At 37.5% G+C, this 253,860-nt stretch overlaps 1 protein-coding gene across 1 annotated transcript; it reads left to right on the top strand.

The window, feature by feature from the left end:
* Positions 1-67,966: 67,966 nt before the first annotated feature.
* RNF180 (ring finger protein 180) lies at positions 67,967-252,791 on the top strand. The gene is given in 7 exon segments (XM_055332093.1): positions 67,967-68,164; positions 98,639-98,773; positions 122,291-122,386; positions 124,035-124,994; positions 205,928-206,153; positions 213,788-213,913; positions 251,772-252,791. Coding segments are annotated over 6 exon segments (1,743 nt in total). The 5' UTR covers positions 67,967-68,164; the 3' UTR covers positions 251,972-252,791.
* The last annotated feature ends 1,069 nt before the right edge of the window (positions 252,792-253,860 follow it).

Below are 253,860 nucleotides of genomic sequence, written 5' to 3'. Positions count from 1 at the left end.
TCTCAAGTCCTGGTTTTTTTTTATTTTTTATTTTTTATTTATTTATTTTTTTATTTTTTTTATTATAAATTAATTTTTATTGGTGTTCAATTTACCAACATACAGAATAACACCCAGTGCTCATCCCGTCAAGTGTCCCCCTCCGTGCCCGTCACCCATTCACCCCCACCCCCCGCCCTCCTCCCCTTCCACCACCCCTAGTTCATTTCCTAGAGTTAGAAGTCTTTATGTTCTGTGTCCCTTTCTGATATCTCCCACACATTTCTTCTCCCTTCCCTTATATTCCCCTTCACTATTATTCATATTCCCCAAATGAGTGAGAACATACACTGTTTGTCCTTCTCCGATTGACTTACTTCACTCAGCATAATACCCTCCAGTTCCATCCACGTTGAAGCAAATGGTGGGTATTTGTTGTTTCTAATGGCTGAGTAATATTCCATTGTATACATAAACCACATCTTCTTTATCCATTCATCTTTCGATGGGCACCGAGGCTCCTTCCACAGTTTGGCTATTGTGGACATGGCTGCTAGAAACATCGGGGTGCAGGTGCCCCGGCGTTTCATTGCATCTGAATCTTCGGGGTAAATCCCTAACAGTGCAATTGCTGGGTCGTAGGGCAGGTCTATTTTTAATTCTTTGAGGAACCTCCACACAGTTTTCCAGAGTGGCTGCACTAGTTCACATTCCCACCAACAGTGTAAGAGGGTTCCCTTTTCTCCACATCCTCTCCAACATTTGTTGTTTCCTGCCTTATTAATTTTCCCCATTCTCACTGGTGTGAGGTGGTATCTCATTGTGGTTTTGATTTGTATTTCCCTGATGGCAAGTGATGCAGAGCATTTTCTCATGTGCATGTTGGCCATGTCTATGTCTTCCTCTGTGAGATTTCTCTTCATGTCTTTTGCCCATTTCATGATTGGATTGTTTGTTTCTTTGGTGTTAAGTTTAATAAGTTCTTTATAGATTTTGGAAACTAGCCCTTTATCTGATATGTTATTTGCAAATATCTTCTCCCATTCTGTAGGTTGTCTTTGAGTTTTGTTGACTGTATCCTTTGCTGTGCAAAAGCTTCTTATCTTGATGAAGTCCCAATAGTTCATTTTTGCTTTTGTTTCTTTTGTTTTCGTGGATGTATCTTGCAAGAAGGTACTGTGGCCAAGTTCAAAAAGGGTGTTGCCTGTGTTCTCCTCTAGGATTTTGATGGAGTCTTGTCTCACATTTAAATCTTTCATCCATTTTGAGTTTATCTTTGTGTATGGTGCAAGAGAGTGGTCTAGTTTCATTCTTCTGCATGTGGATGTCCAATTTTCCCAGCACCATTTATTGAAGAGACTGTCTTTCTTCCAGTGGATCGTCTTTCCTCCTTTGTCGAATATTAGTTGACCATAAAGTTCAGGGTCCATTTCTGGATTCTCTATTCTGTTCCATTGGTCTATGTGTCTGTTTTTGTGCCAGTACCACACTGTCTTGATGACCACAGCTTTGTAGTACAACCTGAAATCTGGCATTGTGATGCCCCCAGCTATGGTTTTCTTTTTTAAAATTCCCCTGGCTATTCGGGGTCTTTTCTGATTCCACACAAATCTTAAAATAATTTGTTCTAAGGACTTAGATCAAGTCCTGGTTTTATAAATATAATTGTATTTCAGTCCTTATACCTTTGAAGTTGCCTGTGGGATCCCTGAAGTTATCTCCCTTCACTGAAACTAGCTTGGATAGCTAGATTTCTTGTAACAAATACTCCCTGACTTAAGATGCTTAACTGCCAAGGTCCAATTTTCCTTAAAAAAAAAAAATAATAATAATAATTAGAATGAACTGGCCCAAATTTTAAAAGTCTCTTTGGAAATGATTATCTCCCAAAGCAAAGGGTGGCCCATCCACTTACCTATTTAAGATCTGTGGCACCTTTCAAAATTAATGAGCCAAGCTAATGAACCATGTTCAAGAAATAAGCAGCTATTTTGTATTACCGGGGTGATTAAGAAATCAGGACCAAGAGACTGATAATACTAAGTAGCTGTTGGTGCTTGAGAATCAGCATAATCAAATCAAACTCAATACACTAAAATGGAAATGGAATCTGCCCTTTGGTTTCTGGTAGCACTTGTTAATTACCTGTCCACACAAGCTATATTAAAATAGCAATAATTCTGTCTCTTAATCTTACTGTGACATGTATATAATCTTCACTAACAGGGCTTTTTATGTGTATCCTCATGACTCTGTTAAGTTTAGATTTTGCTAAACATTAATGTACCAAAACAGAATTGGAAATTATTTATTTCCTTTACCTTACTAAACTTTCAAGCATTAGAAATAATCAGTGTAATTGGCTATTTGTATCAAAAGTACCTCCCCTGAGATTACCACATCGACTAGTTCTAAATCGAATATAATCTCTTGTTTATACAGCATTTTAAAGTGTTTCAGGTGCTGTCCCCTGCATCTCATTTCGTCTTCAGTAGTAGACTGTTTCGCAGATGAAGAGCTAAAGACCAGAGAAGTCTAGTTACCTGTGGACAGCAGCCCCAAATTACCCAATAAAATGTTCTAAATAACACAAATGAATAACTTTACCATTTCTGTAGCTGGTTAATCTAACACAGTCTTACTGGGCTAAAATGAAAATGTTGCCAGGGCTGCATTCCTTTCTGGAGCGTCAAAGACCATTATCTTTTTTTTTCTGTAGGTTTTTGGCAGAATTCAGTTCCTTTTAATACTGAGCTGCTCTGACTCCCGCTGGCTGCCAGCTGAGGGCCTTTCCTGGTTTGTAGAGGCCAAGCCCATTCCTTGGCTCATGGTTTTCCTTAGACCTCATCAATGCCAGTCACTATGCTTTCACACTGGTGCTCCCTCCCCCTTTGTCTATTGTCTCTGTAACCACAATGTGGATGTATTTCTGATTTTAAGTGCCATTTTAGGTTATCCAGTTAATCCAGTTACCTGGATAATCCAGGCAACTCTTCCCATCCCAAGATCTTTAAGCTTAGTCACATCTTCAAAGTCCCCTGTGAGATGTAAAACAGAGCTTTCAGGATTAAAGCATGGATGTTCACATGGGCTCTGGGATTAGGACATGGACATTTTTGGAGGGGCCATTATTCTGTCTATGTTCAGGGAAGGCTAATGCACGTCCCTGGGGTTTCTTCCTGAGCTCAAAAATTACAGTAGTTGGGGGATCCTTGGGTGGCTCAGCAGTTTAGTGCCTGCTTTTGTCCCAGGACGTGATCCTGGAGTCCCAGGATCGAGTCCCGTATCAGGTTCCCTGCATGGAGCCTGCTTCTCCCTCTGCCTGTGTGTCTCTGCCTCTCTCTCTCTCTCTCTCTCTCTCTGTGTCTCTCATGAATAAATAAATGAAATCTTTTGGGAGTCCCTAAGTGGCTCAGTGGTTTAGTGCCTGCCACAGATATCTCTAATAACATATGACTTGAGTAGCAGAGCTGTTTGTACTGCAGCCTCAGCCTACTAGAGCCTTTGCTTGTTCTGGACCTCACCGAAAACTAGCAGAGGTTGACTTTACCTAATAAATGGTCCTAACAGGACTTGAAAGTGCAACATCAAAAAGCCCTAGATGATTACCAGGCATTTTGTTGATCTCTTAATAGTAGGAGATCAGGTTGTAGCTAGCATCTTGTCCTTCACATTGCAGAGGATGTCTCGGCATACATTAGCTCACTGGGCATCTAACATCTTTACCAGTGTAGCAGCCTTCTGAGTTACTGTGAGATTTTATATGTGTGCTTTACCAGGGCATTTTGAAGAGTTACAGTAGGCCATAAAAACTCTGAATGAAAGTAATGTCCTACAGAATGTCCGACCTGCCCAGTTCGCATTCAATTGCATTCTATAGCACATTGGAAGAGTTAACACTGACCTGGAGATAGACCGTGAAGTATGCTGTTGGCTGTTAAGTAGAAAGACAACTTCCTTCTTATTCTTCCTGGTGAGTGGGAAAAAATACATTTACAAATGAGTAGATCCAAACTATGTACTAGGGACTTCAACTGGCGCTGCTACTTGGTTAAGTGTGTGATAATACACTGACACAGGTCATGATCCATCCAGGTTTTGCAAGTGATGGACCAGTAAACTGAATGGAGGTCTGATTGAGAAAGCTCTCCTTGCATTCTTTAAGCCTTTTAGTGTGGTGGTAATGTCTGTAATTTTCCCTGAGATAAGTTATTACTTACTGGATTGGCAGGAAGAGGAAGGGCATATCTTCAGGGAATCTAGTTGGGCTCTCAAGCTTGGGTTTAAGGAGTCAAAGAACAAATGTGTGAGTTCCATTTTGAATATATACTTAGGAACTGGGGACATGGACCTAAAGAACCCACTGTGAGATGAATGTGATGACAGCTCCATTTATTACTGGACCTTAGTATGCCCCTATTCTAACAGGGGGTCAATGACGGTTCCCTGGTGTGGTTGATAGTATGGATCCTGTACCCAACAGCCTTCAAATGGTATGGGTATTCCCTTTTCCCTGGTTTATTTTTACCTTTAATAAATGGCTGCAAGTGTCTTTTGGGGGAGTGCTGGAAGAATCAAGTATATACAGTACTATATATTTTTTTCATAGCATTGTAGGATCTTTCCTCATGAAGACCCAGTCTCTCCTTTAGTTGGTGGATTCTGGATTCAAGAAATGGTTCAGAGAGGAAACTGTTTAAGAGATCATTACTTGCCACTGGCTAGCTGACCTCAGTCTTCTACTCATGTGATCTTCCAGAGATGAGTATATGTGGTGTCAAGTCTAGCCTTGGTCTGACCCATACAATAGTGCAGGCTCTGGACCAGTATAATCCAATAAAAGCATAATGTGTAAAAAGAAACAGGTGAAATTCATTTTTAGCATATTTTATTTTTATTTTATTTAATCTCAAATATACACAGTATTGTCATTTCAATGTGTAGTCAGTACTTTAAAAATAATGAATGTCACATTTTATATTCCTTCTTTCTTAGTAATTTTTTGAAATCTCTGTATCTTTTACTTCCAACACATCTCAGTTCCAGCTGGCCATGTTCAAGTGCTCAATAGCCCACATGTGACTGGAATACATGGGACAGAACAACTTTCGAGCAAAATTGTACCACAGAGTTGCCCTACCTTGAGTCAAGGGCACTTGGGTACCTCTACATTTGTCAGTTGGGAGGAAGTAAGGCGAAGTAGGTGTGAGACATCCAACATCCTTAGATGTTGCTTGCAGAAGTGGCTCTCAGGAGTCAAAGGCAATTCACTGAAAAGAAATAGAAGCCAATACCACAGGACTTGGAGCTGTTAGGGAATAGGTGTGTTGGCTGAAAAAGGAGGTCTGCTTGGGAGCCACATGGTGTCTACTACCCTAAGTTAATTAAAATCATTTCTGTTCCTTGGATCCAAAAATCCTAAGATGTAACAGAATATCTGTAATGTGGCTTTTTATCTCCTGCCCTTATTTTTTTTAATATTTTATTTATTTATGAGAGACATAGAGAGGCAGAGACACAGGCAGAGGGAGAAGCAGGCTCCCTGCAGGGGAGGGGTGGGCGCTGATGTGGGACTCGATCCCAGGACCCTGGGATCAAGCCCTGAGCCAAAGGCAAACTCTCAACTGCTGAGCCACCCAGGCAACCCATGCCTTTATTTTTAAGAAGCCTTCCCAATGTGAGCTCCCAGAATCACCTGGAAACTTGTCAGAATGAAACGAACAGGGGCTAGTAATCTCTGGTATAGCCAAACCTCCCCAGTGAATCCGATGTATGTTCAAAATAGAACCACTGAGTTAAATGCATGCTCCCTTGGGGAAGGCAGCCTCAGCCCTAGCACAGCAAAGGGAGCCTCAGGAAATACTGAGGTTTCTTGACCCCCTTATGAAAGGCTGGCAAGTAGCCTTTATGTACTTTACATGAGATATCCAGAAGGATGGGATGGCCTTCATACCTGATGCATTCATAATTAAGGTAGCATAACTTGCTGCTTCTGTGTTGTAGAATGCTTGAGGCTAGTGTCCTATTTTCAGGGCTTAAAAAATGATTTTTGAGTTTTTACCTGATGTATTTCTGTGGGAAAGAGGAGCCCATTAGAACACCTGTTGGTGCAGTAGACCTAACACATAGTGTCAGAGAAACAAATGACAGCCAAAGACCCACGCCTAACTCCTCTGCCAAGCTGCCCTAGGCTGGCTAAGATTCATGGCCAGGTAGATCTGGAGCATTCGTGAAGTACTGATGAATTTGCTCTTGTGATGCAAGGCTCTTGGCCAAGTTGCAAAGAACAAACAAGTGAGCAGGAGATAAAATAAGTTCAGTGAGAGGCCAGACCCTGAAAAGTCCTCACAACCAGAAGCAAGGGACCCAAGATACTTTGAAGACAGTCCTTAACTTCAAGCAAAGAGGATTTTATTTACTTGGTATTTTTTGGTCACATAGACATTAGTCACCAGGGGGTCTTGAGGATGGAGTCTGAGAAGCACCCCAGGAGAAGTCTAGCATGGTTGGTCTTCGCTTGTTGTGACAGGGATCAGATGTAGAAGAGCAGATACTGTGATCAGCGGGCAACTCTGTTGGGTAGCGTGGTCTTCCAGGTAATCTTGAACAAGTGTGTATTAATTTGTTTAGATTATGAACAAAAGTAAAATCATTTAAAGCATTATCACAGAAAATCTGGAAGCCTCTCCCACAGGAATGTCTGTGAAAGTAACTAAATTCGAAAAACACCATTCTGAATGATTTTCTTTGCTTCCCCCCACACACATGCACTCTCTGAAAATTTAACCATCCTTTATTGTGAAATTTGTCCTAGAATTACAAGATTAAGTTAATTTCCTTCTGCAGTCTCTAGTGTGAATGGCAAATTTCTTTTCTAATAAAGAAATACCCATAGATGAAAATGTGGCAACTTGATTATAACAACTAGGAGAGAATAATGACAGAGTGCTTAGATACTGAATTTAATTAGTATAATGCCAATTCCTGTTCTCCCAGTTGTCATCCCTCACTGTCTCACTCCAGTTCCAATCCATTGTGTAATTACAAAAGTCATTGCAAACATTTGCAATTGTTTCTACATGAAATGTTTACTAAAATATTAAAGAGGCAATACAGTATTAAAATGAGCTTTTTCTACATAAAATGCTTCTGGTGGCCTTCATGACGGCCCTCTTCCGTACGGTGGTTCACTAGACACTGATAGACCTTGTTCTATGGACCTTGGCTTGTTTAACCATTTTCAAAGAACTAGAATTTCCTGCAATGTGTAACATTTAAAGGCTGTAATGAATGTATGTGTATGTGTGTGTGAGAGAGAGAGAGCATTTCAGGTACCAGCGTGATTACTGGTATCCCAGTAGAGTACTGGTATTAGAATCATGGCCATTTTCTGTGATTGTGCTGTTTATATGGTGGTGCCCATTAGTAGAGATTCCATTTATTTTAGCATCTGCATTACCTCCATTTACCAGTTGCATGGCCCTGAGCAAGCCTTTTGAGTTATTTGCACTTAGTGACCCTCTCTGAAAAACAGCAATAATGGTAGTAGCACCTGTTCAGGTGAAATAGTTTGAACAGTATGTGACACAAGGTAGGCACTCCATTAGAATGTTGGGTATTGTCAATAAAATACCAGGACATATAATTTCCTCTATATTTTGTTTTCTAGAGAGGTGTGTATAAGCCACTTTGAAGCCAATTTTTTTATAGTCTCTTAAGACATGCTTTTGGATAAGATGGAAAAATAAGGCTAAATGACATTTTAATGAAATGAAGTCACTAAAGAACCAAATCGTAAGCTATTTGATGAGTGGCTCGATGTCACCGATCAGAGAAATCTCTATGCTACTTCTCAGTATTCGCTGTCTGCTCCTGGCCTGTTTAATATGCTTTCTCACCAATGGCATACAAAGACTCCTTTTTCTCCACATCTTCCCCAACACCTGGAATTTCTTGGCCCGTTGATATTAGTCATTGCCTCTGGTTTAAGTTGGTATCTTGTTGTTTTGATTTGTATTTTCCTGGTGATTAGTGATGTTGAGCATCATTCCTTGTGTCTGCTGGCCCTATATGTGTCATCTTTGGAAAAATGGCTATTCGGGTCTGCTGTCCGTTTTTTATTCTGAGTACTTTTTATTTTTGATGTTGAGTTGTGCAAGTTTTTTATGTATTTTAGCTCTTGACCCCTTGCAAAATATACCATTTGAAAATATCTTCTCCCACTTAGGGTGCCTTTTTGTTTTGTGAATGGTTCCTTTGCTGTGCAAAACCATTTGTTTTGGTGTAATTCCACTGGTTTATTTTTGCTTTTGTTTCTCTTGCCTGAGGAAACGTATTTAGAAAAAAAAATATTGCTAACAATGATGTTCAAGAGATTACTGTCTACATTACTGTTTATATTTTCTTCTATGATGTTCATGGTTTTTTGGTCTTACATTTAGTCCTTTAATCCATTTTGAATTTATTTTTGTGTGTGGTGTAAGAAAATGGTCCAGTTTTATCCTTTTGTATGTAGCTGTCCAGTTTCCCCAACGCCATGTGTGGAAGAGACTATCATTTCACAATTGTAATACTATCGCTTCCTTAGTCATAGATTAATTGACCATATAGACACGAGTCTATATATGGGTTCTCTGTCCTGTCCTATTGATATGTGTCTGTTTTTGTGCCAGTATCATATTGTTTTGATTACTTTAGCTTTGTGGTATAGTTTAAAATCTGGGATTGTGATACTTCCAGGTTTGTTCTTTTTCAGATTGCTTTGACTATCCAGGGTTTTTTCTGGTTCCATATAAATTTTAGGATTTTCTAGTTCTGTGAAAAATGCTATTTGTTTTTTGATAGGACAAATTTGACATTAAATCTTTAGAGTGTTTTGGGTATTATGGGCATTTTAACAATACTGGTTGTCCAAATCTATGAGCATGGCATATCTTTCCATTGTGTGTGCTCCAATTTCTATAATATATATTTTATAGTTTTCAGAGTGTAAGTCTTTAACCTCTTTAGTTACATGTATTTGTAGGTATTTTATTATTTTTGGTGTGATTATAAACAAGATTGTTTTCCTAATCTCTCATTCTGCTAGTTCATTATTAGTGCACGGAAAGGCAACAGATATCTGTATGTTAATTTTGTATCCTGAAACTTTACTGAATTTATTGATTGATAGTTTTTTGGTAGACTCTTCAGGGTTTTCTACATACAGAAGCATGTTGTGTGCAAAGAGTGACAGTTTTGCTTGTGATTTATCAAGTTGGAGGCCTTTTATTTCTTTTTTGTATGTGATTACTACCTCTAGGACTCCCAGTACTATGTTGAATAAAAGTGGCAAGAGTGGACATCCTTGTCTTGTTCCTGATTGTGGAGGAAAAGCTCTCGGTTTTCAACCATTGAATATGATAATAGTTGTGGGTTTTTCATATATTGTCTTTAAGTACGTATGCCTACATAGAGGGCATATGCTGAGTGTTTTTGTCATGAACAGCTGTTGGATTTTTGTCAAATGATTTTTTTTGCATCTATTGAGATACTAGTTTTTATCTTTCCTCTTATTGATGAAATGTATCACATAGATTGATTCCTAACTATTGAACCAAACTTACATCCTGGGAATAAATATCACTTGATTATGGTGAATGATCCTTTTAATGTATTGTTGAAATCAGTTTGCTAATATTTTGTTGAGGATTTTGTATCTGTATTCATCAGATATATTGACATGTACCTTTTTTGTTATTGTCTTTATCTGGTTTTGGTGTCCACAATACTGATGTTGTAGGGGCACCTGGGTGGCTCAGTGGTTGAGCATCTGCTTTTGGCTCAGGTCATGATCCCAGGGTCCTGGGATCAATTCCCACATCAGGCTCCCCTACCGTGAGCCTGCTTCTCCCTCTGCCTATGTCTCTGCCTCTCTCTGTGTCTCTCATGAATAAATAAATAAAATCTTTTTTAAAAATAGTGACCTTGTAGAATGATTTTGGAAGTTTTCCTTCCTCTTCTATTTTGTAATAGTTAGAGAAGAATATATATTAACTCTTTGTTAGGTACATAGTAGAATTTATCTGTGAACCCATATAGTCCTGGACATTTGTTGGGAGTGTTTTGATTACTAGTTCAATTTCATTACCAGTAATTGATCTGTTCAGTTTCAAAAGATTGCATGTTTCTAGAAATATACCCATTTCTTCAAGGTTATCTAATTTATTGGCATATGATTTATCATAATCTTAGAATTCTTTGTGTTTCTGTGGTGTCCATTATTTCTCCTCATTCATTTTTGATTTTACTTTATTTTTTATAAGTTTGGTTGAACATTCATCAATTTTGTTTATCTTTTCAAAGAACTAGCTCTTGGTTTCCTTGAGGTTTTCTATATTTCTTAGTTCCTATTGCATTTATTTCTGCTCTAATCTTTATTATTTCCTTCTTTCCACTAGCTTTGGGCCTTGTTTGTTCTTTTTCTAGCTTCTTTGGTTGTAAACTTAAGTTATTGGAGATTTTTCTCCTCTCTTGAGATAGACCAATAACATTATAAACTTCTCACTCAGAACTGCTTTTACTGTATCCCAAAGATATGGGACCCTAGTTTGCATTTTTATTCATCTCCATGTATTTTTATATTTCCTATTTGATATCTTCAGTGACCTATTGGTTATTTAGTAACATGTTGTTCAGCTTCCATGTGAATGTGGGTTTCTTTTTTCAGTTTTTTCTTGTAATTGATTTCTAGTTTCATATCACTGTATCAGAAAAGGTGTCATTTCAGCTTTCTAAAATTTATTGAGACTTATTTTGTGGCTTAACATGTGATCTATCTTGGAGAATATTCCTCATGTACTTGAAAAAAATGTATATTCTGCTGTTTATGACTAGAATGCTACCTATCTTTTGGGGCCATATGGTCCAGTGTATCCTTCAAGGCACTGTTTCATTGATGATTTTCTGTCTGGCTGATGTATCCATTGCTGCAAGTGAGGTGTCAAAGTCCCTAGTATTATTGCATTACTGTCAAGTTCTTTCTTTATGTATGTTAATAATTACTTTATGTATTCAGGTTCTCCTATGTTGGGTACATAGATAGTCACAATTAAATCCTCTTGTAGATTGATCCCTTTATCATTATGTAATGCCCTTCTTGTCTCTGGCTATAGTATTTGATCAACTGATTGATTGGTTGATTGATTGATGGTAGGGAGGGTCAGAGTGAGAGAGAATCCTAAGCAGGATCCATGCCAAGCATGGAGCCTGACATGGGGCTGGATCTCACAACCCTGAGATCATGACCTGAACGGATCCTTAACTGACTGAGCCACCCAGGTGTCCCTATAGTATTTGTTTTATATTCTAGCTTTGTGTGTGTGTGTGCTTCCATTTGCATGGAACATCTTTCTATTCCTTCACTTACAATTTATATGTGTCTTTAGGTCTGAAGTAAGTCTCTTACAGGCATCATAGAGATGGTCTTACATTCTGTTTATCCCTTGTCTCTTAATTGTAGCATTTAGTCCATTTATATTTATTTTTTTAAGATTTTATTTATTTATTCATGAGAGACACAGAGAGAGAGAGAAAGGCAGAGACACAGGCAGAGGGAGAAGCAGGCTCCATGCAGGGAAACTGATGTGAGACTCGATCCTGGGTTTCCAGGATCAGGCCCTGAACTGAAGGTGGGTGCTAAACCGTTGAGCCACCCAGGCTGCTCAGTCCATTTATACTTAAAATAATTGATATGTCAGTTATTGCCATTTTGCTCATTGTTTGTTAACTGTTTTGTAGTTCTTCTTTGTAGTTTTTTTTTTTAAAGATTTTATTTATTTATTCATGATAGTCACAGAGAGAGAGAGAGAGAGAGAGAGAGAGAGAGGCAGAGACACAGGCAGAGGAAGAAGCAGGCTCCATGCAGGGAGCCCGACGTGGGACTTGATCCTGGGTCTCCAGGATCGTGCCCCAGGCCAAAGGCAGGCACTAAACTGCTGCGCCACCCAGGGATCCCTTTTTTTTTTTTTTTTTTCTTCTCTTGCTCTTTTTCTTTGTGGTTGATAGCTCTCTCAGGTATTAGGCTTGGATTCCTTTGTCTTTATTTTGTTTTGTATCTATTGCAAGGTTTTGATTTCTGGTTACCATTGAGTTCATATGTAACATCTTACATATATAGCAGTCTGTATTAAATTGATGGTTGCATGAGTTAAAACACATTCTAAAAGCATTATATTTTTGCTCCCATACTCCCCCCCATTTTATAGATATGATGTCATATTTTACATATATTTTGTGTATCCTTTGACTCATTTTTGTAGGTAGAATTGATTTTACAACTTTGTTTTAACCTCCATACTGGCTTTATAAGTGATTGTTACCTTTACTCTGTTTGTTTTTACTTGTGAAATGTTTTAATAATTTTCTTCTGGTTTTGGCATTTTTTTTTCCACTTAAAGAATTCCCTTTAACATATCTTATAAGGCTGTCTTAGTGGTGATGAGTTCCCTTAACTTTTGTTTGTCTGGGAAAGTCTTTTTCTTTCCTTCTATTCTGGATAACCTTGCTGGATAGAGTATTATGGTTGAAGGGTTTTTCATTTTAGCACTTAAATATATTGTGCCACTAATTCTGGCCTGCAGTTTTTGCTGAAAAATTAGTCAGTAGCCTTATAGGATTTCCCTTGTGTGAAACGGTTTCCTTTTCTTACAGTGCTTTAAAATTTTTCTTTTTTACTTCTTTTTGCAATTTTATTATGTTTCTTGATGTGTTCCGGGGATTGATTTTGTTAAGGACTCTCTGTGCTTACTAGACCTGTGTTTGTTGATTCCTATGATTCTGGAAGTTTTCAGGTACTATGTCTTCAAATAAGTTGTCTGTCCCCTTCTCTTTTCTCCTTCTAAAATCCTTGTAACATGAATGCTACTATGCTTGAAGTTGCAGAGTTTCCTTAACTTTTTCTTTTTGCTGTTAAATTTAGTTGTTTTCCATTACCCTGTCTTCCAGATCACTGACCATTCTGCATCCTGTTGATTTCCTCTAGTGTATTTTTCATTTGAAAAATTAGATTCTTCAGCTCTGACTGGTGGTTGTTTTTTTTACCTTTGTGGAAGTTTTCACGGAATGCATGAACTCTTTTCTCAAGTCCAATGAGTATCTTAATGACCATTATTTTGAAGTCTTTATCAGGCATATTTTATCTTTATTTTATTTAGGCATTTTACTTTAGTTTTTTGTCTTCTTTTTATTGGGACTTATTCCTCTGTCTACTCATTTAATGAACTCTCTGTGTTTGTTTCTATGAATTAAGTAGGTCTCCTAGTCTTGAAAGTAGTGGCTTTGTATAAAAGAGGTCCTGTAGCCCAATCTTTCCTAGTCACCAGGACCAGGTGCTCCAGTGGTATCCTTGTGTGAGCTTCCTGTGGGCTCTTGTTGTAGTGGCCCCATGATTACCTTTAGCCCCACCAGCTGCAATGATCTGCTTTGCCTTCTGTGGGTCTACTGGGCAAGGTTTGCTCCCTTTGCTTTTAAGAGCCCAGAATGTGGTGCCATGGTTTCATTTGTGGACAGGGCCCACCCAACAGCCTATGTGCCAGCAATAAGCTTCTCAGCCACACTGCAACTGCATTGAAAAGCAGAACTTCCTCCTTGTGCAACCAGCTAAGAGGCTGACTAAAGGAAACACTTTTAGCCTGGATTATTCAATTACCTCCCTCCACCTCCTCCAGAGGCAGGAGTCACTTTTGAGTGGTGGTGTCCCAGCCGGGACTGCCTGATGAGTGTGATGGGGCTGGAGCTGCTGGAGGGAAACCTACTAAGGCGGGCAGGTGGGGTGGGTAGTTGTTACGGAAGCATGGCATAAGGGCATAGAGTCCTAGCAAGGGAGACAAAGAATCTTAGAACTCATTCCTATAAGCATCTGGCTATCTAAATTGCAGGAGGGGAAGAAAAAGTGCCCACTAGCTCTTTTGTTCCTGAAGAAATCTCCAGAAGATCCCTTCCCTTCCAGAACATGTTCTAAGCTCAGTCAGTAAATCTCTTATACATAAACTCTGAAGCTTTACAAACTGTGGATTCTGTGCTATGTCTGAGGCTGAGTTATTTAGTCTAGTGGCCCTTAAAGAGCAAGGTCTCTGTTTCTTCTCACACCCTGTTTCCCTGAGTTAAGTCTTGCTGGTGTTCAAAGCCAGATATTATAAGCATTCATCTTCTAAGGGGGGATCCCCAGTAATGCAGGTACCCAGTGTGCAATATGGTTCTCTCACTTCTCAGTGCTATTGATAACCTTTCCAGTTGTGTTTAGTTGCCATGGTGGCTTGGTTCCCAACTGTTTCTCTGCCCCTCCAACCCTTTACAATTCTTCCTTCTCTCTACAAATAGCTGTGGAAGATCAATTTTACCAATCTTCAGGCCATTTACAGAGTCAGCTGCATGGACAATAGAGGTGGAGGGGAGCAATGAGGACAAAATGAGCTCAGGATCCTCCTACCCTGTTATCTTCCTGAAAGCTGCAGACTTTTTGTTAGGGATAATATATCCTCTTGTTGATTGGCCATTTTAATTTGGAGTTTCTAGCATCTGTCATCAAAAGCATCCTAAGCAATACCTTATAATTCTACAATAAGGCAAAGTGAAGCTCTGAGACATTGAGTTACTTGTGTAAGCTCAAAATTCAAAACTATTTCAGAATATCAGATACATGGATATACACATCTGAGTAGCTTGGGAAAGGACTGGAAGCAAAGATGAAGAGATAAGGAATAGCTTAATAGAAGTTTGTGTGAAGAAGGCCTAAGAAATTCAAGTGTCGTATAAGTCAACAGGATGGCAAGCAGCAATAAAATGGAGGATAAAAGTTTAAGGCAATCTAGTTCTTTGTCAGTGATGACGTGGAGCATAAAGCAGGAAGGAAAATGTTTAACTGTATTCCACTTGAGTGTATTCTGTTCTCATCTACTGCACTGTGTGGCCCATTCTAGGTACTCCATTTTCATGAAGACATTGAAAATTGAGAGTATGTATAGTATAGTGTGACTCAGATGAAAAGGTCTGATAGTCATGCCATAAAGTTTTAGATAAGAAAAAAATGACTCAGAAAAATATAATTGTATTGCTCAAGACTCTTTAGGGGCAACCAGTGGAAACACAGACTGGCTTAAGCATAATTTTCTGGTTCACTACCTAAAAGGTCAAGAAGCAACATAGCTTAACCAACAGGCTAGCACTAAGTGTTTTAACAACGTGGTCAGAGCTCTGTTTCTGTCTTAAGGCTCTGCTTTCTTTGTGTCACCATCGTTTAGTCATGTGGGCTGTCCCCACAGTTCCAAGCTCATATTCCAGCATTTTAGCAACTCCAAAAGATGGATATTTTTCATAGAAGTGCTGGTATAGAATTCCACTGGAGCAACTTGGATCACTAGCCTGTGACCAAAATAATCACTGTGGCCAGAGGAATGCTGAATATATTGAATGAGAGTAGCCCTGTTATTTGCACATTCTAGAGATTTGGGAGAAAGAAACATTTCACCCCATGGTAAACCATATCAGTGGAGAATAGGATGAAGAAAGTTTCCCATTGGAAAACTAGAAGTGGTTCCTAGGTAGGCAAAAATAGAGATGATGACTTAAAAAATACCTCTCCTCAAATATTTGATTACAGATTAAAAATATAACCCCCTTATTCCTTTTTTTTAATTTTTATTTTATTTTATTTATTTATGATAGGCACACAGTGAGAGAGAGAGAGAGAGAGAGGCAGAGACACAGGCAGAGGGAGAAGCAGGCTCCATGCACTGGGAGCCTGACGTGGGATTCGATCCCGGGTCTCCAGGATCGCGCCCTGGGCCAAAGGCAGGCGCCAAACCGCTGCGCCACCCAGGGATCCCATAACCCCCTTATTTAGTGAAGAGTAACCTGACATAAGAATTAATGTGTAGAAGTTGCTGGGAACATATTTCTAAGCAACACAAAGAACTGTATGATCATTAATAATGAATAGGTTGTACCAAAAGGGGAGGATGTCCTATCGTAGGAAGTTTGCAGGCCAAGGTTAGGCGGCCACCTGTGAATGCTACAATACAGAATATTTCCTGGTAGGGATGAGGAACAGAAGAAATTGAAGGCCCCTTACAACTCTAAACCTATATATTTTATGATATGGTCTATATATCTATAATAAATATAATTTATGCTCTATGTTATATCTATAATATAAAATATGTGATATAGTCTATAAATGTTCTAAAAATCATCTGTTGTTCTTTTTGTTCCTTTATTTTATTTATTTATTTTTATTTATTTATGATAGTCACATAGAATGAGAGAGAGAGAGAGGCAGAGACACAGGCAGAGGGAGAAGCAGGCTCCATGCACTGGGAGCCCGACGTGGGATTTTGATCCCGGGTCTCCAGGATCGCGCCCTGGGCCAAAGGCAGGCGCCAAACCGCTGCGCCACCCAGGGATCCCCTTTTTGTTCCTTTAAATAACTCCTATAAACTGGCATTTCTGGAAGTTCTTCAGCTTATCAGAACACTGGATAATGAATTTTGACCAGGTCTTCTGTTGTTATAGTAACTAGAGAAAGACATCGCAAAAAGGATTAGCTTGTGATGAGAGAGTTTTTAAATAGCCATTGCCACAAACAGAGAGTTGATATATGTGGTAAGGCCAGAAGAGCACTGCAGATGACCCATCCCTTTAAGAGAAAAAATTCCAGATGAGATATACAACCATAAAGCATGACAGAAATTTCAAATAGAAAAACCTGAATGAAAAGGAAGGAAGATAAAAGAGCTCTGAGTGGTACTGGTGCAAGATTAGGGTTAGAGTTCATAAGAGGAAGTTGCTTTGAATAAGAAAGCATGGTATTCTTTAACATACCAATTCAGAAAGAGCATTTCTATTTAAATCAGGATTTAGTTGTAAACTCAAGAACCATTTGGAAATATGTTGGTGCCACGTGAATAGAAATTGACTCTTTCCTGTGTACGCAATGTCTCCATCCAACTGGGGGAGAAGAGACGGGTGGTCCTTCTGTGTCAGTCAAAACTACTGACCTGACAAAACACAGCTAAGTCTGATCAATTGTCTTAATGGGTCAAAAGTGTCTGCATGAGAAATAAATAATTTTAATTTAGTGGAAATTGAAATTAAGCTTATTTCAGCATAATTGTTAATAACCTCTGCTTTGAATAAATCTTTTCCCATATGTTTCACTGTTTTGCAAACACATAATTGTTGTGCCCAAGATCGCGAATCCGAGAAACCACCAAGGAGCCGACACTGATGCAAACACAGGAGGGTTTATTTACAAGCTTGAGGTGGGTTTCAGCTTAGTTTTTTATAGACAGGTCTAGGGGATCTTCAGAAGGGGTGGAGAAATTTCTCAAGTTCTGTTTACATTTTGATATGGGGCTTTCAAGAGCATTGAGCTCTGTTCTCATTCTAATAGGGGCTTCCTGCCCTTGGCTTGGGCTGTTTTTATTCTAATATGAGGCTTTCTAGGATGTTAAGCTGTTGTAAGCTGTTCCTGTAACTGAAGTAAGGTAAAGTTCAGCTCTTATTCACAGGGGCCTGGGATGGCTGTACTTGTGATAACGCTAAACTTGAGGTGGAATGGCCTTGATTTTTCTTGGCCTCCACAATAATAAGGACTGGACTACATTTGAAACTATTCCATGTCAAGGCACGGTGATCTCTGAACTTTGTACAATTGTATACAAAGCTGATGTCTCTTAGCTTTTGCTTAGAGAAGATGCTCCATAGTCCTCACCAGATTTGCACAAAGAACTATGACCAAGAGCACTAAGTGATCTTTTGACACAAAATTAGCTTGGGAAACATGTACAATGAATCCTGTGATAACTCCAATATTGCTCTAAAACTTATAAAAAGGGGGAAAAGATAAAGCTAATGGCTTCAATGAAGTGCATCTCTAATGCACAGATTATCACAGGATATTTTCACATACTATAGCTGGCATAGAAAGATTGGAACAGCCAGTCTTAGACTCTTAGACTTCTCTCTTAGATAACAGAGGAGGCTCTCTGAATTTATTAATAAAAACATTGTAGAATATATTTCTCAGTATTTTTTTCTTCAGGTTTATTCAGCACACAGGCTTTCAGAAGATCAAGTAGATAAGCTACAATTCAAGGCAGTATTATCTACAACACTGAAAATCAGAAAACATAAACATTTCATAGATTTTTTTTTTCATTTCATAGATTGTTAAAAAACTTTAGACTTATAAGTTTTCCAAAAGCTAAAAATGCATTTGTTTTTTCTTTTAAATCACATTAATACTTTTGGTTAGGCAAATGGCTGTAATTAAAATAAATCTAGGGGATCCCTGGGTGGCTCAGCAGTTTAGCGCCTGCCTTTGGCCCAGGGTGTGATACTGGAGTCCTGGGATCCAGTCCCACGTCGGGCTCCCGCTGCATGGAGCCTGCTTCTCCCTCTGCCTGTGTCTCTGCCTCTCTCTCTCTCTCTGTCTCTCATGAATAAATAAATAAAATCTTTAAATAAATAAAAAATAAATAAATAAATAAAATCTTTGTGTCATTAAGGAAAATAATAAAAATATGACAGGAAAAAATGTTCCTGATGCATGTGGATACTGAACACACATGCTTCTGATAATATCCATTTCTGCATGGCCTTGCCACACAGATGTCATTTTTAAAAAGTAACCTATGAACCTGCATGTTTCCTGTATGTCATAAAATTTCCTTCACCAAAACATTTTTCTGGGCATTATTGACTATGAATTGCCCTCATGGCTTCAGCCATGACTGAATTTAATACCAGTCTAGATGTATGTATATTGCTGAAATTCCAAACTCAATTTCCCCAGTAACAAGTCCTTCTCTTTTGCTCTGAGGCCTTCTTTGCTCTTCCTGTTAACCAAGCCCTAAAGTTCTGGCATGCTGCAGCTGCCCAAAGTCTCTGAGACCCCACAATGCACCAGTGAATGATTGCCATTGACACCTGGAGACTTCAACCCCAAGGCAGATGAGGCTGCACTTTCTTGCCCCTTTAACTGAGACCGCCATACTTCTTCCCAGGCCTGATTGCCATGTAAAATAGGAAATCCATCTGTCTCTCCTCCAGGACCCCTCTGTGATCATTCAACTAATGTGTACCATCATATTCTGGGGACTAAAGATCTCCAACTACTTTCTGCCTTTGTTATTCTTTCTTGCTACTTTTTCTAAAATATCTTAAAATATTAAAAATTAGCTAAGCCAGATCAATAAAAACATATGGCAGAATGAGTTTTCATGTCCTTAAATTTACACCATTACTGACATACTTGATTTAGTAATTAAAACACTTAGAACTATCCAAGGGTACTAGCCTTTTTATACCATTATTAGCCCTAGCAGTTGTTTCTCATCTTGCAGCTGAGCATTTTTTTTTTCTTAAAGGAATAAATCAGCATCTTAAACTTAAGGAGAGTATACTTAACATCTTCCTTTGGCCTAAAAATCTGAGGGGGGGGGAACAAAATGTTTTCTTGCCCTATATATATATAAAATATAAATAAATATTTAATAAATATTTATAAATATTAAAAATATTAAAAATAATTTAATAATATATTTGTAAAAATCAATATATAAAAATATATATTTTTACCTATATATATAGTATCTATATATATTATTTATCTATATATGTATTTTTTTAAATCTATTTCTCCATGCATCTCTCTCTTTTTTCTACTCCCATGTTATGGTAGCTGGTTATTTTTGGACTCTGATGAGAATATCATACAACTTCTTAAAATGTCTCTTATACTTTGTCATATATTATTTTTAGTGATGATCCTTAAAACAGTGTTTTCTGAACAAGACAAGTTCTGTTTGGCAGTAATGTTGTTCATAGACCTTTGATGTAGCCTGTTCTTGGTCTACTCAAGTGATGTTTCCTTTCTAGTCTCAAATGTACAGCTGAAAGGCAGAATGATGTACACCAAGAAGAATGCTCAGCTTCTTGCAGGCTTTTTAAAATTTACCTCTGTTCTCTGGAAGTAGCGGTATTGCCTACCTTTACTGCCTAGAACTGTGTTACTCTGAACCTTCACTCCAAAACAAGCCCTTCCTGTCTCTATGCTTACCTAAAGAATTTTACTCTTGGAATCCCTGGATGGCTCAGCGGCTTAGTGCCTGCCTTCAGCCCAGGGTGTGGTCCTGGAGTCTCGGGATCGAGTCCCACATTGGGCTCCCTGCATGGAGCCTGCTTCTCTCTCTGCCTATGTCTCTGCCTCTTTCTCTCTCTCTCTCTCTCTCTCTCTCTCTCTCTCATGAATAAATAAATAAAATCTTTAAAAAAAAATAATTTTACTTTTTAGCATCACACTCCCCCAAAGGCTATGTAGTGCCACAGTTCTGAACCTCTTCACCTCCCCAATTCTTACCCAGTTATTTCCTGGTAGAAATACCTTTAATAAGAGTAGTAACTTGGTAGGGAGAAATAATACTTGAAGATTTGGTAGTGGGACAGAGAGACAGTTGAGTCCCCTAGGGAGAGAGGAACAACTGCCTAATTTTCTAAGTGACTTAGATCCTGTGACCCTGGGTCTATGAACAGGCTGTAGTAATGGTAGGAAGGGTCTTGATGCAGATATTTTTAGGTATACTCTTTTTCATAAAGGTGAGCCTAGATAAGTCATGAAAAAGAACTCAGTATAATATTGCTCATTGCAAAAAAAAAAAAAAAAACATACTGCTCATTGCCCTCAGTTTTTGGAGGGGATGAACATTTACCTTGTTTCTTTTAGTGGAAAGTGGGAGAAATAGAGGCCATAATTGAGGCTTCTAGAGAAATGCTGTATTAAACAAGGAGTCTCTTGTGGGAGCTTATCTTCTCAAAGCGCTTTTGAATTTTAATCCTTTTTACTCAAGCACAAATAATTTTTTCTAAATTTGGTGTTTTTCTTGAACCTGATTACTATGCATAGCAGGTTGTATTTTTGCAAAGATGGTCAAAAAAATATTTCGCATTTCACATGCATTTCTGCAATGTGACCTTGATGATATTCCCTCATCAAGAAGTGGAGTTGATTTCTCCATGTCCTTGAATCTGGGTAAGACCTGTACCTCTTGAGCAATAAAGTATAGAAGAATGGGCCTGGCACTTTCCCATCTTGTTTTTTGGAAAACATTCTCTCCGGAAGCTCATTCTGGAAAGTCAGCTGCCATCTTAGGAGAAGCCTATGCTACCAAGAGGATGGATACATGTAAGGTGCTCCAAGGTCAAACCCCAACTGACTTCCCAGGGGACAACTAGGATCACTTGTCACCATGAGAATGAGTCATATGAAATATCTAGCCCAGTAGAGCTTTGCGATTATGCATGCCCCAGCAGCTATGTGATGATTTCATTTAATATGAGAGCCTCAATGTAAAAACGACCCAGCTGAGCTTATCCATAGAACTGTGAAAGAAAAAAGATACTTTTGTTTTAAGCCACTAAGTTTAAGGTAATTCATTAAGCAGTAAGAGATCATTGGAATATTATCTTAAAAAGAATTTTTTTAAAAAAGAATACTATCTCAAATGGAAACAGATCCTGTAAATCGTTGTTTGTTTTACTCTCCTGAAGCTGATCTTGAGCTTTCAATAGTATTTTTTGGAAAGCAGAAGGTGAGTCTAAGTAATTTTAAGACTAAGGATAAATTGAACTAATAATATGATAATGGTCCAAATAGTGTATAAATGTTTGTTGGTATGTATATGTATGTATTGGTTGACATACTAGTTCACTAGGGCTGCTGTAAAAAAAAAAAAATCACCACAAAACAAGTTAGTGGATTAAAACAAATTTATTTCACAATCCTGGAGTCTCTAAGTATGAAATCAAGGTCTGTGCTGACAGGGGCATGCTTCCTCTGATACTTCTAGCAGAGAATCCTTCCTTGCTTTTCCAGCTTCTGGTGCCACTTAACATTCCTTGGCTTCCTTGGTTTGTGGCTACATCACTCCGTTCTCTACCTCTATCTTCATGTCACTTTCTCTTCTATGTGTGTGTCTTCTCTGCATGCTCGCCTCTTTTCCTACCTAGATAAGCCAGGATTATATCATCTCAAGACCCTTTACTAAAATATATTTGCAAAGATCCTTTTCTCAAATAAGATGCTGTTCACAGGTTCCAGGGATTTGATATGGTTATCTTTGGGGGGGCCATATTTAGGCCAACAATTGGTATGGGAAGCAACTAATGCAAGCAAGTACCTACAACCCTAAGGGAAAGTAAATAAAGCTTATAATTATCAAGCAAGTGGATGAGTTCATTGCCTAGAGTTTCAAAAACAGATGGTAGTTTATGCTGCAGTGTGAGTTCTTTCTGTAAAATTGATGACCAAGTGTGGGATACTGTGTTTGCCTTCTGTTCAGTTGTTATGATCACTGATACTACATGTATTAGTGTGAGATAAATGTAAGCTGAATGAGTATTTGTAAACGTATTTAAACGAAGCTCAGTTAAGGGTTACATGGATACTAACAAGGTTAACTTCATCAAACAATAAGGGATAGCTTTTGTTACACCCCATTGGGATCCCCCTGCAAAATGCTTTATACTGATCCCATTTTCATTGGCATTTAGCTGCTTTCTTAGTCATCTTCCTCTTTTATCCCCCCTTCTATAATTACCATAGATATATTGCTTATCTCCTTTACTTAAAGTCTGATTATTTTCCTCGGCACTGTTCCAGACATATACTGCTACTTAAAAACAATCTAAGCTTCTTATTCATCTTACATTCCCTAAAGGACAAGATCTCATAGGAAAAACTCATAGCTCATATTCTCACACTAAAAAGCATAAGAACTAGTTAAGTGAAATGCCAACTAAACATGCCAGTAGTATTGGCAGGTGGTATGATGCCTGGTGGCAAAAGCATGAAACATCCAAGTCAGTTAATGTTGGCATTTGCTTTATCAGATGTTTATGATTTGTAAATGCAATTACTATTGATTGAAATTGTGCAGTATCTGAGCCAAGATTAAACAGATAATTAAATTCCTCTGCTGAGCTATCCATGTAATCCATTAAACACTTCTACTGGTCAAAGTTGATTTTGAAATAGAGAATGTTTAAATACACTAATTCCCTCTGCCTCTCTATCCATCTCTGTCTCTCTCTTTTTTTTTTTTTTTTTAATTCATAGAGACACAGAGAGAGAGGCACAGAGACACAGGCTCCATGCCGGGAGCCTGACGTGGGACTCGATCCAGAGTCTCCAGGATCATGCCCCGGGCTGCAGGCGGCGCTAAACCGCTACGCCACCGGGGCTGCCCCATCTCTGTCTCTTTTATACACACACCCACACTGATGGAGAAGCAATGGTCATGATATGATCTTTGAGGAAAAAAAAAGCAATGCAGAAAATAAAAAATGTCAGAATTTTGAAATTCCTGCTTTTATCTAATTTTAGAAAATAAAGGCAAATAGAAATTTAGACATTTGTTATACTACATTCATCTTCTAGTCTACATATCTGATTATCGGAAACTATGATCTCAGTCAAGACCTAAGCAGTTTTTTACAAATACCAATGCTATGAAAGAAAGCCATCACTTGTCTTGGAGCATATTCAATGAGATTAGTGACACATGTAGATATGTATAATACAGGGGGTCCCAATATTGCAAGTATAATCAGCTTACTGAACAATCTGAACAAGGCAGTTTTATTTTCCACCGCTACTCCTTTCAAACATAATTTATGAGATCTACCTTCCATGCTCCCTAATGACCTCTCATTCCCATTTTAGTGAGTACAGTTCCATTTTAGGTGTGAAAAGTACCATTAATCAAAATGAAAACGAACTTTGTACATGGTCTCTAATTTTATAATTTTAAACCAATAAATATCAGGAGAAGAGATGTTGGTCATACCATCTTACTCTTCCCTACATTCCTACTCCTTACAAGAAGTTTTCTTAGGACCTCTCTTAATTAGAAAACCACTATATTAGTTTGCCAGTGTTGCCATGACAAAATACCACTGCCTGAGTGGTGGAAATAACAGGAATTTATTTTCTCATAGTTGTATATGCTAGTACTGGCCATCTATATAACCCCTTTGGGGAAAAAAAATGTCTACTCAGATCCTCTGCCCATTTTTTAATTGGGTTGTTTGGGTTTTCTTTTTTTTATTGTTGAGGTAAGTTATTCAGACAATTACGTTCTTCATATACTTCATATCATATCAAATATATCATTCATGAATATCTTCTCCCTTTCTGTAGGTTGCTTTTTCTTTCACTGATGCTTTCTTTTGCTATGCAAAAGCTTCTAATTCTGGTGTAGTCCCAATAATTTCTCTTTAATTCAATGAATAATCATTGAGCCTCCTTAGAAATAGGACATTATGCTGATGTAGAGTTACCTATCTTAATTACTACATTACTCAGGGTTTGTGTTTTTGTTACTGTCATTTTTGTTGGTTTTGTTGTTGTTGTTGTTTGGTTACTAGTAACAGAAACCCAATCCAAACTAGTTAGTATTTAAAACAAAACAAAACTAAAAACTCCTGGCTCACAACCTGAAATATCATGCAACATTAGGATAGTTCCAGATCATTATTAGTGATTTTTCTTCATCTTTTGGTTCTTCGTTTCTCTTTGTTAACTTTGTTCATAGATAGGTCTACCATTCATTGGCTAGTTTTAAACTTAAAACAGAAGTTTTATTTTTTTTTTAATTTTTATTTATTTATGATAGTCACAGAGAGAGAGAGGCAGAGACACAGGCAGAGGGAGAAGCAGGCTCCATGCACCGGGAGCCCGATGTGGGATTCGATCCCGGGTCTCCAGGATCGCGCCCTGGGCCAAAGGCAGGCGCCAAACCGCTGCGCCACCCAGGGATCCCAAAACAGAAGTTTTAAACTTAATGCCTATCAGCTTAGGACCTCAGTGAAATGGGAGTGCTTTTCCAAGAGCACCGACTAAAGTTTCTGGGCCACTGTTTATTGGCTTTGATAAAGTGAGTTTATGTCATGTGATTACCTTTGAATCATCACTGTGGCCAGAGAGAACCAATATACTGACTCGTCCAGTTCAGCTCTGCTCTTGACACCAAGAAAAAAACTAAGCCCCACCCAAATGACCAAGAATTAAATAAGGGCCTCGTTGTTCCCCAATTAAAAAGAGGGACTAGATACCCAGGAATGAAAAGAACACTGACCTGCTACATCCAATCTCAAGAAACTACAGAGTACAATAAAATATAAAGTACATAAACAGCTGTTTCCACCCTCTTTCTCTTCTTTATTCCGTCCCTCTCTCCCTCTTTGTCTCTCCTTCCTTCTGTCCCTCTCTCCACCCCCCATCCATTTATGCATCTATCTCCGCAGATTTGAACGATGATGTGATGGTAAATGTCTAACTAGGTTTCTAAGGGAAAAACAAAATCCCTGATTTGTAGTGTTTGCCAAATCAGAGGTGTACGTATTCCTACCATAGGTTATTTCAGCCTATCAATATGATGTCCCTGATTCTGGAATTGGAAAGAGATGCATTTTCACCCTTGGCTCTTATGATCCAGTATGACCTATTGATAGTACACCACTGTAATTATTAAAGAATAGGTAGGATTTTCATTTGAGGTAGTCAGAGGTGGCTTAATATCGATGTAGTATATGATCCAACCTTGAAAAGATCCACAGAATATTTGCAAGTTCATTGTATGTGCAGTAGAATTAAAAAACAGAGATTTACTTTATCTCAAAGAAACAGGCAAAAGGAGCTATTACAGGATACTTTGGTCTGAAATGTTTAGGATATATCTGTTAAAGCCCTATATCAAGGTAGCCTTGATGTAACATTTTTGGGGAGGAATGGTTATAGTGGGGGAGATGAATTTTTGATTCTGAAGGTCCCATCAGTAGAATTGTGAAATCATTCCAACACTTCCTCCATCTTCTAAAATCTCCTTGTTTTATTACTTCAACTTGTTCATGTCAGACCTGACTTATGTGTGAATGTAACTACAGGCCTTTCAATTAAAAAAAAAAAAATCCAGTTTCCTCAAGAGAAGTGACCTGGGAGAAATAACATTAAGATAAAATTAGCATAAAGGAGTCATAGAATTCCACTTTCATCTCTGACCTACAAAGAGTTTGGAAGTCATAACTACTGTCCTTAAAACAAGAAATAATTGAATAAGCTGAAAAGCAATTACTTTTCTTGGATCTCCATTAGGAAATAGTGGTTATAGGACAAACCATCATCCCAAAATCTGGAGAGAGAGAAAAAAGTCCAGAAAGTCATAGCCAGTATGTGCTTACCTGGAGCAAAAGTGGCTAGATCCATTAACTAGTAGGAATACTTAAGTGGTAATTTTAATGACTTGCTGGAGGCTGAATGTGGATTAGTAAGAGAAAGGGTCACATTTTTAAGGTGAACCGATGTTGCGCCAATTTACCTCCAGCTTCCCCACTATGTTCTCACAGTAGGTACCTGACAAAGAGCAAGCACTGTGCAATAGACTCAAAGAGTGGGCTGCCCAGGTGGCTCTGCGGTTTAGCGCCTGCCTTCGACCCACATCCACATCGGGCTCCCTACATGGAGCCTGCTTCTCCCTCTGCCTGTGTCTCTGCCTCTCTCTTTCTCTCTTTCTCTCTGTGTCTCTCATGAATAAGTAAATAAAATCTTTAAAAATAATAATAATAAATAAATAAACCCAAAGAGTTCTCTATACCAAGGGCCTATGAAGTAAAAGGAAAGGCTCCCAAAGCCTTTTCCAAATTGAGAGAAGGGCATTCCTTACCCTCTTGCGTACTCTAGCTTTCTGTCTTAGTTAAGGGGGAAGTAAAAACTACATTATGGGACAAGAATTGTGAAGGTCACATACTTAAAACACAGGACCACAAATAATATCATAGAATGCATTGCCTCTCCCCTAGTTTGCCACTACATAAAGCTGACTGTAGCTACAGTGAATTGAAGCTCAAAGAGCTGCAAGACACAATCTGAGGAGGTGTACTTTAGGGAAACCCAAAGTGAGGAGGGGAGATAACACAAGGACCCTAGAGGAATTTCAAGACACTGGCACTTACACCTATAGTAAACATTAAACAGCACAATTCCTAGCCAGATAATCACAACTCCTCACACAAAAGTCTTATTTAATTCAAAGCCTGTTATCTGATGTAAAGATGTCTGGCTTTCAACAAAGAGGTCACATGCCATTCCAGAAGATAAGGCAAAAGCACAAGAAACAAGGAAATCATAAAAACCTAACTCAGATATGGCATAGGTGTTACAATTCTCAGAAAGGTATTTAATTTTTTTTTAAATTCCAGTGTAGCAAACATACAGTGTTATATTAATTGAAGGTGTACAATATAAATGATTTGTTAATTCCGTATGTCATCCTATTTTCCGACTCAAAATTCATCCCAGTGTCTAAAAGAAATAAAATATTTTTTATAACTTTGAGAATTAGCATCTTTTTGAAGACTTTTTGCATGATGTTAGGTGTAATATCTAATTCCAATCACCTATTTCCCCCATCCCACCCCTCACCCGCCTACCTCCCCTCTGGTAACCATCAGTTTGTTCTCTATAGTTAAGAGTCTGTTTCTTGGTTTCTCTCTCTCTCTCTTTTTCCCTTTGTTCATTTGTTTTGTATCTTAAATTTCACATATGAGTGAAATCATATATGGCATTTGTCATTCTCTGTCTGACTTAATACTCTCTAGCTCCATTTATATAGTTGCAATGACAAAACTTTATTATTTTTTACGGCTGTTATTTCCTTATATATATAATTTATATATTTTTTGTGGCTAAGTGTCATTTCATTATACATATAATTTATACATAATCAGTCAATGGGACACTTGGGCTGTTTCCCTCTTTCCCCTCCTAGATATTTTATTCTTTTTGTGCAGTTGTAAATGAGATGGCTTTCTTAATTTCTCTTTGTGCTGCTTCGTTATTATTGTATAGAAATGCAACAGATTTCAGTAAGTTGATTTTGTATCCTGTGACCTTACTGAATTCATTCATCAATTCTAGTGCATTTTGATGGAGACTTGGGGGTGTTCTTATATATATTATTATGTCATCAGCAAGTAGAGTTTTACTTCTTCCTTACCACTTTGGGTGCCTTTTATTCATTTATCTTGTCTCATTGCATGTGGCTAGAACTTCCAGTACTATGATGAATAAAAGCAGTGAGGGTAGACATTCTTGTTTTGTTCCTGGCCTTAGGGGAAAAGTTTTCTGTTTTTCCCCATCGAAGTTGGGTCTTATATAAGGCCTATATCATGTTGAGGTAGGTTCTCTCTAAATCTACTTCAGCAAATGTTTTTATCGTGAATGGGTGTGCTTTGTCAAATGCTTTTTCTGGATCTATTGAAATAATCATATGATTTTTATCCTTTTTATTATTGATGCGATGTATTACATTGATTGATTTGTGAATATTGAGCCACCCTCACATTGTGGAAATAATCTTACTTGTTTATAATAGATGATTTTTTAATGTATTGTTCAATTTGATGTGATAAGATTTTGTTGAGGATTTTTACATGGATGATCATCAGAGATTCTGGCCTGTAGTTCCCTTTTTTGTGACATCTTTATCTGGTTTTGCTGTCAGGGTAATGCTGGCTTCACAGAATTAATTTGGAAGCTTTCCTTCCTCTTCTGTTTTTTGGAATATTTTGAGAATAGGTTTTAACTCTTCATTAAATGTTTGATATAATTTGTCTGTCAAGCCCTCTGGTCCTGGAATTTTTTTCACTGGGAGTTTTCTTATTACTGATTCAATGTCATTGCTAGCAGTCATGATTTTCAAATTTTCTCTTTTTTCCTGCTTCAATGTTGGTATATGTTTCTAGGAATTTATTCATTTCTTCTAGGTGTCCGATATGCTGGGGTTTAATTTTCATAATGTTCTCTTATAATTCTTTGTATTTCTTTGGTGTCTGTTGCTGTTTCTCTTTCACTTCTGATTTTGTTTGAGGCCTCTTTAATTTTTTTAATGAGTCTGGCTAAAGAGTTATCATTTTGATAGATCTCTTCAAAGAACCAACTACTGATTTCACTGTTCTATTGTTTGTTTTCTTAAATTTCTATATGATTTATTTCTGCTCTACTATTAATTATTTCCTTCCTTCTGCTAGCTGTCCTTTTTCTAGCTCCTTTATGGGTAAGGTTAGGTTGCTTGAGATTTTTGCTTCTTGAGGTAGGCCTGTATGGTTATAAACTTCCCACTTAGAGCCACTTTTGCTGAATCCCAGATATTTTGGACCATTTATTTTTCATTTTATATTGTTTCCATGCAATTTTTTATTTCTTATTTGTTTTTGTTGTTGTTGTTGTTTTGTTTGACTCATTCATTGTTTAGTAGTATGTTATTTCATTTCTGTATATTTGTGTTCTTCCCAGATTTTTTTCTTGTGGCTGATTTCTAGTTTCATGACATTGTGGTCAGAAAAGATGCATGGTAGGACTTTGATCTTTTTTAATTTGTTGAGACTTGTTTTATAGCCTAATAAGTGATCTATTCTGGAGAATGTTCCATGCACACTTGAAAAGAATGAGAATTTGGCTGTTTTAGGAAGGAATGTTCTAAATATATCTGTTAAATCCACCTTTTCCAGTGTGTCATTGAAGGCTATTCTTTCCTTGTTGATTCTCTGTTTGGATGACCTATCAATGTAAGTGGGGTGTTAAAGTCCCCTACTATTACTGTATTCCTACCGATTACTTCCTTTATGCTTGTTATTAGCTACTTTATGTACTTGAGTACTTCCACATTGTGTACATAAATATTTACAATTGTTATATCTTCATGTTGGATTGTGCCCTTTATTATTATATAGTGTCCTTCTTTGTTTCTTGTTACAGTTTTTGTTTTAAAGTCCATTGTGTCTATAAGTATTGCTACCCTGGCTTTCTTTTCACTTTCATTTTTTTGTTTTGTTTTGTTTTGTTTTGTCTTAAGTATTTTATTTATTTATTCCTGAGAGACAGAGAGAGAGAGGCAGAGACACAGACAGAGGGAGAAGCAGGCTCCATGCAGGGAGCCCGACGTGGGACTCGATCCTGGGACTCAGGATCATGCCCTGGACCGAAGGCAGGTGCTAAACTGCTGAGCCACTCAGGGATCCCTTCCCTTCCATTTAAATGGTAAATGCTTTTCGATATCCTCACTTTGCATCTGCATGTGTCTTTAGGTCTGAAATAAATTATTGTAGGGAGCATTTAGATGGGTCTTCATTTTTGTATTCCATTTTGTCACCCTATGTCTTTTGATTGGAGCTTTTAGTCCATTTATATTCAAAGTAATTACTAATAGGTATGTATTTATTGCCATTTTGTTAGCGGTTTTACGGTTGTTTTTATAGTTCTTTTCTGTTCCTTTCTTGCTCTCTTCTCTCATGGTTTTCTGACTTTATTTAATGATATATGTGGATTCCTTTCTCTTTATCCTTTGTGTATCTGTTACTGGTTTTTGATTTGTGGTTACCATTAGGTTTCTATACAATATCTTCTGCATGTAGCAGTCTATATTATAGTTGATGGTCACTTAAGCTTGAATCCATTCTTTACTCTTCTCCCAATGTTTTAGGTATATTGTGTCTTACTTTACATCCTTTTGTTTTGTGAGTCCTTTGATTTTTTTTTTTTTATAGACACTGATTTTTACTGCTTTTGTGTTTCCTACTTTTCTTACTCTGACTTAAGGTATTTTCTTCCCACTCAGAGTGTCCCCTTTCACAATCCTTACAGAGTTGGTTTAGTGGTGATGAATTCCTTTAACTTTTGATTGTTAATTTTATAATCTCTCTTTTTCTGAAGGATAGCTTTACTGAATAGAGTATTCTTGGTTGCATGTATTTTTCTTTAAGCATTTTGAGTATATCATGCCATTCCCTTCTGGTGTGCAAAGTTTGTCCTGAAAAATCTGCTGATAACCTTATGGGGTAATAACTGTAACCGTCTTCTTTACTCTCGCTGCTTTTAAATTCTGTCTTGATCACTAATTTTTGCCATTTTAATAACTATGTGTCTTGGTTTGGACCTCCTTGGATTGATTTTTGTTGGGGAATCTCTGCCTCATAGCTGTGAACTTTTGTTTTCTTTTCCAGATTTGGGAAGTTTTCAGTGATTATTTCTGCACATAATTTTTCTAACCCCTTTTCTCTCTATTCTTTTAGGATCCTTATAATGTGAATGTTATTATACTGATGGAGTCACGGAGTTCTCTAAGTCTATTCTCATTTTGCATAGTTTCTCTCTCTCTCTCTCTCTCTCTCTCACCTGCTTAGCTTGATCACTTTCCATTTTTCTGTCCTCCAGGTCATCGATTAGTTCTTCTGCTTCCCTAGTCTATTTATTTCATCTAATGTATTTTTTATTTCATTTATTGTGTTCTTCATTTCTGATTACTTCTTTTTTATCTGTTAAGGGTCTCACTGATGTCCTCCACTCTTAAGTTTGGTGAGTATATTTTTTACTATTATCTTTAAATCTCTATCAAGCATATTACTTACTTCTGTTTCACTTAAGTCTCTTGTGGTTTTGTTCTGTTCTTTCATTTGGAACATATTCCTCTGTTTCTTCATTTTGTCCAACTTTTTGCATCTATTTCTCTGTGTTAGGAGAGTCAGCTACATCTCCTGCTCTTGAAAGTAGCGGCCTTGTGAGGATGACGTCCCATAGTGCCATGCAGTACAGTGTTTCCTGTTTACTGGAATCTGGCATTTCAAGAATGTCTCCTATGTGTGTTGCTTGTACCCTGCTGTTGGGGCCAAGCCACTTTTTCTTCAATCTAGTCATCTGCAATTATTCTTTCACACAATTGAAGAATAAAGAATATACATAAAAAATGCCTTTGATGGTATCATTAGTGGACTGGAAATTGCCATAGAAAGTATCAGTATGGGACACCTCGGTGGCTCAGTGGTTGAGTGTCTGCCTTTGACTCAGGGCGTGATCCCAGTCCCAGGATCAAGTCCCACAATGGGCTCCCTGCCAGGAGCCTGCTTCTCCCTCTGCCTCTGTCACTGCCTCTCTCTCTCTGTGTGTCTTTCATGAATAAATAAATAAAATCTTAAAAAAAAAAGAATGGATGAATCAGTATGGAAGTGTTGAATCACTGTATTGTACACTTGAAACTAATATTACACTGTAAACTAACTAGAATTTAAATAAAAACTTTTTTAAAAAGGAAAAATAGAATCAGTATGCTTGAAGATAGGTGAAGGAGTAATACACTCAGAGCTAGGTCTAAGCATTGGATAGTCCACTTTTTATTAAGAGCCCAGTAAGGTGTCCCATCACTACCTAGTAATTTCCAGGGAAGAACCATTACCACTTCTAAACAAAAGTGATAATTCAAAGGAGTAAACAAAGTAAAATTGGGCATTTAAATGCAATCATTACATAATCTCTGAAACTTTTATTAGGCATTTTTAATTTTATGGAAATAATGTTATATTATCTCTTTTGGAGTATATTTGTATTACAAACTTTATACAATTGTGGATTTAAAGCATTGCCTCCAATGAAGGAAATAACAGACCCTAGGGAGGAAATTAGAGATGGAGGGCTTTCTTATTAAACCTAGAATTACAAAAAAAATAAAATAAAATAAAAATAAACCTAGAACTACAAGAGCAGAAGATAGCAATACCAGGAAGGTGAGCAATAGGATAGTGTGCAAGATAAGGGGTGGGGTGAATGATGGAGACTAAAGAGTCAGGGCTTCTGTAGTATCAGGACAACTTCATTAAGTTTTACATCCAAGGGTAGGAATAACCTGGAGAGAGTTTCAGGGAGATTATAAGTTCAGAAAAGAGAAAAATCAGATCCTGTGTGAAAAGGTTACATAAATTTGGATTGTTCAAGCTGAGAAAATAGATGGCAATAAATATTTTTAACATCAGTAAGTAAAAAGAAAATGGTGACCAGCTGGTCTTTTTCTAGATGAAAGAATTCAGGAAAAGGCTTTAGAGTATAATGTAATAGATTCAGAGTATATATTGTTACACATTTAAATGGGCTGCCAGAGAATTGTGGAAACAGAAGCAATTCTTATTAACTGTGGATGATTTCATCTTTTACTAAAGGCCAGAGTATATGCTTAAAATTAGATCCCAGACCTTGATAAGAAGATTTGTCCTGGCCTGCGTTCTTTTAACAGTTTGCTTTTATTTCATAAAAAACAATTGCCAACTAATTTGTTCATTTGTCAAATGCAAATAGAGTAAAACCTCTTTCCAAAATCATTCACTTCAGTATCCGTTTCATAAAGAAGCCAGCCCTTTTTAGATCCCATCCAAAGAGTGTGTCAATACTGACAAATCAAAGGACTACATTATAAGAGGTTCTTATCTATTAAGTATTCTATGGGACACACAACTCCAGGATGATGACATTGTGTGCCTGCACTGAAAACACCTTACTCATGTAAATAGAGTCACTACTTTGCTGTTAAGTTCTTTGAAAAGAGAAAATGGTTTTTTAACAGATAACCAGTCCCTATTTCACAACATTCAGCTGACTCACTTTCTAGACAAGCTTCAACTATAATATTGCTTCGGTGTGTTCAAAGGACCAAGAATTTATTCAGTAAGTGTTGAGGATAACTCTGTTTCTTACACAAGAAGAAGAGGAAGAAGATACATAGACCTGCTCAGGTTTCACCTAGTGACTTGGTTTCTTAAGAAACTGTTCATCTTGGTCTTTGTCACTCTTCTAAAATTGTTGAAACTGGAAGGCCCATTTCAGTTAACTAAGTAATTGTATTTCATATAGAATCCAAGTGTTTTTCAAAATCAATGATGTTTCATTTTTATATACTACCCAAACATTAATGTTATTAACCTCAAATCAATACCAGTCTTATAAATATATCTTAAGATTCTTAGCCAGTTTTCTTAAAATCACAAATTCTGATAAAATGGACAATTGTGAAAGTTTTACAAATCTTATGCTTGGCTCAAAATCTATTCAAGCCTTCCCCTTCCACTGTAATGAGAATGATATATCAAAAGGACAGTAAAAGTGAAAGAAGATCACTAAACTTGAACATGAAACAAAGGATAAGATTTATGAAATTTTCATAAACACTACAAGAAGCATTGACTGAGAACAAATGATGATGAGAGGCAATACCTGGAAAAAAATATGTAGAAGTAATTTCAGGAGAGTTTAACTGAACGTTCTTCATTGCTGTCTATAGCTATATAGTGGCAAGTGAAGGATAGTAACAGTAAATCTAGCTTTATTTACCATATTCTCAAAAACAGTCTTAAAGAAGTACTAGGACATTGATTGCTTATAATAAATAGGCCACACTTTGAGAATGCACAGGGACTGAGATACCTGTTAATTTTGCTCAGATTATTTAAACTGTAGTGTTCCCCTATTGGGTAGTACAGATACCCCAGCATGGCCAACAATTGCCACTGCTGAGTTAACTAGATACTAACTTCAAACCTACACTTACCCAGAATACACGAAGACAAGCATGCTTATCATAAGTTGCATTAAATCTTGTTTTGGAAATAGATATAATAGACAAATTAAAAACAAGTTAGCTAGCCATAACAAAGTAACCACCTAAATCAATTCTTCCAAAGGTGATTGAACAACATGAAATAACGGACAGTACATAATGAAGGGGATTCTTATTTCCCATCCTACCCCTGCTGCTCTGGGCCTGTTTCTTCATGACCTTTACTGGAGTTGTTGTTAGACTAAGGATCCACAAAGAAACTTCAGGCTTTAAAATCCCATGGCCATAGACACTGCTGTACTAAAATAACTAATATTTTTTCAGGGTTTTGTCACTTACACACTGACTCCTTACAATAATCATATGAGACAAGAGTTACCCTCTCCTCTCTATTAATGAGTAAATGCAATTGAGGAAAATAAATTAAGGAAGAAGGTGGCCAGGGTCCAAGGGTTTATAATTGTAAAGATAGGACTCGAACTCAAAACCAGTGATGTCAAATCGCATGTACTTCTTAATACCTCACTCTGCATACCTGGCATCTCAATAATAATACAGGATACAATTTCAAAGCCCTGAAGTGATCCCTAAAAATGCTAACCAACAGAAGGAGGGTTAGCTAACCCTTCAGACTCTGTATATGATCAAGACTGTAACTTTTCTGTGAGAATACATACTCATGGATGGAAACTCCCCCAACCTTATTTTTTATGTAAAACCCAAGTTTGTTTACACTCCCCATTTCAGTGGCAATCCTATCATTGTCCTTTATTTCACATTTTCACTTCTCAAGACACTTAATAAAATGTACCAATTCTGTTGACTTACTTTCCACTCATTTAAAAGAAATATTGTACATAAAGTGTTACATTAGTTCAGGTGTACAACTTAGCATAATGTATCAACTTGTCAGTCCACTATGTTTATCTCAAGTATAGACACATCTGTCCCATTATATCTCTATTACAATACCTTTGGCTTTATTTCTTATGCTCTGCTTTTTATTTTTGTGACTCACTCATAACTGGAGGCCTGTATCTCCCTCCCCTCCTCACCCATTTCTCCCAACCCCCTACTCATCTTCTCTCTGGCAACCACTCATTATTCAACCAATGACAATCTGGCCTCTATCCCCACTGATCCAATAAAACCTTTCACATAAAGACTATCTTTGAGCAGTTGACCCCAAATTTTTATATTCATCCTTGACCTCCACGTTTGACGACTGATGTGACATTGTCTCAAATTCTGATGTCCAAAATCTTCCAGTTGATCTTCTTCCTGTATTATCCGAATAAATGACTAAATGCACAAGTTACACAAACCAAAACCTTAGAGGCATTCTTTTCACTCTGCCTCAGCCCTCCTAACCAGCCATCGCTAAATCCTAAAAATTTTATGAATCCATTCCTTTCTCTTTATTTTTACTATCATAACATTAGAAGTCTTAGCTACTATTGTCTCTTCCTTGTACTACTGCAGTGGTTTCCTAATAGGTACCTACCTAATACTGCTCTCAATATCCTCAAACAAAAGGCCAAAATGTCCTCTTAAAATGCAAGTCTTACTACACTCATTTTTCTTTAAGTATGACCACATTTTCCTATTCGTCTTAAGACACAAACAAATCCCCCTATTACCTACAGTGCTGCCTGATCTGACCCTTACCCATCTCTCCAACCTCCATTTATACCACTCCGTTTCCTCTCACCCTTTCCATTCCAACCACATTTGTCATGTTGTTGTTTGTGCCATGCTCATTCTTAACACAGAACCTTTGTACTAGCCATTCTTTTGTCCCAGGAAGCTCTTTTGTCTTCATCTAAGTACTTAATACCTACATGTTTTCATCTCTCAGTGATATCATGTGCATAGAATATTATGAAGACAATAGAGGAAACATAGAACCTATCCTGGGAGGAAACCCAAGACTTCCAAAAAGTCCTAGGCCTCCAGTCTGATACAGAAAGCAGCTGAGTCAGGTGAAGAGGTAATAACAAGTATTCCTGGCGAGAGAGGAATATAGGTAATGGAACGGAGGCAGTGGTGCTGTTAGGGCCACAAGTTAAGGTAGGGGTTGAAAGGAGAAGTTGCAGATTTAGAGGGGCTCACTTTACATGGGGCTAAAGGGGTTAAACTGTGTTCTGTAGCCTATGAGGAGGGGCTCTTAAAGGGTTTCAAGAAGGGGAAAGTATAATAGATTTGCCTTAAGTTTGGTGAGCTACCAATGGGCACCACTTAGTTAAAGAAGCTTGACTTAAAGCCTCAGTTTAGTAACACTCAGACCTTTGTCATTCCACAAACCTAGAGTATCAGTGTAACCTGAGGGCTTGTTGACCACCAGAGCTGGAGTGGGTCTGGGTTGGGCTCAAGAATTTGTATTTCAGGGGATTCCTGGGTGGCTCAGTGGTTTAGCGCCTGCCTTTGGCCCAGGGTGTGATCCTGGAGACCCAGGTTCGAGTCCCACATTGGGCTCCCTGTATGGAGCCTGCTTCTCCCTCTGCCTGTGTCTCTGCCTCTCTCTCTCTCGGTCTCTCTCTCTGTCATGAATAAATAAATAATAAAAAAAAGAATTTTTATTTCATATTAAGTTTTCAGGTGCTATTGATACTGTTGGTCCAAGATCTGTGCTTTGAGAATCAGTGCATTAAATCCTATCACTTAATAAATTAAATATAGGGCAGTTCAAAGAGGTTTAGATGTAAAAAGAAAGAAAAACCTCAGCCACAGTAAAACAATGGGTAACATAAGAATCCTTTATATTTAGTTGGGGAGCATTTTTTTTTCTTTGCAGCAAACATGACCTTAGTCCTTGCATTTCATTCCCTTACTTATAAAATATGGAACCAGGTGAGTTCTAACATCTCCTCCAGTTATAAACTTCTATAATCCCACACATTAAGTTTTTAAATTATATTTTGCTAAGGTTTTTGTTAGATCACCTGTTACTCCTTAAATATATATGTAAGTACAAATAAGGTGACAACAGTCTAAGAGATTCCTGTAAAGTGGGTTAGAGTAAAGACTGGGATATTATTCATGACTGACGAAAAGAGGCTGGACCATCATATTAAATACACATATTATCAAGGATGGTCATCAGTGAAATACCAAGACAAAATTGTGATTTGCTAAAATTCTTGAATTTTGAAATATTTAAAAACTCAATCTTTTGAGGCATTGTTCTAAATGATTCTTCACCTGAAACAGAATCCAAATGTTATCTTCCCTTAACCAAAGATCTCAATAGCCTTCTTCACCATCTTATTAGCTAAGATTCCCATAGTGAGACAAATTTTTAAGTACCACACAAATCCTAAACAACGTCCAGAATCTGTGTAGTATTATCGGGTCATTTTCTTTCCAAAAGCAACATCAAAAAAATGTTGTAATAAGACTTTACATAATAGCAATTTTCTTATTTTTTAAAAGATTTTATTTATTTATTCATGAGAGACACAGAGTAGAGAGAGAGAGACAGAGAGGTAGAGACACAGGCAGAGGGAGAAGCAGGCTCCATGCAGGGAGCCTGACATGGGACTCGATCCCAGGTCTCTGGGCTGAAGGCGGTGCTAAACCACTAAGCCACCAGGCTGCCCAATTTTCTTTTTTTTTTTTTTTTTTTGTTGTTGTTCAGTTTCACTACCTTGAAATTGATTAAGACCATCCTACTTTGTTAAATTTTTATCTCTTACTGATTATGTATTGGGAATTAAGTTGTATCCAGTGTTATCACTGTCAGTTTTGATTTTTCTGTCCTCTACATAATTATGTGTTAGTTACATTAACATTTTCAGCTAGATTGTAAACAAATGATAGTAACCTTATTATAGCTCTAAAATTTGAAAAAAAAAAAAAAAAAAAAAAGCTGCAGGACCAGAGAATCTCAGATGACCTAGGAGACTGGAACCAGAGGCCCAAGAACAATGAGTTCTCTCCCTTCCTCTCTGATCTGTGCTATTCTTTGTGCAACTTCATGCTGGCCTACTGCAGGAAGGCTTTCTCCATACTGTAGGAACATGGCCTCAGGCTACTTACTAACTCAATAGGAAAAAGAGTTTTCTCCTCCAGCTTTAATCAAATGTGTAGGAAGGGACCCAGACTGTCCTTGGTTAGCTCACATGCCATCTCTTGGTCCAATCACTTTAGCAAAGGTAACATAGGATTATGATTAGCCCATTTTAGGTCATGTACCACACTTAAACTGGTTAAAGTGTCCAAACAGGAAGTACCTTGGTTGATAGCATCCTTGTTACACTAGAGAAGTCAAAGAAACAGGATATTTTCTCAAATACATAAAACAATATGTCCACTACTATTTTATTACTACTGCAGTGTAACAAGACATCCCAAGGATGAATAGCCAAACAGTAGATTTTGGCCATGAGCACTTATTCTCTCCATATTTAGTCTGTAATGATAGAATAACAAGGCTTATTCCAAGCAGATCATGTCCTGTGGAGACCTGTGAGAAACTCTGGGCAGCAGCTCCTTTGGGTACTGACTCCATGATGGTAACGTAAAGGTGCAGCAGCTTCCAGAAACAACAGTTCTGACTCTCTCCTTTCCCTCAACAGCTTCTACTTCTCTCCAAACAGGCAGTTCTTCTCCCAAAGGGAACTTCACAGGTAGTTCACCCTAGAACTGGGCTGGGCTGGCAATAACCATGCTCCAGAACTCTTTTGATGGATTTGTTCAAAGTGCCCCAGGATTGGGTTAGCAAAGCCTACCCATGAAATACACCTGGTGTCACAAGTTAGCTGCCTCTACAGCATTCTCTTACTGTGCCCTGAGAAAGGTACAGATTCAGCTTCTTCAAATCCTTAAATGCACCCAAAGGCTGCAGTGTTGGAAGCCATACTCCACAAAAAGAATGATATCTGCATCCAAGTTTCCAGAAGACTCTCCAAAAGCCAAATTTAGGTTTCATTTGTCTCCACATAGGCTTGCAGATTCTATTTTCCCAGCCCAAGATTAGTACATGTGATACATATCCGGAAGAGCATATTAGAAATTAATGACATTCTGAACTTGAGGATATTTTTAAACATTCTATATCCATTAAAATGTAAATATATTTAATAAACACTGAAGGCAGTATGAGTACTTTCAATTTATAGCCATAGTATTTTTAAATAAAAACCACAAAAGGTGCCTTGCTGCTATTAATAAAAATAACAACAAAACAATAGAGAGAAAGACACTGGGAAAACTGATGGCTACCTTAGGAGATGGTGACAGACTGTGCGTAACCCAAGGACAATGAAGGCCAACTATACATTCATTTCTTTGACGTATTCAGCAATGAGATCAGATAGTCAATTATTAGCGGTAGTGCTGAGACAAAAGGCCTTAAAATTTCTTTATGGTTATTAAGTTTTATTTGGCGTCCTGTTATCTCAAGGTGATTTTGTGTTGATTGCTTCTGATCTCCTATTACTATTCTGGATATGCCAAATATCCATGAATTTCTAAAGAATTTCTTGATCAACATGATGGAGGAAACTTTCTCCAAGTGCCTCTTTGAATATAATTTTATTTCTAGCTTGCAAAATTGATGATAACAGATCATCCTATAAAGAGGCAAATCTTTTCAATCCATCCTTTAATGATGCAGTGTGAAGAATGCATCTTGGCCTGCTAAAGACTTGTTCTTTTATTAACAGCAGTTAGATATTGTCATTAATACTCTATGTTGGGAGGAGGGGCAAGATGGCGGAAGAGTAGGGTCCCCAAATCACCTGTCCCCAACAAATTACCTAGATAACCTTCAAACCATCCTGAAAATCTACGAATTCGGCCTGAGATTTAAAGAGAGACCAGCTGGAACGCTACAGTGAGAAGAGTCCGCGCTTCTATCAAGGTAGGAAGACGGGGGGGGGGGGGGGGAGAGAAATAAAGAAACAAAAGGCCTCCGAGGGGGAGGGGCCCGCGAGGAGCCGGGCTGAGGCCGGGGCGAGTGTCCCCAGGACAGGAGAGCCCCGTCCCGGAGAAGCAGGAGCTGCACCAACCTTCCCGGGCGGGCGGAAAGGGGCTCGCAGGGAGTTAGAGCAGGACCCAGGAGGGCGGGGATGCCCTCGGGCTCCCTGGGACACTAACAGACACCTGCGCCCCGGGAGAGTGCGCCGAGCTCCCTAAGGGCTGCAGCACGCACCGGAGCAGTTCGGAGGGGCTCGGAGCGGCTCCAGGGAGGGAGCTGCGGGGCGGGAGCGCAAATCCAACAACGCAGGCCCCGGAGCACAGGGCGCCGGGACACAGCCCAGGATCCGGCCTCCCCCCGGGACAGGCAGAGGCCGGGAGGGCCCAGGACAGCAAGGACGCTCCTGCCCCGAACTGAGCAGATCAGCGGCCCCGCCCCGGAGCCTCCAGGCCCTACAGACGGAGAACCGAGAGCCCCGAGCCCGGTAGTTCCTGCGGAGGCTGAATCCAGGCTTCCAGAGTTGCCATAGCAACTGCAACTGTTCCTCCTGAGACCTCACGGGGTAAACAACCCCCGCTGAGCCCTGCAGCAGGCAGGGGCAGAGCAGCTCCCCCAAGTGCTAACACCTGAAAATCAGCGCAACAGGCCCCTCCCCCAGAAGACCAGCTGGACGGACCAGTTCTAGGGGAAGTCAAGGGACTTAAAGTCTACAGAAATACTCCCCCGTGTTTTTTTTTTCTTTTTTTTTCTTTACTTTTTGATTTCTGATTGCTTCCCCCACCCCCTTTTTTTTTCACCTTCCTTTCTTTTTCTTTCCCTTTTTCGTCTCTTCTTTCCTTTTTCTTTTCTTTTTCTTTTTTCTTTTTCTCTTTTCTTTCCTTCTCTCTCTTTCTCTCCTTTTCCCAATACAACTTGTTTTTGGCCACTCCGCACTGAGCAAAATGACTAGAAGGAAAACCTCACCTCAAAAGAAAGAATCAGAAACAGCCCTCTCTCCCACAGAGCTACAAAATCTGGATTACAATTCAATGTCAGAAAGCCAATTCAGAAGCACTATTATACAGCTACTGGTGGCTCTAGAAAAAAGCATTAAGGCCTCACGAGACTTCATGACTGCAGAATTTAGATCCAATCAGGCAGAAATTAAAAATCAACTGAATGAGATGCAATCGAAACTAGAAGTCCTAACGATGAGGGTTAACGAGGTGGAAGAACGAGTGAGTGACATAGAAGACAAGTTAATGGCAAAGAGGGAAACTGAGGAAAAAAGAGACAAACAATTAAAGGACCATGAAGACAGATTAAGGGAATTAAATGACACCCTAAGGAAGAAAAACCTACGTTTAATTGGGGTTCCCGAGGGCGCCGAAAGGGACAGAGGGCCAGAATATGTATTTGAACAAATCCTAGCTGAAAACTTTCCCAATCTGGGAAGGGAAACAGGCATTCAGATCCAGGAAATAGAGAGATCCCCCCCTAAAATCAATAAAAACCGTTCAACACCTCGACATCTAATAGTGAAGCTTGCAAATTCCAAAGATAAAGAGAAGATCCTTAAAGCAGCAAGAGACAAGAAGTCCCTGACTTTCATGGGGAGGAATATTAGGGTAACAGCAGACCTCTCCACAGAGACGTGGCAGGCCAGAAAGGGCTGGCAGGATATATTCAGGGTCCTAAATGAGAAGAACATGCAACCAAGAATACTTTATCCAGCAAGGCTCTCATTCAAAATGGAAGGAGAGATAAAGAGCTTCCAAGACAGGCAGGAACTGAAAGAATATGTGACCTCCAAACCAGCTCTGCAAGAAATTTTAAGGGGGACTCTTAAAATTCCCCTTTAAGAAGAAGTTCAGTGGAACAATCCACAAAAACAAGGACTAAATAGATATCATGATGACACTAAACTCATATCTGTCAATAGTAACTCTGAACGTGAATGGGCTTAATGACCCCATCAAAAGGCGCAGGGTTTCAGACTGGATAAAAAAGCAGGACCCATCTATTTGCTGTCTACAAGAGACTCATTTTAGACAGAAAGACACCTACAACCTGAAAATAAAAGGGTGGAGAACCATTTACCATTCAAATGGTTCTCAAAAGAAAGCAGGGGTAGCCATCCTTATATCAGATAAACTAAAATTCACTCCGAAGACAGTAGTGAGAGACGAAGAGGGACACTATATCATACTTAAAGGATCTATCCAACAAGAGGACTTAACAATCCTCAATATATATGCCCCGAATGTGGGAGCTGCCAAATACTTAAACGAATTATTAACCAAAGTAAAGAAATACTTAGATAATAATACACTTATACTTGGTGACTTCAATCTAGCTCTCTCTACCCTTGATAGGTCTTCTAAACACAACATCTCCAAAGAAATGAGAGCTTTAAATGATACACTGGACCAGATAGATTTCACAGATATCTACAGAACTTTACATCCAAACTCAACTGAATACACATTCTTCTCAAGTGCACATGGAACTTTTTCCAGAATAGACCACATACTGGGTCACAAATCGGGTCTGAACCGATACCAAAAGATTGGGATCGTCCCCTGCATATTCTCAGACCATAACACCTTGAAATTAGAACTCAATCACAAGAAGAAGTTTGGAAGGACCTCAAACACGTGGAGGTTAAGGACCATCCTGCTAAAAGATAAAAGGGTCAACCAGGAAATTAAGGAAGAATTAAAAAGATTCATGGAAACTAATGAGAATGAAGATACAACTGTTCAAAATCTTTGGGATGCAGCAAAAGCAGTCCTGAGGGGGAAATACATCGCAATACAAGCATCCATTCAAAAACTGGAAAGAACTCAAATACAAAAGCTAACCTTACACATAAAGGAGCTAGAGAAGAAGCAGCAAATCGACCCGACGCCCAGCAGAAGAAGAGAGTTAATTAAAATTCGAGCAGAACTCAACGAAATTGAGACCAGAAGAACTGTGGAACAGATCAATAGAACCAGGAGTTGGTTCTTTGAAAGAATTAATAAGATAGATAAACCATTAGCCAATCTTATTAAAAAGAAGAGAGAGAAGACTCAAATTAATAAAATCATGAATGAGAAAGGAGAGATCACTACCAACACCAAGGAAATACAAACGATTTTAAAAACATATTATGAACAGCTCTACACCAATAAATTAGGCAATCTAGAAGAAATGGACGCATTCCTGGAAAGCCACAAACTACCAAAACTGGAGCAGGAAGAAATAGAAAACCTGAACAGGCCAATAACCAGGGAGGAAATTGAAGCAGTCATCAAAAACCTCCCAAGACACAAGAGTCCAGGGCCAGATGGCTTCCCAGGGGAATTCTATCAAACGTTTAAAGAAGAAATCATACCTATTCTACTAAAGCTGTTTGGAAAGATAGAAAGAGATGGAGTACTTCCAAACTCATTCTATGAGGCCAGCATCACCTTAATTCCAAAACCAGACAAAGACCCCACCAAAAAGGAGAATTACAGACCAATATCCCTGATGAACATGGATGCAAAAATTCTCAACAAGATACTAGCCAATAGGATCCAACAACACATTAAGAAAATTATTCACCATGACCAAGTAGGATTTATCCCCGGGATGCAAGGCTGGTTCAACACTCGTAAAACAATCAATGTGATTCATCATATCAGCAAGAGAAAAACCAAGAACCATATGATCCTCTCATTAGATGCAGAGAAAGCATTTGACAAAATACAGCATCCATTCCTGATCAAAACTCTTCAGAGTGTAGGGATAGAGGGAACTTTCCTCGATATCTTAAAAGCCATCTACGAAAAGCCCACAGCAAATATCATTCTCAATGGGGAAGCACTGGGAGCCTTTCCCCTAAGATCAGGAACCAGACAGGGATGTCCACTCTCACCACTGCTATTCAACATAGTATTGGAAGTCCTAGCCTCAGCAATCAGACAACAAAAAGACATTAAAGGCATTCAAATTGGCAAAGAAGAAGTCAAACTCTCCCTCTTCGCCGATGACATGATACTCTACATAGAAAACCCAAAAGCCTCCACCCCAAGATTGCTAGAATTCATACAGCAATTTGGTAGCGTGGCAGGATACAAAATCAATGCCCAGAAATCAATGGCATTCCTATACACTAACAATGAGACTGAAGAAAGAGAAATTAAGAAGTCAATCCCATTTACAATTGCACCCAAAAGCATAAGATACCTAGGAATAAACCTAACCAAAGAGGTAAAGGATCTATACCCTAAAAACTATAGAACACTTCTGAAAGAAATTGAGGAAGACACAAAGAGATGGAAAAATATTCCATGCTCATGGATTGGCAGAATTAATATTGTGAAAATGTCAATGCTACCCAGGGCAATTTACACGTTCAATGCAATCCCTATCAAAATACCATGGACTTTTTTCAGAGACTTAGAACAAATTATTTTAAGATTTGTGTGGAATCAGAAAAGACCCCGAATAGCCAGGGGAATTTTAAAAAAGAAAACCATAGCTGGGGGCATCACAATGCCAGATTTCAGGTTGTACTACAAAGCTGTGGTCATCAAGATAGTGTGGTACTGGCACAAAAACAGACACATAGACCAATGGAACAGAATAGAGAATCCAGAAATGGACCCTGAACTTTATGGTCAACTAATATTTGACAAAGGAGGAAAGACGATCCACTGGAAGAAAGACAGTCTCTTCAATAAATGGTGCTGGGAAAATTGGTCATCCACATGCAGAAGAATGAAACTAGACCACTCTCTTGCACCATACACAAAGATAAACTCAAAATGGATGAAAGATTTAAATGTGAGACAAGACTCCATCAAAATCCTAGAGGAGAACACAGGCAACACCCTTTTTGAACTTGGCCACAGTAACTTCTTGCAAGATACATCCACGAAAACAAAAGAAACAAAAGCAAAAATGAACTATTGGGACTTCATCAAGATAAGAAGCTTTTGCACAGCAAAGGATACAGTCAACAAAACTCAAAGACAACCTACAGAATGGGAGAAGATATTTGCAAATGACATATCAGATAAAGGGCTAGTTTCCAAAATCTATAAAGAACTTATTAAACTCAACAGCAAAGAAACAAACAATCCAATCATGAAATGGGCAAAAGACATGAAGAGAAATCTCACAGAGGAAGACATAGACATGGCCAACATGCACATGAGAAAATGCTCTGCATCACTTGCCATCAGGGAAATACAAATCAAAACCACAATGAGATACCACCTCACACCAGTGAGAATGGGGAAAATTAATAAGGCAGGAAACAACAAATGTTGGAGAGGATGTGGAGAAAAGGGAAGCCTCTTACACTGTTGGTGGGAATGTGAACTGGTGCAGCCACTCTGGAAAACTGTGTGGAGGTTCCTCAAAGAATTAAAAATAGACCTGCCCTACGACCCAGCAATTGCACTGTTAGGGATTTACCCCGAAGATTCAGATGCAATGAAACGCGGGGGCACCTGCACCCCGATGTTTCTAGCAGCCATGTCCACAATAGCCAAACTGTGGAAGGAGCCTCGGTGCCCATCGAAAGATGAATGGATAAAGAAGATGTGGTTTATGTATACAATGGAATATTACTCAGCCATTAGAAACAACAAATACCCACCACTTGCTTCAACGTGGATGGAACTGGAGGGTATTATGCTGAGTGAAGTAAGTCAATCGGAGAAGGACAAACAGTGTATGTTCTCACTCATTTGGGGAATATGAATAATAGTGAAGGGGAATATAAGGGAAGGGAGAAGAAATGTGTGGGAGATATCAGAAAGGGACACAGAACATAAAGACTTCTAACTCTGGGAAATGAACTAGGGGTGGTGGAAGGGGAGGAGGGCGGGGGGTGGGGGTGAATGGGTGACAGGCACGGAGGGGGACACTTGACGGGATGAGCACTGGGTGTTATTCTGTATGTTGGTAAATTGAACACCAATAAAAATTAATTTATAAAAAATAAAAAAAATACTCTATGTTAAAAGGGTTCACCATTACTATCCTTTTTATTTTTGAATAATCCATCTTAATCTTTTATCCTCTAGTGCTCCTTTGATATATTACCCACCTTTAATAAAGTTTCAAAAAGTGCTCTGATTTTTATGCTTATTTGGTGCTCCTTCATTAAGAAGGAATACAATGCTAGTGCTATCTCATTGTAGTTGTGATTGTATTTCTCCCATGATGAGTAATGTTGAACATCTTTTCATTTGTTTGGCATTTGTATGTCTTCTTTGCCAAAGCATCTGTTCATATGTTTTGTTCAATTTTTTGTTGCATCTTTTTATTATTACTGAGTTTTGAGAGTTCCTGAGTTATCATGGATACAAGTCTTTCATCAGATATGGAACTTAAAATATTTTCTTCCAATCCGTGGCTTGTATTTTCACCCTCTTAACAGTGCCTTTGAAGAGAAGTTCTTAACTTTAATTAAATTATATTTTCATATTGATCATACTTTTAGTGGTGGACATGAGAAAGCATTGCCTAACCCCAGGTCACAAAGCTTTTTGCCTGTTTCATTTTACAAGTTCCAGTCTATACATGTATATGATACAAGGTAAGAATCAAAGCTCATTTCTTGCATATGGCTTTCCAATTCTTCTAGTAACAGCTGTTGAAAATATAATCTTTGCTCCACTGAATTGCCTCTGCACCACTAAAAATTAGTACTTCGTTCTTGGGTAGACCTATTCTGGACTCCCTGTTCTGCTTTATTGACGGGTTTCTCTTTGTGGCAGTATCACACAGGCTTGCTTATGGTACCTTTGTAGTAAATCTTGAAGTCAGGCAGTATTAATCTTCAAATTTGTTCATCTTTTTCAAAATTGTTTGGGCTATTCTAGTACTTTTGTATTTCCATACAGATTTTAGAATCTGATTGTAAATTTATAGAATATTTTGACAGATTGCATAAAACTGTATTGGGAGATCGGGACTGGGAGAGAGATGGCCTATTTCTTCCATCTCATGAACACAGTATGACTCTCCATTTGTTCAAGGCTTCCTAATATTCTCTCACCAATGAGGTGTGAGCTTCAATGTATATGGCAAGGGCTGTAAAAGGATACAGGATGAAAACAAAACCACAACAAAAAAGGAGCACTAGGCACTCGCCAGGGACATCAAGGACTTCCAGAGGGCCTGACACACAAAGTCATAAAGGATGTGCAGAAATTTTCTAGTTGAACAAGATGTGGGAATGGGCCAAGCATGGCAGGCACTGCATAACACTGCCAGTGTTTGCACCTGTCTTCACATCCTGTAACTGCTAGCCAATACTTGAATTACAATGAACTAAGAGGGAAAAGTCAGAGGTAGAATTAATTCAAAAAGAATAGAGTCGTGCCAGGTGAAGACCAGACAAAGTGAGTTATGTGAACTCTGGTTTCGTAAACGTTCAAATAAAGAAAAATAATAGGAGAATAAAGTCCTACATCCCATAGCAAAATGGGCATTTAAATCTCAAATGAAGTTGCACCCTTGAAGTCAGAACCATGTTCACATTGCAAGCGGCAATTCAGTTTTAGCATCAACTTCTGCCACATTGAATTAATGTTCTTAATTTGATCTCATACAGAGTTACAGCTCTAAATACCATCTATCTATAGGCTGTATCTTCCAAAATTATATCTACCTTAGATTTCTATTCTCATCTCCAATTTGGTATATGTCCAATAGGCATCTCAAACAGAACACTCCCAAAGAACTACTTTGGTTTTCTTCTCTACCTGCATCCCTCTGACCTGCCCTTCCCAAGACATCTCTGTCTCCATAAACGGCAACCTCAGCCATTTGTTTGCTCAGCCATCTGGTCGCCATTGAGCCTTCTCATTTTCTTTGAGCAAATTTTCTACCTTCAGCATATACCCAGAATTTGGCCACATCTCACTGCCTTCACTCTACCGTACTGGGCCAAGTCAGTGTTGCTCCTTACCTCCCTGTCCCTTGCCACCCCTGCAGTGTATATTCATCAGATCATCCTCAGCATGATCTATTTCAATATGCCATGTCATGTCTCTCTTCAAGTCAAAACTCTCATTAGCTTCCATGATTCAGAGTAGTGTGTATATTTTATATGTATAGAAATTATACCCTATACATGTGTAGTTGACCAAAGGCCCCCCCTATGCAGTCTGCTCCCCTCTGTCTACTTCATTTAGCTCTCTGAACTATGGCCTCCTGCTCCCCATCATTCACTCTGCTCTAAAGCTTCAGCCTCACAGTCTTCTTAATGTTATTCAAACATGCTAAACATCTTTCCATCTTACTGGGTTTTTTTTGGTCCTTCCCTTCTTCCCTTATGTCCCTTAGGTCTCAAAGAGAACTTTCTTGGCCTTGTCGAAAATTTAAATGTTTTGCTCACTCCTTATCTCCCTTCTTGGCTTTATTTATTTTTGTGAAATTCCTGACTTACCACATACTTTATTTATATATTTCTTGTTGGTCTCCCGACCACCACAACCACCCCCAGCTAGTATATAAGGGCATAGATCTCTTTTATTCACTGCTGTATCTCCAGTGCTCATGCCTCTGATGTACAGAAGCCACTTAACAAACATTACTTAACTTCAAAAAAATTTTATGCAGCTTTTCATGACACACTAGCCTTCAGAAAAGTACATGATTAAAATACAATTCCAAAATTCATTAAACAAATATTTATGGAGGCTTGAAACCAGCAGGGGGCAGCAAAGCGTCACCAGCTCAATAGGTGGCCACCATATGGGGTCAGCAATTCAGAAGGGAGAGCAGAACGGTAGACCCAGATCACAGTGAGAGTCAGAGTTGAGCAGAGGTCAGAGGGCTGGTTGGGGCTATGTCCTTACCAGGAAGTAGGGAAAAAGGTAAGAAGAGAGAAAGACAGAATTTTTCTAAGGAATGAGACCCCCACACACACTAGGGCTTTATGGCATGAATGGCTGAGATGATAGGGAACAGGATCAGGGGTCAGAGAATTAGGCAGACTAGCCCAGAAAAGTCATGCAAACCTGTGGATAGTGGCCCCAAGGGGTACCCCTCTCAAACACGTGCCAATTTATCTTCGTAGCCAGAACCTAGAGTCAAAATGTACGTACTGATCAAAAGACAGATGGAGAATTGTGCAGGTCCCAACACCTGTGGTACCTCTCCCCTGAGGGCCATGTTTCTTTTGAGTCTTTGAAATGTTTGACATCTAATATTTTGGTAATTAAAAACAATAATGCCAAGTGTTTGGGTCCACATTGCTGCAGAAGAAAACCAGATACAGGTGGCTTTGCACTATCAAAGCAAGTTAAAATAATTGTAGCCACACATGGTCAGAAAAATATGGGGGCTTTTCCCATTGTTCACTCAGACTCTTCATTTACCCCACCCCCACCCCTGCCCGATAAATCAGCAGGGGAAAAAATGAAGTTGCACCCTTGAAGCAGGGGAAATTTCTTGAAGCAGGGGAAAAAAATCTACCATACTTCTGTCAACCCTCTGTGTCTATTCTCTTCAAGCCCTTTCCCAAGTTCCTTTGTCCTCATTTTCCATTCAGCATTCTTCTTGTTTGTTTTGCATGAGTGACTCTGTTTAATATGGTAACTTGAGCATTTGAAATGTGCCTAGTGTGACTGAGGAACTGAATTTTAAATCGTATTCCCTTTTAATCAAACTGCATTTAAAAGCTCATACTTGATTCAGTTATTGGGGAACTTTTAACATACTTAAGTTTGGAATAACTTGAGTTACGTGAATCTACTTTTGACTGAAGGTGATATGGAATTCAAATATATACATATTTCCGATGAAAACTTAACATCTGAACTGAGATGTTCTGCAAGTATAAAACATAAACTGAAGTTGGAAGACCTAGTGCAAATATATATAAAGTATTGTATTAGTGATTTTCATACTGATTGGTGAAATGATAGTATTTTAAATATCTTGGGTCAATTAAAATACATTATAAAATTAATTTCCTCCACTTTTCTTAGTGTGGATGCTAGAAAAAACTTAAATTGCACCTAGGTCTTAGATTTTTATCGCACCACTCCAGTATAAAGTCATAGCGCTGGAACTGTGGTCTGCATATCAGCAATAAAGGTGTCCTCTTTGAACTTCTAAGAACAGCAGAATGAAAATCTGAATTTAAAAAAAATTCCCAAGTGACTTACCCATTAAAACTTGAGATGCATTGATCTAGACTGCAGCCACCACCCATCACTCATCCACTCTTCCTCCTCATCTCTGGCCCACGGAAGCTGCTCAATCAGTACTACTTAATTTTAAGACAATTTTGCAGCTTCTCCTTACACTCTGGCCATTTCCCTCAAATGGCCGATGTACCAGACCCTGGTCAAGCTATCTGCCAAACAGCACTGGTCTCAAGAAATTGTTGCCCCTACCTTCCTTGGCCTTCTCTGCCCTTCCACTACTCTCTATTCCCTCCACCTACTCTAATCATAGATGCCTATCATGCTGGAACTATGTGAGGACTGTCAGAGGTTCATAGCCCTGAAAGCAGAGCCTGAGACAGGGATTTCTGGTCAAGTGATTCATTCACAGAGTGAGCTCAGATAAAAGTTGAGTATGAGAAGTAGAATAGGACAGGGTGGAAAATACACTGTCTTGTATGAATGGAGCTTTCTGTGATTTGTCTTGCATAACAGGCCACCTTGACTTTCAGGAATGCACACAGGCTAAAGAATGTAGTTTGTGAGACTTGTGCTGCCTAAGTGGCCTTGGGAGCTTGATTAGTTGACATTAGCTGGCTTCCAGGTGAGAATTTGCCCTTCTGATCTGGATGCCTAGATCTACAAGTTCTGCCTTATATCCCCTCCAGCTCCAGCCTGGGCTGTCCCCCCAGAATGGAATCCGGAGGGGATGCAAACACACCTAGTCCAGTCTCCTTGGAAAATGTAAAGGCATGGTAACAGGAATGCAGCTGGCTCCAAACTGCACATAGGCAAACAAATGTTTAACTTCAGACCCCATCCCTTGCTCTATAAATACAGCCCTCATGGCAATGGTCAGAGAAGTCTCACCTGAGTGGAGGCTGCTCCACCCAGGCCACTTCCTCAGCTGATGATCTAAGTCTGTCTTATTTTACTTTACTGCTTACCATTGCCCTCATCTATGTGCAGATTTCCCTTTTTTCTTTCAGTTTCTTTTTAATGTATGTATGTTGTTTATTCATTCATTCATTCATTCATTCACGAGAGACACAGAGAGGCAGAAACATAGGCAGAGGGAGAAGCAGGCTCCTCACAGGGAGCCTAATATGGGACTGGATCCAAGACCCCAGGATCACGACCTGAGCCAAAGGCAGACGTTCAACCACTGAGCCACCCAGGTGCCTTTTTCTTTCTGTTTCTATTAGATTTTTATAATATCAATAAAGTGGTTTTTCCCTTTGAAACTGAGTACGGCTGCCACGAATCTTTTGTTTAGAACCAACACTAAGAAAGGAGACAAGAGTATCCTGATCCTATATGGATGGTCTGGAACCCAAATTGTACTATAGCACTGTTCTCAGCTTCAGGCAAGGGTAATGCTTTTCTATCTTCAGGTGAGTCAGTCATTGGCTGAAGCCGTGGCTCAATGCACAGCCTCCAGGTTAGGTGGCTCCTTTTAGCTGAAATGTTCTCTCGAAGAGGGCAGCTATGAGCTGTTACCAGCTAACTCACGGCATTTTGGGGAAGGATACAATAAATGGAATTGGGTTGAGAACTGACAGTACCAGTTGTGGTCAAACCCACTGCATGACAGATTTACTTGCTTTTCACATTTCGTTTACTCCATCTGAGCCTAGCTGCTCTAGGATTCTGGGAGGACACAATGAAATACATTCCCAGCTGTTGCTTGGTCTTGAGGCTAATACTCATACCTTCTGCCACCACCATTACCATTCTAAAATCCCTTCCTTTCAGGGAGCACTTTGGCTGGTCCTGGTGGCTTGCCTAGGAAGTTGGCCCAGACCTTTGTCCTTGAACGGGGAGAGATCCTGGCTTCCAAGAAGCTGTCAGGCCGTGATGCTACAGTGCTCATTTCCAATTACAACTGGGCATAGAGGTGTCAAAAGAAGCCCCAGTAGATCACCTGAATATAAACATACCCCATCATGTTCTCATTTTATAGTAGCATCTCTACCTCCTCATGATGGTCATGATCAATTATACTTACCAGCATAGCATGTCCTTTCTTCACTTGTCAACTATCATGGGGATCCCATTGTGTAAGAAGCTATAAATTGAAGTTTACGTGTCTCCTAGAATCTATGCCTCCTAGGAACTAGGACCACTAAAAACCCACAGAGCCCAAAGATTATACCCTAAGTGAGTCACTGGAGTGGCTTTCACTTGAACCTCTTGGTTTCTGAATCCATGTTTTCTATCTACTGGTGACACCAATGATTGAAGATAGAAACTGCATTCTGAGGACAGTAGGTCTTCCTGCCATGGTGTGATTCTCAAGCTGGTAACTCAGGTGTATCTTCAAGAAGCCATTTCTTTGCTTTACTCTGGGTCAGAAGGTGTGAAATCCCTAAAAAATATTACATATGTGGGAGATCCCTGAATCTTTGTGTAGTTTATCTCCATGGTAAGATAGGAATCTTAATGTGCTTGCCTCATGTTTACCAGATCTAATGAATGTATCATCAAGATAGTGGACTAATGTAAAATTCAGCAGAGTGATCAGGGGATGGAGGTCTCTTCAAACTCTATTAACAAGAGAACATAGGCCTGGGATGAGACCACATCTGTATTCTGTTCTCTGCCTCATGTGAATGCAAATTGCTTCTGGTCCTACTTCTGATGTGGGCCCTCCCAAAGGATGTGTTCATTAGATGGCTTTTCCATTTTTTAAAATAATGGAACCTTTCAAGCAGTCCCGCTTCTTTAAGCCATTTGATCCCTTCTTCTACAGTTTGCCACTACAGCTCAGCATCTCTACGTTATCTCATGCATATCATTCCAGAAATCTATTAGAACCATCACTTACCAATATTGCAAAGGGTTTAAATTCTAGTGACAGCAGAGTGCTCTCATATCATCAAACTGTCTTTTACCCAGTTTTGGAGTCTTGCCCTCGAAATTCAACATTGGGATCCATTCTAAGGCATAATCTCCTGGTTTGGGTTGGCATATGTTGGTGCTAGGAGCTGCAGCACTTTTGACACATAATTTCTCTGGTTTCTTGACCATAACTAACACTTGCCCACTTAGAATATGATGATATTTTAGTTTCTGGTGGCCAGGAAAAAAATATGGGGCAGATTCTCAGAAGGGCAAGGTTCTGTAAGGCATTTGTCTCCTTTGAAGCCTCTGCTTTGTCTTCAATAAGTGGGCCTTTATCTTCAAACAAAAAAAGACTAAGCCAATCCTGCAGATTCAGATATTTTCTAAGAGAATTCAGGAGTTCACGTTTCTCAAACGTTCTCATGTACATCTACCCAAATACCCGCCTCCCATGCCTCACGATCACATGCCTATCAGGGTACTGACTTTAATATAAAAACACTTAAAAGGGGTAATAATTCAATCTTCTCTGAATTTCTACTACTCTTAGAATTAGGTTCTGAGCCATGTCAGCATGACATGTCCTGTGGCTATGGACTTTAAGAGCCTCTTTCAATGGTGCTGAGGAGGCCCACTGATCCTCATTCTTTGTTTTATGTTGTTGATTAATAAATACATTTTGTTATCTCTCAGGCATTGATCACCTCAGTGAGAGCAACCCAGTGTCAGTCCTTATAGTTCTCTCCCTAGAGAGAGAACTTTGCTCAACCCAGTGAACACTGCACCAGGTAATAGATCCCGTTTCAGCTGTATCCCATCCCACTTCACCATGTTGAACTAAGTAAAGTCTTAGCAATCACTCCACTGCATCATGCTAGGGACTGTCAAACTCTACCTATGTCAGTGATCACGTCCTCATTATTATCTAGCTACAAAATAATCCAGAATGAATGAGGGAAAGATTGAAATCCATTCTTAGAGTCTGGATTCCTAAAACCACTTCCTAGACTCATAAAATGTAAGAGCTCCAAAATACTTGTCTTACAACATTTCCTTGGAAGTAGAGCCTGAGGGCAGGGATTTCTGTTCAAGTGATTTTTTTTTAAGATTTTATTTATTTAGTCATGACACACACACACACACACACACACACCCACACACACACACACACACACACAGAGAGAGAGAGAGAGAGAGAGAGAGAGGCAGAGGCACAGGCAAAGGGAGAACCAAGTTCCATGCTGGGAGACCAACATGGGACTTGATCCCAGGTCTCCAATATCAAGCCCTAGGCCAAAGGCGGCGCTAAACTGCTGAGCCACCCGGGCTGCCCTGTTCAAGTGATTCTTAATGAGTACTTTGAGGAGAAGGAGGGAAAGAAGATAAGGCTTGTTCAAATTGCACCAGAGAATTGATCCTCCCCTGAGGTTTGCCTGTCTACCATATGCCAATTAGTTATTGGTGAAGGGTACGCTCTGCTGTGGGTCAGGGATTGGGGGGTGGTGGTTTACATAGCCTCCCAGGCAAGGTGGCTTCCATTGCCCTGAGGATTTTCCTTTAGTGAAGAAGGCATTGTGAGTTCTATTAACAGACACTGAGAACAGCTGACAGGTGAGTGGACCAGCCAGTAAAGGTGATCTGGGCAGGCACCAACAGCATCTACTACAAGGCCTTAAAAAGTACCTAACTCACTGATTTTTAAAATTGTTCCCTCTTTTATATCATATGCTACTTTAAGAAGCCATTGTATGTTGTGAATCCACCCCATGGAAAAATATACACACATTCTCATACTTGCATATACTGAAAGGAGGTCGACACATAAGACTCAAAGAATTTATATGACTCACCCAGAATTTATGCTGCAAGTTAGAGCAGAATGAGATGGCCAGACAACCAAAGTTGTAAGCACCAAAACTTTTTCATGAAAAAATGTGTATGATGCAGTGTACATAACTGAGGTATTAAAGCAGCAAGATAACTGAAAAGCTACCTATTGCTTTTCACAGATTTGTTTAGTCCTACACAAGATCCTCAGTTTTTTTTGTATTTAAATGTTGCTGTTGTACCTTTAAAACAATCAGAAGGATTTATGTAGAAGGAGGGGTGTTGTGCTAATGGGATTAGTGGAAAGGATAAAAATTAAAGTATAATCAGGGCTCTAAAGTGCCTTGTTTTTATCAAAAGCACAAATATTAATGTTTTTTGCTTTCATCTTCATTAATACCTAAAGTAAGAATTAAAGTTTATGGGCTCAGGTATTTTAAGAATGCCTGTAAGTTTTATTGTATTTCCTGTTTTCTCATCAGTGGTGTTCTAGAATGTTAAAATGTAAGTACTGTTATAAGACAAGGATGCTTTGGTTTTTATTAATTTCTTTTTAAGGTAGGCTTAACCCTAACACAAAACCCAACACAGGACTTGATCTCACCACCTTGAGATCATTGACCTGAGCCAAAATCAAATGCTCCAAGGAAGCTTTTTTTTAAGAACTTTTAAAACAAAACAAAACAAAAAAAAAAAAAAAAAAAGAACTTTTAAAACAGGTTTTATTCTGTGTTAGACTATTTTTTTTTATAATGAAAGGCTATTGACTGGTCCTTTACAAATGGCTTTCGGGTGTCAGTTTGCTACTTTGGGAGTGAAAAAGAGAAGATAAAGAAAAAACATATTATATTCCTAAAATATGGCTAATTTGACTGACAAATTGAGCTCTTCAGGATCTTAACATTACTAGTGTGATATTTGACCTCAAGGTAAATAATTACCTATTTTTAATAGGTAATATGGATTTGAGAAGAGGTGATGGTTGTAGTTTCAGAAGGGTGGTTGAGACCCAAGGAAAAATAGTTCTAGTGCTAGCATTTAAAATTACAAGCTTTGGCTACCTATAAATACAGTATATTTGCATGCATATTATTCATACACACTTGACTCTTCTTGTCGTTTGTATCCTTACACACCTCAGGCCTGCCCTACTGTTTTTTGAAAGGACCTAGCAGATAGTAATATTTAAGGAATACACTCAATGTATGTTCTTTTATCTCCCAGCATATAAAAGCATTTATTTTGTCCAATACTAGAAAACAATTGAATACAATTTATTTCATTAGTCTGAACCTGATAATTTCTTTTGTCTTTAATTCCTGTTGCATTTGCAACATTTTCTGTTTGATTTCTTCAAATTCCCTGTTTTTGTTCACCTTAATTCCTCCTTGGGCTCTTTCTCAATTGCAAATAAAAATGCAAAAATGAAAAGTTTCTGTCCTAAGGACAGGCACGGTATTTATAAGGGAATTTCTCCTTACTGCCCTCAGCCTTAAGCAATGAGAACACCTGCAAAAAATTAACTTGAAACTAAAAAATCTTTGCCAGTCCTATTTCTAAAAGACTGAATCCAAACTCTGAATCCATTGAGAAATCAAAAGTCTAGCTCTAAAGAATTATTTAGAATGATTTTTTTTGTAAACAACTTTCAAATTAATAACTAAAAAATAAAAATAAGAATTTTTTTAATCCCAAAAATTTGCCTACTTCACTAAATGCAACTATTTACTAAATACCACTATGTTTTTTTCTTGGAATTGGTTTATAATCCTGAGATTTAATAAATAAGCACTTAAAGATGTTGATTATATAGTAAACACTGATAATTGACTTAAGCAAATTTTAATTATTAGATACTTTTGATAAATAGCAATAATCTCATTCAAAAGAGATAATAATAAAGTCTTGCTGCCAGATGGAATATTACAATAAAAGTAAGTCTTCAGACAAAATTTGCCCCAGCTCTAAATCCTTGAGAAAAAGTAGCCCCCCACCAGAAAAAAAAAAGTGACAATGGAATAATAGCCTTATAAAGGAAGGAAATTATGATATATGCTATAACATGGATAAAGCTTGAGGACATTATGTTAAGTGAAATGAGCCAGTCATAAAGAGAAAAATACTGTATTACTCCACTTACACAAGATTCTCAGAGTAGTCAAAATTATAGAGATAAAAAATTGAATGGTGATTGCAAGGGACTGGGCAAGAAAGGGGATAATAGGGAGTTATTCAATGGGTACAGAGTTTCAGTTTGGGAAAATGAGAGTTCTGGAAATGGATGGTGGTGATGGTAGCACACTATTATGAATGTATTTACTGACACTGAACTGTCTACTTAAAAATCATTCAGGTGGTAAGTTTTGTTGTGTGTAATTTACAAGAATACAAAAAAAAAAAAAAAGTGAGAAAGAAAAAAAGGTGACTAACCTATTGTGTAAACTCACTGACATCCTTGTCCTCTGTCCTTTAAAGCACTTCGTAAAAAAGATTCACCCAAGGCAGAGGCAGTAATATTCTAGTTATAGGATTCTGTCGACTTTCTGGTAAGCTCAGATAACATACATCTCCAGAAGTGTCTACGCACCTGACCCAGTGGAGTCCAGAGGTTTCGGCTTAAGCTACTCTCAACAGCATAGTCTCCTGGGATTGGAAGATTTTTATTACCTGTTCATGCAAGCATGGGAGAAACTGTGAAGGGGTTTCTTTGTTTCTTGTTTTGTTGTTGTTGTTGTTTTGCCAGTCTGTATACTGGGAACCACTCTGACAACATGAATAAAGAATCATTTCTAACATTCGTGTACTAATTATCAAAATTTTTGGTGTGGGTCACTGATAAAGCTAGTCCTTCTGGAATCCCTGGGTGGTGCAGCGGTTTGGCGCCTGCCTTTGGCCCGGGGCGCGATCCTGGAGACCTGGGATCGAATCCCACATCGGGCTCCCGGTGCATGGAGCCTGCTTCTCCCTCTGCCTGTGTCTCTGCCTCTCTCTCTCTCTCTCTCTCTCTCTCTCTCTCTCTCTGTGTGTGACTATCATAAAAAAAAAAAGCTAGTCCTTCTGATTGATTTTTCAAACATCTCATGGATATGGATTCCTTATTAATTTTCTCAGCCATTAACCAATTGTCCTGGAGTATAGATTAAAACTAGTATGCATATTTATCACACTGTTTCTCTACTTGGAGATTAATAGCCTTACTAGTCACTTGATTGCCCTTCATTAACTCTTTTCAAATAAAATAGGTTGTGATGTAGCGAAGCATTTTCTAGGCATAAATTGTCTAAATTCCTTACAACCTCTCCAAATAATTCAACCCCTCCACCCCTCTTTAATTTCCCAGATTTCTTATGTTCCCCTCCAGTCTAATCTGTGAGTACTTTAGTGAGTAGCCTCTACATCAAATCCAATCTTATGTTCCTCTCAATACTATCCTCTTCCCAGGGGTGGCATTGAGACATTAAGAGCCTGATTTTCCTTCTATATAATAGGAATGAGAACATGTTGTAAGTATCTCACATAAAAATACTCATTATAATTCACAGTCTCCCACTACCCTAGGAGAATGGGCCCTAGAACCTGCAGGGTCCCTTGTTGGTGAGCTCCGTGAGGTGTGAAAAGTTAGAGCTAAAAACTAGAAAAACACTAAATTGCTCTATAGAAGAAACATCAAGAAGCAGAGATAGAAATTCCTGAGGACAAAAGGGCTAAGAGCACAGAAACCAGGAGGTCTGAGCTCAGAGACCTGTAAGATGCGAGTATACAAAGATGAGTCTAGTGAGGGTGTGGCCGGAAGCAGGGACTTGGCAAGGGACAGCAGAGTGAGATTTTGAAAGAGGTATTCTGGGTGGGAGTGGGGTGCAGTGTGATCCTGCTGGGATCCACAAAACTGCAAAGATTGCAATATGCTTGGTGAGATTTGATTTCTTGTGGAAATAGAGGAAAGAGCTGACTGAGAAGAAGGTGGACAGCTGACCTCTGGGTTATGTAGAGATGCATAAAATGCCTTTGAATTCGGCTGTGTGTGTGAAGGATTGGAATTAGGAATATCATGTAGGACAATGGAAGAGATGGCGCCACGTTCTGATAACTTTATACTAAATACCAGAGCAGACACACAAGGAATCAATAAAAGAAAGAGCCTAGATTTACCAAAAAGCACTCAACATGCATGGTTACTATGTAACATTCTTCATTTAGTCATTTTTCAGGTAAACACTCAAAGCATTCAGTACCTTAATGTATTCATTTTTCTCTACTTTTTTAGCTACCCAATTCTAACTTTTCAGTCGACCATACCAAAAGCACACAGCAGAAATAGGAAAGACACATATACCAAGAAGGAAGAAAATAAGAAGGCACAGGGGCGGCCAAAAATGTAAAATATATGCTAATAGCCCAGAGAACAGTCACAGCTTGGAGAGTGCTAATTCAAGTTACAGTCAGTATCCACTTAGGATCCAAGGTTTCTAAACTGAGCTCTTGATGAGGATTTAGCACTGTCTGGTTTAATAGGCACCAAATTGGAGGAATACATGGAAAGCACATTACCAAATTTCAGAGGGCTCAGAAATAAAACCCCTAGAATAGCATCACAATTTTTGGAACTTTGGGAGATACGTGTCCTAGAACAAAACAATGTGATGATGAGAAGCTATATAGTTTGCTCGTTAAATGGAGACCTGTCTTTTGAGCTCTAGATCCACACTTCCATCTGTCTTCTTGACTTCTCTTCTTCGATATCTTTATGGGAAATCTTAGGGTTTCATAGAACCAAATTCATGATCTTTCTTTCTAAAACATGTTTCTCTTAAAGGATTCTACATTTAATTTGAATGCTACTACCAATGAGCCAATTATGCAAACCAGAAATAGAGTGCACTGCCATAGGCACCAACTCTCTCTTTTGTGACAATTTCACCTCAAGATCTTTCAAAGAGGAAAGTCACTCTATTTCTTCCATAATCCCAACATCTCTACTCAGGGATACTACAGTAGCCTCCTAACTGGTTTTCTTGAGTCTATTCTTAATTCCCTCCAATTTATTCTGCACACTGTCGCCAGACTGGCATTTTCAAAACACATTACCTGGCCATTCACACAGCTGCTTGAACTCCTCAGTGGATTCTCACTGCTTTGAAAATAAAGAACAAAACTTTGACCATAGCCAGTGAAGAAGCCGTACATGATCTAGTTGTTTTTCATTTTGATAGCCTCGTTATACCTTGCACTTTTATTCTTTGGCTCTGTATCAGCCTTAAGAGCTTCTTTCCAGTTTCTTGAAATAACAATTCATGGTTCATCCCCAGAGCCTTTACACACTCTTTCCTTCTTCTGGAATGTTTTAAATTTCCCATTTCACCAAATTGCCCACGCCCCTCCCCACCCCCGCCCCCACATTTTTCTTATTTATCATTTTCTCAGAGAAGCTGCCATGAGCTTAGCCAAATTCTCCAAGTACAGTCTCTCATACTACCTTGTACCTTTCTTACATAGCACTTAGCATAGTAATTTGATTTTTATTTCTGTGACTATTTGTTTCCTACATTTGGCTAAAACTCCCAGAGGAGAAGAAACCATTCTTCATTGTATTCACCATTGGATTCCCAGTAAGTAGCATGATATTTAACACAGTAGGTGCCTATTAAATATACAGTGAATGAAAAAAAAGGATAAAAGTTGATAGTCATAAATGTATAACCCTGTGTTCTGTTCTAAAGTCTTAAAGGAATTGAATTTGAGTTTACAACAAACATGAGTTATTAAGAAAGAGTATGGCTACGACCTTTGACTACACTGATGGGCATATACCTCAGTGGTAAAGGAAGATAAGAGGGTCTCTGTACTCTGCACGCACAGGCTACGTGTGTAGTAACAGGCCTTTGTACTGGCTGCTCCTGGAGTATGTGTGCCCTCGTGTAGGCACATGGCTCACCTTTATCTCTTTCACATCTGCTCAGTTATCTCTGCATCAGTCAAGGTCCCAACAGGAAGCAGCGAACTTGGAAACAAGATACTTCAAGGGAGGTGTATGACCTGTAACCCCACCCCACCCTCAGAACGTTTTGTTTGCCTTCCCTGCTTTATTTTTTCTCCATAGGGCATCTTACTTTCTGACATACTAGTGGGTTTTACTTACTTATATGTTGTTGTTCCTTGTGAGATTGGAAGCTCCCCAGGAGAAGGACATTTTATCTGTTTGGTTGGCTTGCTATTTCTTCTTGCTATAGGTATACACAGGAGAGATTCTCAATTAAAAAAAAAAATCTCTGGAGTGAATGAATGCTCTAAATTCTGGGCTCAACATTTTTAAGAAGGGCATCAAATATTAGAGGAGAGCACTAGGATAATGAAGTGTCCAGCCTGTGTGTGCCATAAATAGCTGAAGGGCCTGATCACACTTAGCCTAAAAATGAAAAAGCAGTGGATTGCCTTGAGTTTTTAAAGGTTAACCCTTTGAAACAGACACGCTGTTACTATGTTCCAGCAACAGATAGAATTAAAGGCAGTAGAGCAAATGGTATTAAGAGGATGTCAGATGATAAAGAATATTTGATTCATTAGAACTATCTACTAAGGGATCCCTGGGTGGCGCAGCGGTTTGGCGCCTGTCTTTGGCTCAGGGCGCGATCCTGGAGACCCGGGATCGAATCCCACGTCGGGCTCCCGGTGCAGCATGGGGCCTGCTTCTCCCTCTGCCTGTGTCTCTGCCTCTCTCTCTCTCTCTCTCTCTCTCTCTCTCTCTCTCTGTGACTATCATAAATAAAAAATAAAAAAAAAGAACTATCTACTAAAAAGACAAGGACAGTTTTGTTTTGTTCACAAGTAGATTGCTCATCATTGGAAAAGCCCTAACAGAACTGAATGGCTTTCATCCAGGATATAATGGAAGCAATGGCTGAATTGAATGGAAAATTTAACTAAATTTCCCATTGCAGTGCACCAGATATACATTCTGGTTGAACAACTGAACTGATATAAACATATCAATATTTGGCCAAAGTCAAGGCCAAACCTCAAAATCGCCATCATAGAATGAATTCTTGAGTAACAGAATAAAGCTTAAAAAGTATTTAAAAATATTCCTGCAATGTTGGTTTCAACTTATATTAATAATTTTAAAAGTTCAGTATTAAAATCATCATGGCTTAGTTCTCAGCTGCTAGGTGCTCATTACAGTACAGATTTGTGATTCTGAGTGCTCGAGATTGGTAGAGATACCAGACATGTTTCAGCTAGTGCTGTCAGTACCAGATACTGCCATTATGTCATTAATCTTTCCTTTTTCTCTGACAATAAGCAACCAAAGTTATCCATTCTTAAGTCTCCTAACCTGTGCCCTGTTAATGCTCTGGACCCAAAGATTCTTGGATGTGCTTATGCTGACATTCCCAAACATGGAAGCCTCATTCCCTGACTGAATAAAATGCTTCCTGGGGGCAACTCTATTAACTTTTGTTTTGTTTTCTTTCTTTCATGTACTCATTGCTTTACAAAATCACTTTAGAGATTTTTTTTTCCATTAAATTTTGGATATAGTAACATAGCAAAACAGTAATATAATTGGTTTTTAACATAAAGATGATGTCTGTGTTACACAAATGACACTCTAGTCAGCATTTGGCTTTTTGGGCCCTCTGAAGACTAAGGCTGAAGCTAAGGCCAAGGAGGGGTTTGTGCCATAGCTCATGCCACTCGCTGTATATGGATAAACCCCACAGAAGTAATTTCCGCCTCATGACTCTGACTGGAGAAGGCAGGGCTAAACTATCCTCAGTATTCAGAGTGCCTTCCAGTCCTACAATTCTAGGATTCTGTTATTTTATAGATAAGGAAACTGAGGTTCAGGCAGATTAAGTGGTTTGACCAGAAGCAGCACAGACAGTGAACGAGCCAGGCTTAGCTCTTGCATCAGAGTGGCATTCATTCTCTTGCATGGTGCGTTATTTCAAAGGATAAAACTGTGAAATAGCTAATTAAATTGCCCAGTTTCATGAAGGCACTGTGTCTAGAACTTCGATCTCTAGGTAATACTCTCAGAGCAAGTCTCTATCTATGATATTTTTTCTTTCTTTTTTTTTTTTTTTTAAAGAATCACTGACATGGGCATCTTTACTTACAGTAAGTCTGCAAATGAAACTATAAGCCTGTTAATATTCAGAGTGGATGCCACTTTTGTCCTTTGATGAAGGATTCACAAATTTACAATTTATGGGAACACAGAGCTATATGAAATGATACGCACCAGCATATATGATGCCATTTTGGTAAATTTGTGAATTTCAAATCCTCAGTTTATCCCAAGATCATAAACTTAAATATTAGGACACATTGCAAGTTGAATCTTTTGCAGGGAAAGTCTGATACATTCAGACTCACTGTTGCTAGAGTGAGCCAGAATAAAAACTGTCGTGCTATTTAAATGGTTATATTTGCTTGAATTATTTTGGCAAGGCAACACCTTTTTTCTTCTTTTTCTTCCTCTTTCTTACTCCCTGACGAGTAACAATTGCTTCCGCAAGCCAATTTCGTTTATTTTTTTTAAAGATTTTATTTATTTATTCATGAGAGACACAGAGAGGCAGAGGCAAAGGAAGAGGGAGAAGCAGGCTCCATGCAGGGAGCCTGATGTGGGACTCGATCCTGTATCTTTAGGATCACACTCTGGGCCAAAGGCAGGCCCCAAACCGCTGAGATACCCAGGCATCCTGCCAATTTCATTTAAATCCTGAAATCAGGGGTACCTAGGTGGCTCACTGGGTTGAGCTTTCCACTCTTGACGTCAATTCAGATCATGATCTCAGGGTCCTGGGATGGAGTCCCACATCAGGCTCCATGATCGGTAGGGAGTCTGGTGGAAATTCTCTCTCCCTCTCATTATGCCCCTCTGCACATGGGCTCTCTCTCTCACTCTCTCTCTTTCCTTAAAATAAATGAATGAATCTTTAAAAATGAATACATTCTGAAGCCTAACAACTAACATTTGGAATGGATCTCATAACATTTGAAGATGGAAGGGGTTTGTAACCTCTTTGAAACTAGTAATAGTCCATTTCAATAAATGAATTAGGTGTACTGATTCTGATAAACCTATTGATTGAAAAATTGCTTTGAATTATTAACTTAGAAAACCCAACTCAGGTGTGGGGCAGCAAACTTTGGGAAGTTACCTCAATAATCTGGAAAGAACTACTTAAATGAAGAGTTAGTTTTAAAATGTGTATTCTTTATGAGTAGGCTAGGGATTAATGTTAAGTCTACCTAATGATTATTGTAGTAGCTACCTAAATTGTAAAATGTTCCTAATAAAAAATGACCTATTTAAATGATTTTGTTGTTAACAAGACACAATCACATGCTGTTCGCATTTGATAATCACAACAGGACTAAGACATATGATTTAAGATAAATCAGTTTGATAAGTAAGTTATGTGTCTTGCACAAGATTATATAGCTAATAAATCACAAATCTCAAGTCTTCTTTGATATTTTCACAATATCATGCTTTTCTTAGAAAGAAGGCTTTTCCTATTAGTGTTTTAAAGATTAGGAAATGAACATGCCTGGTAAAAAAAATTGTTGTAACTTTAATAATAATTTATTCAACCTATATTTATGATAAATACATATTGCATATTTTAATTAGTATCTATAACTATATTATGTATAGTTATAATTGGATATAATAACTAAGTCTCTGATCTAGTGTCACGAAATGTTTTGAACAGAGTCACATTTCATTCCATCAGTAATAAAATGCAAATCAGTGTGTATTGATTTTTTGTAAATACAAAATCAGACTTATTCCACTTTTTCAGATTTCATTTGATGTCACTTCAATCTGTAGTATGTCCATAGTCTTACACATCACAAAGGTAGAGAGTAAAAGTAAAAACACACAACTACCTTTTCCTGAGAGCTTTTCCCATCTCCATTCCTGTTACCCATAAATCTCTAGGAGCATTGCTTTGCTCAATAAATTCAGCATTAGTCGTATAATATTTCTACTGCAGGAACATTCAGATATGTAGAGATTACTCTGCCAAAGTCTTTTTGGCCTCGTTACATCCCTGTCCAATCTGAAACATCTATTCCTTCGAACTTTGTGCTTTGGCCAAGCCTGAGCCTTGTGTACATCATACCATTGGACCGGTTTTGTTTTTCTTCCTAAGATGATGAGCATTTTGAAGACAGTCTCAAAACTTACATTCAGATTTCTACCATCATTCAAGCTTCAGCCTGACTCTTGCTTTGATGTCCAGTGATCTTTTATTCTGTGCTCAGTTAACTACACACCACTTAAAATAGACATTTTCTTTATTTTTGCCTGCCTAAATATCCACTTCCATATTCTGATAAAAGTCCCCAATATTCCTTTGGGGGGGCTATGCCCCTTCCACTTTCATCCTTTTTGGTCTAACTAAGGAGGCTAATTCCACCCAACACCCACATCTCAATACACTCACACGTGAGTGTTATGGGTGAGAAAAACAACACTCAGCCAACTTATTAGTTCTCTCCATCTAGTCATAGTGATTGATGAGAACGGGCATGCAATCCAAGTCTGTAAGCTGTGCCTCAGTTCTAAAACGTTGCCACAACTCTTGGGAAAGAGGTATTCTTTTTGCATCGCAATTGCTAAACAGCTTGAATTTCAGCCTGGCGCTACTGGAGGCCAAATCTGCCACTGCATAGGCTGATCTTCCCTAAAAATAAAGCCAACACAGAAAAAATAATGCCAGAAGTTTGAGATATCCTGCTGATGGCAACATTTGAGCACTTAGATCCAAATATGCATAAAACCATAATGGACTTATTCCTATGAACTACTGAATATTTTCCTTGGGTCAGCTTGAACTGGGTTTGTCATTTCACGACCAAAACGAGTCCTAACTAAAGTACTATTATACAGAAACTGTTTTCTTAAAGGTTGTCAATAATACTAGCCATAACAGCTGGTATTTGTTGAGTCCTTACTATGAGTCAGATATCACTTTAAGGACTTTACATACATAAAATCATTGAAACCTCCTAATAACGCTACAGTATCTCTGGCCTTAAATCTCTATGACATTCCATTTTGTCTCATCTTTCTGACTTCCGCTGGAGAAGGTTTTCTGCTTCTAAAGAATTGTGTGATTAGATTGGGCCTACCTGGATAATCCAGGATGATCTTCCTATTTGAGTTCGTAACTCTAATTACATCCTTTAATTTAATGTTCGTAACATCTAATTACAGTCCTTTTTGCTATGTAATGTAACATATTTACAGGTTCCAGGGATTAGGATGTGGACATCTTTTGAGGGCCACTGTGCCTCCCACGATTGGCATGGGTGCACATTTCATTTCTCTCTTCTAGCAAACCCTCACATTATCCCTTGGTTGTGACAGAGCACATTCTCCAATTGTTTTCTGAGAAAAGATGCATGAAAAAACTATTTAAAATTTTGCATATCTGAAATACCTGTTTTTAACTTCGTGTTATTTTCTAGGTTGGAAATAATTTTCCCTCAGAAATGGTCTTTTGTGTTTCTGTCCAAAAGTCCAATGCCATTTTAATTTCTGAATCTTCATAAATGACCTATATTTTTCCTCCCTGGAATTTATTAAAATCTTTTCTCTGACTCATAGGCTTTGAAATTTAAGACATCTTGGTATAGATCATTTTTGTCCATTGAGCTGAAACCTGGTGTCCTATTGCCCTTCAGTTCTGAGGACTAGGCTCTTGGTTTTCCTCAGTGATTCTTTGTCTTCTATTTGTTGTATTCACTATTAAGGTATTTGACCTTTCCGGCCTAATTGTCCTAGCTAAAACCTGCAGTACAAAGTTGAAAAGAAGTAGGGAGAGAGGACGTTCTTGTCTTATTCTTGACTTTAGGGGAAAGTATTCATTTTCTCACCCTTAAGTATGATCTTGGTCTTGGGCTTTTTATGGATGTCTTTTATCCGGTTGAGGATGTTCCCTTGATTGAATGTTTTATCATGAAAACGTGTTAGATTTTATCTAGTGCTTCTTGATTTACTGAGATGATCCTGTGGCCTTTACCTTTTATTCTAAGAGTAGTTCTTGACTAAACCAACTTGCATTCCTCAGATAAATCCCTCTTGGTCATGTTGTAAAATGCTTCTTCTACGTTGGATTCAGATTGCCAGCTTTTTATGGTGGATTTTTGTATTAATATTCAGAAGGTATATTGGTCTCGTAGTCTTCTGTTCTTTTTTTTTTTTTTTTTTCCTTCTTCTTCTTCTGTTCTTTCTTTGACGTCTCTGGTTTTGTTATCGACTGCCTTGGCTTCTCCGGCGGGAAACCATCACCAGCAACCCCGGTCTTGGACAAGAATCCAAATAAGCCACTTCAGCTTATTTGGAAGCAAATGGAGATTTCCAACTCGCAGAACAAGCCATACAGTCTTCAGAGGTTCTCCGCTTAGAGCTTCCTTCCCCTTCCTCCAGCCAACTAATACAACCTAACTTTTTAAGTTTCTGAGCCCTCTGTGTAGTCTTTGGATCATCTCTTTTCGTTGCTTTCATGTGCTGGTGACAGGTCAAGATTTTCCCCAAGGGGCCCCCTCCCCTCCCCCATTAAGCACTTTTGACTCGCCTCGGCCGTCAGCTCACCTGCCAGGTGTGGGTGGCCGGGAGTGGGCTCCGCGGCTCAGGCCGGCGGCGCGGAGAGGCCCGGGCGCCCTGGGCGCGGCCCCGGCAGGTGGCCCCGGGGCGGGCGGGTGGGCGCTGGGCGCTGCTCGGGGCGGCCCGGGGCGGGGCGTCGCCCACGCGCGGTCGGGGCGGAACCCACGGAGGTGCGCGGGCGGGGCGCGCGCGGCGGGAGCGGGACCTGGCGGGGCCCGAGCGCCTGCCGCGGGGCTTGCCTCCAGTCGCTCCCCGGCTCCCCGGACCGGCAGCGCGGCGCCGCGAGTCCCGAGAGCCCCGAGCCCGCAGCCCGGAGCCCGCAGCCGGGAGGGGGCGCGGGCCGCGGACGCACACGCAGGTAAGGGCCGGCGGCTCCCTGCGCGGCCGGGCGCGCCTCCCGCCCGTGGGCCCGCGGCCGCGCTGCTGCTCGCAGGGCTGGGGCTGCAGGAGCGCCGGGCGGGCTGGGGCCCGGGGCTGGGCCGGGGCCGGGGCCGGGGCTGGGGCTGGATGTGCTGGGCTGGGGCTGGGCCGGGGCTGGGCCGGGGCTGGGCCGTGCTGTGCTGGGACTGGGCTGGGCGGGGCTGGGGCTGCAGCTGGGCTCTGCTGGCTGTGCTGGGGCTGGGCCGGGGCTGGGCCGGGGCTGGGCCGGGGCTGGGCCGGGGCTGGGCCGGGGCTGAAGCTGGACCTGGGCTGGAGCTGGAGCTGGAGCTGGGCCGGGACTGGGCCGGGGCTGAGCTGGGGCTGAGCTGACGCTGTGCTGGGACTGGGCTGGGGCTGGTGCTGGAGCTGGGCTGGGGCTGAGCTGAGGCTGTGCTGGGGCTGTGCTGGGGCTGTGCTGGAACTGGGCTGGGGCTGGAGCTGGGCTGGGGCTGAGCTGAGGCTGTGCTGGGGCTGTGCTGGGGCTGTGCTGGAACTGGGCTGGGGCTGGAGCTGGGCTGGGGCTGAGCTGAGGCTGTGCTGGGGCTGTGCTGGGGCTGTGCTGGAACTGGGCTGGGGCTGGAGCTGGGCTGGAGCTGGGCTGGGGCTGAGCTGAGGCTGTGCTGGGGCTGTGCTGGGGCTGTGCTGGAACTGGGCTGGGGCTGGAGCTGGGCTGGAGCTGGGCTGGGGATGAGCTGAGGCTGTGCTGGGGCTGTGCTGGAACTGGGCTGGGGCTGGAGCTGGAGCTGGAGCTGGGCTGGAGCTGGGCTGGAGCTGGGCTGGGCCAGGGCTGGGCCGGGGCTGAGCTGGGGCTGAGCTGGGGCAGTGCTATGCTGTGCTGGAGTTGAAGCTGTGCTGGGCTGTGCGGGACTGTGCTGGAGCTGGGCCGGGCCGGAGCTGGCCAGAGCTGAGCTGAGCCAGGGCTGGGCCAGGCCAGGGCTGGGGCTGGGCTGGGCTGAGCTGGGTTGAGCCAGAGCTGGGCCCGGGATTGGGCTGGAGCCGGAGCTGGGCTGAGCTGGGCCGGGTCCCAGGCTACGCAGCGGCCGCGGCCTCCCTTTGGCACTTGCAGCCGTGGCCGGAGTCCCCGGGGCGCGACCCGAGAGCCGCCGGGTGGAATTACACCGGGCCTGGAAGGGGAGCCAGGGCCGCGAGGCTCGGGGCCAGGCTGGGGAGGAGCAGGGCCCGGGAGGGCAGGGAGCTGGAGGCGGCACCGGGGTGGTCGGGTGCCCTCCAGGGAGAGGAGGAGCTGAGCCCCGTCCCTGGGGCCTGGTGGGGGCACACACCCCCTTCCGTGGCCCGTTGCCCCTGCACAGAGGCGTTGCCCCTGCACAGAGCCGCTGTCTTGTCTGGTCCAGTAGGTATTGGCCTTTCAGCTGCTTCCGTTGCAGCCTTGAATCCGGGGTGTCAGACCCGGGTAGGCCGAGGTTAGGAGGGCGCTTGGGGGGGGGGGCACCAGGCCCTGTTTAGCATGAACGTGGCCGCATCGGCGTGTCCTCTTCCAGGCAGTACTCAATACTTTGGCAGCATCTGATAGTTTGAGGCCATCCCAGACGGCGTTCTTTAGTGAACTTCAAAGGAGAGTTGTGTGGACAGGTTCCTATTACCCCGTTTTATAGACCAGACAGCTGAGGCACCCACGCGGAAACATGATTTTATCACACCTAAGCAGTCAGCCCTTGTGGAGGCTGTGATTAGCACTTGTCTGGTTGAGAGTTATTCTCACTCAGGCTCATCCAAAATGTGGGGCTTACAAGTGCCCGTCAGATACTCTTTATGTCTTTGTAAGTCATTAGGTACTAACACCCCTCATTAAAAACAGAGTCAGATCCTTTTAGACTCCTGGACTAGCACCCCTAAAAAGTGATACTGAAAAGACCAGAATCATCTTGTTGTGGAAACCCAAGCGCAGCTGCCTGTGGCTGGAGAGACCAAGAGTGGAGGGAGGACTTTTGTTTGGAAAGGAATATGAGCTTTATTTAGGAGACCAGCCACCTGGGGGAGAAGGCCAATTCTGAGGCTGCTGCCTGGCCCAGAGATTTTAAAAGGGGTTTTTAATCAGTGAAGGGAGTACAGTGGCCTGTGACATTTCTTGATTACATCCAGACGTGGTAATACCAACCCCAGAGTTATCTTGGTACTTGGAGGCTGTGCAAGAAGATGTGGTTCCTTGGTACCCAGGGTGGTTGTACAAGAGTACTCTCTTCTTTCTGCAGTGGAGGACAACGTCGACAGATGCACAAAGGGAAGTCAGTAAAGTCTTTCATGTGACCTTAAAAATGAATTTTTTTTTTTTTTTTCTGAAAGATTGCTGGACGAATGAGAAAGTCAAGATGGCTTCAAGGCTTCAAGCGTACTTGCTGGCCTCTGTGGCCTGGGAAAGTTCTAGTCTCTTACTCCCCAAGGCCAGTGGTCTGCAGATCTCAAAGAGAGCAAGTTCTGTTAAAGCTCAAGGGCCTTACATCAGCAGGCAAGGAGTGTGCTAACTTGAAGCAAGTTAACCCTTAAGACCAGCTGGAGTGCTGTTAAAGTTTCAGTTGTCAAATAGGATCAGGAGAGTAGTCCTAAGGCCTAAATTTGCTTGTCAGATCTTGAATAGTCTATAGAAATATGATACCAGTGGAGGCCCTCAATGTTTATTTAATAAATAAGTTGATTGGGAGAAGTGGACTCCTAGGTGTTCTAGAATATTGAGCAGCAAGAAGAATCAGACATTTAGGAGAATCGCCATTTTAATAATTTCAGTGAAATTTAACTTGTAATCATGTGCATTGATGTTGTTGTACTTAATTAACTCACCAGAACCATCAAAAGCTCACCAGTGTCACTAGGATTTGCTCTTAAGTTTGTTGACAGATTTTACTGCCCATTTTTCTTCCTCACTTTTACTTATATATTTGGTTTTTCAAAGTGAAGGTATTTTTTCTTCTAAAATCAGGTATTTAGGGGCACCTGGATGGCTCAGTGATTGAGCATCTGTCTTTGGCTCTGGCTGTGATCCCTGGATCTTGGGATGGAATCCTGTGTTGGGCTCCCCGCAGGGAGCCTGCTTCTCTCTCTGCCTGTCTCTCATGAATAAATAAATAAAATCTTTAAAAATCAGTTATTTAAAAAAAAAAAACAAGCATTTTTTTTTAATAAAGTAGACTCCAGTAGGACATTTTTGAGTGTATTTTAAGGTAGACACCAGCCTCTTTAATAAGCAGCTGTCATACATCAACTAAGAAGTCTTTCTGGCAAGTATGCAATGAATTAATGATCATTTTAATAGATGTCTGTAATATTTTATGACACACCTACCTCGTTTAATGCCTTTTTATCAAGCAGCATAAAGTTAAAGCATTTCATTTAAATTTTGCTAAATATATTGCACAGATGTTAGGGCACAGCATGACTAGGCTCAATTATCGACTCATGAAGTAGACACAATTCCTTCCTTTCTCTATCTTCATTCAGCCACCTGAAAAAGTGATAATCTGGCCTTTCTCTTATAAGGGATATTTGGAGAATTATTGAATTAAATACTGTTAACTGTTAAGTAAAGATGCCCTGTTACTGCAAAGTGTGACTACAGAGTCATGAAACCCTGTCCTGCCAGCCCCCCACCCCCCCACCCCGAACATGCTGTTATTTTTTAATACAGTGGTCATTCCAAATCATCACTGCTGCTAGTCACACTTACTTTGAATCTTTTGAAATTTGTAGTGAATTTACAAGTAACAAAAACATGCTTTTAGGATTGCTTTTATAAGTACTGGCTTTTGCTGGTATTTTTTTAATCAAAAAACTATATAACTCAGCTTGAATTTGTATTTTATTGCTCAGCTTAACAAAATGATTTCTGCATGATTGTGAAACTCATTTTTTCTACCTTCAAGATTTTACCACTATTAAGGCTGTTTAAAAGATTATGTGAAAGGCTATGAAAGTAATTTCCAAAGGGTGATTTAGAAATAGTTTTAAATAATGGCAACATCGTTAGAATGACTTTGCATCCTTCCCAGGGTGACTACTCTGCAGGGCACAAGGCTAAAGTTCTCTATCTGTGTGTATATTTGTACACAGATATATTTATTTCTGTGTGTACATTCTGTGTGTACATTGTATTTTAAAACTAATGATTCATATTGTACTCTAACAGTTTATTGTAGTCCACAATAAAATGGAGACATAAAAATATCCACATTAAAATATCTTGTTTTGGGGCACCTGAGTGGCTCAGTCAGTTAAGCATACAACTCTTGGTTTTGGCTCAGGTCATGACCTCAAGGGCCATGAGATGGGGCCCCATCTTGTCCCCCCCAGACCCCGCCCAGCACAGTCTGCTTGAGATTCTCTATCTCTGCTCCTTCCCCTACACTCCAGCATGTGCACCTTCTCTTTCAAATAAATCTTTTTAAAAAATACCTTATTTTCACCCTAGTATATGATAAAACATATAAAAATAGAATCATATTGATGAAAGCTAAGTATTTTGGTAATCTGTAAATAGCAACCACTTAATTAACAAGGTGTTTTATTGCTTTCTTAGATTTTGAAGCAATCTAAGGAAATGAATGGCAAATCTCTTAGAAAAGCTAGCTAAGGAAATTAAATCCATTGCATATCCTTATCCTGATAGGTTTCTCTGTAGCAAGCAGAAATATTAGAGATGGTTATATTAATAATAGAATTCTGTAATCACTTTATCTGATTAGTTCACTGATGATTTGATAGCTGGAAAACTTCAGAAAACAATCAGGAGATCATTAGCACACATTTTTTTTATTTAAACATTTTATTTATTTATTTATTTTTATTTTTTATTTTTTTATTTTTTATGATAGTCACAGAGAGAGAGAGAGAGAGGCAGAGACACAGGCAGAGGGAGAAGCAAGCTCCATGCACCGGGAGCCCGACGTGGGATTCGATCCCGGATCTCCAGGATCGCGCCCTGGGCCAAAGGCAGGCGCCAAACCGCTGCGCCACCCAGGGATCCCAGCACACATTTTTAAAGCAGCTTCAAAACATCCTTAATAAAACTGCTGAGATAAGCATGAGATTTATTCTGAATGAGAATCGCTTGACCTATTCAGAAGCCTATTGAAAAAATTTATCCAAGGGGCCAGAAATGAAGTATGGACACCAGTGTAGGCAGATTTTCATGAATAGGATAGATATGTGTGCCAATAATACAAGGAGTAAATTGAGGACTGTTTACTTAAAGTTTATTTAAAAGAGATAGAAATTAAAATGGAAGTGTACTTTTCTGACCATATTCTCCTCGAATTTTTGGTTTTAAGGCAAAAACTATACTTGTATTTTAGAGAATATATAAATTATATAATAAATATTTATAGGACTACACTTGTCTGACTTAAAACCAGCCAAGGCTGTATAGTCCTAAATAAAGTTTTCTTTCTTCTAGTCAGGCATTATACTGTTTGATCACCAAACAACCATATACTTTCCAAATCAGTATTTTGTCTTATAGTATTTTCCTTACTCAAAGGAAAATACCCATTTTTCCTTACCCATTTTTCTCTACTCTTACTTGACTAATGCTCTCAAAATCCTCTCTCTCCTTTAAGACTTACCTGTAATACTGCTGTTTTCCACAAAGTTTTCCCTGACTACCTGGTTCTTGTTTTTATTTTATTTTATTTTTTATTTTATTAAGATTTTATTTATTTATTCATGAGAGACACAGAGCGAGAGAGAGGCAGAGACACAGGCAGAGGGAGAAGCAGGCTCCATGCAGGGAGCCGGATGTGAGACTTGATCCTGTGTCTCCAGGATCACGCCCTGGGCCGAAGGCGGCCCTAAACTGCTGAGCCACCTGGGCTGCCCTTGTTTTTAGTTTACCACGTAGATTTGTTGGTTACTTTCTGTATTTTTTATTGTTTGATTTACTTTGTCCTTGAACTTGTTCTCCACCTAGACTTTTCCTCAAAGGCACAAGTCATACCTTAGATATATATTTTTTCTCAATCATATACAGCAACTAGAAGATCTGATGTTAGCAGGATGTATCAGCTTATAACATTACATCTACAAAATAAATTTATTAATCAGATGCTCAGGTAAAATTTCTTCAGGCTTCATAATTAAAAATCGCTTAGTGTTCTAGTAGAAAATGGATTGCAGTCTCGAAGGGGGTAATGGAGAAGAGTTTAACTTAAAAGTGTGCCTGGATTAAAATCAACCAATGATGGATGGTGAAGCATCCCAGGACTAGCAATGTTGGGGAGCCCTTCTGAAGGACTAAGAGAAGGGAACCATTCCTAAAACACAAAGAAGGGAGCTGTGTGGAAAAGGCTGTCCAGCTACAGCTCTGGCCTCTCTGTGATCAGACAGGGAAGGAGTGGGGAATTAAATACTCTCTTGCAGTCCTCTGATGTCCTGTGGTTTTGTGGGTTTTTTTTTTTCCTAGTCTGACTTAGTTACTAAGATGCAAGAACACTTTATGAATGATGCATTTCATTTGAACCACTCTCCTCTTTTTTTCCCTTGTGATGTTAGCTGGTATGGTATTATTATGAATGCCTTCTCAATTATTTGTTTATCTGATCATATTTTGTGTTTTACCCTTGCAGCGTATAGGTAGGGACATAAAATTATCTGCATGGTCATTGGCAAAACTGTCCCTTTACCATTTCAATGACGTGATTTATCTGAATCAACCAAAGTTGCTCACTGTTCTCTTGGTGCCATTTCGATAGGTCAGTGACTTTTCAGTCTTAGTGTATCTGGTTCTCAAGACAATGATTCTGATTAAAGCAGGTTTAGGATAAGGCTTGAGCATCTGTTCTTTTATTTGTGTATTTTTTTGAGCATTGGTTCTTTTAAAAAGTATTCATATATTTCAGATACACAATATATAAGAAGCCCTAGCAAAGGTAATCACTTTGACCCAAAGGCTGTGGTTTTGCATTATTAGCACTGTAATTAAGGCTCAAATGCAATTCTAAGGTTGATTTATGTACTTTTGAAAGCAAAATAAATATTTTAGATATTTCACCTTGAGAAATGCTTATGATACAGAATGCAAGATATGTGGTTTCCATGTTATTAATAAAAATTTTGAAGTTTAGAAAAATCATAGAACAGTTCAGATAACCAATATAGAGAATAATGCAATGAACACTTATATTCTCATTACTTAGAAAAATTAATATTTCACTATTTTGTCTGATTTTTTTTTAAAGATAAGAATTAAGCCCCTTCACATTCCTTTTTATGGGCTATCATTATCCTAGACTTGGTGTCTTTTATTCCCATCCTTATTTTTAAATTTAGGCTTACCTAAGCATGTATCTGTAAACAAATATAACATTGTTGCACATACCTTAACAATTTTTTTTGTAACTTTTACTATGGTATGTGTGTGTCATTCTAAAATGGGCATTTTTCCACAGCTTTTTTCCTTGTTTAACATAATTTGGAATTTTTTTCTAGATAAATGTACCTTTCTTTTGCTTTTATTGCTATGCAGTGTTAAATGGTATCAAAGAACAAACACTTATTTGTCAAATTTATTGATGACCACTTGGTTGTTTCTAGTGTTTTGCTACTGTTGCAAAGTGTTGCTGAAATGAGTGTTCCCATATATATATTTTTTATGTACATAAAAACCTATATGTAAAACTATAAATCAGTAGATGAACATTCTCTCTTACCAGATTTTGCCAAATTGCTTTCCAAAATAGTTGTGCCTAGTTGTACTAACACATAGCAGTTTAAGAGATTCCTGATGTTTCTCTGTATTGTTTTTACGTGTGGTATTGTCAGATGTTTAAACTTTCCCCCGTGTAATGGTCATGAAATGGTATTTATTTTAATTTTAATTTTCTCAATTTCTGGTGAAATGGAACACTTTTCATATGGTTGCTAGACATTTGGATTTCCTCTTCTAGAAATAGTGTTCTCCTAGGTTTTGCAGCTTTTTACCTTACTGATATAAATTATTTCCAGATAAGGAAGGTTATAAGTGAAGAAGTAAACATGCCATATAGTTTAACACTGGAACACCCATAAAATTATTAGTCTTTTAACAAGTTGTACAAAAGTTTCCCAGTTCAAAAGTGGCATCTGAATAGCTGCCTCCAATGTAGTTTTCTCATTTTTCATCGAGTTCCTATGAAGACGTAGAATAAAAATGAAAACACAACATAAACAAAAACCCCATAAAACACAAAAGCCAGGAGGAAGTGACCTTAAGAAGCAGGCTGTCCTCTGCTAAGAATTTCTCTGCATTAGCACCTTCATTCTGTGCAGTTGATCCTGACCTTGCCTGTTGATACTGACTACTACCAAGAGGCTTCTCTCTGTCTTTCAGTCAATTCCCTCAGGTAGGTAGGTCCTCTACCAACTAGCAAACTGGGAAGACATCCGTCTCAACTTCTCAGATACTGCTCTGAGACTCCTGGGTGTTAGTTCACTTTCTGTGCTCCACGCACATTTCAGCAAGTGCATCAGCAGAATGTAGGCAGTTTGTGATGGGTGCACAGCTTTGGGAGATCCGAAACACAACCCTGCTGATACTATATGGCAGCAGCTGCATTTGTACCTGTTTTCATGGGTCCTGTCACTTTCTCTCCCAGGGAAATGGATAAAGGGTAGTAATTGATGCCCCTCCGAGGAGCAGAATAGAGAACAGGGATCCAGTTTGTGAACACCTGCTAGAGATGGGGAAACCAGAATGAGTGCTGTGTGTATTAGCAAGCTCTGGCACCATAGATCTGAGTAGGTGGGCAGAGGAGTGACCATGGTCATTTTTTTACTTTGTTTCACAGCAAGTCTAGTCAGGTCTTCTTGTGATCGCACTATATAAAAAGAAAAAGAAATAAAGCAACCTAAAATGAAACCTCTGAAACACTGTGGAACAAAGGAAGGTTTATTATTAAGAGAGATTGTGATGTAACATTAATTTCAAAGGCTTACTAGGTAGTAGGTGCACGAATACTGCTTTGTATCCAGAGTTCTCTCTCTATGCTTCAAGGGTTCCAGTAATAATGAAATATTAAGCTCTTCTCTTCTTTTGTCAAGTTGATATTTTGGAATACCTCCCAAGGTTTTGTACGAGGGGAAAAAGTGCTGCTGCTGCTTTCTTAAGTACTGGTATTCTCAAAAGAAATTTCATAAACTGAATCAGTTTCATTAGACAATTTACTAATCACCATTAAACATTTCGTTGTGAAATTATGGCTGTTCAAGACACTGAATCACGAGTAACTGCGCAGAATGTAGGATAAATCAGTGCATCACAGATGCGGAAACATTTAAAGAAGGCAAGCTAAACCATATGTTCTTCAGTAGCCTCTAAGGGCGCAGGTGAAGGGGAAGCCAGAAAAAAACAACTAGTGCAGCTTGGCGATTTGGGATTGTCATAAGCCACATCTTCTTGGTTAAGAGCATCGCTGAATTTCAGAAAGGTGCATGCCAAAGGACTGTCCAGGTAGACAAGCATGTGGTTCTATAGACAAGCATTTGCTTGCCAGACAGTGGTGAACTGGAGAATAAGTGATAGTCACTTAGGTGTGTCATGATGTGAAGTACACAAGGTCAATGCAAATGTTAAAAGCGAAAAGGTACTAACATCCATCTGGTAAGCTAGGAGTGTGTGCAGTTTCTGTAGACTCTGTTGACTTATTGGACCCTGTTTCATTGTGTGGATGGTCAAAGAAGAGTACTTCCGATGCCACCCAAAAGCTGATCGAGACTGAAAGTAGACCTTGACGCTTCTAACTAGTTACTGTTTCCATGCCTTCCCTTCTGCATTTCTTAACTGTAGTCATATAAGATGCCAGTGGGGAGGGGGAGCAGGAGTGGGCAGCCAGTGAAGGTTCTGCCTCCACCCTCCCAGTAAATGGCTTAACAGAGAGCCCTTTACCCCATCCCAACTTTGAACTGTCTGTGAGGACTTCAATCCACTTCACTCCTCTCATCCCTATACATCTTAAGACTCAAGAAAATAAGAACTTTGTCCTCACAAAGTGGTGAGAATAGCTGAGGAAGTTACTTAAGTTCTCTAGGCCTCACCTCCCTTATCTATAAAATGAAATGAACAGTTCTTTCTGCACAGGAATGCCCTGATGATTAAAGGAGCTAATGCAATTTAATAAGTACCATACTCAAAAATACTAGCTAGTATTTAAAATAATACCAACTCTTTGACTTCATGTTGTATATGCAGAGATTTTGCTTTAAGAATATCCAGAGCCTATCTCTTTCTGACCCTTTGCCAATTGAAAAGAGAAAAAATACAGCTTTCTGATGGATTGCTCCAGAGAGGTTATAAATAATTTGAATACATCCAGTAACACCTAGTCATCAAACCACATATGATATCATGAAGCTCAGACTATGTTCTAAGATGGAGCCTCTAAAAAAGTCAATCTCCATAACAGCTTTATGAGGCTGAGACCAGCTTCCTTTGGGGTGTTGGCCAGAGTTGCCTGGTAATGCCAGTAAATTGTGCCTTGACTTTAAACAAGGGAAGGAAGTGATTTTTTTATTTTAATTTTATTTATTTGTTTGTTTGTTTATTTATTTATTTATTTATTTATTTATTTTGGTCTTGCCTTTGCTTACTTGCTTATTCACTCATTTAGTCAACTGACTGGTCCCCAACATCGTGTCAGCACTACAGAACCGCCAAGGAGCTTGCAACTCAGCAGGGATGACAGACATGGAACAAGTAATTAGAAGTGTGATGAATGTTCTGAAGGAGAACTGGAAAGGTCTTTGATGGAAAATAATATTTTATTATCTCTACCCCTTCAGAAAGGGGTGTTTAAGCTGAGACTTGAAGGATGTGGAGGTGCTCCCTAGAGGCTGGAGGTAAACTTTCCAGGGATCCAGCAATAGGAATAGGACGAGGGAGCCAGTGCAGTGGAGGATCTGAAGAGGCCGGACTGCAGGCCTGTCGAGCAGATTAGGGCAGAGTGTGGGCAGCAGCTGGATCAGCAAAGCACTAGGAAGCCTCTGAAAGAAACAGGAGAGTAATGATTTGTTTTGTCTTTTCAACAGACTCTTCCTTCCATGTAGAGAATAAAATGTTTCCGATTTTCATAAAATTTTGGTGACTAGAACCATCATTTCTGGCCTAGAGTTTTTGAGGCCACATATTAACTTACTGTTTATAGAATATATGGGATGAAATGTCTTCCTTTCCCCACAGTTCTTCCTTGCTCTGTTAGAGAGATTCTGTTCCATTCTACCTTTTTTTTTTTTTAAGATTTGAGAGAGAAAAGAGCATGTGCAAGTAGGGGAGGGGCAAAAGGAGAAGGAGAAGGACAAGCAGACTCCTCACTGAGCACAGAACCCAGTACTGGGCTCGATCCCAGGACCTTGAAATAATGGTATGAGCAGAAATGAAGAGCCAGACACTCAACTGACTGAGCCACCCAGGCGCCCCTCCATTCTACCTTTTTGAAAGAACTGGCAAAGGAGCTTTTGTCCTCAATCCACCTTAATCCTTTTCCCTCCCCTTCCTTTCAGGATTTTGAAGTTTTCAGAGCAAATTCTAAGAATCACGACTATAACTCTGAGTGACATTGCCAGATAACAGGAATAAGAAGTTTTCCTTGGAATAGTTAACAGAAGAAGAGGCTTCCGGTTATGATAACCTGAAAACCTAGAAGTTGTCTGGAAATGTTTGATTATGTGTCGTGTAGATTCATAGATGAAATTGTAGCAAAGTAAAAGAAAACGGAGGAGCCAAAAAGAACAAGGGTGCGGAGAGCTTGGAAAGTGGGCACATGAGAGAAACTGTCCTTGCTGTTAGAGTGAGGACACCTAGGCTCACTGACAAGGGGGCTTGTTGTTTGTTTTGTTTTATTTTGTTCTAGGAGTGTGGGTTTCAATACTCATAGTCATCCAGGAGCCCAGTTGGGGACACATGAGGGCAGGGAATCAGCAGCAGAAACTTCCCAGGAAAGCCAGAACATTCTCAGTATAATGGCTCAGAAAAAAAAAAAAAAAACAAAAACCATCATGTTCCACTGACACAGAGAGATTATAGTGAAGTCTACATTGGCCTCGTCTGTGAGCAGAACACGGAGGAGTCTCATCTAAAAATGCTCTTAGATGTTTTTTTAAATTTATGAAAAATTTCAAACATACACAAAAGTAGAGGAATGGCATAGTGAATCCTCATGTATCTATCAGGCAGCTTCAATAGCTATTATTCTTCCATTCTTCTATTTTCTACGTTGTGTAATTTGTTTCTACATTATATAGTTTCTCCTGTGAATAGCCAAAGTTAAAATATTTATCTCTAGCCTGAGTACCTTTAAAAAATGTAACAACAGCATTTTATTATCCTTTGTTAACTTTGTTATCCTTAATTAACTTTGTCCACAAAGTTAACCATTTTTTAATAACATCCAATACCTAATGTGTAATTTTCTTCATTTGTCTGAAAAACATTTTTTTGGAGTTGATAAAAGTTAAAATATTTATCTCTAGCCTGAGTACCTTTAAAAAATGTAACAACAGCATTTTATTATCCTTTGTTAACTTTGTTATCCTTAATTAACTTTGTCCACAAAGTTAACCATTTTTTAATAACATCCAATACCTAATGTGTAATTTTCTTCATTTGTCTGAAAAACATTTTTTTGGAGTTGATTTCTTTGAATCAAAATTCAAACATCAGTTACATATTGCATTTGATTGATATCTTTTTTATTTTTAAAGATTTTGTTTATTTATTCATGAGAGACATGGGGAGAGAGAGAAAGGCAGAGACTCAGGCAGAGAGAGAAGTAGGCTCCATGCAGGGATCCAATGTGGGACTCGATCCGGAGACCCCAGGATCTGGAGTCTGGGCCAAAGGCAGGTGCTAAACCACTGAGCCACCCAGGCATCCCTAACTGATTATCTTATATCTCTTGAGTTTGTCTTCCTTCTTAAGAATTCATTTGTTTGTTGAAAACCCAAGTTATTTGTAGAATTTTCCACATTCTGTATGTGAGCAATTGTGTCCTTATGGTGTTATTTAACATGTTCCCTTATTCTTAATTTAGTAAGTAAAATAGTTCTTAGATTTAGGTGCTTACTTGATTTGGTTCTGCTTCTTATTTTTTTTTTAAAGAGTGTAGATAGCACTGACTACTTTTGATCGCGTTATATCAGGAGGCTCATGTTTGGTTGTTGTTATGGGCTGAAATGTGTCCTTACAAATATATATCTTAAAGAGCTAATTCCCAGTACCTCAGAATGTGACTGTGTTTGGAGATAAAGCCTCAAAAGAGGGGCTTATGTTAGAATGAGGCTGTTTGGGTAGGCCTTTATCCGGTCTTCCCAGTGTCCTAGCAGAGGAAATTTGAATACACAGAGATGTCAGGATGGGTGCCTCCAGAGGAAAGGCCATGTGAGGATATATGAGAAGGCACCCATTTAAAACCCAAAGAGGAAGACCTCAGAAGAAACCAATCCCGGTGGTCCCTTGGTTTTAGACTTCTAGCTTCCAGAACTGTGAGAAAAATTTCTGTTGTTCAAGTCATCCAGTCTATGGTGCTTTGTTATGGTAGCCCTGGCAGATGAGTACAGTTGTCCTCTGTTTGCTTATGATTGTTTGGTTATGATGTTAAGGTTGATCTTTGAGTTCATGCGGTTCAGCCTTGCACATATATTATAAAATGTTCATCATCCTTTTTCCTAATGTTCTTAGTATCTACTGGTGGCCTTTCTCCCCTAAATCTATCATGTTATTAAGGGTTGAAGATGATGATTGTATTAATCATCCTACATTTATTAGCATGATGCCTCCTGAGCTTTTCCCTCATTAACTATTTGGTTACTCTAAAATAGTCTGTATCACGAAGGTGGAGTAAGTGCTTAATTGGATTCTTTCCCTTTTTCCATTTTCAGATTCTCATGTCCCCTAATTGACCTGAGAATCCTTAACTTCATATTTTAGGTCTTGAGTTTATACTAGCAGGCTGAGTCAGGGACCCCCAAACTGAGAAACCTACTTAAAGAATGTTCTTGTGCTGACAACGTCCCTTCAGCACCTGTTCAGTGTGAAGCCGTTTCTCCTGGGGGGACAGGTCCTCAAACAGCATCCCGGACTTGTCTCATGGTGGAGTTTATATTGGAAGATTATAAAACTCAGGAGGAAATGAGGTGAGAATTAATAGACGTGACTAAGAAGAAATTCAGATCTCCAGAAAGTTAAAGTGAGCCCAGAGGTCAGTATTTGGTTATTTTCCATACTTAAAACCTTGTAGATCTTACCCATTTAGAGGACCGTCCCACATTGCAATCTCCTGCTCAGACGCTCTTTACAAGGGCAGTTTTCTTGAATCCAGCTGTGTACTTAATAGTTACATTTGAAAGTCAAATAGGCATCTCAGATTTGATCCGAACTGAACTCCTCATCTGCCCCTTCTCTTGCACCTGCAGCCTTTCACATATCAGTTGATGGCAGTTCCATCCTTATAGTCACTCATGCTAAAAAAAATTTGGAGCTATGCTTGATTCTTCTCTTAGACCTTGTATTCAGATCTGTCTGGAAGTCCTGTTTGCTCTATCTACAATAGATATTCAGAATTTGATCCTTCTTTACTACCACCACTGCTACCACTCTGATCACAGTCTTGTCTTTTGGCTAGATTATGGCACTGGTGTTTTTCCATTATAATGGAGTTTATCTGTTAGAAAAGGTAATAGTTTTAATAACCATATTTCTGCTTTATACATAGATTTTTATTTAAAACTTGAGGCACCTGGGTGGCTCAGACAGTTAAGCATCTGCCTTTGGCTGAGGTCATGATCCTTGGGTCCTGGGATTGAGCCCCACGGGGCGGGGGGGGGGGGTCCCTGATCATCAGGGAGTCTGCTTCTCCCTCTCCCTCCCCACTCATGCTTTTTCTCTCTCTCTCAATTAGATAAAGTCCTTAAGAAAAAAAGAATTTTATCTAAAACTAAATGTTACGCCTTTTTCTGGGGAGCTTACAGCTTATAGGAGGAAACAAATGTATGCATTAGCATAATACTTGGTGGTGCAGTGACTTGAATACTAATCAGAGGCTTAAGTAACACATGAACTATTCAGAGGTAAAGGCTGCTCAGGAAAGAACAGCAGTAAAATACCAGAAACCCTCTTGGAGGGAAGATAATGGGATAATTAAGTAAAATAAGCAAGCCCAGGGTTTTTGGCTTCCAGGTCAGTGCTTTATCCATTGGTACATACCTACCTTTTTTCTTTTTTCTTTTTTTCTTTTTGTCTCAGTTATCTAGCAATCTTTAGCAGTAACCTAGTATATAGCTGCCTTTGTGACCAACAAAAAGCCTCTCTGTGTAACCATTCCTTTTGCCCAGAAGAAAAATGGATTTTGAAACCAGGTCAGTGTGCTTACCTTTGCCTCCACTTTGTCATCTGAATCACTTCTTGGTTGTTGATATTTGACCCATCAAAAAGAATATAGCCATCCAATAAAAAAGCATGGCAAGTTAGACAACTACTTAGTACCACCTTTTTTTTTTTTTTTAATTTATGATAGTCACACAGAGAGAGAGAGAGGCAGAGACACAGGCAGAGGGAGAAGCAGGCTCCATGCACCGGGAGCCTGACGTGGGATTCGATCCCGGGTCTCCAGGATCGCACCCTGGGCCAAAGGCAGGCGTTAAACTGCTGCGCCACCCAGGGTCCCTTAGTACCACCTTTTGATTAAGACCACGGTTCATATCACATTAACATATTCCACATAGAGTAAATACCTTAGAGCCCTTACTTACCTTCCTAAGAAATCAGTCTGAGAAGCATTTGGGGAAGTAAGACTCCATTTAACCTCAGGATCAATTCTTTATTGAGATGTTTCCCTTCTAGAACCCTGATAATTTTGTGTACTGTCTCCTACCCAGCTGGCTTAGAACCCTCTCACCTTCTCATCTGTCTTCACAGTATTTGTTATTCTTTGTGTTCCCTGACAAAGTAGTTGGGGCTTGGCAAATACTGAGTGGATGAATGAATGAATGAATGAATGAATGAATATCTGTGGCTTCAAAGCACAGTTTACAATTAATCTTAAACAATCCCTTAATTTTCTTTTCTTCCTCCTACTGTCTCGTCTTGGTCCAGTCAGGAATATTATTGGCACTTTTATTTAAAATACACTTAGACATATTTTAGATGCCCCCCCCACCGTCCCCAAAATGTACAAACCTATTCCTTGCAACAAAAATGGCAGACTTATTATGCAGTGATTTCTAATATTTACATATGAATACCAATATACACACACCATTTATTTGTAAAGTTTATTTTGTTTTCCTTACGGTTCTGTTCATTCTGTATGATGATTTCTTAGATTCTCTCCCTAGGAAGTAGCCTGTGAGAAATAAGTGACTATATAGGTCCTATACACTATTATTTTCATTCCTCTCTAAAATTAATTTCTTCTTTTTAAATTTTTATTTCTGGGATGCCTGGGTGGCTCAGCGGTTGAGCGTCTGTCTTCAGCTCGGGGCCTGATTCCAGAGTCCTGGGATCGAGTCCCACATGGGCTCCTTGCCTGGAGCCTGCTTCTTTTCCCTCTGCCTGTGTCTCTGCCTCTTTTTCTGTGTCTCTCATGAATAAATAAATAAAATATTTTTTAAAAATAATAAATAAATTTTTGTTTATATTTATATTTTGAGAGAGAGAGAGAGAGAGCACATGCATGTGCAAGAGCAGGAGGATTGGGAGCAGAGAGAGAGGGAGAGAGAGAATCTTCAGCAGGCTCCACGCCCAGCACAGAGCCAATTGTGGGGCTCAACCTCATGACCCTAAGATCACCACCTGAGCTGCAATCAAGAGTCAGATGCTTAACTGACTGAGCCACCCAGGTGCCCCAAATTCATTCGTTCTTTTACCAGAGAATGGTAGCAGTTAAAATGGAAAGAATTAATCAAAATAGAAAAGTTAACAAAATGTACTTCAATGATTTTTTTTTTTACAATTCTCAAAAGTGTCACTTATATTCATAAACTGCAGTGACCATTCAAAACTGAATGTCTGAGGTACGTTTGCAAGAGAAAAGGAAAAAAGGAGAAATTTAAAAGAATAAAGAGGTAGTGTTGCATTGAAGTATGTAGCTTAAGAAGCTATAGGAGAGGGTAGGAAGTCACTGGTAGCTATTACAGCATCAAATTCCTTTTAGCTTTTCTCCTTGAGGTTGAATATCTTTGCATCATGGCTAAGACTTGAGCATTTCCCAGAGAGGCGGAAGAGAAGATGGGTAAGAGGTAACTAGACGGAGGTTAGGTAGTTTGAACTACTCAATACTTGGTTAGCAACAGAAGCTGGATGGTTTTCAAGTAGGATGTTTCTGGATGTGAATACCATAGTATATGTAGCACTATTTCAATAAAGTTGCTGAAGTTGGTTTTATCATGTTCCAAACCTGAAATGTATAACATCAACAGCTACTGAAGAAGACTGAGGTCTCTCTTTCTGATTGATGACTTAGATATTTTTAGAATTAATAATTTGCTGGCTCTAATTGCCATTTTAGTCACTGTAGCTACCAAGTCTAGAACTGCAAAATTGACAGTTTAGAAATTCAGTCTCTTATTTGTACTTGTACAGGATCTGAGACCCTTGAGAAAGACTGAAAACTAACAGAAGAGGAATGCTGCATTGTAAGCTAGCCTTCACTAAATAATGTGTGTTCTAGAAATAGCTGTTGAGCCACGTAGGGGATATACACTCCATAGGAATCCAGTCATAGCTGGAGGACCACTTTTAAATTTCTGCTTTAACATAGGGTTGCTTCCTGGGTCCTGATGTGTTACTGTAGAGGTCACAAACAAATGTAGTGACCATTTACTGCTCTGAACACTAGGTCATTTGTTTTTGTAAGTTTTCACTGACAATTGATTGCAGTGTGTTAGTACTTTCTTCTTTGGCCTTTTATTCTTCTCTGTTCACAACACACATTAGATCATCAGCAAGGGGAGCTGTCATGGTATCAGCATATAAAATGATACCTGTGCAGGTTACTCTCATTACTACATATATGGTGTTCTCTCCATGTTCACAATCATGGTTCCAAAGCAAAATAGTGGTGGCTCACTTCTGGGGTTACTGTGTCCTATATAACAATAAGATTTCTCTTTCATTAAGAAGATTCTATTCTCTTATATTACAAAAGGAGAATAATCCTCCCCATTTTATGGAGACAGAATGTTCCAAACATTTCCAGCAGACAACCTTTAGTTGACAAACTATGCCTTAGGCTAAAAGCTAAAAATATACCTTGAGGCTTTTAAGGAAAAAAAATCATATACACATATTTAAGTCCCCAGAGGATATGACCAGTGTATTTCTTAACCAGTAGTGGAATATACCTATTTTGCAAGTCATTTTGCCTCTGATTTTAGTAGTCATTCTCTAAAAAATCCTTCCAGACATCAGTATATTTTGATTAACCTTATATATACAGGAAAGTCACATATATAAAAGAAATACTCAGCACCTGGGTGGCTCAGTCAGTTAAACATCTGCCTTCAGCTCAGGGCACGATCTCAGGGTCCTGGCATTGAGACCCACATTAGATTCGTGCTTAATGGGAAGTCTGTCCCTCCCTCTGATCATACTCTTTCTGTCTTTCAAATAAATAAAATCTTAAAAGAAAAACCTTTTCAAATTTCTTTTAATAGTTTCAATTTTTTTACTACTGTCATCATTGCAACAGAGTAAGACTGTCAGTCCATCTGGATTTATTTATTTTTCTCCAAGGTGTCATTCCTTTATAAGAGCTGATGTCTGTTTAGGTTGTACATTAAAGAGGAATCCTATCTCTTCCGCAGAAAATATACTCCCTTTGGCATATTTATCTATAGACCTACTGCTTCCAAGCCAGTCTTCAGCAGACAAGAGGAATATAGATGCTTTTTCATTTAGATAACATAATAGTAATATGGTACTGAGTTGACATAGTATTATTGAGAGTTGAGGTTGACATCAACCCTTATTGTAGTTTCATTAGCTTTTTCTTAAAAAATAAAAAAAAAGGTTAGAATATTATTCACTCTGAGATGGTCTGAATTGGCTAAATCAGTTTAGTGTTTTCTCATTTGGTTTGTGTTACTCACACAACATTTTTACCAGTGTTACATCCTTTGGTGCTAATTGTTAAGAAATTCATAAATAATTGATAGGAGATCTCTAAATTCTTTGGCTGTCTGACTTTTTGATATTTCTTTCTTATTCAGTAACATAACTTTTACCTTTTGAGGAATTACAAACTAAATATTTTTCTCTTGTATGCCATAACTTTTATATGTTCTTTAACAGTAAACACATTAAAACTTGAGCACTCTAATAATGTCAAAGTTGAGAAGACTGGCTTGGGTTCTCTAGGTACTGTTATGGATTGAATTGTTTCCCTTCCACCCCATATCCATATGTTGAAGCCCTAACATAACTGTGTTTGGAGGTAGGGACTTTAAGGAGGTAATTAAGGCTAAATGAGGTCATAGCATCAGGCCCTAATCCAGTAGGAATATTGTCCTAATTTCTCCAAAAAGAGATTACCTTTGGATCTCATTAGCCTTCTCTACACATACAAAGAATAGAGATGAGATTATCCCAGCAGAGACACTGCCAGTTTGAACGAAAGGGGATAGAGGAAAGAAAGACTCTTAAATTTATGGGATCCTACAAAATAGGACAAGAGAGCTACCCAGCTGCGAACATATCTTATCCTTCACAGAAAAGGCAGAATGACTGTGAAGGTAATTGAGAGATCAGCAGGATTGTCACTGCTTGCCCAGGCCCCAAGGACACAGGCCCAGAGGGCAAGGCTATCCCCACCTCTGCAGTTTCATCCAGCCAGACTGTCATTGCTCATAGCCTCGTGGGCAAGACTGCCTCCCATGGCTGAGGGTGCCCGGCTGCCTGTGCAGTGGACAGAACACAAAACGACCACCTCGGTGGTTCCTTAAGGGCCGAGCATCGAGCCCAAGAGAATTGTTGTTGAGCCTTAATATCCAAGAAATTTAACTTGCTAGGTTTTGTACTTCCCTGGGCTTTGGTCTTTTTTTTCAAAATTTTCTCTTTGCATTGATTTTTTTTTTTAACAGCTTAACACATCAGTCCAACAATAAAAAACATTTTTGTATTTCGTGCATAGAACTGTGTCTATCCCCTGACTATCCCACCACTTTATTTTAGAAGCACATTATTTTTCTGGTTTCACAGATTCACACCTGTAGAAGAATTTTGCCCCAGGAATACTTCAAGTGTCACTCATACTTGATTTAGATGCTACTTGAGAATTGGAATTGAATCTGGATTGGTTTAAGATTTTTGGACCTGTTAGGATAGAGTGAATGTATTTTCCTTGTGAGCAGATTGTGCATTTTGGGCACCAGAAGAAGAAATGTTATGGACTGAACCCTGGTGTCCAACACCCCATCAAATCATGTGTTCAAATGCTAACCCCCAATATGTTGGTATTTGGAGATAGGGCCTTTAAAGATGTAACTAAGGTTGAATGAGGTCATAAGGGTAAGGCCATAATCTAAGAGGACTGGTACCCTTATAAGAATGGGAAGAGGCTCCAGAAATGTACATGCACAGCCAAAAGGCCATGTGAAGATATGGGGGGGGGGGGGGAAGCAGCTGTCTGGAAGCTAGAAAGAGAAATCCAAATTTCCGGCATCCTGATAGTGGATTTCTAGCCTCCAGACCTGTGAACAAATACATTTCTGTTGTTTAAGCCACCCAGTCTGTGGTATTCTGGTACAGTATCTCAAGTAAACCAAAACAGGTATCATACTGACAATGTAGAAATTTTTCTCATATTTAAGAAAAACAATATTTAAAAAAATAAAATAAAAAATAAAAAACAATATTTATATCAAATAGCAGAGGGAGAGCTATTTTGAATTATTTAAATAACCAAGGCAAAAGTAAATTGACCTTATTTTGTTAGTACTAATAACTTTGAGTAAATAATGCTGTTATTAGATATCAAAATAATTATATGTTTTTAATTAAGGCACTTAATTTTACAGCAGTTAATAGCTTTACAAAAAAAATTGATCAGAAAGTAAAGAAAACTCCTATGTATTCCCTCTCAGCCTGCAGTTTCTCCTATTAACATCTTTTGTTGGTGTGTGCACATGTCATAATTGAACGGATGTTGATATATTATTATTTTTAAAGATTTTATTTATTTATTCATGAGAGACAGAGAGAGAGAGAGGCAGAGACACAGGCAGAGGGAGAAGCAGGCTCCATGCAGGGAGCCCGACGTGGGACTCGATCCTGGGTCTCCAGGATCACGCCCTGGGCTGAAGGCGGCACTAAACCGCTGAGCCACCTGGGCTGCCCAGATAAAATATTTTTAATTAACTTCATTATTTACATCAGGGTCTGCACTTTGTGTTGTATATAGTTTTGTAGATTTTAACACACATATAACATCATGCATCCACTATTACAATATTCTAAACTGTAGTTTCACTGCCCTAAAATTCTCCTGTGTTCCACTGGCTCATCTCTCCCTCCCTCTGTTCAAATATTAGATGATAATATATAAAAATGATGAAACTACTGGAAGTCACTACTTTAAAACTTTCTTTACCATTTTGGTACGAAAGTGAGAATATATAGTTCTATGCATGAAGTACAAAAAATTTTTGTTGTTGTCTGATGTGTTAAAAGAAAGTGAGTGTGAAGAGTTTGCACATTGTGAACTCTTATGCTTATGTGAGAGGTCTTTACATTAGATCTTTCTGTCTTGACCCGTTCCAATTTGTTCGGTATTTGGATTACAAAGGGCTTCTTTAGCATTTAACACATTCTTTGGTGGCGAAAGGGGCTAGGAGCATTTATCCATGTATAAATTGATTTTTGACATCTCAGTTTTATAATGAGAGAGTAACAGAGGCACACTCCTGCATTTTCCGCACTCTCCAATTATTCCCTTGGTAATAGATAGGTAGTCCCCCTCTAAGCAGAGGTAGGAAAACACGTCTTTGATTCCTTGTCCCATTCCCATTGGAATTGCTTGACTTCTACGTATCACAAAAACTGACCTTGTAACCAGGACTAGATGAAAGTTTCCACTGTAGACATTGCTCCATATCAAGCATTCTTCACCACTGTTCTCAAATAGGAACAACCATGGGATTATATGATAGGGGAGGGGGAAGCACGGACTGACTTTGAAATCACTGCAAGCTTTTCAAGGAATTTTTATATTGAAAGTTGTTACTTAGAGAAGAATAAATGAACCATAAGTGTACACCCTGGTGAGTTTTCACAGTGAGTACATGTACCCATAAATAGGTGCCCAGACTGAGAATCCAATACTACGTTAGAATTAGTACATTTACTAGTACTGCATTATATTATTTTAAAATGTAACATGGTGTCCCAGCAGATTTCTTTCAGCAGCACGCTATGTCCTTCAAATAAGGGAACAGTGTGGGAAAATATTTTCCATGATTTTATTCTTACCACATAAACTGGTAAGAAATGTAATTGGGGAGGGTGTCTTTCTGCTCATTAGTAATACTGGGAGTACTGAATGTAAATCAAAAAGTCGAATTTAGGGGTGCCTGGGTAGCTCAGTCTGTTAAGAGTCCACTCTTGATTTTAGCTCAGGTCATGATCTCAGGGTCCTGAGATCAAGCCCTGGGTCAGGCTTGGTGCTCAGGGTGGAGTCAGCTTGCGATTTTCTCTCTCCCTCTTTCTCTGCCCCTCCCCCTCCCCATGAGTTCATGCTCTCTTTCTGTTTCTCTCAAATAAAAAAATAAGTAAATATCGTCTTAAAAAGTTGAATTTAAACATTATAAACCAAATACATATACCAACATATGAAAATTTTATATACAATACCAAGTAAATGAAAGTGATGTAGTTGAGATGAAAATCAAGAGAATGAGCAACGTGGTAAGAGAACAAAGAAGTGTGTGTGTATGTGTGTGTGTGTCTGTGATCATGACAAAAATGTTTATCCATACATATTTTCTCCTCAGTATCAAGCAACAAGGAACCTGCTAACCACTGTGATTCATGTAGTCCTAAGAAGATGGAAACCTCTGCAGCCCAAAAAAGAAAAAAATGATGTCATGAAGAGAAATTTAGTTTACTTTTCACTTAGTACCTCTTCAGTCCTTAAACCTTTTATTTACTTTCCTTCTACTGTGTTAACTAGTAGTTCTGTTATGAAGTTGAATTATATGGTAAATAGTGAGCATCATTGTCTTCTTGATTTTCAGGGAATGCTTTTAAAGTTTCATGATCAAGTAATATAATTGCTAAAGTTTTCAATAAACTTGTCAAGTTAAGGGAGCTTCCTTTTATTTCTACAATGCTAAGTATTTTAATTTTTTAATGATGACTAAGTGTGGAATTTCACCCCAAGTTTTATTTTGCATCTTTTAAGGTGGTTGTGTGCATTTTTTTCTTTGAATCTTTTAGTTTGTTGAATATATTGAACAGATTCATTTTCCATTTGTACCTTCCTTGAATTTCTGAAAATAATCTTATTTGGTCAAAATACTTTGTTCTTTTAATTGGTGGGCTCTATTAACTAATGTTTTATTTAGGCTTCTAGCATCTATGTTTGTAAAAAAAATGGCATATAATTTTCTTACACTCATTTTATGTATTTTTGTCTACTTGGTACATCAAGGTTACATTATATTTTTGGAGCTAGTCTTTTTACAGCTATTCTTTTATAATAAGTTATATAGTTGCACAAGTTATAAGGACTATTTCTTAAAGGATTGGTAAAGTTTGTGTGGACCTCCCTTCCTACTCTTTATGGGTTTTAGAGAAGATATTTGAGTTCTGTTTTAATTTTTAAAGTTGTTTTGTGGTTTTTCATGTTTTCTAGTTTTAGATTAATTTTAAAAATGGATAATTTTGTTTACTTCAGGTCCAGTTTAAACTTAAGAACAACTGAGAAGGTGGGGAATCTTGAAGACCCAGGAGTGTGGGATTATTTCTGTGCCAAATGCTGATATTTTTCTCTGAAAAGTGGTAAATAGCAAAAGGTAGAAAAAGGAATAAAGCTTTTTTATGGAGTTTATAATTTACAGAAAATTTCACCTTAATTCATTACTAATATAATTCCCCATCAGGACTCATAATTCCTTCTTAAATATTTTAATTTTTTTAAATTTTTTAAAAATTCATTTATGACAGTCACACACACACACACACAGAGAGAGAGAGAGAAAATGAGAGAGGCAGAGACACAGGCAGAGGGAGAAGCAGACTCCATTCACCGGGAGCCCGACATGGGATTCGATCCCGGGTCTCCAGGATCGCGCCTTGGGCCAAAGGCAGGCTCCAAACTGCTGCACCACCCAGGGATACCCTTCTTAAATATTTTAAAGGTTATTGGTGAGAAATAAAATTTTAATAGGCAACATTTTGGGGACAGTAGCTTTACATAAAGTAAGTTCTCAAAATGTGGTCCACAGTCCCTTGTATCTCTAAGACCTTTCAGAGAATCTGGCCAAACTGTTTTCTTGGTAATATTAAGAGGTCATTTGCCTCTTTTAATGTGCTAACCTTTTTATTAATGCAAAAGCAATAGCAAATAAAACTGCTGGTCCCTTAGCAGAATCATGGCTTTGGTGACAAATTGTACTAGTACTCATTTTATTTTTTTACTGCTCTCAGATGCAGTTAAAAAAACTGTTTACTGAAGCAGTACATATTATTGATCTTATTAAATCTTTCTTCTGAAATACCTTTCTAATACTCTCTGAATAATAAAAAAAGAATGCATAAAGCACTTCTGTAGTATGCTGGAGGCTGATGGTGGTCTTGAGGAAAAACCCTTTTGGATGTTTTAGTTGAGAGCTGAACCATACACTTTTCCATGACATACCGTTTTTACTTAAATGATTGACAGACCATGGACTTGCATATTTGGCAGTATTTGCTCCAGGTGATAGAATTTTAGCTTTTTTTTTTTTTAATTTTTATTTATTTATGATAGTCACAGAGAGAGAGAGGCGCAGAGACATAGGCAGAGGGAGAAGCAGGCTCCATGCACTGGGAGCCCGATGTGGGACTCGATCCCGGGTCTCCAGGATCGCGCCCTGGGCCAAAGGCAGGCGCCAAACCGCTGCGCCACCCAGGGATCCCAGAATTTTAGCTTTAAAGAGAAATGAGCCTTTTGGAAAACTTGTATCCACCACTATGAACTTGACTATAGCCCAATAGTTAAATAACTATTTTTTGCTGGGGATCGTGGTGATGTTAACTCATGCAGCTGTCTTTGATATTCTGTAATGAAATGTGTTGATATTTGGGAGATATGCATAACTCAGGAAAACATTATTTTCCAAATTTCCAAGTATATTGAAGAAATACCAGAAAGTAGCAAGAGTATCAGCTTAGGTGGTGAAGGTAGCCAAGGGGAAATCTCTGAACAGGTAACATGGAGAAAATCAAGCAGATATTAGCAGCTAGCTTGGTCCAAGAGACACAAATGGGGTAGGAGATAAGAAGATTAGCATGACAAAGCCTGTGCCATAGGTGGGAAGAATTAGGGGAGCACTCCATGTTAGAAAAATGTGTGTATCTGATCTGATGAGAACTGGAGTAAGAAATGAGGAATTTGTGAGAAAAAGCAACCAGAAAGTATTATACCTGAATTCCTTTTTTTTTTTTTGGTTTACTTATTTATTTTAGAGAGCTAAAGAGGGAAAGAGAGAGAGAGAGAGCGTGTGAACATGAGCAGGGAGTGGGGTAGGTGGAGAGAGAGAAAGAGAATCCTCAAACAGGATTCCCACTGAGCGTACAGCCCCATGCAGGGCTTGTTCCCATGACCCTGAGATCATGACCTGAGCAGACATCAAGAGTCTGAAGCTTAACTAACTGAGCCATCCAGGTGCCAGTAGACCTGAATTCCTAAGGCCTTACCCACTTGTAAGTTGCACTGCAGTCATATGAAAAATAGTATTAGCATTCTACAATTTGGGGATGCCTGAGTGGCTCAGAGGTTGAGCATCTGTTTTTGGCTCAGGGTGTGATCCCGGAATCCTGGGATCCAGTCCCACATCAGGCTCCTTGCAGGGAGCCTGCTTCTCCCTCTACCTATATCTCTGCCTCTCTCTGTGTGTCTCCTATGAATAAATGAAAATAAAATCTAAAAAAAAAAAAAAAAGAATTCTACAGTTTGTATCTGCATCTGTTGACTCAGAACCCAGCCCCCCTGCACACTCCCTGCGTGTATTTCTGAGCATTGTGAGACAGCCATATGTACTCAGCAGTAAGTTTATTTTTGTGTTATACTGTTTCCCAAGATCACCTGTGTCTATTCTGTTTGTTTCAGTAGTATTCTAGTTGCTACCCCCAAGTCCTCAGAGATTAAAGCCATGTGGTGTAGATGTCTGGTGCCCAAAATTGTTAAGACTTCAGCGTGTCACAGAGTTCAGAAACCAGTTTTCAGCTATTTGCTTATACAGTTCCCTCTTCCTAAAACCAATACTAATATCTAGGGTGCTGAGGTCGGATGAGCCAATAAAGACGCTGTGTTCAGATTTATTCAAAGACCACCATTCTGTTAAATAGGTTCATTTACCATATTTGACTCTTTCTTGTAGCATAAATTCTTTGACAGAAGCTACCTCAGCTCTTTTATATCACTTTTGGGTAACCTCCAGTTCTCCTTTTAAGCTTAGATATATATAAACATAGCTTTATTTCTTGGACTCCTCACATCCTTGCAAAAGGATTTCTATTTGGTTTGTCCCACTAACAGTTGGCCAGACATCTTAACCCATGATAATGGAAAAAGACATTTTGTAAACTGAACTGTCTCCCAGATCTTGTTGACTTGATTTCAACAAATGTTTGTTGAGTGTCTTTTTTTGGTACCAGGTACCATGTTTGATTGGAAAGATAAAGAGTTGAATAGAATACTGTGCTTTTTAGGAACTTGTAGTTACTGATAGGACACACATACACAGAGGTAAGTGTAGTACAGCATGACTAGTGCTGCTGCAGAGGTGCTGCAAGGTACTATGAGAGCATGGAAAGGGGGGTAATTGTGTTTTCCTGGAGAGTGTCAGTGAAAGAAAAATTTGAGTTCAGCCTTCAAGGGTAAAAAGTACTTATTAACCTAAAGTCAGAGGAAAGAGAAATGATATTACAGAAAGAACAACAAATTTGAAAGTATGAGAGTGGAAAAAATAATTTTAGGGAACTGCCCAAAGATCTGTATTAGTGTTGGTGGTAGGGTACTCATGGAGGGGATGCCAAGGCTTGAGAAACAGGTTGGAGTCAGATCTTAAGGGTGTAAAAAGGCTTTGTTTTTTGGTTTTTGGATTTTTTTTGAAGAGGAAAGGCTATATGATACTCTCATTCTCCTTGTAGAAAATATTCCTTGTACGAAGAGGCAACCAAAAAGTATGCAGAGAAGAGGCATTATGGAGGATTATAGAAGTATGTCAGGACATTGAGTTGGTAAAAAATACTATGACCTTGTAAAATTTTGAGTTATTAATGTATATAGTAAAAGTTTTTTTTCTGACTTTTTATTTTGAGATAGTTGTAGGTCTGTGAATTGTGAATTGTAGGTTCATGGGAAGATCTGCATACCCCTTCATACTATTTACTTTATTCAGATCTCACCAGTTACTTGTGCTCTTTTGTGTGTTTGTGTGTGTGTGTGTGTATTTACCTCTGGGCAGTTTATTACATGTATAGATTCATATGAACGCCACTGCAGTCAGATTCACAACAGTTCCATCCCATAAATCCCTTGATCTACCTAGGGGACTGTGTTTGACAAAATATGGAGCACAGACTGTATTCTGTAGGATGGTATCTCTCAAAGTGTGGTCTTTGGATCACTCTAATAATAACCTAGTGTGCTTGTTAAATATGCCAATTCCTACTGTAGAAACACTGAACTAGAATCTCTGGGAATGTGGCCCCGGGACCTACATTTAAATAAGCTCCCCCAGGTGCTCAGTATACTATGCTAAAGGGGGATGACTTTGAGCCAAGATCTGAGTGAGAAGGAGGATGCAAACACCTTTGAGGAGGAGGTCTGGACAAATCTTATCCAAATGTAGCATGACACAAGTCGCATATGTAATTTAAAATCGGTAGTAGTCAAAAGAAAAAGAAACAAGTGAAATTAACGTTTACACAATAGTTTACTTGACTCAGTATATTGAAAATATTTCAACATGAAATCAATGTAAAACTATTGATATTTGGCATTCTTTTTCTCCTATTAAGTATTCAAAATCCAGTGTGTACTTTACATTTTCTGCACATCTCAGTTGAAATTAGCCACATTTGAAGTTCTCCGAATATATCTGACTAGTGGCTACCATATAGGGTAGCGTAGATCTAGACAGCAAACAGCCAGTAGTACAAAGGCCCTTGAAAGAGATCCATTTGGAGATATGCGGTTGCCATCTGGAATTTAAAATTATTTCTCTAGGGCTTTGGAATAAGCTAAAAATTAGATATATAGATTTTAGAAATCATCGATATAGGACTTGTCACAAAGTGTAATTTTCAGTGAAGACTTAGTAGACTCATCTACAGGGTTTTTTCTAAGTATATACTTGCACCCCAAGAAAGCATGGAAAAACCTGGATACGTGGGGGAGGGGTGGAGAAACAAGGAGATGTGTGTGGATCTTAAGGAGAGAGGGAGCATAGGCAGATTGGGAGTTTCTCCATCCCTGATTCTGATGGGACCCCTCCTTGTATTCCACATTCCTGGCTGAGAACCACTTGTGGTTAAGAGGGACATGAGAGCATAAGACACTAAAAAGGATATAGAGAGAAGGAAGGAGTGCCAAAGGAGTTAAGTAAAAGAGAGGGTTTCAACAATGAAGAAGGGCACATCAAGCAAGAGGAGATAGGACATTTGCAAATTAAGATATTGCAATTGTTGAGGACATCGTTTTGTTTTGTTTTTTTAAGATTTTATTTATTCATTGGAGACAGAGAGAGAGCATGAGCAGGGGGAGAGGCAGAGGGAGAAACAGACTCCCTGCTGAGCAGGGAACCCAATGACACAGGGCTCCATCCCAGGACCCAGAGATCATGACCTGACCCGCAGGTGGATGCCTAATCATCTGAGCCACCCAAGCACCCCGAGCACATAGTTTAAACAGAGTAGTCAGCTGGACTGAGATGGGCTCTAAGGATGTCCATGGAGACAAAACTGGGATTAGCTACCTGAAGGTCAGAGCTAGACAGGCTGCAGGAGGGGCATGCCATGCTCTCCCAGGCAGGGTCCCTTAAATCCTTTCAATTTGGTTAAGGTTCATCTGTGTTCCCTCTTTTACAGCCCTTACATCTGTTGCAGTTTAGTCAATAGCTGTGTAGTACATCTCTGCCTTCACCCTGACCATACTACAGGATCACCTGGGGAACTTCTTTAAAAGTCCCCACTCCTCACTCCCTCCCCACCTCCACATAAGCCAAAATTTCTAGGAGTGGGGCCTCGGCATCAGTTTTTAAAGCTTCCCAAGAGGTTGTGATGAGCTGGGGTAGAAAACTGTTGAGCTATAGCACAGTGAGCACTTCCATGAGAGAAAGTGAGTGTTACTCAGCTTGTCACCCCCATAGTTTGGCCCACTGTGTGGCATTTGGTTAGCTGTCAGTAAATGTTCAATGAATGAATGAAAAATGAAGAAGTGTGGCCAGGGAACCTGTCAGTCCCTTCTGGATAGCTTAATAAACATTTCGTTTCTTCCTAATAGTTATCATGCAGGTTATTAAAAATACTTCACCTATTTTGGGATCCTTATTAGTGTGAAACTCTTCTGCCAAACTGGTCTAATTTACATTATTTACATAAAATCTCCAGTGTAAAAAAATAGACTACAAAATTGATAGGAGTGTTCTCTAAGTCTTTTTGTTTGACTACATCCACCACAAGATGTAGTATAGTAACGGTTCCACTGAGTATAATATACAAGAGAAATTACTGCATTCAGGATAAAGAATTTTTGCCATAAATTTTAAGTAAGTAATTCCCATTTTTACATAATTAACTACAACTCAATAAATTGTATTATATTTAAAATTTAATGCTGTGGTATTTAAAATCTATTTAAAAGAACATGTCTAGTTCTTTGTTATGACTCTATTAATGCCACTGTACTAACTTATTTAATTGAGCCTTCATCAATTGCCTTTTATGACTTTTAGTGAGAGAAAGATGGAAAGAAATAGATGTAAAAATCTCTACAAAAGTGAAATAAGTTGGTAGTCAGTTACAAAATTCATCATCATCATAATTAAATGGAACTTTCAATCCAGGGCATAGTTTATAGAGGGCTGCTAGCCTAAGACCTGGTAACTAGTAGGTACCTCAATAAATGATAATTCTCTTTCTTCTGCTCCCCATGTAGCTAGTATTGTGGTGAGGGTTTAGAAAAATCAAATTTAATCTGACACAGTTCAACATTTTAAAAATGTATTATTTTTTCCACAGATGAAAAGAAGTGAAGAATTGGTCACTAGAAATCATAATCAAGAAGACCTAAGTTTTCTTCATTGTTGGAAATGCAGAAAATGTATAGCAAGTTCTGGTTGTTTCATGAAATACCTTGAGGATCAGATCTTTACGGTAAGTAGTGTGAACTCTGGTCTTCAAACAGTTTTCTCGTATCTGAATGCTGTGAGCATGTGCACAGGTGCACACCTATCCCTTCACACTTGGCTTAGGTTCTTTTACCTTATTTGACTTTACCACTGAAAACATTTCAAAGTGGTATTCAGAAGACATCCCATCTTCCACGGTTAAAATTAATTTTACCTTTAGCTGCTGACATTAACATGCCCTTAAAGTTTTAAGTGGAATATCATAGATGTAAGTTGAAGATAATGGTCAGTGTTTTTCTTATCCCCACCATGAATGAACCTTAGTAGTCAGCACACAATTAAGTTCAATATCCTAGTAGGAAATGGAGAACCTATTTTTTATATATATGTATAAATACATATATATTTGCATGTGTGTATATGTATTATGTATGTATAAATAACATATGTCTGTGTGTATGAACATATATATTTAGTATTTAATGTGGGCCTAGAAGAGGAAGTTCATGGGTGATTTGAAAGTCAATAAGAAAACCTGAATAATATTTAAAAGCATTTAATTGAGCATCCTGGTAAAAACAAATGCTTTTCAAACAACAAAAGTAAGATCTCTAAGAGTATTATGAAACTTCTCTAAGATTATTATGAAAGAGGCAGGATGAGAGAAGTACATACTAGATAGTGATCCATAGATTTTATAAGGAGTTCTCCTTCCAGCAGAGAGGCTATAATCACCTGTCATTGTTTGCTTCCCCTTCTTTGAGAGACACTTGGGTTTTAAAACATTCTTATTAGTTGTTTGTTTTTTGTTTGTTTTTTGTTTTTTTGGGTTTTTTTTTTTGGTCTCAGCCATGTGTAATTGTGATTATTTCCTGGAATTGACAGTAGTAATTTGGTTGCATACTTACTGCCCAAAGATACTTTTTAAAAATGGATAAAACATTGTAATTGGGGGAAAAAACCTTGTAATGTTAGGAGTATTTTGCTTTGTAAATAATACATAGAGTTAATAAAAAAAAAAAAGTAAGTGTACAACTTGGTAAATATTTTCAGTCCTTCCTGCTGTGAATCAGATCAAGGTATAAATTCCCATCACTCCGGAAAGTTGTGTTGCCCTGTTCTAGCCACTTCTCTCCCTCTCGTAGCACCTCACTATACTGATGTCTGTCACTGTACAATAGTTTTGCCTTTGTTCACATAGAAATATATAGCGTCTACTCTTTTGTACCTGACTTATTCTGCTCAGCGTAATGTTTTAGAGATACATTTATGTTTTGTATTTATAGTTCTTGGGGTTTTTTGTTTGTCTGTTTTTACTAGGGAATATGCCACTTATCATTTATGGATCTACTACAGTTTATCATTTTTCTCCTCTGGGTGGACATTTGAATTTCTGGTTTTGGGTTATGAATAAAACTGCTATCAATATTCTTGTAAAAGACCTTCTGTGTTTGTATTTTGTGTTTTCTTTTTTGGTATATATGTAAGAATGAATTCTGGGGGCCCACAGAGTAGGTATTTTTTTTTAAAATATCTTTATCAAATATTAGTACAACATGCTATGCCAGGCATTGTTTCTAAATGCTTTACAAATATTACTTCACTTTATAGGCTTGCAAATCTCAACTGCAATCCTAAAAGGAGGCAACGAGGCCTTTTGAGGCCTTTCCTGCCTTTGTCCATCATGCAAAATCTAAATTAGGGAGCTTTCCAGGGTTCTGTTGGGAAGTCATTCACAGCCCCCTTCATTCAATCCTAAACTGCAACTTTCTAAACGTCATTGGTCAGTATTCCTTCCTGGGTCATTAGAATAGGTAGATTTTAATTGCTTTAGAAACACTACCAGTTTTCCAAAGTGAATGTTTATTTCCAACAGTAATGATGAGAATTTCACTTGCTCTCCATCTTTGTCCATGCTTGGTATTTTCAGACTTTGTAATTTTAGCCATTCTGGTAAATGTATATTGGTATGTCATTGTAGTTTTAATTTGCATTTCCCTACTGATTAATGATGTCAAGTATCTTTTGCTAGGTTTATTGGTTAGGCATTGTTTTAAATGTTTTATATTATTCCAAATAGTATAAGAATAGATTGTCTTGAGGAAGATAATCTCCACTTCATACATAAGGAAACTGAGGCACAGACAATTAAACAGTTTGCCCAGATTATACTTTTTCTAAGCAGTACACTTAGAATTGGACTTAACGTCCAGGGTCCAGAGCAAGTACTCTAAACTCCACTCTCACTTTGCTGCCTTTGTTCTTCCCTCAGAATATGATGCAATTTCACACCTATTTTTTTAAATTAATTAATTATTTTAAATAATAAATTTATTTTTTATTGGTGTTCAATTTGCCAACATACAGAATAACACCCAGTGCTCATCCCGTCAAGTGTCCCCCTCAGTGCCCGTCACCCATTCACCCCCGACCCCCGCCCTCCTCTCCTTCCACCACTCCTAGTTTGTTTCCCAGAGTTAGGAGTCTTTATGTTCTGTCTCCCTTTCTGATATTTCCCACACATTTCTTCTCCCTTCCCTTTCACTATTATTTATATTCCCCAAATTAATGAGAACATATAATGTTTGTCCTTCTCCGATTGACTTATTTCACTCAGCATAATACCCTCCAGTTCCATCCATGTTGAAGCAAATGGTGGGTAATGTCATTTCTGAGTAATATTCCATTGTATACATAAACCGCATCTTCTTTATCCATTCATCTTTCAATGAACACCGAGGCTCCTTCCACAGTTTGGCTATTGTGGACATTGCTGCTATAAACATCGGGGTGCCGGTGTCCCGGCGTTTCATTGCATCTGAATCTTTGGGGGTAAATCCCCAACAGTGCAATTGCAGGGTCGTAGGGCAGGTCTATTTTTAACTCTTTGAGGACCCTCCACACAGTTTTCCAGAGTGGCTGCACCAGTTCACATTCCCACCAACAGTGTAAGAGGGTTCCCTTTTCTCCGCATCCTCTCCAACATTTGTGGTTTCCTGCCTCGTTAATTTTCCCCATTCTCACTGGTGTGATGTGGTATCTCATTGTGGTTTTGATTTGTATTTCCCTGATGGCAAGTGATGCGGAGCATTTTCTCATGTGCTTGTTGGCCATGTCTATGTCTTCCTCTGTGAGATTTCTCTTCATGTCTTTTGCCCATTTCATGATTGGATTGTTTGTTTCTTTGCTGTTGAGTTTAAGAAGTTCTTTATAGATCTTGGAAACTAGCCCTTTATCTGATACGTCATTGGCAAATATCTTCTCCCATTCTGTAGGTTGTCTTTGAGTTTTGTTGGCTGTATCCTTTGCTGTGCAAAAGCTTCTTATCTTGATGAAGTCCCAATAGTTCATTTTTGCTTTTGTTTCTTTTGCCTTTGTGGATGTATCTTGCAAGAAGTTACTGTGGCCGAGTTCAAAAAGGGTGTTGCCTGTGTTCTCCTCTAGGATTTTGATGGAATCTTGTCTCACATTTAGATCAATGCCCAGAAGTCAGTGGCATTTCTATACACTAACAATGAGACTGAAGAAAGAGAAATTAAGGAGTCACCCAAAAGCATAAGATACCTAGGAATAAACATAACCAAAGAGGTAAAGGATCTATACCCTAAAAACTATAGAACACTTCTGAAAGAAATTGAGGAAGACACAAAGAGAAGGAAAAATATTCCATGCTCATGGATTGGCAGAATTAATATTGTGAAAATGTCAATGTTACCCAGGGCAATTTACACGTTTAATGCAATCCCTATCAAAATACCATGGACTTTTTTCAGAGAGTTAGAACAAATTATTTTAAGATTTGTGTGGAATCAGAAAAGACCCCGAATAGCCAGGGGAATTTAAAAAAAGAAAACCATAGCTGGGGGCATCACAATGCCAGATTTCAGGTTGTACTACAAAGCTGTGGTCATCAAGACAGTGTGGTCCTGGCACAAAAACAGACACATAGATCAATGGAACAGAATAGAAAATCCAGAAGTGGACCCTGAACTCTATGGTCAACTAATATTCGACAAAGGAGGAAAGACGATCCACTGGAAGAAAGACAGTCTCTTCAATAAATGGTGCTGGGAAAATTGGACATCCACATGCAGAAGAATGAAACTAGACCACTCTCTTGCACCATATACCTTCTCAATAGAGTGGCTGATACTCTCATTTACCTGCAGAACTCCCAGTCATTAATTCATTTAATAGTGAGTGAGAAAATTTTAAGTGCTACTTTGGGATGTATTGGGATGGGTTGTGGAAGAGTGATGCAGAATACAAAAAAAATTCTTGCTCTCTAGGAGCTTTGTTTTGTTTTTATTTATTATTATTATTTTTTAAGAGCTTTAAACTGTAGTTGAAAACAGGCCAAGCAGTGTATCCTGATTTGATAGGTATAGTAACAAAGGGATGTGAACAAACTGTTGCCTAGGCTAGTCAAGGAAGACCTCTCAGGAGAACCAAACACACACACACACACTTTTTAAGTATAATTTGTAAACCATGAAATTTACTCATTATAAAAATGCAGTTAAATGGCTTTTAGTAAATATTTGAGTTGGGCAAACACCACAATAATACAGTTTTAAAGCTTGCCATTACCACAGAAAGATTCCTCAGGCCCATTTGCCCCGCACCTATGCCTGGCCCCAGGTAACCACTAATCTGCATTTGTCTCCGTAACTTCATATTCTTAAATAAGAATATATGTATATATAACTATTGAAACTGTCTTACAAAATAAAATACATATAAGAAAACTTATGTTAAATATATACTTATAGAAATGAATAGATATTCAATGTTTGTATTTCTATAAAATATTAAAATATATAATATGCATGTAAAATAACACATATATAAAACTAGGTTTAAGAATAAATCAATATCATTATGTCTGGGAGGAAGGAGAAGTCTATAATGGAGCATTTTGAGGGCGCTTTTAAAGTAGTGGACTAGCGCTGCCTGCAGCCCAGGGTATGATCCTGGAGACCCAGGATCGAGCCCCACGTTGGGCTCCCTGCATGGAGCCTGCTTCTCCCTCTGCCTGTGTCTCTGCCTCTCTCTCTCTGTCTCTCTCTGTGTGCGTGTGTGTGTGTATGTGTCTCTCATGAATAAATAAATAAAATCTTAAAAAAAAATAAAGTAGTGGTCGTGTATTTGTTAAACTGGATAATGGGTATAGTGATATTTGATTCTCTTTCAATCTTTATTTAAACTATAGAAATGCTTTACATTTTTACAGATGGATTTTATCAGATGCTATGCTGAAAGAATAGTACTTTTATCACCTATCAAATGATCTTTATTTCTGATTAAATTAACTATACAATTAAAAACACCGTGTATAAAATAAGTTTGTTTCTGAAAGGGTTGTGTTGTTTTAATTTCTGTAAATGAAATCACACTGTAAGTGGGTCTTCTTCCAGAAATTGGTGCTTTCACATAAATCGCCCTATTTAGTATAGTCCCCACTTATTCTCACTTTGGTGTAGTGTTCTGGTATATTAATATATCATGGTGTATAATTCATTCCACCCTTGATAGGCATTTGGGTTTTATCTTGTTTTGCTCGTATAAACAGTGCTATTATGAGCTCTTTTGTACATACTTTGGCACACACGGGTAGGAGTGTATTTCTAAGAGTAAAGGTAAGAGCATCCTAGGGCATGTACATACACAACCTCATCGGGCAGCACTAAACTGTTTTCAAATGACAAGGCTATGAGTGGTGGTTGAGCATTGCTGTCATCCTACATCGTTACCAGCATTCAACATCTCATCTCTGACACTGTGTTTTCTGTAAAATGTCTTTTTTTTCTTGCCTGTTTTTTGGTAGGTGGTTTTGCTTTGGTTTTTTTGAAGTTTTTTTTTTTTTATGTATTCTAAATACTAATCCTTGATTGGTTTTTCTAATGCAAATATCTTTTGCCAGTTTGTGTAACTGGTATTTTGCTCTTTGTGGTAGTTTTTAATGAACAGAAGTTCATCATGTACTGTAGTTGAATTTATTAATCATCTCCTTCATGTCTTGTACTCTTTATGTAAAAAATTCTTCTGTGCCCTAGGGAGGATTTTTTTCCTTTCCTTTTACTGAATACCAGTGTTGACATTAGCAAGTTTCCTTCTGTATTCCTCTGAGCAACAGATTTATTGTTCGTTCACCCTTATACTGAAATTAAAACCCAGATTTATGTAGGAGGTCCCCCTTAGAATCTCCTCACCATGAGTGAACCTCGGACTATGTGTCCTGTCTTCAACACCCCATGCAGACTTGAAATGGCCCTCAGAACAACACAGAGGATCAGGAAACTGGGGAGACAGCATCCATAGCTTTTGGCTCAAGGACCACATTTCTTGAGCCCCGTCGAATGCCAAGAAATGAAGGTCTCACACTCTGCTTCTCAGTCCCACCAAACTGGATACTGGGATCACAGTAACTTTCACTGAAAAATAACCAAATACCTGCAAAACAAAGCTTGCTAGAAGAACCAGCACAAATACAGTCATCATTTCTGCTTTCATAAGACTGAGGAGGTATATCAGCTTGGTGGAAGCTATCATGTGTGAAACTTGAGCTGTAAGGGAATGTGGGATATTTGAACTTTAGTTTTCTAGCCACTGGCAGGTAGTAAGGCATGCAAGAGAGAATTTGGAATGGAATTTTGAGACAGTTTACAATGTTCATAGGAAGAAAAGAGGTTTCCTACCCATTCTTCAGGCCTGAGACACATGAAGTAGGAGCAAAAACGAAAATCAAAATAACAGCAAAAACGAAAATCAAAATAAAAATAACAAAAACCCTAAAAACATAAAAATGAATTGACAGAAATGCTCTCCCATTGTGGAGTCTTGGCCAATGGCTAGGAATGTTGTTCTCAGTTTTAGTTTTTTAGTCCGTTTTGTTATACCATTGGACATGTCAAGTTTTTGTGGCCTGTAGAACATTCCAACAGATTTCTGGGGGGATGCTGATTCTAAGGATGTGGAATTAAGAACAGAGATGTGAACTAAAAGTGGATTTGGGAGTCATCAGCATTCAAATGGAGAGTGCCACTATGACAGTGCACGAGATCACCATGCAGAGTGTGAATGGACTGAGAAGGGGGCCTAGGAGCATTTAAAGGATCAAAGCTCACACAGTAGAAAAAGAGAGGAACAAGAAAGGTAAGACTGAGAATCTGGATACAGTGTTACACAATTCAATGGATGGGTATTTTCTAGGAAGAGGGATTAGTTAATAGCATTGGGTATTGTGGGGAGTGGTCAAAGACCAGACACTGGCTTCAATGTATAGGCTGTACACTGCACAGTTCTGTACGGTGCTGGCCTGGGAAGGGTGTCTCCTTGATTTGGGTAGAATTGCCATACAGACTGGCCATATATAGAGACCCTGCATGACAATTAATAGTGTGCATTGGCTTTAGCAAAGAGGAGATCATTGGTCAGCGTTCAGCCTTGTAGTTGAGGGGGTAAGAGGGGCAAGTACCAGGTTCTAGTGAGTTGAGGAAAATGGGGACTGAGGAATGGTCCGACACTTATTTTAAAGGATTATAATTATTTGGCTATGGCTCTTTTTCAGTTATAGACTATCAAGTGTTTCAGCTTTGAAACTTCATTGCCAGTACCATTTGCCATTATATGATCACCGAATGTTGCATTGAGTATTGGATTATATACCTTTTTTGGCTACATGTTTTGCTCATTTTCTCTCTGACTTTATTAACCTGATGACCTTTTTTTCAATGGCTATAATATGGAAATAAATCATATTTATATTGCTTATTTTTAAATACTTTTATGTTCCCTTTTGTTAATATTAGCATATATTTATTTCATACTTAATCTTTTCACATGCTATATAGACATAATGGTATCGCCTCTACAAGTTCATGGTGAAGTCTTATTCCCCAGTGTGCCTGTATCTAGAGATACGTCTTTAGGAGGTAATTTAGGTTAAATGAAATCTTAAGGATAGGGTCCTAACTTGTAAATAGTGTGGCCTTCTAAGCAAAAGAGAGATATCATTCTTTTTGTCCACCATGTGAGATCTCAGTGAGAAGGCAGTCATCTGCAAGCTAAGAAGAGAGGTCTTACCAGTACCTGAGCATGCTGCCACTTTGACCTCAGATTTCTAGCCTCAGAACTGTGAGGAATAAATGTCTTCTGTTGAAGCCACACAGGCTATGGTATTTTGTTATGGCAGCCCAAGCTGACTAGGACGCAACAAACAGTTCCTGTAATAGACTCTGCAAATCGAAACCAGAGCAGAAGAGAGATGTCCTGTCCTTGTGAAGCTTCTGATATAGTGGTCAGTTATAAATATTAATTTACTGGCCATGCAAATGGCAAAAAGGAAAAGTATAGGGAGCCATAAGAACAGAATTTATTTATTTATTTTTTAAATTTTTATTTATTTATGATGGTCACACACACACACACACACACACACACACAGAGAGAGAGAGGCAGAGACATAGACAGAGGGAGAAGCAGGCTCCATGCACCAGGAGCCCGACGTGGGATTCGATCCCGGGTCTCCAGGATCGCGCCCTGGGCCAAAGGCAGGTGCTAAACCGCTGCGCCACCCAGGGATCCCAAGAACAGAATTTAGAGAGGATTGAACCTACCTGTATCAGGAAGGCTTGTCTGACAAAGTGACTTGCATGAGGATATGGTGGATGAATAGTGACAGCAGTACATGACATAGAACATTCTCAACTTTGGGACCAGCATGTTGAAAGGCTCTGTGGTGGAGAGAATGTGGACTGTTTATGGAACTAGATGTCCATGACTGGAGTTCAGAGATCAAATGGTTAGTTTGGCAAGATCTGAAGCTAGAAAGAAAAGGATTAGTTAGATCATTTATGGTCTTGTAAGCCAAATTAAGGACTTTGATCTTTATTCTGAGAGCTGAGGAATTACTGAAAAGGAGTGATAATGACCGTTGAATTTTAAAAAGACTATTTTGGCTGTTGTGTGAAGAGTGAATTTTTAGAAAGTTGACAAGATTGGATGTAAGAGACTGTCAATAATTTTTCCATTCATTCTGACCCTTTGAGTAAAAATAAAAGTTTCCACTGTGAAGTATCTTCTTAGAGTACAAATAGACAAAAAAAAAAAAAAAAGGCAGTATAATAGAATTTGGTTCCTTTACATTTGTGACACTTCAAACATTTAATTAATAATGTAAATGAAAAAAATAATGTAAATGATATATTTGTTACCCAGTCTTTTCTTTGTGTTTATAACCATGTAGTTACATGAATTGTTGGCTCACTTTTAATGAATTAGCTGAGGGAGTATTAACTCTAACATGGGAAATGCCAAATGTTAAACATCTTTCAAGATATCGTATATTAAATTGTCTAAGTCAACTTTTAACATTAAACCTCAGTTAAGAATTTTAAAGATCATTAAATAACAGAAAGAGAATGCATAAAATTTGTAATTTTAAAATTAAATGAAGTTCTCCCTGTACGCAGCAACCAGAAACACACTACCCTTGAGGAACAAACAAAATAACAATGCCTGAGCTCCCCCTGCTGCTTAAACAAATTATTTCATTTACAAAATATTTTGGCAACATTTTTCTGACAACATTAAGTGAAATTGGCTGTTAGTTACTTTCTCCTTCTTCCCTTCCTTCTTTCCCCACTGATAAATTTGACACATGAAAAAACTGTCTAGGGGGACGCCTGGGTGGCTCAGTGGTTGAGCGTCTGCCTTTGGTGATTCTGAGATCCTGTGATCAAATCCCACATGGGGCTCCTTGTGGGGAGCCTGCTTCCCCCTCAGCCTGTGTCTCTGCCTCTCATGAATAAATAAATAAATAATCTTAAAAAAAAAAAACCTGTCTAGTAAGGTTTTTTTGAAGCCCTTAATAATAGTTTTTCTAATTCTCAGTTGAATTTTTTTTTTCCAGAGGAGATAACCTCTCGTGCCATTACTTTAAAGGCTTTAAATCCTTAAAATCAGATTGCTTCCATTTTAGTCACTCATCTTAAAATAAATCTGTTAAAACTTGTCTTATCACATATATTTCTGATTTTTAAAAATAAGGGGCCAGTAGACTTATAAACTTAATAGTGTGGTATGTCCTACTTTACCTTTTAAACTATATTGGAAGTAAATATCATGAATGTTATATATATTTTCTAAGGCTGCGTGTAAATACAACTGAAGTAGTTAGTTGGCAGTCTCATTTATAATTGAGGCTTCTTTGTTTACCCTGGCTGTCTTTGTTTGCCATATCTAAGTTTTCTGAAGAGGAAACAGAACACTGTACCTTCTTCACCCAGCCTTTTGCATTCCTCTCACCTGTATCAATTGCCGTAATTGATTTTCCTCCTCTTCTGTTGATGTGAAACTCTGCTTTAACTCTTAACTATTTAGAGAAAAATGTGTGCTTGCTTTGTGTTAGTAGTTCTCAAAGATCACGTTGGGGTCCCATATCAGAAGCAACTGTAGAATGTTTTCCAAATCTACCTTTCCTCCTGTACAAGTTAGAATATCATTTTTTGTTAATTTAAATATAAGGCAAGCCTCAGAGTTTCGTTTTGTTTTGTTTTTGTAAGCCTAGGGAAAAATAGTGTCATGGCTTAAAACATACTCATGCCAAAGATATCAGAAAGTTGATGGCCTGAAAATGAGAATATTCCTTTGATACAGGAAGTAACAGTGAAAGCTCAGTGACCGAGGACAGAAGTTCTGAAGCCTGGTGGCCTGATGGAAATCCTTTTTTAATGCTTATATGACCGTGGACAAGTTACATAAAAGTTACTTAATTTCTCTTGTCTTAGTTTCCTTGTCTGGAAAACAGTGCCTGGGAATAGTAAGCATAGTATAAATGTTGGTGAGCTAGTAAAAGTAAGTACTTCCTAAAATATCCTTCACCTACCTAGAACTATAACTCCAATTTATTCTCACAAGAATGTTCAAAAGGCATCTCTATAATTTGTAGTGGTTTCTTACTTATTATGATCAATCTTATGAGATTAAATATAATCACTTTATATGATAAAATAATGGAATATGCCCATTGAAATAACAAAATAACAAATGTAAGGTACCCTGGCAGTAGTCCCTGGCATGTGTGTGTGTATATATATATATATATTTATGTATACACATACACATATATATACACACATATATTTATTACCTCATTGTGTGTGTATACAAACACACACATATATACAATTTTTCACTCCCTTTATATGGTTAATACTGTGTCTAGTAATCATTCAGTAAATATTGATAGGTTGATTGCCATTAACTTAACATTAAGTCAAATTAATGTTCTTTGTACCAATGTAGAAATACTAAGTATATATATATCGATAGAATCTTGAAAAGTCAGAGCAAGTCTAATAACAAAGTAAAGGTGATTTTATTTCTGCATTCCAGTTTGTATTCTCGGTAACGGTCTTTTAAAGAATTTATCACTGCTAGACTAATCTGAATAACTGTTAGCTCCTAATGTAAGGGGCTAATGTGTATGAAGCCAAATGTTTGTGAGATCAATTCTATTCTGCAAAAATGTCATCCATACCTTCATTTTGTTTCTAAGGCAAAGCATTTAGGTAAAGCTAGACTGTTTATTGAGTCATTTTCAGTGAGTTTCCCAAGGTTCTTTAACAAAAAAGATTTGTATAGTCCGTTTAAATTTGTTATGATGAACTTTGGCTCATATATGACCAAATTGTTAAGAATTCAGATTTTTAAAGAAATTTTTTCTAAGAATACAGAAAGTAAAAACAAGCACACTTGAGGTTGATTCATGTTGTTTCATATATCAGTAGTTGATATATTTTTATTACTGAATATTACTCCATTATATGGATCCTATAGTTGTTTATCCATTCTAGAGTACCAGTGCACAGTAGGGGCAGTCTTCAGTAGCTTAAAGAAATACTTTAAAAACTACAGGGGCTGGGAAAGGTAAAGGTAATGATTGCAATGAAAAATCTATTAAAACTCACACAATAAGCTTTCTTTCATTCATCAAATGTTTAATAAGTGCCTACTGTATTTCACACGCTGTCTTTTTCTGAAGATACAGAGAGGACTAAAGTAGTATATGTCTTATGAAGCTTACCAACCAAATTTTATGATTCACAAGCAATTTTTGGTAACTTTTCTTTTTTTTAAGATTTTATTTATTTATTTATTTATGAGAGAGAGGCAGAGACAGAGGCAGAGGGAGAAGCAGAGACACAGGCAGAGGGAGAAGCAGGCTCCATGCAGGGAGCCTGAAGTGGGACTCAATCCCAGGTCTCCAGGATCATGTCCTGGGCCAAAGGCAGGCTCTAAACCACTGAGCCACCCAGGGATCTCTGGTAACTTTTCTTAAGGACACTATTATTTAATATTTTTAAAATCAATTTTATTTAGGTATAATTTACATGTAGTAAAATGCATATTTCAATGAGTTTTGGCAAACATACACATACTCATGTACTTGCCACCATTTTCAAAATGTACAAATTCAGTCTTTTCTAGTTTGGGTTTTGTTTTTTTTTTTAAAGTTTTGTTTATTTGAGAGAGAGACAGAGAATAGAGAGAGCATGAGCAGGAGGGTGGGTAAAGGGAGAAGCAGTCTCCCCGCTGAGCAGGGAGCCCAATGCAGGACTAGATCCCAAGACTCACGATCATGACCTAAGCTGAAGGCAGATACTTAACTGACTAAGCCACCCAGGCACCCTTTTCTGCAGTTTCTATACATAGAAACTATATATATAGAGAAAATATATGTATATGTAGAAACTATATACAAATGTAGAAATTATATATGTAAATGTATATATTTAGAGTGAGAGAATATAAATGTATTCTCTTTTTTTTTAAAAAAAAGGTTTTATTTATTTATTTATGAGAGACACAGAGGGAGAGGCAGAGACACAACACAGGCAGAGGGAGAAGCAGACTCCATGCAGGGAGCCCGATGAGGGACTCGATCCCGGGTCTCTGGGATCATGCCCTGGACCTATAAGGCACGTGCCAAACCGCTGAGCCACCCAGGCTGCCCAAATGTATTCTTTCATGTGTGGTTTTTTATGTTCAGGATGATGTTTCTGAGATTGATTCAAGTTGTTGCATCTATCAGTAGTTATGTTTTTACTACTGAATATTACTCCAATATATGGATCCTATAATTGTTTATCCATTGGAGGGATGCCATAATTGTTTTGGACATTTAGAGTATTTGCAGTTTTGAGCTATAATAAAGTTGTTAAGAACATATGTATACAAATCTTTATGTGGACATATATTTCCATATTCTCTAGGAACTGCTAGGTCTTATGGTAAGTGTAGGCATAATTTTTTAAGAAACTAAAAAAAATAAAATAAAATAATTTTTTAAGAAACTAACAAACGGTTTTCCAAAGTGACTATACCATTTTGCTTTTGCGCTGGTGACATATGAGATTTTTGGTTGCTCTTTGTCGGTACTGATGTTGCTAGTTCTTTTCTTTTCCCTTTTCCTTCTCCTCTTTATCATCCTCCTCTCTTTCTTCCTTTTTTTTTTTTTTTTTTTTAAAGTTTTTTTTTTTTTTTTTTTTTTTTTTTTTTTTTTTTTTTTTTTTACTTATTTATGATAGGCACACAGTTAGAGAGAGAGAGGCAGAGACACAGGCAGAGGGAGAAGCAGGCTTCATACACTGGGAGCCCAACGTGGGATTCGATCCAGGGTCTCCAGGATCGCGCCCTGGGCCAAAGGCAGGCGCTAAACCTCTGCGCCACCCAGGGATCCCCTCTCTTTCTTCCTTATGAAGCTTTTAAATAAATGTACATTGGGAGAATCCATTGTGGTTTGAATTTGCATTTCTCCAGTGACTGCTGTTTTGCCTTTTTTAAATGTGGTTTTCAACATTAATATGTCTCCTTCTGTAAAGCGTCTGTTAAAATCTTGTGCTCATTTTAAAAATTGTATTTTCTTCTTATTTAGTTGTAAGAGATTTTGTTTTTGTGTGTGTATGTGTGTGTGTGTGTGTGTGTGTGTGTATGGCTAAAAAGTTCTTGTTAGATACAGGTTTTATTAATTTTCTTCCAGCCTGTGGTTTGTGCTTTTATTTCGTTAATGATACTTTTTGAACAATTGATTGTTTTAATTTTTATGAAATCGACTGTATTGTTCTTTGTTAATTGTGTTTTTTTGTGTTCTGAGAATACATTTCCTATTCCAGGGTTTCCAAGGTTTTCTCTTGTATTTTCTTCTAGATGCTTTGTACTTAGAGCTTTTACTTTTTAGGACTGAATCCATTTTTTGAGTTATTTTTGTGTATGGTATATGGTAGGCATCAGGGTTTTTTGCTTTGGCTTTTTTGGTTTTCTTTTAACCTCGTACAGTGATCCAGTTGTTCCACCACCAATTATTGGGAAGTATATCTTTTCTCATTACCTTGGCATATTTACCAAGAATTAATTGACCATATGTACAGGTCTCCTTTTGGGCTCTACTCTGTTCCAGTGATCTGGTAAGTGTTGAAATTAGATAGTATATGGCCTCCACCTTTCTTCTTCTGTTTTAGAATTTCTTGGACTGTTTTAGGTAATTTTACATTTTCATATAAACTTTGTACTTTATCAGTTTCTACAAATAAGCCTGCTGGGATTTTGAGTGGGATTGTGGTAAATCTGTAAATTAGTCTGAGAAAAATTGATATTGTAAAAACATGATATATTCCTTGGTTTAATTAGGTCTTTTTTATATAGTGTTCTGTAGTTTTCAGTGGACAAGTCTTAAATATATTGCATTAAATTTATACCTAACTAGGTCATATCTTTGGATTCTCTTCTCTTCTAAGTGATATTTTAAATATTTTTGCTTTCCCATTATTTTCTGTTAATTTACAGAAATGTGATGCGTAGAAATTTATATATTGACCTTCTATGCTGAAATTATGCAGATTTATTAATTTAAAAACCTTTCTGGTGAATTCCATAGTTTTTCTTCATATTATGTTGAATGTGAATTAAAAAGTTACATTGTACTTGTTTAAAAATGTGTGAAAAAATAAATAAATGAATAAATAAAAATGTGTGAAAATATGCATAATATAAAATGTACTACTAGTGATGTTTAGTGCATTTACAATGTTGCACAGCCATCATCACTGTCTAATTCCAGAACATTTTCATCCTCCCAAGAGAAAAGCTCATGCTCATTAAGCTAACCCTCTCCATTTACCCTTCCCCCAAAGCCCAGACATTTGCCCATCTCCTTTATGTCTGTAGGTGGGCTGGCTGGACTCTGAATATTTTATTTAAATATAGTCATGCATTACGTAGCCCTCTGTGTCTGGCTTCTTTTACCCTGCATAATGTTTTCAAGATTTATCAATATTATAGCATGTATCACTATTTTCTTTCTTTCCCTTTTCTACTTATGTTCTCTTTACTATTTTTTTCTTTTTTTATTAGTCATCTTAATGGATGAGAAGTTGCATCTTGTTACTTAATTTTTAACCCATGTGTCTCCTTTTGTTTTCTTGCCGTACTCTGCTGACTTGGACCATCAATACAATGTGGTATAGAAACAGAATGAATTGTCTGTGTACCATGTCTTTATCCAGTCATCTATAAATCAACACTTAGGTTGCTTCCATATCTTGGCTATTATAAGTGAGGCTGCAATAAATATAAATTAGTGTATCTGTTTTTTTTTGAAGTAGTGTTCATTGTTTTTTGGAGAGGGCAGGTAAATTATCCATTAGAGGAATTATTGGATCATATGGTATTTCTATTTTTATTTTTTAAGAGCCTCCATACTGTTTTCTGTGGTACAATTTATATTCCCACCAACAGTGCCTGCTGAGTTCTTTTTTCTCCACCTCCTGTCAACACCTGTTATTTCTTGAGCTTTTTATTTTAGCCATTTTGACAGGTATAATGTAATACTTCATTGTGGTTTTGATTTGTGTTTTCCTGAGGATTAGTGATGTTGAGCATCTTTTCAGATGTCTGTTGGCATCTAGAAAAATGTGTTTTCATGACTTCTGCTCAGTTTTTCATTGGATTGTGTTGGGGATTTTTTTTGTGTATAGAATTAGGTAAGCTCTTTATATATTTTTTATATTAAACCCTTATTGGTTGTATCATTTGCAGATTTCTACCATTCAGTAGGTTGCCTTTTGCTTCTGTTGATGCTTTCCTTTGTACAAAAGCTTTTTATTTTGATGTAGTCCCAATAGTTTATTTTTTGCTTTTGTTTCTCTTGCTTTAGGAGACATATCTTGAAAAACATTGCTATGGTCAATGACAAAGAAATTACTGCCCCTGTTCTCTTCTAGGATTTTTGTGTTTTAGGCAACATATTTAGGTCTTTAATCCATTTTGAGGGTTTTTTTTGTGTGTGTGTGTGTGTGTGGTGTTACAATGTGGTCAGGTTTTATTCTTTGGCATGTAGCTGTCCAGTTTTGCCAACATTATTTTTTGAGGAGACTGGTGAGATCTTGCCATTTACCACAACATGGATGCACCTAGTGAGTATTATGCTATGTAAGATAAGTCAGACTGAGAAAGACTAATACCATATGATTTCTCTCATTTGTGGAATTTTAAAAAAATGAACAAACAAAAAGAACCATAACCTTAAATACAGAGAACAAACTGATTTTGCCAGAGGGAAGTGTTTGACAGGATGGGCAAAATGAGTGAAGGGGAGTGGAAGATACAGGCTTCCAATTCTGGAATGAGTAAGTCATAGGGATAAAAGGGACAACATAGGGAATATGTTATATGGTGACAGACGGTAGCTACACTTATGGTGAGCCTTGCATAACATATAAACTTGTCAAATCACTGTATTGTATGCCTAGTATAACACTGTTGACACACAATAATAAAATAATCAACTATAATCAAATATAATTATAATGTCAACTATAATCAAATAAAAGCATGAAAAAAATTCTAGACCCAGAACTATACCCAGAAAGAGGAGGAACACTGAGATGGCTAAAGACCCACTAAGACCCAAGGGACACAGTGTGTGCTGATGAAGACAAATATAAAGTAGAGCAGAGCAAGGAAAAGCTGACAACCAAGAGGATGAATTGAAACCTAAGCCACTTTTCATTGTCTCTGAACTTGATACTGTGAATATCTGTCAGAGAAACTAGGCCTTTGATCATAGAGTTAGATCCACATCTCTCTGGTCCAGGAAATGGAGAAGCTTACCTGAGATTCAGGGAAAGTTGAAGTTACAGGCTTGTTGAACTGACTGTCCCAGTTGAACAAGGTGAGTCAGAATAAAACTATGCAGATGGAGAACAGATCAGAAAGTGGGGAGGAAGATATTTACTAGGTAGGGCCAGCATGAAAGAATTTGAGGAAAATAATGGAACTGTTTTGTCTCTTGATTGTGGTTATGTATAATCAATCCAATGCATTTCTCAAAACCCAAGGGACCGCATATTACAGAGTAATTTTACTGTACATAAAATGTTTTAAATGAAGGTGCATTAAAGACTATTTCACACAAATAAACTCTAAAAGAACTTATCAGTAAATTTTTACTATCAAAGAAAGTTCTTCAGATACTAGGAAAATTTCATCAAATGGAATTTGGATCAACACAACTGAATAAGGTGATCTTGAAATGGTAAATGTGTTGGTAAATGTAAAACATCTATTTTTCCTTTTCATTTTCTTTAAAGGACAATTTACTTGTTAAAGCAGAATGTTAGCAGTGTATCATGGGATTGATAAGTTCAAAAATAAAAAACATGAAAGCAATAATACAAAGAATAGGCAGCAAGAAAGGGAAGAATCCTGAGTAAGCTTCTTACTCTGTACAGACCATGGTATAATATGATTTAAAGGAAGACTATGATAAATTAAAGATGCATATTATAAACAAAAGAATAACCACTGAGGGCAAAAAATGTACCGTAGAAAGCCAACAGAAAACACACACACACAAAAAAAAAATTCCAAAAAAACTTAACCCATATAGATAGTAAAAGAAGAAAAACAAAGAAAAATGATGAGACAAATAAGAAATAGGATCTTGGATTTAAATTCAAACATATTAAAAAAATTCAAACATATTGATATTTACATTTTGATACATTAAGTGGCATAAATACTCCAATTACAAATTCAAGAATATCAAGCTAGACAAAGATCAAACTATATGTTGTTTATAAGAAATATATTTCAAAGACACAGGTTAAAATGAAAGGATAAAAGTTTTTATCATGAAAACATAAAGGAGAGATGAAATTGCTATGTTATTATCAAAGTAGATTTCAGAACAACAAATACTATTAATGAAAAAAGAACATTTTAATAATTATAAAAGAATTGATTCATCAGAAAAACATAACAACTGTAAGTATGTGTGCACCGAATAGCTGAACTTCAAAATACTTGATGCAAAATAGAATTTAAAGAAGAAATGGAGGAGGAAACACTGAATGGGAAGTCATCAGAGAGGGAGAAAAACCATGAGATTCTTAATGGTAGGAAACAAACTGAGGGCTCCTGGAGAGGAGGTAGGGGATGGGGTAATTAGGTAATGGGCATTAAGGAGGGCACGTGATGTGATGAGCGGTGGGTGTTCTACACAACTGATGATTTATTGAATACCACATTTGAAACTAATAATGTACTATCTGTTGGCTAATTGAATTTAAATCTTAAATAAATTTACAAAAAATAAAAAATAAAAATATTTAAAAATAGGAAATGATACATCCATAATTATAATTGGAAATTTCAGGATTTGTTTCATAAATCTGTAGAACAGAAAGACAGAAACTCAATAAGAATACAGGACATTTAGGCAACACCGCTGACATGTGTGAAATGTTATTACCCAACAACAGCAGAAAAGGTATTTGTTTGAAGTGTACATGTAATATTCTCCAGGATATATCATTTGTTGGATCGTTATATAGTTTTGAAAGAAATGAAGTAATATCAAATGTATTTTCTGACTTCAATGACATTAAATTAGGAAACAATTGCAGAAAGTTATCTGAAAATCCTCAAATATTTGCAGATTAAAAAGATATACTTCTATAGAACTTAAGGTCAAAGAAGAAATCACAGGAGAAGGTAGAAAATACTTGAAATTGAGTGAAAAGGAAAACGCACGTAAGAAATTTTGTGGGATACAAGTAAAGGCAATGCTCACAAGAAACTTTGGAGTGTAAACACTTATATTTGAAAAAAGAAAGGTTTAAAATCAATACTGTAAGCTTCCTACTTGGGAAGTAAGCAAGAAGAGCAAATGAAATCTAAAGCAAAAGGAAAAAAGTAACACAAGGTAAAAAAGGAAATTAGAATGAAATTGAAAAATAATTTTCTTAAACATCAATGAAATTAACATGTCACAAAGTAGAGTGAAAAGGAAAATAGAGATAAAACACAAATGACCAATTTTAGGGAAAAGAAGAGATATCATTACAGAGGTAGTGATATTAAAAGAATAATAACAGGGCCACCTGGGTGGCTCAGTCAGTTAAGCATCTGACTCTTGATTTTGGGTCGGGTCATGATCTCTGGGTTGTGAGACTGAACCCCAAAGTCAGGCTGCACACTGAGTGAGAAGCCTGCTTAAGATACTGGCTTTCTGGGGCGCCTGGGTGGCTCAGTGGTTGAGCATCTGCCTTTGGCTCAGGTCGTGATCCCAGGGTCCTGGGATCAAGTCCCACATTGGGCTCCTTGTAGGATGTTGGCTTCTCCCTCTGCCTGTGTCTCTGTCTGTCTCTCTCTGTGTGTCTCTCATGAATAAATAAGTAAAATCTTTATTAAAAAAAAAGATCCTGTCTTTCTGGGCACCTTGGTGGCTCAGTCAGTTAAGTGTCTACCTTTGGCTCAGGCCATGATCCTGGGGTCCTGGCACGTCTTCTCCTTCTTGTTGTTTCAGCTCCCCCACCCCCATGCTGTCAGTCACATGCTCTATCTCTAATACAGAAATAAAATCTTTTTTTAAGATTTTATTTATTTATTCATGAGAGACACAGAGAGGCGGAGACACAGGCAGAGGGAGAAGCTGGCTCCTCGCAGGGAGCCTGATATGGGACTCGATCCCTGGACTCTGGGATCACGCCCTGAGCCAAAGGCAGACACTCAACCACTGAGCCACCCAGGCGACCCCAGAAATAAAGTCATAAAACAAACAAACAAAAAAGATTCTTTCCCTGTCTCTAGCTTAAATGAATGAATGAATCCATCAATCAATCAAAAAAAGAGTCACAACAGAGTGTAGTGGACAGTTCTCTTATATCTCACCCAGCATGTGTTCCTACTGGTATTCAACCAAAGATTTAGAGAAATATCTGTGCAATTATCTGGAACTTTTTCTTAGTAGGCTTATCCTTGTCTATACAGTATCCTATAAACTCTATTTAGCCCTCTATACACTTCTATCTTATTTTATCAGCAAGGGTGCTGTGTTCTTGGGTTCCTTCTCCCTACAGCAAGATTCTGAAAGTTCCCTAGGGCAGAAATCAAGGGTGATTTTTAGGCTCATCTTATTAGGTTTTTTCTCTCAGGGATCACAGTCCTCCAGTTCTTTTGTTCAGTGTCTTAAAACAATTTTTTAGTATGTTTTACCTAGTGTTATCTATTGTACTGCTGAGAGCATGTCTGATATCACTTCAGCATTGCCAGAATCAGAAGAAATCCGTTTATTTTATTTTGACTTGAAATCAATTTTTAAATACAATTTTAATTATATAATTTAATATATTCTCCCATTAAAGCAATAATGAGAAAGTTAAAGTTCCCTTTTAGTAACTCCTAATCTTGGTCTTTCTTCTTTCAAATCTAACCGAGTTTATCACCTTGGTACATGGCATTTTAGGTATTATTTCTATTTATTTGTTTCTTTTTTTTATTATTTGTTTCTATAGCAAAGTTGTAATACTGCTTATTTTTAGATTGTATATGCTTTTATAGCATAGCTCAGAGTGCATTTATTTCTCTTTCACTTGACTTTTTTAAAAGAACAAGCAGTATGTAATAGAGATGTATCTCTACTAGTTGAGTGACTTGTTGCTAAATTTATTTTATTTTTTTAATTATTTATTTATTTTTTTGTTGTTGCTAAATTTTAAATTGAATTTGGTGAAATCTTATTGGTACAAACAGATCTAGTTCACATTCTTTACATGTCGTGCTGCTATTTTCAGCAAGAATAGAGATTGGTCCTAAATAGTGCATCTTCTAGACTTGCCGCAAATGCTTTCCATTTTTTCTAGGAATTTCCACGTATCCTGGGATGTCGCCCTACTTCTCTCTTGCCCAAGTGCACCTCTTGCCTGGAGACGGACAGACTTCCCTTCCACCCCTGATAGTAAACCAGCGCCTTTTTTGTTTCTGGTTTTCACTGCTTTGACGTGGACCATTTTTTGTGGTGCTCTCATCTATCTTGAACTTGGAACTTGGATACCTTGTACTGCTGTTTGCTCGTTGATCTTCCAGAGGGTTCTCATAATTTCTGGTTCAGTAAAATCTCTTGTATTTTCTAGTTCAGCTATTGGTTCCTTTTTGTAAATGTCTCTTATAGGCTCATTGTTTTGAAAAGGAGAATAGACTAGATTATGTACTCACTTTACTATGTTGAAACCAGTAATTACTTCCCTCTGCCTGAATTTTTTCTTCTTTTATTTTATGAGAATCTAGAATAAAATGTCTGCCTGACACTCTTGTGAGGACACATGTATTAGGGAGCAGTAAGGCAAGTGAGCCAGAGACTGATCCTAGTATCTCCTCCTTTCTTCCCAACTTTGCTTCCATTCAATAATACCTTTTTCATTTTGACATGGACTTGCCTTGTCCTTTATTATTCTTACTGTTGACTTGATAAGTTGCATTCTGTTGATCAGATTTAGAGTTCAGACGTCATTAATAAAACTATAAAGTTTCTCTTTGGTCCACTATAAACCTTTCTCAGCGTACTTTGTGTTTGCCCTTGAAATATTTTCAACCTATGTTGTAAATTTTTAAAACCTCAGAAATGGAAAATTTTCAGACCTTTTAACAAAAGTACTTTTTTTCCTCTGTTACACTCTTGAATTAGGTTCAGTGATGTTGTTTATAGTATATAAAATACAGTTGTGTCTAGTATACAAAATAATGAAATGTGGTCTAACATATAATAAGAGCTCATGTCCCTTTTCCCTTTTAATTAGTTTGTGATTTGGGGGGAGTATGACAGAAATTAGATTAAGATGGTTTCTTTATAGAACTTTCTGACATGGAAATAAATCATACTTAGGGACACCTGGGTGGCTCAGTGGTTGAGCGTCTTCCTCGGGCTCAGGTTATGTTCCCAGGGTCCTGGGATCGAGTCCCGCATCAGGCTCCCTGCATAGAGCCTGCTTCTCCCTCTGCCTGCGTCTCTGCCTCTCTCTCTGTGTCTCCCATGAATAAAGAAATCTTAAAAAATAAATCTTACTGAAACTTTTCTTGTATACTGGGCTACCATTTAGTATCTTAAGATGTATTCATGGAAGAGAAAAGTGATACAGTGCCCAGAGGAATCAATTTGGGAAATTAAACCTAGAAATCCTGGGTGATCTTGGTTCCAAGTCATAATCTAATGTAGATCATTCAGCAAATTGTTCTTAAAGAAGTTCAGTCTTATTTCATTCTAATCACTGTGAATATAGATTTAGTAGGTATGTTTAGTAATTTCCTTGTTTATTTTATTAATGTAATTATAGCCTCTCCTGGGGAAGTCTAAAAAATGTTGTACTTTGGCAACTTGGAAGAGCTGCTTTTATGTAAAATCTGATCCTGGGAATAAGAAGCCTTATTTTTCCCTGTGTTTCATGAGAATCTCTTTTCTGTCATCATAAAATGAAATTTTGTATACTCATAAGGGATCTTAGAATTATCTGGAAGTGTTTTACAGGTGAAGAAACTGAGACTCAGAGAAGTAAAGATAAATTGGCCTAAGGTTTACTAAGGTGATAAAGAGTCCTCTATCTCCATACTGGCCTGCCCTGCATTTTCCTGATATGTATGCAGTTTTGCCTATATATCACCTTGATTTCTACACATCTGTTTCAGAAAGCCAAAAGTGTCTTGCTCTGAAATTTCTTTGTTCTAATACAGCTGATATTTAGTTGGGGCTTTTCCAGTTGTCTATATAATTATCCTTCTCCCCAATCCTCTTGTGCTTTTCTTGAGTTTCTTGATAGATTATATAGCAATTTCTTTATTCTATCATTAGTAGAGTCCACATGGAATCAGAGATTAAAAGCCTGGGAAAGTTGTCATGAATGGCATTATTTTTTTTTTCCTCACAGGAAAAAGAATAGGGTGCCAAATTTGTCTATTGAGTGACTTGTTGCTAAATTTTAAATTTAATTTGATGAAATCAATGAAATGCAGGACTTTTTTTTTAATTCAAGAGCAGTTATTTCCTGATTTTTTTTTTTTTTTTTTGCTTTTGTGGGTTTGTTTTGGGGATGGGAATAAGGGGAGCCCAGTGTATATTTTCATACTAGGTAAAACTGAATTTATATTTTTGTATTTTACTCCAATAAATCTGGAACTGATACTAATACCATGCATTTTGATACAACAGGATAGACATCATTCTGCTGATGATCAAAGTATTTGTCATGTGTGGCACATGGACATAGAAGCTCTTCCAGAATGGATAAACTGCCTAATACAAAAAGTAAGTTCCTTGGTTTCTGAGTAAAATTAGGAATTTGCTACTTTCAGGATTTTTTGTCCTCATTCTAGAGCTATTTTTCTTCAATACACTGTTTCAAGAGGTAAGAAAGGGTCTGTAACTCTTGATTACACCTCCTGGCTTCTTCATTATTACTGAAGTGTTCCAGGTATTTTTCTGCCTCGGACTTTAAATCATGCTATTTCCCCTTCCCTGATTGCTCTTCCCACAGTTATTTACCACTTCCCTTATTTCCATAGGTCTTTATTCACAATGAGGCATTGCCTATGCAAAGTACCAATTGCCCTTCCCCAGTATTCCTATTCTTCACACTTCCTTTCTCTCTTCTCTGGTTTATATAGCTATTTTAATTTTACATACATATACATACAACAAATTATATATAGTACTTGTAAAAATGCACAGGCATATATGACATATATAATTACAGACATAAATACACACACACATATACACTTACCCACATACATATACGGCTAGCTGGTCTTATTAATTGCCTAGCTCCCCTACTAGAATAAAAACTCCATGAAGTCAGACGGTTTTCTCTTTTGTTTATTACTGTACCTCCAGCACAGAGAACAATACAATGAGGCATTGTAAACAAAATACTACTGAGTAAACAAAATAGCCTATAAACTACTGAGTAAACAAAATAGCCTATATTACTCATGTGTGCATACACCTATAAAATAAATGGATGATTAATGATTCCCGGGGTACAGTCAACACCAAATTACCATGTTTTTTTAGGCTCCTTAATGAAATATTATAAGAGCCAGAACCCACCTTGTTAACAGTATGGTATTATTATTTCTCACAACTCAAAGCAACTTAATGTATTAGAAAAGTATAAGTAAATGATTTTTGAAAGAAATGTAGTTGCTATTCCCCACTGACTGTTTTGTTGTTGTTAAAAAATAACATTTGATAGATACCCTTTGCATTCATTCTCACATTGTAATGACCTCCTGGGAACACGCCAATGCGCTGGTTTTAAAGTGTCCAGAACTTTACAAAATGTATTAGGAGGCTGCAGATATTTCACTACCTCTCTTGAAAAAAATAATTTTAAACCAGTTCATTATTAATTTCCCACTTGAATATAGAAAGTACACTCTTATGTATGCAACCAATATCTTTGGTTGTATGTAAAAAGGCAGGAAGAGCTTTATTCTGTTGGTTGGGTAAAGTTCCCTCCCACAGTGTTTGGTATGCAAGAAGGGTATCAAAACAGACACTTTTCTGTGAGATTTTACTTGCAAATTAAGCTCTGTAGACTGATTTGCTTCCTGGTTCCATAGTGTATTTTTCTTTTCATTAGTTCACACTGTATCCATATTCAACCTATTGTTTAAGAGGCTCTTTTAGAACGCTTAGGAGTATTGTTGAGTTGGGCGTGATGTGCAATATGTTATCATTCTAGAACTTCGGAGTTGCTTATCTCTATTTATTAGGAAACTTGTTTCCCTTTACTTTCTGTCTACCAATCAGAAAACCGAAAGCCAGCCTTTTCTGTGGCATAGAAAACTTTCATGTGGTTGGCTTTAAAAAAAAAAAAAAAATACAACTCACATGCTCTTTGATTACTTTACAATGAAATCATTGTCTTACTTTCCTTTATTACCTGTAGGCCCAGTGGACAGTTGGAAAACTGAATTGCCCTTTCTGTGGGGCCCATTTAGGGGGCTTTAATTTTGTCAGCACTCCAAAATGTTCCTGTGGCCAGCTTGCAGCTGTACATCTCTCTAAGAGCTGGACCGATTATCAGCCAGCATGAGCAGGCCGACTAATGAGACCATCGCTGAAATACTTGTCACATCCTAGAGTTCAGTCAGGTTGTGACAAGGAAACTCTGCTGACAGGTGGCGCCTCCAGAAACAGAAATCACGGGTTTTTAAATATGGCCCAAAATAATAATGGCCCTGGAAGATTAACAGAAGCACTCTGCCTGGAGGTACGGTCAACATATTTTCAGATGAAGAATGAAAGACTGCTCTTCAAAGCATCAGATCCAAAATACCAGCTTTTTGTTCCTCAGCTTGTGACGGGCAGATGCACTACAAGAGCTTTTCATAGGAAGTCACATAGTTTGGATCTGAACATCAGTGAGAAACTGACTTTATTACCCACTTTTTATAAAATACATAGTAAGACTACTGCCTGTCCCAGGCTAAAGGAAACACAGCCTATTCACCTCTCGGGCTTGCCTGTAGAATCTAGTAAAAATAACTGTTCCTTTCAGATTTCATCCAATTTTGATCCTAGCATGCTGCTGCAAAGATTTTCAGTGGCTCCCCGTGAGACCCAGACACAAAGAGGAGGAGAATTTCAGTGTGGTCTAGAAGCTTCTGCAGGGTACTCTGACCATGCTAGCTCTAACAACCTGACTTTCCTGATGGACCTGCCCTCAGCTGGCAGGAGCGTGCTGGAGGCCCCGGACCAGGAAGAGCACCTCTCTCCACTGGACTTCCTGCGCTCGGGCAGCTTCTCATTGGGTGCCATTAATCAGAGGCTCAGTAAGAGAGAAAGGAGCAAGTTGAAAAATCTGAGAAGGAAGCAACGAAGACATGAAAGATGGCTACAGAAGCAGGTAATTTTTTGAAGAGCTTATTAAACATTCTGTTTTATAAATCTCAGGGTTTGGAGAGAGGAGCTAACTGAATACCTATACTACAAAAACATGGCTTTCATGAGCATTAAAATGACATTTCTGTCTGGGTGAACTTAATAATCATCACCTCTCTTATCAGCGGCAAGTCTAAACCGGGCTCTGTGTTCATATTTGTTTAGAGTGTCCTTTTGTGAAGTTTTTCTCAATTCTAACATTTTACATGAATATTAATCGCATGATAGGGAGATGAGATTGTCATACACATTTTAAATTTATTCACGGTGGCAGGATTTGCAGTGATTTTCTTTCAGGTTAGGTTGGAACAAAGAAATTTTTCTGATTCATTCTAGTGAGAAATTCATTGACTATCACCTCTTCTAGCTTAAGTGGATATTTTCAAGGAGCATTATGTAATTATGTGCTCATATGATCCAGATATGGTGAACTCTACTAATTTGTGAAATTCGTTTTAATAATAATTGACCCTTACTGTAATTTTATAGGAAAGAGTTCTTCTCTATGATTTAAATTCCTGTACCTATAATTATATGTTCAAAAGTGGTTACGTGAAGGTACTGAACAATAAATTGCAGGTGCTCTAGAGACCAATTAAAGCCAATGAATGAGGTGCTCGTGAAAATTTGAAGTTTGAGGACCAGTATATTTCTATGTAAACTAGTTTTGCAAATCGCCTTTGTTACATACTTGTTTATAATAAATAGCAATCCTTATTAATCAGTACGTTGAATATTAACATTGTCTTCAGAGCTTAAATATAGAAAGCTGCAACTTTGCATAATAGTTCATTTTTTAAACAATTAAGTGAACTCATTGCTTATGATCCTAGTCATAGACTGAATAGAATAAAATTACTACATCGAGTGCTTCAATCAGGTTAATTATTTTTCATCGTTTGGTTAGATAGTATAATTATAGGTAATTATTATATTTTTCACTGGATGCTGACAAGAGCATTGTAGTCTGGTTTATTTGCAAGTGATGGTGTAATGTGGCACCAAAGCATATCTTCTAGAATGTAAAGAATGAATATATTTTAGCATCATTATAATATACTTCATGGTTAATTTATCAAAGCTGTAAAATACAATATTTTTATTGAAAATTTGGCTTAAATCCACAGATAAATTGGAGATGATCATACATTAAATGAATATTCAGAAAGACTAATTTAAAAACAATGTGGAGGGCTATAATTCTCTAACAAATAGAAATTTGAAAAAAGTATAAAAATAATACTTGCTCTGTACTCTAAGTATATGCAGAATACATCTTTACAATTTAAAAAAATGTGTTTAATTCTTGACCTGGGTATTTCTGAAACCTTCAACTATATTAGCAAGACCGGTATCTTTTTTTTTTTTTTAAAGAAAGTTACTTGTATTCATTCACATGCATGTGATTTAGGCAATCTGCTGAGCTAACGGATCAGAAAGAAGGAATTCTAGTCAGATCTGTGGCAGGTCAATCAGGGAGTCATATGGCAGGAACCTGGTAGGTTTGGTTGGTTGCACGGGAGATACTGGCAAACAAATGCCAAAGAAAATTAGCAAAGGAGATTTAAAAGTCTGTAGCAGCATGGAAATGACACGAGTTAGTGATGTGAGTGCAGACCGCGGTTAAAACCCAAAAGCAGAATTTTTAACAGTTTTGCTAATTCAAGCAAGAAGATAAATCCTGGAAAGATTTAATATTTGAGATCAATTAATGGCTTAGCTCCTCAGCTCATTTCATGTTTAGTTTGTTTATTTAAACATTTTATTTTTTTATTCATGAGAGATCCAGAGAGAGAGAGGCAGAGGGAGAAGCATGCCCCGTGCAGGGAGCCCAATGGTGGGACTTGATCCCGGGACTCCGGGATCATGTCCTGGGCCAAAGGCAGGTTGCTAAACCGCTGAGCCACCCAGGCTTCCCTCATTCCATGTTTAGTAAGGAGTAGTTAGTTACCTCCTTAAATATTAATCAAATACATGCTTCACATACCATGCGTTTGAGTAATGACTTCAGTGCAGATCCTGCCCTTTTATATTGTATTTTTTTAAAGATTTATTTATTTATTTTAGAGAGGGAGTGCTCATAGAAATGGAAGGAGGGGCAGGGGGTGAGGCGGGGGAGAGAGAGAGAAAGAGAGAGGGAGAGAAGCAGACTACCCACTGATGTAGAGCCCAAAGCAGGGCTCGACCTCAGGACCCAGAAATCATAACCTGAACTGAAGCAAGAGTCCGACACTTAGCCAACTGAGCCACCCAGGTACTCCCTGCCCTTTTTTAAGTAAAGGAAGATAAGCATACAAGATATAAAGGAAAGGTTACCTCTTGTTGATGATAATTTTCTTAAGTTTAAAATAATTAGTTGAAATATCTAGATTTCTGACTTTCATTTGGTATGTTTAATAGGTTTTTTGTTTGTTTTTTTACAAACTAGACACCTTTATGTGGCAGGTACCGTGATAGAAAATGTTAATGACACTAGAAAAGTTATTTAAATTTTTGAAGCTTAGGGGTATAAATGAGTTTAATATCAAAACAGAAACTACAACAGATTTTCAGTGTTTTATTCAACAGATGTTAATTAAGCTTCTACTTTGGGGAAAGACAGTGCTGAGCAAACCTCTTTTTTTATTCGCCAGAGTCTTATTGGGTTTATGCTTTAGTTTTTGTAATTATTATGCCTTTGTTCTTGGCATATAGCTCTATGACCTAAACACACAGATTCATATAACAACCACCATGGGGGGGGGGAATACAGAACACTTCCATCACCCCCCAAATCTCCCTTGTGCCTATAACTGTTCTTTGATTATATCTTCATAATCATATCCTTGTCCTGTCTCTAATCTCCCCAAACCATTGATCTGTTCTCTATTATTTTAGCTTGTCTTTTTGATGATGTTATAAAATAATAATATAATGTTATAAGATTAGACTCATATAGTATGTAGCATCCAGAGACTGGCTTCTTTTATTCAGTACAGTTGCCTGTGAGATTCATCCAAGTTGTTGAATATATTTATGGTTTGTTCTTTTTTGTGACTCAGTAGTATTCTATCGTATTAATAAAGCACCGTTTGTTCATTCACCTTTTGAAGACAGGTGAGTTGTTCCAGGTTTGGGCAATTGTAAATAGAGCTGTTAAAAACATTCGCACACAGGTTATTACGTGGACCTAAATTTTCATTTCTCTAGGGTAAATACTCAGGAGTGAGAATACTGGGCATATGGTAAATATATACTTAACTGTATAGGAAACTGTCAAATTGTTTTTCCAGTTTGGAAAATGGTTATACCATTTTGTATTCCAAGACACACTATATGAGAATTTCCTTTGCTGTAAATCCTAACACCTTGTATTCTCAGTATTTTTAAAATTGTTATATAAGTAGGTATGTAGACATATCATATTGTGGTTTTAGTTTGCATTTTCCTGAGGCATTTTCCTAATGATGCTGAACATTTTTCATATGCTTATTTTTCCATTTGTATATGTTGTTTAGTGAAGTGTCTGTTTAAATATTTTGGTCATTTTAAATTTGGCTGCATTCTTTGTGTTTTATGAGAGTTCCTTATATATTTTGGATATAAGTTTTTCATCACATAGGTGATTTGTAAAGATTTTCTCTGTAGCTTGTCTCTTTATTCTCTTAACAATTCTTCTCCTGTAGAGCAAACATATTGAGTTTTGATGAAGTCTAATTTCCAATTTTTTAAATGGATTTTGCCTTTGGTGTCATACCTAAAGAACTCTTTTGCCTAACTCAAGTTTATAAAGGTTTTTTCCTGTGGCTTCATCTAAAAGTTTTATAAAGTTTTATAAGTTCCACATTAAGAATTATGGTTATTTGGAGTTTATTTTTTTAACAAAGTATGAAGTTTCAGTTGAGGTTCATTGTTTTACATAGAGATGCTTGATTGTTCTAGCACCATTTGTTGAAAACACTGACCTTTCTTCATTGAAATGCTTTTGCAGCTTTGTCAAAGACCAATTGGCTGTCTATGTGTGGGTCTATTTCTGAACTATCTATTCTCTTCGGTTTATTTTTGTGTCTCTCTCATTGCCAGGAGTCCTTTTTCTTAATTATTGTAGTTTTAATAAGTCATAAAATAGGATTCTGTGATTCCTCCAACTTAATTGTTCTTTTTCATACTTGTTTTATTTATTATAGTTTCTTTGCCTTTGCATGTAAAATTTAGATCAGCCTGTTTGTATTTACTTAAAAAAATCCTGTTGGGATTTTGATTGTAATTATATGAAATCTATAGATCAATTTAGGGAAAACTGAAATTGTTACTCTGTTGATTTCCCTAATCCTCAAAAATGGTATGTCTCTCCTTTTGTTTAGGTCTTTGATTTCTTTCATCCATATTTTTGCACTTTTTAGCATTCAGAACCTGTGCATGTTTTGTTAGATTTATACCTTTTTACTTTTTGATGATGTTGTTAATTTAAAAAAAAAAACTGTTTAAAATTGTATATTACTAGTGTACAGAAACACAATTGCTTTTTGTTTTGACTTTGTATCTTGTCATTTGAAAGTGTAAATCTTTGACATCTTTTGTCAGATTTATCCACAAGAATTCATATTTTTATACTGTTGTAAAATCATATTGTTTTCCTAAGTTTCATTTTCCAGTTGTTTATTGATAACATGTAGAAATAAAATTGAGTTAGTATATTGATCTTATAGCTTACAACCTTTCAAATCTTACCTAGTAAGAATAATAATTGTTTAAAGATTCCATTGTATTTTCTACTTAGGTGGTATCTGCAGATAAATACAGCATTACTTACTCCTTTCCAATCTGGAATTTCTTTTTGTTGTTGTTGTTGTTGTTGTTGTTGTTGTTATTGAAGTAGCTAGAACATCCAGTACAGTCTTGAGGGGAGATGAAGAGAACAGATATCCTTGTCTTTTTTCTGGTATTAGGAAGAAAGCATTCAGTCTCTCACCATTAAGTATGATGCTAGTTATAGGTGTTTTGTAGCTGCCCTGTTCCAGGTTGAGGAAGTTTCTTTATATTTCTAGTTTGTTGAAAGTTTTCTTATGAATGGGTGTTGAATTTTGTCAAATGATTTTTCTTATCAATTGATAAGATTATGTGTTTTCAGTGTTAATACTGATTATCGAATACCGAGTCATTCTTTCAGTACCGCAGCAAACACCACTTTATTATGTTGTGTTTTTCTTCCTATATATTACAGGCTACTATTTGCAATACTTTTTGAGAGTTTTTTTCCCAGCCTCTGTACATGAGGGATATTGGCATGAGGTTTTCTGTATTTTTTTCCTGCTTTTGTGTGGTTTTGGTATCAGAATAATGCAGGCCTCTAAAATGAGTTGGGAAGTCATCTTTCCCCTTTAGTTTTCTGGAAAATATTTTGAAGAATTCATGTCATTTATTCTTAAATATTTGATCATGAAACTTCCTGGGCCTGAGGATTTCTTTTTTGGGAAGTTTTTTAACTATAAATTCAATTTCTTTAGTAGTTACAGGTCAGTTCATCATCTTCCTTATTTTTTATTGAAATATAATTAGCATACAATGTTATTTTAGTTTCAGGTGTACAATATAACAGTTCAACAATTCTGTACATTGCTCAGTGCTCATCAAGATAAGTACACTTTAAATCTTCTTCACCTGTTTTACCCATCACCCCCCCCAACTCCCCTCTGGGCACTACCAATTTGTTCTTTGTATGTAAGAGTTATTTTTCTGTTTGTCTCTTTTTTCTTTGTTTATTCATTTATTTTGTTTCTTAAATTCCACATACAAGTAAAATCAAGTAGTGTTTGCCTTTCTTTGACTGACTTGTTTCACTTAGTATTATACCTTGTAGGTCCATCCATGTTGTTGCCAAAGGCAAGATCTCATTGTTTTTTATGACTGAGTAATATTCCATTATGTATATATATTATGTGCATATATATACATATACATCAGTATGTATATGTATACACACATATACATGTACATATACATGTATGTATACATACATACCACATTTTCCTTATCCATCTGTTTATGGATAGATGGACACTTGGGTTGCTTTTCTAACTTGGTTCTTGTAAATAATGCTACAGTAAACCTAAGGTTATATACATATTTTCAAATTAATGTTTTTATTTTCTTTGGGTAAATATTCATTAGTGGAATTACGGGATAAAATGCTACTTCTGTTTTTGAATTTCTGGGAAACCTCCATACTGTTCTCCCACAGTGGCTGTACCAATTTGCATTCCCACCAACAGCCCATAAGGATTCCTTTTTCTACATATTCTCATCAACATTTGTAATTTCGTGTCTTTTTCATTTTAGCCATTCTGACAGGTGTGAAGTGATATCTCATTGCATTTTTGATTTGTATTTCCCTAATGTTTAATGATATTGGGCATGTTTTTATGTTGCCTCTTGGCCAACTCTTTTCATTTTATTAATGAAATAACATTTAGTGCTTGCTCAGTAAGTTGATTCTTCTGAATAGTTTCTATGTTCTAGGAAGTCATCATCTAGTGAGATAATAGGATATAGATAAGCAGTCAATTTAAGTAGGCATAAAGAAATACCTTAACTTTGTTTTCCTGCTATTTCAGTTGATTTCAAAATATAGATTAATGAATAACTGTGGAGAAAAATTACATTAAATTGATAATTCCCTTACCTTAAGATCTAAATTTTCTAATGCTTAGCACAATATTCTGAACACAGTAAGTGATAAAGAATTTTCTTTAATAAAAGCTTTTTATTTTAGAATAGTTTTAGGTTTATATAAAAGTTGTGAAGCTAGTACAGAGATTTCCCATATGCTCACACCTACTTTACCCTATTATTAGTAAGTTATGTTAATGGGGCGCCTGGGTGAATCAGGTGGTTAAGTGGCCGGTTCTTGGTTTTGGCTCAGGTGATGATCTCAGATCCTGGGATTGAGCCCGAGTCAGGCTCCCTGCTCAGCAGGGAGTTAAGTTGAGAATTCTCTCTCTCTCTCTCTCTCTCTCTCTCTCTCTCTGTGCCCTTCCCCCTGCTCACTCCTACACTTTCTCTCTCTATAAAATAAGTAAATAAATATTTTAAAAGAATAACTTACTATGGTACATTTACAATTAGTGAATCAGTATTGATACATTATTATTAGCTGGTTTATACCTCATTCACAATTTCTTAGGTTTTACCTAGAGTTCTTTTTTCTACTCCAGGATCTCATCCAGGGTACCACATTACATTACATTTAGTAATTATGTCTCATTAGGCTCCTCTTGCCTTTAACAGTTTCTCAGACTTGCCCTGTTTTTGATGACCTTGACAGTTTTGAGGAATGCTGATTAGCAATTTTGTAAAATGTCCTTCAATTACAATTGCCTGATAGTTTTCTCACGATTAAACTGGGATTATAAATTGTGTCCTGGGTCCCCAAGACCACCCCCACATTCGATGATTCACTAAGAGAACTCCTAGGACTCACCCTATAGTCATACTCACATCTATGTTTTATTACAGTATAAGGATACAAACCAACATCAGCAAAAGGAAAAAGATGCATAGGGCAAATTCTGGAAGAAACCATATGCAAACTTCTATGGTCCTCTCCTCATTGAGTTACATAGAATGAACTTACTTCTTCCATCAACAAGTTGTGACAACACATTCAATGTTATATACCAGGAAAGCTTATTATAGACTCAATGCCTACAGTTTTTACTGGAGGATCCTCTAGGCCCACAAACATAGTATGTGATCTAGGTCCCAGTGTCCATGCTGTTAACCATGATACCATGACCTCTCAGGAGGGATTTTCCTCATGTTTTATCATTCTTAGATGATTAAGAAAACATTATCACATACCTTTATTTTTCTTTCCTCCTTTTCTGCATTTAATGTTCATTTTTAGGTCACTCTTGGTCAATAACTGCTAAATATTGAGGATACAGCACTGAATGAAATATGATTCCTCCACTCAGGGACCTTTGAGTGAAGCAGAGAGACACATAGGAACATCAGTAATCTTTTTTATTAGGCGTTTGCAGGAATGTCATATCCTAGTGAATTTTGGCCAACCGCTTATTTAATCTAGCATTATTTTGGCCAAGACATTGAGATGCACCAGAGAATCCCAGAGCGGTCACAAAGAAGCCAGCATGATTGGAAAAAGGTAGGAAGTTTGTGCAGAAGTGGGAAGATTGGTGACAGAAAAGAGAAGAGAAATAATAAGCTGAGGAAGAATTACGAAGTAGCGGTCAGAAACATATGTTTGGTTTTGAAGATGCCATGTAGCTGCTGAGTAGTTTTAGGCTATGTGTGTGGTAGGAGCTCCTTAAGTGGTTGCACACACAGTACATGAATTGAACAAATAAATGAAATAGCCAATGCCTCAGGCACGTAAGTGATTTAAGGGTCCTGGCTAACATTGGTTCCTTAACCCTGGCCGCAGGTTGGAATCCTCTGAGGTACTTCTCAAACTGCTATTGCCCGGCCTCTATCAGCTTATACTTCGGTTGGTCTGGACTGGGCATCACCACCTGTGTTTGTGTTTTTCTTTAATTTAATATATATACATAGAATATATCTTACTTCTCAAGCAATCCCATCTACCGAGAGTTGAGAACTGTTGAAAAGAAGGGAAATCGACAAAAGGCGATTAAAAGTAGGTCAGAAATACAGAGGAAAGGCGGCTGCCTAGAAGCAGGCCAAGAAGGGATTAGATAAGAACCCTACTGGAAAAGACAGGCTATTTTGATCTTCTCTTCTAACACCTAATATCACCCCTGGCACGTAGAAAAAGACAGTACAAATACATCTGTCCGAGTAACATTTGGTATATTCACGTAGCTTTTCTTAGTCTGGTATTAAGAGGATGAGAGTTTTGACTAAGCAAGCTGGAGGGAGGGGATGGAATGGAGAGTGTGCGGTGGTGACAGTGATGGTAAGAGCAGTTGGAAGTTTATGCTAGGTGCAGGACACTGTTTTTCTTGGATCGCCTATTCCCCATGAGCTCTTAGCTTGCTAGAGCAGGAGGGAACTGGGGGAAGGAAGATCTTGGACAGGACAGGGGAGCATGGAGACAGTGACTCCTTCACACACCGAGGGGAAGAAGCAGCAGATGTAGGAGAGTGGCAATGATGTGTGCTGTCCTTTCTCAAATTTTGTAAAAGCCTGATTTGTTTGGGGAAGGGAGAAAAAAAAAAAAAAAAACAGAATCATCAGTAAGCTATTCCCAGAGTGACACTTAGAGAAAATTGGAGCTTAACACGTAGAACTGAGCTTAGTGCTAGGTGTGTTGAATGAACAGGACTAGACTGTGCTTTCAGCTCTTGGGGCCTTGTATGCTCTGGGAAGACTGCCCGGTTTTCATTCTAAAACTCCACATTTGGCATCATTGACCACATTAACCACTGTGCTATACACCGTCCACTGGTGGTCCCTCAATATCCCGTTTCTGTAGTAACTAGTTTAAAAAAAAATCATAGGGCCTTCTTGTCCTGCTCCAACCTCCTCGAAACTGTCCAGTGTTGAGACATCCATCTCACCCACTCTTCTCATGCATGACAACCTTACAACAGCAGTTTCCACATGCCCCCAAACTGGGGAGGTGGCTAGCATCCTCCCCCTGGCTCTGCATGACCGGTGGTAACTGCTGTCCTCTGGGCCTTCTGGAACAAAGTCATCATTTAAAGGTAATTTTTAATTTTAGAAGCAGCATTAACAGTGTTAGAGAAAGTAAGTACAGGAAACTAAAAAAATAAAATAAAATAATACGTTTACATGCCCGTCATTTAAACGTCAAATTGAATAGAGTCAGTACTTCTGAGAGGGAGGGAAACTATGATTGGAGGTGCTATCTAGGGGGCTACAACTCTGTTCGTTATGTTCTGAAGATGCCCAGTATTTTCCACAGATGTTGTCTTAGGTTTTATCCTATTTCTTATGTTTCTCACATTTCGTAACACAGCCGAAGAATCAATTATAAATCATACCACCCTAATAATATCACCCTTTTAATCCAGTACTTGTGCTGCAAAATCTTAAACCATTCATCTTTGTTCTCCTATTTGTAAAGCTAGATGCTCCAACCGGTAATACAGGCTAGGAGTCTTCTAACGAGGCTCAGGTTTTTAATAGTACTTGTCTAATACTCTCTCAGAATAAACATTGAGTGATAAACCAAGAGCAAAAATTTCCATTAAAAATAACTCTGGATCTTTATAACTACGTATCTATATACCCTTCCACTGGAAAGTAACTGTATGTCTATATTGGGATAAGCTGGTCCAGTCCATGAGTGTTTTTATGACCCTCTCTAGTGCCAGTTTGTAAAGGTGACGGTGTATCCTCTAGTCTTCCAACAGCAGAGGGCACCAAATTTCCTCTTGCGGGAAACAATCAAAACTATTTCTTTCCGTCGAAGAATTTCATATGCTGGCTAAGAGTATGGAATGGTATATATTTTAGCCTCTTGTCAGATCACAGCAGTAAGAGAATTTGTGCCTAGTGAGAAGGAGTTTACAAAATAACAGGCTTGCTTTCCCTTGCTGCCACCAGCTAGAAACCGATCATTGTCACTGGTACTTACTATGTTGGAATAAAACAGCTGCTCCGTGATAATGTTTGGGATAAAGAAGCTATAGATACTCTTTGGTTTAGGTTTCCAGAGGCAGGTATCGTTTTTCTGGAAATGGGCGTGTCCCCTAAATTCAGGATAAAATCAGTGGCATGGGATACTGGCAAGAGGGGAGTGCAATGATATAAGCTAGTAGATCACAACAGACCATTCATACCTTGATGTTTAGCAGAGTTTTGTTGACTTCCGTCTGATAAACCATCCTTCCCTTATTCTCAAATAAAAAAATATCCAGAACAAGGCCATACCAGCCAATGAATTCTTTTCACTAATTGTATGTTTTTGCCCAGTTGAACATTGAAAGATACTTTTACAGCGTAAGTGACATTATTTATAGTTGTTTATATCTTTCTTTTTCCCTTGTGTCTCCTGGCACAACAATTGTTGATCATCTGTCTATGTTGTCTAATTACCAGCAAATACAAATGAGACAACTTCTTTAAAGCAGCAGCATAATCCAGTCGGAAAAATACCAAGCATGTATTTTAAGGAAATCAGAGTGCTAGCTCCCTCTGTGTAGCTTGATGGTGTATTCATTTCCTGATGTTACTATAACAAATTTACACATATTTAGTTACTTAGAGCAACACATATTTATTATAGTTCTGGGGATCAAAAGTCTGAAATGGGTCTCACTGGGCTAAAAGCAAAAGTGTTAATAGAGTTGCATTACTTTCTGGAGGCTGTAGGAGAGAAACCTTTTTATTCACCTTTTCTTGCTTCTGCAGTCCACATTTCTTGGCTCATGCCTACCTTCCATTATCAAAACCAACAATGGCTTGTTGAGTCTTTCTTATAATGCCATCTCTTTGGTACTGACTCTTCTTTTGTCCTTTTTCCATTTAATGACTCTCGTAATTACATTGGGGCCACCTAATTAATCCTGGCTAATCTCCTTATTTTCAGGTCATCTGATCAGCAAATCTAACTCCATCTGAAACATACCTACAGGATCCAGGGATTGGGATATTGACATCTTTGGTAGAAGGAGGAGATTAGATTACTCTGCTTACCCCATACAGTTTTAGTGGAATTTATGAGTTAAGTCAATCTTGAGAGAGAAGAATTAGCGATCATAGATGATGAAAGCTTAGGGGAAAATGAGTGTTTTCTCTGACCTTCCATGGAATTTTCCACATTGCTCATTTCTGTAGTTTCCCTGAGTTTCTGAAAATGAATATGTGTTCCAGGGGCATAATTAATTAATCCTATATTAGACATTACTATCATAATTTGATAGAAGTGATTATATTAGTCCTTTAGGTCTTTCCTAAGTTGGTGAAAGGGCAACTAAGTTTGGATGGAGGAGCAAAAAAAAAAAAAAAAAAAAAGTTTGTATGGAGTAGCTGAATCAGGAAAAAGAAGAAAAATAAGAGGCACAATGCATTTTTAAAAAAGGTTTGGTGGGCTCTGGACAGAGACAACAGCTTGAGAGCAAGAACTTGTTGGGTCAAGCTATGGTACTGAAGGTAGTATTGGTCTACCTTACCTCATGCCTGCAAGTTCCTGACTAAAGGAGCTTTGAACAACAAAGTGCTTCTTCTCAGCAGATAAATAACTCCCAAGTAGCACAAGATTGTACCAAGGCCTCAGACTACTAGGATCCATTTCAGACCATAGAAACAGTAGTCACAGACTACAGGTGTATCAATGATAGGAACGATAGCTTTCATTTTGGATGTCCATGTTAGTTTTTTGTACTTACTGACATCCCAAGTACCCTGAAAGACCAGTTTTCCTAAAGTTGTTTTTTATATTATTTGAAACAACTAAGTGCCATGTGAAAGAAAGACACTCATAATTTCTTCTCAGATGGTGTAAAGTAAATGGGAAAGAGATGCCACAAATATGCTTAGTTTGGTAAGAGTTCTCTTTCAGTTAACCCATTAGTTATCTAGGTCTCTAAACATTATGCTAGATATTGAAGCCAGAACTTTGAGTTAGCCTTTAAACTAGTAATAGGTTGAGGGAATAATGTACGTTGTGATAGGGTAAAGAATCCCTGCTTACTCGGAAGTAAATTGCTGAATTTTGCTCTTCTCGCAGGTTCTGAAGCATTTCTTGCAGTCCCTCACTTTCATGCAATGCCATCATCTAACCTAGATTAGGTGAATGCATTTACTCCTGGGTTAAGCCTAAAGAGGAAAGTAAAGGAAACAATGTGCCAGCCCATCCAAGAGAGCAGATAGCCTTTGTAGCTGCTGTTAGGTAGTTGCGAGCCAAAGAATAGTGCTCATTTTAGCACACTTAAAATTATAGGAACGAATCCGTTTATTTTAAAGTGACTGGTTTCAGCTTTAGGATATTTTGCTTTTTAATGACACTTAGATTTTGTCAAAGTTCAGGGCTGCATACTTGAAAAGGAAAAATATCCTTGTACACAATGCTCGACTGGCACCTGGGAGGTGGTTGTTGTTATACCAAATGCCAAGAGTCTCTTTTCCACGAGGCAGTAATAAATATTGAGGATATAATGACTTCCTTTGCACAAGGTTCCCAAAGCATAAAGGTTTATATTTTTGGCTTCTTGATACACTTTGATCTCAGTAACATGTTTAGAGAAGAGAGAGAGATTTTAATCTCTCTAGATAGGTTTTTCTTTATGCCTTAAAGAATTACATGGTATGGTGGTTGTCAAATGCTCATCTCTGGACCAGCTGCATCAGGATCAGCAGGGGAGCTTTTTATAATCCCTCAGAGATTCTGGTGTCAGAAGTCTGGAACAGGCCCCTAGACAGTTTTTTTTTTTTTTAAGTACCCTAGTTAATTCCAGTACACAGAATTGCTAACTTGTAGATGCTCATTCTAAAGTTAAATGAAGATGAAGTTTAAACCTCTCTCCTTGATGTCACTAGACTACATCTATCAAAAGTCATAAGATCAATATTGATGAAAAAGAAGCTAACAAACCTCCTTAAATGGTATGTCACACTTAAAGGATTGATTTCTAGTTGGTAATAGATTTACTTTGGAGTCAAACAATGGTAATGATGATAAGCAACAATAGAAAACACATAGCGCTTACCCTGTGCCAGGTTCCGGCCCATTCCCTTTCAATATATTATTCATGTAATTTTCACGGCTACCCCATGAGGTATTATTATTACCTTATTATTGCCATTTTACCAGGAAAAGTTAGATATCTTGTCCAGGGTCACCCACCTAATAAGTGGTGGAACTGGGATTCAAACTGGGGCTGTGAGGCTTAGGAATCTCTGCTCTCAATCACTGTGCTCTATCCACTGCTTTCCATTTTATCTCATGATTCTTTTAGGCCTTGGAGCCCCATTTGTAGAATGGGAACTAGTGCAGTAAGGTGGTTTGAAACCATGGGCTTGTGGGCAGACTCTGTACGGTACTGGCCAGGTAATCACTTAGGTGAGTTTACTTACCCTCTCTGGGCCTTGATTTTCCCATGCAAAAAGTTAAAATATATTCTTTATAAGGTATTGGTAAGACTAAGGAAATGTTTGTACAATATTGAGCACATGCATTTTACATAAGGAGCAGCCAATAATTGGTAGCTGATATTATTATCATTATTGTATTATAAGTTCTAAGGTGTCAGTCAAGCCTAAAAAGTAAAATATTTTGGCTAACATGACTTTCTGGAATTTATTGGCTGGTTAGATTTTAGCAGTTACAGCAGTATATGGATAATCTAGTAAAGAGACACAAAAAGTCTAGTTTACTGTGCAGAAAAAATCTAGAGACCGATTTAAAGCATCTGTATTTTTAAAGACTCTTGTGGCTTGGATAATAGACATAGATGATGTATCATGAAAGCTAAAACCAAAGATCTAAGCACCAGGGTACAGGTGGTGTATGCCTAGGGACTCTGCTTCAGGGGAGCACCGAAAAGCCCTGGGGGAATTCAGTGGGGTACCAATATTGTGCCTCCTAAGAAGATTTTAGTAACCAATGGATAGAGCTCCCAAGGAGCAGAGGATTTAACTGAGAAATACAGCCTTGGGGCATTTCTTGGCGCCCTTGGTGACAAGCTGCATTATTTCCTTTCCATGCAGCCACCTTGATGCTGATCAGTAAGGAGGAGAAAAAGCTGCCAGGACTTGACAGCTTAACTTAAAAGTTATTTTTCTGAACGCTGGTGCATCTGAGGAGTTTTGCCCAGCATCATCACACCACTACCTGTGGAAAGCTTCCGTGTCCTTAGGACTTCCCCTTTGCTTTTATTCATATACCTCCTATATCGCTTCTCTCTCTTGTTACTCCCAGGACTACTGTTTATTACAGCAATAGATAAGATTCTTTGCATTTGGATGATTTCAGCGGCCTCCCAGCTGTTGTCTCTTACTTTTCAATCTCTATTAATTTGTTTGTAGCTCCACATTTGTTCCTTTTACCGTCATCTCCCCAAACCTCTTTGACTACAATTGCCTACAGGAAAAATAACTGTCTAGGGTACCATTCCATACCTTTGCAGATCTACTGTCAGTTGTGTTCCAGAGTTTCTATGAATCTACCGTATGTTCCAGCCAAGTTGAACTGCTTACTGGCCTCTGGAAATTTTTCATCTCTTAGTTTTATTCTGTGCTTTTATTTACATTGCCCGTCTTCCTGGAACCAGAGCATCCTTTTGAAATGCTGATCATCTCTTAAGGCACAATTCAAAGAACTTTTTTTGTTGTTGTTTCTTGGAGTCTTTCATACTTATTTAGGCAGAAATGATGGTCCCTATAGCTATAACTCCCCAAATTTGTCTAATATCCTCTATTATGTTAAATGTTCCTAAAAGTCAGTGAAAAATGACCCAAACCAAACTTTTTTGGATAACATCTAAGACATGCTTTGTATATAGACAATAAGTAATTGTTAAATGAATTTAGTGAATTTTTGCAAAAAAGGCAATATTTTGAAAACCTGACAACATTCCGAGTAATTTTGTGGATTCACCCAAATATATACTTTGTGTTAGGTGACTATTAAAAAAGTTTTGAGACTTAAGAGTTTTCTCATATAAGAAGTGAGAAATCCATACACTTTTAAATGTTGAATGTGCATTAAATGATATGAAATTATTTTTACAGTAGTTTGTTCTCTGGTATAAAAAGTCTCTTCTTACATTTTGATCTTATATTTCAAGTTGTAATCTAAATATATGCTACTGAATTATAAACAGAGGAAACAGTAAGACTAAGTTTGCAAAATTATGCTTTTTTTCCCCTCTTGCCTTTTTAAAATACACAAGCAGGTATTTAGAGCACATAAATACTACTTTTGGTGAAGTAGGAAAAACTGTATTACTTTCTCTTAAATATTTACTATGTCCATTAAGACTACTGTATTAGTTATCTCTTGCTATAATGCTCCCTCAAAACGTACTGGCTTAAAGCAACATCTATTTTTTCTGTTCCCAAATCTTTTGTCCAGCAGTTTGGGCTAGGATCAGCCAGTTACTACTAAAGCTTGTCTTGCCCGCATAATCTGGCACTTAACTTGGCCTGAAAAGTCCATGGTGGCCTAACTCACTCATTAGGAGGTTGACAGTGTTTGAGTTCTCCCTCCTTCTCCATGTGATCTCTTATCCTTGAGGATTTTCATATGGCAGCATTGCCTTCTAAGATGGCTAGAGTAGAGCTGTAGGCCACTTGAACCCTAGTCTTGGAAGTCACTGAACATGACATTTACTATATACTCTTAGTCAAAGCAGATCATGAGGGTGGAGCAGATTCACAGGTGAAAAAGCAGATTCTTCTTCTTCTTCATGAGGAACATTCCTTCCTCACATTGAGAAGGAACATGGAGACAGTCTTAGGAGGAGTTATTAGGGCCATCTTTGCAGACAATCTATATTACAAGTGTCGTGCACTTTAGAATGTTAAGAGTTAATCCTCAGTTGTCTTTTGTTTCGTCCAAAAAACTCCGTGGGAAACTGATTGTATCCAAAGTGTTTACCCTCTGATGACTTTTCCCCTTTGGTTTCCCCCTTTGGCTTAAATGGACTTTTGTGGGGGAGATTTTTATTTATTTATTTACTATTTATTTATTTATTTATTTATTTATTTATTTATTTATTTAGATTTTTAAATAATACCTATATTCAACTGCCCTCCCTGGGAATCCTATTAAATTCATCTAGAGTTGTCCTAGTCATTAGAACGTGTAAAAAGGTCTCTATGTTGTTTTAATAATGTACAGCCAGGATTTTGAACCACTATCTTAGTTTTCACTGTATACTGCTCATTATCTCATTTTTTTTTTTAAGTGAGCAGTACCTGTGCTGGTAGATCAGAAATTAGGTGAAACAATTGATAAAGAGCTGTTCACGGCCTTACGGATTTTTCAAATTATGCTTCTAGTTTAAAGCAACGTGAAGTACTAAAATAGGAAATAGCCAACACAGATAATTTTTTAAGGAAACTAGAAACGAAAGACATTAAAAAATTAATGCAATGAGAAATTAACCATAATTACCATTCAGAAGCATTATAGTTATAAATGGCATAGTGGGCCACATTTTGCTTGTTGTGCATACTCTCCACGAGCTGATAGGAGAATTGTGTGCAAGCCTCTGAGAAGAGACCTCACATCTTGTTTCTCATCCAGTATGTATTAGGTGACATACACCAAAATCTGTGCTGGAAAACTAATAACATTGGGAGCTGAAAGAAAATAGGAGTTGGGAAGCCGTAGGGAAGATTGCAGAGTCACAGATGTTACAACTGAGAAGGCCCCCTGGAATTATGTAGTCTCCCACTCCGCCTGCCCTGTTCTTCTTCATGGCCACTGGAATTGGGACTTACTGCCCTGAATGATCTCCTTGCATTCCAAAGGAATACCGGGCCTTTTCAGAAAATGTGTCATTCTTTGTGGTTTATACTGAGGGGGGCAGCATAGCATACTGGAAACAGAACCAGAAGTCCTAACAGACTAAGATTTAAAATCCTGGCTCCATTGACAGTTTAGCAGTGTGCTCTTGTGCAAGCCTTGAACTTGTACACCGGAGCCTTGATTTCTTCCGTGCGTAGAGCCTCATTCACAGAAAGTCAGAATTTGATGGATCGATGCTACTGATGTCTCTTCCTCTCCATTTGTTATTCAGCTAGTAAGGAATTTTCTCCCTTTTAGTTAAAGATTAATAGGGTGGTCAGTGGCATTACTATGATATTAAACTTTCTAACTTTACGGTCTTATATGCCTGGGCTTTCTAAATAGCAGTAACCCTTTGTCATTTTACCGTAATTCTCAGAGGATTTTTGCTTAGTTAATCCTTCAAAAGGTTATGTCATAAGATTAAATGGAAACAAAGCAGGGTATAAAAAAATATGTAGATAATTTGATCACAGTTATGAAAAACATTGGAAGAAAACATACTAAAATTTTACCAATATTTACAAAGATCTTTCTTTTTTCTTCCAAATATATTTTTTTAAAAAAACCTATGAATTGCTGATACAACAAGAAATAAATGGCACACCCAGCCCCTCCTTAATCTTCATATATATATTTGCCAAAGGTAGCCACACTCTGAGAAAGGTTTATGCACTTATTTTGTGAAAGACACCTATTACTGTAGTGACTAAATACAGGAATACAGGTACAATTCTGAAGTTTTCCAAAATAGACAACCCCAACGTTGAAGTTGTTACCACTTTTTCCAGATTTTCTATCTAACTTTATAGCATCATTGAACCAGTTGCCAAAACTAGAAACCTGGGAATTTTCCATGATTCCATTTCCTTTGTTACCCACATATTATTTGTTATCAGACTCATAATTGGTTATTAAAGTTGATTCCTTCTATCTTTAAATGATCTCTTTCCCTCTGCTCCCATCGTGTGAGGCCCTGTGTTAAGCCCTTATTATCCTCTTCATGAATTACAGCTAACACATACCTGGTCACAACAGTCTCTTTCTTAAAAATCTATGAATCCTTATTTATGAAGTTAAAATCCACACTCACTCCACATTTTACTCCCACTCTATAGCTCTTTGTTCATCCTCCTCATCCTTCAACCCTCGTTTCAAATGTTAATCTTTGGTCAACTTACCCCAGGCAGATTTAGCTACTTCCCTGTCTCCTAGCCTGTTTTTAAGCACCCTGCTTATAACATGTAGCACCCCATCAGATTGTATGTATGCTCAGACATAGCATTGGGAGCTGAAAGAAAACAGGAACTCAGGAGCCCTAGTGGCTACTAGACTGTGAGCCTCTAATGGGCAAGATCCCTGAGTCTTTTGTCTTGATGCTTCATAGGTCCAGCCAAGATAGGCAGTTAATGATCGTTTGGTGAATATGAAATAAAGTAGTTTCTAATTTCCTCCTTGTCCTCCTCTTTTATGATTGACTTGAATGGTTTTTCACCGATCACTTACGAATCATAAATGTTCAAATAATGAAAAGTAAAATAGCTGAGAACAGGTGTGGCTGAGTGTATGCATGTTGGAGAGCTTTCTCAAATGGAATATTTACTCTTTTATTATATAAAAAATCCCACATAAAATTCTTTATTTCAAAAACCTGTATTAGGATTTAGGATGGTGCCATAGTTGTACTAATAGTAATAATTTTGCTTTTGACTACATTCAAACCCCTAAATCCCAAAACTACTGATTATTCGCTGTGTGATTAAGAGAAGAGTGCGAGGCACTTTACATATATTGCTTCTAATTTGCACAATAACCATGTCACATAGGAATGCTTATTTTATAGATGAGGTGAACTATTTAATCTAAGTCATGTAGCAAGTATGTGGTAGCATTGAGATACAAAAGCACTGTTGTTAATGTTTTAAAATAATCACAGGAAGGTAATGTTTAACAATACGTTGCAGTTGAGTAAAGCTTTAACTATGACATATTAAAAGGATTGTTATTGACATAACCTACAAATAAGGTTCACATAGTTCCTAAATACTAGTCTATAAAAGTAGATTCTTATCTATAAATTTATTATAGAAGTAGATTCTTATCTATAAATTTATTATGTTTTTTTAAATCCCAGCCACCATTCCCACCCCCCCACCCTACACACACACACACACACAAACACACACATACACACACACAGATTGGTCCTTATCACTGCATTTAGTGCCCGTGGGCCTCATTTGGCGGCCATCTGTCTTGCATCTACTAACTGCTACTATATGTCTTCCTTTGAGTCACTTATATTTGGAATTAAAAACGATGCTCATATGTTACAAGTTTTTACAGATACTGTCCTGCATCTGCATTTCTTTATTTATGGGTCAACATGTATATAGGAGTTTCTGACTGTTCACATGTTTCTGATGTTCAGGTTTTAGAAAGTGCTTACTTTTCAGGTCATTTGGGTATTATGTAAATAATAATTTACTTTGCTCAAATCTCATCAAATATATTTATTCTTACTGCTAAAGAAGCAATACATACCAAAGAACAAGTATCCTTCCAAATTCTACTTTTAAATAAAACTTTTATTGCTTTTTTAGACTTTATTAAGATATATGCTCTTACTAGGTTTGTTTACGTATTTTATAATTTCCTCAGGAATGAATTTTTTTTTTCTGAAAAGTAGCTAAGATTATGTTCAAAATAGCAAGGTGACCTTGGATGTGAAGGTAATATTTGGTTGACTAAATGATGTAAGCTTTTTGTTATTGTTGTTGTTAAACTGGCAATCAGTGCTCCTACTCATTAAACAAAAATATTCAGTGATGTATAAAATTAGGACTGTCTCAGGAAGGTGGAGTTTACATAAAAATTAATTGTTCAGAAATGAAAGCTCAAAAGCTAATCTTTACAAAATTAAAGGAATATAAACATGTACATTGTATGCACGTCTGCATAAATGTACTTCTTATGCAGTTAGCAAATTAGGAACATTTTCCGTGAATTGTATACCAGGTGCTATGACTACAGTGTAGGATTCAACTTACTATCAACCACTCACTTTTATAAAGAAAATCAAATTCATTATAGGTTTTATTTTTTTTTTTTTAATAATTTTTTTTTTTTTTTTTTTTTTTGGTTTTAAAGTAGAACTAGGGGCTCCGTCATTAAGCATCTGCCTTTGGCTTGGTTCATGATCCCAGAGTCCTGTGATAGAGCCCCATGTTGGGCTCTCTGCTCAGTGGGGAGCCTGCTTCCCCCTCTTCCTCTGTCCCTCCAACCCACTTGTGCTGTCTCTCACTATCTCAAATAAATAAATAAAATATTTAAAAATAAATAAATAAATAATAGAGCTTTCTTTTTCACTGTAGCTAAATTAATTATAGTATTTGAAACAGTTGCAGAGCTTCTTTTTTTAATTAATTAATTAATTAATTAATTAATTTTTTTTTTTACTTGCAGAGCTTCTGATAGTTCCTAAAGAACCAAAATTAGTAAATATGCTTATCCTTTACACTGGTGGAATTTAATAGAATAAGATTAGAGCACACCTGAAGAAAAGTGCATCCAGCGAATAGATTGCATAGCTGGGATCGTAACACTATAGCCCAGATGAGGGCATGGCATGATCCATGTGAAGTGGCAGGCTGTCTAGACAGACTCTTCAACAGGCCGGACTGGGTTGAAGGCCACAAGTAAGCCAAGCCAGCATGTGATCACGAATGAAAATAAATCCAGAAAAATAGTTAAAAGGGGCTAAGGGTGGAACACGGTAGGGAAAGCTGCATTACATGGGAGACCCACAGGAAGGACTGAGGTTTCAGCTCTGGGGAAAGAAAACTGGGGAGAACAAGGCAACATCTAATATTTCCAAGGAGTGCTTCTGGAAGATGGCAGTGGGAGGGAAATGGATCATGGCCCCAGTTACAATTGGAGAATATAGAAGAGCCCAGCCTGCTGATTTAAGTGATTTTTTATTGCAGTCGTAAATCAATATTGCTCTTTGCTCAGGGCTTGGAGGTATTCTTTCATTCTACATGCATAAAAATAGTTAAAAGGAAGAGGTTTTTTTATGTCTCAAGGGTACATGGTCACTGTCAGAATTGTTTGTCAGGGCTCTCTATACTCTTTTGACCTGTTAAATTCATTCCTTGACTCCCTAATAGGTCAAAACCCACAGTTGAAAAAACACTGCTTTGATGGTTGGTTGTTTGTTGATGGATAGTGACTGTTCCTCTTCATCTCAAACCCTACATCTCCTGTTCAAAAGGAGTCAGTCAGTCTCTGAGTGTTGAGAGCCCACTGACAGGTCTACCACTGTTGCTGCTTTTCCTCAGCTTTGCACAGCAACACTTCTCAGTAGAATCATCTCACAGAACAAAAAAGAGAAAAATAAGTGGCTGAAAGGAGCAAGTGAGTTCAATACAGATTTGTGGAGCAAACCCGCTGCCATCTGTCAGGCACCGTACTTGACACTGAAGATATGGGAATATATGAAGCATGACTTGTTTCTTGGAGAACCTAGGTTACTGAAGGGAGAAAATGGAAATCAAATAATCATGGGCATTTCATCAGACCAACGGGGGCAAAGTAATCAGTTCTACCCGAGAAAGACAAACTATTTCATAGGAGACATGGTGCTTAAGCAGTCTAGTAAGTTATCTTGAAAGATGAAAGGTTTTTGCAGTTATTCAGGGTGGTGAAGAACAGCCTAGGCATTAAGTGCAATGTAAAGAAAGGTCCAGAGACAGGGATTAACCTAGTTCTTTCTTGGAATCTTAGATAGTTCAGTATGACTAGACAAAAGACTTGATAAGGTTGTGGGCGAGGCTGGAGTGGACTCAGGGTAATGCTGAGGAGGCACTGATGGTGGTTTACATTTTAGTGAGATTACTCTTCAGGGTACACTGTGGAGACTGAGGCAGGTTCTCTGGAAATCAGGAGATCCGAAAGAGGAATATCAAATAATCTGGTGAGGGCTTTATTTTTTTTTTTAATTTATTTTTATTTTTATTTATGATAGTCACAGAGAGAGAGAGAGAGAGGCAGAGACACAGGCAGAGGGAGAAGCAGGCTCCATGCACCGGGAGCCCGACGTGGGATTCGATCCCGGGTCTCCAGGATCGCGCCCTGGGCCAGAGGCAGGCGCCAAACCGCTGCGCCACCCAGGGATCCCTGGTGAGGGCTTTAAAGAGGACGGCATCTGTAGGTATGAGGAGACCCAGAAAAGAAGTGGCAGAGGAAAAAAGCCGAAGTAGGATTTAAGTAATGACCTCCTGAAGAAAAAATGTTTCAAACATGAATTATCCAAAAAGTACAGTAATTGAGTGCAGGAGGGACTGACAATCGGTCACCTTTAGCAATCCATTCACACGCCATATTACCCAGGGTATTTCCTTAGCTGCAGATCATGATGATTTTGCCTGAGTTTGATATTATTCATCTGTTTAGGTCTTTTGATTCGTTCCTAGAAAGATTGGAGGCAGAAAAAAGATTATATTTTTAAGCAAGGAAATGTGAAGAAGGACAAGCACAAATAAATAAGATGAAGCTGTTGAGTAAATATTTAGTACATAAAATCGACACAGCCAGGACAAAGAGGGAAAAGACTAGATACATAAATAATAGTGCCCGTAAAGTAAAAACCATTTGGGAAATGAGTATTTTTGGTATTGCTGAAAAGACGTCTCCCTTAAACTCCTCACAAAGAGGATTACTTGAAGTGGTGAGCCATGTTCTCGATGGCTCTCCTTACAGGGAGTAGAAAAATACATTTGGGAGAGATGTTTTTTGATGAGCCTTGGTGTAAGTCCACAGCCTCATGCCAGGACTACAGGGCGCCAGCGTACCATCGGCATGTGTAGCTCTCATCCGTTCATCCACATAGTGTTTGAGGACCTGCGTGGAACAGGCTGTGTGCCAACCACTGGGGATGCAGCACAGCCCCAAGCAGCCATGTGGCCTACCCTTGCTGGAGCTCCCAGTCTAGCACTGAAGACTGTAAACAGGTAAATACCATATGGTTATGAAGAATGTTGTGGGAGGGGAGCCACAGTGCCTATTGACATGCAGCAGTGAAGTTTATGGGTCCCAGGCAGAGACCTGAGGAAATGATGCTGCCCTGAAGGAGGCAGTGTTAACCGGTGGAGAAGAAAAAAAAAAAAAAAGTTGCAATCAGGGAGTTCAAGATTATAGTCTTTTGCTGATACTCTAGGCACCAGTTAAACACAAGTCTGTGGGCTTTAATAGTCAGCCAAGCTGGAGGTGGGACCCCAGTAGGGTAATTAATTTAGAGTAGTTTAAAACATAAATAATAATGGTAACTTTCAATCAAGTAATCTCATCTTTCAAAGTACCTTTAGATGTCTCAGTTTATTCTCAGAATGCATCCCCACACGCCCTTGTTTTACGGAAGTCACCTTTGAGGCTATCCTGAAGCCAGAATGCAGGGCCTTGTTTTCCATTTGCTCTGATGACCATGACTGCTTCAAGGACATATGAGGATGGGCAGGCATCTCTAGATGCCAGTTAGCCAGGAACAGGTAACATGAAGCATCATAGATGGTACCGGTTATATAGTGTTTACTTCATCATGTGTTTCTGCCTTGGTTTACTGTTACTGCGTCCTCCTTGAGGACGCTTTGTCCTCCCATTCTTCCTTATACCGGTTTATGCTCAAGTTTCCTACTAGGGTGCTTTTAGAATCTACGCATACCTTTTTCTGCCTTGGACTCTTTCTCCCTCTACAAGAACTATCAATTCATTTAAATATCTCTCTGTAACTAGATTTATACAGATAAGCTGTTAACTAGTTTTTATTACAATACAGCAAAAATATGGGCTCATTGTTAAAGCAAAAAGAAAAAATCAGCAGTAATAACTACTGTTAACATATTTTTTATGCTTTTATTTTATTTTAAAGATTTTATTTATTCATGAGAATACACAGAAAGGAGAGAGAGGCAGATGCAGAGACACAGGCAGAGGGAGAAGCAGGCTCCACGCAGGGAGCCCAACATGGGACTCGATCCCGGGTCTCCAGGATCACGCTCTGGGCTGAAGGCGGCGCTAAACCGCTGAGCCACCCGGGCTGCCCTATGCTTTTATTTTAATGCCAATTAGGTAACATACAGTGTAATATTAAATGATGGTGTATAATCTAGTGATTCAACATTTCCGTATGTCACCTGACACTCATCACAACCAGCATACTCCTTCATCGCCAACACCTATTTCACCCATCTGCCCACCCACATGCCCTCTGGTAACCCTCAGTGTGTTCTTTGTAGTTAAGAGTCTCTTTCTTGGTTTGCCTCTCTGTTTCTTTTCTTTCTTTTCACTTTGCTTGGTTATCTTTTAAATTCCACAGTAGCGTGAAATCATATGGCATTTGTCTTTTGCTGCCGGGCTTATTTCATTTAGAATTATACTCTCTAGGTCTATGCATTTCATTGCAGATGGCAAGATTTCAATCTGCTTTTTATGGCTTGGTAATATTCCATTTTATATAGATATATATATATATATATATATATATATATATATATATGTATTATACGTGAAATATATATACCAAATCTTTTTTTTTTCTCAGATCTGGGATTAGGGTTCAGTTTAGCACTAAAATGAGGGTTAGGATTAGGGCTACAGTGAGGGTATGTGCCTATTATCCTGAAGTTCAGGGACATCTCCAGAAGGATAAGTTTAGGGTTAGGGTTTCTGTTAGAATTAGTTTTAGAGCTAGCGTTAGGGTGAGGGTATGTGCCTCATATCCTACTACTGTTAAAATCTTTATAAATTTCTTGTAATTCCAGCTTTTTGTACATTTTCTGTCACTCCTTTGTACATGATGAAGTCAAATTTATGTTATTTTTAAAACTGCTTTTCTTTTGGTAATCATACCAGGATATCTTTCCATGTTAGTACATTCACTTACCTCTACAAAGTTTTAAATAACTGAATAGTATTAAAATGAATTATCAGAACATATCAAAATATATTTAATTGTTGGGCAATTTTTGAAGATGTTTAAATGACAAACTTATACCTCAAGTTGTTGTGCTTATCCAGGATTATTTCCTTAGAATAAATTCTAGAAGTAAAATGATTCATCAAAACTTTGCAGAATTTTAAGGCTGTTGATACTTAACACGGAACTGCCTTGTGGAAAGATTGTCATGTGCTGTCTAACTGCATGAAGTATCTTTATAGACTATGAACTACTAAACTATTTTAAGTCTTCCAACTTGGTGAAGCATCGCCATTTTGAGGTAATAATAGAAAGCAAAGCTAAATAGGATTAAATGATCATACATTATTAAAATGGCATTACAGAAATCAGTAGTATTTTTGGAAGTGTAAAAAATGTGTGGCATCGGCTTGTTTATACAATGCCTATCCTATAAATGGTATTTCTAATTTTGTAGTATTCTGCATTTACTCTCCATTTACATATGAAACAACTGGAATACAAAGAGACTTAAAATGTACCCAATGTCCTACAATTGCGATATGGCAATGCTGTGATTCCAAACCCAATTTGTCCAATTTCAAGGTCTCTGTCTCTTCAACAGAAAAGTGCAAAGTAACTGCCTCACAAGGTTGTTGAAGTGATTAAATGATACATGCCCTACCCAATAGAGGCCTTCAGTAGTTACAGTTGAAAAAGAGAGCCGAAGTAAGAAATTGAGTAAGCCCCTGACAGTTGAGAGGGGTATAAAATATTGGGACTTGAGTGTGACAGGCAAGTGTTACCAGCTTGCTTTTGTTTTGCCCCCTTTCCTCTCCATCTCGCTAGTAGCACCAAGCAGTTACAACCTTTGCACCTGGACACGTTGTTTCTGAGTTTTATCATTGCCAGAGTCTTTGAAGCCTTTGGAAGTATTCACTAGACCAAAGGGGAAAATTCACAGATCTTTTTCAAGTGATTTGCACAGAAATACAACTAAGAGTATATGATAGGATCCCTAAAGTAACAAAAACGGTCTTGTGCAATGATGTTACATGCTTTATGTATACCGTAATGATAGTAGTAGATTTTTTTTAAGATTTTATTTATTTATTCATGAGAATACACAGAGAGGAGAGAGAGAGAGAGGCAGAGACACAGGCAGAGGGAGAAGCAGGCCCCATGCAGGGAGCCCGATGTGGGACTTGATCCTGGGTCTCCAGGATCACGCCCTGGGCTGTAGGTGGCACTAAACCGCTGAGCCACCAGAGTAGTAGTAGATTTAAATGGCGTTATGATGGTGATAATTGTTACATCTCCTGGGCCCTTCTGTGCCAGGTCCTGCTCTGATGTTTTAGAGGACTACTGTTTAAACGGATCTGCCTTTCGGTCTTCTGGTAATAGACCCTATGGAAACTACAGTGCATAGGGCACTGGCTGCTTATTCATTAAAGGTCAGTATTGGGCCCCAGGAAAAGGAGTTGATGGCTGTCTTTAGTTTATTCCTGACATAGGCAGTACCTTGTTCAGTTCATCCTAGTTTTCCTAACAATTCGTTATGGAACAACTATTATTTATCTAAATATTTTAAGCTCCTGACGGTTCCATATGCTTGTTACACTTGAAGTACATTAATCTATTCATATTTCAATTTGTGATTCTCAGATTTTTTTAAAGAATGACCTCTAGTTCTTGTTTTTGGTGGTCCGAATACGGTAATGGTGATAAGCTTGGGTCCTGGACCCTGTCTGTGGGGTTTAATCTTAGTCTTTCATCTATTATTTAACTAACTTAAAATATATTTAAAGTCTCTGTACCTCACCTTTCTTTGCTAAAATCGCTGTGAGGGTTTAATGACTAATAAATATTGAGTACCTAGAGCAGAGTAAACACTTACCAAAAACCACTTTTTAAAAGTTAGCTATAATAGCAATAGATAACAAATATATGATCGATATAATAATAAGGGAGAACCAGTAATAATCCTTTTTTTAAAAAAGATTGTATTTATTTATTCATGAGAGACAGGGAGAGAAGAGGCAGATACACAGGCAGAGGGAGAAGCAGGCTCCCTACAAGGATCCTCATGTGGGACTCGATCCCAGGACCCCGGGATCACTCCCTGGGCAGAAGGCAGATGCTCAACCGCTGAGCCAACCAGGTGTACCAATAATCCTTAATGAAAAGCAGCTCTCAATGTTCTTTCTCTAAGGCTTTTTACTTTTTAAGTAAATGTTTGCTTTGATTGTCTGAGAGAAAGCATTAATAAGGAATCTATCTTTAACCCCTGGCATGAACAATGTGATAATACTTCTGAGGGAACCTAACCAAGAGAGAGACTGTTGAGAGAGGAAATACCTAAATATACGTCTTCTCCTTCACATGAAAAAAAAATGCAGTGATTAGAGTAATTAATTTGAGATAATGAAGCCTACTGTTCACATTTAAATTATTTAACATATGTGTTTTGAGGTTTGCATGGAGACAGTACAGTTAATTTATATTATTATGGTATACACTAAAAAAAAATTTGGTTTTGGGGGGTTCTTGGTGGCTTAGTCCGTTAAATGTCAAACTCTTGCTTTTGGCTCCAGTTTTGAGCTTGAGTCCCACGAGGGGCTTAGGCTTGAGATTCTCTCTCTCCTCCCTCTGCTCCTCCCTCTACTCCATGCTACCATTCTCTCACACTCTCTTTCTCTCTTTTCCCTGCCTAAAATAAATAAATCTTTTTTTAAAAATTGGATTTTCTTTTATAAAAATAAATAGAATTGAGTAGCATTTTCTCCCTTCTCTGTATATAAATGCCCAGTCTGAGCCACCCTAGGGAGGCATCGCTTATCATTTTGTGGCAGTTTTCACTACAGCTCCTTGCAGGCAGGAGCTCTTTTTCATTTAAATCTTTACCTGGCCTCTATTAGGAGCTAAATAAATATTGAGCAGATCTGGTAAAGGAGAAAAACACTTGAAAAGCATTAGAATGTCACTTTTGAGAAAAGTACATTATTAGTTTTCAAGTATGAGAAATAGTACAGCATGCGTTACTGTAAGGAAACTCACAGCTTGATCTTTAGATGTATTCTTACAATTGCTGCCTACATCCTGAATGAGCCTGAGTAAAGACCCAAATAAATTCAGCTTCATTTATGCTTTTATTTGGGAGTATAAACTATCTCCTAAATACTCAGATAAAGGAAATACGTCTGACAGGGAATTTTCTTTTAAGTATTAAATCCTCATTTTTCTTTTAAAATATTAACTTCCTCCAAGCTCTCCTATCCATATTATATTCAAAGTCTTTAAATTAACATCGAATCTCTAGTTTTATCTTGCATTCTGTATTCAGATATATTGTTTTTCTCAGCCATATCCCATTGTTGAAAACTTAGATTATTTTACAAATTTTCTTTAATATAACCTGGCCTCCTCAGATCTAAATTCTTTTCATTCTGGGTATCACTGCTACCTTCCCTAAGCTAACTTCCTAGGAGCAGAATTGTTAAGATTTTGGCTTAAAACATACTGCAGAATTATATCCTAGGAAGATCGAATGAGTTTATCTTTTTATTGGCAGTTTATGAATAGGCATTCTGCATGTTTAAAATTACTGGGTAGTTATGTACACAGTTCTGCTTTGCCTGCTGTTTAACCACTTCAGGATATTTTTCTCTCATTAACACTCTTTGCTCTGCTAGTTATCTCAGAAGGTCTCAGAGTTAGTATATGGACTCAGGTGCCAAAGCAGAATAGTAATGATAACGTCGTCTCAAACATGGCATCAGCAAGAGACTAGTCCAAACGTTAAAAAAAAGAAAGAACCACATTTTAAATAGTCCTTACTGTGCGAGGTTCTCTTGAAGCTCCTTGCGTCTATTGGCCCATATTCATCCTTGCAGCCACCAGGTAAAGCTTGTGATGTTAGTATGCCCCCTTTATAGGTGAGGAAACTGATTCACATACAAAGAGGTTAAGTAGTTTACTCAAGATCTGAATTTGTGAGGTAAAACTCTACAACCCCAATATTTGTACCAGAAAAAAAATGCATTTATTCATATGCTCTTATTAAAGTAATCCTTGTTTGGGGGAAAAAAGGAATATTCAGATAAGCAAACGAACATGCAGAAACCTCCCAAATATATCATGATCTACTACTCCAGAGTTTGCATTTGGTTAAGTGGCGTAATTTTGCACATAATATGCTCTAGCTTTTCTTCTTGGTAACAGTGTTGTGTTAACGTGTTCCCATGTGGTTAACCATAGATCTATCTAAACATTCTACTGGCCACCTAAAATTGCATTTTATGGATATACCATGATTTATTTAACTAATCCCCTTCTTTGCTAACTTTGTTAGTGGACAGTTTTTGGCTGATACAAACTGATCTAGACGTACACCTCCAGCCTTGTTATTTCCTCAGGATAAATTCCGAGAAGTGACTGTTGGTAGGTATGTGTTGCTTAACTTCATACCTTCAGTCCTGTCCAAGTGCTACACTGTCATTATCCTCTCAGTGACAAACAGGCCTTTTAACCAAAGTCCCCAGCCTTCGGCTGGGAGACTGGCATCTCCTCAGTAAGAAAGCTCAGAGTTCTTAATATTCAAATTAGTCTCTTTTCTTCCAGTCCCAAATACCAACCAGTTGAAATCTTTATAATTTTGAAGACTAACTTTACCATGGTGATTGGTGCTTTCTGGGTATTTTGTTTGATTTTGTTTTTAAAGAACTTACCATTGCATTCTCTTGCCAGTGACACATAATATGTTTTAAGGAAAGCCTTTGAGTATTATTTTGACCCTTGTAATGTAGTTCTCACAACAGCATCGCAGTTGTCGGGAATTTATAAAACAGTATGTGTTAGAATTTTCTTTGGAAGTGGGGTCCATGAACAAGTAGCACCGGCCTCACCTGAGAACTTGTTTGAAGCATACTATTCCAGGCCCCACTCTCCCTACTGAATCAGAATCTGCATTTTAATAAGTTCCCCCAGGTGATTCATGTGTGCTTTAATGTTCGAGATTCATTGCTTTAGGCTGTTTTGTACCTAGCTCTCATTTGTCATCCATAGACAGCTCACTTTGCTCCTTGTACTAATTGCTTTTGCTGTATGTTGCATTTTCCTGTCTGCTAGAAAATACTGCCCTTTCTTTTTTTATGGGTCTGGCTCAAAACAAGAATGGAATCTATTTTGTAAAGCAATTGTCTTTTAAAGTATTGTTGCTCACTTGAGTTAGAAGCTGTTGTATTGATTGTGGCATTATAGAGCAAACTGAATTATTAATTTGGCTTCATTTGGCAAATAGAAACATTTTAAAATCAGTGATCTTATGAAACATGGTGCCCTCTGTCATGGAACTGTTATCTTTCTCTTAAAGATATGCTAGTGCTTATGAATATTTTATAATGTGTCTGCCTGGATATGAATAAATAACAATCATCTTAAAAACAAGCATTATATTTATCTGAAAACACTTACCTTGCAGATTTAATTGTTTCAAGGACAACAAATGTACATTTAAAATAAGAAACATGATAAGTTTTACTTGAGATTACAGTTTTCTGCTGAATATAACAAAATAAGTTTTTAGATGTTATCTTTTCAAATGAGAGCTGAAACCGCTAAGGTACTATTCATCCATCAAAATATACAGATATCCATCACTCTTTAAACTCAGGAAGCAAATAGATTTGAGCACATTTTGGGAGATGCACATTTTCTTTGTGTATTGTTGCTTCTCACTATCTGAACTCAGGAACCAAATAGGTTTGAATAGCAAGTGATGCTATATTTTTCTTACACATTAACTATCAGCATAATAAAGACACACAGGACTATAATATGTAGAAAGTATTCCATAGTTAGCTTTCCACAAAAAGTTAACTTCTGTTTCTATAGTATATTAAGTATGGAAATACTCCATAAATTGTGCCCTCTTTTTGGATGCTCAAAATACAGATCAGTCTGGATGGATCCTCTATGTAATAAGTCTCTTAAATCTTGCTTAATCCGACATTGCTAACGTACCAAATGGACCGGCAAACCATATGCCAAAATGATGAGGCCATATTGTGTTCATAATAAAGGCTGTAAGTGCCTTAACCACCGTGACCTTCAGAGCCCTCATTTGTAAACTGGATTTTCTGCTGATGTGTATTGGAGTGCCTGGTATACCGCCCCTGGTTTTACATCCTTTGCTGACAGGGCTGCTTCAACCAGTGATTATTCACTAAAAGTGAGATCCACTGTAACACCCTGCCCCGATGCTTGGCCTTCTCTCTGGTGGCATCAGCACTCATCCTGTCATTCACTCAGCTGTAGCCACACTAGTCACGTCATTGTCTCTTATGCACACCAACTGCTTGAACCTCCATCTGGAAGGATCTGCCCCCCAGGTGCCCACATGAGCCTCTCATCTCTTTCACATTCTACTCAAATGTCACTTCCCTAGAGAGACCCTATTTGACTACCCTAAGTGCCCTGCCTACCCCACACTTACATTCTGTATTTTCTTAGTTTTTTTCCCCCACAGTACTTATAACTGCCTAATATATATTTATCTTATTGTTTCACTATCACCATCAGATTGTAAGCTCCACAAGAAAAAAATCTTTACGTTGTGTTTACTACTCTACAAGTAGGAATTCAATGCAAACGAGTGAATGCATGAGATTTTATTAAGTATATAGAAATAGATTTATATTTGAGTCTATCCCAGTTATATTTTTAATATCAGAATATATAATTTTGAGCTATCCCAAGTGTAATTGTGGCAGACATTGTTAGTTCTGTAATTTAGCATCTGTTTCCAGCCTCCTTCTTCCTTGCCTGCCTTTACTTTGGAGGACCCCCCAAAATAAAACAAACCCTAGGAAAAAAATGCCATCCTGACTGTGTGGCATGACAGAGATGAATGGAAAATAAGCAGAATCTTCCAGGACCTTCTAGGAAAAGCTTTTAATTGTGTGCACATGGGTCCAATGTGTCTGCTCTAGACATTTCTCCTTCCTGTCTTAAGAACACAATGCCTGGAGCTATGGAAGCCATTTTGCAGCCTCTACTTTCAGACTCCTTAGTGCCTGAGAAAATAAGGCCTTCTTTGTTAAAAGTACATATAATAAGTTATTCTGTTTATTGCATTTGAAAGGTTTCTTAACTCATACAAAATTCTGCACAAGGAAAAGATAAGGAAGCTCCTTGCCTAGCACACAACGATGATTCTGCAGCAACTATTATATTAATTTATGCCTTTGAATGTTAAGGTTGAGGAATGGTCACATTCTAAATACTTTTAACAGCCTAATGAACTTGATATTCTTCATTTTCAGTGCAATCTTACTTTGTAAATTAAGGATGTAAAAAAATTAATTTAACTTTCCTAGGGCTGTGGTTATCATTATATAATTTAAGAATTATAAAAGTCTCAGTGAAGCAGATAATCTTACAAACTATTAACTGAGGCTCTCCTCCTTTGTGTCCCTCCTTGTTTTTCCTCCACTGTTCCCCTTGGCTGCTTTCTATACATGCATTGTCCACAACTAGAGGGCAAACAATTCAGAAAAAAAATGAACCAATGAAGTAGAGCTTCCGGGTGTTTGTTTTGTTCTTGTTTTTTGTTTTGTTTTTTTGTTTTTTTTCTTCCTTACTTGTTTTGTTGTTGATGATGATACAATGTTTTTAATTCTCTGCAAAAACAATTGTTTTGAAAGCAAATGTTCTTAATTTGTAAGAACTAGGCTTCTTGACAGAAGAAGAGTTAGAGAGAATCCAAAGATAGAGTTTTAAAGGCGTTGAACATGAACTTTATGCCATAAACAGTTGATTGAGAAGAAAACTGATACAGAAGCTTATTTCTCTGGTAGGTAGCAGATGAAAATCTTTCTTATGCTGTGGGAAGGAGACCTGCACTCCCCAGGCCAGAGCCAGTATTGACAGAGGACACCCTCCTCCCTCCCACCTAAGACTCCCTGTTCATGTGAGCTCTGGGACTCCCCAAGTCCTCTGAGGGACAAAGGGTGGATGGAGGGAAAGAAATGATAAAAGGGTAGAATCTTGACTGTTGGCCATAAGAGACTGAGCTTTAAACTGGAGATGGATGATTTTCCCTGAAGATTGCTGTCCTCGTCTACACAAAGGAAGTGAGAGCTAAATAGGTTAGATTCACTCACTCTTGCACATATGAATTTGGTGACCTTGATATTTATGCTTGCTAAACTATAAACATGAAGCTCTAGGGTTCCATTCTATAAGTTTTTCTTTCTTAATGCCAAGAGTTTAAGGTATGTCAGTGGATTTTATGTTTCCTGTAGATATGTTATGGTAAATTTGTCAGTTGAGCCTTTGATTTCTAGAATTTTTTCACATCATTTATATCTGTCATTTAACCATCATAACTAAAGTAATACTCTCTATAAACTACTGGAATACTAACATTTCTTCTTCTTCAAAGAAAAAAATTGAAAACTAGAAAGTTTCAGAGATAGCTTTTCTAGTTTTGAAGAAATAAATGAGGTAAAATTTGATTGCCTAGGGTTTAACATTTTTGTTACCAAAGTATTACTCAGAGTGCAATTTTTCAGTCTGTAGAAATACTTTCTGATTGAGGATTCTAATGTGTTTTTATTCCATCAACATGGTAAATTCATTGAAGTCCTAGAAGTTTTATGGACAGAGTTCCCCTATAAAGATAGGGAAAAACCCTGAGTTAAAACAATACAGACATATTCTACTTTTAAACAAATTTAATATGTCAAAATCCGAATTTATGTTATGGCTGAAATGAGGACAAATTCTTTCTTTTGCAAAAGTATTTCCCATAGGTTTCCTTGAAATAGCAAACTTCTGTAATCCAACAAAAATAGACACTTTCTATCAACCAAATATAATGTCTTTATATGTCCTCAGTCCATTTGTTTCCGTTTTCCACAATCACATCATCACTGTCACTCGCCTAGACCACGGTACCAACTCAATTTATCTTCCTGCTACTGTGCTTGCCCCCTCACCATCCACTCCCCACCCAGCCTCATAATAGCCAGGTAACTCAGAATATGTTTCTCCTCTGTATCAAAATGTCCTATGACTTCCCATTGCTGTATAATGAATATGCCATAGAAGAAACTAAGAATTCCTCATCACAGTGACAGGACTCTAATGATTTGCCTGAGTTCTTGACCATTCCTCCACCACTCTTGCCCTTGCTCACTTCATTTTGACTCCACTGTTCTTCTTGATGGTTCCCAGTTATATTCAAACCCAGTCCCACCTTCAGACTTTGCCTCTGCTCTTTGCTCGTTCTCTAGATGACTGGCTGTGCTTTTTTGTCAAATGCTACGTTCTCAGAGAGGCCTTTTCTAACCACTCATAGGTCTCAGGATATCTATTTTATTTTCTTGACAGTACTTATTTTTACTTGCAGCTATCTTATTTTTTCATTTGTGTGCTTGTATATTATCTCTCATTTCCCTTAGGAGGTAAGCTCTATGGCAGAGAGTGTTGTACCTTTTTTGCTCCTGAAACCCTAGTGTGTAGAACTGTGCCTAACACATTATAGCACCTGATCTAATAAATATTAGTTGAATGAGTAAGTTCTGGGTGTGTGACTGGAAAGAAAAAATATGCAAAGTACTGCTTATAAGTCAAATCGTATTACTAGCATTAAGTGTAAAGTCTCTTGGTCATTTAAAATGCTATTTACTTTATAAACCTCCCTCTCTCTCTTTTCCTTTTTCCGCATTGCCTAGGACATTACTGAGCACAGAACGTCACCTGGGAAATCTCTTGGCCTGTCAGTCTTTCCTCCATATTGCAGCCAGAGTGATCTTTAAAAACCCAGACACCTTCTCCCGTCTTAAGAACCCTCCATAGAAGTCTTGCTCTTAGGATGAATATCAACATTCTAACATGGCTGGAGAAGGCTAACCTGGTCAATGCCCATGTGCCTCTCTAGCATCATCCTGCTGCACTCTCTGCTAGATCTGTGTTCCTTCCACTGGGACTTTGTAACCTCTGTCTGGGCCCCTTCCCACCTCTTTCCTCATTTTACCTTTTTAATCCTGCTCATCCTTCATGAGTCAGCTAAAGGATCCCTTCTTTGGAAATCTTTCTGCACACACCAAATCAGATCAGGTTCCTTTGTAATTTGTTTCTATGATCGTATTTCTTTCCTTTGGAGGAGTTATCTCAATATTTACCACCATGTATATTTAAAATTTCCTTTTCTTGTGATGAGAATTTTCAAGATAGATTCTCTCAATAACTTTCAAATACACAATTCAGTGTCATTAACTATACTCAATGCTGTACCTTATGTACCCAGGACTTACTTATTTTATAAGTGAAAGTTTGTACCATTTGACTACCTTCACTCATTGTTGTTTTTTTTTTTTTTTAAATTACATATCACATGGTTAAGAATCTAAGAGGTTAAGCAGCTTAGCATAGTGTCAGCCCAGAACCTGGGCCCTGGAATCAGAACGATTTTGCTAAGTCCTGGCTTTTCCTATTAATCGCTGTCAAATAACTCAATGTCTCTGGGTTTTAGTGCAGGTCTATAAATTGGAGATAATATGCCCACCTCCTCAGGTTATTGTGGGGATTAAAGGAGATAATACACTCTAATTTTAGGACAGTACTTTGCATATGGTAGGCATTTGATAAATGTCAAGTATTATTATTAAAGTTATTTTCTGCATTAAATGCCCCCTTGCCATTAGGTGTGTATCTTCTCTTCTTGGACTTTAACATTTCTTAATACTTATATACGACTGTTATTCCAAAAAGTAAAATTGAACATTTAGGTATTCTGACTTGAAAACTAGGCCTTAAAAAAAAAAAAAAAGAAAAGAAAACTAGGCCCTTTGGGGATCCCTGGGTGGCTCAGCGGTTTGGCACCTGCCTTTGGCCCAGGGCACAATCCTGGAGACCCGGAATCGAGTCTCACATCAGGCTTCCTGCATGGAGCCTGCATCTCCTCTGTCTGTGTCTCTGCCTCTCTCTCTCTCTCTATCTGTGTCTATCATGAATAAATAAATAAAATCTTTAGAAAAAAAAAAGAAAATTAGGCCCTTTGATAAGTGGAAAATATTTTAAAACTGTTTACACAAGATATATATAGAGATTATGTATTTATAGATCTATAGATATTATATATGTTGATTTTCTTTTAAAATCAAGATTATGAAAGGTTGTCACTTCCCAGATTAAAGAGAGATCACTCCTTAGGCAGCTAAAACCTTTGGAGAACTAAACCCATCTGAAGCCCATCCTTAGCTCTTTTCTAGGAAGTAGCTATTTAAGAAGGGTCAGAATGGTGATGAATAGGGCCTGATGACAAAATGAAGGTGAAATCCGTAGAGATAGTGTTTCATCTAATGATTCCTTCTCAGGGATTGACAGAACCATATTGTTGTCTTGTTTCTGGTAATGTATGGCTCTTCAGAATGGTTTACTTTATTTCTTCTTTCTGTTTAAATAGCAATAAAGAATTTTATACCTTGGGGACATCAGAAAATCTTTGGCATTTTGCAACATGCTTTTTGTAACGTGTCATGTTACAGAAAGCATTTAGGAGAGTTTGAACTGGAGGAAAATGAATTTATAAATAGACTCATCAAATAAAACTAGGTTTTGTAATGATGCAGTCATAAAGCATGCCATAGTAAAAATATAGGACAGTCTCTTGTGATTATCCATCCTTCTTATATAATCTTTTTGTTTGGATATTGTACACTGTAATGGACTTAGCTAACTATAGAATATAGCAAGCTTCAAGCATATTGCATAAAACAAAATGCCTAAGAAAATGTACAGAACATTAAATTAGAAAATTTAATTACCATGTTTTTCCCTAGACATTAATATATGCCCTACCCTAGATTCATGTAAGGGACCTTTGAAAGTCATTTGGTAAGTATATCTGAGCCATCTGAAATGATACCTGATACCTTGCTATTTAGAGAAGGAGAACCCGTACTATCAGAAGTCAGCTGCTACTGTTCTATACTAAATTTTCCCATAAACAAACTGCATTTCCCATATTTCTAAAGGAGGATCACAACTTTTGAACTAAATTTTTCAAAAACGTTCCTCAAAAACGTTAACCAGCCTCTAGATGAGTTATGGATCCTTATTTAAAAAAAAATACTTAAGCCATTCATCTAAAAAGTAAAACAGGTTGACAATGGGTAAAGTTCCAAATGTTTTGATAAATTTCATTTATTTACTAATACTGAACACTACTCTTAGGAAAGTAGATAAAGAAAAGGCACAGTGCTTGCCCTCTAGGAACTCACAGTCTAATAGCTGAGATGGATGGACGTAAGGCAGTAATGACATAATAATATTGGCAAGTGCCATAAAAGAAATACAGACAGGATATTGGAAAAGCAGACAACTCTACACAGGAGAGTTGAAGGGTCAGAAGATACTTTTACCTGGGAATCCTTGCATGACGTCTTATGAGATAGGAGTTGAGGCAGAGAAGACTGAAAGGAGAGAGCGCATGGCTTATAAAGAGACTAACCAAGAAAATGGTAATGTTGGAAGTAGGGTATAAGGGGGGGGGGTACTCTGACCCAGAGTCAAGGTGGAAAAGTATGTAGAAGCCAGAACTAAAAGAGACAATTTTATGCCCTGCTAGGAACTTTAAAAACAAAGTTAAGAATGACCTCATCAGGTTGTGTTTTAGAAGTCGGCATAACAGAAGTATAGAGGGAAAGGGGAGGAAGATAAGATTTAGAAAGGATAATCAGAGAAACTAGTTAGGAGGCTGCTACAGAAATCCTGGTAAGGGAGCTTAAAATAACATTGGATATCAACAAATCTGAGAGACACTGAGTGCCAGCAGTACTTGAGAACTAATTAGATGTGATGGTGAAAGAGAGAAAGAATAAAGGTTTGGTGGTGGATGAATTGAACATGTTATTTCCTTGATCATAAGTGCAGGTTAAGGAGCAAATTTGGGAGGCAACAGAAGTAAGGAATTAGGTAGACGTGCCAAGAGTGGCAGGTCTGTGGGATATATAGACAGATGAATTCAATAGTTGATTTTGTATATAAGGCTTTATATATCTGAGTTAAAAGATACATATGGGGGAGCACCTGGGTGGCATAGTTTGTTGGGTGTCAGACTCTTGGTTTCACCTCAGGTCATGATCTTGGGGTTACGGGATCAACTTTGCAACAGGCTCCGTGCTCAGCATAGAACCTGCTTGAGGTTCTCTCTCCTGCTGCCCCTCCCACTCATGCTCTCTTTCTCTCTCTCTCTCAAATAAATAAATAAATAAATAAATAAATAAATAAATATTTTTTTAAAAAAGATCTATTTGGGCTGAGATACAGTTTGAACAAACCCCTTCTTTGGTAATTGATTAGATATGGGAGACTAGTTCTATGGCAAGATAATGGATAAAATGTCAGGGAGAAGCATTGTACGTGCAACTAGAGAAACACCACCATTAAGGGATCTAGGTCTGTCAAAGTGGGCTTTTTGAATGTGAAAGTACAAAGGTAGGATACTTCTAAGTGATGGAGCAAAGGGAAGAACCGTGAGTAGGAGAAGAAGCTTCTATAGCCACATATGAGCATTATTGGTGGGATTTTTGTACACTTGTTTGGGGAGACAGAACATGAAGACTCCTAACTCTGGAAAACGAACTAGGGGTGGTGGAAGGGGAGGAGGGCGGGGGGTGGGGGTGAATGGGTGACGGGCACTGAGGGGGGCACTTGATGGGATGAGCACTGGGTGTTATTCTGTATGTTGGCAAATTGAACACCAATAAAAAAATTTATTATTAAAAATAAATAAATAAATAAATAAATAAGCAAATAATAAATAAATAAATAAATAAATAAATAAATAAATAAATAAATAAATGGAAAAGCACTAACCTGCCAGAGGAACTGAGGCTGGAGAATACCAGCACCACTTTAGAAGGAGCAGTCCTTATAGGAAAGCTGTAGAGGTGATGTGCTGAGGAAGAAGTGTTCAGGCAAGGAAGGAGGTATCTGTAAGTCTATGAAGAGGCTGAGAAGAGCTTAGTCACTGTGTGACCCCGAGGACAAGTGAGGAGTATCCTGTGGGAGAGCCACAATAAAAGAATGAGTTGGAGAGAGAGTGCACAGGATGAGAATGTTTGCAAGAGCTCAGTATCTGGAGGAGTTTTCTTGGTCCTAAGAAAACTCAAAGTAGTCCATTCAGATATCAACCTTGTGATGTTTAACATCGCAGATACACACCTCTGCTCTCTATCTACTCACTAGGCATCATAGGGACCTAGTCCTGTTGTCTGACCTTCTCACATAGCCAGAATTTGTTTCTTCAAAGTTAAATTTCCATTTTGCTTTATTTATGATTATAAGGGTTCTCTGTGCTCATTACAAAAAATTAAACACTGAAAAGAATAAACTTCTCTGATGATCCTATTTCTAGAACCAAAAAAGAATTACTCATCACATTTTGGGATTATCCTTACCTCTTTTAGACTTTACATATATACAATTAAATAAACACAAAAAGTAAATAAATACATGAATATAGTATTGTGTCTATATGCACATCATGTAATGCATATATTTACACGCATAGTTTATGTCTTAATATATGTCTAAATATATATCTAAATATGGACATTTTGCTGAAACGACTAATTCTGCATAGACTCTAATAAGCTGTTTTTTCCCTCACTTAACCTCATGACAATTTTTCCAGGTCTGAGACCTACATCATCATTTTTAGTGGCTACGAAATATTCCACTGTATAGTTATGCCCTCATTTCTTTAGTCGTTCCCCTATCAATAAAGTTTCATTGTTTTCCACTGTTTTATTATAACCCACTGACGTGAGTTTTTTGGGGGGAAAGTTAGAGCTGATGCATAGTCACATCAGTTTGAGGTGTACGACATAGTGATGCAGCTTCTCTCTATGTTACGCTATGCTCAAGTGTAACCATCATCTGTCACCAGACAACACTATTAAAATATGATTGATGATATTCCCTAAGCTGTGCCTTTTATTCTTTTTTTTTTAAGATTTTATTTATTTATTCATGAGAGACACAGAGGGGGGGGGGCAGAGACATAGGCAGAGGGAGAAGCGGGCTCCTCGCAGGGAGCCTGATGCGGGACTCGATCCCGGACACCAAGATCACGCCCTGGGCCAAAGGCAGACGCTCAACTACTGAGCCACCCAGGTGTCCCTGTGCCTTCTATTCCTATTCATTCCATAACTAGAAGCCTGTATCTCCCACTCCTCTCCACTCCTTTAGTCCATCCTCCCAACCTCCTTTCCTCTAGCAGCCATCAGTTTCTTCCTCTGTATTTACAGGTCTGATTGTGGTTTTTATTTGTTTGCTCATTTGTTTTATTAGATTCCATGTATAAGTGAGATCATATGGTATTTGTGTTTCTCAGTATGGTTTGATATCAGAGAGTTACTTAGTCTTTCTTTTGAAGTGAGTTACTTCATATTTGAGTAAGAAAAAAATAATTTCTGCAATCTTTAGTTAAAAGCTTTAGATTCTACTACTAATAGTATCCGACTTATCTCATTTGCAAATTTATCTATTGATTTAGAAAAACCATTTCCTCAGTATCTTGCTTTGGATTTCTATCATTTAAGGATTAAGCACTCATCCCACATAATAAATAGCTGTATGACTAGGTCAGGTTTATTTTTCATCTCCTCTCTGAACCTTTGTTTCCTCATACATAAAAAAAAATTTCCATGCTTCTAATGGATTTATTTAATACATGCAGAAGTAGCAGATTTAACAGTTTGGCTTTCTAGTGATGCTGCTGTAAGCTCAGAAGTCATTTAACTAATCACCTAGCATATCATGCTTCTGCCCACAAGAGCAACCTTGGATAGAAGTGACTTTATTTATCAATTGTGTTTTTTTACATACTTCTAATACCAATATTTTTTACTCACTCATTCTCAGGATATTATAATACTTAGATTATAGGATTTTTTTTCCTTTTTTCTAAAAACAAACAACAACAAAAACACAAACACCCTTTTAGTCACAGTAACCTCACTGAGTGCCCCTTCCCCTGTTCTTTTTCTTTCTGAAAATGGCATTATCTGATTAAATATTGCAAATATATGCTTTAAATTGTTATTTCTTTTCTTTAAATGGTTATTTCTTTTCTATTCTCTTGTTAATGAATACCACATGGAGATAAACGAAGATCATCCAAATGCGAATAAGCAAAAGCTATTTATTTTAAACTTGCTACAGCATGGGAGTTAGCCACCATCACTTGCATTTGGCAGACTCAGAGGCAGGCAGATGAATGGGATTTTTTTTTCTTTTTTTTTAAGTAGGCTCCACGCTGGGCTTGAACTTTCTTTTTTTTTATTTTATTTTTATTTTTATTTATTTATGATAGTCACAGAGAGAGAGAGAGAGAGAGAGGCAGAGACACAGGCAGAGGGAGAAACAGGCTCCATGCACCGGGAGCCTGACGTGGGATTCGATCCCGGGTCTCCAGTATCGCGCCCTGGGCCAAAGGCAGGCGCCAAACCGCTGGGCCACCCAGGGATCCCGAACTTTCTTTTTTTAAGAGGCTCCAGTGCAGGCTTGAACTCATGATCCTAAAATCAAGACCTGAGCTGAAATCAAGATTTGGACATTTAACTGACTGAGCCACCCAGGCACCCCAAATGGGAAATTGTTATGGTGGAAAAAAGGAAAGCTTCAGCTGTACCCCGATTAGACATTGTTGGCATAGAGAAGCTGTAACTAAAAGCAAGGTATCCCAGGTGATTGGTTAGGAGTGAATATTTGTCCTAAGTTGGAAGTGGGGAAAAAATTAGAGAGGGTGTTATTAATCAAACCCTGCCCATTTGGGGGCACCTGGGTGGCTCAGTGGTTGAGCATCTGCCTTTGGCTCAGATTGTGATCCTGGGCTCCTGGGATTGAGTCCCCCTGTAGGGAGCCTACTTCTCCCTCTGCCTGCCGTCTCTGACTCTCTCTGTATGTCTCATGAATAAATAAAATCTTAAAACAAACAAACAAACAAAAAACCCACAAAGCACTGGCCTTTTGGGGCCAGTTGTTTTGAAGGTTATTGCTTGGCTTTCTGGATTGGTTGATAGAGATAGTAGTCTGAACTCTAGGACTGATACTGTAGATAATGAGTGTTAGTTCATACTATAGATAGTACTTTTAGACATGTATCACTTAATGTGGTAAAAATATAAATTAACAAAATATATATTCCATTATTCATGATGTTAAATATTCAAATAACTTCTTCATATTTTTCAGAGACATTGGTAGTTAGGTACAAAGAGTGAACAATAAAAAATTACAGTGCACTGTGATTTAAGCACATCATGATTAACATATATTTATATTCTTGGAAAATTTAAGGCATTATCCATAAATATGAATATTGCAATAGGATAAAGTGAAAATAATAACACATGTAGCTTTTACTGACTTCTGGGCACTCATCTAAACACCATATTATTATTAGCTAATTTAACTGCAGCACCATCCCATGAGGAATGTACTTTGATTCTTCTTCTTTTGCAGATGATAAAACATAAGCATAAAGTAGTTAAATCATTGTTCAGGGTTACTCAACTGGTAGTGATGGAACCAAAAATTTGAACTTTGGAAGCTTGGCTTTTTTTATTTTGGTTATTTATACTGCTTGACACTAGGATTGCATTACTTAGTTGATGCAATTTGAGAGTCTTATTGACCAGAAAACAAAACTATATTGTTACAGCCAGTCTTATCAGTATACTCAAGAACATCTTTTGAACTATCACTTTATTATTATTCTTTAAAAAATTTTCTGCTTTTAGATTACCTTAGCAGATTATATACCTCAGGTAGTACCCACCCCCACCCATAGATCTTCCTTCACTTACAGTGAGTGGTAAATGTCACTAAATTGACACAAACTGTTTTAATCAAATAAATAGAAAGGTAAAGGGAAAATTGATGAATTTATTTCAAAGCTAAATATGAGGTTGTTGAATTATCCATTCTTTAAGATATCCATTCTTTTTTCCCTTTGCTATATACATAAATAAGTAAAAGCAATCTGGGGGAAGTAGAACAAGACCGTTGCTTACTCAGTGTCACCAATGTGCTGGGCACTATGCTATATGCCTGCAGAAACCAACTTACTTATATACTGCCCTTTTCATGTTTCAAAAAAAGAACTTAACAGCTGAATTAGCACCCCTACTCTAAGGTATTTGTAGAGATTGATGACTCATTCCTGTTACCATGCCCAAAAGTTCAAACAACCAATAAATGTGAATTTTAAATACATAGTTTACTAGTAACTATTTAATCATGAGCAAAGTCTCAGTTAATTGCTTCATATTTTTTAAATACGGAAATGCTTAGCATTAATTTTTAGAAACACAGTGGCGTTGAGAAACAAACCCTCTTTTCAGACACCTTTTTATGAGTAACAAAGGGTTTTTGTTTCTTTCATACCTGTCACGTAGAAAGTTAATTTTAGCCTTGAATGATTTTTTTTTGAGGAGTAAAGCCCTTTTAAAGAGTCCTCCCAACATTTACGTGAGCAGCAGATACTTTCTCCCCAGCCCCCGACCTTCTTTAGCGTCTCCAAAGGAGTGTTTGTCATACACTGACAATGATGTCTCTGCCCAAACAAAATTCCCAGTACAAGCTAAGGGCTTCTGTATAAGCTGCTAGTTCAAATATCCTGTGCTGTGGGAGTCCCAACAAGATGTAAAACTGGGAAATAGGATGGCAATGAAAATGACATTGTAGAAGAGCACTGTAGTTAAGTCCTGGCTTTGAAACTTACTCTGTGACTTTGAATCAGTTGAGTGCCTGAGAATGGGTTTTCTGGGAAGAAGAATGAGAGGTACATCAGGGCATTAGTAATGTTCTATTCTTCATATGGATAGTGGTTACATTGGTGTTTTCAATTGGTCAGAATTCATGGTGCATTTATGAATTTTCTGTATGCCAGTTATACTTGAGTAAAATACTTCTCTAGGCAGGAAGTAGGAGGTGGTGAGGAGCCCTGACTTGGAGCACTTGCCAATTTACATGGTATAAATACTCTCACCATGGCTGATCTCAAGCAATCAATATGAAATCAGTGAATGAAGAATTGAAAAGATGGGTTCACATTTAGCTATTTGAGCTGGTTCCTATATGTAAGGAACCTTTTAACCACTGACATTTCCTAATTTATTCTGTTGTATTTTGGTTAACAACTATGAAAAAATCAACTGACAGAGTAGCTTCATGAAGACCTGTTAGCTTTCTTTTTTAAAATCTTTTTTTTAATGTAAAACATTTCTTGTTTTTCTCAGTTGCTCAAAATTGGATTTTTTATAGAACATGACAAAATATCATCATTCATTTATGCACAACATTTACTTACTTTATCTTAATTTACTTATTTGGAGTTTTTTTAAGTATTAATGATTTGATGAATTCTCATGAACCCACTGTCCAACCCAGAACTAGAGTATCCTCTGTTACATATATGTCTTGGTTTGTTTTAGTTTTATCACAACACACACACTCACACACACACACAAATGTGTGATGAATATATTATTTAGTTTTATTTATTTTGAATTTTATAGAGCAAGCCTACCATTCTGAAATTAATATTTTGATTTAACCTTACATTACTAAGATTCACCTACATTTTTTCCTAATGTAGCTTATTCATTCTTATGGTATAAATCTACATACCCTTTACTCAGTATTTGCCATGCTTGGTTTACAACATTATTGGTATACTAGTTTAATTTCCCAACAGAGTAACTGTATTGTTTTGTTTACTTATTTTACATGCCTTTTTTCACAAATTGATGGATTATAAAATGTCTTCTCTTTTCTACTCTTGCATTTTCTTTCCAATATCTGTATTTTTTGGTAGATGTGTTTTCCCCCAAGTGGGTCATACATCAATAGAACATCTTAATATGTGTCAGTGCCACATAGAAGAAAATGTCCGGAAAAATTCTATTATGGTTACTAAAGATGATTTATCAATAGCTAAACTTAAAGTTGAAGTTCACATTTCAACCTCAAGTTGGTTAAGGATTGTTGTAACTAGAGTAGTTATAATATACTAGCTCCTCCTCTATTATAAAGTTCTTATGATTAAAATGTATGTGTGTGGTATATAACTGATGAATAAATTGTGACTGAGAGAATGAGGCCAGAGTATTATAGATGACTAGTAGCCAGAAATACCAGAGTCCTCACTAAAAGGGATGTTGCTCACTCAGAACAAGAACCTATTGCCAAAATTTCATCACCTGATTTCTCTGAATTGTAGAAAAAGACCTGATGGCTTTCTACTACAAGTTGAATTGCTATAACCGAATATCTAAGAAAACCTTATTACTAACATTCAAAACCTAAGAGGAAAAAAGCTATTAATTCACAATTATGGAGTGGAGGAGTAGATGTAGATAGGGAGAAAGAGCAGATGAATATTTATTTATCCACAACAAAAATAGGACCATAACCCCTTATCACAATTCCAAAATTCAAAGAACTCTGAAAACTAAAGTTTTTTAATTTTCATAATTCATTTGATCACAAAACCTATCCTGATTAGAAGGCATTTGGCAGTAAACCTGACTTGTGGTAATGAGAAACTGTTTATTGCTTTTATTTGTTCCACTTGGTGTATATTTTCATATGTTTTGCTGAAGAAATAGTATGCTTGACTCCAAAATGTTGCCCCAGACTGTGCTGGCAAATTACATTATATGCAGCTTCTCCACCTCTCTGAATTTTTTAAAATTCTGAATTCTGAAATACATCTGGCCCAAAGGGTTCTACTACTAGATTGTGAACCATGGTAAAGTAAATTATTTTTATTTTATATTTAGACCATGAGTTCTTTACCATTTTTGTGCCATGGACCTCTTTGGTGAACTGGTAAAGACTAAAGACACTTTCTTTAAAAAATGTTTTAGATGCATAAAAGAAATAATGAAAAAGTTATCAAAATGATGCAGATTTCTGATCTAGTAATATATATGCTTCTTTGGTAAGGCATTAAATAACAGAATCTAGCGGTGGGTCTAAATGTTACTGTAAAGTCATCACAGTAATAAGTCTGAATGGTATTTGTGAATATCTGTAGTAACCGTCATGTATCAAAATATCTTTGATTTCTGTTGGTGACAGTGTCACAGGGACTGCTAATATTGCTGAGGTTTGTCTTCTACTTTATTTTTGAAGGGAGTTGATAAATTCCAAATACAGGTTAGAAAAAAATAGGTACATATTCATGCCTCCACCCTGATTCGTGTTACCTGCCCCCCTCATTCTATCCATGGATCATAGGTTAAGAAACCTTGGCTACAAATGCTATTCACCATTAATTTTTCTGTCTTCCTTATTGGCTTTCAGTGTTGATTAGTTTTGATTCAGGAGGTGATGAAGCTGGAATTCATGTCATGCCCTTACTTTGAGCTAGAATTAATTTTTAAGGTTCCTACCTTATTTTGAGGGCTTTTTTCCCCCACACAATAGACAAAGAAAGCATCAGAGTGTTTGTTACTTAGAGATTGAATTCTAACTATGCTACTAGTTCTTAGGGTTTTCTCCCTCTGGCCACATTGTAAATTAGGAAGCAATGTAATATTTGTATTAAAAGCTTTGTTCTGTTTTCCTGGTGTACATGACTTTCCACTTCTTTTTAAAGATTTTATTTATTTATTTGACAGAGAGAAAGAGAGCAGGGGGAGGGGCAGGGGGAGAAGCAGACTCCCCATGGAAGAGGGAGCCCGACACAGGGCTCGAAGCCAGGACCCTGGGGTCACGACCAGAGCCGAAGACAGCCACTTAACCAACTGAGCTCCCCAGGCCCTCCCACATTTTTCTTTTCTATTATAAACTTCCAAATGTCTCAGGTAGAAAGAATCTGCATGGAGGAGACAAAAAGCTCTCTGTATATCCTCTGCTGACATTTCACCACTGACATTTCTGATACTACCATCTAAGTGACTTTTTTTTTTTAACTTTTAAATCAAAGTACATCTTCTACATGGAGAAGAACTCACCAAAGTAAGATTTTTGAGATTTTTAACTTCTGAGAAGCATCTGATTAATTCCAAAAGAACTAATATATTCTGATTTACTGGCTAAGAAAAATTTATCATCTGCTGTTGCCCATTTGTCTACAAACGCTACAGCCAAAAACTCGGTCCAGCCCGTTGTTATCTTATATTTGGACTGCGGCAACAGCCTGGAAGAAATGTGTCCTGCCTTGAGCCCCTCTTAACTTCTGTCACTCATACGCAGAGCTGGCCCCCCCTTTCTTAAGCTCTCCCCTGTGTCACAGGAACCGTCCCTTGAAGCCTGTCCTGAGTCACAGCACAGCATCAAAATCTTCCATCCGGCCACTGCCAACCCACAGTGATCTATTACTTCCTCTATTATCTCTACCTTTTGTTGCATACCTGGATTCCCCCAATCCACAGCCCCATTCATACCATTCTGAGGCACCCATGTGCCTTAAGTAGTTGGTATCTTTCAGTTCCTTGGAGGGATGATTCCAGACAACCCATCCAGTGAAACATCGTTAAATTCATTCCATCCTACTCTAGTCACTCTTGGGATGTGCTTTACTTTTGTTACGCTGTCTTTGTTCATAAATCCCTACCACTTATTGAAAACTATCATCTCTCTCTTTCACAATTTTCAAGAGGAGATGCATGATCATTTTGTTTTCCCTGAAATTTCTGCTGTGATAGTCTGTCGTGGTGGGCAGCACCCCACGTGGGACAAATTTTAGTGACCTCCTCTGTGTTTCCCTGTGCCTCCTAGAGTACTGCAGCCTCTCTTCCGTATCCTCGTGTGCCCAGATCAGAGCCTGAAAATTAATAGTTCCTTTCCAAGCGAAAGGGAGAACAATTTTCAAAAATTCTTACTAAAGGCCTAATGTATTCCTCTGAGCTAAAGTGCTCTCCTAATACAGTACTGTTCAGCTGAGCTGCAGGGTGCCCGAGTAAATCACATGTGCCTTTAGAAATTGGGATTAGTGTCACAGTTGTTCACCTTTGACTTATTTTCTAAGTCTATTTTTGAAATAAAGCTGATTTTCCAATGGAGCATGAATGGTTTTGTCACATATGTGAAGTAATGACCCACTTTTAGAACTTAGAGACACCCATCGCTTTTCCCATGGTGTGGGCATTCAGCGCAGGCAACAGGGCCTGGTTGAAACCCAGAGGCCAGGTAGACCGTGCCCCCTGCAGTGCGGTGGCATGCTGACAAGAGTTTCCTCCTCTCCCCTCTCCCTTCCGAACACAGGCACAAAAACAAAAGACTTCTTTAGTAGTTTTTGTTTTGTTTACTTTTGTTTTTAAGGAACTAATATATTTTCACAGAAAGACTTAAAAAGGTATCTTTGAAATAAATAGGCAAACTATTGCATTTGTCTGTCCTGCATTCATCACATTTTAGAGAGGTTAACCAGCCAATATTATTATTGATAACCAGCCCTGCCCAGCTGAGGAGAAAATAAATGGTTTTACACCACCAAAGCAGCATATGCTTCTCTCTTTAATTTGACAATAAGTATCTAGGCAAGGAAAGGGGAACGCAACTGAGTAAATGCAGTATTCGTTTCCCTGTACACGTGTCTAACTAGTAAGCAAGTTACAGCAAAATATTCTTTTTTTTTTTCTTGTGTAAGAATTTGAGGTCAGAGCCTGGATTATATTTGCTGGGTATGCGCACAGCTATATAGGGGTCATTTATTTAATATGTCTTGTGTCAGCTTCTTTGTTGGGGGCTTTATGCGTAAGAGCTCAATTAATCTTTACAAGAAATCTGTGAGGTGAGTGGTATTATTCTCATTGTGCAAATGAGTAAACTGACTCAGAGGTTGAGTAATTTATCTAAGATCACAAAATGTAGTAAGTGGCAAAACTGGGAATTGAACTTAACACCAGCATGAATTTTTAAAGATTTTTAAAGTGTTTGTATATTAGCTGTAATCAAAAATTTTTTTTTTTTAGCTCTTAGTCTGTTTTGCTGCCCCAAATTAGATTTTGAGCTGCTGAGGAAAGGATATAACGTAGAAATTTTGTTTATACCAAAAAATTATCTGAAGGTAAATTCAGGTGATTTTGATGAAAATAAAGAAGAGCTTTAGGTGTGACCACAAAATAACTGATGTATTTTTCTTTTTATTGATCTTGTATAATTGAGATATCAGCTAATGGTCTTGCAGATCTTTCAACTGACTCCTTTAAATGTAATTTCTGGCTTTTGATCCCTACTAGGGTTGAAAGAGGCAAAACAAAATTGGGCAATAAAATACTTAATATGAAGGAATCTGGAATTTCATGTGCTTGGCTTTCTAAACCTGTGTACTAATCTGACATAAAGAATAAATAGATGAATTAGTAAATGGAGAAACTGAACTGTTACTGGGTATGCAGCACATTATTGTGTTAAGTCATTCATGAAAAAAATCACAAATTGTAAGGTGTACAAATACATGGTGTTGGTGTTTTCTGCCATTTTAACTATGCATAACCCTCCTTTTAATAGTGAACATTTGATGTAGTAAATGGGTATGCTGCTTTTGAATATTAAATGCAGTTAATATACATGACTTTCATTTAGTTTTTATTTATACTTCTTCTGTTTTTGCAACCAAAGTATAAAAAGTAATTACTTCATTGCACTAGTTACTACTGTTACTCATTCATTCAATTAACATTTAAGTTTACTATGTGAAAGGAAGGCATTGTGCTAGGAAACATAACATAATGATGAGGAAAGCTAGACAGAGTGGAAGTTGTAAGATACATACATATCTTTGTGAAGATACATAAAACATTGTGAAATTACATTGTGATAAATTCTAGGAAGGAGAGATTCAGAGTGCTGTGAGAGTTGTATATGCTGTGTTGAGATATTTATATTTTTATGACTGAATGTTTAAGCTTTTTGTGAAGGATTTTCCTTTGTGTTTCAAAAGCTACCCAATGGTAATACATCACAGAGGATTTTTGGAATATTAAAAGAGACTACACATCCCACAGACAAAGTATAGTGGAGATTCAGTAATATTTCTTCAGAAACTAATGAAAGTGCAATGTAAGATTTGATTTCACTTTCCATTGATTACAGCACTTAAAATGCACAGTGCAGTAAAATAGGATTTCTCAACCTTGTCATTATTGACATTTTGGACTGGATAATTTGGTTAAGGGGACTGCCTGTGCATTACAGGATATTAGCAACATTCCTGGCCTCTAGACACCAGATCCACAGGTTCTAGTAGCCTTCCTACATCCCCAGTCATCCAGTTATGTCAATAAAAATTACTTGCAGACCTTGGCCAGTGTCCCAAAACTTTGTAACAACCGCTGCTCTGTAAAATTTTGCATGTTACGAGGTTAGAAAATAATACAAGTTTACAAAATTCACATTGGGAAAACATGTGTGCTGTGATCTTATTTTTGTAAAAAAAAAAAAAATTATGCACACACCAAAACCAAAATTCAAGTAACAAAACATTAACCATATTTGTCTTGGTTATCAAGGAAACGTGTTATTTTGTATTTTATTTCCTTTTTTTGCATTTATTTCCTCTTTAATTAGAACAGTAATGTACTTTATATAATATTCAGCCTTTAAATGGATCATACGGATGTCTTCATCTGCTTCGGCTGCTATAATAAAAATATCAGACAGGCGGATTAAACAAACATTTATTTCTCACAGTTCTGGGAGCTGGGAAGTCCAAGACCAAGGCACAAGCAGGTTCTGTGCCTGGTGGAAAGCCTGCTTCCTCCTTCATAGAAGGCCATCTTCTCATTGTGTCCTCACATGTGGAAAAGGGCAGGGGAGCTCCCTGGGGCCTTTTTATAGGGACACAATCCCATTCATGGGGGCTCAATTCTCATAGTTTAAGCACCTCCCAAAGGCCCCACCTCCACATGCCATCATATAGATTAGGATTCAACCGATGCATTTGAGGAGTATACAAACACTCCATAATGTACAGTGATTTCCACAGATCACAGATAGGTCAACATTTTAAGATTTAACTTAGAATATTATACACAGCATCATGTTTGAAGAGCTGAAGTAAATATTATGTGAACTGAATTTTTATTGATGTCCTTGAAACTGGAATAAAGCAAAATATCAACATAGTTGATAATTTCTTCTTTTGTGTAACCATCAGTATATAGAACATACTATCCTGTAAACTTGAAGCACTATTTTGGAAAACTGGATTGTTCTACTTTCTGCCTGCTATAGTTACTTATCAAAAAAACTTGCTTATTCCCACAGGGGAGGTTAAAACTAGGACACCATAGAGTGGATACAACAGAGTGAATAAAATTACTTCCTTTTGTCACATGTTCCTGATATCCTAAAGAGGCATGTCTTAAGGTGTCCTAAAATTATTTCTTTTCTTAGGCCTTTAGGTTTTATTTTTTAAAATAAACAATGTACTAATTGACAGTCTAGAGCAGCAGTTATCAGGTGTGTGTGTGTGTGTGTGTGTGTGTGTGTGTTTTCCCTTATGGTGACACAAAAGAAGGAGAATTTCACACACATTCTCAAGAACATCTCCAGGTTTATACATAGCTCTCAACTCCCCAGCTATACTCCTTCCTCTTTTGCCCCAATCAAGAAAGAAAATCAGAATGCAAATAGATTTAGAGTGCAGGGATAATAAAAAAGAATAGATTAGAAATAAGGAATTTAAATAACTAACTTATTTTGAAACAATGGTAATTTATTTTTTTAAAACAATGGTAATTTATTAAACACATTCCGCAGATACCAATTGAATGGCTGCTACATAACAGGCAATGTATCAGGCAGGGAACTGAAAGTCTAGTGGATGTGCCACACCTTAATCAAGCTCTCAACACACAAATACATGAAATTCAAAGTATGGTATATGCTGTAAAAGGGAAGTATATGTTGCTATGAGAGCATGTAAATGGGGGATCTATTTTAGATTAAGGAGTCAGAAAAAGCTTTCCTGAAAAAGTGTCTTTTTAGCCAAGATCTGATAAATGAGAAGGAGATAACTGGATGAAGAGGTATGAAGGCCCAACATCCCAGATAAATAAACCACTGCATCCCAAGATTTGTATCTTGAAGGAGGATGGTACACTTAAGGAAGTAAAAGGAGGACAGGCTAGATAGACCTTAGAGAGTAGTAACACGGATGGTGAGCAATGAAGTTGGTGACGTTGGAGTAGAGAGGAAGGACCATGGTATAGATATTGGCTCTTTAGCCTGGGAGCAAAAGGAAAGCATAGGGGGTTTCTTTCGTGTGCTTTTGTTTGTTTCTTTGTTTTAAGTAGGTGCCATGCCCAGTATGAACTCCAGCACAGGGCTTGAACTCACAACCCTGAGATCAGACCTGAGCTGAGATCAAGAGTTGAAGCCTTTACCAACTGAGCCACCCAGGAGCCCCCGTTGGAAGTGTTTAAACCATGGTGTTGTGTGATAAGAATGGCAATTTGAAAAAATTATTTTGGCAAAATATGCAAAAATTGTTTTAAGATGCAAAATGATCATAAGAACCGTTTAGTAGTTTATTGAAGTAGTCCAGCTGAAGATTGTAAAGAATTTTATCTTTTTCTTTCTAAGATAGAAATGGATTAAAGAGAAATTTAAGGACTGGAATAAATAGGATTTACTAATAAATTCGAAAGAAATATCAAGGATAACAACTAGAGTACTGGCTTATGCAGCTGGATGGATTCAGTAAGTTAGAATTGACTCAGTTATGGAGAGAAGGTTACGAATTCAATTGGAGGCATATTGAATTGAGGTGCTTTAAGACATCACAACAAAAGTACCAAATAAACACTAGATACATAGTTTTAGAGCTCAAAGTCATCTGTATAAGGTATTAGTGGAGGCTGTAGGTCCATTGCCTAGGGAAATGGTAAAGATAGGAAAGAAAAACACAAGAAGGCTGTTTAGGTCTAAACATTAAGGAGCTCCTCAATTTGTGGGAGGAAAGAGGGAGATGCCCTTGAGGAATAAGGAGAAAGATAAGAAAAAGAATGTTGTATTATATTTTTTATATTTTTGTTGTCATTTTACTTCTGGTTGGTTAACATACAGTGTTATATTAGTTGCAGGTGTAAGAATGTTGTATTATTGAAATCAAAGAGAAGTGACACCTATTTCAAGACATTTAAGAATGTTTAGGAAGGGAATAATCAGTAGTGTCAAATTCAAGAGATCAAAAAAGATGAAAACTGAAAAATATTCTTTGGATCTAATAACGGTAACCCAACAGAAAGGAGTTGAAGAATATTTGCAGAAGTGAAAAAAATTAGGAAAATAAGTAGAGGCAGTTCTTTAAAATTCTGCTGTGATAAGAAGGAGGAGGAGGGTAGCTGGAACAAAATGCAAGACTGAGAGAATTCTGTGTGTTATGTGTTTAATGTGAGAAGCCATCAGAGAAAGATAAACTGTAGATACAGGAAGAATTTGAAAGGAATGGTGCAGGTTTTAGAAAAGTCACACGAGAGAGCCAGTCAGTGACTTAGTAAGCCAGAAAACAAACAAACAAAACAGATTAGAACTGTTCCCACAGATCTGACAGTGGAGTTGGAAACCACCAGACTAGAAGAGTAGACTACAATTTAATTATTTGAGAAATGTATGAAGTATTATTTAAAAGAAATTTTTAGAAAAGCCTTGATTGTAGTACTGAAGTAGGTTATTTTCTAAAATTCCGTAGAGCCCTATTTGCTGCTTGGTAGGGTTCAAGGAAGAGTCTCTACCTTCTTTAAGCTGAAAAGCTTAAAGGTTTGCTGTTCTGTATGTTTCTTTTGGCACTGTTTTAGCAGTTTCGTAATTTTATCTTTATAAATCTTTTTTTATACTTATAGTCTCCATTTAGGTTTCAAATTTGCTCTTTTTTTAATTATATTTTGACTATATCTTGTTCGTGCCTTATTGATATTCTACTTTTAAAATCTCTTTTAGGGATCCCTGGGTGGCGCAGCGGTTTGGCGCCTGCCTTTGGCCCAGGGCGCGATCCTGGAGACCCGGGATCGAGTCCCACATCGGGCTCCCGGTGCATGGAGCCTGCTTTTCCCTCTGCCTGTGTCTCTGCCTCTCTCTCTCTCTCTCTCTGTGACTATCAAAAAAATAAAATCTCTTTTAAATGCACTTAAAGTTTCTTATATACTTCTCAGTTATGTTCAAGTTAATTTCTCCATTAATACGTCTACTTGTACTTTTTTAGTTAGTTTGTTTTAGGGCATCCTTAGCAGTTTTTGATTATAAACTACCTTCAGTAGGAATTGGTTCTCTTTGACTATCAGGTGCCTTGAATGGAAAAAAACCCTTAAGGCCAATTTTGTGTTTGGCCTTGTTGTCATCTTCTCACTTTCAGGATACAGGACTTAACTTTATATTATTTTCTCTATTCAAGGTTTCCAAGCTTCTTTGGAAGTGCTACTTGCGACCTCACGTCAACAAATAGTGCAGGTTGGAAGTCCTAGTATCCTTCTGCTGACTCTTTGTCCAGAGTAGCTGATTTCTGTACCACATTCCACAGACCAAATAGCCTTCCTGGCTTGCTTGCTATATATAGAGCCTAGAGTTTTGACTCCTAACCTATATCTTCAACATATATAAAAGGTTTTTGAACATTTTACCTAGCTTTTATATTTAATTAGCACTGGAGGGAGGCTTACTGCCTTGGCTTGCTTCCCCATATTGACCAAAAGTCTTTTTTGGCAATACAAAAATCTTTTCCAGTTGTTTCTTAAAATAAATTTCTGATGACCGATATGGAAGGTAGCATATGTTAGAAATTCAAAACTGTCAAATTTGGAATATGTATTTATGCAAATGTAAAGTCATTATTTTGAGACTAGAAATACAGATTCTTATGACACAACAATGACATTTTTTAAATGTGTATTTCTTTAAGAATCAGAAATGAAACAAGTTCTATAATATATATGTCTATATATTTAAAGTAGTCTCTATGTTTCATTTCTTAATCACTGATACTTTTTTTTTTTTTTAATTTTTATTTATTTATGATAGTCACACAGTGAGAGAGAGAGAGAGAGAGAGGCAGAGACACAGGCAGAGGGAGAAGCAGGCTCCATGCACCGGGAGCCTGACGTGGGATTCGATCCCGGGTCTCCAGGATCGCGCCCTGGGCCAAAGGCAAGCGCCAAACCGCTGCGCCACCCAGGGATCCCAATCACTGATACTTTCCGATAACTTTAATATCTAAACTTTTTCCATGACCTGGCATACTTTGTGTTAGGCATTAAAAAAATGCAGGAGAATAAAATTTAGGGAAAGGTAGATGTTCTTCAATTTTATGAAAAGAGTTTAAGTGATATAATGAAGAGATGAGACAGGGAGGTATTTATTCAAGGATTGAATCATAGTCCACAAAGTCACATATTCAGGAAATGCAATTTTCCTTTGTCTATAATAAATATGTAGTATGTATTTTTTGAATGAATGTATGAATGAATGAATGAATGAATGAATGAATATTTTGAGCCTTTTTCTACTAGAGGCTGCAAACTAAATCTTAATTAGTACAGGCCTTTCTCCCTTCCTTTTCCCCCTTGGAGCTGTATCCTGATTTTCTAGAGCCTTCCAAGTGTCAGCATGTTGGCACATGGTATGGATATTTGGCCTAGTGGTGCCTACTGAGCTATGTACCTAGTCACATTACTTTTCTTTGTATTGTCTTAAAAATCCTTACTACCCACTCTGCCAAATAAGTGCCAACCTCTCTCTGCTCCCTTACTACACTAAGCATGAAAGAATTCTGAGACCTGACTTCCTCCTGAGATTCTATTCTGGAGATGGGAGGTTGTACGCTTCCCTATTATCAAAACTCTAAACCTGATGAGATTTTCTGTCTTGTCCATCATTCCCCCACCTGGGGATGATGGTATGAAGCCTGGGTGAATATGTTGCCAAGTGCTTTCTCAGAAATCCACCAGATTCTTGCCCCAGTCCTATAGAATCTTCATCTAGGGTATCTTGAGCACAAGGAAACAGGGATAGGAGGAGCAGAAAAAAAATCTCCCAAATCTATTTCATACTCAGAACCCTGGTCTCTTGAAAATCAAATGCCAAAAATTTAATGCTGAAATTTATTTTGGGGGCACCTGGGTGGCTCAGTGGTTGAGCATCTGCCTTTGGCTCAGGTCATGACCCCTGGGTCCCGGGATTAAGTCGCACATTGGGTTTCCCACAGGGGGTCTGCTTCTCTCTCTGCATGTGTCTCTGCCTCTCTCTCTCTCTCTCCACTCCCACCCCTCTCTCAGTGTCTCTTGTGAGTAAATAAATAAAATCTAATATATATATATTTATTTATTTATTTATTTATTTATTTATTTATTTTAGGGCAACTGAGTGGTTCAGTTGGTTAAATATCTGACTTTGGTTTCAGCTCAGGTCATGATCTCAGGATCCTGAGACCAAGCCCTGCCTCATGCTTCCTGCTCCACAGGGATTCTGCTGGAGATTGTCCTCTCCTTCTCCCTCTTCCTCTCTGCCTCCCCCTACTCCCTGCTGTGCACGCACGCTATCAGATCTTTTATTTATTTATTTTTAATTTTTATTTATTTATTATAGTCAGAGAGAGAGAGGCAGAGACATAGGCAGAGGGAGAAGCAGGCCCCATGCACCGGAGCCTGACGTGGGATTCGATCCTGGGTCTCCAGGATCACGCCCTGGGCCAAAGGCCGGCACCAAACCGCTGTGCCACCCAGGGATCCCGCTATCAAATCTTTTAAAAAGTCATTAAATGTATTTGTTATCTACCTGCTGCTGTGTCATCCATTCCTTGAAACAGGGAAATGATACCTATTTCTGCCTAAATGGAGAAACGTCATGGATACCCAAACTGAGAAACAAAGATACTGGTTAATATATAAATGGCTTTCTACTACAAAGAAATAAAGGAGAAAGGAATAAGGCAGAAAAAGAAGCCCAAATGGTTAAGTTGAGAGAAGAATGAAAGATCTCTCTATTCCGTTAAAATAAAATGTGACATGCTGTAGCTTAGCAGTAGCTGAGCTGAGTTCCCTGGCTCTGGAAAAGCTGTCAGGTGCAAGGATTGTTGCTGGAGGCTGAAAATGGCTTGTGTTATGGAGCTGTGTTCTCTCTCAGTGGTAGCCCCATGGGACTTTTACCTGCCTGGAAGTCAGGAAATAATATCTTGGGCTACTTTTTTAAAAAATCTTCAAAAGAAATAGGGGTATGCAAATAAAAATGTGAACTCAAGAGATATGATTATTTCAAGGCTTACAAGGAAAAAACCAGAATCGTTCATTATAAAACCAATGTATCCTCCTCCACTCAAATAAAAATTAGCTTCTACTGATTTTGGTTTTAAAATGTCTTCAATTCCCAGTTCAAGAACTCTTGGTCAGACCCTTGGTGTGCTCCATTCTGTAATTATTCCCTCTCTACTACTTAGTGGTCCAATTCTTGAAAACACCTCTTCTTGACACTTCTTCTTTTTTAAAGAATTACTTTATAAGCGTTGCTTGATATGTTCACCAGCAGCATCCCTAGTACCCTTTGTATCCCTGCTCTGTGCTAAATTGTGCAAACCCCCCCACACCTCCATATGTTGAAGCCTTGATCCCCAATGTAACTGCATTTGGAGATAGGGTTTTTTGGAGGTAAGTAAGGGTAAGTGGCTACAAAGGTGGAGTCCTGATCCAACAGACTGGTGGCCTTATAAGGAAAGGAACAGAGAGATTTTGTTCCACGTACACATGACCTCCAAAGGGAAGGTCATGTGAGCATAAGGGAAGAAGGCAGCATGTGCAAGTCAGAGAGCCTTCACCAGAACCCAACTATGTTGGTACCCTGATTGTGGATTCTCCAGAACACTGAGAAATAAATGGCTCCTGTTAAAGCTACCTGGTTCATGGTATTTTATCATAGCCCAAGCCCGCTAAGAAAATCTCCAGAGCCTGTAATAATTCTTAGCTGACTCAACAAATATTTGTTGGTTGTGGTGGAAATTAATATATTACATTCAGAAACCCGATGAGGCTTCTTAGCCTGGCAGGTAATGGCCTACACTCAGCACTGTAGACTGTGCTGAGTAAAAGGGTCTCTGTCCCAATGCCTTTGTCGCCATACACAGTACATGGACAAATGGCCATGGCTATGTTCCAGTGAAATTTTATTTATAAAAACAGGCAACAGACTGTATTTGGCCCTTAGGCTATAGTATGACCATTCCTTTCCAGTAACAGTAGCCCACACCTACAAGGGTCTTAGAAATGTCACAGAGGGAGACATGTAAACAGTTAACATAGGTCTTATGGAAGGTGTGAAAAGAAGAGTTAAGGGCACAAAGGAAGAATTGGAACATTTTACAGCGGGTATAGTAGTAAAGTGGGAATGATCAGGCTTTGTAGAGGAAATGAAAAGGCATAAGATGGGATGCTGCAAGAAATGAGGTGGGACACTGGGCAGGGGATCAAGACCACAGAGGGCAGGGAGGGGGAAGGCAATCGAGAGGAAAAGGGAAAATCTGAAATATAAAAAGCATTTATGAGGCTCAGTGGTTTAGTGCCAACTTCAGCCCAGGGTGTGATCTTGGAGACCCAGGATGGAGTCCCATGTCGGGCTCCCTGCATAGAGCCTGCTTCTCCCTCTGCCTGTGTGTGTGTGTGTGTGTGTCTCTCTACATTCTGTGTCTCTCATGAATAAATAAATAAAATCTAAAAAATTTTAAAAAATAAAAATAAAATAAAAAGCATTTATGAGATTGTAATGTTTATGTATGTAAAATATGTATGTATCTAGGTTTAAAAAATAAGAGGAAAAGTCATTATCCACTAACATGATATCTTGGTAAGTGAAAAAGTGAATAAGAGGAAAAGTCATTATCCACTAACATGATATCTTGGTAAGTGATATGTTGGCAGCAGAGTATTTATGTACACATGTGCTTTTATATTTGGTATGAGCCAAAAGAAGGAAAGGATTCACCAGTGTTGCCTCAGGGATGGTTGCATCTGGAAGCTAGGGAGTGGGCAGGCAGTACGGAGATGGTTATTGTGATTATTGCCACAAATAAAATAAACTTGACAGCAGCTTGATAGGTCAGTGTTTATTTTTGTCATGTAGTAAGTCTAGAGATTGTCAGTTTCTGTGATCAAGGGTATGGATTCTAATCTTGCCTCTACTTCCGCTCTTATGCATGTTGCCTCATGTTGGAAGAGGGCTGACAAGATCCAAATTTTGGAGTCATCATGTTCAAGGGAAAGGAAGGGACAGTACCAGCTATCTCTAACCTTTTCATACAGAAATCCAGACTTTTACCAGGAATTTTCAGCATATTTACTTATGTCTCATTGGTCAAAGTTGGGCCAACTCTAGCTGTAAGAAAGCCAGGGTAAACAACTATTTAAGCTTTCTGGCTCCTACAATGGAGGACAGTTCTCATAAAGGAAAAAAGGGTTGAGAACCTAAACAACCAGTAGTGTCTGCCACAATGTGCTTTGCCCTTATGAGTTATTATATTGCTTCATTTGTTACCATAAGCATGTATTCCTTTTATTATAAGAAAATCTCCAAATTTAAACTTGCCACCAGTCACCAAGCTGGCCTCTCAACCTAAAAACATCACATTTCTAAGCATTATAGTATCATGTGAAAAAGAAAAGGAGGATGGTGGCAGGGCTTGTATCCTTGACCTAGTGCCTTCAGCCACCAGTTAGTAATCATGGTTTGAGCAGTTACTTCTAAACTGATATGACCTGATTGTGTATTCTCTGTCTGAGGCTGGGTGTAAGTTTCTTGGGACTGAACAGGATGGTGAAAATTTCTCTTGCCTGTAAGGAATATAGACAGCAATGTATTCCATGTTCCTTTTAGAAAGATCTGTCTGTCCAGGGCAGACAGACAGACTTGGGTGACTCAGGCAGTTAAGCATCTGCTTTCAGCTCAGTTCATGATCCCAGGGTCCTGGGATCTAGTCCTACATGGGGCTCCCTGCTCAGCGGGGAGTCTGGTTCTCCCTCTCCCTCTGCCCCTCCCCCTGCCTATGTTCTCTCTCCCTCAGTCTTGCTTTCTCAAATAAAAAAATAAATTAAAAAAAAAAGAAGGATCTGTCTGGCAGCAGTATAGGGCATGAACTGAAGTGATCATGGAGAAGGAGTAGATTCCAAAGACAGGCAAGAGATTATATGGCCTGGACTGAGGTGTTAACAGTGGGAAAAGAAAAGGATAATAAAATATGAAGCTTTTAAGCAATCTATGTAAATTGATTGCTGATAAGATACAGAAAATGAAGACAAAAGGAAAATCTAAAATGATTGCTAAATTTCTTTCTTGGATAAATAACAAGTGGATTATGGTAACAGTAAGATTTTAAGTGAGGTGCAGATTTAAGGGAAAAGTGAAATTACCTTTGAACACACTGTTTTCCTGTCCCTGGGTGGCAAATGCACAAGGAGATAGATATCTAATAGATGAGTGGATAGCTAGAGAATAATGGATTTGGAGTTCAGAAGAGTAATCTGGGCTAAAGCTAGAGATTATTGAGTCATCAGTATAACAGGTAGTAGCTAAAACTATAAGAATGAAAGATGAGGTTGCTTAAGGAGAACAGGTACTGTTGAAAAAGAAAAGGTCCAAGACTGAGCACTCCCAAGAATACCGACATTCCTGTGGGTAGACAATGGAAGAAAAGCCAGAAAAGGAACCAGGGTAGGAAGTTAAAAGGAGACTCCATTCCAGTGGCATTCTTGAAAATGACAGTTTTTAAGAGAAGAAATTGGCTGAGAATGTTAAATGCTGTGGAATTATCATGTATAATGAGAACCGAAAATAATCTGTGAAATGTGGCAATTGGGTCATAGATGACTTTTGGTTAGAGCAGTTCTGGTCTAGTAGTGGGTTGCAGGAAAGAATGGACAGAACTGATGTTCTTTTCTTTCCAAGAACTTGACTCTGAAGGGAAAGAGAAAAGGGACTATAGCTAGATAAAAATGTAGCATCAAAGGAGAGATGTTTCTGTTATGTTTAGTGGAAGAGATTTGTTGTATGTGCATCTCCTTTAGAGAAGAACATGTTGAGAGAGGAAATCTTAATTTTTAAAAATATTTTATTTATTTATTCATGAGAGACAGAGAAAGGCAGAGACATAGGCAGAGGGAGAAGCAGGTTCCATGCAGGGAGCCTGATGTGGGTCTTGATCCTGTGACTCCAGGATCATGCCCTGGGCTGAAGGCAGACACTCCACTGCTGAGCCACCCAGGCGTCCCAAAATCTTATTTTTAAAAAAAAAAATTTTAAATGTGTGTTTATACAAAGGAAGAATCTAGTCATGCATATAGCATTAGTGATTGTTCTGGCAAATGGGTGGCTTTCATTTTCACTGTGTTTTTGTCTGCATTTCTTAATTTTCCACAATAAATATTTACTGAGACTTTAAACACATGTGAGACTGTTTAGAGTTAGTTACTTCTACATTCTGTTGGTAAGCTAATAAGGGGTTGACTAAGTCCTTCTATTCTCAGTATCTCACCTAAAATATAGTCTGTCTTCCAGTGACAAGTAGTCTATCTTTTACACTCATTCATTCAACCAATATTTATTGTTTTCTGCCCCATGTCAAGCACTGTTCTTGGCACTTGGGGTTACATCAGTAAGGAAAACAGACAAAGGTTCTTGTTCTCTTGGATCTTCCATTCTAGCATAAGGGTCATACAATAAACATAATAAATAAATTTACGTATATATTGGAAGTTGATAAATATGGAAAAAAGTGGGGCAAACCAGAAATGTCAGAAGGTGGGGTCAGGCTGTGGTACTAAATAGGGTTAGTTAAGATAGGGCTTACTGAGAACACGAGAATTGATCAGAGACTTGAAGGAGGTGAAAAAAAACATCTGGAAAAAAAAAAGCATTCTAGACATAACAGTAAATGTAAAAGTCAACACACAAGTGTGTTGATCTAAGATAATAGTAGGACCAACAAGCAGATCATCGTGGCTGGAGCGTGGTGAGAGGGAGATAGTGGTGGGAGATGAGGTCAGAGAAGTAAGAGTGGTTGGGAAGATCGTGCAAGACCTATGGGCCGTTGTCAAGACTATAGTTTGGTTTTTTTTTTTTTCCGAGTGGTTTTATGAACCTGATAGATTTAAGCAGTCTTAAAACATGATGTGATATTTTAAAATGACCCCCCTAGTTTCTGTGTTAAGAATAAACTGTGGGGAATACAGAGGGAGGAAAGAGAAATATATATGTGTACCAAGTAGAAGTAGGGAAACCTAGTAGGAGGCTCGTGCAGTAATCTAGGCAAAAGATGATTGTGCCTTGGACCAGGATGAGTGTATTATATGAAAAAATATAGGAAAAACAAGAAAAAATTGTGATTGAGAGCACAATGTTGAATTTCATGGATGTACTACAAAGAAGGAGTTCAGAGTTTTGAGTTTTTAGGTTAACCAGATCTGTGACTGAAATAAGTTATCTTGACCTTAACCTTACTCAACCACTCTGAGCCTCCGATTCCTAATTTCTGCAACGGGGATTACCTTAGATGGGCTGCTGTGACAAAATACCATACATTGAATGAATGGCTTAAAAAAGACATTTATTTCTCAGTTCTGGTGGCTAGGAAGTCCCGGATCAAGGTGCCGGCTAATTTGTTCCTGGTGAGCTTCCACTTTCTTGGTTGTAGACTGCCACCTTCTTGCTGCTCATGGAATTATGTCCTTATAAGAAGAGGAAAACAGAGTTTAAGATTTGCCTTTTCCCTTGAATTTTTAAGACACTGTGGATTGATAGTTTAATTAATAAAGCCTTTGGAAGGGCACCTGGGTGGCTTAGTGGTTGAGCACCTGCCTTCGGTTCAGGTCGTGACCCCGGGGTCCTGAGATCAAGTCCCGCATCAAACTCCCTGCAGGGAGCCTGCTTCTCCCTCGGCCCATGTCTCTGCCTCTTTCTCTCTCTCTCTCATGAATAAATAAATAAAATCTTTTTTTTTTTTTAAAGAAGCCATTGGAGAGAGATGGGAAGATTTTCGAATGAAAGAACTGTATTGGGTTAAAATTGTTTATGAATTTCAGAAATGTTAAAATGTCAAGAGAAACCAAATCAAAAAAAATCAAAAAAGAAAAAAAAGAGAGAGAAACCAAATCACAATCATGGAGATACATAGTCAGACTATTTTGATTGGAATCCTATTGGGTATAAACATAGACAATGTAAATCATTGCCTGCCCCAGCATTGCCCAACTCGGTCTCACATTTCATCTAAACCAGTCCTACCCAAGCTTGTTAACTTAGGAGGTACCAGAGGCAGGGTCAGACATTGTCCTGCTACCAGGTATGGCCTGTGGCCTTCCTTATTTTACTCATGTTTCAGCTTGTCCTAGAGCTCTGATTCACTTAGCTGGTGCTGTAATAACTTTGCGGTTATCTTTTCTTCTTCCTGTGGGTGTTAGATGCTTTCATTTTGCCTCTACTTTGCTTGTCTAGTGGCTTACTTACCTCAAACACATGGAAACTCTGAAATGCTACAACTGCCCCTTTTTAAATTAGAAATACCTTTTTTTCTTTAGAAACTAAACATTTGAATTTAGATATAAAGGACTTATTAAATGTGCTGAATTATGGAAATTTTCATAACATCATAATCTATTCACGTATTTTCTAGTTCCATAAGTAAGACACATGCCCTCTGTTTGTTGAAAGGGCAGTCTCATTTAGAAATAATTATAATATTTTATTTACATTGGACTGATCCATATAAAGTCTCGCTAATGATATTAAAATGAGATAACCTCTTTTCACCTGGATAGTAGAGATGGAAATAATGAGACTAGTAAGTGTATTACTCATTCTGTACATAGTCAATAATTATAGAAATGTTTGATACCCACATAAAATTGAATGATAGAAATTTCAGGTAAGAAGTCTGATTGCAAATATCAAAAAAAACAAGTGCACCAGAAGAAACCGAGATGGAAACAGCCAAGAAATGACTTATATTCATAAAATTTTAAAAATACTACAATATATGTAAAAATGCTCTTAGCTAACCATGTCTTTAAAGTGTTGAACTGGCTTCCTAAACATAATTTTATATGAAATAAGATTCAGAGACACTAATAGACCATTAAATCTTAAAATATCAGGATGCAAATATTGCTTAAATGTCACTTCGCTCTTATCCCACATTTTGCTCTTCACATTTGTGAACTAGGTATAGTTTTTAGTGCTTTCCAGAAACCATATGAAAATTTAATTTCATGTATGATAAAATTGTAATTTTTGGTCTATGATACTTACACTATAAAGCTAATTACCAGCCAAACTATTGAGTACATAGATGTGATTTCTAAATCGTAATACAAAAGTGTCTTTGTTGGTATAGTTTTTTTTTTTATTGAAGTAGACTTGACACATGATGTTAAATTCATTTCAGGTGTACAACATAGTGATTACACAACCCTATACCTTATGCTGTTTTTACCACATGTAGCCACCATCTGTCACCATACGCTATTACAGTTGTATTGAACTTGTATTTTCAATTTCAATACAGCACCTTTCATCCTCATGGCTTACCCATTCCATAACTGAAAGCTTGCACCTCACACTCCCCGTCACCTTTTTTACCCACCCCTCAACACCCTCCCTCTGGCAACCATCAGTTTGTATTCTGTATTTATGGATCTTTTTCTGCCTCTTTTGTTTGTTTGCTCATTTGTTTTTTAGATTCTACATATAAGCGAAATCATACGGAATTTGTCTTTCCCAGTCTGACTTACTTCACTTAGCATGATATCCTCTAGGTCCATCTGTATTGTCCCAAATGGCAAGATCGCTTTATTTTTTTATTCTATACAGTGCATCTATTAAGTGCATCTATTACATACTACATCTTCTTTATCCATTCCTCTGTCGATGGACAGTTAGGTCACTTCCATATCCTGGCTCTTGTAAATAATGCAACAGTGAACATAGGGTTGCATGTATCTTTTCGCTTTCTTGGGTAAATACCCTATAGTGGAATTACCGGATCATACAATATTACTATTTTTAATTTTTTTAAGGAACATCCATCTCTTTTCCACAATGGCTATATCAGTTTACATTCCTGCCAACAGTGCATATGGATTCCTTTTTCTCCACATCCTCGCTGACACTTGTCATTTGTTTTTCATTGTAGGCATCCTGGCCAGTGTGATGTGATACATCATTATGGTTTTAATTTGCATTTCTTTGATGATTACCGATGTTAAGCATCTCTGCATGTGTCTGTTGGCCATCTGAATATCTTCTTTGGAAGAATGTCTATTCAGGTCCTCTGCCCATTCTAATCTGATTTTTGGGTTTTTTGTTGTTGTTGTTGAACTAAGTTATTTATGTATTTTAGATACTAACCCCTACCAGACATATCATTTGCAAATATCTTTGCCATTAAGTAGGTTGCCTTTTCACTATGTTGATGGTTTCCTTCACTGTGAAAATGCTTTTTTTTTTTTTTGTATAGTCCCAATAGTTTATTTTTGCTTTTATTTCCCTTGCCTCAAGAGACATATCTAGAAAAATGTTGATAAGGTCAGTGTCTAAGAGATTACTATATATGTTTTCTTCTGGGGTTTTACAGTTTCATATCTCTCAATTAGGTCCTTACTGCATTTTGAGTTTATTTTTGTGTGTGGTGTAAGAAAGTAGCCCAGTTTCATTCTTTTGCATGTACCTGACCAGTTTTCCCAACACCACTTATCAAAGAGATTGTCTTCTCCCCACTGTGTATTCTTTGTGTATTCTCCTTTGTTTTAAATTAATTGATGGTATAATCATGAGATTATTTCTGGGGTTTCTATTTTGTTCCATTGATCTACATGTTTATTTTTGTGCCAGTAGCATACTGCTTTGATTGTTATAGTTTTGTAGTATATCTTGAAATCTGGGATTGTAATATCTCCAGCTTTGTTCTTTCTCAAGACTTCTTTAGCTGTTTGGAGTCTTCTGTGGTCCCACACTAACTTTAGTATTATTCTAGTTCTGTGAAAAATGCTGCTGATTTTCTTCTAATCCACAAGGATGCTGTGTTTTTCCATTGTCTTTAGTTTCTTTTTCCCTGTTTTACAATTTCCAGAGTATGAGTCTTTCACCTCCTTAGTTAAGTTTATTCGTAAGTATTTTCTTCTTTTTGGCATAATTGTAAGAGAAATCATTTTTTTAGTTTCTCTTTCTGCTTCTTTGTTATTAGTATTAGAAATGAAACAAATTTCCATCCTTGTTTCCTTGAAATAGATCCCCCTTGATTGTGGTGAATGATTCTTTTCATGTATTGTTGAATGTGGTTTGCTAATATTTTTTGAGGACATGTGCATCTGTGCTCATTAGGGATAGTGGCCTGTAATTTTCTTTTTTTGTAGTGTATTTGTCTGGTTTTGGCATGAGAGTAATGCTAGCCTTGTAGAATGCATTTGGAAGCTTCCCTTCCTCTTCGATTTTTTGGAATAGTTTGAGAATAGGTACTAATTCTTCTTTAAATGTTTGGTAGAATTCACCTGTGAATCCATCTGGGTTGAACTTTGGTTTGTTGGGAGTGTTCTTATTACCAATTCAATATTGTTACTAGTAATCAGTCTGTTCAGATTTTCTTTGTCTTCCTAATTCAGTTTCAAAAGATTGTATGTTTCTAGGCATTTATACATTTCTTCTAGGTTGTCCATTTTGTTGGCATATAATTTTTCATATTAGTCTCATAATCATTTGTATTTCTGTAGTGTTAGTTGTTACTTCTACTTCATTTCTGATTTTATTTGGATTGGCTCTTTTTCCTGATAAGTCAGGCTCAAGGTTTATCAGTTTTGTTTATGTTTTCAAAGAATGAGCTCCTGGTTTTCTTGATCCATCCTATTGTTTTTTGTCTCTATTTTATGTATTTCTGCTCTAATCGGTATTATTTTCTTTTACTGGCTTTGGGCTTTGTTCTTCTTTTTCTAGCTGCTTTAAGTATAAAATTGTCTATTTATTTGTGATTTTTCTTGTTTCTTGAGCTAAGCCTGTGTTGCTATAATCTTCCTTCTTAGTACAGCTTTTGCTGCAACCCAAAGATTTTGCACTGTAATGTTTTCATTTTCTGTCTCCATGTATCTTTTTTATTTCCTCTTCGATTTCTTGGTTGACCCATTCATTATTTAGTAGCATATTATTTAGCCTCCATGTATTTGTTTTTTTTCCAGATTTTTTTCTTATGATTTATTTCTAGTTTTATACCTTTGTGGTCAGAAAAGACACGTGATATGATTTCATTCTTTTTGAATTTATTAATACTTTGTTATCTAACGTGATCTATTCTGGAAAATGCCCCATATGCACTTGAAAAGAATGTATATTCCACTGTTTTGGGATGGAATGTTCTAAATATATTTCTTAAGTTTATCTGGTCCAATGTGTCTTTCAAAGCCACTGTTTCCTTGTTGATTTTCTGTGTGGATGATCTATCCATTGTTGTAAGTGTGGTGTTAAAGTTTCCTACCATTGTTATACTACTATCAACTTCTCCGTTTGTTAACATTTACTTTATGTATGTAGGTGTACCTATGTTGGGTACATAGATATATACAATTGTTATATCCTCTTGTTGAATTGATGCTTTTATCATTATATAATGCCCTTTTTTTCCTTCTTGTTAGTCTTTGTTTTTTTTTTCTCTAACTTAAATCTTTTTAAGATTTTATTTATTTATTCATGAGAGACACAGAGAGAGAGAGAGGGAGAGGCACAGGCACAGGCAGAGGGAGAAGCAGGCTCCATACAGGGAGCCCAATGTGGGACTCGATCCCGGGACTCCAGGATCATGCCCTGGGCCGAAGGCAGACACGCTTAACCACTGAGCCACTCAGGCGTCCCTAGTCTTTGTTTTTAAATCTGTTTTGTCTGACAAAAGTATTGCTATCCCAGCTTTTTGTATTTTATTTTTTGGGTTGTTTTTTGGTTTTTGGTTTTGGGGGTTTTTTGCCTTCATTTCCATGATGAACATTTTTGTCATTCCTTCACTTTCAATCTCTGTGTGTCTTTAGATCTGAAGTGAGTTTCTTATAGGCAGCATGTAGATGAGTCTTGTGTTGTTGTTTTTTTATCCATTCTATATATTGGTACAGACTTTGCATGGAGATAAAGGCTGTACCAAGCTGTTGGCCTCATATCTTTTAAAAGTAGAATCTCAGGCTGTTTTGATTGCCAGGAGCAAGAATTTATTCAGTAACTAAAGTAAATAAAGAACAAGGAAACCTGGGTTAGAAATATTTTTGTCCTCAGCCCTGCTGGACAGATGATGATGTATATGTGTGTTGCCTTCCATAAAAAGACCATAATAAAATGCTATACTGATAAACAATTTTAGATCACGTAACCTTTTCATATATTATGTATAATATTATAATAGCCGTGAGTATACTGAGAAGTAGATTAGGCAAAGGCTATTACTTAGGAGAAGATGAAACTTAAGTGGTTTGGCCATTATTTTCTGTTTTTAAATTTTTTTTAAGATTTTATTAGAGAGAGAGCGTGATCAGGGGAGGGACTGAAGGAGAGGGACAAGCAAACTCCCCACTGAGTGGAAACCCAACACAAGGCTCAGTCATGATCTTGAGCTGATGGCAAATACTTAACCAGCTGAGCTACCCAGACACTCCTGTCCATTATTTTCTAAACTCAGTGATAAAGTAAGTATGAGTTTTGGTATGTGCATTAGGAGATGGTGGTGCTGCTTTCATTTAGATAATGTCTGTAGGTAGGACTCTGAAATAATATTTGAGCTGAGACCTAAAGAAACAAAAAAAGAACCAGCCATTCACAGAGATAAGAAGAAGCATTTGAGGCAGAACAAATAGCAAGCACAGAGTTACATGAAACAGTTAAAAAGAGAAAGGCAAGTACTCTAAATAGCTAATAATTAGAGCTTATTTAAGCAAACCATATAGTAACATTATTATAAATATTTTTACATATGTACATACATATACTTCTTAGTACATACAGTGAAATATAGAAACCTTAGATGTTCATCTACTATTTTAACAAATACACACACCTGTGTATATATACACTAAGATATAAAAACCTTACATCATTCCAAAAAGTTTCCTATTCTTCTTCCCAGCCAATTTCTGTTTCATATCATGGAGCCAACTATTCTGATTTTTTTTTCAACCATAGAGTAATCTCACTTATTGTAGAATTTTACAAAAGTAGAATTATGTGCTAGGTACTCTTTGGTGTAAGGCTTCTTCCATTACACGGTGTTTTTGCAATTCACTCACAATGTTTTGTGTATAAGTAATTTCTTTTTATTGCTGAATTATATTCCCCTATATGAGTATACTAAAGGGTATTTATCCGTGCCACCATAAATCCCCTTTGCAATATTTGTTCTGGCCTAGCTACTGCCTTGGAGAACAACTCAACTTTGGTTCTGTCCAGCAGCTACTCCAGCAAGCGAGTTAACAGCCTTTGCCTTGTGGGTCTTCTCTATTGTCACTGAAGCATTAGATGCAGTGAGGCCCACTTAGTTCTTATGTGTATGTAACCTGGAAGTGAGGGGGTGTTAATGCCCAATTTGACACATTTTAGATCAATAGGAGATGGGCACCAGCAGATACGTTTTTCTCCCTTCATCCTTCAGCAGACTATAGACTCCATTACATGTAGTTGGGACACAATAGTTCATAACCCTCTCCTAAGACTGTATTTGATACCAATTAAAGGCCTACTCAGAAATCTATCCTTTCTTATTTTCTCTCCCTCTTTACCTCACTTGTTCTCTTTTACTCTCATGCCTGCACTCCCTAATCAAGTAATAGCATATAAACTTCTTCCATGCTTTGGGTTCTGGAAAGCCCCAGCTAATGCAGCCTATCTGTAGAAATTGATGTTATTTTAATCTTCTTTCCTTGTATTCACCTGAAGTGTCTTTCTGGGGTCTTTCCAGTATGACAAGTACATACTTCTCTTTTACCAATCTTCCTATTCTCTAAATTAAGTCATATTTACTGAGCATCTTCTATATACCACACATTATTCTAAGTAATAAGAATACAGTGATTAAACATAATATTCATTATTCCTTTTTGTGCCAGAATTTATATAGAAATGGTTTGAAGAAAAAAAAAAGAAATGGTTTGAAGGCTATTGATTAGCCATTTCTAGTCACTTCTATTGCCTTGCTCCCATTGCTTTGCCCTGATAATAGCAGAAATAATACTATCTTTAAAAACATGAATACTGGTATATTTTTAATAATTTTAGATTCAAAGATCTTTATGCTTAATGTGACCCCAGGCTATTTTAGATTCCTATGGCAGGGACTTGCAAATGGATAAGAGATGTCCTGTATAGAGAATCTGGAGGACACTTTTGATTCACAGAAAGTATAGTCTCTCGAGTAGGGCTATATCAGGATTAGCCTCCTGGTTTTCATCCCATATTATTTCCCCTGAATCACTTAAGGCCAATTGGAATGCACAGTTGGGGCTATACGGGGAAGTGTGAATTTCCCAGTTGAAAAAAATCAATAAATTGTTGGCAGAAGATGGGTGGAGTGGATGCTGGAGAGGTTTCCCCAAAAATGTCCATGAAACCAAACCATGTCAGATCTGAATGGTAGGAATGGTGTAGGAATTAGGGGAAGAATAGAGATGAAAGAGTACACAGAAGGAACAGCTTGTGCAAAAGTCACAAAAGCAGTGAGGAATTTGGTGTAATTGAAAAATAAAAGGATAATTTTTAGAGATGTTGTTTGGGGTGCTGAGCTGATTCTTGCCTAAAGCTAGATGTACTTCTAGATTTTCCACTTACTGGTACCAGCAGATCGTATTTTAACTTTTGAGCCACTTGGAGTTGGATTGTCTGTCACTTGTAACAAAAGTATTTCTAACAAGATCTTGACTTAAATGCCACTACCTCAAAGAAGCCTTTATGGACCCCAGACTAATTTGAGTTCCTCTGTTTTATGCTTTCTTAGCATCCTTTTATTCTCTGCCACAAGACCAAAAGCTCCATAATGGGCCTGGGAAAGTGGCTAGTACACAGTAGGTGCTCAACAAGTATTTGTTGACTGAAGATAGAGATAAAAACCTGAATTAGAAAGTGGCAATGAGGGACACCTGGGTGTCTCAGTGGTTGAGCATCTGCCTTCAGCTTAGATCGTGATCCTGGGGTCCTGGGATTGAGTCCCATATTGGGTTTCCTGCAGGGAACCTGCTTCTCCCTCTGCCTATGTCTCTACCTTCTCTCTCTCTCTCTCTCTCTCTCTGTCTCTGTCTCTCTCTCATGAATAAATAAATAAAATATTTTTTTTAAAAAAGTAGCAATGAAAATAAAGGGAATCATGGTTGAGGGGAGTACAGGGGAACGTTGAAACAGTTGAAGAACGAAACCTGGCAAGGATCAGATGTAGTTGGTGAGGAACAAGAGTCAAATCTGGGGGAGAAGTGATTTCAAGTTATAATATATTAAGATTGGAGTCCTAGTGTGATCATTTACAAAAAGCAGTTAGAAATTTGTATTTGGAGATTAGAAGAGGGATAAGATTAAACAAAAATTTTGCTGGCATCAGTACTAAGGAAGTAGATTCTGAGGACAGTAAGAAAGGGTAAGTTCATCTAGGGAAATAGAAAATGCAGAGCACCAGCTTTGTAAAGACCATTACTAAAAGGACATTGACAGAGAAATATATATAAGAAGCCAGTAACAATAAACAAAATGAGAGATATCCATACAATGAAATATTATTCCATCATAAAAGAGAATGAAAACTTTGGAAACCTTGAGTGAAAAAGCCAGATATAACAGGACTTGTTTTGTATGATTCTGTTTATATGAAATGTTCAGAATAGTCAATTCTATAGAGACAGAAAGATTTGTGGTTGCCAAGGGTGGGGCGCCAGGAGGGGGGGAGAGAAGGAAATGGGAAATGACTGATAATGGGTATTGCAGTTTCTTTTTGGAGTGAGGAAAATTTTCTGATATTAGATGGTACTGGTAATGACTGCACAACCTTATGAATATACCAAAGCCCCCAAATTGCACACTTTAAAATGATGAATTTTAGGGTGTGTGAATTGCATGTCAAAAAAGGTCAGCAAAGGGACACTTGGGTGGCTCAGTGGTTGGGCATCTGCCTTTGGCTCAGGTCGTGATCCTGGAGTCCCAGGATCTAGTCCCACATTGGGCTCCCTGCATGGAGCCTGCTTCTCCCTCTGCCTGTTTCTCTGCCTCTCTCTGTGTGTCTCTCAAGAATAAATAAATAAAATCTTTCTTTTAAAAAAAAGTCTGTAAGAGGAATAAATAGTATATAAGACTTAAAGAATAAGGTAAATAAAGCAGATGGACAATTACAGTGAAGCCAGAAAAGACCAAGTAAACTCATTCTCTCTCCAACATTGAAACAAAGTAAAATGTCTTCCATAAAATAATGATTGCATTTTGTAGTCTTTAAGAACATGGCAACTAGTGCCTTTTAACTATGTGGTTGTGCATTAGCAACTATAAGTGTGAATAAAGATATAATATCTATTTATTTTCCTTTTGGAGCTAATCAGTAACCTGGGATTCACATTTTTCTTCCTTTAAGTCAACATGACTTTGTAAATGAGGTGAAAACATCCCAGAATATTAGAAATGTTAGAAATGTTATGTAGCAAAACACCCTTCCTTTAATTTCAGACAAGATAGTAATTTTTTTAGTGTATGTGATTATTAAATTTAAATGCTTCCACGAAAATACGCATGGAATATATACTGCATCATTTATCATTTAATAAAGATGTATTAACTTGTACAGAACATGTGGTATTTTTAAAATAACTACTTGCATAGCCTTGGTTTTCAAACTAAAAACAGAAGATACTTTCAAAAAGTGACCAGCACTACAAAATATTGCAAACATTTTATTTCAAATGCCAAAAATGGGGGTAGTGAACAATGCAACTGATATAAAGCGAAAGTCATACGTTTTTCTCTTAAAAAAAAGTACATTTTAGAGCTCATATGTACTCAAAAGAGAGCCAAAAATGGCAGATATATACTCTTTGAGTTTTGCTGAAGAAAGATTTCCATTCTAATGAATTGCTTTTAGTCCCCAAACCAAAGTAATTTGGGGAAATTTATAAATCCTAGCCTGAGCATTTGCAGTTGGTTACTGTGAATGTGGGTCATTCTCACTTCTTCCAAGGCTAAGACTATTCTCTAGTTTTTTTTTTTACTTCATTTAACTTGATTTTCTGTTTTATAAGTAAATCAAGTATCATTTTGGCTTAATATTCATATTTCTTAGGAGAGCAAGTAAGCTGCACAGAGTTGCATTCTGGAGAGCTTTTAATGGGATAAATAGAATTCTTCCAATGGCCAGTAGAGGGAAAATGGCAGTATGTACTTGTCTGGAATTTTCTATTTTATACATGAATCTAGTTCCATCAGTATATAGAGTGGAGCCCTGAAGGGACTTTATTTACGAAGCAACATAATGAATAAACGGTCTCTGAATAACTCTGTATCTGATGGCCTGGGCGATACTGAGTATTGTATTGATCTGCAAACATACAGAGAAGTATGATGGTGAGTGAGGAAAAAATATTCTAAGCCATCACTGGTCACCTCTTAGAGACATGGAAAGTCTTCATTTAGTCTCTTCCTTTCTATGGTATGCTGGTAGATGACAGGAATAAATTGTGGGAAATTTCCACTCAGAATTTTGGATTATAGCAGCCCTAGTGTTCATTTGAGACCCCACAAATTCCTTTTCCTTTACTACAGGTTGTAGGGATTTGGTGTGTTTCTTCCTTCGTAGCTACTAACTACTGACATTCACTCTAGACCTTGGGATGTTATTTTGGATTTTTTTTTAAGTGAAACAAGCACTCAAGCCAGGACAGCTAGATCATTTTGACATAGATTCCTAGAGGTAACTCTAACCTAAAGCTCTATTTCTGTCTTGCAAAGTGATTGCTATAAAAAAATGATTCAGATATAGTAATTTTCAATCTATTTAGAAAAGCTTATTAATGAGGTGTTCTTAATATTTGTATCGAGCAACCCCATATGAATTGCCAATTATCAAATAATTATAATGTAGAAAGTATAACTAAAACTGTATCAAAGATCACCTAACCTTTCCTTGATGCTTTAGAGGCCACCTCAGAATATTACATAGTAGATCTTGCTTTTCATTTTAAATGACGTTATTTATTGAGATGCCTGAGTGGCTCAGTCAGTTGAGTGTCTGCTCTTGATTTTAGCTCAGGTCATGATCTCAGGGTCATGAGACAAGCCCTACATCCAGCTCCAGAGTCAGTGTGGAGTCTCTTGTCCCTCTCCCTTTGTTCCTCCTGCTGCATGCACATACGCTTGCTCTCTCTCTCTCTCTCTCTCTGTCTCTCAAATAAATAAATAAAATCTTTAAAAAGATTAAAATAAAAACCAAATGAAGTTATTTTATCATCTAATAGAACTCTAAACATTAAGCTGATTGGTTTTTCTCTTGATAATATGATGCATCTAGGTGTGGCTTTTTGAAGTAAACACTAAATACGTTCTTCTTCTCCTTCCCTACACTGTCCCACCATTTTCTTTTTTTTTGGATGCCTTAGAGCTTTTATTTCTTTATTTCTCAGATACATGAGAACTCATCGTAATTTAGACCCCATTATATTTTTTCCCTAAATTATCTTGTTTAGTAAGATGAAATTATTGCCAATATTACCAATTCACTAAAACTTACATACTTCAATACAGTATCTAATACGGGTTTATGGCCCAAACCACCTTGCTTTCTACTTCCTAGTGCATTTGTTCTCATACTTTTTGGACTCAAGATCCCTTTAAAATCTTAAGGTTATTGAAAATCCCAAAGAATTTTTGTGTATGTGGGTTATAAATATCTACCATATGATAAAACAGAAAAATTTTGAAATATTTTTAAATTCATACACAGATAATAATAAACCATTACATGGCATCATAAAATATATTATAAAAATAATTTATTCAAAACAAAGATTGAGAAGAATGCCATTCGTTTTAACTTTTGCAAATCTCTTTAGTATTTGGCCTAATAAACAGCATATTGTATTCTCACATCTGCTTCTGCATACAGTCTGCTGCCATATGTTGTTTTGATTGAAGTACATGAAGAAAATCCAGCCAGACACATAGTCAAAAAAGAGAATGTATTACAATAGCTTTTCAAATGATTTGGATAGATGTCTTTGATATTACACCAAAACTTGACAAGGGCTAGATTATTAAAGACTAGTTGCAATGTGGAATCTGACAATGTGAATTCTATTATATTAAATTCCATTGGTCTGTCTTTACTCTTTGAGCCCTTCATTTACTTAAGCGTAATTTTGTACTATCGTGCATTAGACCTCTGGAAACTATTGGTTCATTGAGTTATACAGGTCAACTTAATGTCATATTTCTTAAGCAATATAAAAAAATTGTTAATATCTTCTCTTCAGAAAAGTCTGGAAGTATTGGGAAGCGATAAGCATATAGAAATTTTCCAAAATTTTGATTTTTGTTTGAAAGCCCACATTTTATCACTTTATTTGGCAACAAATACAATCAGGGTTTTTTTCCCTTGAAGTGACAGATTTGCTTTCTTCATTTTTGTGAAAATGCCTGAGAAATAACCAGATCTGAATAATAAGTTTCCCTGGCCATTGTTTATTACATAACTATGGTATTCAATGGAAAAAACAGCTAGTTCAGCTCACAATGAAAACAATAATAAGCATGCTTTTTCTTAAAATAACCATTGTGCTTTGGTATGCAGCAGAAATGCTCTCTGTGTACTTCTTGTTTCTCTCACATGGAGTAGTAAAAGATAAATCATCAATTAATAAAAATTAATCTTTTTCCTTCATCAAGGGCATTCTTAGCAGAAACTGGCTTTGGCTTTTTTTGTCCCCTTTATGTGGGGTAGAAAGAATAAAAGAAGAATACCTTCTCTGGAGACAGTTTTAAGTGAAATCCAATTATAATGTTGATTTCACCTCATACTTTTAAAGAAAATAGAATTATAAAAAATATATTTTTGAAAAGAATAAAGAAATACCACAGCTGGAAAATAAGACAACATACCATCAGTGGACTGTAGTCTTTCAGGAATATCTAAAGAGTGGATGGCAGTTTGTATTGATATAGAAAATAAGAAATTGTTTTTTTTTTCAAAGGCCAAGACATAAATTGATATAGAATTAAGAGCAGTTCTCATTTGAGACCTGGAGTAATTTCAGGATCATTTAGGAGGAATTTTGAATGTGTATTGCTAAGTGAAAGAAGCCAGTCTGAAAAGGCTCCATCCAGTGTAATTCTTCTTTTAACACTTTCTGGGAAAAGAACACTATATACAGACAGATCAGTAGTTGACACAAGGGATTGGAGACAAGGTCAAAGGGATGAATAGGTGGAGCACAGGGGATTTTAGGGCAGTGAAACTATTCTATAGGATATTGTAATTGCAGATAGATGACATTCATTTGTTAAAACCCATACAATGTACAAAACCAAGAGTGAACCATAATGTAAACAAACTATGGACTCATGCTCACCTCAGCAGCATGTATACTAAAATAATAATCCAAGGACTTCAGTTAATAGTAATATATCAGTAATGGTGACAGAAGGTGAAACTGTGTGTGTGTGTGTGTGTGTGTGTGTGTGTGTGTGTGTGTGTGTTGGAAGGGTGTATGTGGGAATTCTTTGTACTTTCTGTACGATTTTCCAAAAATGTAAAACTCTCAAATACAGTATTCTTAAGTATAATGACAGAGCAAACACATTCCAACTATTGTTCTGAATGCTTTGTATATATTAACTTTTTTAATTCTTTCAACAACTATGAGTTAGGTACTGTTAGTATCCCCACCTTACAAATAAGGAAAAGGAGAATCCAGGGAATTAAGTAATTTGCATAAGGTCACACAGACAGTAGTGGCACAGCCCAAACAGGCTCTGGAGTCTTGCTCTTATTCACTGCCCTACTATCACTCTTAAAAAATAGTAAGTTGGAGGAATAAGGCCAAATACCCCAGTAATCACAGTATTGTAAATGAACTAAAGGCACTGCTGTTTGTTGTCATTATTACTAATAACTCATAGACTTAATTTTTGTGCTAATTTTTACTGATTTTTTTTGAAACATTGCTTTATATTATTTACCAGTTTAATCTTCTCCTCATCTGAGACTGGAAGCCCCTAGAAAGGAGTTTGAGAAACTGTGTTCGGTTCTTTGTATAATAATTCCCTTGGAGCCAAGAGTAGTTGTACATTGAGCACCCATTATATTCATCTTTTAATTTTAGTAACAATCCCTTAAAATTTACTTCCCTATAGATCCTACCTAAATTTGTCTTTTTCTTTTAACCTGCATCATAATCATCACCCGTTAACATTTATTATTTGGTAGGACATTTTAAAGTCCATTAACTCACTTAAGAATGTGGTAGTGATGAAGAGTGCTGCTCCAGATCCATACTGGCTGGATTGAAATCCCAGCTTCACCATGAGTGGTGTGAGTTAATGAGCTCACTGTTTCTCACTTTTCTTTGTTCTAAAAAATGATGATAGTAATAATACCTACCTCATAGGGGTTTTGTGTTGAGGAAAAAGACAACTTTGATTGCCTTGTTTCTAAGTCCCAAAGTATTTCATGGGGAATACAAGATAAATGTTTAGCTCCATGGCACATGCACTGTGTAAGAGGAAACTGGTTATGCGGGGTTCATGTCATTTTGGTTTATAAATAGATATGTCTTTTTATGATCTATTTTCTTTTAACATCCATTTGTTTTTAGATCTAATCATGAAAACTACGCAGAGGAAAATTAGGATCACTCTCATACAAAGGCTTGTTTATCTCATTTTCTGAATGAGTGTCCTCTATCTTTTTTTGTTTGTTTGTTTTTGTTTTGTTTTTTGTTTTGTTTTGTTTTTGTCCTCTATCTTTTAACAGCACTTGCCTGGGAGGTGGTTTCAGAAGTCCTGCTGCCCTGGCCCTCAGTGTTCCTGTGGATGACTTTAGTTTGTCTGTGTTCCTTAAAGGAACTGCAGATGTGTTGTGATCCTTATACAATGAGAGACACATTAACCCACACTGTCCTGTGCTTGAAGTGTTCAATTTGCTTTTTAAGTAACCACATCATATACTGAATTTCATTAAGTCAGTTAAAATCCCGAGCTCTTTTTACATAAATTGCTTTTAGCTAAGGTTTATTCATCTTCTACATGTCCAGCCTGTTTTGGAGTCTTCAATTCGGAATTTATAGGTATCTCTGTTAAATTCAAACTTGATTTCTGCCCAGCCACCTATTGAGACTGTTATTTTTTTCATCTTGACTCCGCCAACTGGGTTAGCGTAATTTACAATTTTCTATTATTTGCTAATGGCATACCTTGTTTCAGAAAAGATTTTGGCTCTTAACTAGACAGCTCTCTTTTCTATCCATTCCCCCTACATTTCTGATAAACATTTCTGGAGTTTGCATCTATGACAATTGAAATATTGAGGAGAAGAGGATGAGTTCATAGACACACCTATTAAAAACCTCTTTCTAGGTTGGCATTGTTCCATTAATGAGTAATTAATCTTTAAAACATAATTGTCCAACTAATGAGAATTTAAATAAAAACTTAAAAAAAAATGTAACTATCCAGGGACGCCTGGGTGGCTCAGCGGTTGAGCATCTGTCTTGGGCTCCGGGTGTGATCCGGGATGGAGTCTCGCATCGGGCTCCCTGCAGGGGGCCTGGCTCTCCCTCTGCCTGTGTCTCTGCCTCTTTGTCTCTCATAAATAAATAAATAAAATCTTTAAAAAAATTAACTATCCATCCAACAGCAAATTTACTATTATGCAACCCTGCATCTCTGCAATTTGGAGAAAAACTCAGTAGAATTCTATCCTTGAGGTAATTTGCTGTCTTCTTGTATAACAGTATTAATTAGCAGATATGTGCAGTTTTCTGGATTAATAAAAACTCTTAAGCCTTTTAACTCCTTAAAACATAGTGAACCCTACAGGTCTTTGTATATGTTATTTCTATTGTGAGGATTGCTTCACTTAGCTTAAATAATAGATGAATAGTTGCAACCTCACTTTCTATTTCCAAACTTAAGTTTATTTTCAAAATATTGTGTTTTTCAATAACAAAGATTTTATTTCTTTGTATATTTTACTGAAGTCTAGTTACTTTTGTGGTATACATAGAGGCTAAGTACTTCATAGAAATAAAATACTGCACAAATATTTAGGTCACAATTTGAAATGCTTTAAGAGGTTCTACAAATTATGGTTTTTTTATGCCATGGGTTTCTTCAAGGTTAATTAGTTCAAATCTCAAGGCACAGTCCTGAGAGTCTAAAGCAAGCAGAATAAGCTAGCATCATGGAATAAAATTTAAGTCAGTCAGCATCTAGGTCCATAGATGTTTTTATGTGTGATGCCCAGTTCAGTGCTAGTTATTTACCTATACTTTTTGTTTTGTAAATATCTTATAAGTCTAAGAATATTTATATATCAATAATGTGCAAAAATTATGGATTTTGTTTCCTTTCCTGCAGATTTTCTTTATTATTGTTCAGATCCTAGCCACAAGCTTTCTGTTGGTGAGAGACATTTATTTCATATCCTCTCTGTATTGAACTTTGTTTATGTTACTTGAAATTTCATGGAATGCTCGTTATCTAGTTGATTACCTCATGTCATCCTCACATCATCCTCACAGATAGGGAAATTGTTAGACTAAGTCAAAGAATTTGGTTACCAGACCTCATACTGCTAATGTTTGAACTACCTCTTTCCTTCCTTCCTCTTTTTTACCTTATCTTTTTGGGAGATGGGAAGGGACTCATCCTATTTTCCAACTACAAGCCTGATCCCAGAATTACCACAATTCCCTTTGCCTTGTCTACTTCCTGACATATGTTAGGCTTTGGCCATTTCTGGGCCTTTAGGTCCACAAAGGGACAAAGTATAGAGAATTCATGCATGGTATGAGGATTAACAATGATATCCTGTTGCCTTTACTTTTCATCATATACACATGCCCATAGAAAGCTCTATAACCTCATGACAATCACTTTATTGCTTTGGTGAGAATGGGAAGTGGGATAGATGGGGAATCTATAATCCTGGGACTAGCATATGTGACACTTACTTAACTAGTACTGGTTAAATAGATACTGGTATATTTCAGTACGTTTGGGTAAGGTTTAGCATTTAGCATTATATAAAAATATTAAAAAGAATAATTAAGACTTTTGGATTTTTCATGTATGTTTTGAGTTTCTTCTCATGTTGCAAGATAGCCTTTCTGTCACTTAGAATATGTCACCAAAATAGATATTATATGCTTCTCATAAATATTTGTATTCATTTTAACAAAATATAAAGGCAGTCCTTTTCCTCAAGGAAACCAATCTCATACTGAACTAGGAAAAATTATTTTTGCTTGTTTTGCAGACCTTGAATAATGAGATGAGTACAGATGATGACAATGAATATGCAGAAGAAAAGGAAAGTTACATCTGTGCAGTGTGTCTGGATGTTTATTTCAACCCATACATGTGTTACCCTTGCCACCACATCTTCTGTGAGCCCTGCTTACGGACTCTTGCCAAAGACAATCCTGCAAGCACTCCCTGCCCATTGTGTCGGACAATTATTTCCAGAGTCTTTTTCCAGACAGGTAACTCTTCTCTTTCATTAACAGAATTTCCTGATTTTTCTGACTCCTGTTTTGTTCCAGTTCTAAAGGTACTTTATAAATTATTATGAGAAATTATAAATTATTTTGAGAACGTTATTGCAAACCATACAGGATAATTTATTACTCTCCACGTTATAAAACAGTGCTTCCTCAATTCATAGAACTATGTGAAAATCATAGAATCCTCGATGAAGAGAGATTCTCATGTCTAATTCCTACTTTATGATGAGATCTTTTCTAAGACATTCTAAGGGTTTTAGACATCTCCAATATCAAGGACATTCCATTAAAATTTGAAGCAGCCCTGTTGATGATTCATTCCTCATAGCTGCCTTTTACTGCTGCTCATTCTTTGGCCCTTGCTATTTCCTCTGGAGTCTTAGAGAGTAAATCTGTAAATAGCTGAGGAAAACTTGTCTTTCCTCCACACTCCACATCTTCTCAACATCCTTATGGTTCTTGAAGTCTTCCTGAATGAAAAGTAAAACTAGAGCAAGGATTTGTTTACCTAAGTATTAGTAAAAATGGAACATAACATACTATCTAAAACATACTAATGGAGAGAGGAAAAACTAATGAATTGCTAAGAAAAAGTGAATAATAATAGAAGTAAGCAGAGCCAATACTTACTGAGTGCACAACTATGTGCCAAAATTAGGGGGAAATATGCTATTTCCACATTCTACAGATGAATGTGAATGGGCAGGATACATAAACCATATGACTGTACATAGGAACTATAATTAGATGAAGTATTTGGTTTTAAATATTCTGACACCTAAGAAAAAATAAAAGTACACAATTATATGATTCTCATGATTCAGTAAAAGAAACACCCCACTTCCTAAGAATAAGCAACCATTTTTCTGGCAGTTGAAATGGAATTTTTTATGTGATTTCTCTTCTAGGGCATATTGAAAAACGGAGTAGTCAGTGTCCTCAAAAACATCCTCAGAGCAAATGCAGTATCAGGTTTCCTGACACTGTGTCTTCTGGTATACTCTGATAAAAGCTGAGGAAATACCAGAGTATAAATTAGGGAAAGTGACATTGCTAGTAGCCAAAACATTATGGTCTAGTTTTCTTACAGAAATAACTTTTTAAATTATACACGTAATCCAATTTCATTAGAGAAAAATCAGAACATCCAGATAAAACTATAAACTCAAGATCGTCTATAGTCCTAACATTTAAAGACCACCTTGAATGAGTATCCTTCCAGAATATTTTATATATGTGTACTTAATTATCTTTCTTACAGAAAAAGAAATGTAATTATATTATACATAAGGTTTTTAACCTGCTTAGTTTTACTTAAAAAATTTTGTGATTATATCATGATCTACTTAAGCTATCTACTATATGGAACAGTTAGTTTAGTTATTTGTTATTATTTGCTGATATATGGAAATAAATAATCGCACAATCTCTATTTCTTTGCAAGGGATTTCCAGAAGCAGAACTGGTAGTTAAAAAGTCATTGTATGTTTTACAGCTATATATATGTTGCAAAATTGTGTTCCAAAACTACTGTTAGCAGCATTATGCAAGGGCTTATTTTCTCTAAACTCTGGGCAACTTTTTTGTTTTCTTTTGTTTTCTTTTTAAATCCCTGGCCCTCACCTTTGCTGATTTTTCTTATGGTTTATTCATCTTTTTCTTGTTTATTAACAATAAGATTTTTAAAAATTAGTGTCAGCTTTTGTCACATGTGGTAAATCATTTTTCTGTTTGTCATTTGTACTTTAGTTATGTTTATTGTGTTTTATGAATGTACAGAATTTTATATTTTTATGTAGTCTTATGTAGCAACCTTGCTCTTTGTTATTTCTAATTTCAAAGCTAGGTATTAAAAGGTCATACCCACTAAAGAAGTATGTAAAGATTTTCTGTTCAGCATTTGTTGAATGAGCCATTTTTCCTATCCTAATTGAATTGCCATTCTTTAAAAAGTAATAATCACAAAAATATGTGTGTTTCTTGGAAGCTGTTCTTTTCCATTCATATTTCTATCTTGCCCTACACCATTACTTTACTCTTTTTTAAAAGACTTCATTCATTTTAGAGAGAGAGAAAGAGAGTGCATCTGCAAGTGAGGGGAGGGTCAGAGGGAGAGAGAGAGAATCTCAAGCAGACTTCACACTGAGCATGGAGCCCTTCCAGGGGCTTGATCTCAGGACCTTAGATCATGACCTAAGACAAAACCAAGAATCAGATGCTTAGCCACCCAGGCACGCTCCCGCATTACTTACTCTTTTTTTCTTAAATATTTATTTATTTATTTGAGAGAGAGAGAGAGAGAGAGAGTGTGTGTGTGTGTGTGTGTGTGTGTGTGTGTGTGTGTGCACATGCCCAGGTGCAGGGGGTGGGGCAGGAGTCTGCTGAGTGGAGCCCAGTGCTAGACTGGATCCCAGGACACTGAGATCATGACTTGGGCAGAAACCAAGAGTTGGACACTTAACCAACTAAGCCACCCAGGCACCTCCCCTATTAGTTTACTCTGAACACTATTCTATGTTGTATGTTTAATAATTCAAAAGTAACTTAAAAGTATAAATTATGTGGGGCTAGTTCATATTTTTAATTGACATTGATATAATATTGAGTGATTGTTATTATGGCATATCACCACTCAATAAAGTTCTGAAATTTCCTTCTTAATATCTCTCCACAATTCCTACTAGCTTTCTGCCTGTGTATTTTTGTTGTTGCTATTGTAAATGAGATTTTTTTTCCTTTTCTGTTTTCATATGCTTTTGGTAGTACTTTGGCGAAGTTAGTTTACAGTCTTAGAGTATTCCCTTAATCTTACTGAACCCTGATAGTTATTATTAAGTGAATGAATCATCTCAGTCACTGTTCTGATTGTGGACAAACCAGGGGATAGTTACTATCAAAGATCAGAGTGGGAAAGCTATCATTTCCTAAAGGTACTGAAGATATTTGGCCAATGAATAAGGGGTTAGTTGTGACCATTCTGTTATAGTATCTCAATGGATAGAGATAATGAGATTCCCCCAGATTTATTCCATAGAGTATACTTCATCAAAATGATTTTAGCCTGAGTATTATTCAGCTCCCCCAACATAGACCAAGTGGCTTCTGGGTAGCAGACCCCCCCCACCTTGACTCCTTGTTAACCTATCCCCTTTGCCAGTGATTGGTTCACAATTCAGCATGTGGTCCAGTTCTGACCAATGAGATGAAAAGAAAGTTTGTCTTTACTACTCTTAAGAGATGAGATGGAGAAGAAGCCCTCTCTCTCCCATTGGACATAAACAAGAAAGTGTCTAACAGGCGTAGCTATTGACAACCGTCTTATGAGTAAGTGGGGAACCAGCTTAGTATGAAGCCTTTATTTTGGATGGCAGAACTGAGGAAGGAAAGAATGTAGGGTCTTAATGGCATTGTTTAACTGCTAAGTCAGCCAGCTTTGAAGCCCACCCTATGGATTTCTAGTTCCATTAAATATTAATTTTATGAATTAACTAATAGAATTTGAGTAAATTTTCTGTTAATTTCAACCAAGAGTATCCTAACCAATAAAAGCATATGAATAAAGGTAGTCAACAAAGAAACTAAAAATGATAGTATGATTCACAAAATCTTGAGAGGTTAAAAGGAAAGAAGATAGTATGAAAAGACCTAAATCCTCTTAGATGGAAGTCAATATTATTTAAAGATAATAAATAGTAAAGAGGTTTCTGGAAGGGTGGTATGAGAGGCTCAATCCTCACCCGAGCAAAACCACCATTTAACTGATGAAAATGATGTTTTTAAATTAAGGCCTCTGGAAGTGGTTCTCTAAGGATACAGAAAATAGAGAAGCACTTAGTTTTTTAATCTAATATATACCACTATTCTCAGGAAGAACACCAAGACCCTGTAGCATTTGGATACCCACACACAAAGAAATGTTACTTTGGAACCTTACCTTACACTATTTACACACACACACATGCACACACACTAATTAAAATGAAACAAAAACCTAAATGTAAGAGCTAAAGATATAAAACTCTTAGATGAAAACATAGGTGAAAAATTTTTGAAATTGGATTAGGCAATAATTTCTTAAATGTGACACCTAAATCACACAAACAACCAAGGGAAAAAACAGACAAATCAAACTTTATCAAAGTTGAAAACTTGTGTGCTTCAAAGGATATTATCAACAAAGTGAAAAGATAATCACAGAGTGAAATAAAATATTTATAAAATACATATGTGACAAGGACTTAGTATCTAGAATATAGAAGGAATTCTTACAACTCAACAATAAAAAGAAAACCCAGTTTCAAAATGGGCAAAGAGTTTGAATAGACGCTTTTCCAGAGAAGATGAAAAATGGCCAATACACATATTTAAAAATGCTCAACATCATTAGTTATTAGTTCCAAATCAAAACTCTGATATCACTTCACAGTCACTAGGATGGCTACAATCACAAAGACAGTAACAGATATTGACAAGGATACGGAGAAATTGGAACTCGTGTGTTTTTTGTTAAAATGTAAAATGGTGAAGTCACTTTGGGAAAAAGAAGGATAAGTTTGGACAAGGCAGACCCTAAGCTTCCTGTGAGATTGGGAAAAGTTCTAGTGTGTCCTAAATTAATTAGAGTGCTTTTATCTTTGAATATGGGAAGGACACCAGTGTAGGCAGGTCTGAGGAATAAGACGTCTGAATAGGTGAGACCCTTCCCATTCATTGACTGACAACCTCACCACATCCTTTCAGACCCAGAGTCCCCACATCAGCAGCACCCCAATGCTAGGTCTATTCAGTGAGGTGCTGTATGCTTCATAACAGTATCTACAGGCCACCTCAAATCAGCAGGCCAAGGACAGGCAAAGGCTGTGGTTTACAGGCATTAGGTGGAGTGGGAGTCATCCAGGTGACAGAGGAGGAATACCCCAGGCAAAGATATCATGGTTTTATTGTGAGGGAAGGTATCATATTTTCTTGAATTGCCTTTCTGACTGAAGCCTTCAAACCAAGCCAGGCACTTTCCCCACTGTGGATTGACTGGAAGATCCTCCTGTAGGCAATCCTACTACAGACCTCTATCCGTTGTTCAGGGATCCTAACCCATGGTTATATCATCAGTGGGAGTGTCTGAGGTATTGCAAAGGGAGCCACAGGATCAGTATAACCTATTCCCCAACTGTGAAATCACTCAGCGCCATCCCTCGTCCCCATTCACATGCACCAAACCTCAGCTGGAAGGACTCCTGCTCTTGTTCCACTATTTTCACCCATCAAACTCCGACTCTCTTTTGATGCCCCTGCCGCCATATGCACTACTCTTGTGTCTTTACTTAGCAGAAGTAGGTGCTGATGAGCAGATAAACTGGTGAACTCCATTGGGGAAAAAAAAATTAAATTCTACCTTGTGTATAGAAGTCCCTAACTAAATAAGGAAATGACATTTAAGCTAATCTAGGACTTTAAGCGTGGAAAAGACCTATGATTTTTCACCAGGATATTTTGGCTGTCTCAATAATTGGAGGATGATCCTGGCATCTAGTCAGTGGGGGCAGTGATGACAGATATCCTAGAGTGTTTGGGCCAGTCCTACACAGTGAAGAATTATTCTGTGTTCTGTCTGACATTCTCATGTCCTGCTGGGCTTTATCCAGGACATGCAGCTCATCCAAAAGAATATCACACTTCTCTTTTTATCTACTGTGACAGTCTATTATGGTCTTGGTCTATTATCCCTATTTCCATTAAGAGCATTTCACACTTCCTCTTATTCTCCACCAGTAAGTCTGGTCTGTTCACTCTTAGGCTAATAGTGGTTTTGTTCTTGTGTCCATCCATGCCTCCACTCTTATTTTTTTTGTTTGTTTGTTTGCCTTGTACAGAATAGTCATTGAGCCAGAAATCCAAACTCGTTCTTTTTGTCAGTAAGAGTATCTGACTATGCCATGATGTTTTCTGGTGCAGTCATCCTTAGGCTTTAAAATGTGGAAATAAAATTTTTATTATAAAAAAGAAATATCAAAGTAAGCATATTTAGAGCAGCTTTTCTCATACTCAGTGAAAATCCACAAACTGTCTTAAAATCTTTAGGGCTTCATAAGCAATGCTTACTTAGCATCTGTGTAAGAGGGGCAAGAAAGTGCCATTTGCAAGGGACCTTAACTCTCCTGGTGAAACTCCTTTTGTGCCCATGTGAAGCACCCATGTGGTACCATTTTTACAATTTTTACTGTATCCATGTACCACCTGAATTATTTTGTTCTTAAGAATTTTCTTTGTATCAAGACTTGTTTCCTTACTTACATTAGCCTCATCCTTAGCGATCTATTTGTGAATTTGTTTGATCTAGTTTATACATTTCATCTAATACACATTAAATAGATAACTTTGTCATGTTTAAACACTTTTATGCAATCTCACCCAAAATCATTTCACATATTGTTAGTGCTTTGCAAACCAAGTCTTGAAAACCACTGACTTTCACTTAAGGAGGTTAGTCTCCAGAAAAAAACTGAAAACAGAAACACTTAAACAGTCCCTAGGGATTGGAAGTGGAGACAGAAATAAGAAGTGGAACAGATCATTATTGTTTCGTTTTGTTTTGTTTTTGCCCTGTTGAATTTTTTAAACCACATATATGTGTGACTTTGACAGTTTTTAAAAATTATAAACCAGACTATAGTACTGACTGTGCTGTAGTGGGCAGGGAAGATGAAACCTGATTTCTTTTCACACAGAACACAGAATTATGGTTTCTTGAAACCAGGAATGGATGCTGTGATAACCTTTTGAGGATCCAGCAATATACCCCTGTCAGAAGCCTTCCTCTTAATCTTAAAATGTGACTTTACATACAAAATAATAATGGTATGCATCATCACAATATAAAGTACTTAACGTTTTGTCTTTACCATAGTATAAAACCTCAGTAAATGTGATGGTTAAACTGGGCTTAATTTACTGAATCTCCTCCTAACTTTATTATTCTTCTAGCAGAGAGTGAACTATTTACTCTTGGCTGATGAAACAGTTACTAAAATGATTTGTTCAGTGCTCCAAAGTCATTAAAGAACCTCAGTAAATACAAAGCGAACACCACTGCTTGAGGTGAAATCTTGGGTAAAGGCTTTAACCTGTGAAAGTCTTATAATACTAGCAGATTTCTCCTGGGCTTGAAGGGTTAAAAAAAAAAAGAAGGAAAAAGTGCAAAAAAGTTTTTCCTTTTCATCATCGCTCCTGAACCATGATTGCACTCAAGTTGTTCTGTCGCTATACCTAGAACACATTTTTCCCATCTTTGTCTACCTGTTTGTTTCCATCTTTTCATCTCTAGTCTTCTTGAGGACAGGGACTGTGTCTCATTCTTGGCTGTATCTGATATAGCAAATGATGTAGGAACAAACCAGGAGATATATATTCTATGTGTAGGTACATCAAAGTTCCCATCAAATGTGAATTTGGGGGAAATTATGTTTGCTTGAGTTAAAATTACAAAGTTGACTCCACTTTTGTCTTCTCACTTAAAGAGGTCTGAATTTATTATCGAAATACTGCAATAGTAATTTTTCATAGTTTTGCCCTTTTACTCAAATTAACATTTAAATCTCCTGTTTTCTTTACTCTAGAACTGAACAATGCCACAAAAACATTCTTTCCTAAAGAATATTTGAAAATAAAACAAAGCTTTCAGAAATCCAGCTCTGCAAAATGGCCCCTACCAAGCTGCAGAAAAGCATTCCATCTTTTTGGAGGTAAGGAAACTAATGCAAAAAAAGTCTGGTAACTTTGTCCAGGGTCTCTTTTTTTAACTAAAATGTTTGTAGAAACATAATTCTGCATCAGTGAGTTTTCAGTGAAGATTTTGCTGAGTATCTTCTTGCTAAAAGCTTCCATATGTATATGAAGAAAATAGAAAGTATAGAATAAGAACAAAATTTGAGAGAAACACATGATTAAATTTACTTTGCCTTGCGATCAATAATGTTTAATATGTAGATAATGAAATTCATCTCAAAAGTGACAGATTTGACAAAAGCACTAGTGTTCTTTATAAAGATTCTGAATACTTCATTATTACAGGTAAGTTTATCTAGTTTTAATATTTTATAGTTGTCCCACAAGTTTAAGACAAGTAGAAAATAGCAGAGCCTAGGTGTACAGAGTGTCTTAGAGGTACTGGAATAGGAATCCTATTTCTGAGTTCAGGTCTGACTAGCTGAATGACCTCAGAGGTGTCATAGGAACCGATTGTTCTGTTTATGTTCTCTCATATATAAAGTATGTATATATGTGCAGCCTAATTAATATAGTTGCAAGGATCAAATGAACAAATGTGAAAGCACATCCTAAATATAACTAATTGTACTATACAGATATAGGGAATTATCAAAATAAGGACAAAGCAATCTCTAATACCTTTTTTCACTTTTGAGAATTTGTTACTGTAAAAAGATAGTCATACAATATGGACATAATATATAATTTCTCTTTTATAAAAATCATGGCCAGAACATGAACTACTGTGCAGTTTTAGCATTTACCACTTGTGATATTATGGAGTCTGGAAAGCTTCAGATATGGGGAACTCTGATCTTCAGGAAGCCAGGATGGGGGGAGGCTTCTACATAAGACCTAAAAAAAAATCAGTACTGCAATGACATAAACCAAAAAGAGACAGAAATGGAGACTATGTGGTTGAGGCAAAAAAATAAGATGATTTATGAAACCCATGAGGTATGAAGAAAGTATTTCAAGGACAAATATAACTTTATACAGTAGTTTGAATAAAGAAAATAGTTTAAAGACATTTTATAAATGTGTATTATTTTATGAAATAGTAATTAACTATAGAAACTCATCCACGGATTTGGTATAGATACATTTAAACAGAATATGAAAGGAAATGCAAGAAAATCAGGCTTACTCGAAAGATTTTGTAACAAAAAAGAGAAAATTTATAAAAAGAATTATATGCTTTAAAAGATTCCATTGTTTCCTTCTACTGTACACCCAGATTTTAAAAAGAATGATGCAGCTTTCTGATAACCTCACAATTTCTTTCACCTTTTTGTATCCCGAGATACTAAAGCTGTGATTTAGACACTTGCTTCTTTGTGATTTCATATTTGTCCACCCCAAATGATTCCACGGAACTTAAGTTGTTATAAGTTTTACGGAGGAGGTTCAAAGTAGCTTTATTACACAGCCTAACTTAAGAAATACATTACTTTCAAAAAAAAAACAGAAAGAAAGAAATATATTACTGTCAAGAGTGCTGAGCTAAACAAAAGCTGAGCCTCAGAATTGAAAGAGTTAAGCCTTTGATCGCTTGGTGCAGTGCTATAAACAGAAGTCTAAAACTGGAGGAAATGCTGATGCCCCTCAATCCCATTGCATTTTCCCTTTAGGAACAGTGCACTAGTCCAGGGTTAGGGGATCAGCGCAGATGTGGGTGTCATTTCACTGTTGAGGGATCCCCAAACAAAAGGCACTGGCAGTTTTATGAGCCCCAAGGGTCAGGGCAGGGTGGGAGCATGGAGAGGAAAGGTGGGCAGGATGACAAACACCTATGAGCAGAATAGCCCTGAGTACTAATTACAAATTCAGAGTGGGTGGAAAAGGTTCCTTGTTCTGCCTCTTTAAAGAGGCCACAGTAAAAAGGCACCTGAAGAAGTCCTTTGACCAAGGCTTCAGATAAAGAACCTAGGAATGCAGGTGCTAGGCCTGGGTATGTAATATGTGAAGGAGCATCACAGGCCAGGGAGACCTCAGGGTAGTTTGCTCTTTGAGGTCAGCCAGATAAAGCATCTGTGACTGCCTAAGGTCAGGCCTGAAAAACCCTACATGGGATTTTAGTCATTAACCAGACTTCTCATGTATCGGTATTCCTGAATCACCTTCTGTCCTTCTTTGTTCCCATCCTGTTGCCCTGAATTTTGCATTATCATCTCTCTGTACAAGTATACAAGTATATAAGTATATTTAATCAGTATTATTTATCTTGCTTGTTCTTGAATTTCTGTAGTGCTAACAGGATATATATTCCTCTGCATTTGCTTGGTCGCTCAGCATTATGTTTCTTGGATCCATCCATTTCAGTAAGCATGGGCAATATTCATTTATTTTTACTGCTATACTATAGTACATTATATGACTATGGCACAGTTAATCCATTCTCCTGTTGATGAATAATAGAGTTATTCCGTTTTTTGTTAATACAAACAGTGCTCCTATCAACATTCTTTTCATGTTTAAAATTCCTCTAGAATTGGGGATCCCTGGGTGGCTCAGTGGTTTAGCACCTGCCTTTGGCCCAGGGTGTGATCCTGGAGTCCTGGGATCAAGTCCTGCGTCGGGCTCCCTGCATGGAGCCTGCTTCTCTCTCTGCCTGTGTCTCTGCCTCTCTCTCTCTCTATCATAGATAAGTAAATAAATCTTAAAAAAATTTTTTTAAATAAATAAATAAATAAATAAGATAAAATTCCTCTAGAATAAATGCCAATAGAAAACTACTAGGTCATAAGAAAGGTACGTTTTTAACTTTATTACCTAAACCAAACCAGTTTCCTGAACATATTGATTTATCATCACCTTTGTCTGTCACATTTGATATTTTCAGGCCTTTAGATTTTTCCAGTCTGATAGGTATAACATGGTATCTCATTGAGTTTTTAATTTCAATCTCCTAATCACTAATGGGGAATAAACACAGCTTTATATGCATATTGACAATTGAGTTTCTTCATCTGTGAAATCCCTATATAAATTTGTTCATTTTCCTGTTGATTATATTTTTCTTATTAATCTTTGAGAGTTTTAAAATATTTTCTGGTGACTTCTTTTTCTCTTAGTTGTATAAATAGTAGCTACCATCTCCCAGTTGTGGTTTGTTTTTTGTCTTTACGGTATCTTTTAATAAATCATGGCTTTGCATTTGTTTCACCATCTTTCTGGTCTGTATTACCTGCCTTATGAAATTCTTCTCTTTCCCCAATATCAAAAAGATATCCTCCTGGTATTTTTCAAATAGTTTAAAGATATTTGGAATAGACTTGTGTTGTTGTTTTTTGAATTTTGTGAGGGTTTTATTGTTTGTTTTGCTATATTGTAGGTAGGGATCCAATTACCTTGGGATTTCTTCCCATTTAATCTTTTTCACTCATGATTTATTGAAAATAATTCATCATTTCCCCACTGATGTACACAAGTCTGTCATAATTTATATTTCCATGTATGTGAGCCTGTTTCTGAGGTCCTTATTTGTTTCTCTTGTCCTAATTCTTTGCCAAAACCATACTTTTTTAAATTAAGTATAGGTGAACTACAATGTTCTATTAGTTTCAGGTGTACAACATATTGATTTGACAGTTCCGCTCTAACCAAGAGGATTCTTGGTTGTATATTTTTTTTCCTTCAGCACTTTGAATATATCATGCTACTCCCTTCTGGCTTGCAAAGTCTCTGCTAAAAAGTAGCTTTATGGGGTTTCCATTGTATGTAACTATTTTCTCTTACTGCTCTTTTTTTTTTTTTAAGATATATTTGTGAGAGTGCATCCACATGATGGGGGGAGGGGCAGAGGAGAGAATTCAAGCACACCCCTTACTGAGAATAGAGCCTAATGGGAGGTGTGATCTCATGACCCATGAGATCATGATCTAAGCAGAAACCAAGAGTTGAATGCTAAACTAACTGGGCCACCCAGGCACACTTCTCATAATGGTTTTAAAATTCTCTTTATCATTACTTTCTGTCATTTTTACTGTTAATGTGTCTTGGTGTAGTTATGAGCTCATCTTGTTAGGGACTCCCTGTACTCTCTAGACCAGGATATCAGAGAAATTTTCAGCTATTTTTTTTCTTTAGATAAGTTTTATAACCCCATTTCTCTCTCTCTTCTCCCTTCGGGATCCCTATAATGTAGATGTTATTACTCTTAATAATGTCACAGAGTTTCCTTAACCCGTTCTCACTTTTTTTTTATTAATCTTTTTTCTTTCTGCTTTTCAACCTCATTGCTTTCTTAGTATCAGTGAATAAAGCTCATATAAACTTTTACAGAATTCATTCAGCCATGTCTACTAGAATAGACCTATTCCCTTTATCCTATTAAGTGGTATATTGGAAATATTGATGAGTCAAGCAGAATTTTTTTTTCTTTTCAAATTCTTATTTAAATTCTAGGTAGTTAATATATATTATAATACTGATTTCAGGAGTAGAATTTAGTGATTCATCACTTACATGTAATACCCAGTGCTCATCATAACAGGCACCCCCCTTAATACCCATCACCCACTTAGCCTATCTCCCACCTCCCTCCCTCCATCAACCCTCAGTTAGTTCTCTGTCATTAAAAGTCTCTTGTGGTTTGCTTCCCTCCCTCTGTGTTTTCCTTCCCATATGTTCAGATGTTTTGTTTCTTAAATTCCACAAATCATATGGTATTTATCTTTCTCTAAGTGACTTATTTCACTTAGCATAATACCCTCTTGCTCCATTCATGTCATTGCAAATGGCAAATTTTCATTCTTTGTGATGCCTGAGTAATATTCCATTTTGTATATACATGCATACACGCACTATATCTTCCTTATCCATTTGTCAGTCAATAGATATTTAGGCTCTTTTCATAGTCTGGCTAATGTTGACAATGGTCTATTAAACATCAGGGTGCATGTACCCCTTCAAAGCTGTATTTTTGTATACCTGGGATAAGTACTTAGCAGTGCAGTTGCTGAGTTGTAGGGTAGTTTTATTTTTAACTTTTTGAGGAACCTCCATACTGTTTTCTAGAGCAGCTGCACCAGTTTGTATTCCCAAGAACAGTGCAAGAGGGTTCCTCTTTCTCTGCATCCTCACCAACATCTGTTGTTTCCTGTGTTGTTAATTTTAGCCATTCTGACAGGTGTCAGGTGGTATCTCATAGAGGTTTTGATTTGTATTTCCCTGATGATGAGTGACGTTCAGCATCTTTTCATGGACCTGTTACCCATCTGGATGTCTTTTTTGGAAAAGTATCTATTTATGTCTTCTGCCCATTTCTTAGTGGATAATTTGGGTTGTGAGGGTTGAGTTTGATAAGTTCTTTATAGATTTTGGATACTAAACCTTTATCAAAAGTTATTTGCAAATATCTTCTCTCATTCTATAGGCTGCCTTTTAGTTTTGTTGTTTCCTTTGCTCTACAGAAACTTTTCATCTTGATGAAGTCCTGATAGTTCGTTTTTGCTTTTGTTTCCCTTTCTTCTGGCAGTGTGTCTAGTAAGAAGTTGCTATGCCAAGGTTAAAGAGGTTGCTACCTGTGTTCTCCTCTGGGATTTTGATGGTTTTCTGTCTCACATTTAGGTCTTTCATCCATTTTAAATTTATTTTTGTGTATGATATAAGAAACTGTTTCTGTTTCATTCTTCTGCCTGTGGCTGTCCAGTTTTCCCATCACCATTTGTTGAAGAAACTTTTTCCCATTGGCTATTCTTTCCTGCTTTATCAGAGATTAATTGATCATATAGTTATGGGTCCATTTCTGGGTTTTCTATTCTGTTTCATTGATCTATATGTTTTTGTGCCAGTACTATACTATCTTGATAACTACAGCTTTGTAATATAGCTTGAAGTTTAGAATCATGATGTCCCCAGCTTCACTCTTCTTTTTCAGGATTACTTTGGCTATTCAGGGTCTTTGTAGTTCCATAGGGATTTTAGGATTGTTTGTTCTTGCTCTGTGAACAATACTGGTGGTATTTTGATGGGGATTGCATTACATGTCTAGTTTGCTTTGAGTAGTATAAATATTTTAACAGTATTTGTTCTTCCAACCCTCAAGCATAGACTGTTTTTCCATTTCTTTGTGTCCTCTTCAATTTCTTTCATAAGTGTTCTGTAGTTTTCAGAGTATAGATCTTCTGCCTCTTTGGTTAGGTTTATTCCCAGGTATCTTATGGTTTTTGGTACAACTGTAAATGGGATTGATTCCTTTGTTTCTTTTTCTGCTGCTTCATTATTGGTGTATAGAATTGTGACATATTTCCGTATGTTGATTTTGTATCCTGTGACTTTGCCAAATTCATGTGTTAGTTCTTGCAAATTTTTGGTGGAGTCTTTTAGGTTTTTACAGAGTATCATCTCGTCTGTAAAGAGTGAAAGTGTGACTTCTTCCTACCTAGTTTGGATGCCTTTTATTTGTTTTTACTGTCTGATTGCTGAGGCTAAGACTTCAAGTATGTTAAATAGCAATGGTGAGGGTGGACATCCCTATCTTGTCCCTGATGATTGTAAGGGGAAAAGCTCTAAGTTTTTCTCCATTGAGGAGGATATTAGTTGTGGATGTATGTGGCCTTTATAATGTCGAGGTATGTTTCCTCTATCTCTACTTTGTTGGTTTTTATGAAGAGTGGATGCTGTACTTTGTCAAATGCTTCTTCTGTATCAATTGAGAGGATATGGTTCTTACCCTTTCTTTTATTAATGTGGTATATTATGTTGAATGATTTGCAAATACTGGACCAATCCTGCAGCCCAGGAATAGGTCCCAATTGATTGTGGTGAATAATTCTTTTAATGTATCATTAGATTTGATTTGCTAGTATCATGTTGAGGATTTTTGCACCCATGTTCATCAGGGATATTGCCCTAGCATTTTCTTTTTTAGTGAAGTCTTTATCTTGTTTTGGAATCAAGGTAATGCTGGCTTTGTAGAATGAGTTTGGAAATTTTTCTTCCATTTTTTGGGGGTAGGGGGACATTTAAGAATAATAGGTATTCTTCTTTAAATGTCTAGAAGACATTTAACATCTGGAAAGACATTTCCAGTGTCCGGAAAGCCATATAGCCCTTGTTTTAAGTTTTTGGAGATTTTTGATTACTGATTCAATTTCTTTGCTGGTTATGGGTGTGTTCAAATTTTCTGTTTCTTTCTGTTTCAGCTTTGGTGTGTGTATGTTTCTAGGATTTTGGCCATTTCTTCCAGATTGCCCAATTTCTTGGCATATAATTTTTCATAATATTATCCTAGAATTATTTGTATTTCTATGGTGTTGGTTGTGATCTCTCCTCTTTTGTTTCTGATTTTATTTGCGTCCTTTCTCTTTTCTCTTTGTTAAGTCTGGCTAGGGGTTTATAAATTATATTAATTCTTTCAAGAACTAGCTCTTAGTTTCATTGATCTGTTTTTTTCTGTTTTTATATTTTTTATTTCAGCTCTATTCTTCATTATTTCCCTTCTTCTGCTGACTTTAGGCTTTATTTGCCATCCTTCTTCTAGCTCCTTCAGGTGTAAGGTTAGCTTGTGTATTTGAGACTTTTCTTCCTCCTTTGAAGTAGGCCTGTATTGCAGCATACTTCCCTCTCAGGACTGCCTTTGCATGCATCATTTTCATTTGTGTTTGCTTCCATATATTTGTTTAAAATCACTTCTTTAATTTTCTGGTTAAATCTATTCATTCTTTAGTAGGATATGCTTTAACCTGCATGTATTTGTGGTCTTTCCAATTTTTTTTCTTTTTCTTTTAATATTTTATTTATGTATTCATGAGAGACACAGAGAGGCAGAGATACAGACAGAGGGAGAAGCAGGCTCCTCACAGGGAGCCCGATGTGGAACTTGATCCTGGAACCGGGATCATGCCCTGAGCCAAAGGTAGATGCTCAACTGCTGAGCCACCCAGGCATCCTTTTCCAATTTTTTTCTTATAGTTGACTTCAAGTTTCATAGTGCTGTGGTCTGGACATATGCATGGTATGACTTCAGTTTTTTTGTACTTGTTGAAGGCTGATTTTTGACCCACCAAGTGATATTTTCTGGAAAAATGTTCCATGTGCACTTGAGAAGAATGTATATTCTGCTACTTTAGAATGAAATGTTCTGATTATATCTGTTAAATCTGTCTGGTCCAGTGTGTCATTCAAAGCCATTTTAGCCAATCTGTCCATTGTTCTAAAATGAGTCTCTTGTAGACAGTGTATAGATAGGTCTTGGTTTTTTATCCATTCTGATACTTTGTACTTTTGATTAGAGCATTTAGCCCATTTACATTCAGAGTAATTGATAAGAATCAGTACTATTGTGTCACCTGTAAGGTTGGTGTTTCTGGTGATATTTTCTGTTCCTTTCTAGAGTTTGTTGCTTTTGTTCTTATTTTCCCCTACTCAATATATCTTGCAGGGCTACAAACCCCGTTAGTTTTTGTTTGTCTGAGGAACTCTTCCTCTCTCCTTCTATTCTGAATGACAGCCTTGCTGAATAAAGTATTCTTGGCTGCATATTTTTACCATTCAGCACATTGAATATTTCATGCCACTTTTTTCTGGCCTGCCAAGTTTCTGTGGACAGATCAAAGCAGACATGTTTTAAATGTTTTTCTTCCTACAAATTCATATTTTATATTATAAAATGGGTAATGTGGAAAGGAATGGAAATATTCTAGATAAATATGAGCTAGCACTTTATGTCTCTTCTCAGGAACTAGTGCAACTAGTCAGTCTTTGTTCTCTTATCTGAAGTGTCTACCATTTCCAGGCATTGTATCCTCAGTTTATCAGTATCCTGTTAACATGATTTCCAGCTATTCCATGATGGTGGTTCCCTAAGAAAACACTTTTACATAAATATACATGTAAAGCTAACTAACGAAGAGGTTTTACCAAGATCTTTTGCAGAAAAGAAAAAGTTCCATGTAGATTTTTTTTCTGAATATACTCGAGTCAAAGAAATGAAAAAAAAAGTGATGATTTATAAATCTATGTCTTATTTTTTCTGGCAGATAAAAAACCATGGAGGTGAATTTCAGGCATCTGAGATCTATTTATGACAATTCATTCATTTCTTGTAAAAGCCTGGGGAATTGTTTTATTTGTACATAATTTTATGCAAAGGTGTTAGAATAATTCTGCAAGTTTATACATGTTCAATATAAATAAGGAATACCCAAATGGAAAAGAATGCCTATCCATAATAGAAAACAAAACAGTACATGCTCAAACAGCAGGAGTTTGAATATAACCCAGAAATCTGCCTTCTCAGAAAGTTGGGGGTAAGTCAAGGAAATTTTCAAATATGCTACAGATTCAGTGATGCCTTATAGCAGAAAGTGCATTAACCTTTATGTTTCCTCTGAAACTAGAAGAATTTTATTCACAATTTTTTGAAAGGGCTTACAAATTCCAGTGATTCTTTTCCTTTTTATTGATTTTCCAGGGGCAAAATCAGACCCTGTTCCTGATGTAGGATTTACTCGGGAGTTTTAAATTTATTTCAAAAGCCAACCAAGTATCAAAGCCTGACAATATCATAGACTACTTTAAAAACAAGTATTTACATGCATTCCCACTAAAATGTAAAGCATAGATTATAAGAAGCTAGAGAGGATACATAACTGCTCCAAACAGTACACAAATAGCATCAACAATCACACTCAGTGACAGACTTCTATGTTTTTCTTATGACATGCAATGTCAGGGAGCTCACTACCTGAAAAAGCAAGTTTGTATATTTTAACAACTCTATCAGGCAAATTTCTGTTTTGAATAAAATCTCCCTTCTCACAGTTTTCTTTTATTGGTTAAGGTATGTCTTAATCTTGCTTCATGTGATTGTTCTTATAATATGCAAAGACACATTTGATGTCCTTTGCAAGTCTTCATTCCACAGGCGAAGTATTCACATTCCTTATGGAACCTGGTTTCTAGGTCCTGTTTCAGAGATAGTAAGAAGACTGGAAACCATGCCAATTGGAAACTGGATACTAATAAACTGAGGATGAAATGTCTAGAAATAGCAGTTTTCAAAGGGAAAGAACTAAAATTGACAGAGTCATGTCTTCAACTGGTACCCGATAAAAGGTGTAAACTGTTAGCTCACATTTATTTAGAAAATTTCCATCCCTTTTTGCATGACCCAGTGTTATTCTGGTGTTGGGTCACTGAATCCATGGTCTCTGAGGCAGAATAGTTTGGTTAGGCATTGGATTCAAAATTAGAAATCTTTTCTGTTTTAAGAAATGTGTTATGATCCAAATGAATTGTAATACAGATCATACATTTTGTTCAAACATCACCATTCCATAGCTCTTATTTTAAAAACTACCAGCACTTTCATTCTCACTCTTTCTCTCAATATGCACACATACTCACACAAATGTCATCCCCTTTATTGTTTTGCTTGTATAGAAATTGCTTTATTAATTCCATATGAAGTTGGATGTTGGAAGAAAATACTACCTTCATTTACAAACACTTGGATATATAACATAAATGTATGCATATGCACATAAATTTAAAACCCACCCACTGACCACCAGGCATCCGAAATTAGCACTAGAGACAGATTCTCATGGTAAGAGAGGGTGGCTGCATCTGACCTTGGCCCTGAGCTGACAATTTTAATTGCTTTCCCTAATACCACTGCTTTCCCTAACTACCCTGCACAATAAACTACACAAAGTTAAACTGTTGAAACATAATAAAGATGATTCTGGTACTGGACAGACACTGGGTTTTTTGAACCTCTGATTGAGAAAGGCTAGAAAGAAAGTGAAGAAACTCTGCACAGCTCAATTCAAATGAACTGTCAATGTCTAACAAATGGTGTCATTTAATTAAAAAAAAAAGATTTCAGCAGTTTTCAAGTGTTCTAATGTCTGACCACTCTATGGTGACTTTGTTGGGGCAATGAGCAGTACACGTATTGGTTATGAATCATTCTGGGAAATTGTGGTCAATTTTGGAATAAAAAATTAAGATTAAGGAGGTGGACCTTAAGAGAAGTAGTGGAAAATTTAATCCATCACTGGGAGACCTAGTGATGACTTTAACCTATTCTGTGATCATGGCGTGTGGTATACTCTTTTGAGTGATGACAGAGATAGGGAGAGTAAAGGTACCCTGACGGCGATTCTGGGTCTGTGCAATAGCTGTGCAACACAAATACTGTTTATATTGTATTACACCTTTTATCCCAAATGATCAGGAAATGTGAAAGATTTTAGTAGACCTCCACTGTATTGTAGATCTATCATATATTTGAGATATAGTGACAAAATGGAATGCAGGGCTGTTCTCTCTTGGAGAACATTGCATTGGAAGAATAGCAATCTCATTTGATCACCAGCAAAAAAAAGGGGGGAGGGAGGGCTCATGGCACCTGATTCAGAGTGCAAAAATGAGAAAATAGCCAAGAACCCTGAAAAATAGCAGAGATAATAAGTCAAGCTTATTATTTCTGGTAATAACAGCAGTAGAGATTTCTTCTTCTGGGATATAGAAGATATAATAAGATATATTAAAGTATAATTAATTATAAGAGTAATCAGTATCAATGGTACTATCTTGGGGGGATGATAAATTACAAAAATCATATTAATAAATCAGAGAGCTATGGAATTTTAAAAAGGCTAATTGAATTAAAATTCCATTGTGGGGAAAGTCTTCCAGGAAAGTTCGTATTGCTGGCTCTTTGCTTCATTGGGAGTATTTACTAAGTCTGGGGATTATCTCAGGATCAGTCTTGCCATAGGCAGAGGACTCTACTAGGAGTAAGGGAAATGAGCAGAAGTTTCAATAACCATATGGACTGGCATGCCAGATTGGAAAAACTGTCCAAACATATGGCAGATTTTCCCCATGAGACATTTGCTAAGAGCTGTGGCAGTACCAAGGACTAAGTAGTTGGCCCCAAAAAGCAATTTCCTGAGTCTTACAGAGTTGAAGAATCAAGTTATAGTATAGAAAGGGGCCTACCATAAATATATAGTAAGAATTCTCCTTAGGAAATTTCCCTTAATTTTAATTTCATTTCATCTTAATTTCAGTATAGTTAATACACAGTGTTAGTTTTAGGTAAACAATATGGTAATTCTACAATATTCTCAAATATTCAGTGCTCATCATGGTAAGTATACTCTTGATCCCCTTCACCTATTCCATCCACCCCATCCCACCTCCCCTTTGGTAACTATCAGTTTGTTCCCTATAGTTAGAAGTGTGTTTTTTGCTTTGTCACTTTTTCCTTTGTTTGTTTTTTATTCTTAATGAATTATATGAGTGATATCATATGGTATTTTTCCTTTTCTGTCTTATTTCACTTAGTTTTACACTCTCTAGTTCCATCTATGTTGTTGGAAATGGCAAGGTTTCATTCTTTTTGTGGCTGAGTAATATACCATTGTATATATATGTGTCACATCTTTATCCACTCATCTATCAGTGGCCACTTGGGTTGCTTCCATAATTCTGTAATAAACCTAGGGGTAATAATAAACATAGGGGTGCATATACCAGTAGTGGAATCAGTGGATCAAATTGTAATTTTATTTCTAATTTTTTGAGGAACCTCCATAGTGTTTTCCACAGTGGCTACCACAATTTGCATTCCCAGTAATGGTGCACAAAGGTTCTTTATTTTCCACATCCTTGCCAGCACTTTTTTCCTTGTTTTTGATTGAAGCCATTCTGACAGGTGAAGTGATATCTTATTGTGTTTTTGATTTGCATTTCCCTAATGATGAGTGATGTTGAGCATCTTTCATGTGTCTGTTAGCCATCTATATGTCTTCTTTGGAAAAGTGTCTTCTTCCCATTTTTAAATTGGATTGTTTGTATTGTGGGTGTTGAGTTGTATCAGTTCTTTATATATTTTAGATACTAACCTCTTATCAGATGTCATTTGCAAATAGCCTCCCCCATTCAATATGTTTTTTAGTTTTGTTAACAATTTCCTTTGCTATGCAGAAGCTTTTTTTAAAAGATTTTATTTATTTATTCATGAGAGACACAGACTGAGAGAGAGAGGCAGAGACACAGGCAGAGGGAGAAGCAGGCTCCATGCAGGGAGCCTGAAGCAGGACTCAATCCCGGGACTCCAGGATCATGCCCTGGGCCGAAGGCAGGCACTAAACCTTCGAGCCACCCAGGGATCCCCTATGCAGAAGCTTTTTATTTTGATGTGGTCCAAGTAGTTAATTTTTGCTTTTGTTTTCCTTGCCTGAGAAGACATATCCAGAAAAATGTTGCCATGGCCATGTCAGAGAAATTTCTAGCATTTTTATGATTTGATCTCACAGGTCTTTCATTCATTTTGAATTTATTTTTGTGTATGGTGTAGGAGAGTGGTCCATTTTCCCTAACACCATTTGTTGAAGAGACTTTTTCCCATTCCCAGTACTATTTTGAATAGAAATATTTATTTTTAAAAAATTTTAATTAAGTTTTTTTTAATTTTTATTTATTTATGATAGTCACACACACACAGAGAGAGAGAGAGGCAGAGACACAGGCAGAGGGAGAAGCAGGCTCCATGCACCGGGAGCCCGACATGGGATTCGATCCCGGGTCTCCAGGATCGCACCCTGGGCCAAAGGCAGGCGCTAAACCGCTGTGCCACCCAGGGATCCCGAATAGAAATATTTAGAATGGAAATCCTTTTCTTGTTCCTGATCATAGGGGAAAAGTTCTCCATTTTTCACCATTGAGTATGATGTTAGCTGTGGGTTTTTCATACAAGGGATTTATTATGTCGAGGTATGTTCCCTCTAAACCTAGTTTGTTAAGGGTTTCTCTCATGAATGGATGTTGTAATTTGTCAAATGCTTTTTTTGCATCTCTTAAAATGATCATATGGTTTTTATCCTCTGTACTGTTTTTGTGGAAGGCCTGTATTGCTATAAGCTTCCCTCTTAGAACAACTTTGGCTGAATCCCAAAGACTTTCATTTTCATTTGATTCCATGTATATCTCTTCTCTCCTGGTTTGGTGGTTTTCTTTAGTGATATACTTGGATTCCTTTTTCTTTATTTTTTGTGTATATTATTGGTTTTTCTTTTATGGTTACCATTAGGTTTGTATATAACGTTATTAAGTTGATCGTCACTTAAGTTTGAACTCTTTACTTCTCTCCCACATTCTAGGTATATGGTGTCATACTCTACATCTTTTTATTTTGTGTCTCCCTTGACTGATTTTTTAAAATACATTTAATTTTAGTGTTTTTCTGCTTCCTACTCTTCTTACTCCTACTTTTATGGTCTTTCCTTTCTACTAGTGGTGATAAATTCCTTTAACTTTTCTTTGGGAAACTCTTCATCTCTCTCCTTATGTTTTGGTGGGTTTTTTTTAAAGATTTATTTATTTATTTATTTATTTTATTTTAGACATAGAGAGAGAGAGAGAGGCAGAGACACAGGAGGAGGAAGAAGCAGGCTCCATGCAGGGAGCCCGACGTGGGACTCGATCCCGGGACCCCAGGATTGCGCCCTGGGCCAAAGGGAGGTGCCAAACTGCTGAGCCACCCAGGGATCCCCCTCTCCTTATATTTTGAATCAAAGCTTTACTATATAGAGTATTCTTGTTTGCAGGGTTTTTTTCTTTCAGAATTTTGAATTTATCATGCCACTCTCTTTTGGCTTGGATAGTTTCTGCTGAAAAATTTCTCTGTGTATTCTGGGCTTTCCCTTATATGTAACTATTGTATTTTCTCTTGCTGCTTTAAGAATCTCTCCTGATCACTACTTATTGCTACTTTAATTACTATGTGTCCCGATGTGGAACTTAATGGGTTAATTTCTGTTTATTTCACTAGATTCATGTCTTCAGATGAATTTTCTGCCTTTTCTCTCTCTTCTCCTTATGAGATCGCTATAATGTGAATGTTATTATGTTTGATGATACACTGTGTTCCCTATGTTATTTTTTTTTGTTGTCTCCTATTCAGCTTGATTTCTTTCCTTTATTCTTCCTTGAGGTCACTTAGCCATTCTGCTGCTTCCTCTAATCCACTATTTTATCTAGTATGTTTTTAATTTCAATTATTGAGTTCTTCATCTCTGATTGGTTCTCTTTTGTTTTCTTTTTACTTAGGGCCTCACTGACATTCTCCACTCTTGTCTTTAGTCCAGTGAGTATCTTTATGACCATTACTTTAAATTCTTGGGGATATTACTCATCTCTGTTTTATTTAGTTCTGTTGCTATGGTTTTGTCCTGTTCGTTCATTTCCAACATATTCTTCAGCCTTCTCACTTTAATTATCTGTATTTGTTTTTGTGTGTGTGTGTGTGTGTGTGTTAGGAAAGTCAACTACAACTTCTGCTCTTATAAGTAGTGGTCTTATGGAGAAGAGGTCCTATAGCGTCCTACAGTGCAGTGTCTCCTGTGTGTGTTGGGTGTGTCCCAGTGTTGTGGGTCAGGAGCCATTGCCTTTCGTGTGCAATAGTTCTCTTTGCCTGTTTTGGGTAGTGTTTGGTCCTTGTGTTGTTAGTGAGCTAATCTGGTAGGCACTTTGGGCTTGAGCTGAGTCAGAGCACATGTTTACCAGAGATAGAGTAGCACCCAACTGCAGAGTGCTTTCCTTGTATTGTCCTCTAAGAAGCTTCCATTGGTTGGTGGGACCTGCAATCTGACCAGATGTCTGCCCCCAACCCCCTGCTGGAGCCACAAACTGGTATGTGTGGTTGTCTTCCCCTTTCCTCATGGCAGGAGTCGCTGGAGTAGTGCTGGCTTCCGGCAGGGCTGCTTGCTTACTTCCAGGTTTGTAGATGTGCCCTGGATGTGCTCTGGCCATGGGAGTATGAAAGGAGGCAAATCCTCAGAACACAGGGATGGGGCCTATGCTGTTAACGAGGTTTGTGCATGTCTGTTGTGGGACAGGATTTGGAGTTGCTTTAGCAAACTCCTCTGGCAAGGCTGGAGGGGGAAAATCTGCAGGAGAGGGCGGGGAAGGGTATACAGTACCAGCAAAGTTTGCTATAGGAGGGGACCTGCAGTTGCCCAGACCTCCTGCTGAGGCCAGCTGGGTTGGAGGGGGTGGATCTGCACACATGCATAGCGGCGGGCCACCCTGTAAGTAAGGTAGGTGGAGAATGTTGGCATTGTGCTGGTTCCCATATGTGTCAGTGTATCTAGGCTGGGGAAGGAAAACAGCACCCACCAGGTCTTTTGTTCTTGGAGAAGTCTCCCAAAGATCCCTGCCCCTCTACCACATTCTCTGAGTTTAGTAAACAAACCTCCTTCACATACACCCCATGTGTTTTTCAAACTGCTGCTTCTATGCTGTATCTCAGTGGGGCTATTTGTTTTGCTGTCTCTTTAAGGGTGAGGATTCATTTCCCTCTAGCCCTCCCAATCTCCAAGAGCTGAGCCCACTGATTTTTAAAGTCCCAGGTGTTAAACCACCACGGGTTATAAAAATTCACAAAATTATGCCCCTCTGGTTTTCAAAGCAAAATTTTGTAGGGATTTGTTCTCCCAATACAGGTTCCCCATATCTGGGGTGTCTGGTGTGAGGATCTGTTTCTCTTCACTCTCCGAGTCTGCAGCATCCATCCCTCCTACAGACAGCCCCATGGGTCTACTTAGCTTTCTACCATGTCTCCACCCTTCCTACCTTCTTTGATGTGGCTTCTTCTTTACATTTAGCTGTGGAGAGCCTGTGCTGCCAGTCCTCAGGTCATTTTCTGAGTTATTTACACTAATGTGGGTGTTAGCTAGTTGCATTTGTGGGATGAGGCGAGCTTAGGATCCTCCTACTCCATCATCTTCTGCAGAAATCTGACATTTCCCTTATTTTAAACTTTGTAGGATGAAAGGATAGAGTTCCATTTACAACCTCTTAACATTTACAAAACTCTTAACTAAAAACCCAAAGAGCCATGTTCAAGAGATCAAGGCCTGGAAAACAAGAGTACAAATTTCCTGTGGTCCCACAGTGAAATCCATGAGCTTAGGAGATAACATCCCATTAAAGGAGTGCAAAAAACACAGGATAGGCCACATCCTTAAGCCATTTGAAATCAGAGGTAGATTGAGTCTAGTGAAAGCTGCAATCTAACTTCACCTCTACCTCAGCTTATTAATTATTGGGTTCAGGTGATCAGCCTCTCACCCTCTCTGCCTGACAAAAGAAAGGGTCAACCATCTTGGGAGGAAATAATATCTACTTCAATCTCCATGAATCATTGATACAATACAAAATTATGAGATAAGAGAAGGTTAGGAAAATGTGATCAATAAGCAAGAGAAGAAGCAGAAAATAGAAGATCCTCAGTGATCTAGATGTTGGAGTTATCAGATAGGACTTTAAAATAACTTTAAAAAAATTATAAATAAATAAAAAAATTTAAAAATATAAATAAATAAATTAAATAACTATTTAAACAAATGCTAATGAAAAGAGAAAAGATGGGCAACATAGGTAAAAGAGTAGACAATGTCAATAAAAAATGGAAGTTACAAAAAAAAACAAAAACAAAAACTGGGAATTGCCAGTCACTGAGTCCTATGTTATTAGAGGCTCAGGCCTCTTTGTTCACAGCCATGGCCTTGGGCTGGCATGCCTTGTTTTCCTCCCGCTTCTACTTTCTGAACTCAAAAACAAGGGGTGCCCTTGCATTCTATCTCTGAAACCAACAAGGACCTTTCTCAGCCAATCCACTATTCTTATTCTGTCTACCTTTCATAGGTTGAGTGATACAAATCTGCTATACTTCTCTGAGTTCTATCTACTTCATCCGTGCAACTGAGCTGATGAAGTAAACTGAGAGTTCAGTCTGTCGCCTTAGTTCTGCTTCTCACTCTATATACAGATCCCAAATTGAATACCAGAGGAAGAAGCAAGCAGCCAATTATTCTTTTTTTTTTTAAGACTTTATTTATGTATTCATGAGGGACACAGAGAGAGAGAGAGAGAGGCAGAGGCACAGGCAAGGGAGAAGAAGGCTCCATGCAGGGAGCCCGAGTTGAGACTCGATCCCAGGACTCCAGGATCATGCCCTGGGCTGAAGGCGGCACTAAACCCCTGACCCACCCGGGCTGCCCCCATTATTCTTTAAACCAGTCTACTATAACCCCAGATTTATGAAATTACCTGGTGATTGTATTAATGAAGCAGTGTTTTATATCTCGTTTAGCTAGTTATCCGTTCATCAGAATCTATTTTTTTTTATTTTTATTTATTTATGATAGGCACACAGTGAGAGAGAGAGAGAGGCAGAGACATAGGCAGAGGGAGAAGCAGGCTCTATGCACCGGGAGCCTGATGTGGGATTCGATCCTGGGTCTCCAGGATCGTGCCCTGGGCCAAAGGCAGGCGCTAAACCGCTGCGCCACCCAGGGATCCCTGTTCATCAGAATCTAGATAATATAGTTTACATGGCATAGCTTACTTTTCCTCAGTTTGTAGCCCCTGAAGGGATTCACAGAGAACTTTACATCCACACTCAACTGAATACACATTCTTCTCAAGTGCACATGGAACTTTCTCCAGAATAGACCACATACTGGGGTCACAAATCGGGTCTGAACCGATACCAAAAGATTGGGATCATCCCCTGCATATTCTCAGACCATAATGCCTTGAAATTAGAACTAAATCACAACAAGAAGTTTGGAAGGACCTCAAACACGTGGAGGTTAAGGACCATCCTGCTAAAAGATGAAAGGGTCAACCAGGAAATTAAGGAAGAATTAAAAAGATTCATGGAAACTAATGAGAATGAAGATACAACCATTCAAAATCTTTGGGATGCAGCAAAAGCAGTCCTAAGGGGGAAATACATCGCAATACAAGCATCCATTCAAAAACTGGAAAGAACTCAAATACAAAAGCTAACCTTACACATAAAGGAGCTAGAGAAAAAACAGCAAATAGATCCTATACCCAGCAGAAGAGAGTTAATTAAGATTCGAGCAGAACTCAATGAAATTGAGACCAGAAGAACTGTGGAACAGATCAACAAAACCAGGAGTTGGTTCTTTGAAAAAATTAATAAGATAGATAAACCATTAGCCAACCTTATTAAAAAGAAGAGAGAGAAGACTCAAATTAATAAAATCATGAATGAGAAAGGAGAGATCATTACCAACACCAAGGAAATACAAACGATTTTAAAAACATATTATGAACAGCTATACGCCAATAAATTAGGCAATCTAGAAGAAATGGACGCATTCCTGGAAAGCCACAAACTACCAAAACTGGAGCAGGAAGAAATAGAAAACCTGAACAGGCCAATAACCAGGGAGGAAATTGAAGCAGTCATCAAAAACCTCCCAAGACACAAGAGTCCAGGGCCAGATGGCTTCCCAGGGGAATTCTATCAAACGTTTAAAGAAGAAATCATACCTATTCTACTAAAGCTGTTTGGAAAGATAGAAAGAGATGGAGTACTTCCAAACTCATTCTATGAGGCCAGCATCACCTTAATTCCAAAACCAGACAAAGACCCCACCAAAAAGGAGAATTACAGACCAATATCCCTGATGAACATGGATGCAAAAATTCTCAACAAGATACTAGCCAATAGGATCCAACAACACATTAAGAAAATTATTCACCATGACCAAGTAGGATTTATCCCCGGGATGCAAGGCTGGTTCAACACTCGTAAAACAATCAATGTGATTCATCATATCAGCAAGAGAAAAACCAAGAACCATATGATCCTCTCATTAGATGCAGAGAAAGCATTTGACAAACTACAGCATCCATTCCTGATCAAAACTCTTGAGAGTGTAGGGATAGAGGGAACTTTCCTCGATATCTTAAAAGCCATCTACGAAAAGCCCACAGCAAATATCATTCTCAATGGGGAAGCACTGGGAGCCTTTCCCCTAAGATCAGGAACCAGACAGGGATGTCCACTCTCACCACTGCTATTCAACATAGTATTGGAAGTCCTAGCCTCAGCAATCAGACAACAAAAAGACATTAAACGCATTCAAATTGGCAAAGAAGAAGTCAAACTCTCCCTCTTCGCCGATGACATGATACTCTACATAGAAAACCCAAAAGCCTCCACCCCAAGATTGCTAGAACTCATACAGCAATTTGGTAGCATGGCAGGATACAAAATCAATGCCCAGAAATCAATGGCATTCCTATATACTAACAATGAGACTGAAGAAAGAGAAATTAAGGAGTCAATCCCATTTACAATTGCACCCAAAAGCATAAGATACCTAGGAATAAACCTAACCAAAGAGGTAAAGGATCTATACCCTAAAAACTATAGAACACTTCTCAATGATTTCTTAATGAAATTACACTGAGTGCTCAGATGTGAAAGATTTGAAAACTAGAATTTCTGTTTAAAATAGGGCATATCCAACCAAAAGCATTCATACCACCTGTCATGACAGATGCAAAACAGAACAAATTATAAACAGTTTGCATTTCCTCATATAAGTATATATAAATCTTCAGGATTTTTGTTAGTCTAAAATAAAAATTTTTTAATTTGCATATTAAAAATACTGTTTTCAAAGTGACATAACCAGCTTCTAGGGAATTTGGTTTACATTATGTATCCTATACACTATCCCAGAAAGTAAAATGTAGTCTATTCATACTCATTCTAATCAGTCAGGTGAGCATTTAGCTTGATCATACTAATAAAAAGATAAAGAACTTCCGAGAGAGATAATCATCAGTATTCATAATCTTAATCCAGAATTTCAGGAATTGGGCTTCCTAAAATAGAGCAACTACATAATAAGACCATTATTATGAAACAGAACTTCTCATCTCAGAAAATTACCAGGTCCTCAACTGACTTTGACAGATGAAAAATAATTTTTTTTTTGGATGAAGGAAGAAAAGAGCTAAAGTTTTATTTTGTTTTTTTGAAGCAAAAGTTTCTGGGAGTCAATTTCTGTTATTTCACACTATGACCTTAAATGAAGCCTGGTGCCTTGGCCATATCCCAGATCAATTAAATCAGAATCTCTGGAGATGAATCAAACATCAGTATTTAAAGATCCCCTAGAGATTCCAATGTGCAAAGTACCAAAGTTGAGGTACATTACTCTAGAAGCTACTAGGACTTGTAGCTATATAGCAGTACAGAAATGTGGACTCGGAATGGGAAGATACCTAAAAAGTTCCTTTTATTTAATTTTCTGACTTCCGGGAAGTAACATATTCATAATATTATGAAGAGTAGATTAATTAGATGGAATGCAATGCTATAAATAACAGAGATGGTGTTTGTTTTACTGAAATGAAATTAACTCTGGCACAGTGTAGTAATAGTTTAATAGCGCATGGCAGTTGTCCATTTGTTTTGGATAGTATATACAAACTTCACTGAAACTATACTGCAAACTTAAGAAATCTGCAAGTAATTGCATAAATAAGAGTTTAGCCCAGTATTTTGAGAACTTCCTTAAGAAAAATGCTGTGACGTTTGGGGAGACCATGAAATGGTTTAGTACTTCCATATTGTATCCAAAGCACTAAGTATTTGTTCATCTGTACTTTATATATGTAAAATATAAAAAATGTAAAAAAATGTATCTGTCAAAAGAGGAAATTGGATTGAATTGGCTATCAAGGTAGTCTCAAAAGAGCAAACAAATTCTAATAAAGAAATAAAAAGTAACAAGTATCTAAGGAAGTCCCAACTTGTTTCAGGGGACATGAAGAGTATGCTAATAATCTGAAGATACACTTGGAAGTTCCAGCTCTTACCATCTGGCACAAATATTGCTATGATTTACTATACCATAGGTGTAGCTGTGTCTTTTATTTTTGCAGTGCACATGAAGTAAAAGGACTTATTATGGCTTAAAATAGATGAATATGAAATGAGATGTTTACCAACAAATTTTGACAGCTACTAAAGTATGAGCTCATTAAAATTAACAGGATAATGTGAAAATATTTTAATGTTTCCAGATTTATAATTTGCCATTGAGAACTCTCAAATGCCTGAACAGATTAAAACTTCAAATTTTTACCTTACCAGCATTAGGCTTGTGTTACAGTTAACCAGAGCAGCTTGAGATACTTAAAACAGAAAAACTTCACAACTGTACTGGTATTGAAATAGCTGAATATATCTTATAGGTATACTAGATACAATACAAGGTTATATATAAAGAGATTTTTTAGTAGAATCTGATCATCTGAAAACATTTAGCTTCTATCCCATTATTTTTTCATTATCACATTTAAATAACCTTTTCCCTAAAATACAAAAGAGAGAGGGATCCCTGGGTGGCGCCGCGGTTTAGCGCCTGCCTTTGGCCCAGGACGCGATCCTGGAGACCCGGGATCGAATCCCACGTCGGGCTCCCGGTGCATGGAGCCTGCTTCTCCCTCTGCCTATGTCTCTGCCTCTCTCTCTCTCTCTCTCTCTCTCTCTCTCTCTCTCTCTCTCTGTGACTATCATAAGTAAGTAAATAAAAAAAATACAAAAGAGAGAAAACAATAACATATAGCACAGGGACTGCTTTTTCTTTCATTACTTGTTTCTGGTCTGGGAAGATGAAAGACTATAAGGATAATTTCCCAAAATATACCAAACAGAATTGAAAGAGACTGACTAAATGATTAGAAATTTTGAGTTCACTCAGGAAATACATATTATGCTTTCAAGTTATTTTATTCTACATTGCTTATGTGGTATGTCCTAAGAGTTCACAAAGAACAAAAAATAATGAGGTTACTAGTTCATCGTTTTTAATTAAATTATACTTAACATACATGCAGTGTTGGTTTCAGGAAGAAAATCCAGTGATTTATCACTTACAACACCCAGTGCTCATCGCAACACCCTCTTTAATACCCATTACCCATCTAGCCCATTCCCCCACCCACCATCAACCCTCAGTTTATTCTCTCTCCCCTTTGTTTTCCCCATTCCCATATGTTCAACTGTTTTCTTTCTTAAATTCCAAATATGGGTGAGATCATATGGTATTTGTCTTTCTCTGACTTATTCTGCTTAGCATAATACATTCTAGCTCCATCTATGTCATTGCAAATGGCAAGACTTGATTCTTTTTGATTGCTAATTTTCCATTATATATATAATATATATAATGGAATATATATATATATAATGGAAACATTTTATATATAATGTTTTCTTTATCCATTCATCTGTCGATCGGCATATAGGCTCTTTCCAAGTTTGGCTATTGTGGGAATTGCTGCTATAAACACTGAGGTGCATGTGCCGCTTTGAATCAGTATTTTTGTATCCTTTGGGTAAATACCTAGTAGTCCAATTGCTGGATCATAGGGTAGTTCTATTTTTAACTTTTTGAGGAACCTCTATTCTGTTCTCCCTCCATACTGTCCTCCAGAGTGGCTGCCCAGGTTCGCATCCCCACCAACAGGGCAAGAGAGTTCCCATTTCTCTGCATTTTCACCAGCACCTGTTGTTTCTTGTGTTGTTAAGTTTAGTCATTCTGACAGTAAACCATAGAACTCTTAGAAGAAAATATAGGGGTAAATCTTCATGATCACTGGATTCTTAGATATGACACCAAAAGCATGAACACTAAAAAAATTAGTTGAACTTCATTAAATGCAGCCTACATAATAGAAAATATTTACAAATCATATTTCATAAGAGCTTAATACCTAAAATATATCAAGAACTCAATAAGAAGACAACTGAATTAAAAATGGGCTGCAGACTTGAGTAGACATTTCTCCAAAACTATACAAATAGCCAATAAGTATATTAAAAGAAGTTCCACATCATTAGTCACTAAGGGAATGAATGCAAATGATAACCATAATGAGATCACACCTATTAGAATAGCTACAATAAAAAAAAATTTAACAGGGATCCCTGGGTGGCGCAGCAGTTTGGCGCCTGCCTTTGGCCCAGGGCGCGATCCTGGAGACCCAGGATCGAGTCCCACGTCGGGCTCCTGGTGCATGGAGCCTGCTTCTCCCTCTGCCTGTGTCTCTGCCTCTCTCTCTCTCTCTCTCTCTCTCTCTCTCTCTCTCTATCTCGCACTGTGTGTGTGTGTGACTGTCATAAAAAAAAAATTAACAGAGCACAAAACATGTTGACAAGGATTGTGGTAAAGTAGGAATCCTCAAAAATTGTTGGTAAGGATGTAAAATGATGCATCCCACTGCAAAAACACTTTGGAGTTTTCTCAAATGCTAAATCTAGAACTCCTATGATTTTGCAGATCTACCCCTGAATATATATCCAAAAGAACTGAAAACAGGGATTCAAAGAGATACTTGTAGCCTACTGTTTACTGCAGCATTATTCATCATAGTCAAAAAATGGAAGTAATCCAAGTATCCATACAAATCAATGAATACATAAATGTGGTATATACATAAATGGAATATTATTTAGCCATGAAAAGAAATGAATTTATGATCTCACTCATATGAGATACGTAGAAAAATTCATTGAAACAGAAAGTAGATTAGAGGTTATCAGGTACTGAGAAGAATGGGAAATAGAGAAGTTATTCTTTGATGGCTACAGAGTTTCTCTTTGTGATGATGGTGGCACAACTTTAATGCGATTGAGTTGCATACTAAAAAAATGGCCAAAATGGCAAATTTTGTGCTGTGCATTTTTTGCCAGGATAAAAAAAATATTTTTAAAAAGAAAACCATTTATTTTTAAAAACCATGGTATTTGATTAACAAAAACAAAACATTATAAATTTTTATGATTTTGTCTGATAACTTTATAAACTAGAGTTGACCCATGAACAACACAGATGTTAAGGTTGCCAACATCCCCACATAGTTGAAAATGTATACTTAAATTTTGACTCCTCCAAGATTACTAAAAACCAACTGTTGAGCAGAAGACTTGCTGATAAGGTACAGTCTATTAACACATATTTTGTGTATTATCTACTGTATTTTTACTATAAAGAAAGCAAGAGAAAAAGTTAAGAAAATCATAGGGAAAAGAAAATACATTTACATTACTGTATATATATTCATTGAAAAATAAATCCACTTGTGGGGCACCTGCGTGGGTCAGTGGGTTAGGCATCTAACTCTTAATTGCGGCTCAGGTCATGATCTCAGGGTCATGAGATCAAGCCCTACATACATCAGGCTCCATGCTCAGCAGGGAGTCTGCCTAAGATTCTTTCCCTCTCCCTCTGCCTCTCCCCCTGATCTCTCCCTCTCTCCCTCTCTCTCAAATAATAAATCTTGTAAAAAAAAAATCCACTTCTAAGTGAGCCTGCCCAGCTCAAATCCATGTTGTCATGGGTCAACTATATATTGAAAATTAAACTGATGTTACAGAATTATAAGTAATCCACACATATTTTAACATATTCATTAGAAAAAATTAATTTTGCAGGATTTATACAATTGATTCTGGTATCCTAAAAATACAGGAGATAAAGATGACATTTAAAATCCATTTTGTATTAGCTTTTCAAGTCTATTAACAGGGTGACTCTATACCTACCTTTGACTGTAAAAATATCACTCCACCTCTGCTAAGGCCTACTTATATCAATCAACTTGGCACTATAAATGTCTTATGTAATATGAAAAAGACAGCAATAAAATACCATGTTTCAACCTTTTGTCTGTCCTATCACACATGAAGGATATCACATGCCTCCTTTTTTTTTTTTTTAAAGCATCTAGCTACATGTAAGATGTAGGATGGGTAAGGCTGGAAGGTATCTTATTATCCTCATTCATCATCTCCAGAAACTGAGTAAGAAAGGTGAAGTAACTTTCTCAGGATCACCTAGTGTTCAACTAGCAGAACTGGGAATCAAACCATCCCCTGGTGAGAGAGAAGAAACTAGGTTCAAATATTAATACAAGTTACTTTACCTCCCTTAGCCAGAATTCCCTTATTTATAAAATGTTGATAAATTGGATGCTTACTGCCATGACTGTAAAATAAGAATCAACTAATAGTATTCTATCATTGTTGCTCATTCCACCAGATTTTAAAGCTCTGAGCGTGCAGATAGTAAGTATGTCCATCTTGCTCAACGATATACCTGAGGGTTTTATCCAATGCTTAGCATATGACTGAGAGTTCTTTTCCTTTTAATACAAACTTCAAAGTTCTCTAAGCTAACCTCTAAAGAATATTTTTTCTTAAGAACTACAAAATGCATCTTAAATACATTCATAATAATAATCCATTCCTGCTAAAAATATATTTGGGAGGCCTGATTTGAGACATTCTCAAAGGCTAATTATTCATTATATTTCTAATATCTTTCCTTACATACAGGCACTCACTCACCCATCCATTCTACAAACACATTTAGTACCCAGTATAAGCACTCTGAAAGTTGCTACAATTGAAAAAAATGTATGATATAATTGTTCACAATCTTTATGGCTCTGAAAGAGTCTTCAAAATAATGGAACCTGGGGATCCCTGGGTGGCTCAGAGGTTTAGCGCCTGCCTTCGGCCCAGGGTGTGATCCTGGAGTCCTGGGATTGAGTCCCACGTCGGGCTCCCTGCATGGAGCCTGCTTCTCTGTCTGTGTCTCTGCCTCTCTCTCTCTCCCTCTCTGTGTGTCTCTCATGAATAAATAAATAAAATCTTAAAAAAAAATAATGGAACCTACTTTATGGTCTTTGATGGTGAACATAAAATTGAACCATATGGAGGGTGCAGGGATTGAGAGCCTTTATCTTCTAGAATATGAGAAAAATCCTTCTGAAGTAAAATAGTTTTTATAAATTAGATTTTATAAAGCGGCAGAAGTACCTGTTTGAGATTCTAAAATGCTGGTTCTTCTTTATATCCTTTCTCAATCTGATGGTGACTTGGAGATTTTCTTCACAGTCCTTTCTCGCTATAATTTCACACAATGAAATTTCTCCAAGAGCACTTCCCTGTATGAAGAAAAAAAAAAGAAAAAACAAGTCAGATTCAACTTTTGGAGTTATCACCCTTTCCTTTAATAGTTATATAGATCACTATGAATTCTTATTGAGAATCACAAAGTAATGTTAAAATAATTTTCCTTTGACTCCTGAGTACTCTGCTCCACATTGTCGTAAGCTTTATGACTGAGGCTGACCGAGCAATCTCTGTCTGGTATATTGGTGGTTGCTGAGGAAGATGAAAAAAGACTACTATAGCCTCTCAAATTGATAAGTGCTATACCCAGAAGCAATGGACAATATTTTGTTCAAACAATCATTTTCATTGGTTAAGTCTCATGGCCATGCTTAAATTTCTAAGGGACAGGGAAGTGCAAAATAAATTTCTAAGGGACAGGGAAGTGCAAAATATTTTGCACAGGGAAGTGCAAAATAAATCAGGAGATCAGATCATTTGTGCAGAGCCCTAAATGTACCACAATTATGCAAGTTTTAGTCCAATGTGTTTGAAAATCTTCATAGAATGAATAATGTATAAAAATTCCAAAACCAACTCAAGAAAAACTTATAAAACATGAATAGACCAGCAATTAATAAAGAAATTGATACAACATAAATAATTGGTATTTAAAAATTTGCCCCCATACCTAAAAAGAAAACAGGCCCAAATGGTTTTACAGGCTAGAGTTAGCAAAGCATAAGGGATTTTAATTTTATGCATATTGTGTCAGAGAATAAAAAGGACAGGGTCTGAGATTTACCCTATTTGCAAACTAACAAATTAGTCTTCCACTTTCCTGGATGCTTGCAAAAGGTGTAAGATTTTCCTGGACCAGAAACAAAGGACAGTCTGTTACTTAGAGCAATAGCCAAAACAGCCCAGTTGGTGATAGATACCTGAGTCTTTCTCATAGGATGTTACAGATAGGGCCAGGTGATATCTACACACAGTGGGGTATGTTACATGGAGAGCTCTGAGCTTATAAAATTCCGTTATATTTTATTGTTATTATTTTTTAGAGAGAGAGCACACAAGTGGGGGGTGGGGACAAGAGGGAGAAAGAATATCCTAACCAGTCTACATACTCATCCCAGAGCCCAATGCAGGCCTTGATCTCATGACAGTGAGATCGTGACCTGAGCTGAAATCAAGAGTCAGATGCTCAACATCTGAGCCATCCAGGTGTCCCCAAATTCATTCTTTTATAACAGCTTTAAATATACTATGTTCTAAGGCTACAATCAAACCTTCCCAGAAGGGGACATCATGCCTACTAAGACTATGTGCTATAAGAATATCTTTCAAAAAAAATAGTACAGAACAGAGGCAGTCATTACTTTTGTTTGCAAGATATGCAGATACCCATGTAGAACTGTCACCTATTTGCCAACATATTTTATAAAGCCAATAAAATCATGGTAAACCAGGGAAAAATAACATTAAACATAAAATTATACACCAATCTTCCTTACAAACATAGGCATAAAAATTCCATGTAAAATTTATAAAGCTGAATTCATCAGTGTATGAGAACGAGTATCATGAACACATGGAATTTATTCTAGGTATGAAGGCTTGGTAAAATATTGGAAAATCTATCACTTTGATCCATCACTTCAATAGATTTTAATTATCCAACATTTTTAAAAATCTGTGTGAATCCACCACATTAGCAGATTAAAGAAGAAAACCATATGAACATCTTGCAAGATACAGAGAAACTATTTTGACTGACCAAATGGTTATGTTTAATATTGGCACAGAATCCAAATTTTCTGATCTCTTGATGAGAATGATTTTCCCTGCACTGTGCTTTTTTTTCCCCCACCATAATATGTTGGGGGGGGTGAAACAGTATGAAGTTTGTTTTTACTGTGTTCTTTTTTAAAATATTTTATTTATTTATGAGAGACAGAGAGAGAGAGATAGGCAGAGAGAGAAGTAGGCTCCATGCAGGGAGCCTGACGTGGGACTCGATCCTGGGTCTCCAGGATCACACCCTGGGCTGAAGTTGGTGCTAAACCTGCTGAGCCACCCGGGCTGCCCTTTACTGTGTTCTTTACTTTAAAATAGCATAGTTAGAAGGTACTAATATTATAATATTATTAGATACTTTTTAAACCATATCTGAATGCCAGACTAATTATTATTAGTTTGCCATCCATAGTAGGTTGAGGTTAAGTCCATATAAAAGTGAATTCCTGGTGCAGAAGCTTTCATTCCATTAATTCCAATCCAAATTCTCTTGGAATAAAGTAGTTGCCCATATTGTAATATATACATCGACTATTATGATAGTTTTAGGCCTACTATCTCACAGGCCATGCATTTTAAATGAGGGCAAAGATTGGTTTGGGGAGCCACCAAAAATCCTAGATAGTATGTTGGTTTGTGGCCCTCAAAAGCTTAACTCTACCTGACAAAATCTTATTCCTTCCTATTTATTTTTTCTCATTAGGAAGAAACTAGGTTTAAGTTAATTTATTGATTAATAAATTAACTCAATTTTACTCAATTTTTGTAAATTTTACAATTAAATTTACAATTTAAATTAACTCAAATAATAAATACTCAATTTTACCTTATTTTCCCCTTATGGGGTTGCTAATTTTTTACAAAACATTGAGAAATATTGTTCCAGACTCAGTTCCTGTTTCAAGAAATTCTATGTCTTAGAATATCTTTAAATCCTCAGCCACTAACAGATAGTAAATCTGTTACTCTCTGTATATATTGAATAGATATATTCTATCTATCTATCTATCTATCTATCTATCTATCTATCTATCTATATTTACTCTCTGTAAATATTGAATAGATCTCATAGATTCAGTATCTGATACCCTGACCATCTACTTAAAGCTAGCCACTGCCTTGAAGAAATCAACTCACACTTTATTTTTTTTTTTTTTATAAATTAATTTTTATTGGTGTTCAATTTACCAACATACAGAATAACACCCAGTGCTCATCCCGTCAAGTGTACCCCTCAGTGCCCGTCACCCATTCACCCCCACCCCCCACCCTCCTCCCCCTCCACCACCCCCAGTTCATTTCCCAGAGTTAGGAGTCTCTATGTTCTGTCTCCCTTTCTGATATTTCTCACACATTTCTTCTCCCTTCCCTTATATTCCCTTTCGCTATTATTCATATTCCCCAAATGAATGAGAACATACACTGTTTGTCCTTCTCCGGTTACTGTGGCCAAGTTCAAAAAGGGTGTTGCCTGAGTTCTTCTCTGGGATTTTGATGGAATCTTGTCTCACATTTAGATCTTTCATCTATTTTGAGTTTATCTTTGTGTATGGTGCAAGAGAGTGGTCCAGTTTCATTCTTCTGCATGTGGATGTCCAATTTTCCCAGCACCATTTATTGAAGAGACTGTCTTTCTTCTAGTGGATCGTCTTTCCTCCTTTATCGTATATTAGTTGAGCATAAAGTTCAGGGTCCACTTCTGGGTTCTCTGTTCTGTTCCATTGATCTATATGTCTGTTTTTGTGCCAGTACCACACTGTCTTGATGAACACAGCTTTGTAGTACAACCTGAAATCTGGCATTGTGATGCCCCCAGATATGGTTTTCTTTTTTTAAAATTCCCCTGGCTGTTTGGGGTCTTTTCTGATTCCACACAAATCTTAAAATAATTTGTTCTAAGTCTCTGAAGAAAGTCCATGGTATTTTGATAGGGATTGCATTAAACGTGTAAATTGCCCTGGGTAACATTGACATTTTCACAATATTAATTCTGCCAATCCATGAGCATGGAATATTTTTCCAACTCTTTGTGTCTTCCTCAATTTCTTTCAGAAGTGTTCTGTAGTTTTTAGGGTATATTTTGAGAACCATTTGAATGGTAAATGGTTCTCCAACCTTTTATTTTCAGGTTGTAGGTGTCCTTCTGTCTAAAATGAGTCTCTTGTAGACAGCAAATAGATGGGTCCTGTTTTTTTATCCAGTCTGAAACTCTGCGCCTTTTGATGGGGTCATTAAGCCCATTCATGTTCAGAGTTACTTGAACTTCTTCTTAAAGGGGAGTTTTAAGAGTCCCCCTTAAAATTTCTTGCAGAGCTGGTTTGGAGGTCACATATTCTTTCAGTTCCTGCCTGTCTTGGAAGCTCTTTATCTCTCCTTCCATTTTGAATGAGAGCCTTGCTGGATAAAGTATTCTTGGTTGCATGTTCTTCTCATTTAGGACCCTGAATATATCCTGCCAGCCCTTTCTGGCCTGCCAGGTCTCCGTGGAGAGGTCTGCTGTTACCCTAATATTCCTCCCCATGAAAGTCAGGGACTTCTTGTCTCTTGCTGCTTTAAGGATCTTCTCTTTATCTTTGGAATTTGCAAGCTTCACTATTAGATGTCGAGGTGTTGAACGGTTTTTATTGATTTTAGGGGGGGATCTCTCTATTTCCTGGATCCGAATGCCTGTTTCCCTTCCCAGATTGGGAAAGTTTTCAGCTAGGATTTGTTCAAATACATATTCTGGCCCTCTGTCCCTTTCGGCGCCCTCGGGAACCCCAATTAAACGTAGGTTTTTCTTCCTCAGACTGTCATTTATTTGCCTTAATCTGTCTTCATGGTTCTTTAATTGTTTATCTCTTTTTTCCTCAGTTTCCCTCTTTGCCATTAACTTGTCTTCTATGTCACTCACTCGTTCTTCCACCTCGTTAACCCTCGTCGTTAGGACTTCTAGTTTGGATTGCATCTCATTCAATTGATTTTTAATTTCTGCCTGATTGGATCTAAATTCTGCAGTCATGAAGTCTCGTGAGGCCTTAATGCTTTTTTCTAGAGCCACCAGTAGCTGTAGAATAGTGCTTCTGAATTGGCTTTCTGACATTGAAGTGTAATCCAGATTTTGTAACCCTGTGGGAGAGAGGGCTGTTTCTGATTCTTTCTTTAAATGAACATTTAGAAACCATTTTGTTTGAATCATCAATGGTCAACTCATTGATTTGTTCAGAAAAGATAGACATAATACAAAGAACAAGCTCTGGCAAGAAAAGTAGCTTCTTCCTCATATTAACAACAGTACTAATGATAATATAAGAAGAAAACTCTAACATTCACTGAATCTTTATAATGGACCAGGCCTGTGCTTTGTATGTGTTAATTCATCTAATTCTCAGGATAGCCCAATGAATTAGATCCTTCAGTGTGATCATTTTACAGTGGAATCAGTCACTGATTACTAGAATTAATCACTGGTTAGTATTCTGGCAATTTTCCTCATGTCAGTTATCTAATACTTACCAAGTAAAGTATCTAAGAGGTGATTTTCCTTTTGTCAGATTTTGATTAAGAAATTGCAATCATCCCATCCAATTTATCGCTTTAGAAATTCCAAAATTGTCACAAAAACCTACTAATTCCCCACTTAGAAAAAAATTAAGCCACCTGGGTAGCTCAGTTGGTTAAGCAGCTGAGGATCCACCCTGGGCATGGATCATGCTTAAGATTTTCTCTCTTCCTCTGACCCTCCCTACACTCCACTCTCCCTCTCTCTCTCACAAAAGAAAAAAAAATTGATAAATATTAAACAAGCAATGATCATTACCCACCTTACCTATAAAAACTTGTTGCCTGAGCCATCCTGGGTCACCATCACTTTCTGGTGTTCAAAGCTGAAAATAAGCATGAATGAGGAGACTTTTAGAATGAGAAGGGCACTACTAGTCGTTATACCAGGCTAACAAAGGTAAACTGAGATTGTCCTGAGGAAACCAGCATATATGATCTTGCTACTCATAATGCTTTATCTTTTGTGCCATTCCTTCTTCTCTTAGCTCTACTTTTTTCTTTCTTTTTTTCTTTTGCTCTACTTTTTTCTATGGCTATTCCATCAATACCATTATTCCTTTGACCCAAGCAACTGAAACTTGAATCTGAAAAATCTAAGGTTTATAAATAATTCTTTAGGTCAGAAAAATCACTTTTTTATATAATACTAATTTCCAATAACAAGGTTACCTGTTCTCCGGCCACTATTTGTGATTTGTGAAGAAGCTTTTGAAAAGGAATATCAACTATTTTGGGAATATTTGTGTTTATGTGTAAAGTTAATTTTTGAAAGAACAAGCTCTGAGAAAAACTCTTCCCACTTATCTCCTACACCAACAGAAAGGCCCTTTTTTTCTCTTAAAATAAGCACTTGGTGCTTCGATCATCTTAAGCTATTGGGATTGAAATCCCCTTAATACAGTCCCCAAAAAAGAACACCCCCAAGGTGGATACAAAGCAATCTACTGGAATGTGAGAAGAGAACATAAAAAAGTATATTCTGTTTATCTAAGCTTTACTAATATTGAGTGAAGACTAACAGTGGCATTCTTACATGTTATGAGGGCACACAATTTTGGCTGAGGAAAACTGGGAGTCTAATAACACAGAAGGGCTGACTTCATTTGTGTGTTTTGTATGTGTTACAATATGTGAAAGTTGGCATATGCCCAGTTAAATGGATTTTACATTATACTCTCTAGTTTTAGATAAACTAGCAGCAAAAGTACACAAGAGACTTAAATATTCTGTAAAGAAATCACATGAGAGAGAATACTAATAAGGCAAACAAAAAAAAGGGAAGAAACATCATCCTATATGTAAGCTATAAAAATTAATAATTAAAAAATAAAATGTGATAGGAAGTCAGCCAAAAACATTATAAATTATTAAAAACCTATTTGAAGTATGGCCCTCTAATTTCTTCTAAAATATCATTTCCCCTTTATCTCATCCTGAGATGTTTTAAATGTTTTAAATCTACATAATACAAGTAAATATAATTTACAAAGACTGAGAATTATAAAATATTGATGAAAGTAATCGGAAAAGACAACTATTGGAAAGCTATTGCATGTTCATTGACTACAAAAATTAATAAGATGTCCATACTACCCAAAGCAATAAAAGATTCAACATAATCCCTATTAAAACACCAATGGCATTTTTACAAAAATGGAAAAAACAATCCTAAAATTCACATGGACACAAAGGACCCCAAACAGCCAAAGGAATCTTGAGACAAAAAACAAAGGCATCACATTTCCTGATTTCAGATTATATTGCAAACCTGTAGTAATCAAAACAACATGGTCCTGGCATAAAAACAGACACATATACCATCAACTTACTTTCAGTAAGGGTCCAAGAATACACAATGAGGAAACAATGTCTCTTTAATAAATGCTCCTGGGAAAACTGCATTGCCATATGCAACAAAGGAATGAACTGGCCCCTATCTTGTACCATACACAAAAATCTATGCAAAATAGATTTAAGAACCATAGAAGTCTGCCAGAAAACACTGAGGGTAAATTCCCTGACATTCAGCTTTGATAACAATTTTTTGGATATGACCACAACTCAAGCAAGAAGGTAAAAAATAAACATTTAGTGAGATTATTTCAAACCAAAAAGCTTCTCCATACGAAAAGGCAACCTACATATGAGGACAAAATATTTGCAGACCGTACACCTGAAAAGAGATACTGGAAATCTGCCAAGAGATTTTAGGTGCTCTCACAACAACAACAAAAGGGTAATTATGTGGAGAAATAGATATATTAACTTGACTATAACTAATATATATTATATATATATAATGTTTTACCCCTTAAATATGTATAATTTTTATTTTAAAATATAAAATACATAAACAATCATCTAGAATTGTCCTTGTTCAAAGAAGTTTGACCTTACGGAACCATACTACCCAAGTGAGTGACTACCATCCTGCCATCAAAATAAGCAGCCTGATCTTAGAGCCTAATATTTAATATTCTATTATTAATAGAATTAATAATATTCTATTATTACAATAGATGAATCAGAATCTGCTTCAAGCTTGAGCCTCACGGAACCTTTATCACCAGAATTACTAGCAGCTACCAAAATTATAGCTTTCCCATTGTTTATTGTATTGTCCCCACTCACTAACACTAATAAGCACAAAAGTACTTAAAGTGGGCATTAGCAAGCCAAAACCAAAGATTATGACCAGATTATCAGTCCTTTGAAAATTGATTATATATATTGGTCAGCCAACAAAAAGAGGTTGCCATTGGGCAAGCTTATACTCAAGCTCTAAATAACGAACATGTACTTATTACAAAGCAAAAGAACAGTATTTCACAAGGAGATGTAATAATGTAATATTTCTTAGAAATATATCCATTTAGTCATAAAAGAATTATCACTTTTTTTCAAGGTGGATGCCAATATTTATTTATTTATTTATTTATTTATTTATTTATTTATTTATTTATTTATTTATTTATATTTTGCTTCAAAATACCAGCCGGCTTACTTCTGGGCAGGCACCCTGGGAGATGAGAGATTTTGGATTTCCTCACTTAAGGCCCACATATGTTTTCAAAACATACGTGTTCACAGTTTGCAAGGAAGAAAAAAATTCCATATTTGCCAGTGAGATATATATACACAAATACATCTGTATCTCCATCTCTATTTACACTCACCTCCATAGGTCTATCGTCTCTATCTCTCTGTAGGTATATATATATCTAGTCCTAAATTCCCTCCATGTGTCTCCTGCCCTACTCTGTCCCTCCAGATTGTTATATGTATAAATCTACCAATGGCTTCTGTAGAGAGAGTGGAAGGGTTTACTTCACTGCCTGAAAATAGAGGGCTATAATGTCCGAAACATGTCTAGCCAGGTTGGCCTCAGGACAAATGGGATTTAGCTTTGTCTAGAGAAGCCATGTGGAAGAATGGCTCCCTTAATAAGGCGGGAGGTAGGCTGTGTCAGAGTGTTTGGAAGGCCTTTGTACCCTCGGGGTGGCACTTCTGCACACAATACATAGGCATCCCCTGCAATACATAGAGCTGCATGTGGGGCTGCAGCCACACTGGAGTCCAAGGCCAGCCGCCCCAGAGGAGTCTCAAGTCCAGGAACCTGTACTGTCAATGGGTGGACTGTGCCATACATATCTGCTAGCTAGCAGGGCGCACTGGCTTCTGTGCGAACAGTAGCCACCACTCTATAAAATAATCTGTCAGAGCAGGTGTCCAAGTGGAAGCTGGGGGAACTATGGCTAGGAGGTTGTTAATAGTAGCATTTTAGGGTGAAGCCCCAGGGGCTTTGATCTGCAAGGATATCCTCACCCAACTGTACAACCACCAGGGTCCCACAAAATACTCCTATCACCCTCTGGTCACCCTGGCCTGGGAATTAGGAACCAGGATCCTAATGTCTACAGGACATCCTCTTTGGGACTTGTAGGCTGTGTCCAGTCTTGGTGATATTCACCCTCAGGCACTGACTGGTGACTACCTTCACCATAGGGACAAAAAAAAAAATTCCACAAAATAAGCACAAAGCCGTGCAAATGGCCATTTGGCCTGATCAGCTAAAATCAGGACTCAGCACTTGGACTGTCTTGGCAGCTCTATGGTTTCCAGAAATGCTCTGCATTTAGGACCCCACCCCCAGTAAAGATCTGTTGCACCCTTTGTAGAGTCCCCCTGAGTATTCCTTTCCTTACTCGGTAAAGCAGCTCTCACACCTCAGCTAAAAACTGAGTTCAGAGAGCCACCAACTGCCTGGAAAGAATCCCATGGTTGTGTTTCCACTGGATATTCCTTTATCTGTATAATTGATGTAATCCCTTAGCTGAGGCCAGTGGTTTTTCTGGTACCAAAATATAAGCACTGTCAAGTACACACTCTGAGACACAAACTCACACCTACCATTATTAAATACTACTTGACTACATTTAATTCCTGATATAATTAGTCCCCTTACCAAAAACCTCTCATCAGCTCCATTTGGCTTGTGTAGTACACATAGTTCAGTTTCAGAGCCCTGGGTGGCGAAAGGATACAGTAGGGGATTTTTGGTATGTTTGTACTTTTTTTGTTCAATGGTTGGTTGGTTGGTCTTATAATTTGCTGGCACTTGGAATCCAATGAAATGGCTGACTGGTTGCATTTCTTCATTTCCTTTCAACCACTGAAGTGACTTTTACTACGCGAAGAGGGTTTTTTGTTTTTGTTTTTATTAAAAAAAACACCTTTTAATGAAATATTAATTGGCACTTCCAGTACTCTCATGTTCTTGGAAAGGTCTTCTCCTTCCTATGTTCTTAAGCAGTGCTTTGGTTTTAGAGCTCATGCCTCTCTTGACATCCCCTGCAAAGCAGTCAAGAGCATGAAAAATCAGCTAGAGCCAATTCATACACAAAGTGATGGGATATAACAGAGAACAAACTATTTGTGTATGTGAAAACTAGGGAGACCTGAATCATTATTAGACTGGGAATAGAATTATGTCCATTGCAAAAGTCCATTGGCAGCATCTCTACTTACCCTAATATTCCACATTCACCCTAATAATCCCATGCATTTTCTTCAAGGGTGTTGCTACATTATCACTTTACTTTTGAGATTTGCTTTTTATGCACCAATCTCAAGTAGGCCCATGCTTTAATATCTATAAAGATTAGAAGTAAATTTTTTCAAAGGTGTACCATTTTGTCTATGCAGTTTACTCAGTGCTAAAAAAGAGACATTTTTCTCATAGAACTTTGCTCAAATAACAAATTATCAAGGAATGAGATAAAAGGTTAAGTTGGTGATCAGAAGTTAAAAAGAAAAAAAGCAGTTGTAAATACAACCTGAATCAAGTTTAAATTTAGAAATTGCTCTCATGTGAAAATAATTTAAAAATTTGTAAGGATCAAATGTGATTATTAGATGGCATTGATGAGCGATCAGAGACCCAAAGAGATCCAATAACTTGCCCAAGAAACTGACAGAACAAAAATAGTCTCCTGACTCCATACCCCATACTTTATGTTAATTTTACTGCCCCTGCCCTTGAAACCCATAAGAGACTTCTGACAGTTTGTTATCATTGAAAAAAACTCTCAGGAATACAACATACCACTCAGTGACATCAAGATACGCTCGGTTCATGGTACCAGTGTTCATAATGCAGCTTCCTTTTTGAGCACGTTATCTTAATTCACTGAGCTTTAAAATAATATGTTCATGCATCTTTCTAGGTTTCCACAGACATGCAGCTCCTGTTACAAGAAGGCAGTTCCCACACGGTGCACATAGGATGGATTATCTGCACTTTGAGGATGATAGCCGTGGATGGTGGTTTGACATGGATATGGTGATCATCTATATTTATTCAGTGAACTGGGTCATTGGATTCATTGTGTTCTGCTTTCTTTGCTATTTTTTCTTTCCGTTTTAGGAATTTTCATACCTTACTACAGTTGAACAATCACAAATGATGTAGATAACAATTACAATTAAACCTTTTTAAAATGTGCTTTGAAGTTTTTATAATGGTGCATTATATAAACTGTTGGTGTTTATAGAAAGTATGAGAATAACGGACTTATTTATTAATGTTTTTCATGTAACAAACTAAAGTTTATTCAGGAGCTAGTCTGTCTAGCACTTAGCAACAATGCACTATTAATTTCATAATTAATTTCACAATTCCTCCTGGTTTAGGATTTATGGGCTCTAATGTTATGATACCACTTTTGTACTGAAATTGTAAAGACTGAGGCTTTTCCTCCACTTAAAAGTAGTAAAAATACAGAATGAAATGATAATCTGGGTAGATGGTATCTTTGCTGAAAAATAATTAGTCAATCACCACTTATTCTTAGGCAAATTATGTGCATTATAGATAAATTTCATTTTCTGAGAACTAATCTAGCAGGGTGTATTCAGTTTTGGTTTCCAATTATCTCAACTTCTTCCCTGTTCTATTATCAAGAAAGCAGGCTATTCTTTATACAGACCTAATAATAGCATTAGTGCAACATTTTTAATTATTATATGAACAGAATAGTAAATGCAAAAAACTTGAGACCGAGCCCCACCAATAGAGAAATACATTATTTGCAGGATTACTCACCTGAAGAAATAAAAAAATTGCTGATTTTCAGTAGTTCAAAAGAGCAATGCATGCCCAAAATGTAACTAATTTAGTGATTTGTTTAACACAGAGATTGTCAAATATATTGTAAATGTGCAATAAAGAGTGGCTTTTAAATTTTTTTCTTTGTTATTATATAATTTAATATCTAGAATAAGGAATTGTTGGAAATAGGCTTATAGATATATATAGAAGAAAGCTGGCATTTCTTTTTACTTATTATTATAGTATTATAAGCCTTGGAATTGGTTTTTCCCTTAACTGAAAAAAAAAAGGAAATCTGAATTATTCCTGTATAAGAAACAGCACAAGTATCCCAGTTTCAGAAGTGAGAGAACTCAAGCACAAAAAAAGTGAGCTTCTTTATTTCCATCACGAAGGTGGTCTTTGTGTAAGCTATGAGCAAAGTGTTGATTATGATCTACTAATCCAACATTCCTACCCTGTGTCATCACATATCTGATAATGCGGTAAGCGTATTTTGACACAAGCTAAAATATGCCTACCACACTAAAAATAGCACCATCCAAATTGCGACCGATAAGGCTTCAAGAGTTCAGGCTAGGAGACATCCAAATGTAGCCTTATTACTACTAATTGTATTTCAATAAAAGCACCTATCTGATGGTACGTGATATTCCAAGAAATATGATAGAATAATACAGGTTTTTATTCTTACACTGTTATTATTGTGTTTAAAATTATATCTGTGAAGGAAAGTGGTGTACATTAGACACTATCAAAGATAGAAAGCAGAAAATCACAGTTTATAAACATCAATTTTTGTGCATGTATCAAAATAGATAAATTATGCTTATAATCTAGTGACATACAACTAATATCTTGGTAAAATGATGTTTTTTTTAAAGATTTTATTTTATTTTATTTTTTAATAAATTAATTTTTATTGGTGTTCAATTTACCAACATACAGAATAACACCCAGTGCTCATCCCGTCAAGTGTCCCCCTCAGTGCCCATCACCCATTCACCCCCACCCCCCGCCCTCCTCCCCCTCCACCACCCCTGGGAATGTGAACTGGTGCAGCCACTCTGGAAAACTGTGTGGAGGTTCCTTAAAATGATGTTTTTGACAAAGCTCAGTGTTACCTTACAGAAATAAAAATTGGTGTTTATAGTAACTAGTTTATTGCTCAAAGTGGAAGTAATACATGTCACGACTGAAAAATT

This window comes from Nyctereutes procyonoides, unplaced genomic scaffold (genome assembly GCF_905146905.1).
Source record: "Nyctereutes procyonoides isolate TBG_1078 unplaced genomic scaffold, NYPRO_anot_genome, whole genome shotgun sequence".
Taxonomy (NCBI): domain Eukaryota; kingdom Metazoa; phylum Chordata; class Mammalia; order Carnivora; family Canidae; genus Nyctereutes; species Nyctereutes procyonoides.
This window is presented reverse-complemented; position numbering and strand designations above follow the sequence as displayed.